Here is a 288358-nt window from a genome sequence, read left to right as displayed (position 1 = left end):
GCAAAGGTTTTTCTGTATCCACAAATCGTTCAGTGTGATACACCACACCAACAAATTGGAGAATAAAAGCCATATGATCATCTCAATAGATACACCAAAAGGTTTTGACAAAATTCAACACTCATTTATGATTAAAAAAAAAAAAACTTCTAACAGGTCCTTGGTAACAAAGCTCTAACTTTCATTTATAACAGGGTTTTGATAGGTCTAATATATTTTGATCATTATTTCAAGAAGATTTGAAATCAGAGATTTTGTATCTTTGAGAGAGGGGCAAAATCTATTTACAAGGTTAAACCGAAGAAAATGAAAATTTCCTGAAACCACATAGTTTCTTCTACCTTGATGTCTCTTCCTCACCCTTAATTTTAAAAAAGAAAGGAAGATGAAAGAATGAATATAATTTTACAGTAGCATGGATCTCACCTTTTCTCTAGGCAATGAAGGGAAGAGTCAAGTCTCTGGATACCACATGTCCTGTGAAATAAGAGTGAAGGAAAAATAATTCAACAAACTTATTTATTTTCACGGCCAAAATCACAGTTCTCTTCCCAGAGAACTGAGGTCTAGAATCCTGTTATCAAATTTAACAGTACCAAAATCTTTGTTTTCTAGGATAAACAAACTTGAGAAATGGCCAGTGGAATTTTCCAGTTCAGTTAGCCACAGTGGGGAGTTTATATTGTCATACAATTGGAGTGAAATTTAGGAATGAGCATCACAATGGAAATTTAATAAAAGCTCAGCATAGCCCAGCCCATTCAAGTAATTGTCAATTAAGACTACAATCAATACTGAGGTAATAGCTCATGAACAAGGATAGTTGGGAACTTACTTCATTAATGCCACAAATCGATGTCAACCATTGGGAGTAAGTGCGCAGAAATGAGTTCATATATTGGAAGTAATCACACTGGGGAATTTGCTGTCTAGAAAGAGATTCAGAGATCAGGGTCTGCAAATAGATAAATGTCAGAGCGTGGCCCCATCTGGTTAACAGAATGTTCTGGTTCAGTTCAGTTCAGTCCAGTCACTCAGTCGTGTCCGAATCTTTGCAACCCCATGAATCGCAGCACGCCAGGCCTCCCTGTCCATCACCAACTCCCGGAGTTTACTCAAACTCATGTCCATCTAGTCGGTGATGCCATCCAGCCATCTCATCCTCTGTCGTCCCCTTCTCCTCCTGCCCCCAATCCCTCCCAGCATCAGGGTCTTTTCCAATGAGTCAACTCTTTGCATGAGGTGGTCAAAGTATTGGAGTTTCAATGTTCTGGTTACTAGGAGGCAAAACCTTCTTGTTCCAAGCCTGGATGCTGTGGTCCTTTGGTAGGACCTGTGTCTCTTTTCCTATACTTTGGACCCTGATTGACTTGCATTTATGTCCTTTTTATTCTCCTTGAGTCTCCCATAGATATTTGTGGTGTTCTCCTATTGGAAAATGTCTATAAATCTATTTCTTCCATAGTCCTTTGTAGCACCAGGCAACCCTCTCTGACTTAGGTGTGTTTATTCAGCGGTGGACCTCCAGTTGATATTTGCTTTGAGAATAATCTCTTTAGGGTCAGCATTGGTTGGCACTGTCTTTGCCCTACCCTGCCCTCTGTCCCCTTCTCCCTGTTGCATGCAATAGCATCATAAACAAATCATATAATATGAAGCCAGAATATATTTCTAGGCCTGAAATAATTATTAAATTATACAACTGATGGAAGAAGCCTGATAACATTGTGAGTACCCTAGATAGTGTGAGGCTGTTGACTTTTCATTCTAAACTGCAAACAGTTTGAATCCAGCTCTGTAATTGTGTTAAACCACCTCTTATTGTCCTCCAAAGAATTTATTTTCCTGACCTTATTGCCTGAAAATTTATGAATATCTTTCCTGCCTCATATTCATCACCAGAATGTGCAACCAGAGGCTTTGAAATCTCCATGTTCACTTGGTCCAGATGTGAATACTCATAAAACCTCGTGGTATTGGTAATGTGTAGAAAAGAGAAAGGATGATGGGTCTAGGGTCACAGACAAGCCTGGGCCAGAAGACTAGGAGGGGGTTCTAATGCCAACCTTGTGATTTGAGGCTCAGCAAACTTACACAACCCATGTTGGTGCCTGAGGCATTTATGAAGCACACGTGTTTAGAGCATTTCCATGAAAAGCGGGTATCTGGGCAAAGTGGCAATAGCAGTTAAGACTGTGGAAGCAGCAGCACTCACAGCCCTCAATCTAAGAGTATCCCATTAGCAGATAAGTGGAGAAGGTAGGAGGGGGATGAAGAATTGCTGGGCTCCAGTTGCCCCATTGACATCCTCCCATGCAGAGAGCTCTCAACTAAGAATTTGAAAGTTGAGAATTTAGGAGCCACCTGTGTGGCATTGGCGACATCACTTAACCTTTGTTGAGCCTCCACTTTCCTATCCACAAGCACTGATAGTGAAATTTGCAAAAGGTAAAGCTCCACTTTCAAGTGCCTGACATTATCAGAGCACAGGTCATGTCTGCACACACAGATCTGGTGGAAAATGCAATGAACTTAAACTGTGCTTACAATCATTCAATAATAATATTTCTTGAAAGAAATATTTCTCTGTTTTGAATATGCCATGATTTTCTTTTCCAAATCAAATGGTCTCTTCCATGAAGAAGCCACTGAGAGTCGGTACGTATGCAATAGCAGTGGAGGCATCTGCCCCTGATAATTCTAGGGGAGCTGTAAAGTGGGGCACACACACAGCCAGAGGAAACCATTGTGAGCTCGTATGTTAGCCATCAGTCAAGAGCACGTTTTTATGGCCCAGGAAGCGGAGGACCCTGATGGAGCTGGAGGCCGGCTCTGGATGACCTGGCCACTCACTGTACACATTCTGTGAGCTTGTCTGCCAAGAGATGCTTTCTTCACAGAGTTGAAATATGAGGTGCTTACTATAGCACTTCATGAAGAGTCCCCCCTCCACAAACCCCTCCTCTGTGGAGGCCTCCCTCCCCTTCATTTTGTTCCAGGAGGGCAGCAAGTTACTCCATGCAGAGAATAAGGGGGACGGTGTCTCCTGTATTCTGAGTTGCTCTTTTCCAGAGGTGTGCAAGATGCAAGCAAGTGCCCGGCCCATCCAGGCTCAAGCACCCTCAGATCCCAACCAGCCCCATCCTCCCTGCTCCCCAGCCTCCATCTCTGCCTCTCTGGTATTCAACCTTGTAGTCAGCAGCAAGCCATGGGGCAGGATTACTTGCTCTGCCTCCTCCCTGGCCCTGTCACCTTGATCGAATTAGGCTCTGATGTGCCTGAACTGTGCTCCCCGGGGGTGTTTCAAGAAACAGCCATTTGAAACTCAAAACTGTATTGTTTTAGGGATGTAATATACTATCTCACAGAAAAGCACTTTATGAAGACCCATAAAAATTTTTCTTTGACTCAATACAAGAAAGAACTGGACTTCTCCTGAGCCCCTGGTTTCTCATTGTTCTTAATGTTATCTCTGTGAATCTAGCAACTGACATTTGGTCTTCTCTTTTCACTGGCTGCTAAGAAGACTTCATAATTCACCTCTGTTCAACACTACTCACTAAGGGTTTTTAGGCATAACTTTAACCATGACTTTTTCCCCCCACACCTTCACATTTCCTTCCTCTGATTTTTTCATTTATTTTTTGTATTTTAATAATATGTAGCACTGTATACAATTGCATAACTTTTTGGAATTGGATGGAGTATAAATATCTAAAAAGCAGACCATCTATTCCAACACTTGTTGAGCACCTTTATTGAGGTCCTACTCTATCCCAGGTACTGAGTGTGGTCCTGAGGCACATAGCTAAAAACAAGGAGCTGCCTGCTCCTGGGGAGTCCATAGCCTGAGTTTGTAATAGCCTTCTCTGGACCTTAGATACTAGAGGTTGCCATCAAGTCAACTGTACTTACATTGAACCTGGGCCTGTGGGAACCAGAACCATGACAAGGAAGGGCCACTCTTCTAGTCCTACGGCTTATGGGTCACCGAGTCCTCCTCATACTTCCTGTAATGTACAGGAGTTGGTCTTCTGCGCACTGGCTGTTTGTGTCTATCTGTTCTCTGGAAAGCTTAAATCTCCAGTGCAGTTCATGTGCACAAATGCTGGGCAAGGGAAGTGTCTCAGTTAACATTCACTGGCCAGAAGGACAGATGAAAGAATGTAGTTTTCCTGCTTAAAATCTTCCAGATATTTATTTTAAAGCCATACTTAGCATCAAATCAAAACTCCTTCCATTGACCTGCAATGAGCTGTATCATCTGGTATCCATCTACCTTCTACCTCTCTGAACTCCTTTGCTCTACTGTCAAATTTCCTTCTTTTATTATTCCTGGTTCCTGGAAAGTTTTGCCCCAGGATATGGCAAGGCCAGATCCTTCCCTTCATTCAGATCTCACCTCAATATTACCACTTTTCAGAGACTTTCATCTAAATGAAAGTACCACCACTGCCAGCCCCACCTCCATCACTATACATTGAATGGCTCTACTTCTTTTACTTCATACCACTCATGTGAACTGCTGATTCCTACACAGACTACTGCAGTGGCCTGCTGACTGCACAAAGCAATAAAGGATATCATCACTTTGATGGAATTGTAGGAACTTCTTAGAAGGTGGAGGTCAGGGTGGAGTATTGAGATTTTAAGGGTCTAGTTTAAGCTGGATCTTTCAGCATGGAGTCCTGACTGGAACTGGGCAGTTTGTGGTGTCTTAGTGTAGGACTGATGAACATAGCTAGGTGAGACCTTTGCAGGGGCCTTGAAGAGTAAATAGACAAGTTGGCTTGTCCTGAGACATTAGTTGAAGAGTGTGTTGTTCAGATAAATGGATTTTTCAGGAATCCTAAAACAAACAGTAACATCGTTTGCAACTCTGTATTTTGGGCTGGAATTTTCTGGAATGTTGCTGTCACATTAATGAAGTGAAGTGAAAGTCGCTCAGTTGTGTCTGTTTGCGACCCCATGGACTATACAGTCCATGGAATTCTCCAGGCCAGAATACTGGAGTGGGTAGCTGTTTGCTTTCCAGGGGATCTTCCCAACCCAGGGGTTGAACCCAGGTCTCCCTCATTGCAGGCGGATTCTTTACCAGCTGAGCCACAAAGGAAGTGCTTGGGAAGGGAAGCCACAAGGGAAGTAACAAGGGAAGTCACATTAATGCTGACTGTCAAATGGTTGGATCATGTTATTGTGACCAATATGCTGTATGGCTGCAATGGTTTTGGTTCTTTTTTATCACCGTATGAAATTGTTTGTTTATTTACTTTCTCTCATTATCTGTCTCCCCCCCCCACCACCACCACACACACAAATATGATCTCACATGAAAGTAATTGCTCTATCCTATTCATTTCTGTGTCTGTAGTACTTAACTGTGGGACCTGGTACTGATACTGTTTGTGAAGTTTAAAGCAAAATCAGGACTTGGCCTATGTTCAGCATCAGGGCCAGAAGGCTGAGCTTTAAATTATCAACTCTTCACTGAAGTGCAAGCAGCACCTCTCCTATTCATCAGAAGGTTTTCAATGGAAATGTGGATATTGTGCTTGGGTTAAGGTGCTCACAGATTCTACAGAGATTCATTCATTTACTCATTCGCTTAATCAACAAGCATTCCTGGAATCCCTCCTGTGGGTCTGCCTTGGGGTAGGGTGTTTGCCATCAAGCATCTGGTAGCTAATTGCTGTCTGCCAGAATGGAGGGGTCTGAGATCTGTTGCTTTCCCTCCCCTACATGCTGAGCTGGGAATATTTGGATGTTTGGTATAATCCAAATTTCAAAAGTATATAAATGACAATAAATCACACACACAAGTGTGTGTGTGTGTGTGTGTGTTTCTGTGTGTGTAGACAAGGAATAGACCAAAATGCTAACAACTCTGGGTGGTAAAATTATGACTGGATTTTATTTAATTTTTTATATTTTTCTGAACTTTTGACAGTGAATGTATTTTTTTTAGGATGGTATTTGAAAATGTCACTTTCTTGTTTGAGGGTGGAGAGGGTGGGAGAGTTGCCAGATAAAAAGCATAATGCCTGGTTGGATTTGAATTTCAGATAAACAATAGAGCATTTTTAGAGTAAGTATGTCTTTAATATCACATGGAGCTCAAGCTCAGTCGCTCAGTCATGTCTAACTCTCTTTGCGACCCCATGGACTGTAGCCCACCAGGCTCCTCTGTCTGTGGGATTATCTCAGCAAGAATGCTGGAGTGGGTTTCCATTTCCTTCTCCAGATCTTCATGACCCAGGGGTTGAACCTGAGTCTTCTACAGCTCCTGCATTGGCGGGTGGATTCTTCCCACACAGAGTCACCTAGGAAGCCCTATTAATATTGCATAGGACATACTTATACTAAAAGGTATTCACTATTTATCCAAAAGTCTCATTAAACTGGGTGTCGTGTTTTTATTTGCTAAATCTAAACCTGGTAGGTGGGGGCAACTCGTCAGAATCATATGGGGAGTCTTCAAATCTGTCCTCTGGCACCCACCTCAAACCAGATTCTAGTGTGTCTACCTAACCTTACCTGCCAACATTTAAGAGTTTGAAATCTCACAAGGTTATCCCAGAAGCAAGGAGGGGGGTTGGTGCGGGGAGGAGGGTAATGCTGCAGTGGGGTGCTGTGGTTTGACAAAGATCCAAGGGGGTTTCAGTCACATCTATCCTGTTCACCATGGTGGAACTCACTGAATTCCACACTGTAGGGACAACTCTTTGGAAAGCTTCTAGGCCCTCTTGTGTTCTGGTGGGGCTGTTTTCATAATTTTAGTCCTCAAGGAGGAACCAGTGGGCCCTGGATACTGGTGGGGCTTCTTTGCAGAAAAGAGTGAACTGGTTGGCGAGGGAGTTTCCCAAGTTACTTGAGGTCTTTGGCCTTGAAGATTCTGCTATGGATCTCTGGGGCGCCCACAGACCCTGGGACTGAGACAGAGAGAGGCCACCTCCTGAGAGCACAAGTGTTTGACAAAGTCACCCACTAAATGCCAGGAAGCCAACAGAGCTGTTCCAGCCTCTGTGAGACTCTTTCCTCCAGCTTCACCACCATGGCCATGGGAGATTGCTTTTCTGCCAGAGGATGAATATGTCCAGAGAATAGACCTCTCAGGAAGGAAGTGTCTGGCACTGACCACCTATGAACTTCGCCTTCTGGAGAGATGTGAAGAATCTGCAGCATTGTCCTTTGTGAAGACCTGTGCCAGAGACCTGAAATTATCCCATATGGCAACACCTCACAAAATAATATTGGAACTACAAAGAGCTAAACATTAGTCAGAATTTGTAAACATAGAGCTCAAAAAGCTGATAATTAACAAGGTGTAGGGTAAAAAGCAGTAGAGGAGAAACAGGAGGCTTTGAACAGTGTCCTAAACCCTCAAGGCCTCAGTTTCATCACCTGCAAAATGGATGGGTTGAACAAGGTGATAGAAAAGTAACTTCTAATTTTGATGTTCTGGAAGGTTAATTTGGGGAGTTAATTGGGGTTCACTTTCTGAACCAAGAAAGCAGAATGATGACTCAGATAAACGCAATATCATTTACTGAACCTTGTAGTATGGGAGGTGGGGGGTGGAAGGGATTAATATTCTTCAGGTGTTTATTTGGTACCAGCCATTTTAGTACATGTTTGATATCATTTCTACACTTTATAACAGTTCTTGGAGATTAGTATCATTATCTTTGTTTACAGTCAGGGAATTGGAGCATTAGAGAGGTTAAGTGACTTTCTTGAGGTCACACAGAAAGGCAGGTGCAAAGCCAGAATTTTTAACCAAGGTCATTTTCTGCTGAACCTGACGTCTTGTCCAGCACACCATGTAGACTTCCCCTGGTCACTTCTGCTGCTGAGCTGAACCCGAAGTCACCTCCTCCTGAGCTCTCATAAGCACCAGGTGTGGTACTGAGAAGGAGGTGGAGGGAGGTCCATCTAGAGAGAGTTCTTCCCCTTTCCACTGTGATTCTTCAATGAACTCTGTAAATAAGGAATTACCTACTGCTGACTTTGACTTACCAGGGACAGATGCCAGGGGTTATCTTCAATAGCCCCCTATTCTTCAAAATTCTCTTCCTACCAGTTGTCTGACCTCTGAAATGCCTTGACCAACATCCAAAACTTTTTATTATGGAGGGAAAGGGTATATTTTAAATATCCTAGTATCCCCCCTCCCCATTCCTCTCTGAGAAAAGAAAAGTAGAAACTGCCTTTCCCCCACTGGCTGGCTTAATCTTTTCTCAGGAATAGATTTTGACTGCATTGGAAGAGGTAGATGGCATTTTTGCCTGAATTAAGACACTGGGAGAGCAAAAAAGATGCTGGGAAAGGAGAAGTCAGAAAGCCTTAACTGAAGTTAAGTGGAGATAGGTTACTAGTGGAGATAGGAAAGTGGGGAGGGGCAAATTCAGGGTAGCAGATTAAAAGACACAAACTGTTACGTATAAAATGGATAAGCAACCAAGATACATTGTACAACACAGGGAAATATAGCCATAGTTTTATAATAACTTCAAATGGAGTATAATCTGTAAAAAGATTGAATTGCTGCATTGTACACCTGAAACTGTTGTAATATTATAAATCAATTATACTTCAATTAAAAAATGAAAATTGAAATCATTATGAAATACTATTACACATCTATTAAATTACAATTAAATTGAAATTATTAAAACCAACCATATCAAGATTTAGTGAAAATTCATATATTGCTGAGAATATATGCAGAGTACATCATGAGAAATGCTGGGCTGGATGAAATACAAGCTGGAATCAATATTGCCAGGAGAAATATCAATAACCTCAGATATACAGATGACACCACCCTTATGGCAGAAAGTGAAGAAGAACTAAAGAGCCTCTTGATGGAAGCGAAAGAGGAAAGTGAAAAAGTTGGCTTAAAGCTCAACATTCAGAAAACTATGATCATGACATCCAGTTCCATCACTTCATGGCAAATAGATGGGGAAACAGTGGAAAAAGTGGCAGGCTTTATTTTTGGGGGCTCCAAAATCACTGCAGATGGTGACTGCAGCCATGAAATTAAAAGCCGTCTACTCCTTGGAAAGGAAGTTATGACCAACCTAGACAGGGTATTAAAAAGCAGAGACATTACTTTGCCAACAAAGATGCATCTAGTCAAGGCTATGCTTTTTCCATTGGTCATATATGGATGTGAGAGTTGGATTAGAAAGAAAGCTGAGCACCAAAGAATTGATGCTTTTGAACTGTGGTGTTGGAGAAGACTCTTGAGAGTCCCTTGGTCTTCAAGCAGATCCAACCAGTCCATCCTAAAGGAGATCAGTCCGAAGAGTTCATTGAAAGGACTAATGTTGAAACTGAAACTCCAATACTTTGGCCACCTGATGCGAAGAACTGACTCATTGGAAAACCTGATGCTGGGAAAGATTGAACGCAGGAGGAGAGGGGACCACAGAGGATGAGATGGTTGGATGGCATCACCGACTCAACGGACATGAATTTGGGTGAACTCCGGGAGTTGGTGATGGACATGGAGGCCTGGTGTGCTGCAGTCCATGGGGTCACAAAAAGTCGGACACGACTGAGCAACTGAACTAAATTGAGAATATAAAATGACATAACCACTTTTGAAAGAATTTTTGTAGTTTCTTAAGAAATTACACATTTAGCAGCAATGTGATCCAAGTATTTCATGTGTAAGCATTGACCCAAGAGCAAAAAGGAAGCACATGTTCATACAAAGACATACGAATGAATGTTGATAGCAACTTTATTTGTAAGTGCCCCAAACTGGAAACAACCCCAAGTGTCCTGACAGGTGAACCTATCAACAGAATGCTACTCAGCAATTACATGGAATGAATTTTGATACAAGTACCAACATAGATTAAATTCAAAATAATTATGCTAAGTGTGAAATTCCACACTGAGTTGAAATTCCAACAGCAACAAAAAGAGTACATAGTCTACGATTCTATTAATATAAATTTTTAGAAAATGCAGATTAATATGTCCTGATAAAAAGCAGGTTAATGGCTACTTGGGAGAGAGGTGAGAGGAGTGGAAGGGAGACATTATAAAGGGGAATGAAGAGACATGGAGGTGATGCATATGCTCAGTGTTGACTGCAATAGTGGTTTCATGGGTGTGTGCAGATGTCAAAACTTATAAAATTATATACATTAAATATGCGCAGTTATTGTACGTCAGTTAGGTCTCAATAAAGCTGCTGAACACTTTTTAAAACAGAAAAGTCTTAACTGATTTTAGAGTAAATATTCAAGCAAGCTTCCTTAAATACAGTGGTTGATCAAATGAATTACTTGCCTACTGTGGGTCCTGACCTTTTCAGGCCTCTAAAGTCACAAGAAAACATGATAACTAAAAAGATTGGAAATAACCAATAGTGAAGAATGTGGTTTGGCAGGAATAGAGACTTTATTTATTTGTATGAGCAACTGCCATTTAAATGTCAGCCACTTCACCTGGGGGAAGCAAGTGACTTTGGAGTATATTAGGGGAAAATGTGAGACCAAAAAGTGGTCAGCAGCTGGAAACTTCTGTTGGTGTCTTAAGCTGAACTCTCTCAGAGTCTCAGGAGCAGACTCTGAGAGAAAGCCATAGGGAAATGGTTGACTAGAGAAGTGCTTCCAGAAAGACAGGTGAGGATGTGGAAGAAGCAGGACAAGGAAAGGAGGGAAACCAAGGATATGAGGTGGCTGCACCCTGACTCTGCAGGGGCCCCTAGGAGTACTCATTACATGTCTCAATTGTCCAGTCTCAGGCGAGAGAACGGGGTTTTCTCTATTGGTAAAGGGCCTCTTTTTGTGGGAAATGCAGGATATAAATTCCCAGATGTTTCTAGGTCTGTGCAAACCAAGAGCACAGGTGCCTTAACTATGCTGCCTCTTTCTTTACCTCTTGGAACACAGAACTAGTCTCCGGATAGCAAGTGAGCAAATCAGTGGATCAGACCCAATCCCTTCCCTTTTGCTGGCAAAAAGAAAAGATAGACTGAGCTGGTCCTGAGTGAGCTTATTATAGGAAAGAAAGCTCAAGTGAGAGGAAATTCACCATGAAGACAGGGGTTTGTAGATACCTCTATTAAATGACCTACCCTAGCTTGGCATGACTGCTTCACTTTGGGGCTTTGGCTAAATGTATGAAGAGGGCAGTTATAATCCCAGGAACCCAGAGGTGGAGCACTTGTAGACAAACATGCCACTGAGGTCAGAGGACAATCAGTAGGCATCATGGCAGTAGAAGGCCATGATGCATTGGCCTCAGAGAACCAGGACTTCTCAATGGTGACACATTCTAACACAGTCATTGTAGTAATGCATGAGGGCTCACTCATGTCCGACTCTTTGCAACCCGATGGACTGTAGCCCCCCAGGCTCCTCTGTCCATGGGAATATCCTGGCAAGAATCCTGGAGTTGGTTGCCATTCCCTTCTCCACGGGATCTTCCTGACCCAGGGATCAAACCCATATCTCCTGTGGCTCCTGCATTGGTAAAATAGAAATAAAGAATAAAAAGGGAAATCTGTTAATGGATTGATTAGATTTTGTAGTTCCTCCCTGTGGGAGGAAAGCTCAACTAACTAGACTATACCCTGGAATTCTAGGATAATACAGCCAGGGGTTCCAAAATAAAGAAATACTACCTCCCACTACTATGGACATAAGGGCTCAATATCTTAATTTAAGTTTTAAAAGTATATCTGGTGGACTTCTGTTTTCTGGTCTAACATGTAATGAACTTGGAAGTTGTCAGTCCTGTACTTATGACAGTCAAGCTAAGCCAAGTGAAAATCAACAATTCTTCCTAGAGCCATCAGAGAATTGGAGTCATAGGAGAAATTGCTGCCCTGAAAATTGGACCAACAGGCAAGTGGATATAGAAAGTCATAGCTCTTAGAACAGAAATCCTTCACTGCAGCCAACATTGGTAGGAATATTTTGAACTTTACTGACAAATTGCTCCTGACTCAGTATAGACAAGTGTGACAGTTAAAAACTTTGGGAAAGCCCACTTTTAGGTTGGCTTCCACCCATTCGTCACTTTTATCTTCAAGAGTCTTATAAGTTTGTCACTATGAAGACTAGAGAAACATGCCCTCATGCTTCCAGCAGGGAGAACAGAAGTGTAGCCATTTTGAAATATATCCAGAGCTCTTGTTCTCCTCAACAAGGCCTACCCTCAAGGGAAACTAATTTACAAATACCTAATCTACTGAGGTTTTACCAAAGCCTAACCACCTTGGGGAAAGGGAAATACCCAACTCATGTTCACTACAAGACTAAAATCTAATTATAGGACTATAGAAAACTCTTCCCCTTCCGTCCACACACATACTGTACTACCACATCAATCCAGTTTCTGTGTAATAGTAGAACAGAAATTACAGCTAAAAGAACTATAGGCCTCAGATCCTATTTAAGAAGTCTGTAGGAAAACTCTCAAACAATGAGGGATACAAAAATAAGGACACTAGCAAACACCACAGTTACAGCAAATTTTGAATACCACCTAACTCCTGGTCAGAGAGACATAAAACTTTATACTATATAAGGGCTTTATACTAAAGGCCTATGTAAATCAGTTCCTTTTAGCCAGTATATCATGTCTGCTTTCAATTAAAAAAAAAAAATTAGAAAGAAAGCTAAAGGGGAAAAAGTCCTGAAAATCTGAAGAGATAAAACAAATATCAGAACCAGAAACAGACATGCAGAGATTTGAATTAAAATAACTATGATTAATATGTGAAGGGTTTTAGTGGTAAAGTGGACATTGCACAAGAACAGATGGGTTATATTAGCAGAGATATTGAAGCTCTAAGTATCAAAAGGGAATACTAGTAATCAAAAACTGTGAAATAAATGGAGAATGTCTTTGTTGGACTTATTAGCAGCTTGGACATGGTCATGGAAAATGTCAGTGAGCTTGTGAATAAAACTTCAAAAACTGAAATTTTTGAAGGAGAAAAAAGAAAAGATGGAACAGAATCTAAGAACTATGGGACTATTACAAAATGTATAATAATGTACAATTTAATGGGAATACTAGATGGATAAAAACAAGAGAAGACAAAATAAATATTTGAAGTAGTGATGACTGAGAATTTTCCAAATTAATGGCAGACACAAAGCCACAGATCTGGAAAGCTCAAAAAATGCTTAGTATGATAAATACCAAAGGGGAAAAAAACAACTGTATCTAAAGATAGTATGTTAAACTATAGAAAATCAAGGCAAAGAGAAAATGCTGAAAGTGAGAAGCAAAAACAACTTACCAACAGAGGAACAGAGGAATAAGGATAAAAATTACATCAGACTTCTCTTCAGAAAGCATACAAGCAAGAAGAAAGAGTGAAGTGTTTTAAACGTAAGTGGTGAAGAAGCCTACAAATCTAGAATTCTGTATCCCGTGAAATCATTCATCAACAGTAAAGGAGGAATACTAACTTTCTCAGACAAACAAATATTAAGGGAACTGGTTGCCAGTAGTCCTGCCATGAAGGAAATGTTAAAAATTCTTCAGAGAGAGGGAAAATGACATAGGTCAGAAATTCAGATCTACTTTTTAAGAAGGAGCTTTAGAGGAAAAATAAAGTAAAATAAAATCTTTGATCGTTCTTATTTTTAATTGATCTAACAGATAACAGTTTGTTCAAAATAACAGTAGTGACAGTGTATTGAGTGATTATGTCCTAAGTATAAGTGAAATGAATGAAAGCAATATTAAAAGGAACAGGAGAGAGGAATTGGAAATATGCTGTTTCAAGATACTTGCACTCCCTGTGAGTAATCAGTTTGTCAGTGGTCTAAATATACCAATTAAAAGAGATTTCAGAGGGGATTTAACAGAAAAACAACACCCAACTATTTGCTGTCAACAAGAAAGTCAGACACAGATAGATTAAAAGTAAAGGAAGGGAGAAAGAGCATGCTAATACTAATCAAAGAAAGTCTGGAGTAGCCATATTGATTCCAGACAAAGCCAACTTCATAACAAGGGAACTTATCAGTGCTAAAGAGGCATTGTGTAATAAAAAAGGGCTCAGTTCTTTAAAAAAAAAAAAAAAGCCAATCCTTAACATTGCACGTGGCTGCAATGCAATTCTGATGTGGACTACCCCAGAGTTAGTGCAGACTTCACACGTGTAGGGCTCAGTTCTCCACAAAACTCCCCTCACTTCAGACACCAGCTGCAAGCTCCAGGGTTTCCAGACCACTCACACTTCTTAACAACTGGATACAAATTCAGGGGCTCCCACTATCCTCCTAGGTTTGGTAATTTGATAGAATGACACACATCACTCAGGAAAGTACTTCAATTTTTATTAGAGTTTTATTATGAAGGATACAAATAAGGATGAGCCAAATGAAGAGACATATATGATGAGGTCTAGGAAGGTCTCAAACATGAAGTTTTCTTATCCTCAAGACACATCACCCAGCATACTGAAGTGTGGCTGCCAACCGGAAGTTCACCCAAGCCTTGGCATCCAGAGTCTTCTCAGGGTTTCATTATGTAGGCATGAATGATTGAATCATTAGTCACAAGGCAGAACTCAGTCTCTAGCACCACCCCCCCCCCCACCTCACTTCCTGGAATATTACATAAAGTTATAGTAATTAAGATAATGTGTTGGTTCCACAGGATAGACAAATGAATTGATGGAACTGAATGGGGCCGTAAATAGACCTTTGTGTATATAGTCATTTGATTTATGAAAAAGGTCCTTTTTCAATTCAGTGGAGAACAGTTCGCTCACTCAATAAATGATACTGGAATACATATCTGTATTTTTTTAAAGAAACCTTAATCATTATTCACACCAGCTATAAAAATTAGTGCAAAATATATACTTAAAGATGAAAATTTCTAGAGGAAAAAATGGTATGTACATGCTAATGATCCTGGGATAGGTAAAGATTTTTTAAACAGGATACAAAAACCATTAATCATAAGAAGTTAATAAGCTGGAATTGTTTAAGAATTTTTAATCATCAAAAGACTTCATCAAGAAAAACAAATATACCAAATATATTTGAATATAGGCCTACAAATAAATTTAAAAAGTAAAAATAAGATTACAGTTTAAAACTAGCAAAAGACTTCAGCAAGCAATTCATAAAGGAGGATATCCAAATGACTAATAAGCATGTGGGAAAAGTACTAAGTAGTATTAATCATCAGGGAAATGAAAATGAAAACCACAGTAAAATAGCAGTTGATACTCATTAGAATGACTAAAATTGTAAAAACTGGAAATACCAAGTGTTGTCAAGGAAATGGAGCCCCTGGAACTTTTACACATTGCTTGTTGTTATTGTTTAATGTCTTAGTCATGTCCAGCTCTTTTGTGACCCCGTGGACTGTAGCCCACCAGGCTCCTATGTCCATGGGATTTTCCAGACAAGAATACTGGAGTGGGTTGCCATTTCCTGCTCCAGGGGATCTTTTCAACTCAGGGATCAAGTGCACATGTCCTGCATTGCAGGTGGATTCTTTACCATCTGAGCCACCAGGGAAGCCCTTACATTGCTTATGGGAATGTAAATTAGTTTACATTGCTTGCGTCTGTGTGGGTGTGTTAGTCACTCAGTCATATCCAACTCTTATGACCCTGTGGACTATAGCTTATAGCCAGGCTCCTCTGTCCATGGAATTCTCCAGACAAGAATACAGGAGTGGGTTGCCATTCCCTTCTCCAGGGGATCTTCCTGAGGGGGATCAAAACCAGGTATCCCACATTGCAGGCAGATTCTTTACCATCTGAGCCACCAGGGAAGCCCTTATATAGCTTATGGGAATGTAAATTAGTTTAAATAGTTTGTAAGACAGTTGAGTAGTAACCACTAAAGGTACATATACAGCTACTCTAAGAACCAGAAATTCCACTTTTAGGTGGAATTCAGTTCCAAAAGTACTAAGTAAATGTGTCCACAAATAATGATATACAAGAATGTAACCCCTTTATCACATCATAGCTCAAACAGAAAACACCAAATGTCCGTCAGCTCTGCTGATGAATAAATATATCATGGTATATTCACTCAATGAAATATCTCAGCAATAAGAAAAGAACAAGCTATGTACATGCAACAACATGAGTGAATTTCAAAGACTTATGTGAATGAAAGAATACCAAAAATAGTACATATACTTCCATTTTTTATGAGAAATTCAACAACAGGCAAAACTACTTAATGAAGATAGAAGTTATAATAGTGATTACGTCTGGGTAGAAGAAGGTGACAGGGACAGGATTTCAGGGGAAATTCCAGGTGATAAAAATGTTCTATACCTATATTTGTGTGTGTTTCAAGTACATAGACATGAGTAAAAATTCATTAATCTGTACACATAAAATTTGTTCCCTGTACTGTATGTAAATTATACTTCAACTTTTACAAAGAAGAAAAAAATTAGACCTGAATATTTGTAACTCGGGTTAGTGAAGGTATTCATGTCACTTATAAAGTCAAATGTCACACAAAGAATGGAACAATAAAATTATGATACATTCTTGCTGTAGAACATTGTGTACTCTTTGAAGAATTTTTAATGACATGAAGAAGTGCTCAGGACATTGGGTTAAAAATGAAAGACTGGTATACAAAATTATACCAAAATTTTTTCTTTCATTTTTTAATATTTGGCGATTTTAAAAGATGGTAACAAGCCAAAATATTGATAGCAGTTATATTTGTGGAATTAGAAATCATGGATGTGTTAAAACAGTGGCCAATATCTGACATTCAGCATATCTAGAGGTAATTAATATCTGTGCCCTTTCTCCTGGTATCTGGGTGGCTTTGGGACTCTTAGGCTAAAAATTATGATGGATATGACGCACTGTGACTTCTACTGCTGGTTCGTAACAGGACTTACACTGCATGCCTTGGTCTCTGGAAGAGCCCAAGTTGCCAGGTGCCAAATCCAACTATCCTGTGAGAAACCCAGGCAGTCAACAGCCCCACCTGAGCCCAACCATCAAGTCATCCCAGCCTGAAAGCCAAGCATGTGAAGAAGGAAGCCTCTACCTGGAGATGGTTCCAACATCCAGCCATTCAGTCTCCCTACCTGACTTTTCAGACATCTTGGAGCAACAAGAGAAACAGGCGATTCCCACAGTGCCCTGTCTGAATTCCAAAGAGTCTAGAAGCATAATAAAAGGGCTACTCTATGCTACTAACTTGGGGGTAGTTTGTTATTCAACAATAGATAATGGGAACAGAGGTGGTATTTATTATCTTTTTGAACTAATTAATAAGCAAAAAGTAAACAAAGCAAAGCAGAGTCTCAATTATTTCTCTCAGTTGATCTTTCATTAGCTCAGTAAAGAAGAAATGTCTCACCCCAAATGGCCTTCTACACAAAATATGTCTGATACCTCCTACCTACCATCACCTTAGAGATGCCTAAGGATGAAGATTCTCAGGTAGAAAATATTTGATGTGATGGGGTCATGATCCCCTGCTCTCTCTCCCTAAGGCTAGCCAAAAGAGATGATGCATTTTCCAGTTGGTGGGCTGCTTTTGAAAGCCTGCTGTTTACGAACTGAATTCATAACACACTGGTTACATATGACAGTACCCTATCTGGTTATAAGTCCTTCCAATACAACTATAGTTAATCAGAATGTTTGAAAAATTTGGTTCTGCTTAGTGAAACCTTATTAATCAACTGTTAATCCAAAACCCCCAGTGAAAATCTTTTTAATATATTAAGGTAACGGTAGCTGTTTCAACAAATAAACCCCCAAATTTATAGTGGTTTGGCTTCCCAGGTTGCTTAGTGGTAAAGAATCTGCCTGCCAATGAAGGAGATGCAGGTTCAATTCCTGGATTAGGAAGATCCCCTGGAGTAGGGAATGGCAACCCAGTCCAGTATTCTTGCTTGGGAAATCCCATGGACAGAGGAGACTGGTGGACTACAGTCCATGGAGTCGCAAAAGAGTCAGATACAACTGACTGACTAAGCAACAACAACAACAACAAGAAGAACCTAATACAATTATCAAGCATTCTTGCACATATCACAGTACAGGAAAGGAGATCAGGTTGGCCATCCAGAAATCCACCCTCTGCCATCTTTAACATGTGGCTTCCAAATTCACCTTGGCAATTTTTTCCATTTCATTCAATCAGAAGAGGTGAAAGAACACAGGACAGGGCTTATGGCACTTATGGAGCAAGCCTGGTAATGGAACACATTTTAGTCACATGGCCTCCCCTAAATACAAGGGAGTTTTAGGAAAGTAATCTGTGAGCCCAGGAAGAAGAGGAAACACATTTTGATAAACATAAAGCTGTCTTTGCCACACGACTCTGTATGTTTATAGATGGATGAACAAAACTGAATCTTCTTTCAAGAAAATCTGGCAGAGCCCCTGGGTTATATCCATCATTCAAGAGCTCAGTGAGCAAAGAAGATTAGCAAGACGTCATTCCAACTTTACAGGTTATCTTTATTCAGTGTATTATTGTCATCTATATATTTTTTAAATAAAATTTTAAAAATTAAAAGACCTACTAAGATTCATATATGTTGTCTTATCCTCACAACACTCCTTGAGATGTATGTTTTTACCCCGTCCCTCCCATATTTTGCATATAAGGAAATGCGTCTCGGAAAACTGGGTAGCTTGTCCCAAGTGCTGAAGTGAAAACTCTAATCCAGGTCCTCATATCTCCTTGGGCCTTTCCACTTCAGTGCAAGCCTGCCCAGTTTACAACTACCAGCATCCAGGTCTCTTTGCTTGAGGGCTTTCTCTTGCTGCTGGAGGAACTAACCCTCACCCAGGGACAAGAATTGCAGCATGAATATCCCAACTCTTGTCCCTGGGGGTGAGGTGACTCTGAAACACAATTTACACAGGCTCACAGGGTTCCCCAATAGGATCAAGCTCTCCCCTCTGTGGTGATTTGCTTGATAATGCAAACTTCATTGGCTGCCTTCCCTTCCCTGACTCACTTTCCTGCTCCCCTGCTGGTATTTCCTTCACTTCCCTAATAGACCATTTGCGCATAAATCTTTGTTTTAGGATATGTTTCTGGGGAAACTCAAACTAAGACAATCGCATTTCTCAGAAACAATATTTTCAAAATTTCCTGGCCTTCATTACCATTTGCTGGTTTAGTCATTGGGTATGATCTTAATTAATATTAGTCTCCTGATCAGCTGGTAGAAATGAAAACAAAATCTCTTTCCTTGACAAAAACATAAACTTTAAAAAAATAGGCAACTTTTTACTCTTTTAGTTTTTATTAATGTTGAATAGAAATTATTTTTATAACTGACCTTTTTTTATTGAGATATGATTCAGATTGCTATAAAATTCACCAATTTAAAATGTATGATTCAGTGACCTTTAGTATATTCACAGAGTTGTGTAAACATCACCACTCTGTAATCCCAGAGCATTTTCACACAGTGGAGAAAAACCATAGCTGTTAGGAGTCACTCCCCATTTCCCCTGACCCTTAGTCCCTGGCAACCATTGACCTACTTTTTGTCTCAACGGGTTTTTCTATCCTAGACATTTCATGTAGATGAAATCATCCAGTATGTGGCCTTTTGTATCAAACTTTTTTCACTTAGCCTACTGTTTTCAAGGTTCCTGAATATTGTAGCACTCCTTTCATGGCTGAATGATATTCCATTGTATATACATACCATATATTTATCTGTATATCAGTCAATACTCATTTGGGTTTTCTCCATTTTTAGCTATTGTAAATATTGCTGCTATGAACATTCATGTACAAGTTTTTGTTTGAAAATCTGTTTTCAATTTTCTTGGGTATATATCTAATAATGGAATTGCTGGAGTATATGGTAAAACTCTGTTTGACCTTTTGAGGACTTGTCACACTGTTTTCCAAATTGGCTGCACCATTAGACCTTGTCAGCAGTAATGTAGGAGGATTTCAGTTTCTCCACATCCTTGCCAATACTTATTTTCCTTTTTTCTTTGGAATAATATATCATTGTGGTTTTAATTTACATTCCGCTAATGATTAATGATGTTAGGCACTTTTTTCAAGTGCTTATTGTCTATATGTATATCATCTTCTTTTTAAAATTTTATTTTGTTTATATATTTTTTTGGCCCCTGGAAAGGGACTTGAATCCTGGGCCCTCAGATTAAAGTGTGTTGCTCTACTATTTGAAATATCAGGCTATTTGTATATTTTTTTTTAAAAAATGCCTGTTCAAATTTCTTGCCATTTTAAAATTGGGTTATTTGTCTTTTTATTGTTGAGTTATATGGGTTCTTTATGTAGTTTGGATACTAGGCTCATCAGATATTTTGACTTGCAAATATTTTGTCTCATCATTTGAGTTGTACTTTTACTTTTTTGATAGTTGATGAGTTTTATAGTTTTATTCTTACATTTAGATCTGTGATCCACTTTGTATTAATTTGTGTGTATAGTATGAGATAGTGGTCCAAATTCATTATTTTGCATATGGATATTCAATTGTCCTAGTACTATTTGTTGATAAACCTATTTTTTCCCCAATGAATAATTTTGATACCCTATCAGAAATCAATTGACATATAAATGTATAGGTTTATTGCTAGACTTTCAGTTCTGTTCCCTTGATCTATGTTTCTGTCTTTATACCATACCCTCTTAATTACTATAACTTTGTAGGAAGTTCTAAAATCAAGACGTGTGAGTCATCCAACTTTGTTCTCTTTTAAGATTGTTTTGACCAAGTCCTTTGTATTTTCATATGAGTTTTGCGATCAATTTTTTCATTTCTGCAAAAAGATACCTGGGATTTTGACAGAGGTTGCATTGTACCTATTAATCATTTGGGGGAATAGTGCCATCTTTACAATATAAGTCTTCCAGTACACAAATAGAAAGCGTCTTTCCACCTATTTAGCTCTTTTAAAATTTCTTTCAGTAATGTTTTGTAGTTCTCAATATACATCTTTTTTTAATTAAATTTATTGCTAAATGTTTTATTCTTATTGCTATTGTAAATGGAATTTTCTTAATTCCATTTTAAGATTTTTTTTCATTGCTGATATACAACAGACCTTTTATTATTCACCTTACATCCTGCAACCTTGCTGAACTAATTTATTAGCTCTAATAGTTTTTTTTTTCTTTTTTTTTTGGCCTGGATTCTTTAAGCTTTTCACTGTTTAATATCATATCATATGCTAATAGAGATAGTTTTATTTTCTTTTTCCAACTGGATGCCTCTTATTTCTTTCTCTTGCCTGATTTCACTTGCCAGAATTTCTAGTACAGTGTGGAATGGAAGTTGTAAGAGCAGGCATCCTTGTGTTTTTCGTGATCTTAATATGAAGGGTTTCAGTCTTTTACCATTAAATATTATAAAAGCTATAGATTTTTGTAGATAGCCCCTTATCAAGCTGAAGAAGTTCCCTTCTTCTAACAACTGGCCTTTTGAGGGAAAAAAAAAACTCCTCTACTTTTCTAAATAGGGGAAAATGACTATCAAGGTATAAACATTAGGAAAAAAAAAAACCAGATTCCTTATGATTTTCAAGTCCAGAAGGCCCAGGGAAACGTGGTTTCTTTGCTCTTCTAGGAGACTTCAGTTGGAAGTGAGTTGGTTTTATGACTGGTTCTAAACTAACTTGGACATCATAGCTTTTTCACTGGCCTGGGCTTCAGTTTTTCACTCTGTAACTAAAAAGTATCTAGTTTATTTAAAGAGTGAGAAAGATTACTAAAGCAATACTGCAGGGATGTATTTAAGTTTCCTTGTGAATCCAATGGTGATATTGATGCATTGTAAGCTTTCAGTAAGTGTTTGTGTGTGAATGAATGAACTTTGGATGGAATTTAGGATTTTTAGAATGTTGTATTAGAAATCCTTGAAAGCTTCTCCTACTTTTAATACCTTCACGTTATTGAGGATATTATGCTTTGTCCTTAGTCACCCCAGTTGTGTCCAACTCTTTGCAACCCTTTGGACTGTAGCCCACCAGGCTCCTCTGTCCTCGGGATTCTCTAGGCAAGAATGCTGGAGTGGTTTGCCGCCCTCCTCCAGGGGAATCTTCCTGACCCAGGGATTGAACCCATGTCTCTTATGTCTCCTATATTGGTAGGCGAGTTCTTTACTGCTAGTGCCACCTGGGAAGCCCTATTGAGGATATACCCTCATGTTATTGAGGATATTGAAGTCTGAGCAACTCTGAGGCTTTCCTACCTGTGAGTCAGAGGCAGGGCCAGGACACAACTGGAGCTCCCTAATTCCTCCTTCGGGCTCTCCAGCATGTACCATCCTATCCGAGAAACGTTGAGTCTGCCCCACTGCCAAAAAACTCATTATTAGAATTTTATTCCTTTAACTCAGAGATTCCTGAAAGACTGCAGGAACACTTTAGGCCATGATATGGAGGGAAGGGAATCCAGACGAAAATCATGTTGAATGCTTAGGTGGCTTCTCATTAAGGGCTCAGGCTTCACATGAGGACAGAGCTGAGCTGGAGTCCCAGTATTATCCCCATGCTTATTGTGTGACTTTGGGTTAGATACTTAACTTCATGTTAAAAACTTAACTTTTTGTAAGATTTTTCATTTTTAAAATGGGAATAATACTTCACAGAATTATTAAGATGATGAATAGGATTCCATATTTAAAACATTTGGCAGAGTAGGAGAAAGGAGACCTTGGATTTTCTTTTTTAGAACTGCTCTCTGGCTCCAAACTGTTAGGCTCATGGATCAGGGAGTGGGACCCAGGAGTGTCCTAGGAGCCACCCAAGCTAAGGTCCACACAGGCCTATTTACCCTAAGGGACTCCTGCAGTAGGTATCAGAGCCAGGGAAACTGCGGGCAGAGCCAGAGGCAGAGGTGGGCCAAAAAACAAACAAACCAGAGGACATTTTTCAAGAGTCAGGAGGGATGCAGAGAAGGGGAAAGGTGATGTGGCCTTTAGAACCAGAAGGGAGGAAAAAGAGAATCCAGTAGCTCTTCTGAAGATGGAAGTTCCACCTTCTGAGTTCTTTTAAACCAAGAAAAATATTAGCAAAGAAGGACCACATCAACACACAGCAGGCTCTCTGGGTTTCTGTTTTTCTTCCTTAATTTCTACATTACATAATTTTATACACACTGCAGGGGGAAATCAAGTTAATGTTGATCTTGACTTCTATCATCATTTTTTAACTGGCACTTGCCTGGCTCTGGAGGCTTGCTTAAGAGGCTGGCTCATGGCTAAGCCTGGATTCGGGTTCTTGGAAGGCCTTATACCACCATTTGCTTACTGAACACAGAGTTAGTACTCACCTCTTCTTCTCCAGCAGGCCACGGCTTTTGATTCCAAACCCTGCCTTGGGTTTCTTTCTTTCCTCCTCCCTCTCTCTGTTTTTTTCTTTCCCTACCTTGGGTTTTCATATGATACAGGTGCCTGTAAGTCTGAGGGAGGTCCTCCAAACCTAGTGATGGCAAATTACATTGACCTCATGCTAATGCCCAGTTAATAGTATTACAGTTACACAGATGTGGTGGGGGGAGATTCTGAATCTGCATCATTTCTCAGTGGGGAAAATTTGTGACCGATTTGCAATATTGATTTTAGGAAAAGGTAAGGAATTACAAGTTTAGGTCATTATTGGTCAGTCTTTGACTACAAGAAAAATGCTTACAGAATCAATACATATATATGTCTTTTGTCCCATTTAGAAGAGGAGAGAAACAAAGTTTTAGACTCATTTAATCCTTAGGTTGCAAGGCAACAGGTGATAATGCTCAGGGTAAACCCGATCAATTCCTGGAAGAACTTTGGGGAGAAAGGTCACAGGGCTGTGTTCTCTCTAACCTGTAAGAAAAGTTCTCTCATTTCCATTTTGTTTCTAAAAACATCTCGTGAAAATACAAGTTGTTTCTCTGTAATTTCTTGAATTTTGAAAAGCCTATCATGTTTCCTTGTTTTTTTTTTTATTGTGACAAAATATGCATAATTTAAAATTAACCGCCTTAACCATTTTTTTCAGTGTACAATTCGGTGGCATTCAGTACATTCACGGTGTTCTGAACCAACACCACCATCCTTCTCCAGAACTTTTTCATCTTGCTTCTCTGAAACTGCACACCCATCGAATGGTAACTGCCTGCTTCCTCTCCAGCCAGCCACTGGCAACCTCTGTTCTACTTTCTGCTTCTGTGAACTTGACTGCTCTAGATACTTCATGGAAGGTGGAATTTGTCTTTTTGTGACTAGCTTCTATCATTTAGTATAGTCTTTAAGGTTCATCCATGTTGTAGTATGTGTCAGAATGCCCTTCCTTTTTAAGGCTGAATAATTCCACTGTCCATACATACACACCACATTCTGTTTATCCATTATCTGTCAATACATTTGAATTGCTTCCACTTTTTAGCTATTATGAATAATGTGCTATGAACATGGCACATTAGAACAAATATCTATTCGAATTCTTGCTCTCAATTCTTTTTGATATGTATTCAGATATGGAATTGCTGGATCATTTGGTAATTCTACTTTAATTTTTTGAGGAACTAACATATTGTTTTCCCCAGTGGCTATACCATTTTACATTCCCACCAGTAGAGCACAAAGATTCAAGTTTCTCACCAACACTGGTTTTTGGGTTGGTTTTTTTTTCTGTTTTTTTAAACAATAACCATCCTAATGGATCTTTTTGGATATTCAAGATTATGCTAGCTGTTCCCAAAGGTTTATGGGAAATTCTATGCAACAGAATCTGTTTGTAGAGGAATTTTATTTCCCTTAATTTTCAAAGTGGGACTTCCCAGGTGGCACCATGGTAAAGAATCCACCTGCCAATGCAGGAGATGCAAGAGACGCAGGTTCAGTTCCTGGATGGGGAAGATCCCCTGGTGTAAGGAAATGGCAACCTGCTCCAGTATTCTTGTGTGGAAAATTCCATGGACAAAGGAGCCTAGTGGGCTATAGTCTATGGGGTCACAAACAGTCAGACACGACTGAGTGACTGAGCACATAGCACAGTTCTCAAAATATCATTATTTTTTAGGTAAAGCACTAAGTGGAGTACACCACATTTTAAAAATATATACTTAAAAAAGTTTATTTTTCCCAATAGTACTTTGTGATCAGACAATTCTACCAGCTTTTAAGGATAGACATAAAGAATGACTTTGTTTTTTTAAATTTATTTATTTTAATTGGAGGCTAATTACTTTACAATATTGTGGTGGGTTTTGCCATACACTGACATGAATCAGCCATGGGTGCACATGTGTTCCCCATCCTGAACCCCCTTCCCACCTTCCTCCCCATCCCATCCCTCAGGGTCATCTAAAGTGCACCAGTTCTGAGCACCTTGTCTCATGCGTTGAACCTGGACTGGTGATCTGTTTCACATATAATAATATACATGTTTCAATGCTATCCTCTAGAAATCATCCCACCCTCGCCTTTTCCCACAGAGTCCAAAAGACTGTGTCTCTTTTGCTGTCTCACATATAGGGTCATTGTTACCATCTTTCTAAATTACATATATATGCATTAGTATACTGTACTGGTGTTTTTCGTTCTGATTTATTTCACTCTGTATAATAAGCTTCAGTTTCATCCACCTCATTAGAACTGATTCAAATGTTTTCTTTTTAATGACTGAGTAATACTCCATTGTGTATATGTACCATAGCTTCCTTATCCATTCGTCCGCTGATGGACATCTAGGTTGCTTCCAAGTCCTGGCTATTATAAACAGTGCTGCAATGAACAGTAGGGTATACATGTCTGTTTCAATTCTGGTTTCCTCGGTATGTATGCCCAGCAGTGGGATTTCTGGGTCACATGGCAGTTCTATTTCCAGTTTTTTTTATTTTGAAATAATTGCCTGTGTCTCCCAAGTCCCTTCAAAGCCCTGGAGAAAAATGCTGCCTTTAAGGATGTTTTCTAAAGGCAGATCTGGGGATGGTAGTTCAGAAGTAATGGGCATTGACCACCCTTCCTGCCAGAGCAGGGAACCCTGGTTTGACCGTGACCCAAGCATTTATGGGGCAACTTCTTGTCCAAAATACTGGGCTTTTGGACAAAGATGCATAAGACATGCTCTCTGCCTGTTAGATTTGGATCACAAGATGTATCTGAACAGTGTAGTCCAGGTTGCTGGAGAGAACGTAAGTGCTCTGGGATCCTGAAGGTGCTCCTTGGGGCTATGGTCCTCTGAGAAGGTTTCCTGCAGGTGATTGGACACGTCCGGGCTGGCTAGGTCTGACGGAGTGTGACATGAGGGGTTGTGGTGTGAGGGACGTGGCTGGGGGGAGGAAGAGCCTGAGGAGAGGGAGGAGGGAATACATCCAAGTTATCCACAGTCTCATTTGAGGGTGCCCTAAAGTCACTAAGAGGATCTTTCACCTCATCTTTTTATTCAAGGGGGAGGTTTTTGAGCAGAAGAGTGATATCATCAAATTGCTCTTTCATGAGTATTGTTCTAGGAACAGGCTGTGGATCAGAAAGTGGAGAGAGCAGATAGGAGGGCCCTTGTATTCTGTGACAGAAGGCTCTAAACTTAAAACTAGGCTGGCAGTAACACTAAGGAATTCCCATAAACATACTTTTTGAAAAAATTTGTTTACTTTCTGTCCCAATACCCACTGTCCTTAGGCCTCCAGCCTCCAGCCAGCCCAGGGCTGTGCCCCGATGAGCCAGTGCAGCTGTGTACAGTCAGCCCTGCCTTCTCCTCTTCACACTGATTTCTCCTCCTTTCTTGCCAGCAAGCCCCACATTGTGCCAGGGTCAGGTCCATGGCCAACCTGGAAGATGAGGAAAATTAGCCTTTCTAATCTAGATGATCCTGTAACAAGACTTTGGACTGACATGCAAATCCTGCCCATATTTTGGCTTTAGTCAAAGGGGAACTAAAGAAAATAAAAACCATAATCTCTCTCACCAGGAGTATGGATTAGGTTTTACTAAGGTAACAAACAGTTACCATTATCAGTAGTTTAAAACCATTGGTCCTTTTCTTCTACAAGCTGCACGGTCATCATGGCAGAAGGTTGCCCGGCATGCTGCAGTCCACCAGGTTGCAAAGAGTCAGACAAGGCTGTGTGACTAAACAACAACAACACATTATTGTTGTCCCAGAAACATACCATATTCTTTATAAAGAATACCCCTTCTAAAAAGCTGAAAAAGATGAGATTGAAAAATAGATAAAAGTATATTTTCTGCCTGCCTTCCTGGATTGGCTTGCACAACCATCTACTTCCTCATTCGCTCCTTTGGCTATGACTAGGCTTGACTGTACCCACCCTGATGGTTCCAGTGGGCCAAGAAAACCCAGAGTCTTGGACCATGAGGATGCCATCATGGACTTGGAGCTTACCATCTTGGAAGCATACGTGCTGTGAGGACGACTCCAGGTATCCAGGCAGAGGGCTGGGATGAGACTGGCTCCTTCTTCCCGCTAAGCACAAAGGTGAATGCTCAGAGGGGCTTATCCTGACTCATCTGTTTTCAAGCAGCTCCCTCACCCCAGGCGTGCTCTCTTCCATTACCTAGTCTTATTTTCTTCAGAGTTCCTGTCATGTTCTGAAATTATCCAGTTTCTTTATGCTTTTCTCATTTACTGCCTCTCTTCCTCATCAGGATATAAGATGCTGTCTATTCACAGTGGTATTTCCACTGATTAAGCCAGTGCCTGGTACAGAGGAGGTGCTCAGTAGACATGTATGGGAAAAACAAGTGATCAGAAGTTCACTCTTATATACTATTGGCTGTAAGCCACCAATAAAGAGCAGGAGAATGAAATCCAGAGCTTAACTAAGGAAGTATTCCATCTCCTACTCCTTTCCACACACTTCCATTTTCAAGATGAGGAAACTGAAGAGAGTTAGGAGAACATCCAAGAACACACTCAGGACAGGACAGAGGGCCCCCCATTCACTACGTGACACACAGTGGTCACACCCTTGTGCCTTATCCCACTGGGAAAGAATGAGAGAGTCTTCTCTGTGGGTTCAATAGATTCAGTTCAGTTCAGTTGCTCAATTGTGTCTGACTCTTTGCAACCCCAGGCTTCCCTGTCCATCACCAACTCCCCAAGCTTGCTCAAACTCATGTCCATTGAGTCAGTGATGCCATCCAACCATCTCATCCTCTGTCATCCCCTTCTCCTCCTGCCTTCAGTCTTTCCCAGCTTCAGGGTCTTTCCCAATGAGTCAGTTCTTTGCATCAGGTGGTCAAAGTATTGGAGCTTAAGCTTCAGCTTCAGTCCTTACAATGAATATTCAGGATTCATTTCTTTTAGGATTGACTGGTTTGATTTCCTTGCAGTCCAAGGGACTCTCAAGAGTTTCCTCCAACACCACAGTTCAAAAGCATCAATTCTTAAGCACTCAGCCTTCTTCATGGTCCAACTCTCACATACATACATGACTACTGGAACAACCATAGCTTTAACTATTACAGACCTTTGTCAGCAAAATAGGTTTGTCAGCAAAACAGGCCCTATCAACTGAGTAGCTTTATTAGCCCCACTTTATACCTATGGAGACAGAGACCAGAAAAGTTAAGCCATAATTTATCCAGATAAACCACAGTACTGCAATTCAAAGTTAAATCTTTCAATTCCAAGCACTTTCCACTGTATCAGACCTATTTCATTTCATGACCAAGTGTGTCAATTAGTAACGAATTTGACTGCAAATAACAGAATATCCAAAGGACTTCCATAGCTGCTCAGCAGGAAAGAATCCACCTGCAATGCAGGAGATGCCAGTTTAATCCCTGGGTTAGGAAGAACCCCTGGAGAAGGAAATGGCAACCCACTCCAGTATACTTGCCTGAAGAATTCCATGGACAGAGGAGCCTGGCAAACTACAGTCCATGGGGTTGCAAAGAGTCAGATACGACTTAGTAACTAAACAAAGACAAAACTTCCAATTAGTAGCAGCTTCCTGGTGGCTCCAGTGGTAAAGAATCTGCCTGCAGTGCATGAGACCTGGATTCTATCTCTGGGTTGGGGAGAACCCCTGGAGAAAGAAATGGTTACCCTTTCCAGTATTCTTGCCTGGAGAATTCCATGGACAGAGGAGCCTGGCAGGCTGTCGTCCATGGGATCACAGAGTCAGACACAACTGAGCAACCAACAAACACACAGAAGCAGTTTAAACAAGTGGGAAGCTTATTTTTCTCACACAACAAAAAATCTGGATGTGGATAATCAGAGCTGGTGCACTGGCCCACCCATGTCTGTGGAGACTCAGGTTCTTTATTTCCTAAACTCTGCTCTTCGAAACATTTTGGCTTCACCCTCATGTATGTTGCCACTGGTTACAAGACGGTGACTTCCCTTTAAGCCTCAGGGCCTTGTCTCCAAATGAAGAAAAAAGCAGTCATGGGCAAAGGCCAAAGGAACATGGTAAATAGGTATGTCCTTTTTGCAAATTTTTTTTTAAAAATCCAAAGATTTCTGTTCATACCTCTTTGCCTGAACGGTGTCACAGGGCCACTCTTTGCTGTATAGATGAAGTTAGCAGCTTGGGTCAGTCAACCAGCAATTTCTGCTGTATCTCAAGCTCTGGGCTGAAATTTCTCCTTTTTTTTAAGTGTTTTTTTTTTTTTTTAAGTATTTATTTATTTAGCTATGCCATATCTTATTTGTGGCCAGTGGTGTGGGATCTTTGGTTTTTCCTTGCGGCATGCAAACTCCTAGTTGCAGCATGTGGGATACAGTTCCCTGACCAGGGGTCAAACCTAGGCCCCGTGCAAAGGGAGCATGGAATCTTAGCCACTGGACCAGCAGGTGAATCTCATGAAATCCTTCTTTCTGTAGATCTCTATTTTCATGTGGCTACCTAATTGTTTTCTGAGGCACCTAAAAGTATCCTGGAGTTCTTAGAGTTTTTTTTGTTGTTTTTTTTTTAAGTCACTCAGTCATGTCTGACTCTTTGCGACCTCATGGACTATAGGATTCTCCAGGTCAGAACACTGGAGTAGGTGGCCTTTCCCTTCTCCAGGGGATCTTCCCAACCCCGGAATCAAACCCAGGTCTCCCACATTGCAAGCAGATTCTTTACCAGCTGAGCCACAAGGGATGCCCCAAAATACTGGAATGGGTAGCCTATCCCTTCTCCAGGGGATCTTCCGGACCCTTCCTTTTACCAACTGAGCTATGAGGGAAGCCCTCTTTGAGTATACATAATGTGTTTTACCATCTCTTGCACCCATGTGATGCTATATACAGAGCTGCCCACAGAGAGTTGCTTCAGTACTGATTAATGGGGCAGAATTGCCTCCCAAGAAGGACATAGGTGAGGAAGAGCCTCAGAAATTGGTGGTGCAGGGAAGAAGACCCACCAGTATCACAGCACATGTTCCTGGGGTATCCAGCTGAAGCTCTGCATGTTTTCACCACTGAGGCATTCAGAGTCCACAGTTAGGCAGTTAGTCTGCTTAACTAGGTGGAGGCAAAGAAGCGGCATGAGGTGAGCCTATATCTGTTTTGTCTTCTTACTGAGGTTTATCTATAGAGAGTTTATATATAAACCTATATCTATAGCTTCATCTATCTACTGAGGTTTATCTTACTGAGGTTTATCTATGCTCACACAGATCATAATGACATTATTTTTGAAGCCTGGTTTCCTTTAACCCTGTTGATGCTGAAGCCAGGGTCCCTGATGGCTATATATGGGGAGACCATCATTATGCAAGGCGAGTGGGGAACTCTGTGAGATTCTGGAAAGTCCCCTCTAGAAATACCTCATCCTGGGGCTCTGACAGTTTCAGACAGGTCACCACTGAGACCTGTTCCTTTGAGTCAAGACCTTACCTGTTCCTTTATTACCTCCACCAGACTGTTAAAAAAAAAAAAAAAAACTACAGACAAGGAAGAAAAAAGGTGTCCGTTATCTCACTCCCAGGTAATCTACGTACATAGCTTAATAAATGAAAGTATTTGCTCTGTATACTTTAAAGCCATAAAATGAAATGTGCAAGTCTGCATTCCTCAGTCCCATGACTCTGCCCAAAGGTAACCACAGATGAAATATTTTTGACTGCTTTCAGAAAGTGTGTGAGTAGTTTCCACTCCCTCCCTCTGTATCTACCTGTTGTCATTACTTATCTGTTTCCATTTCTTTCTATTAAAGTGACACAAAAAGGATGATGTTGTACACAGGCCTGCACTTCTTTTTTCCCTATCTCTGTTCACACAAATCTACTTCATTCTTTTTCTACCTGAATAAGAATCATCATATGAGAACCCCATGCTTTACTTGACCCCTAATTGGTGAGTTTCTTTCTTCTTTTTTTGTAATCAAATAACGCCATAATGTACACACTTTTCTATACTTCTTGACCAACATCTTTAGGTCCATTTACCTAGATAAATTCCTAGCAAAGTAGTTGTTAAGTTAAATGATATCTGTCTTAGTCCACTCAGGCTGCTATGACAAATATCATAGACTGGGTGGCTTAGAAATTCATTTCTCACAGTTCTGGAGGCTGGGAGGTTCAAAATCAAGGTGTCAGGAAATAACAGTATCTGATGAGCAGCTTCCCTGCTGAATAGATGGCCATCATTTTCCTGTGTCTTCACATGGTGGAAGGAGTGAGGGAACTCACTGGAGTGAGGTATATCTTTAGAGGGTACCAACCCCATTCATGAGGGTTCCACCTGCATGGTCTAATCACCTCCCTCTTAATAACGCCTAATCACCTCCTCATACTATCACACTGGAAGTTTAGGATGTAACGTATGAATTTTGGCAAGATGCAGACATTCAGTCTATAGCAGTACCTTTAAAACTAGACGAATTTTGCCGTTTGTTTTTTTTTCTCCCCCCCAGAAATGAACCACTTCACAAGCCCTTGTTTCAGCTTTTGCACTGTTTGCCTCTCCATAGGCTTCTCAGAATAGAACCTCATCACTTTAGTTTCCCACGATCTGAGTTGAAACTGGTCTCTTGTTTCTGTTTAATTTGCATGTCTTATGAGTAATGTTGAGCATATCTTCATATCTACTGACTACTTTTTATTTCACTTTTTAGTAATTGACCACTGATCTGCATTGTTCATCATTTTTCTATTTTATTTGCATGAGCTTTTTAAGAATGAAAGAAATTAGCCCCTTTCCAGTCACATATGTTAAATATTTCCCCAACTTGTCATTTGTCTTTCCTCTTGACTTACGGTACATTTTTATTTTAAAAAATTATAAGTTTTAATATAGTAAAACTTCTCAGTCTTTTCCTTTGTGATCTCTGGGTTTTTGTTCCTTCTTACAAAAACTTTCTCAATTCCTGGTGTATATGCTTTAGCTATTTATTCTTCCAGAACTTTTATAGTTTCTTTTTTACATTTTAATCTTTGATCCATGTTGTATTGATGCTGGTGTAATAAATGAGGTAGAGATTAACTTTTTATTTTCTCTGATCAGCTCCAACACCATTTATTCACAAATCACCTTTTCCTCACTTTTTAAAGGGTTACCATTTCTTATATTAAGTTGTTTTATGAATTTGGTTTTGTTTATGGATTATTTAAAAATGTTTAAAGTTTAATTTACTTAAACTAAATATATATATATATATATATATACATATAGAGTTTACCTATTTCTTCCACCCCTCCACTCCCTAGCTCTTGCAGCCACCTATCTGTCCTCTGTATCTATGAGCTTGTTTTTTTCTTTGCTTGTTTGTGTTTTAGATTCCACATATAAGAGAGACTGTATGGTAATTGTCCTTCTTTGACTTACTTCACTTATCATGATGCCCTAAAGGTTCATCCATGTTGTTTGCAGTAAACATAGGGGTGCATAGAGCTTTTCCAATTAGTGTTTTCATTTTCTTCAGATAAATATTCAGAAGTGGAATTGTTGGACTGTATGGTATTTTTATTTCTAATATTTTGAGGAAACTTCATATTGTTTTCCATGGTGTCTGTACCAATTCACATTCCCATAAACAGTGGGCAGAGTCCACATCTTCACCATCACTTGTTATTTCGTGCTTTTTGATAATAGCCATTCTAACAGGTGTGAGGTGATATCTCATTATGATTTTTTAAGTTTCATTTTCCTAATAATGATGTTGAACCTCTTTTCATGTACCTCTTGGTCATCTGTTTGACTCCTTTTAAAAAAATATATTCACAGCTGCCCTATTTTAATTGGAATATTTTTGTTTGTCCTGTTTGTTTTTTTGCTGTTGAGTTGAATGAGCTCTTTATATATTTTGGCTATTATTCTCTTATCAGATATATTTGCACATATTTTCTTACTTTTGGAAGGTTGTGTATTCATTTTGTTGATGGTTTCCTTTGAGGAGTAGAAGTGTTTTAATTTGATATTGTCCCACTTATTTATTTTCATGATTACTTTTGCTTTTGGTGTCAGATTAAAAAATTAATCACCAAGATCTGTGTCAAGGAGCTCACTGCATAGGAGTTTTATGGTTTTAGGTCTTACTTTCAAGTCTTTAATCCATTTTGAGTTAGTTTTTGTGTATAGTGTGAGATAGTGGTCCAGTTTCATTCTTTTGCACATGTCTGTCCAGTTTCCCTGACATTATTTATTGAGGGGACTATGGCTTCCCAGGTGGCTCAGTGGTAAAGAATCTGCCTGCCATCGTAGGAGACACAAAGATGTGGGTTTGATCCCTAGGTCAGAAAGATTCCCTGGAGTAGAAAATGGCATCCCATTCCAGTATTCTTTCCTGGAAAATCCCATGGACAGAGGAGTCTAGTGGGCCACAGTCAATAGGGTTACAAAGAATAAGACACAACTGAATGACCGAGCATACATATATCTTTTCCACATCGTATATTCTTTTTTTTTAAATGTATTTATTTTAATTGGAGGCTAATTACTTTACAATACTGTAGTGGTTTTTGCCATACATTGACATGAATCAGTCATGGGTGTACATGTGTCCCTCATTCTGAACCCCCCTCCCACCTCCCTCCCCATCTCATCCCTCAGGGTTGTCCCAGTGCACCAGCTTTGAGTGCCCTGCTTCATGCATTGAACTTGAACTGGTGATCTATTTCACATATGGTAATATGCATGTTTAAATGCTATTCTTTCATCATCCCACCCTCACCTTCTCCCAGAGTCCAAAAGTCTGTTTCTTATATCTGTGTCTCTTTTGCTGTCTCGCATAAGGGGTCATCAGTACTATCTTTCTGAATTCCATATATATGTGTTAATATACCATATTGGTGTTTTTCATTCTGACTTACTTCACTCTGTATAATAGGCTCCAGTTTCATCTACCTCATTGGAACTGATTCAAATGTGTTCTTTAAAAAAAAAAAAGCATTCTTTTTAATTGCTGAGTAATACTATACAGCTTTGTAGTATAGTCTGAAGTCACACAGGTTGATTCCTCCAGTTCCATTCTTCTTTCTCAAGTTGATTCCTCCAGTTCCATTCTTCTTTCTCAAGATTGGTTTTTTTGTATTTCTATGCAAATTGTGAAATTATTTGTTCTAGTTCTGTGAAAAATACCATTGGTAGCTTGATAGGGATTGCATAGAATCTATAGATTGCTTTGGATAGTATACTCATTTTCACTATATTGATTCTTCCATTCCACACTGTATATTCTTGGCTGCTTGTAGTAAATTGATTGACCATATGTGTGTGGATTTATTTCTGGTCTCTCAGTTTTGTTCCATTGATCTATGAGTCTATTTTTATGCCAACTCCATATTGTTTTTTTAATCAATATAACTTTGTGATATAGTTTGAAATCAGGGAGCATGCTACCTCCAGCTTTGATTTTCTTTCTCAATGTTGCTTTGGCTATTTGGAGTCTTTTATGCTTCCATGCAACTTTTAATATTGTCTATTCTATTTCTGAGAAAAATACTATTGAAATTTTGATAGAAATTTCACTGAATCTATAAAGATTGCTTTAGCAATATTAATTCTCCCAATCCATGAGCACTGAATATCTTTCCATTTATTTGTGTATTCAATTTCTTTCATTAATAGCTTGTAGCTTTCAACATATGGGCCTTTATTGGCTTAAATTTATTCCTAGGAATTTTATTCTTTTGATGTATTTATGAGTAAGATTATTTTCTTAATTCCTAGTTCTGATATTTGTTATCAGTGTAGAAAAATGCAACAAATTTTGGGGTATTGATTTTGTTTCCTACAACTTTACTGAATTCATTTTTCAGTTCTAACAGTTTTTTGATGGATTCTTTAGGTTTTCCATATACAATATCAGATTGTCTGCAAATAGTAAGTTTTCCTTTCTGATTTGGATGCCTTTTATTTCTTTGTCTTGTCTAATTACTCTAAGACTTAAAGTATTATATTGAATAAAAGTGGCAAGAGTGAATGTCCTTTTCTTATTCCTGATCTTAGAGGACAAGCTTTCAGCTTTCCACCATTGAGTATGTTAGCTGTGGACTTGACATATATCATCTTTAATACTAAGGTACTTTCCCTATATACCTGCTCTGTTGAGAGGTTTTTATCATAAAATGTTATTGAATTTTATCAAATGCTTTTTATGCATCTATTGAGATGATCATATTATTTTCACCTTTAATTTTGTTGATGTGGTATGTCACATTGATTTGTTGATGTTGAACCATCCTTGCATCTCTGGAATAATTCCTACTTGATTATGACATATGATCCTTTGAATGAATTGGCTTTATTCTTATTTACTAATGTATTTTTCCTTAATAACAAACTTTTAACTATTATAGCTTTAAAATAGTTTTGGTGTCAGACTTGGCTAGTTTTTCTATTTTTATTTCAAAGAAGCTTTTTGATTAAAATTCTTGTTTCCAAACAAACCTTAATATTATTTTAAGTTGAAAAATGTAATTTTTTAACCGAGGTTTCATTACCTATATAAATTAATTTAGGAAGAACTGATATCTTTCCAACAAATACCACAGTGTGTCTTTGAATTTCTTAATTCAAATTTCTTAATCTTTAGGTCTGTCAATAGCTCATTAAAGTGTTTTTAATAAGGCAAATTATGTGTTGTATTTATCCCTAGGATCCTTTGTGGATGATATTTTAAATGAGATCTTTTACCATAATTTTTAACAGGTAACTGTTTAGGAAAAGCAATTGATTTTAAATATATATTAACATTGCAACTCATCTCTGAATTCTCTTACTGTGTCATGTTTTCAGTTGGTTCTCTCAAGTTTTATGGGCTGGCATTCTCTTTTAGAATGTAGATTTTCCATATGGGATAATATTTGTTAAAAAGTTTATTTGCCTAATATTTGACTATTCCTATTTTATGGGAGGTTGTGCTATAATTGTAGTCTAAGAAGTCAGTGCCTTACATACTTTCTTTTTTAGGTACTTCCCCCCCAAAATCCTGCTTCCCCACCCCAACCACTGACTCCATTGCCTTCTCAGTTTGTAGGACACCCATGCTCTCGCTTGTTTGTGAAATTTCATGTGTCTTATTTCCCCATTCATCACTTACCCAATCTCTGCTTTAAAGTCACTTCCTCCAAAAAGTCTTCCCTAAATCCTGGTTGAAGTTACCATTCTCCTAGATGTATGCTCTTGCACCTCTGTGTTCTCTTTTGAAATACTCAGCACACTTAGAAGTGCTGCTCTCATATCTGTTTTGTTTTGTTTTGGTTTTTGCTAGACTTCAGGGTCTGGAAGAAACAGAAAGGTGCTGCCCTACTCATTGCTCTACCTAGGAGCTCTGAACTTTGCCTGGCACATAGGAGACTCCCAATGAGTATTTGTTGGAGTGTAGACTAAAGCAGCCTGCTACAAATTTGACATTTTTTTTTTGTCTTTGGCTTTATCTTAAAACTCAGAAGAATTTTGCCTTCAGTTACATAATATGTCTGTGTTATTTTCAAAATAGAAATAATGTTTTTTTCAATGATGGAGTAAATTAGCACAACAGGAGGTGGCCTTTGTTTTTCCATGCCTTTGTGAACTACAAGAGATTTAAATTCCCCATCTTTAACTTAAAATAGTAATGATGATTTAGCTTTCCACTGAAGCTATTTTCTGAATGAGGATTTTTTTCCAAAATATTTGCTTGGGGGGTTATCATATATTCCTTGAGATCACAGGAGGAACCTTATCATTTACATTTTTCTGTGGGCTCCTCCACTCCACCCACATGAGGCAGGATGCAGGGCCTCAGGTTCTGATGAAAGGTGAGACAGAAGAAAGGCACAGCACAAACATGCCACAGACTGTGTGTATAGCAATAGGGAAAAACTCTATGATGGATAAGGGGGGGGGGGGGAGAATTTTCCCAAAGATGCACTTCCCAAAGTCTGGTTAATAGACCCAGAGCAGCTCAGGGACTGCTGGAGAAGGCCCAGGATGGCTGTGTGCACGCCTCACTACCACTCCCAAGAGCTGGCAGCAAAGGTGCAAGTTCTGAGGGGTGAATTCCTGCTCTTCCAGTTCAGGGTAGCAGCTGGGCTCTGGGATGCTGGAGCCAGACACCATCAAGTGTTCACAGTCACAGCACTGACACTTACTAGTTGAGTGACTCTGGGCAAGTGTACATCTGAGTGTGCTCAGTTGCTCAGTCATGTCTGACTCTTTGCAACCCTGTGGACTGTAGCCTGCCAGGTTCCTCATCAATGGGATTCTCTAGGCAAGAATACTGGAACAGGTTGCCATTTCCTACTCCAGGTGATCTTCCCGACCTAGGTTACTTACTCTTTGTGAGCCTCCATTTCCTCATCTATAAGGTTTTAACGGAAAAAATGAAAAGTGCTCTGCTTGTATTACAACAAAGAATCACCAGACATTACATTATGAGGTCATTAAATGTAAACTTGCAGAAAATTCCATTTTTTCCCACCAACCTATTCCCAGATCTGAGTTGCTTACTAATTTGAGAAGATGCCAACTCTGGTGAAGCCATTGCTGTTTAGTTCCTTTACAGAATTTCCCAAATTAAAGGAAGCTTGACTTCCTGAATATGACTTGGCCTGCATACATGAATGGAGCACCTTTCAGTAGTCATACATTATATTAAAAGTGAGAGAACACTGGCAGGACCCCTGCCTGCAACACGGGAGACCCGGGTTTGATTACTGGGTGGGGAAGAGCCACTGGAGAAAGGATAGGCTACCCACTTCAGTATTCTTGGGCTTCCCTTGTGGCTCAGCTGGTAAAGAATCTGCCTGGAATGCAGGAGACCTGGTTCTATCCCTGAGTTGGGAAGATCCCCTGGAGAAGTGAAAGGCTATCCACTCCAGTATTCTGGCCTAGAGAATTCCATGGATTGTATAGTCCATGGGGTTGCAAAGAGTTGGACACAACTGCATGACTTACACTAAAGGAGGTCAAAATAAATTCATAAAATGATTTCAGTAGCTTTCCCTCTTTTTTAGTTCTCTGACACAGTTCTTAGGGCCATCTGGGCTTGGTACTTTTTTGTGGAGATTTGACGCCTGGTAATATTTTTAATTGTTATTTATTTTATATTTCTTCTTGGGAAAATTTTATTTTTATTTTTGTAAGGAATAGCTTCTTTAAGTTTTCCAATTTATAGGCTTAAAATTAATGCTGCTCTCTAATAATTTAAAAAGTCTCTGCTGCAAATGTTTTTCTTCCCTAATACTATTTCTTGGTGTCTTTTTTCTTCCTTATTGATTTACAAGCAACCTTAAGGTGTTCTTTTAAAAAAAAATTGTTTATTTATTTGACTGTGCTGGGTTTTCTTTGCTTTGCATGGGCTTTCTCTCTAATTGCAGAGAGCAGGGGTGATTCTTCATTGCAGGGCTTCTCATTTTGGTGGTTTCTCTTATTGCAGAGGACAGGGTCTAGGCATGCAGGTTTTTTTGGTAGTTGCAGGACGTGGGCTCAGTAGTTGAAGTGTACAGACTTAGTTGTTCCATGGAGTGTGAAATCTTCCCGAACCAGAGCTCGAACCCATGTCCTCTGCATTGGCAGGCAGATTCTTATCCACTGTGTCACCAGGGAAATCCAACCTTAGGGTGTTCTGCCGACCTAATTTCTGGGTTAGGGTAGCAGAATAAAAGAGAGAACAACCCAATAAAAACAAATTTAAGGAAAGAATCTTCTGTTACTAAATTGCTGGCACTGCTCCTTTCGGTTGGTTATCAAAAGCTCAATTGTGCCTTTTTCCCTTCAACTCTCAAGTTGAAATAGAATATCTACATTATGGGATACTATGAGGATCAATGAATTAGCAGCAAAAAATACTCATTTGAAGCAGTATCTGGCGCATACAGAGTTAAAAGTCTATGACCTTAGTGTTTGTTGTTGTTGTGTAAAGGACAAAGGAATAAAGTGACATAACAAAGTTTTGTTAGTAGAAGAGTCTGAAGACCATTCCTCCTGTGGGTCTTGGTTCTTGGTAAGGACACAAAAAGAATCTAAGGTCTTAGCCATTGCAAGAAAGTTTCTTAACAATAAGGAAAGAAAGAACAGGTTGCAAAGAGCTGGACATGACAAAGCGACTGAGCACACACAAAGAAGGAACAGAAACAACACCTCAAGAGAGAGGCAGGCCACACCAAGGAAGGCAAATAGCCCTGGAGAGGGGTGCAGAGTTTTTAAGGTAGGGTCATTTGCATAATCCAAGGGGGCTGTTGATTGACAGCTGAAGGTTATATAACAAGAGATACTCTACCATGCATGTTCTTCCCATAGTTCAGTTTATTATAATTAGATGTATGTATTCATGAAATACTTATAAGCAGTTAGTGAGTCCAGTGGCCACCAAAGGTTACTTTAGTACAGGATAGTGTCACGTGTACACGTGTGCTAAAGTGGGGAATGTCTTGCAAGTCAGTTAGTGTGTTTTTCTGGCCCCCTATTTTTGGAGTACTAGTGAGGGCATATAGGGGCTTGGCTGATAAATTACTTGATGGAATTAGGCAGCTATTGGACGATTAGCTGAAGGGGCTGCCTCTAGCTGTTTCCAGCTAACCCCCTCCCATCATTCCCCCTCAAGTGCATGGACCCCAATTCAGTGGGGAGAAGGGCATTGTTCATCATTCATTCTGACCACTTCCTGCTGTCCAGGGATAAAGAGGGGCTTTGGGTGTCCATCACTAACTAGCTGTCAATGAGAGGGGCTGGAAGCAGCTGTCGATGTCCATCTCAGGGGGGAATGGTATGATGAGTTTGTTGGAGAGGCTAGAGACTGGTATCCTTGTTAGAACAGGAGTTGGGCTTGTATCTTATTAACCTGGAGTAAACAAACTAGGATAGTAAGTTGAGGAAGCAAGGGACAAACAATAGAATTAAGAAAATACATATAAGGTGGGATACTAGCCATCTCAGAAAGGTTGTTTTGACTGGAATCAGGACATCACTGTGATTACCCCACTTAAGATTGGATTGATTTTGAATAGACTTGTGGTAATTTTTCCCAATCTGTTGATGTAGAATCAGCACTCTTCTCCTAAGAAGAAACATGTGCCTCCTTCAGCCTTGGTTAAAAGTTCGAGTGCCCAACAGTTTGGGGATACCACACCTGTCAATGAGTTTGTTTGATTGGGTGTGAAGTTTTCCCAAGATGGTGGACATTTGGACCTGGCCATGGTTAACTGAGTGGATATATGAATTGAGGTGCCCCTCTGATTGCCATTCCGGTGATGCCTGTTAGGATAAAGATGGATGGGGCCCACCACTGCCCTCCATGTTCTAGTTCAGAACTACTTTATAGGGTATTGGGGAGGATCATTGATCCAGGTAACATTTGGTATGATATAACCCAGGGAACCTGTTCCTTTCTCCCTCGAGGGCAGGCACATGTATGCTGAGGTCCCACAGATGAAATAGAGGCCTCGAGGTGGGGGTAAGTTGGTTCTGTAGAAGTGGAGTGTAATTAGGGGATTAGTGTTACTGGCCAGTGAGACTCCCAGCCTCTGTTCCTCCATGGGGGAACAGAGGGTCCAAATTTGCCTGCATGGATGCTGGAAGCAACATAGAATTTTAAAAAGTGGGTTTGTTGTCCCCAGACCAGTAAGTGTGCAATGAGGGTCTATCAAAAGATAAGACTCTATACTATCTAGTCCTAGGATCAAGTTGGGCATCTGGATAAGATGAGACATTGGACCAAATTTCTATTGGCAAGGGTGACATTGTTTGAAGGCTAATGCTGAAGGTACATAACCTGGAGGGAGGATAGGTGTGGGCAGTAGCTATGATCTGTAAATATCCTCTGGGTCTAAGGGATGTTGAGAGAGTTTAGATTGTATAATGGACCAGGGGAGGGGTAAGGTGAGAGTGAGTTTGGGTAACATTTGGTCAAGAATGATGCTTAGTGTAGGCCTCAGAAACACAGGAAGACCAAGGTTGGGTGCTACAGGTGTGAGATAGGGTTACCCACAGGAGGGCACAAGCTCAGAAGAAAGGACAGTCAAGATATCAAGACTGTTACAAGGCCATGTATTTAAAGAATTAGATTGTTATTTATCTTTGGTCCTTTTGAAGAGGAATTTAAGGGTTTCATGTGGTTCACAGGAGTAGGATGTTGGAGTGTCTGAGTCTTCAGAGGGTGGTTTCCACAGCTTCACCACAGATTGGTGAATCCAGGTGGAGATTCCTGGAAACCTGATGGACTTTGGATAAGGAAAGGAGGACTGAAAGAGGTCCATTTCAAATAGGGTCCAACAGGGACTCGAGAGACCCGTCCAGCCAGGTTCTTATAAGGACCTTTTCCCCAGATTAGTATCATATGAGTGGCTGAGGGCTAAGAGGGTTGGTTTCCAGGTCAGTTTCCCCAAGGGCCTTTTGGAACATTAACAGTTTGGATACATAAGATTGTAATCCTAGTGCTTCCCTGTCCATAAGTAGGTCTGATGTTAAGAAAGGATGTCTGTATAAGGCTTCATATGGACTTTGAGGGGATCCTTTGGAGTTATTCTACTTCAAAGAGGGAAACAGATAAAAGAGTTACCCAATTTAGAGCTGTGTTAGTTTTCAGAGGATGCTTTTGAGGAACTGATTGATTTTTTCTACCTTCCCTGAGGATTGGGGCCTCCAGGTGCAATATATTATAGAGCAAACCTTGTGTCTAGGGCTTTGGCGATGGACTGGGTTATAGTGGAAATAAATGAGGACCTGTTATTACTTGGAAGGAAGCAGGGAAGACCAAATTAGGCAATGACTTCTTGTAGAAGTTTATTGGTAATTTCTAGGGTTTTTTTTTCTGTCTTAGTTAGGTGGGCTTCTATCCATTCTATGAAGATGTCTACAAAGACTAGTAAATACCTGTAGCCCTAAGAAGGAGGCATCTGGGTGAAATCCACCTGCCAGTCTTCCCCAGGATAAGTCCCATGTTGTTGGATGGCTTGGACCAAGGCAGGACATTTATTTCCCTGGGAGCTATTATACAAACAGGTCAGACTAGAGCTGGATACCTGTCAGATTAGTTTATTAAACTCTTTGCCTTTTGGGACTCTAGATACCATGGCAGAGAGGACATCCCTTCCCAGATTTATGAATTCATGGAGGGCATTAATGAGTTTCCATTGGAGGCTCCCGGGGACAAGAAGAGTCCCATCAGAGGTGTACCATCCGAATGAGTCTAAGTGGAAACCATTTCAGGCTGCCCACGCCTTTCTTCCTCCGTATAGGTGAAGAGAAGAAGTGACAGTGGGGCAGAGATGAGAGCTCCCTGTCATGGGGTTGCTTTAGAGGCGGCCTGCTTAGCGGCTTGGACTGCACATTGATTTCCCTCTGTAGTGTCAGATGGCCTTTACAATGAACTATATCTACCTCTGTAGGCAGTTGGAGACCTGGAGTAACTGATTAATCTGAGGGCCATATTTAATGGGGCTGTTTTTGGAGGTTAGGTATCCTCTTTCTTTCCAGATGTCTGCGTGGGCATGTAAGATCAAAAAAGCATGCTTAGAATCAGTATAAATTGTGACCCTTTCCCCCTTTAACCAATTCTAACACTCAGGTGAGTGCAGTGAGTTCAGCAAGTTGTGCAGATGAGCTCTGAGTCAGAGCTTGGGTGTCAGTGACCTTATGGGGGAACACAATGGCACATCCAACCTTGTGCTTTCCCTCTGCTATGTAACTGTTTCCATCCGTGATACAGACCTCATCAGCACTGGCCAAAGCTTGATCCCAGAGGTCCAGGTGGGCATTTAAGAAAATTGTCAAGACCCTGGAACAATAGAGGAAGGACTTTTTCCCCCTGCTACAGGCAATAGGGTTGCTAGATTTAGAGTCCCACAAACACCCAGGGATATATGTGGGTCTTCAGAAAAAAAAAGATTTGATATCTGAGGATCCTATTGTCTGAAATCCAGGCTGAAGCCTGGTTATTAAGTAAATCTGATACCTGATGGGCAGTGAGAACCTGTACGGGTGCTTCCAGGGCAAACTTAAGGGCCTCCTGTTAGGAGGGATGGTGCTCCCAGTGCCCCAGGACGGGGGCCCACCCTTCTCAGTAGGATCCAATTGTTTGGAAAGATGGGCTACTGGCTGTACAGTTTCTCCTAGACTTTGGGTGAGGACCTCTAAGGCAACATTCCCTTTTTTGTGGGTGTAAAGTTGGAACCGCTTGTACAGGTTGAGTAAATACTAAAGCTGGAGCTCTTCAAAGATTTTTTGAGGTTTCTATGGCCTTCTGTTGGGATGGCCCCCATGTAAAGGGTATTTGATCACCTCAACCTTTTAGGTATTCATATAGGGGCTGCTCTGTGAGATAGTAATTGAATATCCAAATCCTACAATACCCAGTTAGGCCCAGAAATGCTCACAGCTGTTTATGCGGGGTGGGAGCCTGTAGGTGGATCTAGCCTTTACCATCTGCTGAAAGGCTACGCCTGCCAGGGGTCAATATCCTTCTGGGATAGAAAACTTGTTATACTAGTTGAGCCTTAGATTTGCACACCTTATAACCCCACTCAGCCAGGAAACTAAGGACCTGAATGGCATGTTGAATGGCCTGGAGTTGAGAGGGGGAACAAATCAAGAGATCATCTATATACTGTATGAAAGTCCCCCCCTCAAGTGTTGTTGTTGGTCAGTCACTAAGTCTTGTCCAACTCTTGGTGACCCCATGGACTGAAGCATGCCAGGCTCCACTGTCCTCTCCTGTCTCCCAGAGTTTGCTCAAATTCATGTCCATTGAGTCAGTGATGCTATCTAACCATCTTATCCTCTGCCATCCCCTTCTCCTTTTGCCTTCGATCTTTCCCAGCATCAGTCTTTTCCAATGAGTTGGCTCTTTGCATCAGGTGGCCAAAGTATTGGAGCTTCAGCCTCAGTCCTTCCAATGAATATTGCGGATTGATTTCCTTTAGAATTGACTGGTTTCATCTCCTTGCATCCAAGGGACACCCAAGAGTCTTCTCCAGCACTTCAGTTCAAAAGGATCAGTTCTTTGGTGCTCAGCCTTTTTTATGATCTAACTTTCACATCTGCACATGACTATTGGAAAAACCATAGCTTTGACTAAATGGACCTTTATTAGCCAAGTGATGTCTGTACTTTTTAATATGCTGTCTAGGTTTGTCATAGCTTTCCTTACAAGGAGCAAGTGTCTTTTAATTTTATGGCTGCAGTCACCATCTGCAGTGATTTTGGAGCCCAAGATTTAAATCTTCTAAATCTCAGGCTAGTGCCTGTCCAAAGAGGTGGGAGCTATTCCTAAAGCCCTAGGACAAAGAGTACAAGTCAGTTATTGAGGAGCTTGTGGTGGAGATTCCCATTCGAATGTGAACAAGTGTTTGATTCTGGGGCCAATGGAATGAAAAAGAAAGCAGCTTTTTAATCTGGGACTGAGAACCAGATGTTGTCTGGGGGTACTTTTCCTAAATATCTGTAAGGATTGGGGACTGTCAAGTGTAGGGCAATTTTTGCCTCATTAATGATTCAGAAATCCTAGACCAGGCAGTTAAGTACTATCCCTTTTCTTCAGTGTTAGTGTTAGAATATGGGAGTGAGGAGTCCGTGGGACAGGAATTTTGAAAATGATGAGTTGAAGTCCCATGCAGGCTTCGGGCCTAAGGGGAATTGGGTCTTTTGGGGAAATTTATGTGGATCCCTTAGAGCTGTTGTGACTAGCATTGCATTTTTAGCTTTGCCTGGAACCCCCTGGTCTTAGGCCAGTGGGTTGACTTGTTGTAGCCATCTGACCTGGAGGGATTTTTTGATGTCTTCATTAGTTAAGAGAGCTCCTAAAGTTTTCTGAAAATTGCTTCCTGGATGAGGGGGTCCATGTGACCCTCCTAGGGAGAGAGAGAGTGGCATCCCATTTTTGTAGTAGGTCCCTCTCTAGGTGGGCTAGGACTGTCCGGCATATGTAAAAAACTGTGGAAGAATCCAAATCCCTCCCAGGCACATAAGAGGGTATAGTAAAAGGCCTCCCATGATGGTACAGCTCTGTGAAGACTAGGGTCCAGAGAAGGAAGTCAAGACAGAACAAGTGGCCCCAGCATCGAGTAAGAAAATGGTTGACTTACCCACCACATCCATTTGTACCCTTGGCTCCAGTTCAGTGGTGTGGATCTCTTGTATTGGGGTCAACTGGAGGGGATCTCCTCAGTCCTGGGTAGCAGTCACTGGTCCTTGGTCCCTTTAGATTGAGGGGCAAAGGGCCACTCAGTGCTCCAACTGATGGCATTTATAGCAAGCAGTCTTAGGAGGTTTATCCTGATTGGGGCACTTCTGTGCCCAGTGGCCATTTGGTGACAAATGCAGCATTTGTCTTTTTTGGGCTGTAAAGTCAGGGTACTCTTGGGGACAGCTGGACCCTCATTTGGGCAGCTGACAGCCATCATTTGGGTATGCCTGGATTCCTTCCTTCTTTCTTTCTTCCGGGTCTTGGCCTCAATCTTTTGGTCTCGGTTATAGAAGACCATGGAGGCTGCGTTCACCAGTTCATCTAAGGTGACGCTAGGGTCTTGCATTAGTTTTGTAATTTGTGTCTAATATAATGTGCTGAGTTGAAAATTGATCTTTTATAATCTCTTGTCCCTTTTAAGAGTCCGGATCTTAAAAAAAAAAGAGTCCAGATCTAGATTGGTATATTTAATGAATGCTTCCCTCAGCCTATTAAGGAAAGCTGTTGGATTTTCCCTGGGCTGCTGGCTGATTGCTGTTACTTTGGAGTAGTTTATGACTTTATGTTGGGCTGTCTTAAAGCCTGCTTTTGACACAGATGATAAAATGATTTATTTCCCATTGATGTTCTTTATGATTGTAGTCCCATTTGGGATTAATGCTGGGGACTACCGTTTTCCTAATGGGATATTTAGTATCAGAAAGGTGGAGTCCATAGTAAATGTTTTGCCTCTCTTTTAACTCTTTCTATGTCAGTATCTGGAGAAGAAAATAGCAACCCACTCCAGTATTCTTGTCTGGAGAATCCCATGGATGGAGGAGCTTGGTGGGCTACAGTCCTTGGGGTCGCAAAGAGTCGGATCAGACAGGGTCTGGTTTAATTACGGTGATATCTTTCCAGGTCATTTCATAAGCCATAGTGATATGTTGGAATCCCTCAATATTTTTAGTGGGATTGTCTAAAAAGCTACCCAATTCTTCCTTAATCTGTTTTAGTTCTACCAGTAAGGAGAGTTTATAGACTAGTTATGGGTCAAATTCGCCTTCTTGTGCTTCCACCAAGGGACAGACTTTAGTTGATGGAGGTAATCAAGGTCCCTTGTAAGGTGGTAGGGCAGCACAAGCTGGTGAGGTGGCTGGTGAAATTGAGTGATTTTCCTTAAGTATTAGGGTGGCAAGGGTAGTAAGTTTACTAGTTGGAAGGAAATACTGTTTATCCCATAGGATAAAGAAAAGTTGTTCATATGGAATATCAGACCATTTGCTCTGCATTTTGTGGAATAAGTCTCCAAAATTTGCCTTTTGTAGAATGGTGTTATAATTAATGGTTCCATTTACGGGCCCGGATACCCCATCTGAAAGGTAATATTGGGTCCAGATCATATTACAAAAGAAAATGAGTCTCCTCTTCCGTAGCGTGGCAGGGTCAAATTGAAACCAGTTTTGGAGGGTGCATCTCAAGGGTATCCCCTTAGGGACAGATGGTTGGTTTCCCATCTGGAAAATAGTAGAACAATTAGACAGCCTGGTGTCCCAGGATCATAATCGACAGTGTGGCTTACAGTCCAGCACTACATGGGAGCTGGGGAGGACATTTCCTGCTTGTACGCAACTAAAAATGTCCCAGATGCCTGGTGGCCAGTCAGGGTCTGGGGCATTTCTTATTCTGATGGGAAAGTGGAGGCTTACATGAATCTCTGACATTGTCTGAAGAGGTAGGCTCAGGTTGAATGACGGTTAGATGGGGAAGAGTTTGACAGCAAGAGTCTGCTCCACTGATAGAGGATTGCGAGAGAATGGAGAAGCAGAGAAATCAGTAGTTCTTTGTGCCTGCACAAAAGAGAGGAGTGGAAGAGATCTGGAGAGACAAGGTCTGTTTCTTACAGAAAATCTGAGTTTTGGCACCAAAAGGTTAGCACATAGGGTCTGGAGACCCTTCCTCCTATGGGCCTCGGTTCTTGGTAAGGATGCAAGAACCTAAGGTCTTATACTTGCAAGAAAGTTTATTAACAATAAGAGAGCAGGTCACAAAGAATTGGGTACAACTGAGCACACACAAAGAAAGAATACCTCAAGAGAGAGGTGGGCCTTGCCAAGGGAGGCAAATGGCCCTGGAGGGCTGGGGTACAGAGTTTTTAAGGCAGGATCATTTGCATAATCCAAGGGGGCTGTTGATTGACAGCATTTATGGACAGCTGAAGGTTATATAACCAGATACTCTACTACACATATCCTTCCCATAATTCAGTCTGTTATAATTAGATGTATGTATTCATGGACTATTTATAAGCAGTTAATGAGTTCAATGGCCACCAAAGGTTTCTTTGGTACAGGATAGTGTGAAGTGTGCCCATGTGCTGAAGTAGGGAAGTCCTGTAAGATAGGTTGGTGGGGTGCTTTTCCTGCTCCCTGACTATTTTGGAGTACTGGTGGGGGCCTATTAGGGGTGAGGCTGGTAAATTGCTTAGTGGGATTAGGCCACTATTGGACAGTTAGCTGAAGGGGCTGCCTCAGTTGCTCTCAGCTAACTTCCTGTCTATCAGTTTCATTTCAGTCCTGTCCAACTCTTTGTGACTCCATGAACTGTAGCCCGCCAGGCTCTTCTGTCCATGGGCTTCTCCAGGCAAGAATATTGGAGTGGGTTGCCATGCCCTCCTCCAGGGTATCTTCCTGACTGGGGGGTTGAACCTGGTTCTCTTACATTGGCAGGTGGGTTCTTTACCACTGTGTGACTAGGGAAGCCCTAGTTTGGAGAACAAGGACCACTGAAAATATGTCATGAATTCTCCCACACTTGGTGACTGGGTCCTTTCCCCACCTGGTCATCTCCTTCATGCTAAGTACTTTGCTAGTCTCCAGAAATAAATACTGAAACTACCATGGGGTAAAACAGTGTGGCTTGAACATGGCCATACTAATATTACATAGACTTTCTGGAAGTTGCATTCAAGCCATACACAATCAGATTTAACATGAAAGGCAGGAATGGCTTGCAAAATGCCATACATTTTGTAGACTCTTTTTCTAAATTGTATTGGAGTATAGTTGATTTACAGTGTTGTGTAAGATTCACATGTATAGAAAAGTGATTCGGTTAATATATATACACATTTATTCATTTTCAGATTCTTTTCCTTTATGGATTATTACAAAATATCGAGTAGAGTTCTCTGCACTCTACAATGGATCCTTGTTGGTTATCTATTTTACATATAGTAATGTTTATATGTTAACCCCAAATCCTTCACAGTCCCATGTTTCCCCTTTGGTAACATAAATTTTATTTCAAAATCAGTGTATTTCAGTTTTATATATGAAATGCATCCATGCCATTTTTTACAAGTTGGATTTACTAACATACTAGTGATATTGTGTCATATTTGTCTTGCATTTAGTTTGCTTCCATGTCTTGGCTGTAATGAATTGTAATTAGTGCTGTAATGAACATTGTAGTACATGTATCTTTCTGAATTAGAGTTTTCTCCAGATAAATGCTGAGGAGCGGGATTGCTGGAACATATAGTAGTTTTATTTTTAATTTTTAAAGAATCTCCATACTGTTCTCTCTGGTGGTTATACCAATTTGCATTCCCACTAACAATATAGGAGGGTTCCCTTTTCCCTCTTCAGCATTTATTGCTTGTAGACTTAAAAAAATTAAAGTATAGTTGATTTGCAGTGTCATGCCAGTCTCTGCTGTACAACAGAATGTCTCAGTTATACAGGTATATGAACATTCTTTTTTAAAATATTCTTTCTTTGTTATGGTTTCTACCAAGAGATTATAGTTTGATTTGCATTTCTCTATTAATTAGCAGTGTTGAGCATCTTCTCACGTGCCTTGGCACGTGGTTCATTCTCTATTTCTTCTTTGGAGTAATGTCTCTTCAGGCTTTGCCCAGTTTTTGATTGGGTTTTGTTTGTTGTTGTTGAGTTGTATAATCTGTTTGTATGTTTTGGAGATTAATCTCATTGTTTGAAAATATTTTCTCCCATGCCATGGGTTGCATTTTTATGGATAACTTTGCCATGCAAAAGCTTTTCAGTTTAATTAGGTCTCATTTGTTTTTATGTCGATTTCCTTTGGAGACTAACCTAAGGAAATATTGGTCAAAGAATGTTTTTCCTATGCTCTCTCCTAGGAGTTTCATGGAGTCATGTCTTATGTTTAAGTCTTTAAGCCATTTTGAGTTTAATTTTGTGCATAGTGTGACAGTGTGTTCTCACGCCATTTATTTACATTCAGCTTTCCAACTTGCCCAGCATCACTTGGTGAAGAGACATTTTCCCATTTTATATTTTTGCCTTCCTTGTCAAAGATTAATTGACCATGGATGTGTGGGTTTATTTATGGGTTCTCCATTCTGTTCCATTGATTCATGTGTCTGTTTTTGTACCAATCAGTTCAGTTCAGTTGCTCAGTTGTGTCCGACTCTTTGCGACCCTGTGGACTGCAGCATGTCAGGCCTTCCTGTCCATAACCAACTCCCGGACTTGACTCAAACTCTTGTCCATTGAGTCAGTGATGCCATCCAACCATCTCATCCTCTCGTCCCCTTCTCCTCCCACCGTCAATCTTTCCCAGCATCAGGGTCTTTTCAAAAGAGTCAGTTCTTCGCATCAGGTGGCCAAAGTATTGGAGTTTCAGCTTCAACATCAGTCCTTCCAATGAACATTCAATACTGATTTCTTTTAGGATGGACTGGTTGGATCTCCTTGCAGTCTAAGGGACTCTCAAGAATCTTCTCCAACATTACAGTTCAAGAGCATCAATTCTTCGGTGCTCAGCTTTCTTTATAGTCCAACTCTCACATCCATACATGACTACTAGAAAAATTGTAACCTGGACTGGATGGACGTTTGTTGGCAAAGTAATGTGTCTGCTTTTTAATATGCTGTGTAGGTTGGTCAAAATTTCCTTCCAAGGAGTAAGCGTCTTTTAATTTCATGGCTGCAGTCACCATCTGCAGTGATTTTGGAGCCCCCCAAAATAAAGTCTGCCACTGTTTCCACTGTTTTCCCATCTATTTGCCATGAAGTGATGGACCAGATGCCATGATCTTAGTTTTCTGAATGTTGAGCTTTAAGCCAACTTTCTCTCTCATCTTTCACTTTCATTAAGAGGCTCTTTAGTTCTTCACTTTCTGCCATAAGGGAGGTGTCATCTGCATATCTGAGGTTATTGGTATTTCTCCCGGCAATCTTGATCCAGGTTGTGTTTCATCCACCCCAGCGTTTCTCATGATGTACTCTGCATATAGGTTAAATAGGCAGGGTGACAATATACAGCCTTGACGTACTCCTTTACCTATTTGGAACCAGTCCGTTGTTCCATGTCCAGTTCTAACTGTTGCTTCCTGACCTGCATACAGATTTCTCAGGAGGCAAATCAGGTGGTCTGGTATTCCCATCTCTTTCAAAATTTTCCACAGTTTATTGTGATCCACACAGTCAAAGGATTTGGCATAGTCAATAAAGCAGAAATAGATGTTTTTCTGGAACTCGCTTGCTTTTTTTGATGATCCAGCAGATGTTGGCTATTTGATCTCTGGTTTCTCTGCCTTTTCTAAAACCAGCTTGAACATCTGGAAGTTCACGGTTCACATATGTTGAAGCCTAGCTTGGAGAATTTTTAGCATTACTTTGCTAGCATGTGAGATGAGTGCAATTGTGCAGTAGTTTGAACATTCTTTGGCATTGCCTTTCTTTGGGATTGGAATGAAAACTGACATTTTCCAGTCCTGTGGCCACTGCTGAGTTTTCCAAATTAGCTGGCATATTGAGTGCAGCACTTTCAGAGCATCATCTTTTAAGATTAGCAATAGCTCAACTGGAATTCCATCACCTCCACTAGCTTTGTTCATAGTGATGCTTTCTAAGACCCACTGGACTTCACATTCCAGGATGTCTGGTTCTAGGTGAGTGATCACACCATCGTGATTATCTGGGTCATGAAAGATCTTTTCAGTAAAGTTCTTCTGTGTATTCTAGGCACCTCTTCTTAATATCTTCTGTTTCTGTTAGGTCCATACCATTTCTGTCCTTTCTGAGCCCATCTTTGTATGGAATGTTCCCTTGGTATCTCTAATTTTCTTGAAGAGATCTCTAGTCTTTCCCATTCTGTTAATTTCCTCTATTTCTTTGCACTGATCGCTGAGGAAGGTTTTCTTATCTCTCCTAGCTATTCTCTGGAAGTCGGCATGCAAATGGATATATCTTTCTGTTTCTCCTTTGCTTTTAATTCTCTTCTTTTCACAGCTTTTCGTAAGGCCTCCTCAGACTGCCATTTTGCTTTTTTGCATTTCTTTTTCTTGGGGATGATCTTGCTCCCTGTCTCCTGTACAATGTCACGAACCACCATCCATAGGTCATCAGACACTTTGTCTATCAGATCTAGTCCCTTGTATATTTGTCACTTCTACTATATAATCATACAGGATTTGATTTAGGTCATACCTGAATAGTCTAGTGGTTTTCCCTACTTTTTTCAATTTAAGTCTCAATTTGGCAATAAGGAGTTCATGATCTGAACCACAGTCAGCTCCTGGTCTTCTTTTTTTCTAACTGTATAGAGCTTCTCCATCTTTGGCTGCCAAAAATATAATCATTCTGATTCAGTGTTGACCATCTTGTGATGTCCATGTGCAGAGTCTTCTCTTGTGTTGTTGGAAGAGGGTGTTTGCTATGACCAGTGCATTCTCTTGGCAGAACTCCATTAGCCTTTGCCCTGCTTCATTCTGTACTCCAAAGCCAAATTTGTCTGTTACTCCAGGTGTTTCTTGACTTCCTGCTTTTGCATTCCAGTCCCCTATAATGAAAAGGACATTTTTGGGGGATATTAATTCTATAAGGTCTTGTAGGTCTTCATAGAACTGTTTAACTTCAGCTTCTTCATCATTACTGGTTGGGGCATAGACTTGGATTACTGTGATATTGAATGGTTTGCCTTGAAAAAGAACAGATCATTCTGTCACTTTTGAGACTGCATCCAAGTACTGCTTTTTGGACTTTTTTGTTGACTATGATAGCTACTCCATTTCTTCTAAGGGATTCTTGCTCACAGTGGTAGATATAATGGTCATCTGAGTTAAATTTACCCATTCTAGTCCATTTTAGTTCGCTGATTTGTAAAATGTCGACGTTCACTCTTGCCATCTCCTGTTTGATCACTTCCAATTTGCCTTTATTCATGGACCTAACTGTCCTGGTTCCTATGCAATATTGCTCTTTGTACCAGTACTACACTATTTTGATTACTGTAGCCTTATAGTATTGTCTGAAGTCTGAGAGAGTCATACCCCCTGCTTTGTTTTTCTCTGAAGATTGCTTTGGCAGTTCTGCATCTTTTATAGTTCTATATAAATGTTTGGATTATTTGTTCTAGTTCTATGAAAAATGTCATGGGTAATTGATAGTGATTCCTTCTCTAGACTGCTTTGGATAGTACTGCCCTTTAAAAGATTTATGGACTATAGTTGATTTACAATGTTGTGTTCATTTCAGGTGTACAGCAAGGTGAACCAGTTATCCATATACATACATTTCCTCTTTTTAGATTCTTTTCCCATCTAGGCCTTTACAGAGTTTTGAGTAGCGTTCCCTGTGCTATACAGTAGTCCTCATAGTTATCAGTTTTATATATAGTAGTGTGTATATGATAACCCCAATCTTCCAGTATATCCCTCCCTTCCTCCCTGGTAGCCATAAGTTCCTTCTCTAAGTCTCTGAGTCTGTTTCTGTTTTGTAGATAAGTTCACTTCTGTCTTTTTAGATTCCATATATAAATGCTATTATGATATTTGTCTTTCTCTGTCTGACTTACTTCACTCAGTATTACAGTCTCTAGGTCCATCTATGTTGCTGCAAGTGGCATTACTTTGTTATTTTTTAGGACTAAGTAACATTCCATTGTATGCTAGTACACAGACCCAGGGGTCAGACCCAGGTCTCCTGCCTTGCAGGCAGATTCTTTACCGTCTGAGACACCAGGAAAAACCCATTAGGTACCCTATATTCTTTATCCATTTCACTATTGATGGACGGTTTGGTTGCTTTTAACCTGGCTATCAGAAATAATGATGCAGAATATTAGGGTGCATGTATCTTTTTCAACTACCATTTTCATATGGCTAGAAGTGGGGTTGCTAGGTCATATGGTAGTTCTGTTTTGATTTTAAGGAACTTCCATACTATTTTCCATAATGGCTGTATCAATATAAATTCCCATCAACAGTGCAAGAAGATTCCCTTTACCCCACACCCTCTCCAGCAGTTATTATTTATATACTTTGTGATGGTGAACATTCTGACCAGTGTGAGGTGATCTCATTGTAGATTTGATTTGTATTTCTCTAATAATTAGTGGTAGTATCTTTTCTCCACTGATTGATTGGTGGGTTTAATTTGTTTCTTTGCAAATATTTTCTCCCATTGTGAGAGTCGTCTTCTTTATAGTTTCCTTTGGTGTGCCAAAGATTTTCAGTTTAACTGGGCCCCATTTGTTTATTTTTAATTTTATTTTCATTACTCTAGGAGGTGAATTTAAAAAGATCATGCTGCAATTTATGTTAGAGGATATTCTGCCTATGTATTCTAAGAGTTTTATACTGCTTGGCCTTATATTTATCTCTTTAATCCATTTAGAGTTTATTTTTCTTCATGGTGTTAGGGAGTGTTCTAATGCCATTATTTTATATGTAGCTGTCCAGTTTTCACAGAACCACTTATTGAAGAGAAAGTCTTCTCTTAATTGGATATTCTTGCCTCCTTTGGCATAGATTAGGTGACAATAGGTGCGTGGGTTTATCTCTGAGCTTTCTATCCAGTTTGACTGATCTATATTTCTGTTTCTGTGCCAGTACCATACTGTCATGATGACTTTGTAGTGCAGTCTGAAGTCAGGGATCCTGATTCCTCCAGCTCCAATTTTCTTTCTCAAGATTGCTTTGGCTACTTGAGGTCTTTGTGTTTCCATAAGTTGTAAATTTTTTTTGTTCTAATTCTGTAAAAAAAAAAAATGGCATTGGTAATTTGATAAGAATTGCATTCAATCTGTATGGAGGAAAAGGACTGTACACAGAGAAGAATTTGCCTGATGATGCAAGAGACACAGGAGACATGGGTTTGATCCCTGGGTCAGGAAGATCTCCTGGAGAAGGAAATGGCAACCCACTCCAATATTCTTGCCTGGAAAGTTCCATGGATGGAGAAGTCTGGTGGGCTAAGTCTATGGGATCACAGAGAGTTGAATATGGCTGAGCATGCATGAACACGTTGAAACTGTAGATTGCTTTGGGTAGTATAGTCATTTTCACAATACTGATTCTTCCAATCCAAGAGCATTGTCTACCTCTCCATCTGTTTGTGTCACCTTTAATTTCTTTCACTGGTATCTTATAGTTTTCTGCATACAGGTCTTTTGCCTCCTTGCATAGGTTTATTCCTAGGTATTTAATTATTTTTGTTGCAATCATAAATAGGATTGTTCCTTAATTTCTCTTTCTGATCTTTCATTGTTGGAATATAGGAATGAAAGAGATTTCTATGTATTAATTTTGTATCATATGACTTTACTAAATTCATTGATTAGCTCTACTAGTTTATTGGTGGCATCTTTAGGATTTCTTGTGTATACGATCATGTCATCTACAAACAGTGACAGTTTAACTTTTTTCCAGTTTGGATTCCTTTTATTTCTTTTTCTTCTCTGATTACCATGGCTAGGATTTCCAACACTGTGTGAACAATAGTGATGAGAATGGACATCCTTGTCTGGTAACTAATTTTAGAGGAAATTCTTGCAATTTTTCACCACTGAGAATGATATTTGCTGTCGGTTTGTCATATATAGTCTAATAAAGAAGTAGGTTCTCTCTGTGCCCCTTCTGAAGAGTTTTTATCATAAATGGATATTTAATTTTATCAAATACTTTTTCTCCATCTACTGAGATGTTCATAATGGTTTTTATTCTTCAGTTTGTTAATGTATATCACATTAATTGATTTGTGTATATTGACGAATCCTTACATCCCTAGGATAAATCCCACTGCATCATGGTATGTGATCCCTTTAATGTATTGTTGTATTTGGTTTGCTAGTATTTTGTTGAGGATTTTTGTATCTATGTTCATCAGTGATATCTGCCTGTGATTTTCTTTTTCTGTGATGTTTGCCTGATTTTGGTATCAGGGTGATGGTGGCCACATACAATGACTTTGGGAGTGTTCCTCCTTCTGCAAATTTTTGGAACAGTTTGAGAAGGATAGATGTTAGGTGTTGTATAAATGTTTGCTAGAACTCACTTGTGGTTCAAGTCCATCTGGTCTTGGACATTTGTTTCTTAAAAGATTTTTAATAGACAGTTTCAGATTTGTTACTTCTGATTGGTTTATTCATAGTTTCTATTTCTCTGTGGTTCAGTCTTGGAAGATTATACTTTTCTAAGAATTAGCCAATTTCTACCAGGTTATCCATTTTATTAGCAAATAGTTGCCTGTAGTAGTCTCTTATGATCCTTTAAATATCTGTGGTCAGTTGTAACTTCTGGTTTTCAGTTATAATTTTACTAAATTGAGTCCTCTCCTTGTTTCATTGTCAATTCCAGCTAAAGGTTTCTCAATAAAGGTTTCTCAATTTTGTTTATCTTCTCAAAGAACCAACCTTTAGTTTCATTGATATTTGCTGTCCTTCCTTTCTATTTCATTTATTTCTGCTCTGACCTTTATGATTTCTTTTTCTACATACTTTTACTGGGTTTTGCTTCTCTGTAGTTACTATAGGTATAAGATTAGGCTGTATATTTGAGATTTTTCTTGTTTCTTCAGATAGGAATATATTCCTGTAAACTTTCCTTTTAGAATACTTTTGCTGAACCCCATATGTTCTGGGTTGTCATATTTCTGTTGTCATCTGTTTCTAGGTGTTTATTTCCTCTCTGATTTCTATGGTGACCTCTTGGTTATTTGGTTGCATATTGTTTAGCCTCCATGTGCTTGTGCTTTTTACTTATTTCTTTTCTCTAATTGATTTCTAATCTCATAGTGATGTGGTCAAAAAAGATACACGATATGATTTCAGTTTTCTTAAATTTACTGAGGCTTGATTTGTGACTCCAGATGTAATCTATCCAGGAGAATGTCCCATGTGTACTTGAGAAGACAGTATATTCTGCTGCTTTCAGGTGGAATGCCCTATCAGTTCAGTTCAGTTTAGTCAGTCGTATCCGACCCTTTGTGACCCCACAGACTGTGGCACACCAGGCTTCCCTGTCCATGAGTTATTCAAACTCATGTCCATTGAGTCAGTGATGCCATTCAACCATCTCATCCTCTGTTATCCACTTCTCCTCCGGCCTTCAACCTTTCCCAGCATCAGAGTCTTTACAAATGAGTCAGTTTTTTGCATCAGGTGGCAATTAAGCAGGGTGACAATATACAGCCTTGATGTACTCCTTTCCCAATTTCAAACCAGTCTGTTGTTCCTTGTCCAGTTCTAACTGTTGCTCCTTGACCTGCATACAGATTTCTCAGGAGGCAAATCAGGTGGTCTGGTATTCCCATCTCTTTCAGAATTTTCCACAGTTTTGTTGTAATCCATAGAGTCAAAGACTTTGGCATAGTGAATAAAGCAGAAGTAGATGCTTTTCTGGAACAATCTAGCTTATTCTATGATCCAGTGGATGTTGGCAATTTGATCTCTGGTTCCTCTGCCTTTTCTAAAACCAGCTTGAACATCTGGAAGTTCTCGGTTCATGTACTGTTGAAGCCTAGCTTGGAGAATTTTGAGCATTATTATGCTAGCATGTGAAATGAATGCAATTAATAGTGCAGTAGTTTGAACATTCTTTGGCATTGCCTTTCTTTGGGATTGGAATGAAAACTGACATTTTCCAGTCCTGTGGCCACTGGTGAGTTTTCCAAATTTGCTGGCATATTGAATTCAGCACTTTCACAGTATCATCTTTTAGGATTTGAAATAGCTCAACTGGAATTCCATCACCTCCACTAGCTTTGTTTGTAGTGATGCTTCCTAAGGCCTACTTGACTTTGCATTCCAAGATGTCTGGCTCTAGGTGAGTGATGACACCATCATGGATATCTGGGTCATGAAGATCTTGTTTGTATAGTTCTTCTGTGTATTCTTGCCACCTCCTCTTACTATCTTATGCTTCTGTTAGGTCCATACCATGTCTGTCCTTTATTGTGCCCATCTTTGCATGAAATTTTCCCTTGGTATCTCTAATTTTCTTGAAGAGATCTCTGGTCTTTCCCATTCTATTGTTTTCCTCTATTTCTTTGCATTAATCACTGAGGAAGGCTTTCTTATCTCTCCTTTCTATTCTTTGGAACTCTGCATTCAAAAGGGTATATCTTTCCTTTTCTCCTTTGCCTTTTGCTACTCTTCTTTTCTCAGCTATTTGTAAGGCCTCTTCAGACAACCATTTTGCCTTTTTGCATTTCTTTTTCTTGGGGATGGTCTTGATCACAGCCTTCTGTACAATGTCACAAACCTCTGTCCATAGTTCATCAGGCACTCAGATCTATCAGATCTAGTCCCTCATATCTATTTGTCACTTTCACTGTATAATCACATGGGATTTGATTTAGGTCATACCTGAATGGTCTAGTGATTTTCCCTACTTTCTTCAATTTAAGTCTCAATGTGGCAATAAGGAGTTCATGATCTGAGCCACAGTAAGCTCCTGGTCTTCTTTTTTTATGACTATATAGAGCGTCTCCATCTTTGGCTGCAAAGAATGTAATCAGTCTGATTTCAGTATTGACCATCTGGTGATGTCCATGTGCAGAATTGTCTCTTGTGTTGTTGGAAGAGGGTGTTTGCTATGAGCAGTTTGTTCTCTCTACAAAACTCTGTTAATCTTTGCCCTGCTTCAATTTGTACTCCAAGGCCAAACTTGCCTGTTGCTCCAAGTATCTCTTGATGTCCTATTTTTGCATCCAAGTCCCCTGTGATGAAAAGGACATCTTTTATTGGTGTTAGTTCTGGAAGGTCTTGTAGGTCTTCGTAGAACCATTCAACTTCAGCTTCTTTGGCGTTAGTGGTTGGGGCATAGACATGGATTACTGTGATATTGAATGGTTTGTCTTGGAAACAAACAGAGATCATTCTGTCATTTTTGAGATTGCACCCAGGTACTGCATTTCAGACTCTTTTTTTTTTTTTTTAATATGAGTGCTGCTCCATTTCTTCTAAGGGATTCTTGCCCCCAGTAGTAGATATATAATGGTCATCTGAATTAAATTCACCCATTCCAATCCATTTTGGTTCACTAATTCCTAAAATGTCAACGTTTACTCTTGCCATCTCCTGTTTGACCACTTGCAATTTTTCTTGATTCATGGACCTAACATTCCAGGTTCCTATGCAATATTGTTCTTTACAGCATCAGACTTTACTTCCCTCACCAGTCACACCCGCAATCGGGCAGTGTTTTCATTTTGGCTCTGTCCTTCATTCTTTCTGGAATTGTTCCTCAAGTCTTCTCCTGTAGCATATTGTGCATCTACTGACATGGGGAGTTCATCCCCAGTGTCAATGTCCTATCTTTTTGCCTTTTCATACTGTTCATGGGATTCTCAAAGCAAGAATACTGAAGTGGTTTGCCATTCCCTTCTCCAGTGGACCACATTTGTCAGAACTCTCCACTATGATGCAGGCGTCTTGGGTGGCCCTACACAGCTTGGCTCACGGTTTCATTGAGGTAGACAAAGCTGTGATCCAATGGATTAGTTTGATTAGTTTTCTGTGATTGTGGTTTTCATTCTTTCTGCCCTCTGATGGATAAGGATAAGAGGCTTAGGGGATGCTTCCTGATGGGAGAGACTGGCTGTGGGGGAAACTGGGTCTTGTTCTGATGGGCGGGGCCATGCTCAGTAAATTTTTAATCCAATTTTCTGTTGATGGGTGGGGTTGTGCTCCCTCCCTGTTGTTTCACCTGAGACCAAATAGTGGTAGGGGTAATGAAGATAATGGTGACCTCTTTCAAAAGGTCTTGTGCATACACTATTCTATTCAGTGCCCCTGACCCTGCAGCAGACCACTCTCAACCCATGTCTCCACTGGACACTCACAGGTAAATCTGGGTCAGTCTTTTGTAGGGTCACTGCTCCTTTCTCCTGGGTCCTGGTGCATACAAAGTTTTGTTTGTGCCCTCCAAGAGTCTTTCCTCAGAATGTGTAAGTTCTGTAATGAAATCCCACTGGCCTCCAAAGTCAAATTCCCTGGGGGTTCTCAGTCCCTTTGCCAGATCCCCAGGTTGGGAAATCTGTTGTGAGTCCTAGAACTTCCTTAACAGTGAGATAAGAATAGGCAAGATGGTGCAGTAGAAGGATGTGCATGCATCTTCTCCTGTGAAAACTCCAAAATTGCAACTCACCTCTGAAGAATCAACAGGAGAATGTTGGAATGCCCTATTCAGTTCAGTTCAGTCACTCAGTCATGTCCGACTCTTTGCGACCCCACGAATTGCAGCACGCTAGGCCTCCCTGTCCATTACCACCTCCCAGAGTTTACTCAAACCCATGTCCATCAAGTCGGTGATGCCATCCAGCCATCTCATCCTCTGTCGTCCCCTTCTCCTCCTGCCCCCAATCCCTCCCAGCATCAGGGTCTTTTCCAATGAGTCAACTCTTCACATGAGGTGGCCAAAGTATTGTAGTTTCAGCTTCAGCATCAGTCCTTCCAATGAACACCCAGGGCTGATCTCCTTTAAGATGGACTGGTTGGATCTCCTTGCAGCCCAAGGGACTCTCAAGAGTCTTCTCCAACACCACAGTTCAAAAAAAGCATCAATTTTTCTGCACACAGCTTTCTTTATAGTCCAACTCTCACATGCATACACGACCACTGGAAAAACCATAGCCTTGACTTAGATATCTATTAAATCAATGTGATCTAATGTGTCATTTAAAGGTTTGTTTCCTTACTAATTTTCTATCTTGATGATCTATCCATTGGTGTGAGTGGAATGTTAAAGTCACCTACTATATTGTGTTTCTGTTGATTTCCCTTTTTATGACTGCTAGGCTCACTTTTTCATTTTTCCACCTCAGGTATTCTGCTACTGATTCCTTCTAGTGCATTTTTCATTTCAGTTGCTATTCATCTCTGTTCTTTAAATCTTCTAGTTCTTTGTTAAACATCTCTTGTGTCTTCTCAGTCTGTACCTCCATTCTTTTTCTGATATCTTGAATCATCTTTAATGTCATTGTTGTTCAGTCACTGAGTCGTGTCCAACTCTTCATGACTTGATGGACTGCAGTAAGTCAGGTTCCTCTGTCCTCCACTGTCTCCAGGAGTTTGTTCAAATTCATGTCCATTGAGTCGGTGATGCTATCTAGTCATTTCACTAGTATCATTACTCTAAATAATTTTTCAGTTAGGTTGCCTATCTCCACTTAATTTAAGGTGTTCTTGTGGATGTTTGTCTTTTTCTTTCATCTGGAACATATTTCTCTTTCATCTAATTTTGTCTAATGTTCTGGGTGTGGTCTCCTTTCCTGCAGACTAGAGGATTATAACTCCTCTTGCTTCAGGTGTCTGCCCTTTGCTGGGTCAGGTTGGTCCTGAGGCTTGTGCAGACTTCCTGGAAAGTAGCACTGGTGTCTACCCACAGATGGGTATTTGGATCTTGTCCCTGTGGTGGGCAGGGGCTATGTCAAGCCTGTGTTTATAGGTGGCTGTGAGCTCAATTTTCTGTTGATGGGTAGAGCTGTGTTCTCTGCCTGCTATTTACCGGGGCCAAACTATGGTGGAGGTAACAAGATAATGGTGACCTCCCTCAAAAGATCCCATGCATGTACTGCTACACTCAGTGTCCCCAACCCTGCAGCAGGCCACCACCGACCCACGCCTCCACCAGAAACTCCTGGACGCCCACAGGCAAGTCCGGGGCAGTCTCCTATGGGGTCACTGCTCCTTTCTTCTGGGTTCTGGTACACAAGGTTCTGTTGTGCCCTCTGAGAATCTATTTCTCACTCCTGTGTAAGTTCTTGCAGCTCTGTGGTGGGGTTAATGGCAACCTCCTCCAAAAGGGCTTATGCCATACCCAGGTCTGCTGCACCCAGAACCTCTGTCCCTGCGGCAGACCTCTACTGACCCGAACCTTCACAGGAGATGCTCAAACACAGTTCTGTCTCAGTCTCTATGGGGTTGCCAGGTCCTGGTGTGCACCGGGTTTGTTTGAGCCCTCTGAGCATCTCTGGTGGGAATGGAGTTTGATTCTAAACATGAATTTGCCCCTTCTACCATCTTGCTGGGGCTTCTCCTTTGCCCTTGGACATGGGGTATCTCCTCACAGCTGCTCCCGCACCTACTGTCTTACTGGGGTTTCTCTGACCTTGGATATGGGGTATCTCCACAAGGCCGGTCCAGCGAAGCGTAGCCGCTGCTCCTGACCTTGGACATAAGGTATCTCCTCTTGGCTGCTCCAGTGCTGCACAGCCCGCCCATCAGAACAAGACTCAGTTTCCCCCTCAGTCAGTCTCTTCCATCAGGAAGCTTCCATAAGCCTCTTATCCTTCTCCATCAGAGAGCAGACAGCCTGAAAACCACAATCACAGAAATGGACAATCACATGGACCACAGCCTTGTCTAACTCAATGAAACTATGAGTATGCCATGTAGGGTCACCCAAGATGGACCGGTCATGGTGGAGAATTCTGACAAAATGTGGTCCACTGGAGAAAGGAATGGCAAACCACTTCAGTATTCTTGCCTTGAGAACCCCATGAACAGTATGAAAAGGCAAAAATAGGACACTGAAAGAGGAGCTCCCCAGGTCAGTAGGTGCCCAATATGCTACTGGAGATCAGTGGAGAAATAACTCCAGAAAGAATAGAGACAGAGCCAAAGCAAAAACAAAACCCAAAAAAACAAAACCCAGTTGTGGATGTGATTGATGATGGCAGCAAGGTCTGATGCTGTAAAGAGCAATAATGCATAGGAACTTGGAATGTTAGGTTCATGAATCAAGGTAAATTGGAAGTGGTCAAACAGAAGATGGCAAACGTGAACGTCGATATTTTAGGAATCAGTGAATTAAAATGGACTAGAATCTGTGAATTTAATTCAGATGACCATTATATATATTACTGTGTGCAAGAATCCCTTAGAAGAAATGGAGTAGCCATCATACTCAATATAAGAGTCCAAAATGCAGTACTTGGATGCAATCTCAAAAATGACAGAATGGTCTCTGTTTGTTTTCAAGGCAAACCATTCAATGTCACAGTAATCCAAGGCTATGCCTGGGCCAGTAATGCTGAAGAAGCTGAAGTTGAATGGTTCAATGAAGACCTACAAGACCCACTAGAATTAACACCCCCAAAATATGTCCCTTTAATTATATGGGACTGGAATGCAAAAGTAGGAAGTCAAGAAACACCTGGAGTAACAGACAAATTTGGCCTTGAAGTACAGAATGAAGCAGGGCAAAAGATAATAGAGTTTTGCCAAGAGACCACCCAGGTCATAAGAAATACCATCTTCCAACATCACAGGAGAAGACTCTACACATGGACATCACAAGATGGTCAACACCGAAATCAGATTGATTGTATTCTTTGCAGCCAAAGATGGAGAAGCTCTATACACTCAGCAAAAACAAGACTGGGAACTGACTGTGGCCAGATCATGAACTCCTTATTGCCAAATTGAGACTTAAATTGAAGAAAGTAGGGAAAATCACTAGACCATTCATGTATGACCTAAATCAAATCCCATACGATTTTACAGTAGAAGTGTATTTAATAGATTTAAGGAACTAGATCTGATAGAGTGCCTGATGACCTATGGATGGAGGTTTGTGGCATTATACAGGAGACAGGGAGCAAGATCATCCCCAAGAAAAAGAAATGTAAAAAGGCAAAATGGCAGTCTGAAGAGGCCTTATAAATAGCTGAGAAAAGAAAAGATGCAAAAGGCAAAGGAGAAAAGGAAAGCGATACCCATTTGCATGCAGAATTCCAAAGAATAGAAAGGAGAGATAAGAAAACCTTCCTCAGTGATCAATGCAAAGAAATAGAGGAAAACAATAGAATGGGAAAGACTAGAGATCTCTTCAAGAAAATTAGAGATACCAAGGGATCATTTCACGCAAACATGGACTCAATAAAGGACAGAAACGGTATGAACCTAACAGAAGCAGAGGTTATTAAGAAGAAGATGCACAAATACACAGAAGAAATGTACAAAAATGATCTTCATGACCCATTAACCATGATGGTGTGATCACTCACCTAGAGCCAGACATCCTGGAATGTGAAGTCCAGTGGGCCTTAGGAAGCATCACTATGAACAAACCTAGTGGAGGTGATGAATTCCAGTTGTGCTATTTCAAATCCTGAAAGATGATGCTGTGAAAGTGCTGCACTCAGTATGCCAGCAAATTTGGAAAACTCAGCAGTGGCCACAGGACTGGAAAAGCTCAGTTTTCATTCCAATCCCAAAGAAAGGCAATGTCAAAGAATGCTCAAACTACCACACAATTGCACTCATCTGACACTCTAGTAAGGTAATGCTCAAAATTCTCCAAGGCTGGCTTCAACAATATGTGAACCGTGAACTTCCAGATGTTCAAGCTGATTTTAGAAAAGGCAGAGGAACCAGAGATCAAATAGCCAATATCATCTGGATCATTAAAAAAGCAAGAGAGTTTCACGAAATTTTCCATTTCTGCTTTATTGACTACGTTAAAGCCTTTGACTGTGTGGATCACAATAAAGTGTGGAAAATTCTGAAAGAGATGGGAATACCAGAGCACCTGACCTGCCTCTTGAGAAATCTGTATGCAGGTCAGGAAGCAACAGTTAGAACTGACATGGAACAACAAACTGGTTCCAAATAGGAAAAGGAGTATGTCAAGCCTGTATATGTTCACCCTGCTTATTTAACTTATATGCCAATAACATCATGAGAAACACTGGGCTGGATGAAGCACAAGCTGGAATGAAGATTGCTGGGAGAAATATCAATAACCTCAGATATGCATATATGCAGATGACACCACCCTTATTGTAGAAAATGAAGAAGAACTAAAGAGCCTCTTGATGAAAGTGAAAGAGGAGAGTGAAAAAGTTGGCTTAAAGCTCAACATTCAGAAAACTAAGATCATGGCATCCGGTCCTATCACTTCATGGCAAATAGATGGGAAAACAGTGGAAACAGTGGCAGACTTTATTATTTTGGGCTCCAAAATCACTGCAGATGGTTACTGCAGCCATGAAATTAAATGCCGCCTACTCCTTGAAAGGAAAGTTACAACCAACCTAGACAGCATATTAAAAAGCAGAGACATTACTTTGCCAAGAAAGATCCATGTAGTCAAGACTATGGTTTTTCCAGTAGTCATGTCTGGATATGAGTTGGACTATACAGAAAACTGAGCACCAATGAATTGATGCTTTTGAACTGTGGTGTTGGAGAATACTCTTGAGATTCTCTTGAACTGCAAGGAGATCCAAGGAGTCCATCCCAAAGGCGATCAGTCCTGAGTGCTCATTGGAAGGACTGGTGTTGAACCTGAAACTCCAATACTTTGGCCACCTGATGCGAAGAACTGATTCATTGGAAAAGTCCCTGAGTCTGGAAAATTGAAGGCAGGAGGACAAGGGGACAACAGAGGATGAGATGGTTGGATGGCATCACCGACTCAATGGACAGGAGTTTGGGTAACTCTGGGTGTTGGTGATGGACAGGGAGGCCTGGTGTGCTGCAGTCCATGGCGTCGCAAAGAGTCGGACATGACTGAGCGACTGAACTGAACTGTGAGCTCAAGATCTCTTTTGGCACCCTATTTGCCAAAAGGGTGTGGCTGTCTTCATATCTTGCTGATTGTTTGGCCTGAGGGATTTCAGCACTGGAGGCTGTAAGCTGTTTGGTAGGGCTAAGTCTTGATGCTAAAATTGCATCTTCAGGAGAGGTCAGGCATATCATTATTCTTTGGGGCCTTTCCCATCGGTGTCCTCACCCCCTACCCCGCGGTGAGTCACAGCCAATCCCAGACTCCCTCAGAGACCCTCCTAGATTTGTAGGTGCATCCAACCCAAGCTCCTGTGGAGTTGCTGCTTTGTGCTGCATTCCAGTGTATGTGAATCCTTGTGTGCACGCTCCAAGAGTGGAGAGTTTCTGTTTTCCCCAGTCTTGTGGAACTCCTGCACTAAAGCCCTGCTGGCCTTCAGGGCCAAATTCTTCAAAGATTCCTACTCCTAATGCCAGACCGTCAGGCCAGGCAGCCTGACGTGGACCTCAGGATTCTTACTCTTATGGGAAATCCTCTGCAGTGTAATTATTTTTCAATTGTGCATCACCCACCTAATGTTATTTGACTGTGTCATGAAAGCTCACCTCATGTTTTTCTTGTTGTGGCTGCTTCTTTGTCTTGAATGTAAGGTATCTTTTCTCGTAATTTCCAGTCTCTCTTCTCAATGGTTTTCAGCAATTAGCTGTGAATTTGGTATTTTCATTAGAGGTAGTAAGCTCAAGTCCTACTCTGTGCCTTTGTTTTGTTGTTGTTGTTGTTTTGTTTATTTCATAGCACAAGAGTATAAACATATTTAATACCACTGAACTGTACCCTTAAAAATGTTCAAGGTGATAAATATTCTTGTTTTATCACAGCAAAAAAATTAGAAAAAATGAACAAATATCTGGTATACAAAGAAACATGTAAAAATTTCACAAACCTATTATATAGTAAATGATGCAAGATATCAGTAGCACATACCATAATATTCCAATTATGTAATGATCAAATTAGACAATATGTTGTATTTAAGAAATCTTGTTTTGGTAGCAAAACAATAAAGAAATGTAAGGAAATGATTACTATAAAATTCTTGTTATCTCTCAGGTGGAAAGAGAGTAGTTAGGAAGGGGCATGAGAGTATCTTCATGAATACTGTCTGTGTTGCTTTTATTTTTTATCCAAGTATTGTGCTTGCAGTGGTGATTACTTTATATGTATCTCTGCTGCATCAACTTCTAAATTTTGTGCCATTTTCTGTACGTATGATTGTTCTTAGTGACCTCTTGGCAATTCACTATTTACTCTCTTGTAAATTTGTCAGTGAGATGTAATATCACAAAATACGTATACTAGGAGAAGAAGAGATGGCTAATGAGGCAGTTACAGATGTGAAGTTCATAGTTGGCTACCTAGAAAACCACTCATTTTGAGGCCCAAACTAGAAAAATTGTGAATACTGCCTAAGATTCTTATAAATTATAGCCACTTTCTAAAGGATTGTAGAGAACCATCTGTCTTCAAATTGCTGGCTACTCTGACCTTTCCTATCCTTGAAATGTACAAAGAGGGTTCTGTTTTCTGGAAGAAACTGACTTCTTATCAGTATTTCTATCTATAGCTATATCTATTAAATATATCTGAATACCTACATTTATCAGGGTTGCATATGAGTTATACTTCACATTAAAACATGTTGAAATGTTTGGAGCATCTTGTCTTTTTGGAAATCTTGGAAGTCACTGAAAAAAAAAAAGAAAACCAATTCATAGCTATGTGATCTTATACACAGCCTTTCTTGTTATATTTGAATTACTTTCCTATATTTCTATAAATGTATATCTTTTTACTTAATAGCTTTAGCATTAACTGCATAACCTGAATTTGAAATTAACTGGTAATTATTGCATTTAAAATACCTCTTTATAAAAGGCATGAATAATACTGAAAGTTTGCCTGTAAAAATGTTAAAGAATGCATTCTTTTTTGTAGCTTCTCATTAGTTTATTATTTTATACATAGTAGTGTATATATGTGGATCTCAACCTCCTAATTCATCAAACCTACCCTTCCCCATTGATACCTATATGTCTGTTCTCTACATCTCTGTACCTCTGTTTCTGCTTTGCAAATAAGATCATCTTTACCATTTTTCAAGACTGCTTATAAGCTTTGTTTTCTTCTTTCTGGCATACTCCACTGTGTATGACAGCCTTTAGGTCCATGCACATCTCAGCAGGTGACACAATTTCATTCCTTACAGCTAATATTCCACTGTATATATGTAGCAGATCTTTATCCATTTCTCTGTTGATGAACTATTAAGTAGTTCCCATGTCCTGGCTGTTGAAAATAGTGCTGCAATGAACATTGGGGTACATGTATCCTTTTGAATTATGGTTTTATGTGGGTATACGCCCAGTAATAGAATTGTGGGATCATACAGTAGTTCTATTTTTAGTTTAAGAAGCCTCCTTACAGTTCTCCATAGTGGCTGTATCAATTTAAATTTCCACCTAGCGGTGCAAGAGGATTCGCTTTTCTCCATGCCCTCTTCAGCATTTATTTGTAGACCTTTTTGGTTTGTAGACGTTTTTGATGATAGTCATTCTGATCTGCGTTAGGTGATACCTCATTGTAGTTTTGATTAGCATTTTTCTAATAAGATGTTGAGCATCTTTTCATGGGCCTTTTGGCCATCTTTATGTCTTCTTTGGAGAAATATCTATTTAGGTCTTCTGCCCATTTTGTGATTGGGTTGTTTGTTGTTTTGATATTGAGTTTCATGAGCTGTTTGTATATTTTGGAGATTATTCCCTTATCAGTTGCTTCATTTGCAAATATTTATCCTCCTTCTGAGGGTTGTCTTTTTGACTTGCTTATAGTTTCCTTTGCTGTGCAAAAGCTTTTCAGCTTAATTAGGTCCCATTTGTTCATTTTTATGTTTATTTTCATTATTCTAGGAGATGGTTCAAAAAAGATCTTGCTGTGATTTAAATCAAACAGTGTTCTGCATAAGTTTCTCTCTAAGAGGTTTATCGTGTCTGGTCTTACATTTAGGTTATTAATCCATTTAGTTTATTTTTCTTCTTAGTGTGCAGTTCAGTTCAATCACTCAGACATGTCTGATTCTTCACAACCCCATGGACTGCAGCACACCAAGCTTCCCTATCCTTCACCAACTCCCGGAGCTTGCTCAAACTCATGTCCATCGAGTCCGAGATGTCATCCAACCATTTCATCCTCTGTCATCCCCTTATACGCCTGCCTTCAGTCTTTCCCAGAATCAGGGTCTTTTCAAAGGGGTCAGTTCTTAGCTTCAGGTGGCCAAAATATTAGAGTTTCAGCTTCAACATCAGTCCTTTCAATGCATATTCAGGACTGATTTCCTTTAGGATTGATCGGTTGGATGTCCTTGCAATCCAAGCGACTCTCAAGAGTCTTCTCTAACAGCACAGTCCAAAAGCATCAGTTCTTCTGTGCTCAGCTTTCCTTATAGTCCAACTCTCACATCCATACAAGACTACTGGAAAAACCATAGCTTTGACTAGATGGACCTTTTTTTAGCAAAATAATGTCTCTGCTTTTTAATATGATGTCTAGGTTGGTCATAGCTTTTCTTCCAAAAAGCAAGCATCTTTTAATTTCATGGCTGCAGTCACCATCTGCAGTGAATTTGGAGCCCCCGCAAAATAGAGTCGGTCACTGTTTCCATTGTTTCCCTATCTATTTGTTATGAAGTGATGGGACCAGATGCCATGATCTTAGTTTTCTGAATGTTGAGCTTTAAGCCAACTTTTTCACTCTCCTCTTTCACTTTCATCAAGAGACTCTTTAATTCTTCTTTGTTTTCTGCCATAAGGGTGGTGTCATCTGCATATCTGAGCTCGTTGATATTTTTCTTGGCAATCTTGATTCCAGCTTGTGCTTCATCCAGCCCAGCATTTTTCATGATATATTCTGGGTATAAGTTAAATAAGCAGGGTTGCAATATACAGTCGACATATTCCTTTCCCATATGGAACCAGTCTGTTGTTCCATGTCCGGTTCTAACTGTTTCTTCTTGACCTGCATACAGATTTCTAGGAGGCAGGTGAGATGGTCTGGCATTCCCACCTCTTTCAGAATTTTCCAGTTTGTTGTGGTCCACACAGTCAAAGTCTTTGGTGTAGTCAGTAAAGCAGTAGTCAATAAAGTAGATGCTTTTCTAGAACTCTCTTGATTATTGTATAATCGCTTTGTATAATTGCAAAGCGAATGTTTGCAATTTGATCTCTGGTTCCTCTGCTTTTTCTAAAACCAGCTTGAACACCTGGAAGTTCATGATTCACATACCGTTGAAGCCTGGCTTGGAGAATTTTGAGCATTACTTTGCTAGAGTGTGAGATGAGTGCAATTGTGTGGTAGTTTGAGCATTCTTTGGCATTGCCTTTCTTTGGGATTGGAATGAAAACTGAGCTTTTCCAGTCCTGTGGCCACTGCTGAGTTTTCCAAATTTGCTGGCATTTTGAGTGAAGCACTTTCACAGCGTCATCTTTTAGGATTTGAAATAGTTTAACTGGAATTCCATCACCTCCACTAGGTTTGTTCATAGTGATGCTTCCTAAGGCCCACTGGACTTCACATTCCAGGATTTCTGGCTCTAAGTGAGTGATCACGCCATCATGGTTATCTGGGTCATGAAGATCGTTTTTGTACATTTCTTCTGTGTATTCTTGTCACCTCTTCTTACTATCTTCTGCTTCTTTTAGGTCCGTACCAGTTCTGTCCTTTATTGTGCCCATCTTTGCATGAAATGTTCTCTTGGTATCTCTGATTTTCCTGAAGAGATCTCTAGTCTTTCCCATTCTATTGTTTTCCTCTATTTCTTTGCATTGATCACTGAGGAAGGTTTTCTTATCTCTCCTTTCTATTCTTTGGAACTCTGCATTCAAAGGGGTATATCTTTCCTTTTCTCCTTTGCCTTTTGCTACTCTTCTTTTCTCAGCTATTTGTAAGGCCTCTTCAGACAACCATTTTGCCTTTTTGCATTTCTTTTTCTTGGGAATGGTCTTGATCACAGCCTTCTGTACAATGTCATGAACCTCTGTCCATAGTTTATCAGGCACTCTCTCTATCAGATCTAGTCCCTTGTATCTATTTGTCACTTCCACTGTATAATCGTATGGGATTTGATTTAGGTCATACCTGAATGGTCTAGTTGTTTTCCTTACTTTCTTCAATTTAAGTCTCAATGTGGCAATAAGGAGTTCATGATCTGAGCCACAGTCAACTCCCAGTCTTTTTTTTTTCTCTGACTTTATAGATCTTCTCCATCTTTGCTGCAAAGAATATAATCAGTCTGATTTCAGTATTGACCATCAGGTGATGTCCATGTGCAGAGTTGTCTCTTGTGTTGTTGGAAGCGGGTGTTTGCTATCACCAGTGCATTCTCTTTGCTAAACTCTGTTAGCCTTTGCCCTGCTTTGTTTTGTACTCCAAGGCCAAATTAAGTTAGCAAGTAACACCAAATTATAGTGTTAGGGAGTGTTTTAATATCATTCTTTACATGCAGCTGTCCAGTATTCACAGCATCACTTATTGAAGAGACTGTCTTTATTCCACTGTATATTCTTCCATCCTTTGTCATAGGTTAGATGGCCACAAGTGTATGGGTTTCTCTCTGGGCTTTCTACCCTGGTCCAGTGATTTATATTTCTGATTTTGTACCAGTAGCATACTGTCTCAATAACTGTAGCTTTGTAGTATAATCTGAGGTCAGGGATCCTGATTACTCCAGCTCCATTTTTCTCTCTCAAGATTGTTCTCTCTCTACAAGATCTTTTGTGTTGCCTATAAATTGCAATTTTAAATATCTAATTCTGTGAGAAATGGCCTTAGTAATTTGATAGGGATTGCACTGAGTCTGTAGATTGCCTTGGGTAGTATTGTCATTTTCACAATATTGATTCTTGCAATCCAAGAACATGGTCTATCTGTTCATAATTTTGAGTTATCTCTGATTTCTTTCATCACTATCTTATAGTTTTCTGCATACAGATCTTTTGCCTCCTTACATAGGTTTATTCCTAGGTACTTTATTTTTTCACTGCAGTATTATGTGGGATTCATTCTTTAATTTCTCTTTCTGATCTCTCATTGTCAGTGTATGTGAATGCAAGAGATTTCCTCATATTAATATTTTTAAATCTATCTTGAAGCTTTTTAAAATTTATTTTTAGTTGAAGTATAATTGCTTTACAGTATTGTTGGTTTCTGTCACACATCAACATGAGTCAGCCATAGGTATACATATGTCCCCTGCCTCATGTGCCTCCCTCCAACCTCCCACACCATCGCAACCCTCTAGGTTGTCACAGAGCTACAGTTTGAGTAGCCTAAGCCATACAGAAAATTCCCACTGCCTATGTGTTTTACGTATGGTAGTGTATAATGCATAGTTGTGAAGTTCCCGTGCTACTTTCTCCATTCATCCCACCCTCTCCTTCCCCCCACCTCCATTTCTGTAAGTCTGTTCTCTATGTCTCTGTCTTCATTGCTCCCCTGCAAATAGGTTTATCTGTACCATCTTTCTAGATTCCATATACATAGGTTAATATATGATACTCGTTTTTCTCTCTCTGACTTACTATACTCTGTACAATAGACTCTAGGCTCATCCTACTCATTAGCACTGACTCAAATGTGTTCCTTTTTATGGCTGAGTAATGTTCCATTGTATATATGTACCACAACTTCTTTATCCATCTGTCAATAGACATCTAAGTTGCTTCCATGTTCTAGCTATTGTAAATATTGCTGCAGTGAACACTGGGATATGTGTGTCTTTTTCAATTTTGGTTTCCTTGAGGTATATGCCTAGGAGTGCAATTGTTGGGTCATATGTAGTTTTATTCCTACTTTTTTTTAAGGAATCTCCATACTGTCTTCCATAGTGACTGTATCAATTTACATTCTCACCAACAGTGAAAGATGGTTCCCTTTTCTCCACACCCTCTCCAGCATTTATTGTTTGTAGAGTTTTTGATGATAGCCACTCTAACTGGTGTGAGGTAATATCTCATTGTAGTTTTGATTTACATTTCTCTACGATGAGAGATGTTGAGCACCTTTTCATGTGTTTATTAGCTATCTGCATGTCTTCTTTCTTTCTTCCTAGGTGGTGCAATGGTGAGGCATCTGCCTGCAGTGCAGGTGACTTGGGAGATGTAGGTTTGAGCCCTGTGTTGGGAAGATCCCCTGAAGAAAGAAATGGCAACCCACTCCAGTATTCTTGCCTGGAAAATTCCATGAACAGAAGAGCCTGGCAGGCTACAGTCAATGGGGTCACAGAGAGTCAGACATGACTGACCAAGAGCACACACATATCTATTTTGGAAAAATGTCAGCTTAGGTCTTTTGCCCGCTTTTGGATTGGGTTGTTTGTTTTTCTGGTATTGTGTTGCATGAGCCACTTGTATGTTTTGAAAATTAATCCTCTGGCATTTGTTTCATTTGCTATTATTTTCTCCCATTCTGAGGGCTGTCTTTTCAACTTGTTAATAGTTTTCTTTGTGGTGCAGAAACTTTTAAATTTAATTAGGTCCCACTTTATTTATTTATTTTTATTTCCATTATTCTGGGAGGTGGATCATAAAGGATCTTGCTGTGTTTTATGTCATAGAGTGGTCTGCATATGTTTTCCTCTAAGAGTTTTATGGTATCTTTCCTTAGATTTAGTTCTTTTAATCCATTTTGAGTTTATCTTTGTGTGTGGTGTTAGAAAGTATTCTAATTTAATTCTTTTATGCAGAGCTGTCCAGTTTTCCCAGCACCACTTACTAAAGAGACTGTCTTTTCCTCATTGTATATTCTTGTCTCTTTTGTCAAGAATATACCCATATATTCTAGCATGGGTTTATCTCTGGGCTTGCTGTCTTGTTCCACTGATCTCTATTTTGTTTTTGTGCCAGTACCATACTATCTTGATGACTGTAGCTTTGTAGTATAATCTGAAATCAGGACGGTTGATTCCTCCAGCTCCTTTCTTCTTTCTCAAGACTGCTTTGGCTTTTGGGGGTCTTTTGTGTTTCCATCCAAATTGTGAAAATTTTGTTCTAGTTCTGTAAAAAATGCCATTGATAATTTGGTAGAGATTGCATTGAATCTGTCGATTGAATTTGGTAGTATAGTCATTTTCACAATATTGATTCTTCCAATCCAAGAACATGGAATATCTTTCCATCTGTTATGTTGTCTTGATTTCTTTCATCAGTTTCTTATAGTTTTCTGTATACAGCTCTTTTGTCTCTTTAGGTTCATTTATTCCTAGGCATTTTATTTTTGTTGCAGTGGTAAATAGGATTGATTCCTTAATTTTTCTTTCTGATTTGTCATTGTTAGTGTATAGGAGTACAAGTGATTTCTGTGTATTGATTTTGTATCCTTCAACTTTCCTAAATTCACTGTTTACTTCTAGTAATTTTCTGATAGTATATTTAGGGTTTTCTATGTATAGTATCATGTCATCTGCAGACAGAGTTTTGCTTCTTTTCCAATCTATATTCCTTTTATTTCTTTTTCTTCTCTGATTGCCATAACTGCTGCTACTGCTGTTAAGTCACTTCAGTCGTGTCCAACTCTGTACAACCTCATAGATGGCAGCCCACCAGGCTCCTCCATCCACAGGATTCTCCAGGCAAGAATACTGAGGTGGTTTGCCATTTCCTCCCCCAGATGGTCATAACTAGGACTTTCAAAACTGTGTTGAATCATAGTGATGAGAGTGGGCACCTTTGTCTTGTTCCTGATCTTAGAGGGAATGCTTTCAGTTTTTCACCATTGAGAATAATGTTTGCTATGGGTTTATCATGTATGACCTTTATTATGTTGAGGTAGGTTCCTTCTATACCCATATTTTGAAGAGTTTTATTTTTTTAATCATAAATGGGTGCTGAATTCTGTCCTAAGCTTTTTCTGCATCTATTGAGATTATTGTATGGTTTTTATCTTTCAGTTTGTTAATATGGTGTATCACATTGGCTGATTTGTGTATATTGAAGAATCCTTGTATCCCTGGGATAAATCTAGCTTTATCATTATTGTGTATTACTTTTGTATCTTTCAACTTTGCTAATTTCATTGATCAGCTCTGGTAGTTTTCTGGTGGTATCTTTAGAATTTTCTATGTATAGTATCATGTCATCTGCAAACAGTAACAGTTTTACTTCTTTTCCAGTTTCAATCCTTTTTATTTCTTTTTCTTTGCTGCTGTGGCTAGGACCTCCAAAACTATCTTGATTAATAGTGACAAGAGTGGACATCTGTGTCTTGTTCCTGATCTTAGAGGAAATGCTTTTAGTTTCTCATCATTGAGAATAAAGTTAAAGTAATTAGCCTCCAACTAATAAAAATAAATGAAAAAAATAAAAATAAAAAAAGAGAATAAAGCTTGCTGTGTGTGTTTGTCATATATAGTCTTTATTATGTTGAAATATGTTCTCCCTATGCCCCCTTTCTGGAGAGTTTTTATCATAAATGGTTGTTGAATTTTATCAAAAGCTTTTTCTACATCTATAGAGATGACCATATGGATATTATCCTTCAGTTTGTTAATATGGTGTATTACATTGATTGATTTGTGTATTTTGATGAATCATTTTATCCCTGGGATAATCCCACTTGATCATGGTATGTGATCCTCTTAGTGTATTGTTGGATTTGGTTTGCTAGTATTCAGTTGAGGATTTTTGTGTCAATGTTCATCAATGATATTGGCCTATAATTTTGTGTTTTTGTGATATCTTTGTCTGATTTTGTATCAGGATGATGGTGGCCCCATAGATGAGTTTGGCAGTGTTCCTGTCCCTGCCAGTTTTTGGAAGAACTTGAGAAGGATAGGTGTTAGCTCTTCTCTAAATATTTGATAGAACTTGCCTGTGAAGCCATCTAGTCCTAGAATTTTGTTTGTTGAAAGATTTTTAATGATAATTTTCTTTACTTGTGATTGATCTGTTGATAGTTTCTATTTCTTCCTGGTTCAGTCTTAGAAAATTTTACTTTTCTAAGAATTTGGCCATTTCTTCCAGGTTGTCCATTTTATTGGCTTGTAGTGGTCTCTTCTGATCCCTTGTATTTCTACAGTGTCAGGTATAACTTCTCCTTTTTCAGTTGTAATTTTATTGATTTGAGTCCTATCCCTTTTATCTTGATTATGGCTATATCTCAATTTTGTTTATCTTATCAAATAAGTAGATTTTAATTTTACCAATTCTTTTCTATTATTTTCTTTGTTTCTGTTTTATTTATTTCTGTTCTGTCCTTTATGATTTTGTTCCTCTACTAACATTGGGAAATTTTTGTTCTCCTTTCTCAATTTGCTTTATATGTAAAGTTAGGCTCTTCCTTTGAGATTTTTCTTGTTTCATGATACAGGATTATATTGCTGTAAACTTCCCTTTTCAAAATGCTTTTTTGGAAAAAGTTTTTTTTGTTGTTGTTGTTGGCCAGGAGAGAGTCTCAAGAGGGAAGGGATATATATATATATGTGTGTGTGTGTGGCTGAGTCACATCATTGTTTGGCAGAAACTAATACAACATTGTAAAGCAACTATCCTCTCATGAAAAATAAATTTGGAAAGTTTTTATTGTTGGATTATAATTGCTTTACTGTGTTAGTTTCTGTTGTGTAACAAGGTGAATCATCTCTATGTATACATGTATCCCCCCTCCACCACTTCACTCCTCCATGTCGTGACAGAACCTTAGCTGTGCTGCCTTTGCCACACAGCAGCTTCACACTAGCTGTTGTAACACGGTCGCGTATACATGTCAGAGCTGCTATCCTAATCAGTGCCGCCATCCCTTTCCCCCTGTGTGTCCAGTCTCTCTGTGTCTCTATTCTTGCTGTGTAAACAGGTCCATCTGTATCATATTCTAGATTCTATATATATGCATTAATATTTAGTATTTGTTTTTCTGACTTACTTCACTCTGTATGACAGCCTCTAGGTCCATCCACATCATTACAAATGACTCAGTTTTGTTCTTTTTAATGATTTAGTAGTGTTCTGTCGTATATGTGTGCCACATCTTTATTCATCTGTCAACAGACACTTAGGTTGCTTCCATGTCCTGGCTCTTGTAAAAAATGCTAAAATGAATACTCAGGTGCATGTATCTTTTCACATTATGGTTTCCTCCAGATATATACCAAAGAGTGGAATTTCTGGGTCATATGGTGGTTCCATTTTTAGTTTTTAAAGGAGCCTCCATGCATTATCCATAGTAACTGTATCAGTTTGCACTTCTGCCAATTGTGCAAGAGGGGCTCCCTTTTCTCCACACCTGCTCCAGCATTTAATTTTTATAGATTTTGTGATGATGGCCATTGTGACTGATGTGAGGTGATACCTCACTATAGTTTTGATTTGTGTTTCTCTAATAGTGATGTTGAGCATTTTTTCATGTGTTTATTGACTACCTGTATGTCTTCTTTGGAGAAATGCCTATTTATGTCTTCTTCCCATTTTTTTGATTGGCTTGTTTTTTTATTTGATACTGAGCTGCATATGCTGTTTTTGTATTTTGCAGATTAATCCTTTTCTCAGTTGCTTCGTTTGCAAGTATGTTCTCCCATTCTGAGGGTTGTTTTTTGTCCTATGATTTCCTTTGTTGTGCAAATGTTTTGGTTTAGTTGGGTCCCATTTGTTTATTTTTTATTTTATTTTCATTACTCTATGAGGTTGTTCAAAAATCTTAGTGTGATTTATGTCAGAGTGTTCTGCCTACTTTTTTTCCAAGAGATTTTTGGTTTTTTTTTTTTTTTTTTAAATATATAGTATCTGGCCTTACATGGTTGTTAATCCATTTTTAGTTTATTTTTGTGCATGGTGTTAGGGAGCATTCTAATTTCATTCTTTTACATTTAACTGTCTAGTTTTCACAGCACCACTTATAGAAGAGGGTGTGTTTTCTCCATTGTACATTCTTGCCTCCTGTGTCAAAGATTTGGTGACTGTAAGTGTGTGGGTTTATTTCTGGGCTTTGTATCCTGTTCCATTGATCTATATTTTTGTTTTTGTGCAAGTACCATACTATCTTGATGACTGTAGCTTTGTAGTATATTGAAAAGTAGGGGATCCAGATTTCTTCAGCTCTGTCTTTAATTTCATTCTCAGTATTGCTTTTACTATGTGGGATCTTTTGTGTTTCCATACAAATTATAAAATTTTTTGTTTTAATTCTGTGAAAAATGGCCTTGGTAATTTGATACAGGTTGCATTGAATCTGTAGATTGCTTTGAATAGTATCTTACAGTTTTCTGGATACAAGTCTTTTGTCCCTTTAGGTATGTTTATTCCTAGATATTTTATTCTTTCTGTTGAAGTGGTGAACGGGATTATTTCCTTAATTTGTTTTACTAATTTTTCATTGTTAGTGTACAGGAATGCAAGAGATTTCTGTGTATTCATTTTGTATCCTGTGACTTTACTAATTTCATTGTTTAACTGAGGTATTTTTTTTGTGATATCTTTAGGATTTTCCATGTATAGTATCATGTCATCTGCCAACAGTGACACTTTTACTTCTTTTCCAATTTGGATTGCTTTTATTTCCTTTTCTTCTCTGATTGCCATAACTGAGCCTTCCAAAACTGTGTGGAATAATAGTGACAAGAGTAAGCATCTGTGTCTTGTTATTGATCTTCAAGGAAATTCTTTCAAATTCCAGTGTTGAGAATGATGTTTCCTGTGGAGTCTATTATATATTGTCTTTATTATGTTGAGTATGTTCCATCTATGCCCAAGTTCTGGACAGTTGGTTTTTTTTTTTATCATAAATGGATGCTGCCATGCTGTGCTTTAGTCACTCAGTCGTGTCCAGCTCTTTGCAACTCCATAGACTGTGGCGCACCAGGCTCCTCTGTCCACGGGGTTTCTCCAGGCAAAAATACTGGAGTGGGTTGCTATTGCCTCCTCCAGGGGATCTTCCCAACCTAAAGATCAAACCCAGGTCTTCCACATTGCAGGAGGATTTTTGTTTGTTTGTTTGTTTGTTTTTTACCATCAGAGCCACCAAGGAAGCCTAAGATTACTGGAGTGGGTACCTTATACCTTCTCCATGGGATCTTCCTGACCCAGGAATCAAACCAGGGTTTCCTGCATTGCCTGCAAATTCTTTACCAGCTGAGCTACCAGAGAAGCCCTAAATGCATTTTGAATTTTGTCGAAAGCTTTTTCTCCATATATTGAAATTATCATATGGTTTTTATCCTTCTACTTGTTGATATGGTGTATCACATTAATTGATGTGCATATATTGAAGAATCTTTGCATTCTTGGTATAAACTTCACTTGATCATGGGGTATGTTCCTTTTAACATGTTGTTGGATTTGGATTGCTAATATTTTTTTGAGGATTTTTACGTTTATGTTTATCAGTGATATTGGCCTGTAATTTGTGTGTGTGTGTGTGTGTGCTATCTTTGTCTGGTTTTGGTATCAGGGTGATTATGGCCCTGTAGTATGAACTTGGGAATGTTCCTCTCTCTGCAATTGTTTGAGGAGTTTGAGAAGGATAAGTGTTAGCTCTTCCATAAATATTTGATGGAACATGCCTGAGAAGTCATTTGGTCTTTGACTTTTGTTTTTAGGAAGATTTTTAATCAGTCTCAATTTCATTATTTGTGATTGGTCTGTTCATAGTTTTTATTTTTTCTTTATTTAGTCTTGAAAGGTTGTACTTTTTCAAGAATTTGTCCATTTCTTCTAGACTGTCTATTAATTTGCATATAGTTGCTTGTAGTAGTCTCTTATGTTCCTTTGTATTTCTACAGTATCAGTCGCATCTTCTTTTTTACTTCTAATTTTGTTGATTTTAGTCCTCTCCCTTTTTTCTTGATGATTCTGGCTAAAGATTTATCAATTTTGTTTATCACCTCAAAGAAGCAGCTTTTATTTCATTGTTATTGTTCAGTTGCTAAGTCGTGTCCAACTCTTTGAGACTCTGTGGACTTCAGCACACCAGGGTTCACTGTCCTTCACTGTCTCCCAGAGTTTGCTCAAACTATATCCATTGAGTCAGTGACACCATCCAACCATCTCATACTCTGTCACCCCCTTCTCCCTTTGACTTTCCCAGCGTCAGGGTCATTACCAATGGGGTTAGCTCTGTGTACCAGGTGGCTAAAGTGTTGGAACTTCAGCTTCTGCATCAGTCTTTCCTATGAATATTCAGGGTTGATTTCCTTTAGGATTAACTGGGTTGCTATCCTTGCAGTCTAAGAGCCTTCTCCAGCACCACAATTCAAAAGCATCAATTCTTGGGCACTCAGCCTTCTTTCTGGTCCAACTCTCATATCCCTACATGACCTACTGGAAAAACCATAGCGTTGATTATATGAACCTTTGTTGGCAAGGTGGTGTCTCTGCTTTTTAATATGCTGTCTAATTTGTCAAAGCTTTCCTTCCAAGGAGCAAGTGTCTTTTTAATTTCATGGCTGTGGTCACCTTCCACAATGATTTTAGAGCCCAAGAAAATAAAATCTGTCACTGCTTCAACTTTTTGCCCTTCTATCATCATGAAGTGATGGAACCAGATGCCATGATCTTAGTTTTTTGAATGTTGAGTTTTAAGCCAGATTTCCTCCTCTTCTCTATTACTGTCATCAAAAGGCTCTTTAGTTCCTCTTCACTTTTTGCCATTTTAGTGGTATCATCTGCATATCTGAAGTTGTTATTTCTCCTGGTAACCTTGCTTCCAGCTTGTGATTCATCCAGCCTGGCATTTTGCATGATATACTCTGCATAGAAGTTAAATAAGCAGGGTGACAATATGCAGCCTGGCTGTAATCCTTTCCCAATTTTGAACCAGTCTGTTTTTCCATGTCAGGTTCTAACTGTTGCTTCTTGACCCATATACAGGTTTCTCAGGAGATAGGTAAGGTGGTTTGGAATTCCTATCTCTTTAAAAGTTTTCCAGTTTGTTGTGATCCACACAGTCAAAAGTTTTAGTGTAGTCAATGAAGCAGAAGTAGATATTTTTTTGGAATTCCTTTGCTTTCTCTGTGATCCAACAAATGTTGACAATTTGATCTCTGGTTCCTCTGCCTTTTCTGAATCCAACTTTTACATGTGGAACTTCTCAGTTCACATACTACTGAATCTTAGCTTGAAGGGTTTTGAGCATAACTTTGCTAGCATGTGAAATGAGCTCAATTGTATGGTAGTTTGAACATTCTTAAGCACTGCCCTTCTTTGGGATTGGAATGAAAACACCTTTTGCAGTGTGATGGTCTGCTAAGGAAAACTACTAAGTTTTCCAAATTTGCTGACATACTGAGTGCAGCACTTTAACAGCATCATCTTGTAGGATTTTAAATAGCTCAGCTGGCATTCCATCACCTCCACTAGCTTTGTTCATAGTAATGCTTTCTAAAGCCCACTTGACTTCACACTCCAGGATGTCTGGCTCTAGGTGGGGGACCACACCATCATGATTATCCAGGTCATTAAGACCTTTTTCATATAGTTCTGTGTATTCTTGCCACCTCTTTTTAATCTCTCTACTTCTGTTAGGTCCTTACCATTTCTGCCCTTTATTGTGCCTACACTTGCATGAAATGTTCCCTTGATATCTCCCAATTTTCTTAAGGAGATCTCTAGTCTTTCCCATTCTATCATTTTCCTCTATTTCTTCACATTGTTCACTTAAAAAGACCTTTTTATGTCTCTGGAACTTTGCATTCAGTTGGGTATATCTTTCCCTTTCTTCCTTGCCTTTCACTTCTTTCTTTCCTCAGCTGTTTCTAAAGCCTCCTCAGACAACCACTTTGCCTTCTTGCCTTTCTTTTTCTTTGCGATGGTTTTGGTCACTGCCTCCTGTATAGTATTGGGAACCTCCTTCCATTGTTCTGCAGGCACTCTGTGTACTAGATTTAATCCCTTGAATCTATTTGCCACCTCCACTGTATAATCATAAGGGATATGATTTAGGGTCATATCTGAATGGTCTAGTGGTTTTGCACTTAAATTGCTTTCTTCAATTTAAACTGAATTTTGCAATATGGAGCTGATGATCTGAGCCACAGTTAGCTCCAGGTCTTGTTTTTGCTTACTGTATAGAGCTTCTCCATCTTCAGCTGCAGAGAACATTATCAGTCTAATTTCGGAATTGACCCATCTGGTGATGTCCATGTGTAGAGTTATGTCTTGTGTTGTTGAAAGAGGGTGTTTGCTACAACCAGTGTGTTGTTATGACTAAACTCTGTTAGCCTTTGCCCTGCTTCATTTTGTACTCCAAGGCAAAACTTGTGTGTTAGTCCACGTTTCTCTTGACTTCCCACTTTTGCATTCCAATTCCATTTGATGTAAAGGACATCCATTTTTGGTGTTAGTTCTAGAGGTCTTGTAGGTCTTCATAGAACTGGTCAACTTCAGTTTCTTCAGCATTGGTGTTTGAGGCATAGACTTGGATTCCTACGGGGTCAATTGATTTGCCTTGGAAACGAACTGAGCTCATTCTGTCGTTTTTGAGGTTGCACCCAAGTACTGTGTTTCCAACTCTTTTGTTGACATGAGGGCTACTCCAATTCTTCTAAAGATTCTTGCCCACAGTTGTAAATACTAATGATTATCTGAATTAAATTTGTCCATTCTTGTCCATTTTAGTTCACTGGCTCCTAAGTTGTTGATGTTCAATCTTGGTCATCTCCTGCTTGACTACATCCAATTTACATTACTTCATGGACCTAACATTCATGTACCTATGTAATATTGTTCTTTACAGCATCACACTTAGTTTTCACCACCAAACACATCCAAAACTGAGTGTCCTTTCTGTTTTGGCCCTGCCTCTTCATTCTTTCTGGAAATATTAGTAATTTCCTTCTGCTCTTCCCCAGTAACATATTTGACACCTTCCAACTTGGGGGGCTCATCTTCCAGTGTCATATATTTTTGCTTTTTCATACTGTCCATAGGGTTTTGGTAAGAATACTGGAGTGGTTTGGCATTCCCTTCTCTTATGGACCACATTTTGTCAGAACTCTCCACTATGACCTATCATCTTGGGTGACCGTGCACAGCATGGCTCATAGCTTCATTGAGCTATGCAAGCCCTTTCATCATGACAAGGGTGAAGGGGTGTGATCCATGAAGAGAATTAGAGAAATAATTTCATTGTGTTATTGTGTTATTCATTTCTATTTTGCTTATTTCTACTCTGGTCTTTATGATTTCTTTTTTTCTACTAATTTTGGTGGGTTTTTGCTCTTCTTTTTCTAGTTACTTTAGATGTAAGGTTAGGTTGTTCATTTGAGATTTTCTTGTCTTGTGAGTTAAGAAAGAATTGATTTAAACATCCCTGTTAGAACTTCTTTTGCTGCACCCCATAGAATTTGGGTCATTATGTTTTCATTGTCATTTGTTTCTAGATATTTCTTTATTTCCATTTTGACTTCTTCAGTGACCCCTTGGTTATTTAATCTTATAATATTTAGGCTCCATTTGTTTGTGTTTTTTGTATTATTTTTCCTGTAATTGATTTCTAACCTCATAGCATTTTGGTCCAAAAAGGTACTTGATATGATTTCATTTTTCTTAAATTTACCAAGGCTTGATTTGTGACTCAAGATGGGATCTGTCTTGGAGAATGTTCTGTGTGCACCTGAGTAGAAAGTTTATTTTGCCCCTTAGATGGAGTATACTATAAATATCAAATAAATCTGTGTGTCATTTAAAGGCTTGTATTTTCTTGTTATTTTTTTGTCTGGATGATTTATCCATTGGTGTAAGGGGAGTGTTAACGTCACCCACTGTTATTGTGTTTCTATTGATTTCCTCTTTTATGGCTGTTAGGTTTTGCCTTGTGTATTGAGGTGCTCCTGTGTTGGTTGCATGAAAGTGTTAGTTGCTCATCTGTTGACTGTATATATAATTGTTATATCTTCTTGAATTGATGTCTTGATCATTTAGTAGTATCCTTCCTTGTCTCTTTTAATAGTACTTAAAGTGTGTTTTGTCTAATATGAGTATTGCTACTTCGACTTTCTTTTGATTTCTATTTGCATGGAATAGCATATTCCATCCTCTCACTTTCAGTCTGTATGTGTCCCTCGGTTTGAAGCGGGTCTTTTGCAGACAGCATACACATGGATCTTGTTTTTGTATCCATTCATCCTGTCTATATCTTTTGTTTGGAGCATTTACTCCATTTACATTTAAGTTAATTATCCATAATGTATGTTCCTACAGCCATTTTCTTCATTGTTTTGGGCTTGTTTTTGTAAGTCTTCTTATTCTTTTATATCTCCCAGGTAGAGAAGTTCCTTTAGCATTTGTTGTAAAACTGGTTTGGTGGTGCTAAATTCTGTGAGGTTTTGCCTCTCCCTGAAACTTCTGATTTCTCTGTTGAATGTGAATGAAATCCTTGTTGGGTAGAGTAATCTTGGTTGTAGGTTTACCCCTTTCATCATTTTAAATATATCCTACCATTCCCTTCTGGCCTGCAAAGTTTCTGCTGAAAATGTTGATAAACTTATGGGAATTCCCTTGCATGTTATGCATTAGTTATGTTTTTCCTTGTTATGCTTTTCCTTGTTGCTTTTAATATTTCATCTTTGTATTTAATTTTTGTTAGTTTGATTAATATGTGTCTTGGAGTGTTTCTCCTTGGCACTGTATGTCATTCTCTGTACTTCCTTGATGTGACTGATTATTTCCTTTCCCCCATGTTAGGGAAATTTTTTACTATAATCTCTTCAAACATTTTCTCAGACTCTTGCTCTTTCTCAGTTTCATCTGCGACCCCTATAATTCAAATGTTGGTGCATTTAATATTCTCCTGGAGGTCTCTTGAGTCTGTTGTCATTTTTTAAAATTCGGTCTTTCCTGGTCTGCAGCTCCCACGGCTCAGGCCACTGAATGGGTAGGAACCACCACTGAGTGATCATAAGCTGTTCCTCCACAAACTTGTAGAACTTCCACAAACTTCCACCAAAAGGGAAATTTGGTTGATGGAAAATAAACTGTTTCTAAAAATAAATAAATAAAAAAAATAAAATTCGGTCTTTCAAATAACTTATTCATTATTCTGCCTCAGGTATTCTGCTATTGATTCTTTCTACTGCATTTTTCATTACAATATTTTATTGTTCATCATTTTAAATCTTCTAGCTTTGTGTTAAACATCTCTTGTATCTTCTCTGTCTGTACCTCCATTCTTTTTTTTGGTTTATTGTTATCAGTGTTCAGTTTCTGTTTTTAAATATATATATATATATATATATATATATATATATATATATATATGTTATTGAAGTATAGCTGACTTACAAAGTTTCAGGTGCACAGCAAGGTAATTCACTTATACTAATCAGTTCAGTTCAGTTGCTCAGTCGTGTCTGACTCTTGGCAACCCCATGAGCTGCAGCACACCAGGCCTCCCTGTCCAACACCAACTCCTGGAGCCTATCAAAACTCATGTCCATTGATTTGGTGATGCCATCCAACCATCTCATCCTCTGTCATCCCCTTCTACTCCTGCCCTCAATCTTTCCCAGCATCAGGGTCTTTTCCAATGAGTCAACTCTTCGCATCAGGTGGTCAAAGTATTGGAGTTTCAGCTTCAACATCAACCTTCTAATGAACACCCAGGACTGATCTCCTTTAGGATAAACTGGTTGGATCTCCTTGCAGTCTAAGGGACTCTCAAGAGTCTTCTCCAACACCATAGTTCAAAAGCATCAATTCAAAAAAAAGAAAAAAAGCATCAATTCTTCAGTGCTCAGCGTTCTTTATAGTCCAAATCTCACATCCACACATGACCACTGGAAAAACCATAGCCTTGACTAAATGGACCTTTGTTGGCAAAGTAATGTCTCTGCTTTTTAATATGCTGTCTAGCTGGTCATAACTTCTTCCAAGGAGTAAGCATCCTTTAATTTCATGGCTGCAACCACCATCTGCAGTGATTTTGGAGCCCCCAAAAATAGTCTGCCACTGTTTCCCCATCTATTTGTCATGAAGTGATGGACCAGATGCCATGATCTTAGTTTTCTGAATGTTGAGCTTTAAGCCAACTTTTTCACTCTCCTATATAACTTTCATCAAGAGGCTCTTTAGTTCTTCTTCACTTTCTGCCATAAGGGTGGTGTCATCTGCATATCTGAGGTTATTGATATTTCTCCCAGCAATCTTGATTCCAGCTTGTGCTTCTTCCAGCCCTGCATTTCTCATAATGTACTCTGCATATAAGTTAAATAAGCAGGGTGACAATATATAGCCTTGATGTACTCTTTCACCTGTTTGGAACCAGTCTGTTGTTCCATGTCCATTTGTAACTGTTGCTTCCTGACCTCCATACAGATTTCTCAAGAGGCAGGTCAGGTGCTCTGGTATTCCCATCTCTTTCAGAATTTTCCACAGTTTATTGTGATCCACACAGTCAAAGGGTTTGGCATAGTCAATAAAGCAGAAACGGAAAATTTTGTGGAACTCTCTTGCTTTTTCAATGATTCAGCAGATGTTGACAATTTGATCTCTGGTTCCTCTGCCTTTTCTAAAACCAGCTTGAACATCTGGAAGTTCATGGTTCATGCATTGCTGAAGCCTGGCTTGGAGAATTTTGAGCATTACTTTACTAGCGTGTGAGATGAGTGCAGTTGTACAGTAGTTAGAGCATTCTTTGACATTGCCTTTCTTTGGGATTGGAGAGAAAACTGACTTTTTCCAGTCCTGTGGCCACTGCTGAGCTTTCCAAATTTGCTGACATATTGAGTGCAGCACTTTCACACCATCATCTTTTAGGATTTGAAAAAGCTTAACTGGAATTCCATCACCACCACTAGTATTGTTTGTAGTGATGCTTCCTAAGGCCCACTGGACTTCGCATTCCAGGATGTCTGGATCTAGGTGAGTGATCACACCATCATGGTTAATGGGTCATGAAGATCATTTTTGTACAGTTCTTCTGTGTATTCTTGCCACCTTTTCTTAATATCTTCTGCTTCTGTCAGGTCCATACCATTTCTGTCCTTTATTGAACCCATCTTTGCCTGAAATGTTCCCTTGATATCTCTAATTTTCTTGAAGAGATCTCTAGTATATCTCATTCTATTGTTTTCCTCTATTTCTTTGCATTGATCTCTGAGAAAGTATTTCTTACCTCTCCTTGCTATTCTTTGGAACTCTGCATTCAGATGGGTATATCTTTCTGTTTCTCCTTTGCTTTTAATTCTCTTCTTTTCACAGCTATTTGTAAGACCTCCTCAGACAGCCATTTTGCTTTTTTGCATTTCTTTTTCCTGGGGATGGTCTTGAACAATGTCACAAACCTTTGTCCATAGTTCATCAGGCACTCTGTCTATCAGATCTAGTCCCTTAAATATATTTGTCACTTCTACTGTATAATCATAAGGAATTTGATTTAGGTCATACCTGAATGCTTTAGTGGTTTTCCCCACTTACTTCAATTTAAGTCTGAATTTGGCAATAAGGAGTCCATGATCTGAGCCACAGTCGGCTCCCAGTCTTGTTTTTGCTGACTGTATAGAGCTTCTCCATCTTTGGCTGCAAAGAATATAGTCATTCTGATTTCAGTGTTGGCCATCTGGTGATGCCCATGTGTAGAGTCTTCTCTTGTGTTGTTGGAAGAGGGTGTTTGCTATGACCAGTGCGTTCTTTTGGCAAGACTCTATTATCCTTTGCCCTGCTTTATTCTGTACTCCAAGGCCAAATGAACTGCATGAAAAAGCAAAAAGATAGGACACTGAATGATGAACTCCCCAGGTCGGTAGGTGCCCAATATGATACTGGAGATCAGTGGAGAAATAACTTCAGAAAGAATGAAGGGATGGTGCCAAAGTAAAAACAATACCCAGTTGTGGATGTGACTGGTGATAGAAGCAAGGTTCAATGCTATAAGGAGCAATACTGTATAGGAACCTGGCATGTTAGGTCCATGAATCAAGGCAAACTGCTGCTGCTAAGTCACTTCAGTCATGTCCAACTCTTAGTGACCCCATGGACTGCAGTCTACCAGGCTCCTCCATCCATGGGATTTTTCAGGCAAGAGTATTGAAGTGGGGTGCCATTGCCTTCTCCACAAGGCAAACTGGAAGTTGTCAAACAGGAGATGACAAGAGTGAACATCGACATTTTAGGGATCAGCGAACTAAAATGGACTGGAATGGGTGAATTTAACTCAGATGACCATTTTATATACCACTGTGGGCAGGAATCCCTTAGAAGAAATGGAGTAGCCATCATAGTTAACAAAAGAGTCTGAAATGCAGTACTTATACTAATACACATACATTATTTTTGAAATTATTTTCCATCATAGCTTATTACAAGATATTGACTATAGTTCCCTATGCTATACAGTAAATCTTTGTTGCTTGTTGTATATCTATTTTTTAATTAGAAATATAACATTCTAGTCATACTGTCAAACAAGTGGCATCGAAATGTCATTTTTTTAATTAGGTAAAAATTCATAAGTTTTCAAATGTATATTATACATATTTATATGTATATATACGAAAGCTTTTCTACTACACTTGATAAAGACTTGAGAAAGAATATCCAAGAAAAAAAAGAAGAGATGGAGGAATTGGAGAATATAAATTAAATGATATAGGAATACTGAATATGAAATATAAAAAGTGAAACAAGCTACATAATAGGTCATAATATAGTCCAGTTGTTTTTAAACATGGCTCATTAAAAACATCTGGAGTTTTGGAGAAAAAAAGCAATACCTCAGCATTTGTATTTTTCAAAAGATTTTAAGATACTTCTGATATGCATCTGGATTTTAAAAAGTGATTGCAGGCTTTTCTATTGGATCCTTGTTTTGGTGATATAGAATTGTATTATTTTTCAGTTGATCAATCATGATACAATGGTATTGAGTAATAGTTGCATAAGTGCAACAATAAAAGATGTTTATCAGTTTTCACAATCAATAGCCAAACAACAAAAAAAGGTGATTATAATTGCAAACCATAATGGGAAACATGATTAACAACAATATAAAATAATTACATGCAATTTGGGGGAGTCAAGCAGAATGATGTGGTAAGTGGAAGTGCATACCTGCACAAGTTTTCATCCACCCAGTCAGTCTTTGTCTTTTGATTAGTACGTTTAATCCATTTACATTTAAGATAATTATTGATATGTGTGATCCTATTCCATAGTGTTAATCTCAAATCTTACTGCTTTAAAACTGTGGTATGCCCTCATTAAAAATAAAAAGATGAAGCAGTCAATCCAGTAATTAATTTAACATGACTTTCATTGGGAAAAGTCAGGGGGGGAAGAAAGGTCATGACAAAGAGAAGATCAATAGACAAAAAAGGTAAATTTAACATACAGTGCTTTTCTTTAAAAAAAAAATGAAAAGAAGAAAATGTTATTTTCAATGAAAGGGATAAAAAGCTTTTTGCTAAATGGTAGCAAGTTGAACAGTAATCAAAAAATGTAGAAGGTTTTATTAAAAGTTATTGCTTCTTTCTCTACCTGAATTTAAGAAAAAAAGTTGTCATCTAATACAAGTTTGTATTCGATATACCAAAATATGGATATCTAAAAAAAAATCATGACTTTATAAAGTTCCACTGATGAAGCAGGTAGGAGATAAAGGTGAATTCTGAACTGCTACTAAAAGTTATTCATGTTTTTAACCTTGGAGCTGGGTAAGGAATTGAGGTTACTTGACCTTGTTTGGAGATGTGGGTTTGTTTTTTTGTTTGTTTTAGTTTCATCCCTTGTTATCTCTAAGAGACTTGGAGCCAGTGATCCTTTTATTCTGCTACAGTCTTTAAGGAACTTGGAAAAAAAAAAGGAGGGGCTGTCAAAACTTTGGTGTTTCTTGATTTCCTATTTCATTCTCTAATGGTTCATGTTTTTAAATATCTATATCTATTCTGTTTCTTGGATAAAAAATTTTACCAAGAATCAAAAGAAGAAACCCTGGAATTTAAATGGGGAGATCTATATATCACAGTGGATTTCTTCTGAAACTGACAATGTTTAGGTTTTTAAGCAAATGAAGTGCCAGTTAATGGGAAACTCAATCACAAAGACTTGAGATTTTTGCTTTATGAAAACAGAGAATTGGAATTATTTTATGCCTTAAATGTGCATTCAGAGTCCCTGAACCATGTTCTGTTTTTATTTAGGGATAGAATGTTTTCCTGTCAGACCCCATTCTTCCCATTTCTTGGTAGAAACATGCATGATATGGAGTGCATCTCTTGGCTTCCTGCTTGACACTGCTGCAGAGCCTGCTTGCAGTGCCTACCAGCCCTGCTCTCGGACATGATTTCTCCTGATTCTGTTCACTTACTTCATGTGCTTTGCTCGATGGAAGTATGTGAAATGCTGCTCTGACATAGTATGATTAGCTTTTGTCTTTATCCTGGTGCCCTTGCTTACTGTAAATGTTGCTTACAGAAGCAGTTTAAGGGGCTCTGCAGGGATGGAGAAACCTTGCATTCAAGAGGCCTGTGTGCAGTTGATAACAGACCAGTTACATGTCTTATGAAGGTAGTCAGGAGGCAGAACTGTAGGTTTGCTTCTCCACATTCTGATACTATGAGCTAATGGAAACGAGGTTTAAGGGGTGTTAGTATGCTAACAGGCTTCCCAGGTGGCTCAGTGGGTAAAGAACCTGCCTGCAATGCAGGAGGTGCTGGAGATTTGGGTTCAATTCCTAGGTTGGGAAGATCCCCTGGAGGAGGACTACCCACTCCATTATTCTCACCTGGAGAATCCCATGGACAGAGGAGCTTGCTAGGCTACACTCCATAGGCCGCAAAGATTCAGACACGGCTGAAGCCACTGAGCACAGTACATGATCCTATGACCATTTTCTTAGTTGTTTTGGGTTTGTCTTCTGTAGGTCTTTTCCTTCTCTTGTGTTTTCTGCCTAGAGAAGTTCCTTTAGCATTTGTTGTAAAGCTGGTTTAGTGGTGCTGACTTCTCTTACTTTTGCTTATCTGGAAAGCTTTTGATTTCTCCCTCAGTTCTAAAGGAGAGTCTTGCTGGGTAGAGTATTCTTGGTTGTAGTTTCTTCCCTTTCATCACTTTAAATATATAATGTCATTCTCTTCTGGTTTGTAGAGTTTCTGTTGAGAAATCAGCTAATAACCTGATGGGAGTTCCCTTGTACTATTTGTCATTTTTCCCTTGTTGCTTTTAATATTTTATCTCTGTCTTGAATTTTTGTCAGTTTGATTTCTATGTGTCTTGGTGTGTTCCTCCTTGGGTTTATCATTCCTGGGACTCTCTGTGCTTCCTGGACTTGATTGATTATTTCCTATCCCATATTTGGAAAGTTCTCAGCTAGTATCTCTTCAAATATTTTCTCAGGTCCTTTCTCTCTCTTCTCCTTCTAGGATCCATGTAATTCAACTGTTCATGTGTTTAATGTTGTCCCAGAGGTCTCTTAGGCTGTCTTCATTTCTTTTCATTCTTTTTTCTACATACTGTTCTGTGGCAGAGATTTCCACCATTCTCTCTTCCAGGTCATTTATCCATTCTTCTGCCTCAGTTATTCTGCTATTGATTCCTTCTAGTGTATATTTGTTCTTTAATTCTTATAGGTCTTTGGTAAACTTTTCTTGCATATCCTCAATTTTTGCCTCCATTGTTTTCCTGAGATCCTGGATCATCTTCACTATCATTATTCTGAATTATTTATTGGAAGGTTGCCTATTTCCACTACATTTGCTTTTTTTTCCTGGGACTTTATCTCATCTGTTCATCTGGGATATAACTTTCTGCTTTTTCATTGTGACTAACTTTCTGCAATACGGTTTTTGTTTTAGCTGCTGTGAAACTGTGCTTCTTGCTTCTTCTGTCTGCTCTCTGATGGTCTCTATGGTAGGGTTAGTGGCAAACTTACAGAAGATTTATGACAAGGGGGACATTCCAGTTCTCATGTCCATCCCTGTGGTGAGTTCTTGCCAACTCACTACTCCAGAGGAGGCCCTCCAACACTAGCAGGTAGTTTTGGTTCAGTCTCCTGTGGGGTCACTGCTCCTCTCCTCTGGGTCTTGGTGTGCACAGAATTTTGTTTGTGCCCTCCAAGACTGGAGTCTCTGTTTCCCTTAGTCCTCTGGAATTTGTATAATCAAATCCTGCTGGCCCTCAAAGCCTTCCCCAGGCTGGGAAGCCGGACATGGGATTCAGAACCTTCACAACAATGTGAGAACTTCTTTGGTATTATTGTTCTCCCATTCTGTGGGTCACCCACCTGACAGGCATGGGATTTGATTTTATCATGATTGTGCCCCTCTTAACATCTTGCTGTGGCTTCTTCTTTGTCTCTGGACTTGGGATATCCTTTAATGGTGGGTTCCAGCATCCTGTTGTCATTGGTTGTTCAACAGCTAGTTGCAATTTTGGTGCTCTCGCAGGAGGAGGTGAACGTACGTCCACTATCTATTCCACTATCTTGCCTGGAAACCCAGGATTCAGTTTCTTTCCTTTCTTCTTTTACTCTTTTATTTATTTATTTTTGGCTCCATTGAGTCTTATTTGCAGCATTCAGGATCTTTGTTGAGGCCTGTGGGCTCTTGGTTGCGATGCATGGACTTCTATCTAGTTGTGGTACCCAGGTTCCAGAGTTTGCTGTCCCAGGAGCTGCAGCTGCTGGCTCAGTAGTTGTCACATGTGGGCTTAGATGCCCTGTGGCATGCGGGATGTCGGTTCTCCAACCAGGAATCAAAATGGCACCTTCTGCATTGGAGGGGGGATTCTTAACCATTGGACCACCAGGGAAACCTTGTACCTTCATTCTTTTTCTGATATCCTGGATCGTCTTTACTATCAAGACTCTAAATTCTTTTTCAGGTAGGTTCCACTTCACTTAGTTGCTCCTGTGGGCTTTTCTCTTATTCCTTCATCTGGAATATATTTCGCCACCATCTAACTTTGTGTAAATTTCTGTGTCTGTCATCTCCTTTCTGCAGACTAGAGGATTGTAATAACTCCTCTTGCTTCTGGTGTATGCCCTTGGCTGGATCATATTGATCCTGAGACTGGTACAGACTTCCTGGGAAGTGGCACTGGTACCTGCCCACTGGTGGGTGGAGCTGGGTCTTGTCCCTGTGGCAAGCAATGTGTGTTTATAGGTGTCTGTGAGCTCAGTGTGGCTTTCAGCTCAGTTCAGTCTCTGGTCGTATCCAACCATTTGCAACCCCATGGACTGCAGCACGTCAGGACTCACTGTCCACCACCAACTCCTGGAGCTTCCTCAAACTACTGTCCATTGAGTTGGTGATGCCATCCAACCATCTCATCCTCTGCCATCCCCTTCTTCTCCCACCTTCAATCTTTTCCAGCATCAGAGTCTTTTCCAATGAGTCGGTTATTTGCGTCAGGTGGCCAATGTATTGGAGCTTCAGCTTCAGCATCAGTTCTTCCAATGAATATTCAGGACTGATTTCCTTTAGGATGGACTGGTTGGATCTCCTTGCAGTCTAAAGGACTCTCAAGAGTCTTCTCCACAGCACAGTTCAATAGCATCAATTCTTCGGCGCTCAGCTTTCTTCTTAGTCCAACTCTCACATCCATACATGACCACTGGAAAAACCAGAGCCTTGACTAGACGGACCTTTGTTGGCAAAGTAATGTCTCTGCTTTTTAATATGCTATCTAGGTTGGTCATAACTTTTCTTCCAAGGAGCAAGCATCTTTTCATTTCATGGCTGCAATCACTATCTGCAGTGATTTTAGAGCCCCCAAAATAAAGCCTGACACTGTTTCCACTCTTTCCCCATCTATTTGCCATGAAGTGATGTGATCCGATGCCATGATCTTAGTTTTCTGAATGTTGAGCTTTATGCCAACTTTTTCACACTCCTCTTTCACTTTCATCAAGAGGCTGTTTAGTTTTTCTTCATTTTCCGCCATAAGGGTGGTGTCATCTGCATATCTGAGGTTGTTTATATTTCTCCCAGCAATCTTGATTGCAGCTTGTGCTTCATCCAGCCCAGTGTTTCTTATATCATACTTTGCATATGAGTTAAATAAGCAGGGTGACAGTATACAGCCTTGGCGTACTCCTTTCCCTATGTCAAACCAGTCTGTTGTTCCTTGTCCAGTTCTAACTGTTGCTCCTTGACCTGCATACAGGTTTCTCAAGAGGCAGGTCAGGTGGTCTGGTATTCCCATCTCTTTCAGAATTTTCCACACTTTATTGTGATCCACACAGTCAAAGACTTTGGCATAGTCAATAAAGCAGAAATAGATACTTTTCTGGAACCCTCTTGCTTTTTTGATGATCCAATGGATATTGGCAATTTGATCTCTGGTTCCTCTGCCTTTTCTAAATCCAGACTGAACATCTGTAAGTCCATGGTTCACATACCATTTAAGCTTGGCTTGGAGAATTTTGAGCATTACTTTGCTAGCATGTGAGATGAGTGCAATTGCACAGTAGTTTGAGCATTCTTTTGCATTGCCTTTCTTCGGGATTAGAATGAAAACTGACTTTTTCCAGTCCTGTGGCAACTGCTGAGTTTTCCAAATTTGCTGGCATATTGAGTGCAGCACTTTCACAGCATCATCTTTTAGGATTTGAAACAGCTCAACTGGAATTCCATCACCTCCACTAGCTTTGTTTGTAGTGATACTTCCTGAGGCCCATTTGACTTCGCATTCCAGGATGTCTGGCTCTAGGTGAGTGATCATATCATCGTGATCATCTGGGTCGTGAAGATCTTTCTTGTATAGTTCTTTTGTGTATTCTTGCTACCTCTTCTTAATATCTTCTGCTTCTGTTAGTTCCATACCATTTCTGTCCTTTATTAAACCCATCTTTGGATGCAAAGTTCCCTTGGTATCTCTAATTTTCTTGAAGAGATCTCTAGTCTTTCCCATTCTATTGTTTTCCTCTATTTCTTTGCATTGCTCACTGAGGAAGGCTTTCTTATCTCTCCTTGCTATTCTTTGGGACTCTGCCTTCAAATGGGTATATGTTTCCTTTTCCCAGTGTGGCTTTAGGCACCCTGTTTGCTGATGGGTGTGGCTGTGTTTTTATCATGTTGGCTGGTTGGCCTGAGGCATTTCAGGCCAAATGGCCTGCTCCATTTCAGCACTGGAGCCTATAGGCTGTTTGGTAGGGCCAAAATGGCAACCTCCAGTGGACTAGAGAGCACAGCCTGGGGAGCACAGGGCAGTGCCTGCCTTTTGTGGCGGTTGCCCAGTTTTGCCTTCTGCAGACTGGTTGCTGCACTCTCCTCCTGGGCTTGAAGCTCCTCTCTGTCCAAACTGATCTCCCCACCAAACAGCAGACTTCCCGGGGAACCTTTCCTCCTTCACAGCTCCCTCCCTGCAACACAAGCCCTGTTCTGATTCCTTCTTTCTCTTATTTGTTGCACCAGGTTACATGGAGGTTTTCTTGTTCTTTCCAAAGTCTGAGATCCTCTGTTGAAGTTCAGTAGATGTTTTGTGTGAATCGTTGCACTGGTAGATGTATTTTCAGTGTTTTTGTGGGATAAGATGGCCTTTACTATCTATTGGTCTGCCATCCTGTCTCCCCTCCATAATCACTGCTCCATTTCAGTACTTGTGATTGGTCTGTTCACATTTTCTAGTTCTTTCTTGGTGTTGAACCTTCCTAAGAATTTGTCCATTTCTTCTAGGTTGTTTATTTTATTGGTACATGCTCTCCCAATGATTTGTCTGTTCATTTAGTAAGTACTTAGATGCTTGTGATGTGTGTATCCTGAGTGAAAAATAGTGTTAAATCTATAGTCACCCCCTCAATGGATTAACAAAGTTTTGCCCAGATGAGATAGTGTTGCCTGCTTTAGTGTCTATGTTAAAATTTATTTGCAGATTTTATCCCATCTCTGTGTTTGCATTAATGCGTGCCCACTGGCCAATTGTATCTTCTAGGGCTGTGTTGTTATAGTACCTACTAGCCACATGTGGCTGTTTAAATCTAAGTGAATATAAAGTAGCGTTATAGAATCAGTTCCTCTGTCACACTGGGCACATGAAAGACTTTACCCACTTTGGCTAGTAGCTATAGTATTGGAAAGCTCTGAATTATAGAATATTTCTGCCATCCTAAGAAGTACCATAGGACAGCTATGTTCTAGAGAAAGTTTCAACAATAATAAAGTAGTAGTTATTCTTGTGTGGATGCCTCAGGGAGCAGATTACCTTATTCTTACAAGGTTGGGAATGCCTATGGTTATGGCTATAATGATTAAAATTGTTTGTTTAAGCAGGTTAAACAAATGCTTTGGAATGTCACATCAGGAATAGCTGGAGATTCCAAAATTCAGGAATTCTCTATTAGTGGACCCAAGTTGGTGTTATTTACTCTCTAAGTCAACCTTGAAAGCTATACTTTTTTTTTTTTTTTTTGCATTATTTCTGGCCAGAGGCCACCTCTCACCCCACTCCAACCTCCTGCCACTGATGTACTTGTTGATGTAAATAATGACCTATTTCCTGGTCACTATCAGCCCTAAAACATTTGTCAACTTTGGCCACTTTCCTAGAAAAAATCATTGGGCAGTTTTATTGCTTTTGCACCATGAGTGACATCTTTAGCAAAAGCACCCTCCTTCCCAACAGTATTAGCCAGGCCTGGTAAAAATAGATAACTTATCATGATGTTTCCTGTTTTATGATTCAAGTATCTGAGCTTTAATTGCTGAATGTATCATAGATGGAAGAACATTCTTTTGCTATACTCCTAACAATTCATATAGTATGGTGAAATATAGATGAATCGGAATGAGGATGAGGAGACCATGGGGCTGAGGCTTCATTTTATGTTTGGCATGTTTGGGTTATCGAAGGGATAAGGGCCCTAACATGTTGCTGTAAGTCCTGCTGGTGTGAGAGGGGTGGGCAGGATCCTCCAGGGAGTCAACCATGATCAAAGAAAGGGTCCTAGGTCTTTTATCAAAACGTATTCTTGGTGTTTCTCCTAGAGTTGTGATATCATGCTTGTTAGCAGTTTAGTCTATCCTATCTGTTCAAAGTCCACCCTGACCAGATGGTACAGGTTGTAAACTAAGACAGTCACCAAAGTCTGTCCACCCTGTCCCCTGGGACCCACTAAGACGGGAGCGCACAGCATGCTACTTTTCCAATGTGGCGCTTCAACTAATAATAAGCTGGGCAAAACCAGGGGAAAGCTTGGCTGCAGAGGACTCAGGGTGAGAGAAGAGAAGTCTTTGTCCATCATCACTAGACACCAGAAAAATGCCATTTTCCTGGTTTTTCAACCCCAAATGTCCATCAGTTGTTCCATTTAATCCATCATCAAGGCTGTCCTTCCCTGCTTCCAAGTACCTCTGAAACGTATCCAACCTTCCCCCATTCTACCAACACAACTGAAATGACCACCACTTGGATTAGATTGCTCTGTGTTCACCCAGTACCAGAGAGTGGCATTGAAAAAGACAAATCTGAATGTATCCTCTCTCCACATAAACTTCTTGTTCACCATAAAGACCAAATGTTCAATCTGGTCTCTTAGGATCTATCTGGGTGACTCCTGCTACACTTTCTAACCTCACTCAACTTCATTTCTTATTATTATGCTTCTGTCACACAGGCTTTTTTGGTTTCTATAAGTTTAACTTGTTCCTGCCTTTGGGCCTTTGTACATGTGGTACCTTGTGCTTGGAGAACTCTTCTCCTAGTTCCCTCTCATCTCAACTCATACTCATCCTTCATGTATCAGTTTAGTAATCACACTCCTCTCCCTTGTGACCAGGTCAACTTGAGGTTTTATATTTATGTGGGTGACTATTCGATTAACTCTCTTTCCCATTAATCTTATAAGCTCCAGAGATGGTATATTTTATCTTCTACTCAAAATTGTAATCCCAGCTCCTAACAAATATGCCTGGTAGTTGAGACATGAATCAATTTTTGTTGACCAAGTAAGTAAGTAGTCACCTTTGTTACTTGCCAGGAGAAGAGCGTGGTATATAGAAGAAGCTGTAGATTTAAGAGCCCTGGGTTCATGTTCCAGCTCTGCCAATTTGTTAGCCTGATGATCTTGGGCAAGTTGATTTAGCAGTCTAAGCTTCAGTCTTTGTATCAGTAAAATGGGCAGAACCATATTTACATGAGGGTGTAAAGGGTAAAGATATTGTATGCCAATTTGGCACCCAGTAGGTTCTCAACAGACAGACATCATTGTTATTATTCTATTTGGAGACAGCCTGAAGGAAAGTACTCTGGCAGAGGCCACAGGGCGCCTCAGGAGGAAGTGACAAATTACACCCAAAAGGAAACAGATAGTAACATTTTTTATTAAATATTACAGTGGATCAAAAAGTACAAAATATCTCTTGCCTGCTATGTGATTGGGAAACTATTGGCACGTAATACAGTATCAAAAGCAGTAATAAGTACAATTTGGAAAACATACAAAATTGAGTGTTTATAGTTGGCTCAGCATTTTTCTGGTAGTGTTTAAACTAATGCAAAGGTTACTCAATAACCTCTCCATTGGGAAACTATATAATATCACTGGGCCATGTTGCTATATACAAATAATCACCTTACAGAGCATAGAGGTTACATAGCTGGAATCACCAAAAGTATACAATATTTACAACACAGGAAAGTTTAAAAAAGTATAAACAGCCAAGAGATTATGCTGCTATTCTTCAGACATATTTCAACCAATGGGAGACAAGCAGAATATCAAATACACCAACAGCCAACACTGGAATTTAAGTGCTCAAGATAATCATTGCAATGGTGTGGGTCTCACCAGGGCAGACTTGTTCCCATTTTTCTTTAAAATTGGGACAAGAGTAAAACTAGACCAGATGGGACTTGGCTGACCACCACCAAATGTGACTTTGTGGGACAACAAGTGAAGAGAAATAAAAGTTCTCTTTGAAGGCACACTACATAAAATATTTTTGTGGGATCACCTTGAAATTTCCATCAGACACACCAACACAGTGAAATACAGTACTTGAGAATTCATGCACCAGGTCAGAAAGTTGTAAAGTCAATGTCGAGTTTTAACAAACCCTTCTGTATATGCCCTGATAAACAAGTGAACTTAAGAGCCTCTAGCTAGTAAATAAATAAGTCAGTCCTGTGGCAAATATTACAAGTTCCAATCACTTACTAAGAGAATACTTAATTCTGAAACTTGGTTGGGCTGTTTTTTTCTTTAATGTTGAGTTTCCAAAAGCTAAACCAGAAGTTGCATGGAAACGTTTTTTAAAAATATTATTTAGAATCTCCAAATCTCCAGTAAATCAGGGTCTTAGTGCATTTTGAATTGCAACATTTCTTGGAAGCCGCACTTAGTAAATAGATTTATGACTCCGCTGCCAATTAGATTCCACAGTTTCCTTTACAGAACTACCAATAACAATGGTTTGATTGCACAAAGAAAGGCTTGTGCAATGCCATTCAATAATAAGGCCCCTTGAACTCAAACAATGCAAACAAAGCCCTATTTAAGACTTTTTAAAATGTAGTTCTCAGCCAATGAAGAATTCAATGGTCTTTTTGAAAGATTTCCAAGATCTCTGTTCAGAGTTTTAAAACAAATAACACACTGCTTCTGTTGGGAATGTATACCCTCATGTCTCTGTACTTGTCCTGATGTTTTGCCGAGGGTATGAGCTTCCTCAGACAGAAACAGTGAGTCTCCTCTCGGAAAGAGATGAGAAAAACAAAAGCTGGACTATGTTAACATTGTTTGAAAATGGTGTGATCAAATTCCAACATGATGAAACCAGACTGAAATCATTGCAGTGGGGAAAACAAATGCCCCCTCGTCAGAACGGATAGGTGAGCTCCACCGGGGCCACATGCCCCGGTTTTGAGAAACAAGCTCATAGACACCATGTAGGATCCAGTCCATGTCAGCTGCAGAAACACTGGAGTTTCCCCCTTCTTCCATGGCCTCTGATTCTGTGACCATTCAGTCTAGTGCAACTTTCTTATATATGTTCTAGCCAGCATTTTGCCAGCTGCAATTGAGATTTTTTTTCCCCCACTCTATCTTGTGCAATAGCAGGATAATCTGCATTCACACATTTATAATCTAAATTCTACTAGTCTATCTATGGTTCTATTAAATATATATATATATGTATATATTATTCCACAGGAAGGTAAATAATTAATTGAAGCAAATGGAACTCTTAACACTAGATCTCTACATTCTTTTGTTTCCACCTTTGGATATTAAGTATGTTACATTGAATATTTGGCTTCGTATCATAGAGACATTTCAATACAAATGCACGGCATGCATGGCTTGGTTTAAGAGCCACAGTTTCATTGTTTACCAGTTTTGATTATTTTGTAGTCGAGTTACCTATTTAGAAGTTGAAAATTATCATCAATTTTCATAGAATTAAATATCTCAGAGGTAAAAGACTTGGATAACTATGGTTCTAATGTCTACCAGTCATTTTGGGGCAGGGGAGTGTTGGCTGGGAAGTTCATCAAAGCAGTCTTAGCGGGGCTTGAGACCTGGAAGGAAAGTCCACTCTATGTCGACAGACTTTTAACACACTTAGAAAAATGCATCCACCTTGATGTTACATCTTGTCAGCCTATAGGATAAAATGGCATGAATGACAATATACATTCTTTACATCTTTTGATGCATGAACAGCTTAACCATTTCTTTCCAACAATAAAGAAAATCATTCAGTGGACTGTATTGCCAGGTGGTTAAAAACATGGCACAAAACTCTGTGTGCATACACACAAATCTCACACCCCATAAACCCAAGGAAGATGGCTTGCTTGTGAAATGAGTAATCCAGTATGCCAGTTACCCCCAAAGATGTGGCCTGTGAGGTTCTTCTTGGGAACAGCAAGAAACCAACCTGATGAGGCAATGTGACAACCTATTACTGGAAAGACTGTGGCCTAGGGCAGGTACCTGGCACCTGGGCCTCCCGCTGCTCACTTTCTTCTGGATAGTCAAGCTCCATCCTCTTCCCAACCCCCTTTCCCAGACTGTCTAAAGGGATCTTTGCCAACACCAATGTAAATCATTTTGGCTTCTGTTCTAATTTCTGAAATTCCTAAAATATCTGTGCAGCCCACAAATATGTCCTCTAGACTCTTGTTATTCAGCAGCTTGCTGCCAGTGAGGTTTTTGTTTTTATGATTCCTCTGGTATGTAGGACAGTTTCACAGCCTAGATAAGGTAAGTACAATGCTCGATGTTTTCACATAACCCAATACTTCAAAGCAGAGCATTTGGCAGGGTAAGTAAGCAGTGTATAAGCTCTTTCAACTATGCCATTTATGAGGAACAAAATCCTTAAGTTGCAGATTTGCAAAGGAACGTTCTTTGCACGGCTGTGTGCTCAACTGTTTCTTTTTTCATTTGTTCCACTAGAATCAGTTGCTTCAATTTGTAAACAATAACATTACCACCCAAAGCTGCTCAAAATAAGATGTGGAAAAATTACAAACACACATCAAGAACTGGGACAGTCAGTCTTTAAAACAAAATAAAAGACCTGCAAATAAAAGTGATGCTGTTTAATTAAAAACAGAAAAAAAAAAGGACAAGAAGAAACCGGGAGAAAAATAGGACTACCTGTATATAAATTAGGTGAGCAAACAGTGATATGGGTAGTTTTAAGAAGCAAATATATACAGTCAATTTAACAGTGTTTACTTCTCTGGATTGTTTAATAGTGTCAAAATGAAAGATCTATTGAAGCTTCACTATACATTGCATTGATTGAACCTTGGAGAGTTCTATGAAGAGGGGGCATTCCTTGGCATGTTTGCCAGTCTTTCTTGCCCCGTCCTCTGAAATGTCTACCCTTTTTTGCCCAGATTGTTTTCTGACCGTCAGAACTCAGATCGAGTCCTCCAAGTTCTTCTGGATACACATTAATCCCTTCACAAGACCCCCGTGCTAAGTGACCCATCTAGGGTGTGAGGGCCTCTGTGTTGGAAGGGGCTCAAGATTGACCAGCCAAGGCCGGAATCATTCCAGAAATACCAGGTATGTTCACCTCCCCTCCGGGCCCCTTAGGCCAGGACTGATCTCACCCCCAGATTAGAAGAAATACTGACTTCTAATTCTCCAAGCCATCACCCCAGGTGCAGGAGTGAGGCGCTGTTAAGCATGTCGCCATTTGGGATGCTGGGCAGGGCCGGGCTTACAGTTTGGTACTGGGGTGTACGGATGACAGTTGAGAAGATGGGAAGGCGGCTTGAGGATTTATAGCAGCTAAAGGATAAATGCTGTTGTGCAAAAGGTCCCCATATGAACTTCCTACGGGCGTGGCTGCAGCCAGGTGTCTGTATAGCTGCTGAGAATTTGTCGGTGATGTAAAAATTCCTCTTTGCATCACAAGCGAGTGGAAAGCAAGGGGCTGCATGAGTGGAGAGAACATAGCCTGGTTTTTCAAGTACTGCAGAGAATGAGAGTACCCAGCCGGGAGCCTGGAGTTGAGGCCCGAGCTACACAGGCTCCCAGAATACAGACCTGGGAAGATGGGGGAGGAGAGGGGCAGCTTGTGGCTTTCCGAGGCGCCCCCAGAGTGCCCGCTGTGCGCGGCCTTGCCGCCTTCGCTCTCCTGCTCCGAGGCCTTCTCCTTCCCAGAGAGCTCCTTGGCGGGGTCCAGAGGAGACACGGCCCGGGCCTTTTTCCCCGCGATTACAAGGTCCAAATCCTCCAGGCTACGCTTGATGGGCCGCGCCGCGCCAATGTGCTGAGGGCTCATTTTCCGGTGGAGGATGGGGTGGACCATGCTGTCCATCTTCCTGAAATTCTCCAGTCTCACGGGGTGAGGCTTTCCCGACCTGGAAAGCGATTCAGGGTATTTTTTAGGGGCCGACATGGTCATAGGCGATACCCGACAGGCCTTGGGGTGACAGTCTCGACTCTGGCTGTTTATGACCTGGAACTGGGAGGTGCCCTTGCTCTCCTGGGGTCCAGGCGCTGAGTGGGCCAGGCCCAGGGCCTTGCCGGTGGGTTTGTGGGGGTTCTTGGGAAGGCTCAGATCCGTCGGCTGATCGTCTGTGGGGGCTTCCGCTGCAGCCGACTTTTTGTCTTGCAGATGTAGAGACGCCAGATAATTCACGTGGAGCTTCTCTTGGTGTTTGTGGGAAGGAAAAGAACTGTTTTCCGTTTCCCTGTACATGTCCCTGCAGGGGTGCTTGGATGTCTGTTCACTGTGCAGATGGTGTTCCGTGTGCCTATAGAGGCTGTGGAGGTGAGGAGACGAGTAGAAATCGGCCAGGAAGCTAGGCATGTGCGAGTGGGGAAGCGCCCTTTTCTCCAACAGTTTCTCCTTGCCCTCCTGTATTTCTTGCTTTAGGACATAGGAGTCGGCCAAGGGGCTAAGGTGATGCTTGGAGAAGCTGCAGCGGTGGGGCTCCGATCGACTTAGTTTGTCATGCTTAAAAATGTCACTGATGCCCTTCCTCTCCTCCGAGGGCTTGCTTCTGAAACTCTGGACGTGCTGGATCACCGACGGCCGGTTGACTGCCATGTGGTCAGTGCTTTGGCCGTGATGGGCCTGGGACAAACTCGAGCACCGGTCATCCCTTGCGATCAGTTTCTTTTTGCTGATCAAAGGGGGTGGGGAGCCATAGGGGCAGTTGCTGGAGAGGCTGGCTCCGCTGACCTGGGACAAAAGTTTTTTCTTGGCCAGCGGGGACATGATGCCTGGGTTCCCCCTTGAGTAAAGCAGCGGGGTGTAATTAAGTCCATGGTTCTCATTCATGGGCCCAGTCAAGTCTTTGTCTTTGAACATGTCAAATGACTGGACCACAAGGACCTTCGGGGTCTGCTTGAGTGCATTGTGGATGTCGTCACTGCCCAGCTGGTCCACCTTCACGGTGCAGTTGGCAATGTAATCTGCCATCGCAGGGAGCTTGTCATCCTCCACCTCACTCTGGTTTGCCAGTGGGGGCTGCGTGGTGAAGCCAGGGAAGGATGCTTCTTGGAGCTCATTTTCAGGGCTCTCTGTAAAACAGCAGGGCTTGGGTTCTTTTGAGTCCACGAGAGCACTGGGAGAGGTAAGGGACTGTTTGCCAGTCCCGGGAATCAGGGCCGGATCCCTTTCAGGGGCCAGAGGGGCACTCGCCAGTGGAGGGGCAGGCCCCTTCTCTCCTGTCTCCTCTGCCACCTTCTCACTGTTGGCACCTTGATCTGTTTCATTGTCCTTTTCTGGGTCTGCTTGGGACACCAAGGGCCTTGCTGCAAAATCCTGGTACCCTTCCAATTTTTTCTTTGTGTCTGCTATTGGGAGAGGCTCAGTGATGCTTTTCTGGTTTACAGTCTCTTGTTCCTTCTCTTGCTCTGACGAAACCTGGTAAGATATTGCAAAAGACGGTCAGAAGGAAGCCAAATGCATTGATACTTTATGCTATGAAATAAAATATTACACACAGCAGTTTTCTGAAAACAGGCTTGTCAGTCAGCTCATCGAGTTTCTGTAAAGCTTTATTACTCCCCAATCATGGCTCTAAACAAAGAAATCTAAATTACAGAAAGCATTAGGAGAAATATGCATATTCACTTCAGTCCCTTAAGAGATACCTATCAAAACAGCACAGTGTTACATACTGCTCGTGTACAATCATATCACTCCTTCTTGATTCTAATATACAGTTTAATTCTGAGGTTGTCTTCTTGTCAAATCAGTCAATTATCCAAATGGGTTTTAAATTACATGTTGTGCTTTATGACACTTTGGAGAAAGATTTTTTTTAAAGTATCTTTCAAAATCCAACCCCATGTCAACAACAAGCGACAAACTTACTATAATCGCTTGTTTTTCTTTAGGAGAGCAAGTAGCATCCTAACGTGTTCAATTTTATGATGCATAAAATTAGTGATGCTTAAGTGTTTATTTTATACCCAGAGCCAGATGACATGTAGGTAAGGCTAAAATACTGAAAAATTATGCAGATGCAAAATCAGCCTAGTGTCTTCCTGAGGGACAGAAGGACTCCAAGTCCTTCTAGGCTGCAGCAAAATACATTTCCATTAAAGCTGAAAATGAAGTTGTCAGAATTCAAGCAGTGAATGCCACCACAAATACAGCTTTTCTGTCCATTGAAATACATTGTAATCAATGAGATGGATGCTCTTTATGTGTCCCTGTCGACAGAAGTTGTGGGCACAGTTCAACTCATTCATTGCATTATGTAGCTCTGCAAACTTTGACCTTAGAAGGTCATCTTAACTTTCCATCTGGGACCCAGCTGACTGGCAAGTTCTTTCAAAACTTCTGTCATTCTGCCCTGACATGTCTGGGTGGAGAACAGTCACAAAACAGTTGTATAAAGCTGGTGTTTTTTCTCTCCCTCCATCTTATTCATGAATGTTTTTCTTCTTTGTTGTTAAGGAAAGAAGTGTCCACCACTTTAGTATTTTTGGGCAAGACTGAGGATGCTGGTGGAGGGATGCATAGGAACAAAAGTTTTAAGGAAGCATACCCATTTCCTAGAGATTTCTCCTTAAATCCACTTCAAGATATCCCTGTTTTCTAAGGATGCTTATCCTCATTTTCTTTTTGGTGTTTGTACTAATAGCTGCCTTTTCCAGTACAAATATCATTATTTATTCTATGTTAACAATCATCATTGGTCTCTGGAGCTTATATATTACATGAAAATACAGAAAAATGAGAACAGTAAGGGGAAGAGGCAAATTGGAGTTAAATAAGATTCTTATGGGGCTGTGGGGGATTCTCAGTCCCACTGGTATTTGTGTGACCTAGGCCTTGAGTTGCATGAAGTTCTAGTTTTTGGTATAGAAGGTCTTTGAAAGCTAGGCAGAAAAAAAGTTAAGGACTCTTTTTCTAGGATGGCATTTTATGATTTGCCTTGGTATGGTACCTTCCCCCACAAAGCTTGTAATCCGATTACTTGAAGATAGTGAGTTTGACTAGAAGTGCTTTTTATTCCACTGAGTTCACTGCTTCACATTGAAAACATCAAAAATTAAAAACAATGACAACAAAAACAATAAAATTCAAACTCCAAAACAAGGTCAATGAAAAGAAATATACTTTTGCTCAATAATATGAGTCTGTGTAGGAGGTGAGAGGTGCAATTCTTACCTTTGGGTCAACCTTGGAGAGGGTGTAGGATTCCAGGTAGTTAGGTAACCTGATCATAATGACCTTGGTCACTTAGATACTCATAGTTTCTGAGGGAATCTGTTGGGGCCTATAGGAAACAGGGGGTCTTAAGGCTTTCAGGGTTTCTGTGGCCCACAGGGCATCAGGCTTGACTATTGACAATGGTCTTTCCCCAGCTGATGAGCTCAGGGCATGGCTGAGGATTCTTCCCTCAACTTACAAATCTTCATGCCCAGAGCAGAGCCCTTCAAAGACCAACTGGCCTCTGGACCCTCGGTTTGTCCTCTTGAGCTTCGGCAGTGCTGTGCCTATGGTATCTAATAGAACGCACTGAGCCCAAGCCCTGAATAAATCAGCAGGCCAACAAGATCAAGGAAGAATGGAATGTAAGCCTTAACTTGGAATTTCCTTGCTTTTGGCCATTTATATTGCAAACTTGCAGATGTTTAGAAACCTCTGCCTCATTTCCTACCCCCCCCCCCCCGCCTAACTCTAAATTATTAGAGTTTAAAATAATTATGAAAGAAAAAAACAAATTTCTCTTCTTGGTGTTACTATCTTCTTACACAGGAGTCAGTTGGGTAAGTTAATTTCTATTTAGGAGATTGGGGTGTGTGTTTTAAGCCAATGTTTAATTAGGGAGTCTCTTATGTGTTTTCATTATAAACCTGATTTTTAGGGGGTGTTTAATATCAGCACCAAAATTCCCTCAGGGGTTGAATCTTAGAACATGCTGTCTCCAAATGTGGCTGCTAAGTTTTTTTTTTTTTTTAATGGGCAGCAGAGTTTTTTATTATTCATGTTGAAACAGAGCCCAGATCAGCCCCCATGACTGGCTGGACACTGACAGTAATGGCTTCTACCAAGGGCTGCTGGGGGCTGCGGGAAGCTGGGACTTATTTTAAAAGGTTCAGAAACTACCTGTTAACAAGAGAGATAATCGTGGTTTCAGAGGAACCACTTCAAAATTCCCCTATAAATAATATGTACTTAACATGTTTCTAAATTGGTCTCAACCCAGAGGTCAGTTACAAGAGGCAAACAAGCCTCTGAAGTTTCCCAAACAGTTCTGCAGAGACACGGCAGATCCCACGGGTGAGTGTTTTAAAGTCACACCCACTCCTCAGACAGACTGGCTGTGAAAGGGCACATTTTTCACATCAGAGTCCCTTGGCTTTCAGAGCTGAAGCTCTGACTCCTGTCTTGAAGTCAGCCTCTGCACTCAGCTTTCTACACCGTTTTTGCTTCCTTCCAGACCCTATTCTTGGCCTATCCCATTCAACACTCACACTGCCCCCCAGAAGGCCCACTCCTGGGGGACCTGTGAAGTTCAGATGGTTGGGGTTCACAGCCTGGCATTATCTTGGGCAGGGATGAGGCTCTGAGTACAAGACTCCAGGAGACTCCGAGGGAGAGACTTCTGTGGAGGAGCACAACTCACCTCTGATGCATCCTGGGGCTTTGGGGCATTCTCTTTTTCTTTCTTGCTCTTAGAGATTTCATGTTTGATGCGTTTGGCTCCTGATACTTTTGTCTTATTCTCGTTTTCCTGTGAATTGTTCTCCTGTTTTCGAGGTTTGATTGGAGGCAGGGGCTTATCTTCCTCTCCTTTAATAAACCTTTCATACGGCAGGATTAACCTGAAAGGGCATCAGAAGAGAGGATCAGCCAGGGCTGGCAATGCCAGTAGCATTGTCGATGCTGTTGGGGTGTACGTTTTTCCTCAGTACAAGCAATGTATCAAGTGCCTTCATCTTTTCTGGTCAAAACCAGCACCTGGTAACTTACATACTTCTTTAAGAGAACTCTTTCTCATCTTGCGAATCTATACACCGAGGATACCAGTGGACACATCCAAAAATCACATCATTATCACTGTCCATGGAACTTGGCCAAATTCTAATAGCAACATCACAATAACAGCAACTATAACAATAGCTGTCATTCATTACCATTCTGTCAACAGCTCTTTATTGAGTACTGACTCACTGAGTCAGGCAGTGTTCTAGAAACCAAGATACAGCAGTGAACAAAACAGTAATAGTCAAAGCCCCTGAGGTTTACATTCTGCGAGGTAATGGCCCAGATACATTATATAGGTTATTTCATGTAATAGCCACAATGTGGACATGTCCCTATGGAGTATTAGTATTACTGTTGTTGTTATTCCTTTTTTCAACAGATGAGGCAACTAAGGTCCCCAAAAGATGAAATAATTTGCCTGAGTTACCCTATCTGTTAGATGTGGGATTTAAACCTAGTTCTGTCTGTCTCCAAAGTTTGTTTTCATTCATGTCAAAATATAGACCAGACATTTAAGATAAAGAGGTTACTCGAGGCAAACACAGCATAGTGGAGAGGCGGCTGTCTTAGCCAGAGCTCTGAGGTGGGAAGGGGACTCCAGGACCCGGAGTTGTGTTCTGGGGTGCCAAGTTAAAGAGGGCCCCCGAGAGAAGGAAGGCGGACAGAACGTTCAAGCCACAAAAATCAGAGGGCTGAAAAATTCAAGCATTTTAATTATATAACTTTTAAAACAAAGTACATAAAATTGCTCTAAAAAGAGAAACATCAAACAGCTCTAGTTTTAATCTGTTTTCCCTTTGCGACATAGCGCTTGATCTAAAAGGGAAAAATAGCTGATGTAATTAAAAGGGATGGATTGCATTACAATCTCAGTTTCAACTTCAATGATTAAAGTTTTTATAATGCATTTGGTATGATTAATGACTCACTGTGGGATTAATACAAGACTCAGCCTTAAAAATATGAACTTTAATACAGCAAACATAATTTGTTTTAAATAAGACAAGTTGACTCAATGAAGAAAATGTACTTGGCTTATAAACAACATAAATCTGTTCAAATATGGGGAACCCTAATTATTTTTAAACTAAGACTCCCAGGCAAAACCTTCTTTGGTTTGAATATTTGTTAGCTATTCTGATATTGGTTTCTAACTATGCAATTTGGATCTCAACTACTTAAACATATACAACTGTTCAGGTTTGTGAGTACAAACGTGGAGATATCTGTGATTGTAATATTTCACTCTTTAATAAAATACCAAGTAAATTATGGGAAAGTCAAATCCCAATTTACAGCATAGTAGACAAAAAATTCATTTACTGAGCATGCTCGGACAAGGTATGTGCAAAAAGGCGTGAATAATAGTTTCGAGCCCTGCATCTGGCAGTGGGCCAGCCATGAAGATCAACACAGCCCATGGGGAATAGTTATCTTCAGATCCCATTACAAACTGAGTTTAAACATGTTACAGCTGCTAAAACTGGAAACTGTTCTCTCTATGTAGACTTACTAAAATAATATGTGGCTGCCAAATACCTGCTTCCCACTGTAATATTACAGTTAATGTTTATATAATAAAAAGCATAACTAAGCAGAAAGAGAAAAAAGCAATCCTGTTCATACTTGAATGTATTCCGTCTCATCTGTGAAGTCCCCAACATTCCCCTAATTGCTTTTATCTGCATAGTTCTGCCAGGGACTTCATTCCCTTCAACAACGGCAGGTTGTAGATTTCTGTCCAGGAGCAAAATGCATTGAATATTTTAAATTAGGAATATGTTAAATTGACTTTAATGAAAACATATTTTTATTGTTAGGACAGATAGGTTTGTTTTACTTTTGTTTGGTTGCCATGGGAACCCAAGGAGCATTGAAGCTTGGGTATTTCAATGGTTATTGTTTGTTGGTACCACCCTCTCCCCCACAACTCCACTCTGTAATTGAGATGGTGACACCATGAGGGGCTCCCTTCAGCATTACCTGAGGGTGGGGGAAGGAGAGGAGAGGAAGCAGAGACTGACAGAATAACAGACGTGGCCTTGCACTAAGAGTCCGCACACTCCCACAGGTCCTGAGAGTCCTGAGCCAACCCAGCTTTCTAGATGGGTGCTAAGGAGATTTTAATTTCCTTATACAGTGTTGCAAGCTGAAGAGGCAGGGCAACATTTCTATTTCATTTCTTTTCCCTTTCTTTTTTTTTCTTCCCTTCACTCAACTCAGCAGCTGGCTGGACGGCAGCAATAAAAAATACATTTCACTTTGCTGGTCAAAGGCCTGAAGCCAGAAGCAGGAAATCTGGAATTAAATGTTTCTTGTATCTGGAAAGAGGCATGACTAAGGTAAAACTGAATCCAAACACAAACGCTGCTTGTTCAAGGCTTCCAGAGGGAGTGTGAGTGTGTGTGTGTGTGTGTGTGTGTGTGTGTGTGTGTGTGTGTGTGTGTGTGTGTGTGTGTGTGTGTAAAGGTCAATTGAGAGTTTTTTTTTCCTTTCTAAATCACTGAAAGATAATTATAGTGGCTCAGGGAATAAAAGCTCCCAAAATAAAACAAGAAAGGCAGAAGCTAAAAGGAAACAAGTAGAAATATGACCAGCTAAACCCTGAAGAACAGCTCATGGTCTCTCATCCAGCACACAAACAATCGCTGTTCATATAGTGATTTCCGTTTGGTGCGATTTTCACTGAATGCTTTTTCAGTTACCCTGTCATGGTACAACACAATTACGCCACAGGATATGATCTTATCATCTGATTTTTAGAAGTTTTTACAGCACAAGAGGACGAAAGCTAGTATAGGTTTCTAAACATTTAAACATTTAATGTACATGCGATACCATTAAAAACAGGGTAGCCAACATAAGGTCAACACTGCCCAATGCAGGAAGCATTGTATTGTATAAAGAATTTAGTATAATGCAATGTGACTGTGCCTTGTGGAAGATTATTCCTCAAATATTTGTAGTACAACAAAGATTTAATCAGCTTCTAAATTGTACAGATAAAAGCAAAAATGCATTCAGCCCCGAGAACTCATTACACAGAAGAAATATTTTCAATGGGGTGCAACTCTTAAGAATGTGGTTTGGGTTTCTGATGGGTGGAAGTAACAGGGAAGAGAAGCAATATATTCATTAGGAAATCCAGAGAGATTCCCCACCCCCACCCCTGCCCCCAATCTAATGTAGTCTGAGGATTGAAAGCTAGGCAGATAAATGGGCCTCTACTGTTACCCAGATTTCACATTTCAGATTAGCAGAATGCTTATTTATGATGCCATTAATGGATCTGAAATAGGTAAGCCACTATGTATTAAAAAATAACATTTTTCCATAGGCATAAGATTTGTAGCAGCATGAGATTTTATTTTTCCCTAGGAATAATACAAGAACAACATTTTCCACCCCAAAGCAGAAACAGTAGGGGAGCCTTTTGCTATCATGAAGATTCTTATTAAATTCAGTCGCTGTGAAAAGCAAGATTTTTTTCCTCCTTCTCCTTTTTTTTCCCTTAAATAAAGATGACTTACAATCAACCCAAGTTAAAATTAACAAATCAATGGCATTATAACCTTGATTTATTAGCATCTGAGCCACTAAATTATCATCATACAAGAAATTGCTGGTTTGAAAAGATTTCGGCTTTGTTAAATCTCAAGTTAAATAATGGTGCTCAGTGTACTAGGGTTTTAGATCTATCTCATCTGATATTATGAAAAATTCAATACATTTCTCTACAGCAGAAGTCAAGGGTCAGCAAATCTATTACTGTAATGTAAGTAATCTGGCAACCTGCCAATTCTTTCTCTCTTTTATTATTATTATTTTAAAACACGAAGGCAGATAATTTTATATTTACAAATTCTGAAATCCTCCAGGGCCTTGCCTCTCTTTCTCAACAAAAAACAGCAGCCTCACATTCAAGAAATGTATATTGCACATGCCCTCATCATTTGCATTTCATACAAAAGAAGCAAAGACCTTCATCTTTATTAAGCAACATTCCCCTCCCCTCCTCATAGGCAGAGGAAGAATAATGTCAGATCTCATCAGAATGAGTGACCACTAATGTCTCCTGTATTGATTAATGCTTGCATAGGATGACTGAACTTTGGGGCCAAAACATTTAGCAAACAGTGTTTAAGAGGAGAAATGAGAATCTATCTATTTACAGAGTTTTGAAAAATGATATTATAATAATGTCTGGGACTGATCCAGTCTGAAGAGTAGGAGAAGCAGCAAATCTTTAGGGTGGCATTTGAACCTCAGACTCAGCCTAGTTACTTCATAGGCACTTTTCTGCTATCAAATCAGTCAAAAATTCCAGGCCTAGAGATCTACCAGTGCCCTTGGAGCAGAATATTTTAGGGGCAGAGGGAAAAATGTTGGTGTATGTATCAGGACACAAATGCACTACTACTATACTAAAAAACTATAACCAGTACGTTTTTCCATGTCAGTAGCAAAGAAACGATACATTGGTTCCACTGGGGCTTCAGACCTGATATGATCCCAAATGGAGTCATTATACCTTCAAGTTGACTCCAGGGCTGATAAATTCTAAGGTTTGGCCGGACATTTCCCTTCTCAGCCAGAAAGTGAAAATATACAACTTTGCTGTGAAGTGTGGGAAGCAATCTTTCACCAAATATGGAGCCAAAACGAGGCATATTTTTCTTTCTTTTTTTTTTTTTTAACTTTTATTTATTTATTTTTTTCATTTATTTTTGTTAGTTGGAGGCTAATTACTTTACAATATTGTAGTGGTTTTTGCCATACATTGACATGAATCAGCCATGGATTTACCTGTGTTCATATTTTTCTTTTTTAAAGATAAAGTACACAAACTTGTTAAGGTTCCAGGAAATATGGTAAGTTCTAATATCACATACTGTTTACCTCCAGCTCAAGGTGTCAGACCATCACTCTAAAAATGGAGAAAAAGCATTAGCTGGGGCGGGGGGAAGCTAGGTACCAAAACTAAAGTCTAATACACAAATGAGCTATGTCCAGGTGAGGAGAAGTGGGGCTGTTTCCTCAGGGGACACGACACTGGTTGAGTATAATGGTAACTGTGCTGCTCTTTCCTGTCCTTTTATAAGCCAAGCTCCGTCTAAGGCAAATGTGGGCTCTGGATGAAGATCTCTACCATTTCACAGTGTGAGTTTCAGTGGAGCAGAAAAAAATTGGTGTGCAGTGTGTGAGGAGCAAAGTATCAGTGACAGAGAGATGAGAAACAGGACTTCGGTGTCACCTTCCGACAGATGAAGATGTGAACTCAAAGCTTTCAACAGCAAACCATGGAAGGAGGTGCCATGCTGACAGGCAGGCCATGGAGAACAAGTCAATGGCAGGACCCACTTGAGGAAAGAAAATGGTGGGAGAACATAACATAGGTTCTGTGTAAAAGACTTAGCTTAAGCCATGAACTACCAAGGGTGTTACGGTCCCGAGTTCTTTGCAAAGGAAGTAGGTATAAAGAACATCATTTATATTCTACCCTAAGATACCAAAAAGGTATGCAGCCCCTTATTAACAACAAAACATGGCCACTTGTCTTCAGAGAAATCACTTCCTTAAGAGAATGATTAGTTTACCAGGGTCTTCATTTCTTACTCAGGGGGAAGCCAAAGATGAAGAAGACCTTTTGAAGACACTAATAGTCTCCATTTGCCCCTGGAAGTGGCAGGAGGGGTGTTTCTTAGGCCCATTGATGACTCTGATACCTTCCAATAGTCGTGGGGTGACTGTGAACCTAACTAGGCAGTGAAAGGAAAGACGTGTTGGGATCCATCAAGTCGGTGGCTTGACTCTCATGAAGGAGGGTCAGAGTGACAGGGGAAGGTCCAGGATGACAGGTCCCTGAACTGAAGTTACATGGGCTGTGGGCGTAGGGGATGAGGACAGAGGGTGGGGAAAGAAACTTCTAGTTGTCTTACATATTGATTAGGCTTACAGTATTAACAGCAGCTGGGTCATGTATTAAGTTCCTAATAACACCAGGCACTTTGTATACCTTATCATCAATTTGTTGAGAAGGAAAATGAAGTTAAGTGTGAAATAACTATTAAAGCTCTAGTGAAAAGCATATAGCTATTGTGTGCCAAAATTTGAGTTCAATTACAATCTGCCTCTCTGACCTGTCTTCATCTCAGCAAGGTAGCTGTGTATCTTCAGACATTATCTGAGAAGCACCAACACTGGGAAGATAAAAACGATCACTCCCGGGTTAAGGGAAGTCCAAGCTCCTCAGGCAAAGTCAGGGTGAGCACCCTCCTTTCCTCAGCGGCAGCAGACCTACAGAATACACACGTGGCCGTTCCACCGAGGGTCACGGCAGTCCCACAGGAGCACCCTACGGCTGGAGCACTGGCCACACCAGTCCTCGTCCAGTGCGCCAGGATAACCAAGCCACGACTCTCCAAAAGGTGGTAACCCTGGATGTACTCGGCACAACCTGATGCTGGGCGGTAAGAGAAACTCGGGAAGCACATCTCCCAGGAACCCCAGCCTGCAGCACTTAACTCCTACCCTGTCTGAGGGTCCCAAGGCCTCCCCAGCTAGACTCAGTGCTCCTCGAGCGTCACTCCTGCAGTGCCTCCTTGCTTCTTCTAAGAGGGTCTAGACTGGCATTAGTCAGTCCCATAGCTTTCCAACGAAGACCACATTGAAGAAAGCTGACATGGATTTAAGAAAGGCTGACTTTACATCCCAGGGATTAAAATATGTGCTCACAACAGAGGGCATGGATGGTAAATAGCAACCCAGGCTTCCACAATGCCCCAGCAAAGGTGGTACCAATTCTTCTCAACTCAAAAACAATGACTGGCTCAGAATCAGTTGCATGGATCTGTTTCAAGGGCAGATGAACATTATTTCAAGAATAATAGGCAAATATAACTACAATATTTTCAACATGATGTGCACCACCTCTCCTCATGAAAGCAGGCAGGGTTCATATGTAAAAGCAGATAAGCAACCATTGCACTGAATTCTCATGTAAGTGAGATACCACAGGTTTCAGAGCTTCTGAAATGTTCAACAATCTCCCCAAACATGTATCATTTTGATCCAACTTTGTAATAACTTGTAGGAAAACAAAATGTTCCAAGAGGTTTTCAGTGGAAGAGTTAAGGATATATTTTAATGGTAAACAATTACATTCTTCTGTCATCTGATACTTTTTTTTCCCCTTTCTTTTTTGGAAACATGCTTTCTGAATTTTCAATAGTTCCTTTGTGAAGGCATCTGTTACTCACATAATTGAAAAGATGTTTGTGCAGTGGCATGCTTGAGAATACAGTTATTTAATCTTAATGATAAAGCCCCGAGGACAGAAAATCATAAGTAGAAACCTCTTGTTATTTATCAAAAAGAAAAAGGGCTAAGACACCTAATCTATTCTCAAATTTAAATTCATGCTTGATGAAAACTATCAATATAACCTGGAATCTGCAGTTTCTTAAATACTACAGTGGGGTTCAAAGGAGGTTGGGTGGGAGAAGTAGCAAGAAAACAAAAATGAGACAATAAAGGAACTTAACAAAGAAAAAACTGCTGTTTGGCAAGCCTTTTTTGGGTCAAACAAAGAACTTGCTGTAGTTTATAGCATGACATACACACTTGATTAGTTTGTGCCTGAGGGTGTTTTTACACTCAACAGTGTAAATTCCAACTTCTAATAATTACAACTTGCATTTAGAGGCAAATTTAAGAATTTTTAAGTAGAGATTTTTCAAAGGCTGTTATTTATTTATTCATTTTTTTGAAAACAGAAACCAGTTTTTCTACTCCGGGCCCTGGCTACGGTTTTGTTTTCCTTTTTAAAAGTTTCTTGAAAAATCCAGGCATTGGAAAGTTATCAGAGCATTTTAGGCATGTTGAGCGATACAGAGAGGCGCTCTTATGAAACTACCTGACCGTCCTTTGGGGAGAAACTCTTTACTGATGAGAAGCTGCTCCAGGCATAAGGACTTACATCCATCCAATTCAGGTCCCTTATAAGAACAAGCCTGAGGGGGTATCGTTGGAAAAGCAACAGCAATATCTTAGCCTGCTTATGTCTCAACACTGTGTCTTATAACAGTTTGGGGGGGGCGGGGTGTTGCTGGTTACCGATAAGGGCTGTGGGTGTGGGGAAAAGGGAGGTGAGAGTGTCTGAGTGGCAATGGTACAGAAGTGTTACCAACAGAGTGCCCCTAGGCCAGAGCCCCCATTACCAAGACAGTCTTTACAAAGAAGATGCCAAGCCCACAGACTGGCTGACCCTACATGGATGAGGATGGCACATGCTCTCCCCACTGGACCTCAAGGTAAGAGACTGAACAGACACTGAGAGGATAAACTGTAATACCTGCCTTTGGTGCATCCAGCTTGGAAATTCAGCCTTAGAACTCTACTGACAGCCCCTTCCAGCACCTCATTCCTTACTTCTTTGTACACATATCCTAGAGGAAACTGTCCTTTTTGTTTGGATTTAATTCATTCAACCCCTAATTCTTGATATGTTCATGATGCTATATTGGGTGCACCGGTAAGTCTCAAGGAAAGCTAATACCACCTGGTCCTTGCCCTCAAATATAGTTTCTTTATTGTTTTTGAGTACTACAACTGAATTATTTTAAGCAGTGTATGGTGCTCTACCTTAGATTCTAACCTAATCACTTTAAGATCCAGTTTATAAATTGGTACAGCCACTATGGAGAATAGGGAGGTTCCTAAAAAGACTAAGAATAAAACTACCATATGATCCAGCAATCCCACTCCTGGGCATACACCCAGAAGAAATCATATTTGAAAAGATGCATGCACCCCAATGTTCATTGCAGCACTATTTACAGCAGCTAAGACATGGAAGCAACCTAAATGTCCATCAACTGAGGAATGGATAAAGAAGATGTACATATATACAGTGGAATATTAGCCATAAAAAAGAATGAAATAATATTTTTTGCAACAACATGCATAGACCTAGAGTTTATCATACATAGACCTAGAGATTATCATACTGAGTGAAGTGAGTCAGAGAACAACAAAAATCATATGATATTACTTAAATGTGGAACCTATTTTTTTAAATGATGCAAATGTACTTATTTGCAAAACAGAAACAGACTTACAGGTACCAAAACAACTTATGGTTACCAAAGGGGAAACATGGTGGGGAGGGATAAATCAAGAGCTTAGGATTGACATATACACACACTATTATATAGAGAATAGACAATCAACAAGAACCTACTGTACAGCACAGGGGACTCAATGTTCTGAGATAACCTATATGAGAAAAAGAATGAATATGTGTATTTTTATAACTGAACCACTCTGCTGTCTATCTGAAACCAATACAACATTGTAAATCAAGTATACTTCAATACAAAAAAAATTCAGTTCAAATTTTAGGTTCCCCTGAAAGACTTCGCTCACTTCATTTGGAAATTCTCTTCTTTCTTTGATCTTTATCACTTTGTGACTCAGCTGGTAAAGAATCTGCCTGCAATTCGGGAAACCTGGGTTTGATCCCTGGGTTGGGAAGATCCCCTGGAGAAGGGAAAGGCTACCCAATCCAGTATTCTGGCCTGGAGAATTCCATGGACTGTAAAGTCCATGGGGTTGCAAAGAGTCAGACACAACTGAACGACTTTCACTTTCACTGAACTTATTTGTATCTATTACAACTTACTTACATAAGGTTTTTATAGCCTTAAGTATTTAACTCTTTCTCATGTATGTATGGCTAGAAGTTTGATCATATGATAAGATAGGTAAGCCAAAGGTCACAGTACCTCCCAGTTCTAATGAGGTGCCAGCCATACTGGGAATTCTGAGGCTGAGCCTGGGTTCTTGGGGAGCATCATCATGTTCCCTTAACAGTCTCTTCCATGAATGTGGTAGCATGGGCACCTCATCATTGTTTGCACCCCAATCTTGGTAGACGTTCAAAAAACACCAATTGGCTCTTGAGGGCAGTAGCAAAGGAAAAAGACAGTCGATCAAATGGTAAATCTATCCCACCCAAGAAAAAGAAACTGGCCAATAGGAGAGGGCTTCTTACCAATTTCAAAAGTCACCTTAGGCACTGCTGATAGACTGACACTGTCCTCATCCCAAGAAATACTACATACAACATCTGGAAGAGCGTTGGATCTTCTGAGTGACACGAATGTGAGGCGTTTACATGGGAGCAAGCAAAGCTGGTCAAAGCCCAGAAACTATGCTCTGAGGCTTGAATGAATGGAACAGGAGAACTTGACGTGAGAGGAGCTTTGCCAAGTGTATGAAGACCCATCACCGAGAAAATGGAGCATGTGGAACAAGTCAGCCCCAGAAGGCAAGGTAGGGTCGATGGGAAGCCACAGGCGTCTTGTTCAGTTTGAGGAAGAGTGTACAGATGAAGAGTGCTTTCCCTGCCCTCCCACCGCAGGGCGTCTAAGCAGAGACTGGATGAGCTCAGTGCCAGCAGTCATTCAGTCCTCGCAGAACAGGGCAGCCTGCAGGTTACACTGCACCTACAGGTGTGTTTAGTTTACGTAGAATATTTTCAGAAATATTGGAGCCAATATTTGTAAGTTGGGTGATTTCACATAAAAATTATCTCTAAGACATGGAAGGTCTGGAAGCACCGAGACTGCATCCTCCTAAGGCAGTGAGTGATCCCACTAGGATCACTAAGTCTGATCCCACTGGGCCTCCCCGGCCGGGCTGTGTGTGTCGGTTTCCTGCTGCCCAGCCTGGGCCGCCTGTGTTCACTGTGCTACCTGCCCCCATCAACATGTGAGTCTGTGACCACTGATGGGGAGCGCTGCTCCAGTGACCCTGGATTTCCTGTTTCCAACTGACACATTTGTAAATCCCATAGAAAGGAACTGGATCTTCCCTGTAGCTCAGCTGGTAAAGAATCTGCCTGCAGTGCAGGAGGCCCGGGTTCGATCCCTGGGTTGGGAAGATCCCCTGGAGAAGGGAATGGCAAACCACTCCAGTATTCTTGCCTGGAGAATCGCATGGACAGAGGAGCCTGGTGGGCCACAGTCCATGGGGTTGCAAAAAATCGGACATGACTGAGCGACTAACGCTATAGAAAAGAATTAGCAGGAAATGAAAAATTTAAAAGACATACAAAATGCATAGCCTCATTTTTTTAAAAAATTAGACACACACAAAATTATGCTGGTAAATTGCTATCTAAGTGTCTCAATGCTTATTCACTGCTGCCTGTTCACAGGAGAACCTCACTTGAGTAACACTGTCTAGAGGATTGCTAGAGGCTGCCTCAGATCTGTGCAGCCTGCCTGTGGCCTTCGGAATTGTGTACTGATTAACTTCAAAGGCATCAAAATGAGCAAGAACACCCCACATCTCGTCCTAGACATGAACAGAACTGTAACTCCCCTTCCCTTGGCTTTTTCCCACAATATGACTAGCTGAGTTCCTTAGAACCTGATGTATTTTTGGCATTTTAACTTAAAGCACATTCTTAACTCAAAACGTGAACCTCCCACACCCTGGGTTCCACCTTCAGAGAGAAAAAGGTCAAAGATGCAGCTCACTGTCACTCAGGCTCTGGCCAAATGCATGGGGCTTGGGTGCAGCTCACAATCCCCCTGCCCCCAACAAGTAACTGCAAAGGAAGCTAGCAGCATGACAGTCTCACCCAAGGAATGCTTATGGGCAAAGCAAAAGGGTAGAATTGGAAATTGGGCATTACGTATGCAAGAAGATGAGGCATAATTGTTCATTTCCCCCACAAATACATTTGTTTATGATTTTGATTTTCTAAGTACTCAGAAAAGCACATCATAAAGTACTTCTGTCTTAATGCTCCTTTTAAAATCCCTAGTAACAGCTTCATGTGCTCCATAGAAACAGACCACGTAATTTATTCAGGAAAATTAAAACCAGTAATCTGGTATTCTGTGTAAAGACTTTTTCCCCCTTGCATGTGATGCTTAAAAAACATTAAAAGAAAAAGAAAACAAATCGGCATGTGAAAACAGCCCTTAAAATGAATTACTGCGCCAGAAAATCAAGCTAAGAGAACTCTGTTAAGGTAACCATTTTCCTTTCTTGTTGCCTTACCAATAAAAGAAACTGATGTGGGGCATCTTAAAGAGTTGGACAAGAAAGAAAATGTTCCACCTAGAAGTGTCTTGCACAGGAAGACACTTCCTGTGGGTGTCTTTTTCTTTGCATTGTAATCTGCAGTATTTTTATCTATAAATCCTGAACAAGAAGTGTCCAGAATAACCACACTTCATAAGCTTTTCTGAGTTGAGATATCTACACAGCAAGTCTTTCGATGGGGAAACATTAATGCTTTTTATATTGGTGATCATCTGTAACACGAGCAATTAAGTACAGTACTAATGGACTGTGGCCAGGAACCTGTTACTAATATTAAAAACTGACAGAGATGAATAGGTTTGGAAGCAAAACCAGGCTGACAAAGACATTTTTATGAAGTGCTTGGACCTATTTTATTTAAACCAATCAGAGGCAAGTTTTGGACAAGTCAGGCCTTCAGCGACAATGATGCATTCACAGGCATTGTACCATTTCTGCTATGCCTTAAATAAAAACACTGATTCTTTTCAGCAACCTGTGCTTTCATTATTACACTCATTAATAAATCAAAAGTGTCCAACTAATATACAAGTAACATTTACTGAGGAACCAACTACTTTTTTCTTGTTGAAAAAAGAAAACATTTACTGGAAACATGAACCACACTGTGTGAAAAATAAATCAGTGGATAATGCACAGTAACCACTCACTACTTCTCCATCTTCTAGGAAAGCCAAGTTGGTGGCAGGGAAACAGAAGGAGCCAGTCTCTGTATGAGAGTGAAAATGAGAGACCGCAGAGCACGAACTCCAACCAGACTGTAAGGGCATCTCCAGACTAGATGCTTGCTCACAAAATCCTGGCCCTTTACAACTTCTTGAGCCTTCTTGAATGCGATGGGCTTTCCCCAACCTAGTCATTTCTGTCTTAATTGTGTGAGCGCAGCCTATAACTAGCAACAATGAATGAAATCTGCCAGTATCACCCAACACAGTTGTAGCCAAGAGCTTCAGCCTTTTCTTTGACCTAAGCATAAATGGTTCAGGTTCTGGGACAGATCTGGGTGTATTCTTCCCTTCTTTGTCAGAAACATCAAGAAAAAAAGACATCTAGAGCAGCAATTCCCAGACATTTCTCCCCACCACAAAACACAGGAGTATGGATGATTCCTTTGAGAACATAGTTCAAATGAGTGGGAGCGGCATTATGGGAAGCACAGTCTGAATTTAAAAAAAAAACAAACCCTACCAAAATTTGCAGATGATTGATTTAAACTATTATAAATGATTAATTATTCATGACACCCCTTATAGCGACCACAACAATGCAAAACATAGATGGTGAAAGGAAATGCCTACTATAAAACTCTTTAAGGAAAACATAGGCAGAACACACTTTGACATAAATCATAGCAATATCTTTTCAGATCCACCTTCTAGAGTAATGAAAATAAAAACAAAGATAAACAAATGGGACCTAATTAAACTTAAAAGCTTTTGTACAGCAAAAGAAACCATAAAACAGAAAAGACAACCCACAGAATGGGAGAAAATATTTGCAAACGAAGTGACTGACAAGGAATTAATGTCCCAAATATACAAATAGCTCATGCAACTCTACATGAAAATAATAACTCAATAAAAAAAAGTGCAGAAGATCTAAATAGACATTTCTCCAAAGAAGACATAAAGATGGCCAAAAGGCATATGAAAAGATATTCAACACCACTCATTATTAGAGAAATGCAAATCAAAACTACAGTGAGGTATCACTTCATACCAGTCAGAATGCCATCATCAAAAAAGTCTACAAACGGCAGATACTGGAGAGAGTCAGGAGAAGAGGGAACCCTCCCACCTGTTGGTGGAAATGTAAACTGGTGCAGCCACTACAGACAATGGTATGGAGGTTCCTTTAAAAACTAAGAACTACCATATGATCCAGTAATCCGCTCCTGGTCATATATCTGGAGAAAACCAAGATTGGAAAAGATACACGCACCCCCAACGTTCATTGTAGCCCTGTTAGAATAGTGAAGACCTGGAAGCTACCTAAATGTCCATCCACAGAGGAATGGATAAAGAAAATGTGGTACATACATGCAGTGGGATATTACTCAGCCATAGAAAGACTGAAATAATACCATTTGCAGCAGCATGAATGGACCTAGAGATTACCACACTAAGGGAATCAGAGAAAGGCATATCACTTATGAACAGAATTTTAAAAAAATTATATGAATGAACTTACTTACAAAACAGACACAGATTTAAAAAACAAACTTATGGTTCCAAAGGGAACTGTGGGAGAAGGGATAAATTAGGAGTATGGGATTAAATTATACATACTACTATATATAAAATAATCAAAAGGACCTATTGTATGGCATAAGGAATCTACTCAATGTTCTGTAGTAACCTATATGGGAAAAAAATCTGAAAAAGAATGGACATATGTATATGTTTAACTGAATCACTTAGCTGTACACCAGGAACTAACAACTTTGTAAATCAACCATACTCCAATATAAAATAAAAATTAAATAAAAGAAAATGCCAGGAACCAGGATGATGACCTTGCTAATCGCCCTGCAACAGCTGTGCGCGAACCTGGGTTTCAGGTTCTGCACAACAATTTCTATGTTGGGGTGCCATGTGCCCCCCACCCCCATAGTTGACTGCTGTCTCTCAGCTCCAAACCCACTCTTCTGCACTCTGCTTGGTGATATTGTGGTTGCGACAACACAAATTCCAAGTCTCTTTTGTCAGCCATCTTCCTATTGGGGTTCTGCAAATGGCCCTAGCAGACCAGGGCAAGGGAGAAGGGACTGCCTCCCATTTTGCTTGGCTTTCCTTTCAGTGCCAAGCCAGCAGTAACTTAGTCGCAGCTGCTGGTTCCAGCCTCTCGCTTCTTTCAACTATCCCTGAACAGTGTCCTCTGGGATGGTCTGGCACCAGCCACCTGCATCCAGCTCCACAGTGCCCCCCATGAGCTCCTGAAGCACCAGCACTCACTGGGTGCCTCTACCTGTGAGGGATCTGAACCCCTGTGGTTCCTCTTGGAACCACTTCCCAACTTCTGGGTGGTGATAGCGTCAGCTCTTTATTCTCTCAATCCTAGGAAACCTGTGGTTAGTGCCTCTGTGTGAGTGGACTGCTTCACACCAACACTTCTTTAGGCAATTCCCTATAGTAAGTTCTCTTTGATCAATACTTAGTGTGAATTTTTATTTTCCTCCCTGGATCCTGACTGATACAATGACCAAAGAAAATTCTAGATTTGGAAGAGTAACTGACATAGCTTTTCAAAATATTTATTCCAGTGGGAGACCAAAGCTTTATGAATTATGCTCCCAAGAATGATAGAAGAAAAATCTCTAAAAATCTTTAATAATGCTTTTTAGTTGCTGAAGTTGGAGGTACTTCTATTAGAATTTTCCATTTTGACTGACTGCAGGCATGTGGGATTCTGCTACTCCAGGAAGAGGTAAATCATAAAAGAAAGTACACAACCTTCAGAAGAACGTATCTTGGCATTTAAGATTGAAGCTATTTTTATACACACGACTGCTTGAGTAAATTAAACACACAACCATGCACATGTACCTGCTGCTATTAAATCCAAGCCTTTTTCTATCCCAAACCTTATCTGTTTTTTGACCATGTGACACTTTGTGATACATTTGATTACTTTTTTACTCCAATGAGGTGAGCTAGCTCACAGCTGAGATAACATTCCTTTCTCAAATTTTAATCACTATCTGATTCTTTAAGTATGATGGGTCACATGTTGGGGACATTTGCACATGAAGCTAAGGGAGGTTCACTATCATAATAAAAACTGTTTCAAAATAGAGACAGTGTTTCTAATGAAAACGTTTTGATTAAAGCTTTGACTCATAATCCAAACAAGAGGACTCTGATACCTCAGATGCTACTTACAGAACACTCACCCCAGATGCCAGTGCCTTTTTGTACTAGAACTTCAGTGTTGTACCCGCTACCAACAGTGAGAGTATGGTCTTTTGTATTAAATACTGAGAGAAATACACTCACTTAAAAAAAAAAATTCAATGCAGTATACTGCAACAATGCCATGAAGAATAGTAATTTGAATTTCCATTATCAATTTTTAAAAAAAATCCTTCTGGATTATAACACTGTCAAATAAAGCAGTTTCTTGGGAATACTTTGTGAGGCTTTTTCATAGGGTTCTAAACCCAACTTAATTTACTATGATTATACCTATAAAAAGTAAGTTTCACTGAATGGCCATATGTAAAGGGACTCTGTAAAGTGCAGTGCAGATAAAAATATAATTGGACTCAAAATACAACTAAGAGTTGGTGTGTGAGGTGACATTATCTGAAGATGCATTTGTGTAATCCAAAGATGGGTATTAAGCATGTGGGTTGAAGCTGGGATGGTAACTGATGATGTGAAGAGCAACCATCAATTTAGCACTTATGTTGTACTTTTCAAAGGAGCAAACTATATGGCCCATTTGCTCAGCTGACTATGCCTTGACTTCATCCCATCCATGACCATTATGAAAAACACACACAGACACCTCTACTTGGATCTCACAAGCTCTGAATGTGAAACCAAGAGGCTGAGTTTGTCCGGATTCCTGCAGGGATATGCCAGCGATAAGGAAGTTGGTATGACCTAAACAAGTATGGATTGAAAACACAGACCAATGATAACAAATGATTTATCCTAACTGGTCTTCAGTTTTGTGGGGCACACAGTCCTAATGCAAAGGGGAAAATTCCCATGGATACAACGCTCATAGTATGCTAATTTGCCATTGTTTCTTATTTGCATTATCATCGTCACTTTTCTGAAAGAAGCTGAAATTATTAGAAAACCAAACTACACAGAACTTGGCAAGAAAGGATTTACTGGGTCAAAAGCACAGAAGAAAAACACCAAGGTGGGGAAAAAAGACAACAGATCTTATCTAGGATCGAGTTTCTTATTCAAGAAATATTTACTGTTCAATATTAGTACTTTCAATATTAATACATTTCTATGCTAATACAGTTACATGGCAACCCCACAGTAATACCACAGACCTGTTTTCCAGAAGCTGAAAGTTCTCATAGTGAATGAACCTACGGAGTACACAGTACATGCTGAATAATCCATGCTTGTGGTGAGGGGCGGGAAGTATCAGTATTGTCAGACAGGGTTATAGGATAAAACCGAACTAGAAGAACATCTAATTCTATTAGCTCCTGTAACCAGAGAAAGCCAGTTCCCCTAAAAATCACAAGGCACTATGCAATGTAAAATGCCAGGGATATTTCCTGTTTCCTCAAAGGTCTTATGCTTGACCAGTTAACTTTGAATTAACACACTTTTCATTAAGCAACGACTCTCCAGGAAAGGGTATCTTACCTTTCATAATGCCTGCGGGTACAAGTGGCAGCGCTGGTGCTCCCAGGATTACCACCTAACTCATCATAAATATGTTTCCACTGACGGCGGGCTGTTATCTGAAAAAGTGGCAATGAGAAATTCAGTCTTGCATCATAAGAGATTCGCAGTGCCAGGATTCAATACATATGCAACAGTCAGAAGAGAACAAGAGTCTGTCCTGGAAACCCAGAAACAGAGACGTCCAAACGGGCCTATGGGGAGATGCGGGGGCTTCCAGTAAGATCTCACTTTTAGCACTCTTCTTCACAATAAAAATGGAATTCTGCTTTGGGCTCTGTATTTTGTCACCCTTACAGCATTTTTATCAAAGATATCTCCCTGGATATTCATGTAGCTATTTGCCCCCAAGGTCCCAAATGCATACTATGTTCCTTTATGTAATGTGATTAAAGCATCAAAATATAGATTTCAGTTAAAATATGTCTTAGTATATCCATTTAAATGGATCAGAATTAACCCTGGTTACTTGAGGGATATGGTAATGGGTGGCTGAGTACACAGGTAAACACAGAATTTCCATAAAACATACTTCTGTATCTTCTGAGTTTTGAACTATTGTGATGTGTTGTCTACTTAAGTTACTATACAAATTAATTAAAATGATCAAGTTGGTTATGAAATTTCTAGTCCTCTCAGGCTATATTTTTATGCCAGCTGTGCTAACCACCAGGACAAAACCAAAATGTTAAACCGTCTTATGTCACAAGCTGTTTATTTTTCTTCACTCAGGTCAGGAAAATGGGATATTGATGAAACCCTATGAAAATTAACATATTCCAAAGTTACAATGTAAGGTCCGTATTTCACTGAGTTGGGTGAATAAAAACAAACAGCTTGTAATATACTGAAAGGCATACTATGGTCTTGTTTTTCTTTAATTTTATTTCTATATATAAATTAAGATTTTAACAAAATAACAGATGTATGATCTGGCAAATGATTACTATGGGGAAACCACGTCATCTACTACACATGAGCAATCCAATGTTTCCTTGAAACTGGAGGGATAGAGCAAGTTCTGAGATCCTTGTGAACATTTCCAAACAGGGTTCCGAGAAAACTCTTGTTATTGGAATGTGTAGGGAGGTGGGCGTGGCAGAGGTGAAGGTGGAATTTAAACAATCAGAACAGGAGGCATCTTTTGAAAAACACCCGCAGAGCTGACCGCGGAGTTGACTTAGGGCTAGAGGCGTGAAAAAAAAACCTCAGTGTGTAACCAGGGGCTCCATAATTGTGAACTAAGGAGGAAAAGGGTGGTTAAATATTATAGGTTAAGTGGTACCCGTTTCAAATAAAAAGAACCCCTTCATTTCCATAAGCCCTTCTTAACAAGCCCAAGTAGGACCTCTAGACAATGAGAGTCATGCATTGTTCACTTTCCCATGAAGCATTCTTAAATCAATTTGTTTCAATAGTTCTCATTAGACTGAACCACCTCTTACATCTACTAGCAGGTATAAGTAAAAATCCTCCTGTATTTGTAGCTTGGTTTAGATTATAATAATAAATGTTTTCAAGGCCCTTTAAAAATACTCAAAATACATATATTGGTAATTATTTTATATTTAATTACAGTCTCCCTCCAACCTTTTAAATAATACAGTTACAGGTTGGTCTATTCTAGACTGGTGTACAGAAGAAACAGGATACCCTTCTTCCAAGTATCTACATGATTCCTCAAAGCTCTTAGAACACAGATGCCCTTGAAACAAATCTCCATATTTCCCTCCCTCAGATGAGGTGTCAGCTCTGGGGAGCCCCACAAGGCTAGAAAACAAGACTATCTGTGTTCCTGTAGTCATTTTAGAAGAAATCATTGCTTTTGTCATTCTTGTATCTCTGATGTGCACTGTATTTTCTATTTTGTAAAGAGTTTTCATATCCACGATATCATTTAATCCTCCTATCAGTCTGTGAGGCAGCCTATAGGAATCTCATTCACAGACAAAGGAAACAAGTCTCAGAGAGGTTGCATGATTTGCCTAAGGACACACAGCAGCAGATTGGGAATGCCAGGACTCATACCGATGTCTTATGGTCCCAAGAGCAGACTTTTTTCCACTACATCAAAGCAGCCTCCATATCAGAATGACCTGGTGAATGGTGTAGCATGGTGATAATATAGGACTCCAGGGACCTTTTGCTTCAAAGGAGGGAGATAACTGTGGGCCCCATTGCTTTTGCTACAAATTCTGAAATTCTCACTAGTGGGAAAATAGCACAGCTAGGAGGTCAGCAAGAGTCTAAGGGAGGGGGTTGGGTTAATAGCTCTCTGAGATGTTACTCTCTTAAAGTATCTGTTAGAACTGTGGTTGCTGCCACCCTGGCCACTTGTGCCTCTATGAACAGAGACTCACCATTAAATCATGGATACGTCCCAGTTTTATCAGAATCTGTCTATTCACCCATGCATTAACTCACCAAACATTTATCGAACATCTCCCATTTGTTGGGTACTGTGCCAGCAGCTGGGTGGCCACAATGCAAACCCAACACCTGAGATGCCTGCATCTTAGTGGCAGATTCCAAAAATCAACACACGACCAAATATATAAACAAAGGAACACTGATTGTGAAAAATATAGTGAACAAGAGACCACTGCTGACAGGGATATGTAATGTGTGGAAACTGGCCATGCTCCTCACCCACAACCTCTCATCCAAACTGAGGTATGCCCTGTTAAACACTTGCCTATCACAGAAATGACAAAACTTCTTTGAGAATAAATAATGAATTATCAAAAGGAACAAAAACAAAGTCTTCCTCACGCTAGGACTGAAACTGTGGCAGCAGGAAGCCAGCATCAGTCACCATTCGGCGATAATAAGCCCTGTGCAGCTGCCTAGAGGTCTGTGTTAGCCCCCTACTAGCAGATTCTGCTGTTTAAATACAGTGTTTTTGTTTTTTTTTTTAACCAGTGGAGAAAAGACAAGGACCGGGCCTTCAAGGAACTGGGCTCTCTGTTTACTGAGGTTCCACTGGCCAGCCTAGATGAATCAGGCCATTTTGAGATATTTTCTTTCCACAGGAAAGTCATAAAATGTGCTCTTTCCAACTGCTAAAAGCTTTTAAGTACACAGGTCTCCTGGGTATACATCTCCTTTTTTTTTTCTTTTTTTGTGCCCAGATGCACTTTTAATTCAAACACTGACCATAGGTTCTACAGCATGGAATGTCTCAATCCTCATCTTGTCCAAACCTACAGGGGGTCACAGAGCCCTACGAGGAGGGAGGGGAGGACAGAGCCCTCCGTCCAGGAGAGCCCTGGGCGCCGTGCTCCCACCTGTGTGCGTCTGCCTTCTGCTCTAACATGTGCTTTCGTCGTGCCTAGGTGTGCATTTGCTCAGGGTTCTTATTCTGTTGTCCTCCCTGCATGTGTGTAAGCTTTAAACCCATCTAGGGTAGGAGCAACGTCTGCCTCCTGGTATCTGGCTCCCAGCCCCATTCGACTGGAAAGTTTGATCTAGCTGCAGAGTCAGTTTGATCAACTGTCTCACAAAGCCTCAGGCTTCCTGGTCATGTTCATGTTTCAACCTGACCCATTATTTTAGGTTTTTAAGAATGCAAAGGACTCTGGCTCTCCACTTCCTAAAGAAAAACACCATCCACATGGTGACTTCCCTTCCACGTACTTCCCTTGTCCCCTCCTCAAGGGCCTCATGTAGGCAGGAGGGATTCCTGACAGCGTGTCTTCTGCTGCTACTGTTCTAGGGCCCGTACTAGGTACAGAGGCTTGGAGGTGGAAGGAGAGGCTGGATGGTTGAGGGTGGGAAACAGTATAAAAAGAAAGAAATGTTACTGCTTTAAAGGGTTCACAGTCTTGCAGGAATCATAATCCCATATGATTTAACCATAAAGCAAGATGAAAAACCAAGCAGACCACACCCAAGAAAGTCAGTCTATGTACATTTGAAACTTAACCTCACTTTGAAGACACTTGATGGTTACTTCCCTCCTTAGTGTGGATAAGACCCAAGAAACTGTGAAAAGAACTCTACACCTGTCATGTTCACAAAGTTTTCATTGCTTATAAATAGCCACCCCTCTGTTTCCAAGGACCACCCCCCATGGATACCAAAATTCATGAATGCTCGTCTCATATAAAATTTGCATATAACCTATGTACATCCTTCTATGTACTTTAAACCATCTCTAGATTAGCTATAACACGAAACACCATGTAAATACTGTATAAATAGTTGCCAGCGCTTGACAAATTCAAGTTTTGCCTTTTGTAACTTTCTGGGATTAATTTTTTTTTTTTCTGATCAAAGATTGGTTGAATTTTCAGATGTGGAACCCACAGATACAGAGGGCAGACTGGAAAGTGGTTGTTAAACTCTCTTTAGAATTCAGGTGGTGTTTCAAAAGTGGCCTGAAACTAACTCTCAACAATGCCAGTCCTTGAGAAGAAAATGGACCCAGTGAGTAGGAAAGGACTCTGTCCCTCCTCTAATTTTATTTGATGAAAATGTTCTGTCACTTAAAAAACTGGAAAAATATTTTAACCCAAAACAGTCTTGGAGTCTTGATTTCCCTACCTTTGGAGTCACTAGGATGAAATAATTTTGGTATTTTGTGGCCTGGTGAGGAAACAGTCATCAGAAATCTTTTAGGACAACAGTGTTTCCACTGCTGCATGACTTGTACGAGTGTGCAGGATATGTTTAGGAAGTCAAAAGGAGAGTTTGCCTGTGAGCAGTGTTGCCCGGGCTGCTGTAAGAAACAGCCTTTTTTCTCAGGACACCTTGAGGGCGGACTGAATTCAAGGAAGATGACTTTTTTTTCCTGGTAGTACTCCAGGAACTGGAGCCTTTCAAAGCTACATGACATCATCTTTGGCCTCGAGAATTTTGAATTAAGCAAGAGGCTTTGTCTGTCCAGAGAACTAGGGTTAGATTCAGTGGATGTCTTGAAATGATGTCAAAGCCAGAATCTGATGTCAAGGCCTAATCCTTCCAGCAAGAAGACAAGTGGCTTCTTCCAGTTGTGAAATAGTGGTCCTGTCTCACCCCTGGGGAGAGGCGGGACTGCAAGCTGGCATTCTTAGAAGGCAACACACTTGTTCTTGCGTGGTCCTTTGCCTCTAGGATAAGATTTACTCAACCCATTTCCCAACTCTACCTCTCTCCAAATATTGCCTCTGGCTTGCCATCAAATGTTCAGCCAAATGGAAATCACTTTAGCAAACCACCATCAACATACTGCATCCTGGTAATACCCCAAGCTACCCTGCAAGTCTTAACTACTTCACCAGACACTGAAGTGAAGACCTTCTTAGCTCATCAGCAAAACTTTATTCAGTTCTGCCTCCTCCACTGTAGGTGACCCAGACTCTTAAATGTTTGGAAGAGGAAATCAGATATATGACTGTTAAAGAAGAGGTCTCATTGCCAACCAATCAAAATGCCAAGATGATGTTTTTTAGGAAATCAAATCCATTCAATAAGTTTATGATCTCTAAACCTAGGGATGCAGAGACACGATATATATTTCTAACAAAGGCAGAAGAGGCCAAGAGAACAGAACATAGCTATTAGTTGAAAGCTATAAAGGCTTAAAATAGAACTTCTGCTCTTTTCTTTAAAAAAAAAATCAATTTGAGGGTTGTGAAGGACTAAAATGAAATAATCCATAATCCACAATTCAAACCAGAAGGTTTGGAATAGTTTATAACCACAAACAAAAACAAGCCAATTAACATAGCCTCTTCTTATAACCAGAAGGAATTCCAGAGAGATCTCTTTATCCAATCACAAGTTAACAGCAGAAGAAATACATCTACAGATTTTAAACTTGCAAGTTTTTACTATTACTGAGTATTTACATTTTCCAGACTTCTTGACCCATCTTCTAAGGTCACACATTTTTCTCAAGAATCAGAAAATCTCAACTAGTTAGTTGGTATATTAGGTAAGGTTCATGTTAAGTTCAAAGAAATGACTAAAAGGTAGAAATAACTGAAAGGTAGAAATGAATGAAGGTATGTTACTAGATCTTTTCTTTCCTCAAAGCATCACCCCAAATACATAAAAATGTACATAAGAGACTGCTGAGAATGCAAGGCACAAAGAATTTATAAATCTCTTCCTCCTAGTGATGATGTTACAGAGGTTGAGATAATCGTGCATGAAATTCTCAGCAGATCAGAATTTGAAGAATGCCAGGATGACCCTATTCAACTCATTTCATCTGCTTGTGCCTCAGTTTCCATATATGGAGCAGGGCAAGGATCTTTTTCTGCACAAAGGCCAATTCATGAAAATAAAAATGTGAGGGGGCTACACTTTTCCTTATTCAAAATGAAAATAGCTCATCGAGTCCCAATTTAGATTGCCACTTTACCAAATGGAAAAATAATAGTTGGAAACTTTGTGCTGCTTTTGAGCCAAGGAATGTTAATATTCTGGCATGTTTATTGTGTTTATTTAGTAATAGCCTGAAGACAATCTTCTAATCTTTGATACTTAGATGGGGGCCACATTTTGAAGCTAGGAGTCCTGAAGTTTAATAATAATCATTGCTACCATTAACTTTGAATTAATAGAATCTGGGCATTTTTTTTTTTTTTTTAAAGATTCTCAAATTCTCAGGCCCAGGCCCCACTCTAGAGTTAATATATGAGAGACCTAGAAAACTACTTACACTTTAAAATTCCCATTGAAAATTTGAGCTGCAGTTCTTGAGTAGCCTCTGGGAACCACTGATCTAGAAGATTCCAAGATCTCTTTTGAGCTCTAAATGACAAGTCTACACTTGCTTCTGATATCAGATGATCTCATAGATAAGTATTCTCTAGTAAGGCTGTGATGACAACTTAAGTCCTCAGACTTTGGATATTATTAATACATCTCCTGGACTGACTTCAAAACTGAATCCTCACTGAACATCTCACAATTATATTAGTCAAAATATACTAAAGAAAAATGTTTTCTATACTTCAGAGGTTCAAAAGCTTAAAGGCAAATTCAGAGTGGCAAACTCAAGTGCCTGCAGGGCCAACAGGTAGTATGAGGCAGTTTTTAGAAAGGAGGGAGGGAAAGAAGGAAAGAAGGAAGGGAAAAAAATCCCACTGGTTGGTTTTATTCAGTTTATGGCCTCAAATACAGATTTTATAATGAGATAGTCACACAGATTCACTGCTTGAGATGAGATGGAAAAGTGTGGCATATTGTGAAGAGTGCAGGGACCAACAAAGGATGAAGGAGCTGAGGGGAGGAGGAAAAGGACAGCCCCCACAGGTCACCAGTCCTCTCTGTGGCTTGGCTCAAGAGATGTGACGCACATAACCAGATGGAAAGCAGATGCACTCTGGTCTTCCATGTCTCCCAGCCCAGTCCTTCTCTCCACTCTGTCTAGCACAATACAGGGCAGGCAATATAGGCGGCAAAACATAACACTTAACTTGCCGTCAGGCTTCATGATCCCAACCCCTCACTGCCAGCATCCAAGGACTTCCTTCCCTAGGCTCCATCCTTCCCTCTGAATTCCCCTTCATGGTCATTTATCCCAGCCACCTAGTGACTCTAAGTGATTCAAACTTGCTATACCAAACTTCATTCTACCTACATAGTTTGTTTCCCCATTTGATTGTCTCATCCTTAGAAGACCATAATCTTTCACATCTAAATTCCATCTGTTCTCCAATATTCTGCTCAAGTGGCCTCAGACCTGTAAGTCTTTCTTCCTCTAAATGAGGAAGTACTTTACCCAAACAGCGCAACTGATCTTCTCCCACCCTGTCTTACAACTGATGCCTTTCCTGGATGGTAAGCAACTGGAACCCCTAGCCTAGATATTTTATGTACCCCCGAGTGTCTAACACTACATATTATACTCAGTAAATATGTAGTCAGGTGATCTGCTGATTGTGTGATCTTTCAATCATTCATTCAACAAAGGAATAATCACTGTTTGTTCAAAGAGTATTGCAAATGCCTTGAAAGTCATCAGAAGTTTCTTTTATATTTTCTATACCAGTCTGCTGTTGCTTGTTAAAAAAAAAAAAATCCTGGTGCAAATACATAAGATACAAAAGCAGGAAAAACTGATTCAGTGAAATTTGCTGGCTCTCTCCCTATCAGTGAGTAACAAAAAAATTCCTGGGTTTGAAAAGACATTTCATAATGTTGTGCAATATCATGTAACTATCTGCAGTCAGAGTTCATAAGAATGTGTATTCCTATTCTGAACATTAAAGGTTAGACTTAAAAGTTTAGGCTATGGGGTGGACTGCTAAATTTATGAGACTAACATTGAATAAGTTATCATCTTTTTCACATGTACGAAAGCTATAATTAGCTCAAGACTTTACAAAACTATGAGCCACAGTGGGAAGGAGTAAATCTCCCTGCCTTGTCAACAGATCCAAGTGAGAAACTACATTATTTATTTTTCAGTAGGGCACTCAGTAAAACAGAAATTTTAAGCAAATTATTTCTATGAAATACATGTTTAAATATAGTTCATATAAGTATCTGATTTCCTTATAAACATGTATTGCCTATATAATAAACATTTTACATGCATATAGACTCACAAATAATTCTTAGAATTAATACCAGGTTATTAATTACAAATTAACACCAGATTAATTAATATATTAATTAACACCAGATTATCTGACTCACATATTGCTCACCATCTTTTCCCATCCCAAGCCCCTGACATCAAACCCTCATATTAGTTTGTGGAATAAAATGCTGTATCTGGCAAGAAACACTAGTTATCATTTTGGGTTAAAATGAGTTTCGTTTTCTTGACTTTCTGTCTCTGGCATCTTACTTTGATACAGAGATATACCCCAGGTTACTCTGTAAGGAAAAAAAAATAATGTCTTCAATTGTAGAAGAAACTGCACAACTCAATCTGATCACTATGTGGAGGAGAAAATCTTTCCAATGACGACATCTTCCTATGTCACTTGATTTTATTACAGATGTCATCTCTGTATGCTATATTAGTGCAGCTCTTTCTTCTTCTTTTCAAGATTCTAATCTGAGTCTGTTGCTCTAACATTTTATCGGTTCAAAATTCATGCTGTAAAAATCCGTGGCCATCAAATTTTCCTGTAAGCTAAAAATAACCCGTTCCTGTCAGTTAGAATTAGCTGATAAAGAGTGTCAGAGCCTGTTCTGAGTAAGTTTGATAACTTCCTGTTTATGCAGCACTGACCCTTGTCTAATAAAGCTTCTCTGCTCTAGAATGAGAGGAGATTCTGCTGCATTCTATTCCTTAATGGCCAATACTGATTACTTTTGAAAGCCTTTAATACATTTCCCATATTAGACATGAACAGATGTCAGGTATGTTGCCAAGGGAAATTTCTTTTATGCAATCTTGGCTTGTTGTACAATAATAGCCCTTTCTCAACATGGGAAAAAATTACAGACCTAACTAATTTCCCTGACAGGGGAGAGTTACATATGTTTTCCACTTGTAGTTTTTACGACAAGTTTACAATTTTGCCAAACCTGGAACTAATTGGGACTGCTTCCAAAAGCGGCCCAATAAACCCCCAAAAGTGTACAGCCATTTGAAAAGGCAGTCAGTGACGGTTATGTTTGCATTTTCTCCATTTTGGTCAGAGCAGGGTGGGGGTAGGGGGAGTTAGATTGCAAAATTATTTCATTTAAGTTGCTTAAACACTTACTGTTTCATATCCTCCCAGTTTTTGAGCAGCTTGAAACATAGTCCAAAGGTTAACTGTTAGAGGGACAATAAGTATTTAGATAAGCATTACATTAACATATTTCCAAGAAATGTCAATTAAAACATTTAGTTTTGTTTTTTCAATGAGAAAGAGAAATAAAAAGAAATATTAATGTAACCCAGAGAGCTAAGGTCTTAGGAAACAATTTACCAAAGGGTATTCAACAATAGGGTATATTAGTACCACTTAAAATATTTCTTAAGAAACAGTCACAAATTTGGAAACGGTTCTACTTTTAGGATAAAGGACAACACAATTTTTAGTGCTGTTGCCATCAGCAGACCAAGAGAAGCTACATTACAGCCTCCTTGAGAAAAGCATGGGATTTCAAAACAGGGGTTGTCTTGTAGGACCCTTAGAAAGAAGCCACTGATTAAATAGTAATATGTAATGCCTCCTTCAGAGAAGAACTCTTCATAATCAATAAATACCAGCCACTTTAATATATGATTACCTTAACAGAATTTCTGATGGCAGCACTATATTAAAAGCTCATAGCATATTTCACTATCACATGGTGCTTTGCGCTGAGCAGGTAAATAAGTAAGTCACCCTTGAGGGTGCAGTGATACAACAAATCAAAGGAAAAGTTCATTCCCAAAGGAACAGAGTCCTGTGCCCACCTAGTCCCCTAACTTACTTGTCTGTGTGATGGTGCAAATATGTATTTTTAAAAATAAATTTCTCTTCACAAGGCATGCATATGTTTATGCTGTTAATCATCTATGCCAAATTACTGGTAACCCTGTTCATTTGTACTAAATATCATGAAATGGCACTGCTGTGGATTTGATTCTTTCATAAGATGGGAAAATTGAACTTCAAGTAATTCTTTGGTAAAGGAAATGAAGAATAAAATTAAAACAAAACAAAACAAAAACACTGCTCTTTGACACAACACGTTCGAAAAGCCTCATTGAACCTTGCACTATTTCAAAGCTATCAAGAGGCCCGCCTCAGCCTTGATTTAATCTGAACCAATGCATAATGCAACAAAGCTGTTCATAGTACATTAATTTTACTTCTATTTCCAGCAGCCAGTTTTCAGACAAACACTGCAATCATTCGTAGTTACGTAAGTTTGTAATGGCTGCGCGTGCTCTCCTGCAATCAGTGCCAACCGCCATTAGGTATGTAAATTGTTATGTAAAACATACAGGTTTGACATTCTTCATCAGAATGACACATGGTTTTAATCTAGGAAGATACATTTGGAGAAAATACTATTTCAAACCAGGGGCTCACCGCTTTGTGTGCCACAAAAGCCAGACAGAGGTAAAATATATACTCAGTTGTGACATCAGGACAGGGTCTGGGTTTCTTCTCTTTTTATATGGAATTCTGCTCAGCCATGAGTTCCCTGTTCTACTCTAAAATATATGATGACGCTTACACGTACATGTCAAAGTAATTCAAAATTGGGCCCTCAGTGCAAATTTGTGTATTTCTTGTTTTCTCTGAAGTCATCAGGTCTTTGTTATCTCTTAACAAATTTGGGGCTTAGGAAATATGTCTTCTCTTTGTGGTTGTTTTGTCCATCTTTAAATGTCCTCCTTTTAAAAATTGTCTTTTCACAGGCAACATCTGTGCCTGATAAAACTACGTCATGTCATTATCTCAGAAGAAAGGCGTTACAGACACTCAAGATTGACAAAACAGAAAATGAGGAACTTTCAACATGTCTATTTCCAGTCATAATCAGAGGATTCAAGCCTATAAATATCTCACTGCAACTGCCCCAGAAGGGAACAGTGGAGCAGAAAGAGGCAGGGGGAAGACATTCCTGGCCTGGATGATTTGTAGATTTAGTATAAACAGAGTATCATCCCCAGTAGAGGATTTCAACATAAGCCTGAGTCAAAAATTTCCAACCCCCAATTCAAAGAATCTGAGTAGCTTTGATATTTCAGAAATGAAAACAAGTATACTTACTCTGTTTAAAACCTAAATAGGGTATCCGTTCTATTGGCGTCTTTCTCTCTTTCATGTATTTATAAAGTGCCACCAGGAAGGCCTGCTCGTCGGCCCTACACTCTTCACCAATGGCAACCTTTGGTTTTTCTTCATTGGAGACTTTTTTACAATTATTATGGTTATTCTTCGGTTTGTTCAAGGCTGACCTAGCCTCACATTTCACCTGGAAAAGGTTGGGGGAAAAAAAAAAAAAAGGCCACGTCAAATCCAGCACAGCTCTGGGATTCCTACAGGGACATAGCTAGAGACATTGTCGACTGAGTGGGAAGCAGGGGATCCAGGAAACTATCGTGGCCCTGAAATAGCTCCTAGAGCATCACAGACCACGGATGGTAAATTTCTGAGAAGGGCCGGAAACTGTGGTAGGCTTTGGGGGTACCATAACCTTGGTCACAACTACTCAATGCTAGACACGAGAGCCATCACACATAATATGTAAACAAACGGATGAGGCTGTGTTCCAATAACATCTTATTTATAGAAACAGGTGGCCAGTGGGCCATGGTGTGCCAAACTATGCCAGCCTCTTTTAGACTCCTTACCAGCATGTTGATGTGAAACCAGAAACAGTGTTTACATCTGCTGGGACCACTCTCCTGTCTCTTTATACACTTTATTTTCCTAAGGGGTACCAGTGGTTACTGTCATCATGGAAGGAACCCTGCATTCTTAGTAAGAGTCCCAGGTTTTGCACTTTGGATCAAGATGAAAGGCAAGTGCGTTTCTTCATAGTAAACTGATCTTGTTGCAACTCTTCCCAGCAACCTGGAAAAACAGGCCAATGCTGGCTGATGTCGGGATCACCAGCAAAGTCTCTGCCATCCGTCACCGGACCGTGATGCCCAGACACACCCTCAATAGGAAACCAGACACCCCACTCTTTAACGAGGGTGCCTAGCTTTTCAGTCAGCTCTGAAAATCTCCTAGATGTTAAGTGGCCACAAAGGAAAAAGTAGAGGTCAAGTAAAAACCCAGGAGGAGTAAGTGAAAAGCTTCAGAATTAAAAAATAAATGGTGGTAAATGGGCCACATGGAGCAGCTAAACCCACGTTCCCACCTCACTGGCATGTTCTACAAGAGGCCTTTGATGGTTGTTAAATAATATGTTAAGGTGCTGAACTGTTTTAACTGTCAAAGGGGGAAGTACAAAGGGTCAAGCTTCAAGTTCAAGTGTGCCCACGGGGAATGAGTAGGTTCCAATATTCTTTACATCTCCCGACCTAACATTGGCGAGGAGAGGATGGGTGCCTGGGAAATGTGGCGAATTAACATGTTCCAACACAGTCGACAAGGTTTTCCATTTCAGATTCCTGACCCCTCTCTGTCTTTCCATTCAGATTCTCCTTTGCAAGCACTAAGAACATAAAAGGCTATGCTTATTTATTAAAGGGAAACATCTCCCCTTCAAGGGTTTTCTTTATTGCTCATTCTCTCACATGAACATACCAGTTTAATATCTAGACGGGTCCTGAAAAAAATAAAGAAATAAAACTTCCTGCACAACTCATTCAACCAGGCCTCTAGATAAGATTCTCATTTTTAAAGAGCAGTGGAAATGGGATGAAAACATTTTCCCATGTAGGATTTCTATTTACAGTTATTTTCAAACTTTAGTACTTTGTAACATTAGATTAAGGCGAGCATCCTGGGAAACTTTATGTTGTCATCATTTTTCACTGCCAAATTTTAGATTGTTGAGTCTAAAGTTCTGATGAAATCTATAATTTAACAGCTCTTTGAAATCATAAAAATCACTCCAGTTCTAATCTGTATTGCTTCCTGGCTTTTTCTGAGTGCTTACTGTGTAGTCCGGCTCTATTATAAGCCCTTTTTTGGTGTTATCTCCTTTCATGCTCATGACCCTAACAGGGCAGCTTATTACCCTCCTATCAGAGACGGGGAAACTGAGGTACGAGAGGAGGAGTAACATGCCCAAGACCATAGGATCACGTCCAGCATCAGGTTAGTAAGTAGTGAGTTAGGGATTTGAACCCTAGTAGTCTCAACCCACTCTGGTATTCTTGCCTGGGGAATCCCACGGACAGAGGAGCCTGGTGGGCTACAGTCCATGGGGCTGCAAAGAGTCAGACACGACTGAAGTGACTCAGCATGGCACAGCATGGCAGTCTCACTCAAGGGCTTATGGTTTTAAACACTATCTTTTACTGGCTCTCATAAAAATATTAAATTGATAGTCAAAATGTTGTTATTGTTCAGTTTCTCAGTCATGTCTGACTCTTTGCAACCCCATGGACTGCAGCACACCAGTCTTCCCTGTCCTGCACTATCTCCTAGAGTTTGTTCAAACTCCTGTCTATTGAGTCGATGATGCCATCCAACTATCTCACCCTCTGTCACCCTCTTCTTCTCCTGCCCTCAATCTTTCCTAGCATCAGGGTCTTTTCCAATGAGTCAAAACATACTTCCAATTAAAAAGTGTGTCTTATTAGTAAGCATTACAAAACCTATAGCTTAGAAATGTGATTTACCAAGTGAGAAGTAGAAGATAAAGCTAGGTGGTTTCCAGAGTGTAAAGGGCTCCATTCCTTCTGCTGTGTGTAGAGCAAAGGGAAGGAAATCAGTGTGAATGCAGCAGCCACAGTGAGCTGGGAACAGCGCTGTGGGCTTCATACAAAGATCCGAGTCCCATTTTACAGAGGAGGAAACTGAAGCTCAGCGAGGTGACGTATTTTGGCGTGTGGCTAGCATCAGGTAGAACTTGGAGTCTAGAACTCAGATCTCCTCACTCTAAACCCTTTAAAAACAGCAGTTGATGTCAGCTTTGCATATAAAATCAGGTTGACTCTTAAGTCTGCAGTGATAGCAGGCCACAAGTTAAGGGAGTATGAGCTCTGCCCCTCAGTGTCTAGGGAGCTGCCTCTGCCATGCAGAAAGCACCAGGAACAAAAGGAAGCATGCGGAGCACACGGAACCCAGCCCAAAGCTACCAGAGCCCCTGACGGCAGCAAAGGCTCCAGGTGCAGCCTGGCTGCCGCCTTCTGAGTTGCACCTAAGCCTCAAGGAGCTCCTTCTTGGGTCTGGGGGATTCCTAAGACACAAACAGTAGCTTCTCTTCATAGACTAACTGCATGCATTTCTCAACATACATGAGCCCTCTAGAGCATAATTCTGTTTCTGGGTAGGACCAGGTCAAGTTCCTTTGTACAATTCTTCACACTTACTGGAAACTTTCTCAGCGTTTTAAGCTACTGAAATATTACATGGGAGCTAGTCTTCATGGCGACCTCAAGAAAGCCCAACCTTTTGATGGTAACAGGTAATTACTATATAGTCTGTTTTTCCTGACCTGAGCGCCTTACACTTGTTGAGTTCACTAAGAGCTTTGGGGTTTCCAAAGTGATTGAGGAAGTACTAATTAAAGGATCCACATTTAACATTTGCAGTGAACCACCACCTATTTGATATTAACCACATCCTTTCACTGGATTGAGTTGTAACTAATCCAGCCTTCAACCGAGGCAGCAGGATGTGCTGAACCAGCAGGAAAGGAACAAGAGTCTAATTTCTATTTGGTCACTAATTTCCTCGGAAATTCTCATTTTCTTCCTCAGGAAAGCAAGAAGGATAATCCCCGGGGTAAGTTCTTAGGACCAAATGGGATGAAAAATACTGAAAATAATGAAAGCATCACATTTGTGAAATAGCGAAAGTATGTTTGTGATTTCAATGAAAGAACATACTGCAGTTTCCCTTTCCAACGGTCCTTTTAGAATGTAAGCCACCTGTTGTGTACTTCTGGCCATTGCAAAGTGCTTACAGGATGTGAAAAGTCATTTGTCTTGTATCAGCGGAGGCCTTTCATTTGAGAGACAGGCTAAGAAGACTTCTCTTATATAAGTCACCATGTGAATAAAATAAGTTTTTTGCCCCAGACCTGGATTTGGGTAGGACATGTTCTTGTCATCTTCAGAGAACTGGTAGCCTCTTCTCCATGAGGCTGTCATTGTAAAGCCATGACATTCTCTGTCCCCTGGAAAACAGTCTTGCAAAGCTAGTTTCCACGGTCTCACTGAAAGAGGGCAAACTCTGGATGGTGACAGGCAAATTAACTTGACCTGCTTTTCCAGTCTTGCAGACAACAAACTGAGTGGGTTCTCACTCTAAGAGCGCTTTGCTGCATGGAGGTGCAGAAAGCTGGTACTTATCCATAGTTAGAAGTGGTCTGTTTGAGGCACTTCTGAAAAAAACAGCCACACAGGTCTTGGTTAAAAAGCCCAACTGTCACCTGCATTGTTGCCTCCAGTTCAGCAAGTGATCAGATAGTCACAGGCTTGTAACCTCTCCTGTAGTATTTCCTGAGAAGAGGCCACTCTAAGACACAGAAGCCTTTTGCATGGTTGTCCTGGCCCCAGATGTGGCCTGTTTATTCTGTAGGGACTTTGCATCCATTTGTCAGTGACAACAGAAGCCTGCCATACTTCATAGCTACCAGTCGCTCTCTTCTAGGTGAAGTGGTCTTTCCAGACCCAGTAGAAGCAGCCAAGGCAGGACTGTAATCCAAGACTCCCAAGAAGAGCAAGGCATTCAGGCTGGTCCCTGGGAGCTGAGGACAGAGTGACGTTCTTCCACTCACCACTGACATCTGTGATGGAAGGATGATCCTCCTCCTTGTAAGGATGCTGAATGGCAGTGCTGGTGCAGAGCAGGTAGAAAGGATCACTTAGAAAACCCAGGCTAGACTACCATTCCTCCTAAGAAGGAGGTGAGCAGCAAATACAGTCTCCAGTTCTCCTCAGTTTTATGGGTCCCACAATGAGTCCTGAGCTGCCTTCCATGGAAGGAGAGGTACTGTTCTTTCAGGTCAATTGTATGAGTTCTATAAAACCCCAGAGGCATACTGTGGTGGTGGCTGCAAATGACTCGAGAAGGAGCTTCATCTTGCTGGGCTCAGGTGCAGAACATGCTGGGATAAACACATGACATCACCTTAGAGGTATGGGGCAGGGCTCCAACAGGAGACGCTGTCAGTACAAGCTCTGCTGAGGGCTATGATCTCTCTCCGCTCCATCCTGCAGTATCTTGCAAGCCACATCATAGGGAATAAACTGTTCCCGCTGACATCCTTCAAGATCACAGAAGCCAAAGTCCTGGATAGGTAGTTGTAGGGCCAAGATGTCCAAATTACCAGAAAATGTCACCCTCGGTATCCACATGGACTCACTCGTAGAAGGTCAAAGGAATAGAACAAAAATAACTTTAGGCAAAAACAGATTTGTTTTTAGCCAGAAAATATACATTTCTCCTATGTGATCTTTTTAACCCTTCGCAATTTTGAAAGTCCTCAGAACTTCCTGATGAAACAGTCAAGCTTGAAGATAAGATACAGAATGTGAATGTCTGTGATTTGCTTCTTTACACTGGAAGAGAAGTGGAGGGCATGGCAGAAAAACAGTCGACTGCCAACATAGAGCTGAAGTCATGGTTTTCCACATCAGGGTCTTCTAGATTCACTAAAAATGCTCCCATTTTCATAAGTTTAGTCCTTGGATCTGGAAATGTGGTGTCAGTTGAATTCTGGGCTTCAATTCAGGTCCTAAAGGGGCTATTGCTGTCTTTGGCACAGAAACAACACCTAAACGCAAACACCCCGTAAACGGAATCATGGAAATACGATCCAGGCCCACAAAAGTAAAAAAGATAAGCCTAAAAATATGAAGTGACACTTCACCCTTCACGGTGCTAAATTCTTCAGGCATGCACTTTCAAGATTCCTAAGCATGCTAAGGCAAAACGGCCCCAGGTCCTGAAAGAGAGTCTAGAATTTGGACTTCCATTCTGCATTACAAATGATCTTTAAAAACATTTAAATCTGTATACAAGTATATGTATACATGTAAGGACTGGGCTACGTGTCTTTAATCCTAAGGTCAGTTAGAGGTGATGTGGAAAAAAAAAACTTGAAAAAAAGATTCATTCTAGCCATTTCTAATTCCATCCAGTTTTCATCTCTGAAGCATATTTAGATGAATACATTCAGAAAGAGGATGGTTCATCCAGTCTATTTTTGATACCAGCAGAGTAAACTATGTCATTGTGTCACCTACTATGAAATCTCAGCCTCAATGACGTGGGCGCTTAATCATCTGTCCTTTACCCAACCCGCCAAGCCGGGAGGTGGGAAGTCTTTCTGTTGACTAATCAAAATGCCTGCACTGCCCCCTCCCCCAGCTCCCCCCGAACCCCCGAACCCCCGCCGGGGGAGGGGGTGGCGGGAACAGTCACAGCAGAGGGCTGTGAATACCAAAGTCAGACTCTGAATTGAAAACTGCCTCCAAGACACAGGCGCAGAGAGAAAAAGGGAAAAATAAAAAGATGCAGCAAAAACGAATACCAGCGAATACTGGGGAGCCAAATGACTGTACCTTGGCAACGGATTTGCCATCGGAATTGTTGTTGGGATCTTTACCACCACTGAAAGAGTCTCTTCTCTGTGGGCATGGCTTCTTTTTGCGTGGTCTGCCTTTAAGATTTGGCGCTGAAAACAAATGGAGAACAATTGAGAGGCATTTTCATTTGCGTGGGTTTTCTTATTAAAAACTGAGACACTCACTCTAGCGGCACCCCCTAATTGTTCCGAGAAATGGACACACCTGCGGTGGCCAAGCCTCCTTTCAGACGTCCCTCTCTGAAGGGCTGCGTCTGCATGGCCTCTGCGCTTCTGGACATGCTTCCCAAAGCTAACCTGTTACACTGGAACATGCCTAATTAATGTAAATAAAATGAAGCCCTCGGCTTTAAAGAACGAGGATAAGGAAAACGCGCTTCCCTGTTGTTACACACTGGGCTTGAGACAGCCCTGAGCCAGGCTCATTCTTTGTGTTTTGTTTTGTATCTTGTTTTCAGAAACCCAAGTGATATGCCAGCCCATTATGGCATCATAGTAATGTAACATTTGAAAACCTCTCTCTTCAAAAGTGGAAAGGTAAGCATTTTCTCAAAGTATGATACAAATAAGGGAGAGCTGTAGACAGAGGCATTCACAATAATCTGAAAAATATTACTAAATGTATTTACTAACAGTATTGCAAACAGCATGTTTCAGATCTCAGCGAACCTGGCAGGTACATTTAAGTCAGTACGCTCTTTTTCTTTTATATATATATATATATATATATATAATGGAGATCTTGAGGGTTATTTAAAATAACTTCCAAGGATCATACTGGAGTTAGCCTGATTCCGTGGAGATTATACTTTTTAAAAGCCACAGACAAGACACAAATCAAAGTTATATTTCATCTTGGATGCTGAGGTTGAATCCCTTTAAGATCCATAAAAGAAGGAGAAAAAAAAAAAAAAAAAGGCTGCTGTTTATTGAATGCTGCTGTGACTCTCCGGCATCAGTTTTCACATTTAACTTCATCAGTTACCAGTCAAGCAAAATTAAAACAAACCAACTAACCGACTAGCCCTTGAAGAATTTCAAACTAACAAGTTACACCCCCAAGCAATTTCTTTAGGTCCTTTCAAGATACCACACTTTTTTTTTTATTGCTTTAAGGTATGATTATGGCCATGTGAAATCTGAACAACTCCAACCCTCTTAATTGTTGTTAATCTTACTTATGTCATGCAGTTAGCCAGTGGTTTTAGGACACTGTACATGATACTCATCTTACAAACACAATTAATTCCACTAATTTGATTTTCTACTGTGGATAACAGTCTTGCTGTTGACAGAACACAATAAAGCAGAACTGCCTTTCAAATTAAGCAAAAGTTTCAAAAGTGGTTTTGGGACTCAGACTCCCCGCTTCCCAAATCTGCTCTCCACAATGTCTGTCTGAAAGCCCATCTCAGAAAGCGACCCTGGCATTACCAAAGGGATACAGACCCACAAACAGAAAATCAAGCAAAGAGAAAGCAGCGATTACCCATTCCAGTCGGCAAACATCTGCTTGATGATGTCTGTGCTCATGAAAGCTACAGCATGTGACTGCTCCCCGGCCCCGCGTCCCTGGAAGTCTCCACTCGACTTGGTGTGGATGTCAGCTTCCCTCCGAATGCGAGCTGCGAGGCTCAGCGCTCTGCTTACAACTCCCCTCCCCCGGCAGCTCCATTACTCATGTAAACACACAGCAGTGACTAGCACGGGGTGTGTGGGATGAGCTCCGAGGACTTGGCTGGAGTTGCCAGACTGGCAGGCAGGGCTCGCCTCTCTCCACCTCCCCGAATGGGGTGGGTGACTTCATCCAGCCTGTTTTGTGGCTCCTGACCTCCGGCTCCTGTCAGAGCCTGATGCCACCTTCCATGAACTGATGAGGTCCTCTGCCTGGAGCCAGGGTGGGGACTATTTTGATTTCAGGAATCTCAGTGTAGCACAGAAGTGTTTCCACAACTGACCCAAGTGCTAAGACTTTAATGACGGTGAAGGAAGGATGTACTTTCAAGTCCCTTATCAAAATAATAGCCCAGCAGAGAGCTGACAGAAACCGACAGAACTTGAGGTAGGTCTGGGGCATTTCATTAAAAAGAACAAAACAACACTGCCTCTGTTCTAAGACTTGTTACTATGATCTTTCCTTCCTAACAATTTTGGCAAAAAGCATTTAAACTTAAAAGGCATTTATTTCCAGAAAAGCTTTCAAATCCCAAAGGCCTTTTAGACAGAGAGAACTCGCATTGAACAGGCTGTTTTAAATAAAGGCAGAGGTTCCGGGAACTGACAATAAGTCATCCCCAAATCGGGTCTATTTGTCTATTTTCTCCATTCTTTGAGCTGCTCTTAGAACCCAGAGAGGCACATGCCCGTCCCCAGCAAATTCTGAGAATTACATATTTAGAACAGACTAGTACCTAATAGTCTGCTCACACAAACTGAAGCTCTAAGTAGAATCTGATCAAGAGAAAAAGCCTTTTGTTCCTCAGAAGGCAAGTGCACTGATATTTTAGGTATGGTTAGGTAAATCCCACCAACCCCTTAAGTATTAAATTTGAATACCTCTGTTGGTCTCACCTCTGAGCTCCTTTTCTGACCTTCTCGTATGGAAGGTATCATTGTGTTATTTGTACTTTAGCTGGCTTATTCGTATACTGAGTTGGAGAGTCCTCAATGGCAGGACCATGTCCGATTCATCGCTCTCTGCCCCAGTACCCACCCAGGGGCAGTAATGCCTAATACATTGTTGAATAATCAAATGACTGCTGGAAACAAAGATGCCCACATATATGCCCTTGGTGTCAAGAGCTAGGCCCGTCAACTTGACCGCGTGAATACCCATCACACTGGGCACCTGTAAATGGCACTCACCTTTCCTGCTCACCTGTGAGCTCTGGGAGCAAGCACCAGTGACAGGAATTTACGGTGGGAGATGAGCTCTCCCACAGTGGGAGATGAGCCTTTGGTTCCTGCTTAGGGTAATTGTGTCTGACATCTCAGTGGGGCCATGATTTTGTCCCACATGCAATGAGCAAATAAACCGAACACCAGATGTTAAAAGTACTGGGGGAAGCGTGCGGGACTCCATACGGGGTAAGAGCCTCCACGATACAATTAAGAGAGTTTTTAGATCCACAAGACCTGAGGTTAAGCTTGGGACTGCTGGGCTGGCTTTTGGGGACAGCAAATATTCTTGTCCCCAAATTACTTTTTTTTTTTTCCCTACAGGGTCACAGAAACTAAATTATTTGCTAAGTGGGTGAATGAAAATAAATGCTTTATAGCATGGTGGTGGTCAGGGATGGGCTTGCTCTGGACTTTGACTCTTTTATAAAAGAAACAGCCCACCTCTCTGTCCTGGACCAACCTACACCTGCCCTCTGCTTGACAGCTAAGGGCCACAGACTTACTGAGAGAACCCAAATCCTATAACTCCAGAATCACACCAGCTCCAGTTGCTTTACAGGAGGCCAGTATCTACCAAGAAAATGATTCTTGGAAGTTAGCAATACATGCACTGACAGCATAGCTGGTTCTAGTCAGTTCTACTTTAAAAAATACAGAGCACGAAGCAATAAATGCACAGCTACTTTGACATGTGTATAGTATACACCCACCTGTATAGTATACATATATACTATATAGTATACATATAGTATACATATATATACATATAGTATACAGTATACACCCTGTATAGTATACAGGCCAACCTCAGCCTGGCTCATTCATAGAGTTCAATCAGTGCTCTTTGCATGAATGTTTTCAATATTATCCACAAATATTATTAATAATAATAATAACTGATGCTTACAGAGCACTTTTTCTTGCCAGTCAGAGCTTTGCATACAACAACTCATTTAAAACTCAAAACAAGCCCACAGTAAGGCACAATTATTATTATCCCCATTTTACAGACCAGGTAACTGAGATAGAAATTATTTTGTCTTAGGTCACACCACTGGTTACTGGTAGTAGAAAGCTTCCCACCCAGGCAACTGACTTTATCCAGAACCCCTGCTTTCAGGAACTTCCCTTAACACACACACTTGCTATGTCTTATAACGACGTGTTTACATTCTTAACGGGCTGGCAGACTCCAGGGAGCTACTCCCAAATGAAAACACTCTCAAATAGCACATAGCAGAGGGCGCTATAGCCCATCTCAGGCAGGAGACAGCAGCCTACAGCCCTGATGGTGGGCACAGGGTCCCCATCCCGAGCAGCAGGTGATGAGACTTGCACCAACGTCGCAGAGTTCCAATGAAGCTTAAGAGCACCAAGGACGTTACCCCCTTGCAGTGTGCCATCAACGACTCTTCTGCCTGATCAGTGAATGATGTCTATGGCTTTTCTAAAAAAATATCTTCTCTGACTGCCCATCTGTTCCTCTTACTCACTGCCATGAAATTAACAAGTATTCACCATTGTGAAGTCACCACTATTTCTATAGGTGTTAATCCCAGGAGAAATTGGCTACTGCTAGTGCTCCAGGCTACTCTGACATTTAACCCATGTGTTTTGTTTATTGCCTTTTTTAAAAAACTCCTTCAACTATTAATGAATCAGTCTTTTTTTTTTTTTTGACAGTAGAGCAAAACATGCTTTTTTTTTTTCCTTTAAGACTCTAGAAGCTCAGAGTTGCAAACACTCATTTATGTATTTACTTCACTGACAAGTTATGTGTCAGGCAGTACAGGTGTGGGAAACTTTCATATTGCAATAATAATAATAAAACAAAGGAAATGTAACCAGTTACTGGCAAAGTAAATTGCTTTTGGCTTAAACGTTTCTGTTTTTTTTCCTACTGTGTTCTTCCTGTCATGACCGTCTCTTTTTTTATAACATTTATGCTCTTGGAAATACCACGAAGATAAACTGCTATAAAAGCTGGATTGACTCATCAGTTAACAACTCTTTCTTCTCGTTTTGCAGAGAGGATTTTGTTGCCAACGGAGCTGCATAGCCTCTCGAGAAATTCTCTGTGAGCTTCCACTCAGAGATAGGACTTGCTCGTTGGTAGGGACTGGAATTAGGGGAATGGAAAACCAGGCATCATTTTCCTAAGAGTCTGACCCCCAGGGTCAATGTCTAGAGGAAGCCGGCAGAGCATAAACTCATTTGATTTGCAAGTTGTGTGTGTGTGTGTGTTTTTAAAAAAACACTAAACACAAGTCAGAAAACTAAACTCCACAGACTGAAGTAGTAAAATGGGACTGGCAAACATTGTTCTATGTATAGTGTGCATTACTGATAATACTTTGCATTTCTTTAATGCCTTTCCTCTGAGCATCTCAATTCTTTGGTACATTTTCTTTATAGACAATAATCTTAAAATACTCCGGCAAGTTTCAGCATGGAGCATTGCTCTTTCTGGGGGCGGGGGAACCTACCCTAATTTAGTTATCATTTATTGTGTTCTATTTTCAACATTTCCCTTTTGACTATTTAGAAACTTCCTCTTTCACTACAACAAAAATAGGATGAGTGTTTTTAAAGTTATTAACATATGAGTAAAAGATTTAGAAACCAACAATGGCAGAAAGCTTGATCAAAGCCACTCCTGAAATTTATGGGTGTAATAAAAGAAAGGCATTTCACAGATAATCTCTCACAGAATTTCAGTTTTCAAATACTAGGGAAAAAAGAAAAGAAAAACAGAAGCTCTCAGCTCTCATGTTGGCTTTAACTTAAAGCCAACATTTTTGCTTTTAAATTCATAAATGATTCCCTGAAATTCTGTTTCAAATCCACAGTTACATTCCATATACTCCCCACTCCACACCTCACAGAGCGGGGCCAGAAAACTGTAGCCGCTGGGACTCTGTGTCTGATAATTGGTTGGCTCCGTGAATTCACAAAGCATTAATTATTTATACGGATTTAAGATCATGCAAGTTTACTTTTATTCTGTTGGTCTATAAATAATTTTCCACACTCAACAGAAATGTTTGAGAAGCAACTGTGCTGTCTGAGATGCGAACACATCAGGCCGTTAGCAAGCACAAGTCCATCCCGGGGGACTTTCTGGCTTAAATGATGACTTCAAAGCAATAGCACGATTTACACAAAATTTAAAAAGAAACAAAGCTGCAAGAGTGTTATCATGTCCTATAATTTTTCTGACAGTTTCCTTTTTACGAGTAATATTTTTTCCTCAAATAAAGGCATTAATAAGATGAGTCCAGAGTTGTGAGGAGTTTCCCCGGTGGCACCAGGGGTAAAGAACCCGTTGCCAATGCAGGAGACTTGGGTCTGATCCCTGGGTCGGGAAGATCCCCTGGAGGAGGGCATGGCAACCCATCCAGTATTCTTGCCTGGAGAACCCCATGGAGAGAGGAGACTGGCAGGCTACAGCCCATGGGGTCGCAAAGAGTTGGACATGATTGTAGCAACTTAGCAGCAGCAGAGTTGTGAACGGAGGCCAGAGCCAGCCTCAAATGCCCTCGCTCTCAAATGACACCCAGACCAGACAGCCCTGAACAGGGGCCGAGGGGCTGCGCCCCAGGGCACCGGTCACACTCGCTACCCTGGATGTCACGGCCTCTTTGAGTTTCCAGGTTTGCTTCAGCCCAAGCCAAGCCGTAATGTTGCTTGAACCACAGTGCCTACTAACTACAATTTAGCATTTCCAATGAACTACACTCTCACAGAATCCAGGTCCTCCCTACCACCTGTGGAAGGGTAAGCAGAAGTGTTATTAGAAAGAGGATGGGAAAGGAAAACAAAAAATGAAGCAGGCTTTATATGAGGTCCAGGCACTTTGGCTCTTTGTCATTGAGGTCCCTAAGAGTCACTAATGAGAGTGGAATGTATTATTGCATTTGTCATACCTGGACTGCTCAGGCAACTTAAGTCCAAAACAGCCGTGGACTTCATTGACTGCTCAACAAACCATGTAAGCAAACACTTTTGTAATGCCTTCCCAACCTGCCCTGTCTTACTCACTGCTTGTTTCATACTTGTGAATGCTGGAGCCATTGTTAATGCCTCTGATCAAAGTTTTAGTAATTTCATAGGCATGTGATTTGCATAGCTATTTCCTGATCCGCCTTCTCTCTGCCCTGGAGGTCTTCATTTCTCAGAAACACTTAACAACGAAGATTATTTTACTTCTCCCCTTCCCCCAGCCTATAAATGGAACTTGACTTGCTAGCTCATCTGTATTGCTAATTGGTCTGAAACCATGTGACTCTGTGCATTCTTGCCATTAATGCAGGAGCAAACCTATTTTTCAGTCAGGTTTTACCACAAGTGATGGGCAGATCTCTATTTCCTCTCTGTGTCTTGAGGGGGGAGACAGGATTTAAGTGGCCAAATGTTATCTATATATTATTCCAAAATGATGCAGGGAATTCTAAAGGAATGTAGAAGCATTCTGGAGTTCTATGATAGGTATGATAGGCTTGTCTAAGAGGGCACTGGGCAAAGAAGAAAGGGATTATAGTCGCCTTTCACCGTCACTTTGGTGGGGAAAATCTAGGAGCTAAATCGAGGTGGAGAGTGAGGAGAGATTCTAGGTCTTCAGAGGATTGACTCTCTATGGAGAGAATTCTGGAAAAGGGAAGGTGACTGAAATCAGTGCCAGACCCCTCAAACTTTGGTCTGTCTGGCGACCCACAGATTGCGCCAGGGGGACCGTCTCAGATGAAAAAGCCCCTTCAGGACCTGTGAGGGGATGGAGGCTGTGGCTCATAGCCGCTCTGCAAACGGTTATTCATCTTTGGGGTAATGGAGTCTATAGACCATGGTATTAGGAGCCTGTGGAAAGACTGGAATTCCAAATATTTTGTAAAGATATATCGGGGCAGAGTGGATACCTGAGGGCCTAGCTTGGTCCTTAAGATCTACAGGAGGTGGGGTTCTCTAGGTGCTCAGTCAGCACACAAAGGGTCCCGTCTCCTCCCCCAGCTGTAAAGTCTTGTCATGAAGGTCACAAACCCAGCAAAACTAACAACCAGACACTCAAATAGCACAGTGGCTCAAATGTCACTTTCACATCTCCCTTGCAACACATTTCTCCTGCTATTCATTTCCCCAGATGCCGGGTACCCACCAGCCAATTCCAAACCCCCGGCTCCTCAGTTAAAAGGGAAGATCATGCTGGATGTTGAGGGAAAAAAACCTGCATCACAACTACTACGCTTAGAACAAATGTGTTCTCACTGCTCACTGTATCCACTTTCTTAAGAATCTGAAATAACTCGTGCTTGCATTTTTTGATAACTATTTAATATATACAGATTTAAGTCTTTATGATTATCTATATGATTTAAGTCTTAAGATTTAAGACAGATTTAAGTCTATATGATTATCTGTAATATCAATAGAAATTAACTTAAGATACTAGTGCTTTGCTTTAGGCTATTTAAAGATTCACTCTGGAAATGCTTTTAAAAGACATTCTGATGGCTATAATTTATGAATTTTATAAAGACCTTTTAAGCACAGAGAATTAATTTTTGTCTATTTTTCTTTTCTTATTTTTACAATCAATAAACCTACTTATTCTACTCCATGATTGATACGTTCTATGGAGTTACTATCCTATGTGGCAGCACAGAAGTGAAAGCTACATTTTTGTACTGAATAATCTTGCAAGGAGCAGTAAATATCAAAACAGTTCTTAAACTCATATATAAACAGAACTTTCTGGTTCAGCCATTTCTCCAGGTTTGGAAATGAGATATTCCATGTTCAACATTAAGGGTAATTGATTTGCTACATCTCTAAAGAAAACATTCCCCACTTGGAAATAAGTAAAAGAGACTGTGTGTGTGTGTGTGTGTGTGTGTGTGTGTGTGTGTGTATGTGTGTGTGGATTAACATGGAGATCTTTAACTTGTTATAGACTTGGACTAATATAGTATAGGCTTTTCACTTTTTCAAACATATACACATAGGAAAAGTAAAAGATCTTCACATAATAGTTTCCCAATTTCTTTTAAAAAATCCCCAAAGGAATTTGTGCTGAAAGAGGATTTTTAACTCTCTTCATGTTTTTCTATCACTCAGAAAGAATAATTTAAGAAGTAGATGTGTGTGCGCTCACATCTCAGACACTAAGTCGTGTCTGAGTCTTTGCAACCCCACGGAATGCAGCATGCCAACCTCCTCTGTCCATGGAATTTCCCAGGCAAGATTACTGGAGTGGGTTGTGATTTCCTTCTCCAGGGGATCTTCCCAACCCAGGGATTGAACCCACACCTCCTATGTCTCCTGCATTGTCAGGCAGATTCTTTACCACTGTGCCAGCTGGGGAGCCACAAGAAGTAGGATCGTTTCTGAGAATTCCCTGGAGGACTCGGTGCTTTAACTGCTGAGGGCCCAGGTTCAGTTCCTGGTGGCAGAACTAAGATTCTGCATGCCACAGGGTGCAGCCAAAAAGAAGGCGAAAAACAAGCAGGATCGTCTCTTACTTAGAAGCAAAAAGATTACTATTCCTGTTTGCCATTTTTTGGAACCTGCAGGTGGCAGAGAGTAGTGTGTGTTGCAACCAAGTGGCGTGAGGAGAAAGGGCCTGGGGTGTGTGTGGAGAAGCGGCAATAAGATCCACAGGGCCTGGTGGTATATTAAACAAGGTCAGCTCCTTATAACCCAGTGGGGTCAGCCAGGGAGCTCAGCTCCTGGGAGTGAGAGGATGTCACACGGCAGGGAAAAGTGTAAAGATACCCACAGAAATCTCACAGTGATCATGGAGAACACATAGAAGATGTTAGGAGTTATCCCACTTATTTCAGTGAAAGCTAAAACGTTTCTAGGACTGTTTAGAGTTGCTCTGTCCAATACGGCAACCACTATCCACATGGGGCTCTTGAGCACCTAAGACATCTAGTCCGAATTGAGATGTGCTGTAAGTATAAAACACACACTGAGTTTCCAAGAATATACAAAAAATATAAAATAGGCCATTACTAACATGTTATACTGATTATATATTAAAATATTTTGGATATACTGCATTACATTAAAAAAAATTAACTCTACCTGTTTCTTTTTACCCTTTAAAATGTGGTTACTGGGAAATTTTAAGTTACGTATGACTTGCATTATCTTTCTCTTGGGCTATGCTGGTTTAGTCAACAGTCCAGTCAGTGTTACTATTATAGATAGGTCCTTACAAATGTGTCTTAAAAAGCAGGCAGAATAAGATTAACATCTGAAGCTAAAATAATAAGCAAAAATCATGATTCAAAGTTTCAGTACAATCTAGACTTTTATTCACTGTTTTGGAGGGTAGTCATGCATAGATGTTAGTATCTGAACATTTTGCCAAACCTGAAATGTCTCCTTTGTAAAATTCAAATCTGGTAATCATTGACTCAAAGTAACTAAATGGCCCTGATGAAGATGTTATTTCATTAACTTCCTTAACTAAGATGCCAAAGCAAATTTTAAGCTTTGACATCAGATTTGGAGGGTGAGAGAGTGGGGGAAGGGGGAGAAAGTGAGAAAAAGAGCTAATTTTTAATTTTACTTATTATTCTTCCCTGCTGCCAGCATGAGCTGGGCATAAGGTAAGTCATTTGCAAACTGAGTAAGAGGAAACAGATTTTGAGTGATTTTGACTCACTGGAAAGTAAAAGCTTCTCCATCACAAATTGTTGAGTAAGTTCATGGTCTGGATGTGTTTTTCTTTTTGGAGTTTTCATCAGCCAGTAAGTAGAGAGGTCAGATACATTCAGGCCCAAAGGCAAGGGCATGGCCTTCATCGCCTTCCCAAGGTACTTGAAGTCCCAGAGCTTCGTATGACACAAAGAGAAGTTGTTTGTTGAGGACAGGAGCTCCGATAAGCCCAGAGAAGTTGACAGGACAAAAAGGTTTGAACTCTAGGGGACAGGAGAGAAGATGCATTCTTTTCCCAATCTTAGCAGACGAAAGACCAGGGGGCATCACCCTGAGAAGAGGGCTGGTCTATGTCTCATCCTCCCAAATAACTTGTTACAGTTGCTGAATTTAAAGCCTGTCCCCTCCCCCTCCTCCTTTTTTGATCCTGTGGTAGCAGCGACATAGAAATGGACCTAGGGAGAAACAGGGTTCTCCAAATAAAACATGCCAATCAAAGGGTTACACACCTGCCTGGGTTCTTTTATAGAATTCCCCGACCCCCTTTTTAGGGTTCTCATTATAGAAATAAAAACAGCAATGGTAGCAGTGGAAATAAAGTTAGGAAATATTTTCTTTTCTTAGAAGGCAAGAGTTGACATAGCATTTAAGGCAATGGCATGCAGAGAGATTCAGACTAAAATCTCCACAACATCAACAAAATGTGTAATGACAATTATTCATTCCACTGTCTAATACTTGTAACAATAATTTTTATGAAATTATTTGGCAGGTTCAACTTACATCTAGAGAAGCAGTCTGCACACCTCTGGTATGTCTCTGATATCTAACTGTAGCAGTATTTGTCTTTAGCCTCCAAACTCTTTTATAGCACATGGTATACATATTTCAGCATCCAACATTATTAACTCATGACCAACTGTCAGTCGATGGCTATCTAACACGTGGGGTCTCCACACAAGGAATCCTTATTTGGGCAAAAGCTCTTGTCTGAACCAGTCTGTCTATATTTTCCCTCAGAAGAACTTTATTTGGATTATTATTCACTGTTAGTGGAAACTCGGAGGCTGCATGTGTGGCAATTGGAAGGCGGGGAAATAAATCCTTAGCAAGTTAAAACACTTAGCTGATATTAAAGCCATTTCTGGCTTTGTTAGCTGAAAGGAAACTCTCGGTTGCCCTCTTGTGGTCAATCTATGTGATGTGGTGGGAAAGCCATAAAAACCCAGAAACTAACTAGAGTTGAATCAAATTCAGGTAAGAACATTCAGCCTCCACAGAAACAGTCACAAATCACAACCTTATGTTGTTTTATATGTTTCAGAATTTACATTTAGCAGCCCTCCTATGTGGAGAGGGAAGGAGGATGTGGGGAGGGGCTAATATGGAAATTAGAAATCAGTCTTTCTAGAACACAGTGACTTCACTATATTTACAACCATAACTGTTACATATGTGGTAAATTGATTTTTATGAGATTTAGAACCTTAAAAAAATTCAGGCCTACATTTTAAAAGTTTCTTCATAACCAAAAATAGACTGATGTTCCAACTGGCTTGGAATTATAGGAACCAAGGAAAGAAGCCTGAATAATTCCCTAATATGGAAGAAAACCACTTTTTTTCTTTTTAAATGAGGAACAGTTTATTTGTTTCTGACAATGGGCAACATATGGAAACTTGGAATTTACGGAACAAGTACAGGTTTAGAACTTATCATCTAAAAATAAGATTTTATAAAAATCTGAACTCCAAATTTAATCATCGGTTACTCGATTTGGTATTTAATTTTAATTTTTAAAAACACCATTTAAATAAAAATTCTGCTGTAGGCCTTTCAACAATTTCCTGCCTAACAGGCCCATCCCCAAAAAGCAAACAAACCTGGTATTAAAACAGACTGAGCAGCTTAAGAAAAAGCTGGGGGCAAAGTACATGAGAACATAAACTATTTTTCATCTTATTACCTTAGTAAACGTACCATTTCCCTCTTTTATGTGTCTTCTCTTCAGATAAAAGCCGCTCCTCCAACCAGCATTAACAAAAACGTTCTGTATTTTTAATGTGATTTTAGGGGCAGATTAATTTTAACTTGGCTTTTCTACTTACACGTGGAAATTCAGTGTTGCAACAACAGTTGTTTGGTTTTGTCTTTGAATTTGCAAAGTTTTTAAAGTAATTTTACTACAAAACTAAACAGCTGTGAGTTCTTTAGCAAACATGATGATTCTTGTTCTTCTTTGTACTATTGTGCAAGCTGAAATACCCTTTCTTTCATGTCTTTTTATTCCAAAATGAATTCCCTAGTTAGCCTTGTTTAGCTTTAAAAAATATAATGAAGAGAGGGGGTGGTGTTTGCTGACCTCTGAAATTCATCAGCATTTAAGCATGGTAAGTTTACACAAGGTGCATACTCAAAAGGGCTTTTGTTTCAGTCCCATTATGGAATGAAAAATGATATTCTGCCCCAATATAATGCCAATCCTTGTGTACCACAAAGCTGTCTGCAAATATTTCTGTGGAGCAAGGGATCTTAGGCCTATTTTGCAGATGAGAAAACTGAAACATCACTTAATGTTGAGAGAGTGAGGCACGAAGACGTTCACAGAGGCTAGAATTAAATTTAGAATTTGACTCTTAGCCCAGGACTCAAACCACGTGAGGGCTCTGACTCTTTGGAATCAACAGAAGAGCAATTTAAAAACATTCTTTTGACATTATTAACCTCAGCCTCAGGGCTCTGGGAAGTGGGGGCGGGAGGGGGGAGGGGGAGGGGCGAGGCAGGGCGGGGGGAGGGGCAGGGGAGGGGAGGGGCGGGGCAGGGGAGGGGCGGGGCAGGGGCGGGGCGGGGCAGGGGGCGGGGCGGGGCCTGGAAACAAATGGCGCTGCTGGTGACAGCCTCCGGTGCCACCGCTAAGGAAGCGGATTGCTGAGCCAGACCGCCGTATCTTCCAGGAATATTCGGAAGCTCAGCAATTCCCTCTGCATCTTAAAAAATTAAAACCTAGATCTGAGTGCTAGTGTAGACAGCCTTCTAAAATATACAGCCAGAGAAGACGTGAAGTGCAGAAAGTGGCCTGTGGGTTTTCTAGTGGATCTGGAACCGAAGATCACCGCTAGGAGCTGTGATGGCGGCAGGATTCTTCATGACTAATCTAAAGAGTGATGAAATTCCAGCATAAGGTGAACCTCGGACACCATCGAGTCCAAATCCGTATTCTACTTGTCAGGAAAGGGAGGCCCAGAGACTGCAAACTTGCCACAGCCACACAGCCAGCGGCAGAGCATGACAGACACCCACGTCTGTTGGCTGCAGGGACCGGCAGCGGTGCCTTGGAAGCAGATGGCTTTGCCCCGGGCCCCGGACACCTCCTCCTGGGTCTCTCTGCAGGGTGAGCTCTGTCATCCCAAGACCACGTAACTAAAACACACTTTCCAAGGAACTGCAATTAATAAAGTCAAATGGGAGCTGACAAGGACATCCCCGCTGTGTTCGAATGCCAAAACACACAACTGAGAAAGCTCACTTGGAGCACACAACCGTGTGTCCTCTGGCGGGGCTTCTGCGCACCACACTCCCAGCTGTTTGCTCAGACCCAAATGGGAGGGACTTAAAGGAAAACGCTTGTGAAGCCAGCAGGGCAATACTCGGCGTTTGGCGTCAGCGCCTGCCACCTGCTTGCTTTTGCTGGGCTGGGCTGAAAGCAAGCCCAGGGGCCTCCTCAATGTGAGGAAAGACTTTGGGAATTCAAGACCTGCGGGAGACATGAACCACTGCCTGCCTTGCCTCGGAGCATCCTTGTTACCTTCCAGTGGTAACAAATGCCCTAGAGGTTCCAGGCTCTTCACGTGGCTCCACACCTGTGTGCCCGAGCTCTGACGACAATACTCTTCCTTCTTCACCTCTGTCCTTCCTGCCCCGACTTGTACTTGTTCCCCTAGACTTGCATTGGGAATTGCATCCCCTAAAACACTTATTTTCCACGTCTCCTGCAGCGGGAGGATTTCTTTGTAACTTCTAGATCAAGTATGCTTCTACCCCAGCACCTGGCACCCTGTACCAAAATCATCTGTGGGTCTCTCTGCCTCACCAGACTAGAGAGATGACATCAGTCTTAGTCACAGCAGCAGCATCATAGTAGGTGCTCAGTAAACATTTACAGAACAGTTGATGATCATATTTTTAAAGCAGTGTATGGTACTTAGTGAGGGTCTGGTAAATGTTTATTAAATTGCACTGACTGCTGATTCCATGAGAGAAAAGAAATATTTCTGAAGAGGGGAAGGTGGCTGGGCTGTTCGCCTTCCTGTCTGTAGCACCTTCCCTTGGTCACAGTGGCCATTAATATGGGGTGCGGAAATATGCATTCACATTTTAATTCCCACTGTGTAACTTTGAGACCCAGCTATTGTCAACCACTTAAAAGCTTAACAGAGACTTGCCTTGTCTGTGAAAATCTATAAATCTGACTTGTTTTGCCAAGACCCTCCAAGCCCACAGGATGATGCTGGCTCTGCTAGAGAACCTAAACAGGGTGAAAGAGAGCAACATGGAAGAGAAAGTTCTCTGGGGAAGATAGCACACTGTCTGGTGAGAACTAGTTTTTAAGAAAACCCCATTCCTGCAAAGTTGCCTAAAAAAAAAAGTGCTCCTGCAGGCCAAAGTCTCGGCAAATCTATAATGTAGAGATCAAATTTAAATTCTAATAAAGATTTTTAACAAGGATCAATAAAATAGGAGATTGATCTGCAGTTAAAAGTTCCCAGTAATGGGATAGCCTAGAAATTTCATAAATAATGCTTTTATCTTGATTGCAAAATAATCCCTTGCCACAAAAACAAGGCAAATCAAGGTAGGAAATTGTTCAGCGGGAATTAAAATGTCACACTTTACATGGAATAAAGTATTGCAATCACCAGGGAAACACACATTGCAAATGTGTTAACACAAAATTACATACATCACTTAATTATATAAGCGCATAGCTCCTTGAGTAACCCATTAGCTAAACATGTCGGGTTGTGGTTGAATATATACATGCAATATTTTTAGCACAAAGGGGATGTAACTATGTCAGGCCTGGCACCATAAAGCCTGAGATGGCAAGTGCTATTAAACTGAGATGCAATCATGTTGAAAAGGAAACATTAACAAACAGCAGACAATTGAGAAGAAAATACAGTGAGCTTGTGTTCTACTACATGTGCTTCCAAAACCTTATATAACTACTCATTGTCTATTTCGTCTGGCTTGGGTCCCGGGTTTGTTCTATGTGCTACTAATTTTATAATAATAAACTGCTACACCAGTTTTATGAAATCACACACACGCAGAGAGGTTGCAAGATGGCATTACACATGATTATCTTTGCCAGCAAAGGACACTGTTCTGAAATTAAACACAGTCTCATTCAAAATCATTCACTTTGTTTAAAGTATCCCTTAGAGTTGGCTTTCTAAAAAAAGGTATACCTTTCACAGAAGGCTGATTAAGCTGGTAAAACTGTTGCTGGATTCCCAAGTTTCATAAGGAAGTTAAGAAGGCAGAGGCTTTGAGGGCAGATAGTTCTTCATAAAATTCACAGACTAAGCAACTGTATGACCCTGGGCAAGTCCATCTCTCTCTGGGGTTGAATTTGCCCATTTATCCGAAAAAAAGGATTGAACAATTATGACTGAGAAAGACTATGAATGAGATAAAATGAGACAATGTGACTAGCACATTATCTGGTATTTAGAAAACACCAATAAATGGTGGACATCATTATTATTACTATTACATGCTAAGACACATGGAAGTAGCACATCAAGCATTTCAGGAGGCCAGTAGGTCTCTAGTAGGTGTGTTATTGACACGGTGGAAACACTTGAACCCTTGGCATAGAGGTAAGCACCTTGCAGAACCCAAGAAGAAAGAATAAACGCAATGGAGGATCACTCGACATCTGGTATACCTCCATGCAGGCTGAATGTTGTCCACTCTGGCTGAGTCTTCCAACACAGAGACAATAACCAGAGGTTGTTAAAAGAGAGGATGTCTTGGTGATAACTGATTCTATGTTTTGGGCAAGATTAAATCTCAGGACAAAAAGTGAAGAAAGGAAACTGCCACACAGCAAAGTGCTGCCTAAATAGGACCAAATTTTTTTTTTAAAAAAGAGAGAAATTGGGAGATTAGGATTGACATAATACTCTATTGATACTATGTATTAAATAGATAAGCAATGAGAACCTACTATATAGCTCAGAGAACTCTACTCAGTTCTCTGTGAACCTAAATGGGAAAGAAATTCAAGGAAGAGGGGAATGCATGTTTACATGTGGCTGATTCACTGAGCTGCACAGCAGAAACTAACACAACTTGTAAAGCAAGTATACGCCAATAAAAAATGTTTTAAAAAATAAATAAAAAGAGAGACTATGCCAAGAATCTTCATTCTCTAAATTATCATTGGAGCCTGATCCCTCCCAGGTCCCCTGAGTCCCCTATGCCTTGAAATAACCATACAGAGGCCTCTGCATATTGTAGGAGCACAATAAATAGACAAATATTTGAATGGAATTGAATATGATAGGCCAAGAAAACCTATTGTTTGTAAGAGTCCCAGTATACACAGATCTATGGGAAGGTTGAACTCTAGATAGAATCCAGAGCTTTTCCTTTGACATTTTCACTAGAACATTCCTATTAATCAAATGCCACTTTAAACAAGCCTCAGTATGGCAAAAGAGCAAGTTCTATCTAAATAGAAGTTAATGAAGGTCACTTAGAAAGAAAATAAAGTCATTGAAGAAAAAGTATTTAAGGTCCTGATTTCTTACTGTGGCCAACCCAAGTCCTGGTTTAGCTTGTAAGATCTAATATTTGTTGATTCAATAAATACTTGTGGAGTTGCCATCACAAGCCTGAAACTGTGCTAGTCCAGCTGGGGATAAAATAGCACAGTTCCTCACTTTAAGGAGTTCACGTATTCATTAAATTTGAATCCTCACTCACCAGGCCTCCCTCAGTTCCCTCCTCTATATAACATGACAGTTTCATTAAATAAGGCTGGTTCATAGACCAAATCTGCCTGGTATCATAGTTTACTTAGTTTGTAGATTAAAAAAAAGTTATTTGTCATCAATTGAAAATCATGAGATTTTTCACATATAAATTGATACGCCTGGCTCTTCTTAAAGAGTTGAAGAGATCTGACAACTCTGGGCTCTTATTCCTACAACACAATAAAAAACTGGAGCTGAAAACCATCTGCTCCTTTAGGCAGAGCATGGGTATCTACTGCTTCCTGATTTCTCATAAGCCCCACTACGCTTCTCCCTCTAGGTTCTCTGCCGACACCTCTGGGCACCTGCATTTGTGACCTCTGATATAGAAGATCCCATAGGTTGTTTTCATTTAGAATGACATATGACTATGGTAAATCAGTAACCTGAAGAGAAGAGGTTAATTCCTGGATTAACCCATGTTCTTTACCTAGTGGTCTCAATCCAAAGGCTGCAAGATTCCAAAATGGGTTACCCAGAGGAGGTGTTATAGTCCTTCTTCTTAAGTGTTTTCCAAAACCCCATCCACATGGGATTAGGCAGGAGGCAGCCGGCCTGAAGGCAGAGAAGTGGATCAAGCTATACTTAGAGGTTCCTCCTGTATCTTACACATTCCCTCTTTGCATGTGATCAATATGAACAGGATATTTCAGGGGGTCTCTAAGGATGCCAGATCAGATCTTGTTACTCTTAAGGGATGTCTAGCCTGATTCCTGGGGGATCTGCTTTGAACCTGGTATCAGAAACCTGGTCATTTCAGCTGCAACAAACTGTTTTTGCTCTTCATTCATTTTTAGACCCTTTGCGCTCCAAAAATGCTTCTTGATGGTTGCTAGGCAACTTTTGTTGAATACATGCAAGAGGCATTAATCGTGTGAACATTTTTGAAAACGGGGGAAAAAAATTGTTTAAAACTGAGGATACTGCCATAGCTAAAAGAAAACATTTCCTCCTCAGGTTGCTGTCCAGAATAGGGACACTGCAGGTTGTTGGCTTCTGTATGTCTGGAGGTAAGAAGATCCATCAAAATTGGTGTATATAGAATGGATAAACAACAAGGTCATAGTGTATAGCACAGGGAGAGTGAAAGTGAAGTCGCTCAGTCATGTCTGGCTCTTTGCGACCCCATAGACTGACTATAGCCTACCAGGCTTCTCCGTCCATGGGGTTTTCCAGGCAAGAATACTGGAGTGGGTTGCCATTTATTCAATATCCTGTGATAAACCATAATAGAAAAGAATATATATACACACACACATACATACAGATATATGTACAACTGAAATCACTTTGCTGTGCAACAGTTAAGACAATATTGTAATTCAATTATACTTCAATAAAAAATAAATTAAAAAAGGAAGATTCACCAAAAATTACTCATCCATACTTTTCTGTCTCTTTTATCATGTCATCAACCTCCAGCTCACACATATATGTAGCTTCATCTCATAACAAGGTCTCACTCATAGGATAATTGGGACTTGTCTTATTAAATATTTTCTGCTTTTCCTGTTGTGTGGTTCCTCACTGATTACATTTTTCCTGACGTATGTATTTCACACTTGCATGTCCTCAGGGCAGGACAACTTGTGACTCTTCAATTATTACATCTAGCTTTAGAACCCACTAAACTTATCATAGAGCCATCATCTCTTTCTCTGACCCAAATGGAAACAGCAAGAACTCTTCTATTTTCCACATCAAAGACTAAAGCTTTCTGCTGATGCCAAATGCTTTATGTTTCTTACCAGTAAGCGTAGATTTCACTTCATACTGTTTTCCCCTCTCTTTTATTATTTTTGACATTCCAATGTCATGATCAAGCTACAGAGATGTAGACGTGTATAAATTGAGTCAAATGTCTCAGCTAAACAAGAGGAGAACTTGTGGTAAGGTGATCTCTTTCTTTTGTTGGATATTAAATGCAGAAAAATACTTTTCTATCAGGATACAGTCCTAAGGGCAAACTAAGCTAATTACATACTCTTTCCACTATACGGTTCACACGGGCAACTAGTTTCATCCTCTGCAAAATGGCGAAAATGATTCAGGGCTCAGATGAGTGCTTGGCATATAGTAAACAGCATATAAGCATCATCACCATCCTTCTCATTATTATTTTGGGGTTTTATGTCCTACAATTGTCTTCCCACTCTTTGGTCATGTATGCTCCTGTTGGTTGTTGGCTGATTCCAAGAAAAGATTGTCTTCCCTATGAAATCAGTTTAGAAAAATATTGAGGATAATAAACTTAAAAAGAAAAAAAAAAAAAACCAGAGGCTGTTATGAGGTAAAAAAAGAAAAAAGTGTTAAATAAATAAATCTGATTCTAAACTTTCAAGTTGACTTGGAAAGCCACCAAGATAAGGGAGGGTGTGGCACATCTGGAACTGAGAGTGGTCCTTACTGTTGCACGCAAGCGCCAATAGAGGGGGAGAGAATAAAAATGGAGGCAAGAACACAGTAGCTCTGGAATATTCTAGGCAGATGAATCCTAGGTCTCTCTGTGCACTGTCCCACCACCACCACCCAGGGAGCAGATGGAGGCTGTCAGGTCTCTCTGGACTGAGGTGAGCAATGACAGACACTGCAGGTCACTAACAAATGTCTTATGCCCGGTGCTGTGCTGAGAACACTGCACACCACACTTCACTTAATCCTCACGTAGAGCTGGCCCTCCGTATCTGAGTGCTTCTGCATCCTCAGATTCAACAACCATGGATCAAAATACCCATATTAAAAAAAACACAAAACTTCAGAAAGTTCCAGAAAGTGAAAGTTGAATTTTCCACCTGCCAGCAACTGTTTACATTAACATTTACCTTGTATTTACAAATATTTACATATCATTTACATTGTATTAGGCATTAAAAGTAATCTAAAGATGACATTTCTAATTAAAAAAAAAATAGATATGCAACAAGCAAGAATGGTTGACTGCATAGCACAGAGAACTAAAGTCAATATCTTGTAATAACCTACAATGGAAAATAATCTGAAAAATAATATATGTAAAAATGTATAACTGAATATATACATATATTCATATATGTACATATACATATGTAGACATATACATACATATACATATGTATATACATACATATACATATGTACATATATATACACACACATATATACTGCTGTGCACTTGAAACACTGGAGTCAACTACGCTTTAATAAAATACATATATATATATGTTTTTTTAAGATATACATATGTGTAACTGAATTACTTTGCTGCACAGCAGAAACTAACAACATTGTAAATCAACTATGAGTAAAAGTTGCTCAGTTGTGTTTGACTGGGACCCCATGGACTGTAGCCCACCAGGCTCCTCTGTCCATGGAATTTTCCAGGCAAGAGTACTGAAGTGGGTAGCTATTCCCTTTTCCAGGGGATCGTCTCAACTCAGGGATCAAACTCAGGTTCTCCTGCATTTCAGGAGGATTCTTTTCCATCTAAGCCACCAGAGAAGCTCCAAGTCAACTATATTTTAATAAAATTAAAAAAGTAATCTTGAGATGACTAAAGTGTATGAGAGGTGCTAAGGTTGCATGGAAACAATTAATTTATATAAGGAACTGGAGGATCCTCTGATTTTATCAGAGGGGACTCTGGAACAATTCCCTGAGAGCACCAAGAGATGACTATAATACCCCCTTGAGGTGTGTAGCATCATTACTATCAATTTAAAAATGAGAAAACTGAGGCTTAGTAAGGTTAAGTAATTTCCCAGGAGCACAAAAGGTGGTGAGTAATGGTGAGGGGAGGCTGAGACCCAGACGCTCATGTGTCTTTGGCGCCATGCTCTCTGCTTTATAGAGCAGCCTACTAAAAGACCCTACTGAGGAATAGACTTTCATTCCCTGAGATGTGGGCCAAAGAGGAGAGAGACTGTAAAGCAGAATGCAGTGACAACTGGCACACATTTCGCAGGCGATTGCTCATTCAGTACTATAAACTAGTGATACTCTGCTTATGTAAGTCCTTCCAACTAAGAAAGAAGCAAGTCCAAGCTCGTTCATCCTCTCCATGTCCCTCACATCATTAAAGAAAACTCTTCTCAAGCCTAGTTAAGGTAAATATAAAAACAGAATTAAGAACTGTTTTCAAAAACTTTTCTTGGGCACCAATTAGCCTTACAAGGGTCACCAAAGAATCATGAGACAAGATTCTTGCTTTCCAGGGAAGCAGAATTGAGTTCGTTTGCTGCTAGTCAGAACTGAAATATCTTTTCAACATATGTTGGTTTCCTAGGATATGTAGGCTATATACTGGGTACACGGGTTCCCAAGACATTCCTTGGCCCTACTCTCACAAAGCTGAGGTTCTAACATGGAGAACAGAGAGATAGGGTAAAGTGGGTGGGTATGTTATCAATAAGCAAGAGGAGAAGCTTTGAGAATACCACAGGAGTGCTGAAATCATGGAAACATCAGAGAAGACCGTTCTTAGGAAGTGATGTTTAAGCTGAGATCGGCAAGACAGAAGAGGCTGGCCAGTTTGAAGGGTGAGAAAATGATGACATGGTTTCTTTTCCAGGAAGGATATATGCCTAGGTTTAGAATCAAGGGATAGGAAAATAAGATCAAGAAACTGGAAACAGTCCCACATTGCCCGGCTGGTCAGAGCACAAGGGAAGGGACCAACATCCTCTTCCCTATCTCCATGAGACAAACGCATCATCATGGCAAAGACCTTCTATGCTGTAGATCTTCACAAGCCACAGAGATGGATCCAAAGAGGCTGGTGCAGGACTTGTGAAAGGGGCTTGAAGGACAGGCAGGATAGGGGAAACAGAGGGAGGAAGCGAGGAGACACAGACTCTTTCCTTCCCTGCTCTTTCAGTTTGTATTATGGACACAGTGGGAGACAGCTGGCTGCCCGCCCTGCCAAGAGCCTCCTTACCCTACTCCCTGTATCTAAGTCTACATTTGTATGTGTCATCCTCGGTGATAAAGGGCTCACAATTACTCCTCTCATTCCACACTAGCCATGTCCAGCACTTTATGCAGGCTGACGATGCCTGTTTTAACATGTGATTCTTCATGTATTCATTTCCATCTAGCAAACAATTTTTAATTAGCCTGCTCTTTATTAAGGACATGGAGCAGGTTATTAACTAGGTGCATCTTTGGGTCTTTAAAAAGAGTGAAAAAGACATAGTCAATCTGTGTGTCATGTTTAGGGGTTTAACTGGTATTAGTCAACATCTTTAGGACAAATCTCATCAAGTTCCATTTTTAAGCCCTGACTCAACTGACAATCCCACAAGGCAGAAGGGAAGAGTGGGATTAATATATTAGTCACTTGTAAAACTTGCCAGTCCCTTAATTATATTAGTTGCAGTAAAATATTCCAGGGAATAAATGAGATTTAAAAATAATAAATACTTTCCTCTCTTCTATTGAATCTGAGAAGGATTCACTTAGTTCTATCACAGCACTTACAGCATTATAAGTTAAGTGTCTGCTGAATCCAAGGGAGCCCCCAGGAGCATGTGTGTACCTCAAAGGTCGGCATCATGTTGCATCCCTTGCTTTTCCAGTTCCATATCCTTACACAGGGTTACATACAATGACAAAGCTGGTTATCAACACCTGTTGGTTGGCCATATGGATAAATGAACAAACCAACTGCTCTCCCCACAAGTTATCTGCGAGCACATTATTTGGGAAAAAGGAGGATCAAGAGAACCATGTGAGCTCCCCCTGAGATGCAGGGGAAGGCCTTTCAGTCACACCATTGGGCAGTCCTGCCTTGGCTAGTTCTGTGTGGTTCTGTTTCTTGCAACAGGTATTGGGTATAAGTACCCAGCATGACTCTGCCTTCACTTATGGAAAAGCCATTTGGAATCTGGTCCCAACCAAAGGAGAGGAAAAGGAGAGAAATTAAATGGTATCACCACCTTATTAGAAAGCTAACCTTCTTGAAGTTACTCATATTTCTCCATTATCCATTCTGAGGCACAAGTTAGAATTTGCAAGACCAGGGTCTTCAGTATATCTTCACCCGACACAAATACCTCTTGAACATCCACAGAATGAAAGGCATTCTGGAATATGTTTATCAAAATATCAGAAATTCTTCCAACTTGCCAAAGTTAAAAATGCAAATATGCTTTTACTTTGCTTCAGTCCCACTGTTCCTAAGTCAGCCTACTTTGGAATGACCTGCTTGATTATACCAGAGAAGGCAATGGCACCCCACTCCAGTACTCTTGCCTGGAAAATCCCATGGACGGAGGAGCCTGGAAGGCTGCGGTCCATGGGGTCGCTAAGAGTCAGACACGACTGAGCAACTTCACTTTCACTTTTCACTTTCATGCATTGGAGAAGGAAATGGCAACCCACTCCAGTGTTCTTGCCTGGAGAATCCCAGGGACGGGGGAGCCTGGTGGGCTGCCGTCTATGGGGTCGCACAGAGTCGGACACGACTGAAGCGACTTAGCAGCAGCAGCCGCAGCTTGATTATACATATAAAACTTAAAGGATTTACATAAATATAGGCACCACTCTATGGTCCTACGTTAGTTCTGCCTATACTTCTCAACATGCAGTGACTTGATCAAGAGTGATTTGTATTTAGCATGTTTTTCTAATTACGCCTCTGTTGTAATATCGAGCGTCTACTGTCGAAAGTACGCAAGCAAACATAGGTCATCGAGCTAATTTCAAGGCAACACATGCCACCTGAGGAGACAGTATCAAGATCACAATGTAAGTACAAATGCCCAAGCTTGTTACAGAGAAATTTATAATGAGTAAAGGCAGACAGACAAATACAGATTACCTTTCCAAAAAGCCTTAAAATGTGTCCAGATCTTCCCAACTCCAAAATCTTGAAAGATTTTGGAGTCATTCCGCTCAAAATAATGTCTCTAATTCTATGGCCAAGATAAAGAGGTTCCTTTCCTGTGAGATTTATTGCGGCAAAAAACATGGCACAAATGAATCACAAAGATGTAAGATAAGAACTGTGTGGAAAACACTGCAATAGATGACATATCTCATCAAATATAATTTTATGTGATCGGTTACTGTATTGCCCTGTTTAACTGATTTATAAACACTTTAGGAGGCTTTTTACTGTTCAGAATGTAATTATATACTTTATAATTGAGTACATAGTTGATTAATTGCAATGTTTATGGTCATTTCAATTAGAAGCTGGATATCAGGCCCATGGTCAGAAACCTACCTTCTCCACCTTTCAAACAATGTTTCTACAAATAAATGAATTATACTTAACCTGTGAGACTTTGCTTATAGCACTTTTCCAATATGGCACTTGTATGTAATAACTAAGAAGGTATCTTTTCTTGGGATATCTGTTCCTAGGTACCTTGGTAAAGGGTCATTTGTAATATTTTTAAAGTTCTTTCCAAACAATTTCAGAACAAAAAAAGAATATCAACACAGATGATAGTTGGCAATTCATTCAGTATGTACCCATAATTTTTTTTTTTTTTTTTTGCATTTTCTGCAATTCTGTAGCTTTTGTGCTCTTTAAGAAGAACAATGAGAAGTTAATGTCTCTCTTTAAAGGGGGAAAAAAAATCAGAAAACATAATTTTGTCAAATCGCCTTCAAAGGAATTTCTTTTCTAGCTTTTTATCTGTTCAAAGCTGCTTAAGATATGGTAGTCAATATCAATCAGGAAACATTTGACCCAAAGAGATAAAGTCCGGAGGTATGATCGTTTGATGAATGGGTTGCCCTTATCAGCTTGTAATTGCTATTATAAACTCAACAGAAAGGTTCCCTTCCACTCTCCGTTCTGAAATAAGCCTCAAAGAAAAAGGAGTGGTGGTGTCACCAGTAAACCTTAGGCGCTGAGCATGTCTGGTAGCCACTGGCTGCCACAGGTGTTGCGTTAGTCAAAATAAAGTCTCTGAAGGTCTACATTTTATAGCCAATGACACATTTTCACATACATTATTTCTTTTAATCTAGACAGCAAACTTTTGGTGTTTGTAGCTCTTACCGTGGCCTGTAATTCTCTTGTGTGGGTGCATGTGTGTGATTTTGTATATATTTGCTTACCATTCACATCCTTAGATTCTCGTCTTCAGAAGGGCAAGGGACTTACATTTGTTTAATTCACTAAGTTTGGCTCCATATCTAATGTAGTAATACATATTAAGTTCTCTGTAAATATATTTGTTGAATTGATGAATGGTAACCTCAACCAAAAGAAGAGTGAATGGATGAAGACACTCTGTGTTGAGGGTGGTTATCTCCCTCATTTTATTTTGGCCCTGCTGCAGAGCTTGTAGGATCTTAGTTTCCAGACCAAGGGTTGAATGCCTACCCCCTGCAGTGGAGGTGTTGAGTCCTGATCACTAGACCATTAAGGAATTCCCTATCTCACTCATTTTAAAGCTGAGGAAATTGAGGCTTGAACATGAAGCTGCTTAAACAGAGGGGGCAGACACTTAAATCATATCTTTGTATGGAAGTTGCTGAGGATGCTAAGAAGTCTCTTATGTTTATCCAAGATACAAAAGAGGTGAAACAGGCACACCACCAACTCCATCTCTGTGATCTTGATCATGACTACTATTGCTCTTTTTTAAGAACTACCATATCAGAAGCACAGTGCTAAACATTTCCCATACATTATTTTGCCCAATCCTTAGGACAACTATGGGAAAATATCATTGTTGGATACAAGATGAGAAAACTTGTCAAAAGTTTGACTAAATTAACAAACAACAAAATGAACAAGAAAATGGGCCAAAAATTAAACCTGGGGGTAAATTTCTTAAATATCTATTGTCTCACCTAAAGGTGAGTACACAAAAACAATCTTTTGTGAGTACACAAAACAAAGAAGTGGCGGCTTCTTTTTAAGGGCCACAAGAAACATCCCATCACTAGAACACAAGAGTAGCAGCAATGGTTGAACCAGGAACCAGTTTATTCCTGATTCTTCCATTAACACATTTCATTCCACAAGTTCTAATAACACAGTTTCTGCATTTGTGACAATGGGCTCATATTATTTCCCTTCATCCACTTAGAGGACTCCTGGAGGGACAAAGAGAATCATGTTTACCAGTTAAATGCTATTGTGACAATTCAGACTGGAGAAGAAAATGGCAACCCACTCCAGTATTCTTGCCTGGAGAATCCCATGGACAGAGGAGCCTGGCGGACTATATTGTCCATGGGGTCGCAAAGAGTCGGACACGGCTGACTGACTAACATTGTGGCAATTCAGAAGGGAAGTGGGGCACTGGTGTGAAAAATTACCCATAAAGTTCTCATAATCTCCAACCAAAGGTCTCATCTCTATGAGATTAGTGTCTTTATATTCTGTAGACTACTTCACCCAGCCCCAGTAGGTTCTAAATACCAGGTGCTCTGATTGCCTTCCTGTAGGGGTGAGATATAAAGTCTCATCAGGTTAAAAGCTACTGTAAACACAAATTGCCAAATGGTGAGAACATACCTAAGTCTTTATCCTCTTTCAGTATTTTCATTCTTCTGGTATTAAAATGTGCCTCAAAATGGGGCAATGACCTGCCCATGTTTGTATAAATATGTTATTTGATTAAGTTGGTATGAAGAGGACTCTATGCATGTTTACATGAAACTCTGAAGACAGCAGTACTTCTGCTGCTGCTGCTAAGTCGCTTCAGTCGTGTCTGATCCTGTGCGACCCCATAGACGGCAGCCCACCAGGCTCCGTCGTCCCTGGGATTCTCCAGGCAAGAACACTGGAGTGGGTTGCCATTTCCTTCTCCAATGCATGAAAGTGAAAAGTGAAAGTGAAGTCGTTCAGTCATGTCTGACTCTTAGCGGCCCCATGGACTGCAGCCCACCAGGCTCCCCCGTCCCCGGGATTTTCTGGGCAAGAGTACTGGAGTGGGTTGCCATTGCCTTCTCCAATACTTTTTCTAGGGCTGGTCAATTTTATACTCTGAATGATGGCTAAAGGAGCAACTGTGGAAAAGAGATCTGTCACTTAGGGAGCAAAGAAACCGTGGACAATCTAAACTCCTGAGTATTTAATAAGTATTGTTACTTTCAGATATTTGACTGTCTGCTAACCCACTACTTCAATGACCATGTAAGAGCTGTCCATTATAAGGAGCATGAGCTGGTAAACATCAATGGAGGAAAATTCTCAAAACGGTCTTCTCTGAGTCATCCACCAACATGTGGTTCTACTATACCTACTCAGTACTTGCCCCAGTGTGTTGAAAGTCCAGGCAGGGGAGAGAGTTAAACACAGAGGCATGTCTCTTTGGTTTGTTTACCATTGATCTAGAGACCTCACTGAAACGCTTAAGAAAATGGATGGTAATTTAATGACTCTGGTTCAGTGGGTTTGGCTACCTTTGTCAACGAACAAATTTAACCTTGTACTCCAGCTGTAGGAGATCTCTGTGGATTGTTCACACTGAGGGTTTTTTTTTTTTGGGGGTGGGTGGGAGGGGGAATGTGGCGGGTTGTTTTCACTTTAAATTTTGAGTTAATTTCCTTGCCAGAAGGTTTATTCCCAGCTCCTTTCTATCATTCCAGTTCATTATAAGATCCAGGGCATATTTACTCAAAGAAAACACATTGATTTTACTAGTCCTCTTGTAGTAGTCTCCAATTTTAAGACCACAGAGGCTAAACCTTTGCCACCAGGTACTTCAGCCCAATTAGCTGAGCTCTTAGCCCTGACTTGAGTTTTAGAGCTGGGAAAAGGAAAAAGAGTAGCCATTTACACTGACCCCAAGTATGCCTTTCTGGTGCTACATGCACATGCTGCTATTTGGAAAGAAAGAGACCACTTGACCACCCGAGGGTCCCCAATCATATATGGTGACCAAATCCTTAGGCTCTTGGAGGCAGTCCACCTGCCCACTGAGGTTTCAGTCTCCCACTGTAAAGGACACCAAAAAGGGAGCGTGGAAGTGGTGTGAGGGAACCAAACAGCCGATCAGGGAGCTAAGAGAGCAGCATTGAATAATGACCTAATGGGGTTGCTACCTTAGTTCCACAGACTAATTTGCCAGAAACTCCTTCATATACTGAAGATGAGACTCTTAAGGTTAAGTGTGAGGGCTTTCAAGAAGATGATATGGGGTGGTTCCAAAAGAAGGGACTCCTTTTTATGCCTGGGAACCTCCAAAGGAAGTTGGTTAACTCCTTACATGCCACCACTCATTTAGGGGAAAAGGCCCTCCAAAGATTACTAGAAAGGTCCTTCAGAGGAACAGGCCTCCAAATGACTATAAGGCAAGCAGTCTCCTCTTGTTCCATTCACCAATTAAACAACCCCCAAAGAGCTTGAAGACCCCAGCTGGCCCAGCCCATTCAATGACATGGGACCTACCCAGGAGAGGACTGGCAGATGGACTTCATCCAGATGCCAGTTTCTCAAGGGTATAAATACCTGTTAATCATGATAGATACATTCACAGGATGGATTGAAGGTTTTCCCACCCGGACTGGGAAGGCTGAGGAGGTGGTTAAAAAACTGCTCCATGAAATCATTCCGAGATTTGGTCTGCCCAAGTCAGTACAAAGTGACAATGGGACATCATTTACTTCTAAGGCCACCCAAGGGGTCTCTAAAGCATTGGGCATTACTTGTTATCTCCATTGTGCCTGGAGGCCTCAGTCTTCAGGAAAAGTAGAAAGAGCCAAGCAATTCTTAAAATCAGTGATAAAAAAGATAACCCAGGAAACCTCCCTGGGATGGAAGGAGGCTTTACCAATAGCTCTCCTCTGCACCTTTATTACCCCTAAGGAACAGGTTGGTCTTAGTCCTGATGAGATGCTATATGGGAGACCTTTTGTTTATGTCAATGACCTCTTCCTAGATCCAGATGCTCAGACCCTCCAGTCATATACCATAGCCATTGGGCAATTCTAACAGGATATACACTTGTGGGGTATCAACCAGGACCCAAAAGATTCTAAAGAGTCACCACTATATGCTCCAGGGACTCAAGTCCTAATTAAAGACTGGAGAGATGGGTCCCCAAAGGCTCAACTGCAGCCCTCATGGAAGGGCCCCTACCCTGTAATACTTTCTACCCCCAGAGCAGTCAAGGTACCAGGACATGACTCCTGGATTCACTACTCATGAGTCAAGCTGTGGAAGAAAACTGAAGAGGACACTCAATACACCTGTGAGCCCCTGCGAGCTCTCAGATACCTATTCAGAACTACAAATGAGTGTCAGTCACCCCTAAAATTAAGTTTCTGGGGATAAGATTTCTCAGGACAGCTCTAAACAGCCAACACAGTGTGGCAGAGGTTGTACTCTAAAACAGAGAGGAAATAGATCTCCTGATCCCTGAACAAGGAGGGACTTGAGCCATCTTGAATGAGACATGTTGTTTCTGCCTCCAGCTAAGTCAAAGAAACTCTCACAGTCCTCAAGAAAAACATTCAGACCCTACTTAATCTCAAAGAACGAGCTGGAGAGTTCTTAGGGTGATTACAGTCTCTCATTGGGGGATCCTTCTCCTGGCGAGGGGGAATTTGGAGTTGGCTAATACCCCTACAAATCCCTGTTATCACCATATTGATGCTGCTTATGATTGCTCCACGTACTATCAATTGTCTAATCCAGTTTGTGACTGCTCAGGTCAAGCTACAACATGCAGTGCCAGTTCAACAAGGATATATAAAGCTACAGCCAACCAGGGAAAATATCACTCACCCTTAGATGGACACTACTTTAAGGACTCTGAAGCTTGAGACTAGCAAGAGGAGGAGGCCCAATGCCCCTTGCCGTCCTAGTTCAGCAGGATGTAGCCAGAAAGACCTCGACACTCCTGTTCCCAAAGAACTGGGCCTCCCATCTCTTGAGGGGGGAATGTTAGGTAGTTAAGAATAGGAAAAAGGAGTCCAGAATGGTGGTGGCTAAAGGAAGGGGAAAACCCATGAAAATAGAACAAAGGAAGTTCCGAGGACCAGAGTGAGGACCTCAGGTAAAACAAAGAGCACTTCTGGCTAGCCCAATTTACATAGAGCAGGCCCAGGGGAGAAGAAAAAACATATAAAAAGAGGAGCCAAAATTGGGCCGGGGGTCTCTCTTCTCTTCAGGTCTTTTGGGTTGGCATACCCTCATGCCTCAAAGATGTATTTTCCTTTACTTCTAAATAAAACTGAGCTGTAACATGGAGCTGTATGTAACACTGGTCTGTCTGAGAGCTGTAATGCTGGTCTGTTGCTTCAGATTTTTGTTGCGATGAGACAGAACAGAGGAAATTACAAACTCCCCTGACACTCTGATGAAGGACCTTGAATCCTATCAAATCCAGAGACAAAGCCACGGTGGTTGTGACACACAAGTAAAGCATGAGGTTTTCCAAGGACCCCATTCCCTAGAGGGTTAAAATAAGGAGAATGTCCCTCAGCTGGAAACCCATGGGCTTCTAAAGAACCTCCTCCACAGAATGGGTTTTAGAATCTCAAGAAAGTGGTGTTTGGGGGATTATAGAGCTCATTTTACCAGGGCTTCCCTGATGGCTCAGGTGGTAAAGAATCCCTCCACAATGTGGGAGACCTGGGTTTGTTCCCTGGGTTGGGAAGATCCCCTGGAGGAGCGCACGGCAACCCACTCCAGTATTCTTGCCTGGAGAATTTCATGGATAGAAAAGCCTGGGGCTACAGTCCATGGGGTTGGCTGCAAAGAGTCGGACGCGACTAAGCAACTAAGCACGCACAGCACAGAGCTCACCTGGCCCAGACCAACAAACTTAATTATATGAGCTCCGTTCATATCACAGAGAATCCTATTTCAGAAAAAGAAGAGGATTAGAGAACATGGGGCAGGAAGAATTGCCCTGAGGCTTCCAAGCTACTACAATGATAACAAAATGTGAAATTTATAAGCACTGAAAAGAACTACGGAATATTGGGGCTTATTTCTACTTCTCCTTAAACGGAGAAAATTACAAATCACTGATAACATCCCCTCCTCTGATTCCTCTCTGTATTGTGTTATTTCCCAATTACTGCAATTGTGGTGATGCTGCCAGTGTCTTAGAGTCTGGCTAGAAAATATACGGACTAACTGTTGAGCAGAACCAGGGAGTTATTGGCCCCTCTGGTTGTACTCTATTATACCTAGGCCGTGGGGTTTGCATAGCTCCAACTCAGGGCTTGAAACGCTGAAATAAATTAACTTCTTTATTTAGACATAAACATCATATCACACCCCACAAGGGGCCAGAATGGATGTTTCTGGTTCACACATTCAGTCCAGGGCAAAGAGGAAGAGATACTACTTCCCTGTAAATATCACTAACCATAATCTGAATTCTCTAATTTCAGAAACCCACTCCTCCAACAGAGTAATATTTATAGAAAATGAAATTTGGGTTTTCAGTTATGCCAACTCTCTTTCATATTCAAATGCTACATATATTCCAGAACATGTTTACAGAATTTTCCCATATTTCTAAATAAATACACAAAAGAAGTCCTGAAATACACACATTTTAAAGATGACTTTGCACACACCAAGTTATTCCCAGATGTTTTACATTCTGAATTTCTCAATAAATGAATAACATGCTAGGAAAGCAAACACAGGCTGACAGTATTTAGTCTAAGTTCTTAAAGCGGTATAACATGTGGAGCTAAAAATAATTTTCAATAACTGTATTTCACTACCAGCAGCTATTAAAGAATTGAAAACGAGCACTTGTATGATCGTGCTGATTCTTGCAAACGTGGTCTCTAGGAAGGTTTTAATTGTTTTGGGTTTCTCACAACCACATGGCAGCAACAACTCTTCTATCTTTTGAGTTTTATACATACACATATATTCACGTGACAAACCCATGATCCCAGTTCACTGCCACAAGAGCTCATTAACAAGCCTCACAGCCCCAAGTCAGTTCTGCGAGCTCTGAACCAGTTCCAGAACAAGGGCTACAGCAAATGGCAGCCTGGCCTTTTCACTTCTTCCATTTCTTAGATTAAAAAAAAAAAGCAAAAGAACTTCCAATAACTGCTCCTTTCATACCTTTTATCTCCTTTATAAATTGGTAATATTCACTCATTAAATCTCAAACTTTGCTACATTCTTATGTAATGCTTAATTCTCTTCTTTCTCTGGGGTTGGCTTGTGAAATGTCTTTAATTAAAAAAGCTAAAAGCACTCTAAATCTGGATGGCAGACTCATTTCCAGGGCATTCAGGCATGTTGTCTAATTTTAAAACTCTGACAGGATACATGTAAATTTATGCAAGTTTCATAAAAGTCACAATTTCCTCCTTGAATTCAAGCTAAAGAAAATGCCCCCAAGCTCTTTTCAAAGCTGTTTGTTTTACTGGAAAGCTCATTTTGCCTATTGTGTTGAAGGTGATTATTCTAAAGAATATCCAATGTCAGAGTCCCATCAGGCCCCTGAGAATTAAGGAGTTATATTTCCCTACTAATGATCAAATAGGCCCTTTGATCACTATTTTATGGCTCTTAGACAGAGTGGGGAGGGGAAGGGAAAATATTATCATGCAAATTATTTTGGTTGACAGTAATTAAGAAATTATATGTTAAGAAAATCAGTAATTGTTCACATGAGTCATTAATGTGTTTTCATTCTTTGTAAAACTTTCTGGCACGCCCTTCCTTTCTTGCTTTAAATAAGCAGGGACTGGAAAATATGCATAGTATTTGGAACCCAGGGGAGTGACATACTAATTCAAAGTTTGCTTGGAAGTGTAGCTTTGTGGAAACTCAAACGTGATCCCCTCCTTTTTATTTCTACCACTCTTCACTCAAGACTTCTCTCCAGGATATTGGGGTAGCCTCTAACAGTGAGGCAAGGTCTTCACTGGGCTGGACTCTCCTCAAGTCCAGAAGACCTAGATTTCTTCTAGGAAATCTAGAAGAAAATCCACCAAATGGGGGAACCAAACTCAGCTCAGCCATGGGCAATTAATCAGTCTTTGCTAATTCTGTTGCTTTCTAGAAGCAAATCTTCACTCCGAATTAAACCTTGGCCAAGGTTTGTTTTGGAAAGGTCTTAAATCCACAGGAAACAGACGAACAGTGAAGGCTGAGACAGGCTCCCTCCCCAATGGTTGGGACACCTTCGAATGAACTCAGGTTAGCTTACAAATTGTCGATCCCTAAAAGAGCACAAACTAAAATTACATTTGTTTTTATTGAAAGGCAGCCTCAAGTGCTGACATGTAGTGTATGACATGTGATACATAATAATACTCTTAAACTAGTTCTGACATAATATCTCCGGCGGCCTAATAACCACAAATGATTGCTTTAGTTAAGAACTAGCCAGAAGCAAAATAGATCCATGTAAAAGTAGTTCAAACCATAAATACCTCAACAATATTTTATGTCACTTTGTAAAAGTTAAAGGAGTCTTATAATAATTAACAACAAAAACGCCATGCTCTTGACTATTGTGCATTGGTTGTGAAAGGTTATTTCATGGTCCCGAGGCTGCCAGTGCCGTAAATTATGCAGGCACCAAGAAGCATTAAGGAGAAATAATAGCAATTTAAACGAAGGCTGACGTAATTCATGATAAACAGTCATTGGAAAATATTACAATGTTGTCTTTTTTGAGTGGGTTTAATCAGAAGAATGTGACCATATTCTAACATAAACCACTTCTCTTTTCCATTGTGCTCGCACTTGGAATGTTGGCACTCACCCTAGTGCAAGGTTCTTATTCACAATAATTGCTGAATCCAGAGCTCTAACACCTCCAGGGAACCTAACAATGTAAATTTGGTATTCTGATCGATGGAAGGAGCTTCCAAGACAAAGCTCAAAAGCTCTGGGCTGCCTGGTGGTCCAAGAGAGGGGCTGAAATTTGAGATGTATGTAGCCAGGATACCCTAAAGAACACACATCCAAAAGATGGCTAAATAATGCAAACACTGAAGAATGACTTTATTGTCACGTCCTATAGAACCCTGAGATGTGATATAAATCTGGCAGCTGTTCTGATAAAAGCAAACCTTTGTCACAGATTGTTCTGGGTGAACTGTAAGTATAACAACGCATTCAGAAGTAAACACAATGACGGAGGTCAAATCTGCCAACATTCAGTAACACAAAATAACACCAGGATCCTAAGACATGAGTTTAAGTTATGGTGGCCAAGCAGATGTTCATATCAGAACCCGTACAAATAACTGTTACCTTTAACATGGGGGGAGGGGAATTTTGTGCATAAAAATGGATTAGGGGAAGGTTTGAAAAAAATAAAGCTCAGGAACATGGCAACATGGAGACTGGTTAATATTTACCTCTTTGGAATTCACCCAACTTTGGGAGTGTAAATAAAATAATGATATTGCTATTATAACTGCAAAGCCTTCTGATGTAGAGTTCATTTAAGAGTTTTTAAGCCAACTATTGATTATCTGTGTTGATGGAGGAAGGCAAGGATAAAAGAAAACAGAAAATCCAATAGCTTATTTTTCCCACTGGTTTCTATTTCATTCATGATCCATTCTTTCCAAAGACCATTAAGAACAGCAGAAGTGACTTCATTTTTTCTTCCTCTCCTTTTCTCTGCCAGCCTTCGGGTGGAGGTGCTAATAAGCTGGAATAAACTCAAAAGAAGGCAGAGGGGACCTTCCCAGGAAGCCAGGGGCTTGGATAGTCTACAGAGTGGGGCCCTTGCCCCTGATAACCAAAAACTGATTGCCACCTCTAAAGATCATTTGAAATATCCATTGTATAGCGAAACAGACTATTTTTGACTCTAGATCTCTTTTTCCAACTCAGTCTATTTAAATAGTCCCAGGGGTCAAATATCTGGCCACTCCTTTAAAAATACTCTTTCAAAATATGATAAATGGCTGTCTTTGGCATTTAGACTAATAAAAATGTATTTTATCTCCTCTTACCACACAAACCTTACTTTCTCTAAATAGCCCATTGCGAACATTATCAGTGAATTTTGCTCAGTGTACAAATATTTTATGTATTACAATGAGTAGCAGAACGCAAAACTTGCAAATATTTATTTTTAGACATATGGGAAAAAAAGCAATTAGAGCTAAAAATGTGAAGAATGAAGAGCTCACTTAGAAGCAATTACATTGGACATGCAAACTGTTCTGCCATCAAACTTTGATTCAGATGCTATGGAGAATATTAAGAAATATCACTTGCACACACACAAAAAAGAAAATATTATTTCACAACTGAAAATATCCAATCACTATAAACAACATCTGGGGGTCATTAATAACTTACTCGGCAGCTGAATTAGCCAAATAAGAAGTGGCCTGACTCAGAATTCCTAAATTTCTATTTCTGGAGAAAAACAAAACATGACTTATATGCACAAATACAGATGCTCTCTGGACATTTTATGTGAGTGTGCAAGTGTGTATAAGCATAACGGTGGATGTGTGTACACATAACGAGGCATAGGCTATCTGTGCATTCATCACTACCTCCCCCTTAAGTGGTGTCCTGTTTTTGTTCTGAGGAAGTTTAAAATTGGAATACTGAGTTCCCTCTCCTTGCTCAGAGTCTTGTATGTAATTAGCATATTTTTCAGACTGGTAAGAATCTGACCATAGGCAGCATCTGAGAAGTTTTCCATTCCAAACTATTACAAAGCCTTTTGTACATAGCCTCATAACATGGTTTAAGAACAGGCATGCTCTTCAAATATACCAGCCCTAAGAGAAAAGAACTAACAATTTTACTGCCACATAAGCCACTGTACTGAAACACCCTAAATATTTATACTAACAGTTGAAAATAGTATCGGAAAACAATGCCAAAATATTTCTTCTACTCATTAATAGCAGCAGTCTTTGGGAAGACAGATGCCAAAAAGTCAGCACTTTTCTAATTCACTGGGCCCCATGACATAGTCTGTTACTATAGGTTTCACAAGGACTCAACAAACTGGTTGATTTACGAGCAAACGAAAATAGTCTTTAAGACAATTCATATTTACATTAAAAAAAAAACCTCTAAAACATCTCTCTGAAAAGTATGAAATTTTGATTGTAAGATGCACAATTCTTTTCAGATTTCAGTTTTTCCAAGAATTGGTGGTCTCCCAGTAAACAGTGTCTCATAATTAGGCTGTTTTAATTCCAAGCGGTACACGTAAAAATAATCTGTATTACAAACATATTGTCTTAGATTTGATGAACTACAGTCCCAGGTTGTTTGGTCTGCATCAGGGGTCAGAGGATTCTTCTCTTAAGGGTCAGAGCATAAATATTTTCAGCTCTGTAGGGCCTGCTCAGCTCCACCGCGGCAGCACCAAAACAGCCACAGATAGGACGTAAGCGCGTGAGAGTGGTGCGGCGGTGTCCCAACCAAACACTTTAGCACAGCAAAAGGCCAGATGCGGCCATGGGTATGGGACACCCTATGCAAACTAGATTGTCAACAGCACCTGGTGAGAATGGGCCCAGCGGGGCACATGAATAGAACATCAGGCCTGATGCTATTCCTGTTGAAGGCACAAACTCATCACAGTCTGCACAAAGTCTTCCTGGTCTAACAACTCACCTGGAGCAGGATATCAGGACAGGCCAGACAAGGCTGAGGCCACTGACCACGTCTAAACTCACGTGAGTCACCAAGTGGACATTGTCCAGGGTGGGGAAGCAGGGTGGGATGTGCAGGTGAATGTGGAAAATGTGGTTGGCTAGCCCCTATGGGAACACTGTTTTTGTCCTTTATGTAAAAAATTTTGCACACGAGTTGGTTCTGTAATTATTATTGAAGTGAATCAGAGGAGTCAGCAGTTTACTAACAAGAGCAGCAGGCACTGTTAGAGGACCCACTGTACAGTCCACGGAGCTGGGTTCAAATCCCATCTCCATCCCTGGGGGAGCTCTGGCAGATGACTTCCTTCAACACCTCTGAGCCTCACTTTTCTCATCTGCAAAACAGGGATAACAACACCTGCCTCCAAGCATAGGTGCAAGAATTTAAGGAGATAATGCTGGGATTAAGTGTTTAATAAATGGTAAAGTTGGCTTCACCAAGCCTTTCACACGACTCATTACATGGATTATCACTCAGGGACACAAACTATATTTAGGGACCTAAAACTGCCTGACAACACGGTACTCTCTCAATACAATAAAAGCTTATGAGCTCCTGCTATTATATATATCTTAAGGAATTCTCGGGAAGTGAGTTGCTGAGAGAAATGAGTTTACAGAGAATTATTATAAATCATTATTTCACTAATAGAATGCAAGAATGTGAGGACAAAAGGGGATCTTAAAGATCATGCAAGCTTAGGGTTCTTAACCCAAGGTTTCACGTTGTCTGTGAATCCTGAAAAATATATGCAAAATTTTCTACATTTGCTTGATATGTTCATTTTTGCTAATAATATTGTTCAGAACCATCATCATCATGATATTTGCATGAACATTTTTATCAAAAGAAGACTCCTAGCTTTCATCAGATTCTCAAAAGGGGCCAAAATCCCCAAAAGTTCACAAATCCTGTCCAAAGTTCCATTTCACATGTAAGACACGGAAACAAGGAGTCAACTGAGTTGCCAAAGCTCCCTGTTTAGTATGAGGATTAGATCTGAACCCAGGTCTCTTGACTTCCAGGCAAACGTCCTCTCTAGTACATTGTGTTATGCCTTAGTTTCTTGGGAATCAATACACTAGCATGTATCCCTCAAAAATCCTGGCTCTGTACTTTTACTTAACACAAGGTCTTAACTGAGCCACCTGCCTAAGGAGGGAGCTTCCCAGGTGGCTCAGTGGTAGAGAATTCACCTGTCAATGAAGGAGATGCAAGAGACACACGTTCGATCCCTGTGTTGGGAAGATCCCCTGGAGGAGGGAATGGCAGCTCACTCCAGTATTCTTGCCTGAGAAATCCCATGGACAGAGGAGTCTGGCAGGACGTAGTCCATGGGGTCTCAGACTCAGACATGGCTGAGCAACTGAGCATATATACATGCACACCTGCCTAAGGAATAGACCCTACCTTCTACTGCTACTTCTTGCCACACTCTACCACTCATGCTGGCACCAATTTCAGCCCCAGGTTCCTCCATCAGGCCTGGACAGAAGCTAACAAGGAAGAAAGAGCTGGCAGAAATAGTTAGGCTGTCAACTTCCATCCTCCACCACCATTACCAAGGACTCCAACTTTAGGTAGTCCCTGACCCTCAATCTTACGTGTGCAAGTGTAATTAAAATAATTGGTAACAGGACATTCCCCATGCAAATTCAGGAGGTCTGAGACTAAAAATCAAAATTTTGGTAAGTTTTTCTGGAGACTTGATAATGAGGTGAAAAATCTCTGCTTAAGCTCAGTTTCTTGCCTAAGCACAGTAGTCACTGAAGACATTTTTTTTCCTGTTGTGCTTTAGAGCTATACAGAAACCCTGGGTTTTCATTCTGAGCACTGGTTCTCAGTATCTTCAGCGATAGCTGTGGAAGGTTCTGTAGACAGCTGATTGTAAACTAAGCACATAGCAGGCTCTGATTATCTGATCTCTCCACTACTGCTCAGAAGGAAAATAATTTTGGCAATAAGAGATTCCTGGAATTTATCCTAAAGAAACCATCAAAATGCTGATGTTTTTATATATAAAGATGTTCATTACAATGTTAATTATACATTATACATTAAAGCGACAAATAAAACCCTGGAGGAAATGATATAAACTTCTTACAGAGAGGGGGTATGTAAACTCTGATACATTCATTTTATGTACTATTATGCAAACATTAAAATGGTGTCTATAAAAATGTTTATAATAATATGAGAAAAGGTTTATTTTATAATAACTGAAATTTTAAGATATAACAATTGCATATATAAAATATTCTCTCTGAAAAATGCTTTGGAAAGACTGGAAAGAAACAGATAAACACTGATGAGATTATTGGTGCTATTCAGGGAGGCAATATCAAAGCGTGGATAAGCATAGCAGCTTTGAAGCCAGACAGACCTGACCTGGAATCCAGTCTGACCACCTACTAGCTCTGTGGCTTCCTTGCTGTAAACTTTCTGAGCGTCTGTTTCGTCCCCTGGTTAATTCGAGCCTCCTTATAGGAGTGCTATAAAGATTAAGAAAATATATGAAAGGGGCTTAGCATAAGGCCTGACATATGGTTCATGCTCACAGAAGAGTGGCAATTATTATTATTATTTTACTTGTGCTTTCCATAATGGAAATAATTTCATAATGAGAAAAATATTTTGAAAAACATATGAGCTGGTTTTTTTTTACTATTTACTCTTTTTTTTTCCTTCTTGAAATATCATAAAAAGGGGATGAGGGATGGGGAGCATCTGGTTAACTGAAAATTCTGGTTAATTAGGGCTTGCTGCTTATAATCCTGCAACTGTGATGCCATACGCTTAGCACTGGGTCACATTTTGGGGGAGAGCATTAAGGGCACGGTGTGAGAAGCTGAGGCCCACATCCTATTGAGGTCCCACCACTACTGCACTCCTGTTTAGCCACTGGCTAAACAGTTCAACTGCCCGATGTGGCCAGCAACCCCTGTGCTCCTGGTTTTAGAGTCATTGCTCTTGGTTTTAGAGAGTCGTTCTGAGGTAAAGCATCAAAGACTGGGAGGTCTTTGAAAAGCCTGAGGAAAGCTCTTCCATGAGAAGGACATTGTGAGGTGTGAATGACACGGCTGAGGGTAGGATGAGCAGTTAGCAGGCTGGCAGTGGTGAGACCAACTCCTCAGCTCAGGCAGATGATCTTAGCATCCAGTGTCAGCAAGTCCATTTAAAGGGGGTGTCTATAATACTCCCTGTTTGTTCAAGTCCTGGCACACTTCACTTTCCTTTCTTTCAAGAACTGTGGGATGGAATGCACTTCCCGGAGCATAAGACCTGTCAACTGTACTACAATAAAAGCAAACCTCAGAAGAACCAACGATTACTAGTCTTCTCCCTCTTTCTGAAAGCGCATGTGCTGGGGACCGAACAGGGGTCAGTGCCTTGTGAGGGTAGTTTCTGGCACCGTGTATGTATGATATCTTTGTTAAAATATTTTATCTCTTATTTTAAAGACCCAATGTTCCTGTGAGGAACCGTGAGGAAGACAGTGTGATCTGCTAAACCCTGCCTGTTGTGAACTTGCCTCATGTGGAATCCTCTGTGCAGAACTCTTATGGGAGATAGAAGACCTCAACCTCAATAACACAGAGCCAGTCAGTGATCCATAAAGTATACTTCATGCCTAAGTGCCATCCACCAAGCAATCTTCCTTATCGTGAACATTATACTGGCTGAGCCTCTTCTTTCCCAACACTTTCTGACATGATTCCGGGCTGAACTGTAATCTGTACTATGTTTCTGATCCACAGAAGCCACATTTCAATAGAACTTGTCAATGTCCTGTATGCTAATAGCCCCATCACTGCTCCTTGATTTCCACAATGAATTCTGATATCTAAAGGTAGAGGTAGGAAGGGTGGATGCACTGACCCTGGAGACAGGCTACCATTTGCTCTAACTTAAGGATGCTTCTCAGCTTTCTCAGAAAGAGCAACCTGTAGGCTGTGAAGACTCCAGGGACTGTTAAGCATCATAACAAATGAGCAATCACCAACCAAAGATGTGGACCAATTTATGAAGGTTGTTCCTCTAGTTTGGAAAGGTGAGTAAATGTTGAGAGAAAACCAGTTCCTTTGACCTAGACAGTTTCCCTTGAGAATTAAATCAGTGGGCAATGAGCTACTATTAAAGGACTGAGGTCAAGAAATCCTTGACTCTAAGGAAGGTGGTAAGATGAGGGACACTTGAAGCCCTCTGGAATCTGGTGAAGTTTTTATACCATCTCAACAAACAGGCATGCATGTGTGCTCACTCACTTTAGTAATGTCTCTTTGGGACCCCATGAACTGTAGTCCACCAGGCTCCTCTGTCCGTGGGATTCTCCAGGCAAGAATACTGGAGTGGGTTGCCATGCCCTCCTCCAGGTGATCTTCCCAACCCAGGGATTGAACCCGCGTCTCCTGCATTGCAGGCAGATCTTTACTGCTGAGCCACCGGGGAAACCCTTCAACAAACATATATTGATACAAACATGAGGAAGGCATGATTCTTACCTCTTTAGGAGCTTAGAATCTAGTGAAGAGAAATGCAGTTGACACGGTTAACTTTAGTACCAAGCAGAAGGAAAGAACAACTTTGGAAAAGTACTGAGTAGCACAGAAGGGACAGAAGCAGAGTGCCCCAGATGATGATTCTGAAGCTTCTTGCTCAGCCCAGAGGCAGCGCTTTACACAACCAGAAAATCAGCCGCCTGGCTCCTCACTCCTCTACCCCCTGCCGCACAGTTGGTGCAGCCCTTCCTTTCTTTCGTAGGGACCCAAGGGAACATTTCCAATTTAATAAGAGACAACTTGATTTTTCCTCCAAGAAACTTCCTCTGGGTCCTAATCACAATGGGACCTGTGAGAGCAGGACCCAGAACTACGTGTGCCCTCAGGGGAAAGTGACATCCTCTAGGAGAAAAAAAAAAGAGTTTTGCTTAGGAGGCTGAATTTTGTTTATGCTAAAAGCTAAAAACAGCAAAGGAAAAAAAAAAAAAACCAACCCTCATTCTCTGAGCTTCAAAGTCCAGAGTATTTTCCATGTCCTCACCTGAAATAACGTTCTCCTTTCTGAATCTGTCACCGTCCAGTTGAAGATCCACTTCCTCTAAGTGTCCTCCCCTGACCTCCAGGCCCTCTTTTCATTCATCTTTCAATTCCAGTGGCACCTAGACTTTGACCTCCTCAGCCCTTTGCAGATGCCTGGCAGCATCCTGAGAGGGCAAGGTTTCCCATTTGCCAAGCTTGGCAGATAGCATCTCCTTTGAATGTCAAAAGTAACTCTAGACTCCTTAGTGCCATGCTTGTCTCACTTCATGGAGGAAAAGTGAGTCCATGGGGGTCAACAGCCTGAGTGGGGGTGGCGTGGGGGGTGGTGGTAGTACTGACTGCGGCATCGGCAGCATGTTAGGATGGTGACCCTGCAGCAAAGGTCACTCATGGCTCAAATGTGGGACTGCTAAAAGGATCACAGATAATAGTGGCAGTGACCACTTGTTCTAGGTTTTATCTCAACCAACTTCAGTTTTAAGGGCTTTGGGAAGATAGGCCAAAATCCCAACAACATCTGGAGTTTTGCTTTCAACAGTCAGTGCTCAATGAATGCGTGGATAAGCACCCAAGAAGCCTTAGAACACACAATCTTCTTTTGCCCAAGTCCCAGGTTCTTTCGTCCTCCAGGATGGTGACTGGAGAGCCATAAAGGCGGTCGAGAGACGAGAGTAAGGGTGAGAATTCCTAGGTAACTTCCAAAGGGAGCATAAAGCCCAGATGATGGAATCAAGGCCCACAGCAGCCAGCAGTGAGAAGATTTCCTGAGCAGGCAGCACAGCTGGCTCCTGACCCAACAGCTTGGCTACTCTGCCTCCTTTGAAAACCCATTACCAAGTCATGGCAAGCAAAATTTAATTTTAAAAAGGGAAATGATTTATGTGCTACAGGAATAAAGAAGTGACAGAAGCAGGAAAGTTTGCATACATTTCATTTTTTTGAAATTAGACCTATAATTTTTTCATTAAAAAAAAAAAAAAAAGGATGCCAAGTTGGGAAAGCCAATGCATTCTAAGAAGAAAATGACAGAGAGGTGTATAATGAAAGTCCTGTCAGTATCAGAACCCCGTGTCTTATAAAGCGTGTGGGAGAACACAGCATTAGTTTGCTACTGCCCCTTTCAACTTCTAAAGAGTTTCAGCTCTAGAAGGGCTCGGTATTCATTATCTGCTTCTCTGATGAGGTGGGAAGCCACTGGAAGATTTGAGCAGAGAAGTGATCAATCTGACTGGTATGCTGAAAAGAGACCATAAGACAGCAAGGGCCACACCAGGGAGACTGCTGTTAAGTCACACAGACAAGAGAAGACACTGGCTGCCTTCAGACTTGATCCCAATCCAATGGGATTTCGAATCTTTATCATCATTCCTCTCTTAACCACTCCAACACACACCAATCCCTTTAAATCCTACAGATCCTATTTACAGGAGAGACCTGGTGCTCAGTTATCTGCTCCTGTCTGCCTAATGATCTCAGGAAATCTGAAAGACCTTTCTGAGCAGGGACCAAGGTGAGTAGCATGCTAGTGAAATGGTTAAGAGCACGGATATTGAGTTACACTGTTGAGGTTCAAGTCCTGGTTTACCACTTGCGGGCAGATTATTCTAACTATACCATCAGGGGAGCCCTTACCACTGGCTAGCTGTGTAACATTGCTGAGCTTAAGCGTTCTTATCTGTTAACTGGCAGAGAACCATGATACCGGTGCACAGTATGCATGTATCCACTCAACATATATGTGTATATATATATGTTGAATATATATATATATATATGCTCACGGCCTCACCTCATCTATACTTTTCTGATATATATTTTTATATATATTAATTATTATTATATTATATATTATATTATAAATTATAATAATTATTAATTATATTAATTATTATATTATATTAATTATATATATAATTTTTTAATGTTTTGGTCATGCTGAATGGCATGCAGGATCTTAGGTCCCTGACCAGGGATCAAACCAGCACCCCCCACCCCTTTAGTGAAAGTGTGGAGTCTTAAGCACTGGAACACCAGGGAAGTCCCCACTTAATCAATATTGATTACACACCTACTATATGCCAAGTATTGTGCTAGTTCCAGGCACATTGTTGTGAAAAGACAGATGAGTTTCTTGCTCTTAAAGAGCTTATATGTAGTATGAGTGGAGAGTGGGGAGACAGACTAAAACATATAAAGAGACAAATACAGGAGTTCATTTCTGAAAGTGATGAAATGAATACATTGGGTGATGGGTTAGAGCAGATCTGTGGAAAGTGGATGGTCAGAGAAGACTTCTCTGGGGAGGAGACATTTGAGATGAGGCTGGAATGATGAGAAGAAGCCAGACCCATGATATCTGTGGAAACACATTCCAGGCAGAAGGACAAACAAACAAGTATTTCTGGAGTGAATGTATGTTGAATGAATTTGAGTAGCAAATGATACCTCATTTTCACTAGCAGTCTGTAAAGGTATGAAACAATTTTGTGCGTGATTTTTGAGGAATCACTGTGGACCCCATATGTGGTTATGGTTGTATTGGGTAGAGCAAGTGGTACAAGAAGATTCTGGTAACATAAGTACTTAAGCAGTATTTGCCATGTTCCATTTAAGTGCTTTTGGTCATTAACTCATCTAATCTTCACAACAATTCTGTGAGGTAGGGTCTATACCTAGGATGCATGGTTCATGGCTAGCTCACATTTTGTCAATACCCTTCCCACATACCACGCTGTAAGCTCCTGAAGAATGGGGAGTTTTCTTGTCTTGTTCACAACTTTGTGCACAAGGACCACATCAGTACTCGTACTGTAGGTATTGAGTAGATATTGGTGAAATGAATGAGCAGGTAAGTGCATACTGTATATCAGGCACTATGCTGAGACCTAAGCAGCCTTGGACAGCCTGACCTACAGTCCAAGGATCTTAAATCAATCCAGTTTCCCCAAAAGGACAGACTAAAGGAGTTTACAGAGAATATTCATTTATCATGAGGATTTTAGAACTCAAATGAATATAGACTTATTCAGAACCTCATTCTACCAACCCTACCCCAAACCAGGACTTTTTTGGTCTGTGATTTTTCCTTGATCCAGCTCTTTCCCATAAAGAGTGTTTTAATTTAATTAATTTAATTTAATTAGTAAAAATATTTGTTTCATCCTAGAAAGCAGTCAGAAAAGACCCTGATGTTGGGAAAGATTGAAGGCAGGAGTAGAAGGGGATGACAGAGGATGAGATAGTTGGATGGCATCATTGACTCAATGGACATGAGTTGGAGCAAGCTCTGGAAGATGGTGAAGGACAGGGAAGCCTGGCATGCTGCAGTCCACGGGATCGCAAAGAGTCAGACAGGACTGGGCAACTGAACAACAGAGAGCAATATGTTGGTCTTGCTAATGTAATGGAATATAACTTTCTTGCTTTTCTCTATGAAATTCTACACGAAATATTAGCCAATATAGACACAAATCCTTTCTTCTAGGCTGACAAGAGTTTATTGAGCCCATGAGTCCAAATAGTTTTTAATAACCCATCGAGTCCACTCAGCTACAAAAGGAGTCCAGAGTTATTTTAAAATATCCTTTCAAGTTTCAAAAATAGAAAAGAAATCCACTAATCCTACCCATTCCATACATCATAACTTTAAATTAATTTACAATAGCAACATTAAAATTCTTTTTATTAACCCCCTCCCCCCCCCCACAAAAGGGTTGGCACCCAGCTTCCAATGCCTGTGCCTGAGGAGGCCTGTTCTCCAGCCCTCTTGTGACTTACTGTCCTGGAAGTCAAAGCTTGGCTGTCCAATGACTGGACAGTCTAATCATTCCATGGACGCTAGAGCATATTACACCCAACATGACCAGCAGCTGTCTTGGGGTTTGGTTTACTAACTGCCACAATGAACTTATCATTCTCTCTGTTCCTACTTCAGAAACTAGATGCAATAAAGAGCAGGTACCAAGAGTGGTCTCGGTTAGACCACCCTCTAACAATAAACAGAACTTCTAGAAAATTTCCAAGACAAAGCAATCCTTCAAGTGAGGACTCTGAAGGTAAAGGTCTTCTGCAGAAACAGCAATACGTAAGAAGCACAACTCCTTTTCCACTTGGCTTCTATTAAACAGAAACATCTGCCTTGTTATCATTTGGGAGGCAGGGGGCACGGTAGGCAGGCAGGCGGGAGAAGCCTGAGTGTGTACAGGAACCAGGAACAAAGCCATTTGGTCGTCAAAATCCACTGAGACCATGAAACCTACTTTGGCAAGAAAAAAATGTTTACTCACTTACAAATTCCCATGATCCTTAACAAAACAACTGCCTTTCCTTTCGTTTCCAGCAAAACATGTGATGTTTAGAGGGGAAGAGGCAGAGTCCAGCTCATCCTTTAAGCTTCAAAATAATTTTATACATCCTGAGTTTTCTTTCATAGAAAGTCAAGGTTTTATCCCCTCTTATGTTTCCCTCCCTCCCTCTGCTTTTTCTTCTTTTGTCTATAATGTCATTATTTTACCCAACATGAAAATGGAAAAATTCAGGGCAGAGTCAGAAAAGTGTCTTTAAAACATACTGTAAAAAGTAGAAAACTTCTTTTCCATTAAGGTTCCAGTATGAGCCCCCGAGCCTTAGGAAAATGGTTACTTTATTATTCAAAGAGCAAGGTGGGTTTAGATGACTACATACAAGTTGTCTAAGGCGTAAGACTCTAATAGAAACAGTAGTGAATCTTCATTTATCAAGAGAATGTCTTTTCAAAAAATGAATGAATACAAACTTTTTCTGAGCCCAGCAAGTGGGTTGTTACTGCAGGATTTTATAGATGGGACAAGTGAGGGGCCTTACATCACCTGCCCAGAGGCACAGCAAGCCAGACGGTTGGGTCTTGATTAACCTGGGCTACATACCTATAATCCTAAACTCTTTTTACTACACCGTGATGCCTTCCAGGCCCTCAGCAGAGTATACGTCTTAATATTGATGTAGCCAACTTCTCCCTGAAGTCAGAGCTTACAGTGCTCTATACATGGACCAAACACCAAGATGACAGTCCATTTCATCTCTGTTCTTTTCAGGTGACTTACCGCATCCTTCCTTTAACCCCACCCCACTCCTTGGTCAAGACACCCACATACAGAGGCACACACCATCTGCCAAAGAATTTAGAAGCATGACTACTTCTGTCTCTCTGCAATTAAAAACTCAAACCAAAAATAAACCATATTTTTATTATTTTTTAACCCACCATGTCTTAATCCATTTAGCCCCACCCACCTTTAAAAACTGATTTCATCTCACTTACGTTGGGTCTGCCTCACACCTCTGATAGGAGCCAATACCTTAAAATTATCCATTTATCTGCTGCGGGTGCCTCTGTTTGGGTTTGGCTGTCAACAGTTCGCACATGTGAAGTCAATCTATGTGATATTAATGTAAACACTGTGCATTACAAACTGGTGGACATTTTACTGTTCTAACAGGAAAAACAGACAATATGTTTGCATGTGTGTTTCCTCTACAGTGGAGACAATAACACACTATAAATGAGAGTATGTGCTTTACCAAAGGATCATCAAATTATAAAAAGAGGTAAAAGCAAGGTAGGGGGCTGTCAGAGAATGCATTATGCTAGCAGATTCTAACAGGACAGAGGGGCCAGAAATTTTATGTAGAGATTTTTATGGGAAAAAAATGCCATTCGTAATGTCACTTTCCCCTCATTGTTATTATAAGCTCATTTCCTCATTGCATGTGCAATACAACCAGTTTTCTTAATGCTTTTGTGTGGAGTCCATTGCTTTAGCTTTAAAAATAGCCAGTTCTCTTTTGCTAAGAAAACAGCATATTGCCTTTAAGAGCACTGTAACTGACAAGATGGAAGAATGCAGGCAGGATGTCTAGGCTGAAGCTTTTCTATCACCTGCCATTAATATGATTCAATTTATGCTTATGTCATAGGTTTAGACATTGTACTGCACTGTGAGCAAAGAAGGGACTTGAATAAAATACAGTGAAGAAAGCAGATGGTATGCTATCAAAACCCTTCAAGCCTAAAATAACCTTTCCCAAGTAAGGAGAACAGTTAATTAAAACCAGGATATATTTACTCTATTCTGAATATCTCAATGTAAATAAAAATCAAAATGACACTACTGTAACGTGGGACTAAATGATGAAAATTTCATCTATTCTATTTTTCTTTAATAGTTTCTAATCAAACTTTTCATTAAACAGCTTCATAAAATTCCACAGAGAATTTATTTACAGGGACTCATTGTAGATTTAAAAGCCTTACTTTTATTGTTCAATTAAATCTGCTATTCAATGGACGACATTAAGACAATAGAGACGGTGGAAGGGGAGGAGAGGTGTCCAGCCAGTTGGGCAAGGCTGTCACATGAGCAAAGTCCATTTTCAGAGGTGAACCTGGGGAATGTGAATAAGCTGGAAGGCACACAGAAGAAAAGAGGGGGCAACCCTGTTCAAGAAAGAAAGCCCAGTTCCCTTGCGAAGTCATGGACTGGGTTTGTCCCAGCCCGGGTCCTCTGCCTCACGTCCACGTCCTTCTGGCAGAGAGGGCACTGGGCCGCCTGGAGGGCACAGAGACGGGAGAGTGAGGACTGTGGGCAAACAGATCTGAGAGAGCCCAACAGCCGACCTAGGCTGAAGACGGTCATTCCTAATGATGTCGGAATGTGAATTTTAAATGATCTGGGCATTGCCAAAACTTTCCTAATGCCCTCTCTCCCTATTTGTATTTTATTTTTAAAAAGCTTTTATTGGAGTCTAGTTGATTCACAATGTTGTGTTAGTGTCAGCTGCACAGCACAGTTAATTAGTTAAACGTATACATACATCCACTCTTGTTTTGGAGGCTTTTCCTACACAAGTCATTACAGAGTATTGAGGAGAGTGTCCTGGGCTACACAGCAGGTTCTTTAGTTATCAGTGTATATGCCCATCCCAATCTCCCAAGTTATCCCTCCCCCACTATTCTCTATTTTTAGAAACCAGATCCAGCCCTGCCTTTTCCAGAGGTTTTTCCCGACCCTTCACCACGACGACTATCTTCTCCAGCCAGGTCACCTCCTCCACGCCCCCAGCTCACTGCGAAATGCCTCCTGAACTTGCTTTCTGCAACACTCATCCAATACTTCGTCCCTGACTTTCCTGTAACATTAGTTAAACTTTCAGTTGTGTTAATCCTGTCTTCCCCAATTAGGTTTTAAATCCTCAAAATGAGCGAGGACTGCCTTTTATTTATCTTTTGAAACCCCTCTCTCACCCCCACTCTGTAATCGCATTTAATAGAAGAGAGCAAAAATTATATTAGTTAATAAAATAAACATTATTTAATCATAGGAAAGTAGACACTGTCCTTTTGAGAAGGGCCTTGGAGGTATTTTATGGCAATTTATGAATTTCATGTGTCAAAGGTGTAGTTGCTAAATGCTATAAACTCTTTGCCATCAGCTCTACCATTCATCCACCTGGTGATATGGCTAATAAAATTTGATTTTTACAGCCTAGGCATACTGTTACCTAAATTACATTTGACCAATTACTGAAGTCACCAAACGTGTGGTACAGAATATATACTGTGTAGAAAATTCATCTGTGGGCCCCCTGGCACTCACGGTAATCTGACAGAAGTGTTTCAGTCATCTGGCAGTGTTTAATATTAGGAACATTTGTTTAATGCCAGTCACTAATTAAATTTATGTTCTTCCACCAACTGTTAGTTGGTTGGAGAAACCCAACCCCACATTTTAACAAACCCTTTAACCCATGCTGATTTCAAATAGCACCGGTTGGAGGTTTAAAAGGAATTTCTCTGGAAATTAACATGTATGACCAGAAGTGGAAAGTAAAGGAGGGATGTTGGTGAAGGTTTTTAAATCAGGTCAGAATAAGTTTTTTGGGTTTTTATTGTTGTTGTTGTTGTTCTCTTACTAAAACTAAAATGAAATCCTATAAGAAGTACCAAATATTTGAAGTACAAACTTAACTACAAAAATACTAATATACTAATTTTTAGACTAGTCATCTAGAAGCTCTTTAACAAAGGTACCTTTATTCCAAAAGAAAGCTTCCACTTTAAGAGACTGGGGAAGAAAAAGCAGCATTACCAGACGAAAGTTCAGGAAAATATTTAAAAGTCAGATGCTTGTTTTTGTGAGAACATTTAAAACTAATTTAGTAACTCTTAACAACCATTGTGATCACTGTTAAATTGGAACTTCTATTACCAATTCTAGATGCAACAGCTTTGAAACTCAATGACTAATAACTCTTAATTTAGCCAAAAAGGTTAAAACATTTTTTCATTATATTACATTGTGAAACTCTAATTCTGAATACACTTAAATTAGGGAAAGCATTTTTTTAGTTCTATTTTGCATCAAGAATTTAGAGACGTCTTGAGTAGCAAGCAAGACGGAGGGTTTGCAAGTAGGGGCTAGAGAAGGAAAAACTCAAAAAAGTATTGAAAAGGGAAGATTTATAAATGCTGATCTGGAAAGAGTACTCTTTTTAAAAATGTATTGGATACATTCAACTACTTGAATAAAAAAGGTAATTTCAATATTATGAATGACAAGGAAATCTTCCTGGAAAAAGGAAAAAATAAGTTGCATAAACACTATTACTCTCTTACAGACTGATAAGCCAGAGCTGTAGAAGGCATCTGAGAAAGACAGTCTGCACCCTGCTTGTTTAACTTATATGCAGAGTACATCATGGAAACGTGGGGCTGGAGGAAGCACAGGCTGGAATCAAGACTGCCTGGAGAAATATCAATAACCTCAGATATGCAGATGATACCACCCTTATGGCAGAAAGTGAAGAGGAACTAAAAAGCCTCTTGATGAAAGTGAAAGAGGAGAGTGAAAAAGTTGGCTTAAAGCTCAACATTCAGAAAACTAAGATCATGGCATCTGGTTCCATCACTTCATGGCAAATAGATGTGGAAACAGAGTCAGACTTTATTTTTTTGGGCTCCAAAATCACTACAGATGGTGACTGCAGCCATGAAATTAAAAGATGCTTGCTCCTTGGAAGGAAAGTTATGACCAGCTAGACAGTATATTAAAAAGCAGAGACATTACTTTGCCAACAAAGGTCTGTCTAGTCAAGGCTATGTTTTTTCCAGTGGTCATGTGTGGATGTGAGAGTTGGACTGAGAAGAAAGCTGAGCACCAAACAATTGATGCTTTTGAGCTGTGGTGTTGGAGAAGACTCTTGAGAGTCCCTTGGACTGCAAGGAGAACCAACCAGTCCGTCTTAAAGGAGATCAGTCCTGGGTGTTCATTGAAAGGACTGATGCTGAAGCTGAAACTCCAATACTTTGGCCACCTCATGAGAAGCGTTGACTCATTGGAAAAGACTCTGATGCTGGGACAGGTTGGGGGCAGGAGGAGAAGGGGACAACAGAGGATGAGATGGCTGGATGGCATCACTGACTCGATGGACATGGGTTTGAGTAAACTCTGGGAGTTGGTGACGGAAAGGGAGGACTGGCGTGCTGCGATTCATGGGGTCACAAAGAGTCAGACATGATTGAGCGACTGAACTGAACTAAACCCCAGAAGAGTCATGTCTAATAAACGTAGTTCTCCTTCTGCTCTTTCTTCCCCTCCTTCTTGGATCCAGATAAGCCATCTGGTCACCCTTACCCTCCTCTGCCCACCACACCTACTTACAACATCCCACCTGCCTCTGCTCCAGGGCTGCTGGTGTCATGTATAATCAGACTAGAGAGGTCACTGTGGACTCCCCAAGCCATGTGAAGGTCTGTGATGACTAGGAATAATAATCTGAATCTGCATAATTCGCAAAACGAGGCATCCATGGAAAAACATTACCCAAAGGAATCAAGGAATGCTCTTGCTCAAAGGGACCTTGTGCTCTCTAGGCCACAGGTCTCTACCACTTCTGCACCCAGGTGCCAATGAAGGAGTCAGCATGGCTCCATTATCACCCTGCCTGCTCTATGGTGGTGATCCCTAGGGAAGGGACATGGTGAGGGGGCTGTTCTTGCCTCCGTAAGTATAGGAACTTCCAGGTGCCATGTGTGTACTATGATGACGCACCCCCAGAATATTCTGATATCCCTGCCCAGCCTATCAAGAATCTCTGATATAATCCAATATCTTCAAGGAAGATATGAGAAAGTAAAGATTTGAGAGATGTGATTTTATCTTGTCTCAAATCTTTCACGGCATCATGCAAGGTCTCCACAACTGAGGATGTCCTATCTTCTCCTCCTTTCCTTCTGTCTACAGAGAACTCATGACCAGTCAGCTAAACAGAGATGCAGATACAGATACATGTACACATATCCATCTTTGATGGGTACAGTGTATAAAGATATTATTGTTATTGTTTAGTCATTCTTTGTCATGTCTGACTCTTTGAGACCCCATGGACTGTAGCCCACCAGGTTCCTCTGTCCATGGGATTCTCCAGGCAAGAATACTGGAGTGGGTTGACATTTCTTTCTCCAATACTACTTATACATGTAAGAGAATAGATGAAGAGTCAAGCAAAACTTAAAATTTGGTAATTTCTTACTCTCCAGATATTTTGAACACATCCAAGAAATTTAAACAGCATATGATCTTAAAGAAGGGAACTAAATATAGTATTATGGAATAGTGAAATGAATTAAAACCAAGGCAATTGTCTTCTTGATGTTTTCAGCCTCTTAACTAAGACCTAAATAGTTTAATTCTATCAGCTAAATTGGAGAAGGCAATGGCAACCCACTCCAGTACTCCTACCTGGAAAATTCCATGGACAGAGGAGCCTGATAGGCTGCAGTCCATGGGGTCGCTAAGAGTCAGACACAACTGAGTGACTTCACTTTTCTCTTTTCACCTTCATGCTTTGGAGAAGGAAATGGCAACCCACTCCAGTGTTCTTGCCTGGAGAATCCCAGGGACGGGGGAGCCTAGTGGGCTGCCGTCTATGGGGTCGCACAGAGTTTGACAAGACTGAAGCGACTTAGCAGCAGCAGCAGCAGCTAAATTTAACCTGAGTTAACTTTTTATTTATTTTTTAATTTAGTTTATAATTTTTTATTCCTTCCAAGTCTTTGAAACTGATGTGATTTTTACACATACAGCTTATAGCTATTCAAAATTCAGGGGCATGGGGATCTATTACATATCTATCTATCTACCTTATAGTAATGAAGTGGTTAAAATGGTGTATTCTTTTTAAACTAGTGTATTTTTATAGTTCTTCGTGGTGGCACTAGTGGTAAAGAACCCACCTGCCAATGCAGGAGACATAAGAGATGTGGGTTTGATCCCTGGGTCACAAAGATCTCCTGGAGGAGGTCCTGGCAACCCACTCCAGTATTCTTGCCTAGAGAATCCCATGGACACAGAAACCTGGAGGATCATGGTCCACAGGGTCACAAACAGTTGGACACGACTGAAACGACTTAGCACGCATACATACCATGGAAAAGGAAGTGATCAGTTAAATTTAAAACAATCAGTATCTGAAGAGCCAAAGCCTTTTAAGAAACGACTAGCATAAAAGCTTCCTATCCTATAAAGTCCAATTTCAAGGTCGACCAAGCAATTCCAGACTCTGTCTTGAACAACAAATTCTAAATAATAATCCTGTGCCCTGGGAAACAGAGGCTGCCAAGGAGGCGGTGACGTCTTATTGCGGCAATCACTGCGGGAGGAGGGGGGTGGGGGTGGCACACCAGGCTTGTGAAAGTCAGCCCCGTTCCCCACCACTGCTCCTAACAAGCACTGAAAACAACCAGCCACACACGCACAAGTTTCATGCAGGAAAAAAAAAATCATGAAAAGACTCACCAAACTCATCGCATATGCTCTCGTTTTCTATGAGAGTCGGGTGGTCGAAGGTGTCCCGACAGTACAGGATCTGAGGGTTCTTGCTGACCACCGCGATGCCCCCCAGGGCTAACGCAAACTGGTCCGTGAGAATGGAAGACGGCTTATCCTGGATGCGCTTCAGCATGGAGCGGTAGCGGCAGTACTGAGGGTAGCTGAGAACTATCACATTCGTTTCTTCCTCGTCCTCCCCTAGACAAACGAGAAAACACTTCCATTACTTCCTTCCCTCCAACAAAGAACTGTGGCAGCCATGGCATCATTTCAATGCTCACCTCTGGTTCTGTCCTAAAAATATAGTCTTCAGCAAGATTCTTGTATTGATTCATCTTTAGCACAGTCTAGCTAATACTAGCATCCTCTCAGCCCCATCACTCATCCAGCTCCATGAAAAAGCCTCAGGTACCAATAAAGAAAGAAAGAGTTGGATCCATAACCCCATAGACAGATTGAACAATGTTTAGGTCATTGGCAAGCAGCAGAACTAGAAAACTGTCTTGAAAGAATCTGACGTGCATAAATATATTATTATATTTTATTTATAATTAATATTATTTTATCAATAAGAAAATTCAGAATTTTGTTGAGCCTCTTTGTATTTATTTCCACAGTTCTGTGTTGCTTTTATTTTGGATTATATAATCTTCAGTGCTTGAAGCCTGTCTAAAGGCCATTTGGCCCAAGAGAGATATCCATGGGTCTCAAGAACATCATCACCTGCTCTGCGGTTGTTAGTGCTGTTCAATGAATATATCTTGCTCCCATTATGGTCCTGTGGAAAGACCACCGTTGAAGACAAATGGCCATGTGACTGGTTATGGCCAGTGAAATATGGCAGAAGTGGGTGGCACCTTTAAAATCCAGAGTGCAACTAAACATACTGTCTCCCTCCCTTTGTTCCGGACATCTGTAATGCTTCAAATAGTGGCTACTCAGCCAATTTTGGTCTTGAGTGAGGATAACATGGAACAAAGCACCTGGTTGGTCCTAAATGGATGTACAACATAAACACTTGTTGTTTCAAGTGAGTCTGATTTAGAGGTTGCTTTTTGTAGTGTGATCTATCTCAGTGTGATTGATACATCCACCTTCTCCACCCTCCCCCCGACCCATACCCCCTATCTTCTAATGTTCCTCAGATCCATCTGGTAACTTGGCACAATTCAGAGAACCACACTGAGAGGACTCCCCAAGCATCCTTGTGAGAGCTCCATCAGAACCAACTTAACTCAGGAGAACATTTCAGCAACTTTAATGAAGTTCCCTCTTATAACGATTTTAATGCTTAGTTACATGTCACCATATTTACAAAAACTAGATTCTGCATGGATTAATCCTTCTTTATCTTAAGCTGGAGAAATGGCAACCACCCCCTCCCCTTTGATATCCTGCCAACTGTACAATGTCAAGCTGAATTTGGGCTCCATGACCCAGTTTGCCATCACTCTCTATAACCACACCATCAGGGCATTTGCAAGCAATTCCCAGATATGTCACTTGCTTATCCAAAGGGAAAACACTCAATATTTCGAGCCTTTACCATGCTGCAGGGAATTGCACAAAACAGTTGTTAAGGATACCAACATTATCGTGGCCATCTGGCAACCAGTGGGAGACGAATGAGGAAGGACAGAACATAATGATGGAACATAACCAGTACCAATGGAAGGTGTGCATGTGACCTTTTCTGATAGGAGACCAATACCCAGATGTATTTCTAATTATGTTCACTTAGTTCCTCAGGCTGGAGGCTTCTTCCAGAATGGAGATGTTTAGCTGATTTCAAGATGACATCTTTTAACAGTTTCTGTTGCTTAGACTCCTGCCTGGTTTGTGGGTAGCCACTTCATCAGCTGGTGCACTTAATTAAAAGGAAATATGTTTACACTGAAGGCAAGTCCCCAATGAAAAATAGTTTAAAGATGCTGATACATGTCCCAAGGCATGCCAACTTGAGATTTCTACAGTAGACCAAGACACTAGTTCAAATTTGTGCTTTCTACAGAGTTAAAGTGAAAAAAAGTTTTAGTGAGAATATTTATGAAAACATCATCAGAATTCCAGAGTGTCTGAGTACTGTTTGAAGAAGCAGCTTCTAATGTGTCAATTGCATTATTGCACTCTATTTGTCCAAGATGACCAAGATTTGTCCAAGATTATCCAAGATGACAGCCAGGGGGGTATAACCACGAACCCCCAGGATTTATTTCAGCATGCTCAGCCCCTAACACCATCTCTGGTACATAGTAAATACCATAAAAATGCCTGTTGATTTCAGTTTTGAGATGGAAGTGGTGGTGTGTGTGGGGGGGGTGGGGGGAGCTGTACTAGTGTTTTCACACATTCTTGAAATGGAGAAAGTCATACTTCTAAGGTTGAACAATGGTAAAAAAAAAAAAAAAATGGATGTTTCAGAGTCAGTTTTATACCAGATGATGTCCCCTGGACTCTTGGGACCACTTCACTTCTTATTCCTTCATTCTCCATGAGGATACCATCTCTAGGTTCTTCTTAATTACCTATTCTGGATGAAATCAGTCCCTGGCTATGTTCTGTGCTTAGAAATGACTTTTTTTTTTTTTTTTGACTCCACCTCATCCTTGAAACATTTGTCTCTATTTCTTCACAGACTCTATAAAACACTAACCAAACCTTGAGTCCTTTTCTTTCTATTGGAAGAAAAAAAGCAAATTTCCTCTGATCCCAAGTCATGGAAACACATGCTATGAACGATGTCCATTCATTCTGGAGACAGTATCTCTAAGAATGTTCTGGGACGGCTCTTATCAGAATCACACAGGAGAATGCAGGAAGGCAGAGAACCTTAAGAACCTCTGATTCAGAATCTCTAAAGCAGTGTCCCAGGAATTTATGATATCTTTGACAAGTCCCCAGATAGTTCATGTACATTAAAATGTGAAAACCCCACTTGAGTTTAGCTTTTTTGCATAGACTTACAATGATATACTCAGTGGGGTTTTGATCTTTCTTTCCATATATATATATATATATATATATACACATACACACACACACATATATTTTCCTATTTTCCAGTATATGTTTCTATTCAAAACTCCACTGTACCTGAAATAATAAGGGACCAAATTCTCTTCTCCTTGCCAGTTTACTAACATTTTTACACTTTACTAACATTGTTACAGGTATCACAGAAGACAGTGAATGTAAAAAAACACTCAAACAAAAATACAAGGAACTGCTTTCCTGCTTAGAAAGCAGAGCAAAAATATTACTGTGATGGCTGGTGCTAATAATAAAACATTAAAATGTACAAAGGCCTTTCACACAACATATCTTTTATTGTTGTTTCTCACAACAACCCTATTAGTGCCAAGACACCTTGTTAATAGACCCTTAGAGATGGGGAAGTCCAGAATCAGACTCTCCAGTGACTATTCTAGGATTTCAAGGAACTAGAAAGTGATAGAGGTGAGATTATAACTCAACTTTTTAACTCCAAGCTTGATGAGCTTTTCATTATGACAAAATGTCACTAATAATAATAACATTATCCTTAGGGTAATATCTTGATTTCTTTTCCAATAAGGGTGTGGCTGAAGTAAATTATCTTTCCTTTGACATATTGTTGTTAAAGGGATTTAACTAATTTACATTAGGAGTGAGGATAGTGGTCTTTGATCAAATGAAATAAGAGATGTCTGTTTCATCCACAACTATGGAATTCAGCCTGTTCTATGTTAGAATTCTACTCTGGTTAAGTCAGTGTTCTTATTTTGGAATACCTCAATTCCCATTGCAACAATTTAACAATATTGACACACCTTCATGTTTATCAACTTTCTACTTTCTATTTACGTGATAGGAAATCAAGCCAACTCTTAGGTTGTGCAAACCTAGAATCCCTACCCCTGGCTGAGAGGTTAGGCGCACAGCTGGGACCCGGTCTAATGTGGCAGTGTTTACCGATTTAAAAAATCATTATAATTTTGTTGTATATGAACAGAATCATCTATTTGGAGCAGAATTTCAGCATTGTTTGGGCAGAGGCAAATTTCCAACCTTACAATTAGATGTTCCCAGAGGAGCTGTCTTTAATATTTACAAAAAGCAGAGGAAGCCCATGAGACCCTGAGGACTCCTGTGCAGAGGTGAACAAGCATTCTAGGTGAGAGTCAAGATAAGATCCAGTGTAGAGGTGAGATCTGGAAGAACCAACAATTCATCTAGGTCAAAGTTTCATTGAGTGAAGATACCCTGAGTCTCTTCTTTGTTGTTTAGGCAGAAGTTTCTTGAACCGAAGAAACATAATTTTTTTTTTTAAGGCAAAGTGTGGTCACTTTACTATGGAATATAAAACTATGGGTTTGCAAGTGCTTTCCAAGTCCAAAATTCTATGATCCTATAACTTCCTCCTAAGCCTTCGCATTAAATTAACTTCTTCCTGACACAGCTACAAAAAAGTAAATTGTTCAACAGCTGTCATATTTTATTTTTGCCCTAGTACGCTAAGAAATAAATAAAGCCAAACAATCCTTTCAAAAATTCTTTTTTAAATTCCTCAGTTACTTCCTACCTCCTATGCATTTCATACACACATAAACAAACACTCCTATACAAAGTTACGCATGAAACTGACAATAAGGCTGACAATAAGAGCTGACAATAAGGCTGTGTAGGACATTTTCCCCTTTCCAGTTCATAATAGGTCTAGCAGATAAATCTAAGAATGAATAAAGAGTGGATAAATTGCACATTTGTTTAGCAAAAGATAAACAAAGTGTTCCTGGAACAAAGATTATCTTTCAGCCACACCCACATGGGGAAAGAAATCAAAGTATTACCCTAAGGAATCTTTCTCTAACACACACTATTTGGCTGCAGTTGGTTGGGTTATATATACATTATTTGATTTCTGTCAACAGAAAATGACCAGCAATAAATTAATGGTACCAAAGACTGAAATTTCAGACCATAATTAAGATATTCTATTAAAATGTCATCCCATTCCTCAAGTACTCCCTCCACCAAAAAAAAAAAAACAAAGTGAAGTGAGTATGCTTATGAGTATGCCTATTTTAAAATGAAATATTCAAAGGGAATGAGTCCCCAAATTACTCAACCTCATTTCAACTTCAATGAAAAGAACTTTGCCTATTAAAAGTTAATACCTAAAAGTACACTGCTTGTAATGCTCAACCAAAATTACTCTAATCCTGCGCTTATATCATAATTACACGTTTTGTTAACCTCTCTCAATGTCAATTTTTCACTTATTTATATATTTTCAAAGTCCAAAACAGAATTCCACTGAGAAACTATAATTACAACGTGAGACTCCACCCAAGCTTTTCAAACAGTAACTGTATACCATTGCTTTAATCCTCAGCATTGGGCTGGGGGTGGGGAGAGGGTGGGGGGAGAGGGTAAGAGCCCGCATTCATTCTGAATAGCATGTTGCTCAAGTCGTCTTTGTAAAAAGAGAGATGCATGAAATAGCAAACACAATGAATTAATGGAGCATTGACTTTCAAATATCCATAATGCTATTTTTTAAAATAGATAATGGTGGCCAAATGCACAGAAGGCTGAAAACATAAATTCCGGAGGAGAAATTTGCTTTTATCTCTTACACAACAATTTAGAAATGTAACTTTCTTTTTCATTCTAGGGGGAGGAGAGAAGGCTTGTTCGGAAACATCACACTAGTATGCTTACTGAAAACCACTATAATCTACTTCTAACATCACAGTAAGCTTAAAAAGAAAAAAAAAAAAGCTTAAAAAACCCTCGCACCAGGATTTTATAGAGCCTGGTGGAAAAAGTATGCATGTTCCTTCCTGCACCTAATTACCTCAAGTGAAAAATCTGCCAAGTATTTTGCCCTTTAGTTCTCTTAATCGTATTAGGGCAAATGCATTTGGATGCCAACAGAAACAAACATTTAAAGATTTTCACTTAAAAGATTCCAAATATGTATGAAGGTTATGTTTGAGACACAATGTCCCTAGTCCTTCAAGGATAATATACAGTGTTCTTTTTTTTGTTCCCCAAGCAAATATGAATTTGCTCATGTTATAAAACTTGATGTCTAGTTTTCAGACAATTTAAGTAAAATAAATGTCAATATGAGAGGCTCTTACAAAGATTTATGTTTCTTTCTGTTACTTTATTACATTAGGCATTCCTTTCTCAAAGCTTTATACTTTTCACTGTGCTCCTAGCAACAACCAACAGCAAAGCATCAACTTTATATACCTGGCACTGTTCCAATTCTTACTGCTATTGACAATTATATTGAAGTTTCCACTTAATTGCTGCTCTGTTGTGACACTGAATATTTGTCATAATTAGGCATTTCCTATTTTCCATCCATTCATTTTTGATTATTACTGAAAATGAAATTTTTTTTATTCCAGAAAACCTAAGCATGAAAATTCTACAGATAAGAGTAGCTACAGCTGTTACTATCATTACCAACATTGTAACATGCAGCAAAAAAAAAAAAAAAAAAAAAAAAGGCATATAATTTCTCGGAAGGTAATTTTCCTTTCAGTCTAAGTGCTCTTATTCATCTTACAGTTACTCAATGATTTCCTGTTCTAATTACAGGACATTATACAGAAAGACATTTGTAAAAGGAAAATGCAGCAGTGCCTATGACTAAATAGCCTGAATTGGTTGAAAGTGTTTAAAATTCAAAGCTGTACGTCAACTTTATCAATTTCTGATTACAACCTGTATAAATGTGTAATGTGTCCCCTACATCTCTTATAAGGCAGTCAACTTAGTACCCAAACTTACTGCACATCAAAGGGGAAAATACAGTTACAGTTAAACTGATGTTGAAGACTTGGGGTGGGGAAAGATCGGTCTTTTTTTCCCTCATCAAAGCTGTTAAATTGGAGGCATGCCAAGACAAGGAGTGGAAAATATTAATAATAAAAATAAATTAAATGCCTGATTAAAAGGGAGAGAGAACAAGATTCCATCCGGAATAGAAATGAAAATGCCACAAACTATTTCATAAAAACAGACTGTGACGTAAATTGCACATCAGTATTGCACTGTTGTGGTTATTTTGAGAAATGGTTTGTACTGTAAGTCAGCTGGTGCTGCCCCACCCTCGATGGTTTTGTAATTCTCTGCACAGTAAGCAAGTGGGGCAGCCCTCAGATCGCTAAGACAGAAAACAGACCCAGCCAAACAGAACTGACAATAAAAAGATAATGTCCTTTTAACATAACAGAACAAGAAGATTGGTTTTATTAATGAAAAAAAAAAAAAAAAAAAAACCTATTTTAAATGGTCCCCAGCTTGCCATTTGTTTTGATAAATGGAAAGACAGATCTTCCCAGGATAGGCAACAAAAACATCACTCTAGAACTTAATAAAATGTGGGAAAATACGCCAGTTCAGGGTTGCAAACAGAACAAAGAATATTTCAAATGCAAAAACCCAGGGTTTTAACCAGCTGTTTCCAAAAGCAAACCACTTCAAATGGATGGCCACACAAATATAAAAATATGTGTTAATATGTTAATATCAGCTTTTGCCCTACTATTACTTCATCACCCAAAAAAGAAAACAACAGAAAGCTAAACTAAAACCAAGCACGCCATCATTTCGAGGAACAAATGGACCCACTGGGAGGCAAGGCCAGCTTCCACCACCAAGCATCCACCACGCAGTCACTGAATTCTAAGCCACATTTAAAAGCCACTTTAGATTTCTTCTTGAGAATTATGCATGTGATACCCACATGGTTCATCTCAGACAAATTTAAAGGTCACACAAGACAGGGATTATGCAGCAGGTGTATCTACTGGTGAGACCACATGCCTAGACAGACCTGTAGGTAAAAGTGGTGACCACATCTGGGGAGTAATTCTAAGGGATCTGACCTGCCTTGACCTGCTCCCGGTCACAGGGTTAACTGTTTAGTTACAAGTCAACTATTCATTCTTAGGGAGTTTCAGTGCCTGAAGAAGAGAATATAAAGAGCCCAGGAAACCACATAAGAGTCAGACCTTGGACAAAATTTCTCCCACTCTAAAACTGTGCCAAAAGTTTTCTCAGAGGTTAATTTATGCATTTATTTATTTACTAGTGACCCAAGTAAGGCTATTATATTGGGTTTGAACTTAGCTTAAACCAACCCTTTCTTGGTTTACAGGAAGCTACTTTTAAGATTCAGTTAGCCCCTCTGGTTACCATGACAGAGTTGATATAAGAGAGGGAAATCAGACCACCATTAGCACAATTAGTCTTAAAAAAAATAGCTACACAATCTTTTATTTTTCAGTTTTTAGTTTATGTCTGCTGTCATTGTGAGAACCATAATACCATTACTGCAGCTGCCTTGTAAGCCTTTGACATATGAGAGACCCTCCTGAACCCCCAAACTTACAAATAAACCTAACTAAAGTGAGATGCTGGACAGATCAATAGCTAAATGATTTAACGTCCACACATTAGTCTCTTAGTATGTAAGATGTGAATTTGTGCCTTAACAAAATGACTAATCACTATTTGTCATGACTTTCATGGACATGATTATTTCACAAGTAGTTAACACTGATCAGGCTAAATCTCATCATTTCCCACATGGTTTATATCTGGGGGGAAAAGCCTGTGTATGGAGCACTAATCCTAAAGGAAATCAGTCCTGAATATTCATTGGAAGGACTGCTGCTGAAGTGGAAACTCCAATACTTTGGTGACCTGATGTGAAGAACTGACTCATTGGAAAAGACCCTGATGCTGGGAAAGATTGAAGGCAGGTGGAGAAGGGGACAATAGAGGATGAGATGGTTGAATGGCGACACCGACTCGATGAAAATGAGTTTGAGTAAGCTCTGGAAGCTGGTGATGGACAGGGAAGCCTGGCGTGCTGCAGTCCATGGGGTCACAAAGAGTCAGACATGACTGAGCAACTGAACCAAACTGAACTCATGGAGCACTAAATACCAAAAAGTGTAAATTGATTAATGTTGATTACCTAATGCCTAGCATTTTGAAGCCATTCTATATATATACACACATACACATGTGTATATGTGTGTTTATATATACTGTATAACAGAACATATATCTGGAAAAATAACATCACAGTATGGCTACTTTCATTAAAACTCCGTGGTCCTTAAACATAATAAAATCAAATAACATTTAAGATCTTGCAAAGATGCTTTTGTTACAGTCAGTGAAAATAAGAAAGGTACAAAATAATATGATCAACCTCTTGTCTTTTGTTTAATAGCATTATTGAGATAGAATTCACATACCAAATAATTTATTCATTTAAAATGTATAAGCTTTCAGTATATTTAATTGTGCATCTACCACTACAATTAAATTTATAACATTTTCATTTTCCCAAAAGAACCCTTGTATCCCCTCATTCCACATCTCTTTGCCCCTCATCAATTCTAGGCAACTACTAAACTACTTTCTACCTCTATAAATTTGCCTATCTGGATATTTAATATAAATGGATTCATATAATATGTAGCTCTTTATAACAGCTTCTATCACTTAGCATTATGTTTTCAAGGTTCATACATATTATAGAGTATATTACTATTTCAAGGGTTCCCAGGTAAAGAATCTGCCTGCAATGCAGGAGATGTGAGTTCAGTTCCTGGGTTGGGAAGATCCCCTGGAGAAGGAAATGGCAACCTACTCCAATATTTTTGTCTGGGAAATCCCATGGACAGAGGAATCTGGTGGGCTACAGTCCTTGGGTTGCAAAAGAGTGGGACACAACTGAGCAACTAAACAACAATCAGCATTTCATTTTCTTTTATTGCTTAATAATATCCCATTGTACAGATAGGCCACATTTTATTTATCCATTCCATCAAGTGATGAGACACTGGGATTATTTCCACTCTTTGGCTATTATGGATAATGACGCTATCAACATTTGTATAAAAGCTTTTGTGTGGGTATATGTTTTCATTTCTCTTGTGTATATAGACCTAGGAATAAAATTGATGGGTCATATGGTAATTCTATGTTTGCCCTTTTAAAGAACTGAGAGACTGTTTTCCAGTGTGGCTACACCATTCCACATTCTCTTCAACAGTGTATGAGGTTTCTGATATGTCCACATCTTTGCTAGCACTTGCTATTATTTGTCATTGTCTTTTTGACAGTCATCCTAGAAGGTGTGAAGAGATATCCCATGTTGTCTTGTCTAATGCCTAAAAATCATTAACAGCGGGTACACCTAGATTGTGACATCATCTGGGATTCTTATTTTCTCCTTTGTTTGTCTGCATATTTACTGTGCAACTTTTTTTAAAAGATGTGGACATCTGGCAAAGTGTGTTAGTCGCTCAGTTGTATCTGACTCTTTGTGACCCCATGGACTGTAGCCTGCCAGGCTCCTCTGTCCATGGCATTCTCCAGGCAAGAATACTGTAGTGGGTAGCCATTCCCTTCTCCAGGGGATCTCCTGAACCCCAGGTCTCCTGCATTGCAGGCAGATTCTTTACCATCTGAGCCATCAGGGAAGCCCAGGAACATCTGGAAAATTTATATGGAATTTCAAGAGATCTCAAGTAGTTAAGAAAGAAAAAAACTGGAGGACTTACACTTTACTATTTCAAAACTTACTACAAAGCTATAGTAATCAAAGTAGTGTGGTACTGGCATAAGGCTCAAATGTGATTCAGTAGGATAAAGAATCCAGAAATAAACATTCAAATCTTTTGACAGGGTGCCAAGACTATTCAATGGGAAAAGGCAGTTTTTTCAACAAATGATGTGGGTGAAAACTAAGTATTGATAGGAAAAAAATGCATTTGACCCTTACCTCCCACCACATATAAAAACTAACTCAAAATTTATCAAAGACTCAAATTTAAGAGTTAAGACTACAAAACACAGGAGGAAATCTTCATTACCTTGGATTTCATAATGGTTTCTTAAACATAACACCAGAAGTGTAGGCAACAAGAACAAAAAATAAACTGGACTTCATCAAAATTTAAAACTTATGTGTACCAAAAGACACTATCAAGAAAGTGAAAAGACAACCCATAGAATAGGAGAAAATATTTGCAAATCATATAGTAAATGAAGGATTGATATACAGAAAACAAATAGCTCTTAAAATAGCAAAAAGAGAAACAATTCCATTTAAAAAGACTTGAATAGATATTTCTCCAAAGAAGTTATACAAATGGCACATGAAAAATTACTCAATATCATTAGTCACTAGCAAAATGCAAACCGAAACCATAGATACTACTTCACACCTACTAGTAATACTACTATTACTTAAAACATAAATAAAAACAAAAACAATAAACTCCAAATGCTGGTGAGGATGTTGAAAAATTGGAACCCTCATACTTTGCTGGTGAAAATGTAAAATGGTATAGCTACAGTGAAAAACAACCTGGAAGTTCCTTAAAAAGTTACATATTGAGTGATCCTATGACCTAAAAATTCCATTCCTAGGTATATATTCCAAAGATCTGAAAACAAGAACGCAAACAGACACCTGTACATCAACATTAGCAACAGCATTAATCCTGAGAGCCAAAAAGTAGAAACTCAAGTGTCCAACAACAGATAAATAAACAGTGTGGTTATGCATACAAGGGAGTATTATTTAGCCATAAAAAGGAATGAAGTTCTGATACATGCAACAACAATGAATGAACTTTGAAAACATTATGCTAAGTAAAATAAGGCAGACAAAGGCCAGATAATGTATGATTCCATTTTATATGAAGTTATCCAGAATAAGCCAAATCTGACAGAGTAGAAGAGAGGTTTCCAGGGGCTGGGGCTAGGGCCAGAGGCAGGGGATGGGGAGTTACTGCTTAGTGGGTACAGAGTTTCTGTTTAAGATGATGAAAAAGCTGGAAATAGATGGTGGTAAGGTTGTACAACACTAGGAATGCACTTAGTGTCACTGAATTTTACATTTAAAAATGGTTATAGCGGTAAACGTTATATGCATACATTTTATGCAATTTTTTTTGAAAAGGAGGACTACCTGGCAAGGGTTATATTTTCTACCTGGATGCACTCTTCACTGTTTCTTGAAAGGAAAAGAGGTGTCTCTCCAACCAGTAACTAAGCTATCAACCCCTGGAGGGCACCGTCCGTGTCCTAATTTCTTGTTATCCCCCCTAGATCTTTGAAGGGCCATTGACAAATGCCAACTGTCTATAGAGAGCATTGCAGTTAACATCTGAACATCCTGTCAACGAGTAAGAGCTGTCAAATGTCATTTGTTAATTCTAGGTTCTGGACCAGCAGCTCTTCCCCAAAGGCTGAAAGAACCTAGAGAAAGTTATCCTCCCAACAGTGCTGCACCACTGCCCTTTTAGATGATGGGGCCTGAGTTTAGGTGGTCATCTCATTCTCTGACTTTTTAAGAAATAACTTCACCACTCAGGGGTGTGTGGACCACCCTCAAAGAGCTGAGCCATCTCCACACAGCCGCACTGACCTCTAGGAGCTCACATCCTCAGGTGACAAGAGACACCTGGATTGCACTGTTTCCTTGTAAATCATCATGGGCTTTCTGGAGTGGCTTAATGAGGTGGGCAAAATGCCTTTCTCCTACCACTGGCTCGTCTTAAATCAGAGGTCTTCAAATTGGCGGACCCCTGGACCCAGAGGGTCCAGGAAGGCTTTCCTAGGAGGGTCTACACAGGCATGGGACACATGTTCAAGATACGTTTCACTCCCTACCCCATTCATTTCCCAACAGCGAGCCTGCGCTCAACACAGCCAACCTCCTTTTCCATCTACTATGCCATCTTATGATCACTGAAGAGACCAATCAAAATACTGGTTTTGGAGAAGTCTACTTTATTGATATATTAAGGGACAGTAAGCCATAGGCTTTGATCTTTCCCCCCTTTTCACATATTTCCATTAAAGGAGAAGCTTGGCAGTAGAAATAGAGTACTTTGGCCTGCATTAAGATGTTCTGAATTCAAAAAAGGCAGAGCAATAAAGGTTAATGATGCTGATCCCTTTAAAATGTAGCTGGAATGTTCTGCAAGGCTACCAGATTTTAAAAAATAATCTAGATAAAAACCTAAGGATAAGAACTTGCATGATTTATATCAGAACTGTTGTATTTTAATAAACATAGATTTTAATATTTAAGATTTTATCAAATGATATAAAAGATTTATTCTAATCATAGTCAATCACCATCTTATTCCATCCCCTATCACGTTTAACACTTTCTTTGCCTGTTAACAAAAAAATTCACTTAAATTTATGATAAAAAATGTTAAATGTCTACTCAAAATTGAGAAAAGACATATATATGACTTTTGAAAGCTCTTTTAGAGCATCACTATTCAATAGAATCATTGTGAGCCAAATATGTAATTAAACATGAAAAAGTAATGAAGCAGGTAAAATTAATTTTGATAATCTATTTTTATCTGTTTTAGCACTAGTCTTTTACTATTAAAAGTAATAATTCAATGAACATTTTGTCTCCCTCTTTTAATGATATAATTGACATATAACAATTTAGGCTATACAACATAACAACTTGATATATATATATATATATATACACATATATATATATCACATAGTGAGAACACTTTGTCTTATGTCACGGTGTAAATTCAAGTTTTTTTTAGGGTACATTTTAAAAATTAGTTTATCTAACTCAATACATCAAAAACAGTATTTCAACATGAGCAATGCAAAGAATTACTAATGAGATATTTTACATCATTTTTTCAAATGAAGTTTTAAAAATCTGTATTTTACATTTGCAGCATCTCAGTTAGGACAAGCCACATTTCAGGGCTTTGGAGCCACATGGAGCTCATAGCTATCATACTGGTTGGCAGAGCTTTAGAGAGTCCGCCGGGAAGGAAACCTGAAGACCACCATGTCAGACATGGTGGGCCTAAAAAGGCAGCTGGGACCACTGGCCTATTCTGGGTATTTGGCACAATCCCCACAGTGCCTTTCAGTCCCGCACTCTAGGATCCCACCATCTCAAGAAAAAAGGATCAGAGACCCAACTGGGAGAAGAGAACAAAACAGGAGAAAAAGCCATTCCTGTGCCTGTTATTTCATTGTTCTGATAACCAAAACCCCAATGAAGCCCAGAGATAGCAAGCAACTCTGTGTCATTATTTTAATAGAGATCCTCACTTGCCACCCCTAGTTTTCGGTGAATGATAAAAAGCAAACCAAAGTTAAAAAACATTAAAGCTTCAACTATAAAACCCCGCGAGAGCCCTCTGCTCTGGGTTCTATCTATTCTCCTGCTGACGAGCTGCAAGTTCCCCAGTGCCACGTCCACAGACTCTGTTGTGTCCTGTCAGAATATCAGGAGAACACTGATTGTTCAGAATGGGTATATTTTTTATCTTTTTTTTCCCTAGTGTGCACAGTACAAAAATTAGTTTAACATCTGAAAGAAAGAAATACTTCTAAAACCTAATGGAAACTGAAACTGCTATTCAATCTCACAGCAATGCAGTCATATAAAAACTCTGGCACCTTCTTACGTGCTCTCAACAGCACACGGAGGGCAAACATCATTGAAAGGCACTGATGTGGATGTGCTCTGTTTTACTTCCTTTTGTAAAGGGTTAGTAATGAGCATGCCAATGTAAGACTTCAGGAGACGAGTCTGGTTTATTCACATTTCCCGTAATACTTGTCATCCACTGAAAATCATTTTCACTGCAAATGTCTTCCTTTCCCTAGGTTCGAATATCCAAACCTACTTCCCTTTTCTCATAAAAGACACAATAAACAAATTGCTGGTGACTAATAAATTAATTCCAGTGATAATTCTGTGGTTTCATACATGAGTTTACTGGTCCTACCGATCTCTGTTCTGGGCACCTCTTAGATGTTTCTGTGATATGGTTTATGCTAGAGTACGGACTTCCAAATCCAGCCTGAAGCCAGTTTTTGTAAATAAAGTTTTACTGCAACACAGTCAGGCCTATTCACTGCTGCACTGCGTCCAGCTGCTCTCATGCCATAGCGGTGGATCTGTGTAGCAGAAGAGGCCTTACGGCCTGTCGGTCTGAAATACTTATTCTTTGTCTCTGCGAACCTCTGCTCTGGATAATGAATGACTGTTTCCAGAAACTTGTTATCTTGGATCACTGACATCACCTTAGTTCCTAAGATACAGTTGCTCTGACACTACACTGATCTTATTTGTTCATATTGGGCTCCTCTTTCTAGTCCATGGGATCTTTGGAGGTCAGGAAGTGGGTAGAAGTTCTGCCCATTCTACCATGTCCTAACATCACAGATAAGTGAAGCACACGGTAGGCTTCCAATTCATGTTCATTTCAATTGATGTTTCAAATGAGTGTTTTCTGGTTACTCATCATTTGGTGTCCCCTCCTTATACCCTGCTCCCAGATTCATCTCCTAGTCCCTCTGTCTTGCTGTGTGACCCCCTGAAGGTTGTATCACAGGTCTCCTCACACCCTGGCTTTTGCTTAGTTGAGCAGATGGAAGACACAGCAGGAGATCAGGTGGAGAAAAAGTGAGAAGCTGGGCTATTTCTCCCCTGCTGCCCTCCACTTCAGCACCACAGTTCTGGCTGTGGCTTCAGTCCTGCACCATGGCAGGTCCCTTGTGATTCCTGCTTCCACCAAAACCCCTCTTGCTTCCTCTGTATAACCCCTGGGTACCTCAACTGTCCCTCTTGGTTCTCTTTGCTCTAACCACATCTCTATAAATCTTCTCAATTAACATCTCTCCAACTGAATCCTCAGAGGAAATCTGTTTTTGCCTTAACCTGGAGAGAGATTCCTCCATGGTTCTCAATTGGCAAGTGTAGGATGTTCCCATACAGAAGAGAAAGGCTACCCAACTCCAGTATCCTTGCCTGGAGAATCCCATGGACAGAAGAGCCTGGTGGGCTAGAGTCTATGGGGTCACAAAGCAATTTAGCTTTAGGTCATGACTGAAGCAATTTAGCACACACAGGATGTCCCCACTCTCAGGGGTTAAATGAAACCCAAGAAAGGACATGTGTCCTGTGAGTGACTGCATTAGAATCACTGAGGGGTGTGTTAAAATAAAAATTCCTGGGGCCCCCTCCTGCCATGCTGAACAAGGACGCCTGAGCTGTGTCTCTGTATTTGGGCTTTGTAACAGCTACTCCTGTGGTTGTCACACCCCTATTGAAAAACATGAAGACACTCAGGTGTTGGGGCAGGATGGAAATATGAAACAGAAAATCAATTTGAAGCAACTACAGTGCATCTGGAAAGTCCTGAAGTCAGGTGTAGAAATACAGAACTATTAAGCTGAAGAGGAGGGGAGAGCTCCCTGTCGGAAGGTCACAGGGATTGGTAATGTTTACCATGGGAATTACCCACTTCTCTTGATAACACCGACTTCCCAGGCAGCACATTGCTAAAAGAATCCACCTACCAATGCAGGAGATGCAAGAGACACCTGTTTGATCCCTGGGTGGGGAAGATCCCTCAGGGGAATGGCTACCCAATGCAGTATTCTTGCAAGGACAGAGAAGCCTGGCAAGCCATAACCCATGGGGTTGCAAAGAGTGTGACACTACTGAGTAACTGAGTACACACATACACACACTTGGTAACACAAGTTAAACCCTTTAAAGGCTACATATTTCAAAAACACATATTCTATAAGACTGGCTTCAACAGCTCATCTACTCATGGGTACGGGAATAGCAGTGGGCAGAAAGATCAATTGCTCGGAAAGTTTAGAAACTATGAACCCCATAAGTTCAATCACTTATAGAATTCAACAGGGTAGATGGTAGAAAGACAGAGAAGCAGGGCAAGATGTTTACCAACTACTAAAGATATGATCTAGGAAATGAGAAATGATGATCTCTCAGAGGCTTGGTTTCCTAATTTGGAAAATGGGCATAACAATAGTGTTTCCCAAGAGGATAGATGAGTTGAAAGATTAAAAAGTATTGAAGCTAGGTACTTCCCTAGCTTCAGTGGTTCAGTGGTGAAGACACAGTGATTGCAATGCTAGAGGCCCAGGTTTGATCCCTGATCAGGGAACTATTATAGATCCCACATACCACAACTAAGAGTTTGCATGCCACAACTAAGACCCAATGCAGCCAAATATATAAATAAATATATATTTTAAAATATTGACTCTAGTGTGCACTCTATAGATAATCACTATTACTAGTGAAAGTTGCTCAGTCATGTCCAACTCTTTGTGACCCCATGGACTATACAGTCCATGGAATTCTCCAGACAAGAATACTGGAGTGGGTAGCCTTTCCCTTCTCGGGGGATCGTCCCAACCCAAGGATCAAACCCAGGTCTCCCACACTGCAGGCGGATTCTTTACCAGCTGAACTACAAGGGAAGCTCAAGAATACTAAAGTGGGTAGACTATCCCTTCTCCAGCGGATCTTCCTGACCCAGGAAATCGAACCAGGGTCTCCTGCATTGCAGGCGGATTCTTTACCAACTGAGCTATCAGGGAAGTTGCAAATCATCCCCTCAAATATTCCAAAGAACACTAGCTTGTGGGGAGAAAAGGTAGCACATTATCAAAAGTTTTATTAAAAAAGGGGTACGATAGTATGAAAAGCATTGAATTTAACACAGTTCCATAGACAGTCTCCTCAGGGCATTTGATAAACTAAGGGGCATTTTAGCCAACAGGAGGAATTAAACTCCCTCTGCTGAATTTATTTTACCATGAAATCCTCTCTCACCTGCTTCCTTTACTCCCAACACCACTCCCCCCCTCCTTTTTTGTGGTCATTTATGGCTCCTCTCAACAGGCTAGTGTTTCTCTGATCAAATTTTGGGGACAGGGTAGGAGTATGCACCCAAATGTTGATCATGGCAATCCCTCAAGCCCCCTTCATTCCCCTCTTGCACACACAGCCTGCTTAATGCTATGTAATTACAAACAGTTTATCATGCATAGTGTAGTCACTCATTTGTATAACACTCCAGAATTTGTAACACCCCTTCACATGCTTAGATTCACTTAATCCTCCCAGAACCCCCCTGGAAGTCCACATGGATATCCCTGTCTTATACAAGAGAACAGAAACACAATGAGGCAAATAACTCGCCCAAGGTCGCCCACCTAACAGCAGGGATAGGTCACCAAGCATTAAGGGTCACTTTGTCCCCATCACACTCCACCTGCCTTCTGCTTGGGCCACAATCTCTAAGAGGGGTTACAGCAGATTCATGAGAATCTGAGAGAAGCTCTGAGACTGTCCAGTGGGCTGACAAGCTTGAAAATCCTTGTGATTTTCTGAACAAATGAGAAGCACACTTCTCATGTCAGGTTGTACTATTCAAGTAGTCTTTTCAGTCTCATGTCTCCAGGCTCAAAACAATCCCCCAAGGAAGCCTGATTTTGCCTTATTTGGAAGATAATCTTGGAAAGAGACTGCTGTTGTATAAAACACCCTTCATTGGCGCACTTCTCCACTTTTAACCCCTCAGCAGAAAAACTATTTAGGCTCAGTGAATCCAACAGCACTATTTCTCTCTATAATTCTCTCACTAAATTCTCCTCCCCTGTTTGGATCCCAAGACCAAGACCCACAACCCATCCCACCCTCATCACACACATAGCTCACACAACTGCACCCTCCGCAACCTGGAAAAGATAGCATTCAACATCAAAATGGCCATCCATCCAGTGGCTGATCAGACGCCACTCGCTGTGGATTAGGGGGAGACCATGGAGGAGGACAAAGATCGAAGACCTGGTGGCCCTGCCCTCGAGGATGCGCAGCCTGGTCTTCTGGGTGCCAGGCATGTGAACGAACATACCAGTAAGTGCCCTGACGAGCCATGGCAGAGGAGGCGTGTTGTTGGTACCAAAGGAGCATCTAGAAGGGCTTCTGGGGACTTTCCTGCTGGTCTAGTAGCTAAGACTCTGCACTCCCAACGTAGGGGGACTGAGTTCAATCCCTGGTCAGTGAACTAGATCCCATAAGCCAAATAAATAAATGCACATTAAAACAATTTTTTATTAGAAATGAAAAGAATAGCTTTCTAAAAAGAAAGCTTGAGATGAGGTTTGAAGGATAAATGGACACTCTCTAAAGCAGATAAAAACACCATCCCTTCCTGAGCTCTTTCTATGTGGTGGTCATAAACACATCTTTCTCCTCCTCTAGACAACCCTACAGCAATTATTACTATCCCCATTTTCCAGATGAGGAGACTGATGCGTAAAAAACATGAAGTGACTTGCAGCAGTGGTGGGGGCTCTGCTCAGGAGGCTGTAAGAATGGATTTGAGCCCAGGTCTGCCTGCCATTACAGACTCAAAAGGAGAGTGGTGGTGGGTAAAATAGTTTCAACAAAAGGAGGCGTTTAAAAAAATACAATTTGGATTCTGATCAGGTTTACAAAGGAAAAAACCAGATACATCGGCTAGGTTGCCTACAACTTAAATGCTTCCTTTTTCATTTTTATTTCTGGCGCTTGGCTTGCCACCTTCATCAGGGTAAGTCTAGCATACTCTGTCCACATAAATAGTCAAGATCACTTTTAATCAGGAAGGGTATTATTAGTATATTCTGCCTCAACTGAAATGCAAACTCAATTTGAGTTTTTCCTCAGCTGGGACATGGACAGAGACCATTCAGATAACAGGTGTTATCGTTCATGAGGCCAAGGCAGAACCAATACGTAGCTAAATGCCATTCACAAAGCACAATTTAACAGCTCCGTTTAGCAATTCTTCAAAACCAAGATGATTTAAACAGTCTCTGAACACCAGCCAAGATGCCACCAAAGCATACTTAAATACCAGCAAATATTACATAAGATAAAAATTCCATGTTGGTCTCCTTCTTTGACTTAAAACCACCTCTCTCTCTCCTACCGTAAGACAGTGAAAGTAACTCAGTCTGACTCTTGTGGACCCCTGGACTGCAGCCTGCCAGGCTCCTCTGTCCATGGGATTCTCTAAGCAAGAATACTGGAATGGGTTGCTATTTCCTTCTCCAGGGGATCTTCCCAACCCAGGAATCGGACCCAAGTCTCCTACAATGCAGGAGACTTTACCCACTGAGCTATGAGGGAAGCCCAAGACAAAGCCACTGCAATTCTTCAATTTTCAATGGGAGGAGGAAGGGAAGGGGGTTGCATGAGGAAAACAGAGCTCGGGTCTTGCTGAAAATTAGCATCCATCTTCCACCAACACTTTTTATTGACTGTTAAGCTTTCAGGTCCTTGCTTCAAGTCCAGTGGGACACCCCAAACACCCTTTCCTTGCTCCAGTGACAAACCTTGAAGCTTAGAGGACCTCTGACACCAGCTGTTCTAAGGACTGAGTCAAAGGCACATGTGAGCTGCGTCTGAAAAAGCCTCAGTACTTGAAAGCCATCTAAGAAGCGCTGAGATTCATCAGTCTTTCCCCAGCCTTCAAATCAATCAGATTCTTTAAAGGCATCCCTGTTCTTTCTGTTTAGGTAGCCTATTTCTAGATTAACAAGCAACATAATTTACCACCTTGGGGTATTTTGTATTATAAGTTTGCTCAAGTTTTGAAATCTAGAGATAAAAGTCTCATCCTTCCATGCACAAGAAGAACCCAAACAATGGGCTTCCAAGCCCACCACATAACCAGGAGGCTGCATCTCGTCTCATCTTTCTCTAAGAGAGCAGGACTTCAGAGCTTGGACAAGTGTCTTCATGCACAGGTCAGTGGAAGAGATTCTTCCAGTGTATCTTCCCACCCTGTGGTATCTTGGGTTAAGATGCTCTTCTGTAAGCGCTCCTCAACGAGTCATTCCTTCACATATAACCATGAAGAGACCAGGTTTCTTCAGTCAGAAGAAATGAGATGATTCTTTTTATCTTTGCTCACATGGTATTTAGAAAAAATTTTAAATTTCAGAATGAATATATAAATATATGCTTCTTGTAAAAGGTAATGTGAAGACTCCCTTGACCTCAAACTTGACCTCACGAACCCTCACACTTTAAGGGAACTTTTCACTTCCATTCAATAAAGCCTTCTGGAAAACAGCTGGTCTCAGGTCACAAGGACAGCGAGCTGGTCCAAGGATGCCACTCCATCGAAGGTGTCCAACTCTTCCAAACATCACAGTGAAGTGATGGCTCTCTCAATTCTTGCAGAGTTCAATTTACTTAATACAGACCCCAGTAGATTGTCCCTACACAGCACACTGAGACAAGCCTGAGCACACAGCAAAATGCCAGTGTGAAGGGACCCAGCTCCATCTAACCCCAACTCCCTAGCTGTGGTACTGCTTCTTCCAACACATGCAGAAGTGAGAATGATTACATTTTGTTCCAAGTGTCTCATTACACTGATTTAAATAAGATTTCTAAACCTGCAAAGACAGGAAACATTTTGAAATGCCATTTGTTTCAAACAAGCCTCTCTTAAGACAGTTAGTGAGATTTTCCAGAAACTCAGGTTGGCGGGGACCGAAGTCATCTCCTCTGACGTGGATGGCTGACAGAAGATAATGGAGTTTAGTAACACCCAAGTCAGGTGTTTCTTTTCTGCTTAATGCATCCCCTTACGCCCCAGAGAATGTAACAGACAGGTGTTAAGATACCTGCATTGAAGAATATTCAGCCTAGACTTTGAGGAGATGGTAAATCTGGTGGCAAACTTGCTTCATATCTGACAACATTCAAGTGCCACTGACTTGGAATCATTTTCTGAGAAGATCTCACCCACCTGGACAGGTAAGATATAGTTCGATTTGCAAAATGCCAAGGATGTTTCCTGATGTTTATTAACACTGCTGTCATCGCAATGCTTGATGCCAAACTAAAGAAAAATACAAATATTAATAAGAATCTTTGGGCCTGCCGTCAGAATGTTCAGTGATCTAACACTGTCCTCCTGGAGTCCAGCTACTTGGTACTGAACACACACTATTGACAGATGAGTGCTAAGCCTTTAATGTGTATGTAATCACTGCAGCAACCCTGGAAGGGATATTTACCGCTTCCATTTTATGGATGAGGAAATTGAGGCTTAGAGAGATTAGGCAGCTTGGTCAAGGTCACTCTGGAACCCAGGTCTGCCTGATTCCATAGACCCTGGACATAAGCACTGCTTAGGACTTCTGAGAGAAGTCTACCCCCAGATAAGCCTGTGACACAAAGGGACTTGCCACTGAAGTAGCGCTCAGCATGGAGCCTTGAGCTCACCCTGGGCAGCAGAGATGCCCAGAGGAGCGGCCTATTCACCGAGTGATGACATCTGGGATACGGGCATCCTGTAAGGCGGAGGGCATCCTATAAGACAGGAGTCCCTGTCCTGGGCAGCCACATTCCTTCCCATCCCTGTTCAGGGGCAGCACAGAACCTGCCATCTCAGAGGAGGAGGAGGCCATTCTGGTTTTGCAATTATAATTCCTTCACTGCCCACTAAGTGGAGGCAGGTATTTACTGAGCAGGAGACACTTACTATTATTTTAAGAGAGGCCTTTGGAACCAGGAAGTTCGATGAATTTATGAGATCAGCTGCTATTTTTCCAAGATGGTTATAACGCAATTCATTTCATTTGCAGCTGGTTTAACGTGAAACATTGTTTAAGAGAGACAAATAAACAACAATTCACATTTGCTGGGTTTCTCTTCTCCCTGCCCCTCCCAGTTGTTCCACAGGAAATTTTTTATTGATTAAAGTACAATTACATTACGGTTAGGAAAAACCAGCCCTGGAATAAATTGTTTTAAGAAGAAATCTCCCTGATGGCCTAAGAGAAAACGGCCTTCACAGGGGGGGCAGCGCATCACGCACTGGCTCTGGGAATTCGGGACAAATCCCTGCCCTTCCCTGGGCTTCGCTTCTCCTTTGTAAGACGATGGGGACGCTGCCTTCCAAGGAAGGTGGCTCCAGGTCAGGGCAGAGCAGCAAAGGCACTTGCCATGGTCCCTTCCTCCACAGGAAAGTACTAAAACTTGCATTGGTATAAAGGTGAATGTTTAAATATTATATATTAAAACATTTCCTTCAACCAAAAATGTCATTGCATTTTTTCTCTGATCTTGAATGTAAACATTCTTGTGGCGCCCCCAAAAGTATCAGGGGCCCTAGGCACTGTGCCAGCCGTTGGTCCTGGATAAGCCAGGCCTGGATGAAGACCTAGCCCCTGGTTTGCTGAGGGCTGCTACACGAGAAAAAGGGCTCTGTGTGGGAAAAGGGTGGAGAGGAGAGCTTCTATTAGTTGGTGACCAGGTGACGCGACGGGTGAAGAGAGGAGTCAGGTGTGACAGATGACATTGGATGGTATTTGGAGTGAGGAGTGGAAACAAGCCCCTCTGTCATCCCTCCCGTCGACTCCGAGAAATCCTTAGTCAGATCCTCATTGCTCAACCAGGAACACTGAATTTCACAAATAAAAATAAAATAAGGAGATTGGATTCCATGATGTCTAAAGGCTCTGTGTTCCCATTCTAATATTAGATTTCTCACCACAAGTATTTAAATACTGTTCCACAATGCCAAAAGCTGCTTCATCTCCCAGAGGAAACTCACTAATATAGGAACCGAGAATGGACTTTGGGGAACCCGCACGGTCTGCAGAGGCCGGGCTGCAGCACACAGCCCCCAGCCCCGAGCGCAGGCCGGGAGCGCTCCGGCTGCACACCGCCTCTCCCCTTGGTCTGCGAGTTCACACCCAGTACTGCTGGACTTCTCTGCCCCATGGATATGAATGGATTCCGGATGACTCAAAGAGAAAATGGGAAGCGCTACATTTTCTCAGTGGGGCAGGGGGTGCTTTACTCTGTAGTTCAACATTCATAAATCCCACACTTATTTTTTAAAGTTTTTAAGTTTCTGGCTGCACCGCAGGCCATGTGGGATCCTCGTTCCCCAACCAGAGATAGAAGCCGTGCTCCCTACAGTGGAAGCATGGAGTCCCAACCACAGGACTGCCAGGGAAGTCCTCATAAATCCTGCATTTAAAACGATGGGGTATTGAGGCCCCCACATCGCCTCCGCCCTCCTGCTGGCTTGGCTGGGGCTTCCTCCCGCCAGTCATCCCTGGTCAGCACTGACACCATGAGCGGGCTCACCAGAGGTTGGGTCCTGAGTATTTTATTCATTTTGCTCATCAATATGTACCAACTCCCTGTTTCAACAACATATACACTGAAAAGCGACTCGTCCATTTTGGCCACGGGCATCATCCAAATAACCGGGGTTTTTTTGAGCTCTGAAATTGTGCCTCACTCAAGAGAAGATCAATGTGGGTAACTTAGTCTTCATTCACTTACAAAATATTTAGGTTTACCCCCAAGCTAGCAGTGGACTGGCAAATCTTTACTCTGGAGCTGGACTGTCCAATACAGTAGCTGCTAGCCACAGGTGCCTATTTAAAGTTGAATGAATTAAAGTTAAATCAAATTAAGAAAATTTTTTCATCAGTTTCTCAGTCACACTAGCCATAGTCAGGTGGTCAAAGCCACAGATGGCCCGTGAGTCCTGAGTGGAAGGCACAGACATGGGAAAGGTCCATTATCACAGAAAGTTCTATTGGAAACTGCTGCCTGAGGTTCAGACACTTGCAAGGGCAAAAACTATACTTTCACCGCTGATGCTCAACACAGGCTCTGCCTGACATGCAGTAAAAGTTCTAATAAATGCTTACGGAACCAAGATTCTTCATCTCCAAACATAGGAGTAAAATGTGACCCCCAAGACATGTTGAATTAGACAAGGAAGAAGACTAAAAAAAAAAGAAAGGGCTTTCTTGGGGAAATTGTTTCCACACACAAAAACTAGAATTCCAGTATCAATGCACAAAAAGACTATTCCTAGACCCCTCCCTTAGGCAAGCAAAAAGTGAAGGAGACTGTTGCTCAAAACATACATCAATGAGCCACTCACAATATAAACAGGCAGGAAAAAATGAGCAAAGCCAATATATTAATAACAATAGCAACAGTAGTAGCAATAATCATGATGATGGTGATAACGATCCTGGGTACTTCACCTTTACAGAAAAGTCTTTCATGTCCAGTCTCATTCAAACACCATAATTTTCTGTGGTTGGAATTCTTATACCCATTCTATTGGTGAGGAAAAAAGAGTTCTGGAGACTCGATGACTTGGGTAGGATGACTCAGCTGGTGCATCTGGTACTTGGAAAAAGACACCTAAGCTTAGTTTTCTGACTCCAGATCCTTCTGTTCCATCACAGCTGCTCTCCTTTGCCCAGAAAGCCCCACTGGGCTATCCCTACTTTTCTACCTATGCCTTTAAATGCATTGAGATCCCTCAACAAAAGCAGGCTTCTACTTTTAATGCCCCAGAAGGCCAACTCATCGACTGTCTTCCTTAGTAATCATTTTTGGCTTCTATAATATCAAAGGGCTAATCTTTGGTAACCATAGGCTCCAGAAAAATTATTAATTTATCATCCAAGAAACCATTTGTTCTGTGGATTAGCAATCTCAAACAGCGGTTCTGGAGCCCGAGCATGATATACTACGCTCTGGGCTGCACAGCTGCTTTGCATTTTGAATTCTTTATTTATAGAACAAGTCAAATTAATAACTCAAAAATGTTGTTTCAGGCAAAGTAATGGACACACAATAAAACTATTCATTTCCTAAAAGGTCACTCCAGGAGATGCATACATTGTTTAAAAGCCTACCAACAATGCTATTATTCCTTCGAAAACTGAAAATGTATAATAAGCAGTTAGAGTACAGATCTGCCCCTGAGACCCCAGGCTAATTTAAAGTACAATCACAAGGCAATCAATCATACTCCAAAATTACTTCATTTTCCAAACTGTTTACACTTTTTAAGTTACAAATCCACTTTCTGCTATTTCAACTCACGATTTACAACTACAGATTTAGACCGCTTGGCAAGCAGCCAAGCACTAGTCATGAGGGAACTAATGATATGAACAGATCAGTGTTTTATAAAGGAGAAAAGCGCATGTAAATTTCCAGTGTGTCTGCAAGTAATCAAGGCACTGCTGACTATAAATGAGACCGTCTCAAATTTATTTTAGGAGAAATATCTTAAAGCTGCACTTTTTATCCTGGCCAAAAAAAGCCTTTAGGAGGAACTCTGAGATTACTCAAATTATTGTAAATAAATGGTTATGTGAACAATATGGAAAGAATAGTGAAATAAGCAACTTATTTCAATAAGCGACTTATTTCAACATTCCTGTCCCACATGCCTTTATCATGATTTCTGGAATGCTACAGTTAATGGAAAGATAGAAAGAGATCTGCCAATCTCTCTCTCTCTCTTTTTCTCTCTCTCTCCTCTAAAATTGCTGTTGTTAACCATAGCAGCAAATCATGTTTGTTTTAGTAGCCAAAAATGCTCTGAATAAAAAAGAAGACCCTGGGGGATACTGTTTTAAATTAAATATGATCTTTATTGTTTCATTACAACAGCACAGCCAAATAATCACTTTGTGTTATTTGTACAAATAATGTAGGATGCTCATTTTCTTGCGGAAATAATTACTCTAGTCTATCATATCCTGCTCGTCGTCAAAACCTCCCCTTTTGCTGTCACCAAGCATGTGCATTAGACTCGAGAGGCTAAATTTAGCCAAAGTTTCATGTGTTCTTACATGTTAAAGACTAAAGCCAAGTAAGCATATTCAGATGTGAGGATGCCTTGAAGAGAGTAGCTCAAAATAGCCTCATAGTATACACACTGCACCAGTCCATTCACTGTGATTGATATTTTAGTTGGAGAATCATTACATGACTAAACTCAATTTTATAATTGGATAAGGCCAGATACAATAAACCAGCACTGCAGTGTTAAAGCATATTACGTCTTTAAACTATCTATAATCATAAATCAACCTAATTATTTGAAATACTGTCATGAAATGGAAAAGAAAAGAAATTAAAATAAACTAGTTGCTTGAATATCTCATTTTATTTTCTAAGGACCAAAGCTTTTTATTGGCCTTAAAGCTCAGCCCCACAATGGCTGATAAACCATATTCTTTAGATAAAACTGTACACACAGAAAATCAGTAACAAAGATTAAAAGCTTCCCCCCTCCCCCTTTTTACATCAGCATCTGTGTGTGTGTGTGTGTGTGTGTGTGTGTGTTAATTTCACTGTACTCAAAATAATGATCTTCAGGAACCTGGAGCGAGACACATAGCCCTATTTTATTAAAACTTCAATTTATCCTTGTTTTTGACACTCAAAAAAAAACCCACTAAGAGTGGAATGAATGTTTCCAGTTCTGAGTAATTTCAAAATAAACTCCCTGGAGCCTCTGATCTCACCACTGTGACATCATCAGGATAAATGCTCATTGGCTGCAAGTCTCTTGGGTTAACCCTTTCACAGGAGTCCCAACCTATCACTGGCTAGTTCTCCCATGCCAGTCCCCTGCATTTTCCTGTGAGAGCAGAGACACACACATAGCATAGACCTAAAACCATTCTAGAAGGCAGGGGGTGTGTCTCTTCCACTGGAATTCTTGGTACAAATCGGATGCGGGGCCTCAAAGGGGCATTGTGGGAAGTTCCAGTAGGTGGAGCCAGTCAGGAGCTCTCAGAGTGTATTTCCTAATCACAGTGGGAGAGCTGGAGAGAGATTTCTGGGTATAGAAATGTGCTCTACACACAAAGCACAAGTCTACCCAAATTGGCTATATCTAAATTTGCCCAATTTCTCTTGAAACTTAGTAACATATTTTTTGCTTTACATTGGCTACAGCGATGCCAAGAACTGAAGGATTTTCAATATATACGATATCCTAATTCTACTTTTCTTTACCATCTATATTTGTTCTTTACTTTTTTTTTTTTTTGCTGTTTAACCAATAGTTAGCAAAAGCCTTAGAATTCTGCTCTGATCTTTGACCTCATAAGTTCCACTCCTAGGAATTTATTCTAAGGAAATAATCAAGAATACAGACAATGCTACATTTTCAAGACCATTCCTGAGAAAAATGTTTACAATAGTCAAAAGTGGAAAAAAAAATCTCCAAAGTCCAACAGCAGGAGAATAACCAGATAAATTATGGCACTTCTGTATAATGGAATACAGTGGAGTGCATTACCAAAAATGATACTGCAGGTGAATATGTTTTGTATAAAGGGCATATTAAGTTAAAAAGTATTATAATATGGAAGACATACTACAAATCATTTAAAATACTTATGTATAATAGGCAGAGAAAAAAGACTGGGATGATAGACAATAAATATCAACACCAGTTATTTCAGCATGGTGGTATTATGGGCAAGTAGAATTTTTTCTATTTCCTTGTATCATCCCATCATGATAAATGTTTGCTTTTATTATAAGAAAATAGGCACCACTAAAAGAGATGAAGAAAAAAAGTGGACATAGAAAAAGAAAATGACCCCATATAAATTCTTTAATGTTGGATAGTCCAAACATCTGATCAGACCTTTTTGAAATAATATACCCAACTTTTACATTTTTGTAACTAACAAATCTCTTCCAACATACCTAGTAAGGGACTGACAATCAATAAATATATTTAGTTGACAATAGTGATTAAAAAGAAAAAGCTGTACCAAACTAAGGGGAAAATGGATTGTGGTATTCATACCACTTATGCATCTTTTTAGAAATTATTTTCCTGCTGGTATCTTCATGCAAAACACTTAAATCTTGCATTAATGTGGTACATTTATAGCAACTGGTGAAGCAATATTGATACATTATGACTCATCATATCCATAGTTTACATTAGGCTTCACACTCTGTTGTACACCCTTGGGTTTTGCCAAAGGCATAACGTCAGGCATCCACGATGAAAGTGTTGCACAGACTATACTTTCACTGGCTATCTATTTTTTTAAATGAGATTGAAAATATCCTTCTAATAACACATGCCGACCTCAAGCTATTAGAATGGACACAAACATATCAACAACCCTCAGCATGGTCCAAGGTACAAAGACAGCCACACAGTCTCAGCAAAATTAATCATTTTTTGCTGCCAGTTCGAAGGGTGGCTGTAAAAGGAGATGAAACTTTGGGATCAGCTAGTCCTTTCCGCTGAAACAGAGGAGCACGAAGGGGAGGACGGAGAAGCGGAGGAAGAGACCCACTTAAATTTCTTCCTTCTCCAGCCCTAAATTCAGAATTACTATTCAATTATAAGACAGAATGTCAAGATGTAATAAACTGAACTGAAAAAGGGAAAAGAAAACATGCTCTTTTTTTCCCCTACAAATGAGGTTCAGAGCTTTTGCCCATTAAAGTAAACCAAATATGTTTCTCTCAAAAATTCCAGCCAAAAGGCAGGATGCCAAACACACTTAACAGATAAATCACTGTTTCAGGGTCTCTCTTTAACTCTCTCTCCCTTTTCTTCTTTCTTTTGCTACACACACACACACACACACACACACACATACACACACACACACACACACACATTTTAAAAGCAAACAGAACACCCCTCCCCCTTCTCAATCTACTTACAGAAAAATAACCAAAGGAAACAATTACTTTTGTTGAAGAAGGCATTGTTTAGGGGAAAAGGCACATTAAAATAAGTTCTACTTTCTTCTCAGAGATTAGCATTTCGTATCTTGGGATCAAGCCATTGTCCTGTACACTATGTATAACTTATTATAGTTAATTTATCACTAAGGTCATTGTAAACTAGGAGGGAGTTTGTAAACAAAAATGAATCACAGGTTTCATTTTCGTATCCTTTTCAAACTGGAAGACCTAACAGTTTCCTGTTCCAACATACAAAATAGTATTGCTTCTATCAACCTCCTCAGCACTCTTGCCAGCAGTTTCCATTTAATTAAACTGACAGCAAAACAGGGCCTTTTGCTAATGGGATCCAGACCATTTTTCCTTCAATGTAAATTCTCAGGCATGAAATTACATCTGAAACAGACATAATAATCCTTCTATATCTTCGACATACATTTAATCTATAATAACAATTCCTTTGTCTATATTACAGTGTGTTTTAGATTTCAGTCAACCTTAACTGGAATTCTCCAGCGTTACCCAATTTGAATTCACTACAGTGTCCTGCCTACATCTAGCCATAGATTATGGTTAAAGACCAGATGCCAAAGGCTAATGTCCACAGCAGGGAGGAAAAATGATAAAAAGAATGAATAATGTCTGTTTGCATCCTTGTTCTCAATTTATTTAAGTAAGAGCTTTTTCATCAGTTGTTGACTCTAAGTAAATAAAAGCTATTGGCATTTATAAGTATTTTGAATTTCACATTACAAGTCAGGGTTTCAAGTATTTCAATATGGGTAATCAAAGCAGAATATATTAAGTGCATCTTGCAGACGTGATCCTATTAACATAATTAGTGGACTGGCTAGCTATTTTTCTCTGCTTGGATGTTAGTCACTTTTCTGGTATTGCAAGCCATGATATATGCTTGTAGTTTGACTTTTTCCAGTTCTTTAGGCATAATTATTAAAAAATAAAATCTCCTTATTGGATGTGTCAGTTAAAAAAAGAGACTCTAAGAACTTAGCATGGAAATTAAGAACTTCAGGGCGAGGGAAAAAAATCCAAAAGGATCCTGAGACTATTTCTAAACAAAATTAAAGCACCTACTAAATTGAATGGTGAAAACACTAGTTTATTCTGACTGTGAGACAAAAGAACATGATGATTCTTGAGTGAAAACTGGCTGGGTCAAGTGAAAGTGAAGTCGTTCAGTTATGTATGACTCTGCAACCCTGTGGACTGTAGCCTACCAGGCTTCTCCGTCCATGGGATTTTCCTGGCAAGGGTACTGGAGTGGGTTGCTATTTCCTTCTCCAGGGGGTCTTCCCCACCCAGGAATCTAACCCGTATTGCAGACAGACGCTTAGAGCCTTTTTCACACTCAAGGTAGGTCTAGAATTCAAACAAAGCAGGGTGTAGCAGAATGTAAATAATTTGAAAATGCTAAGCCCAGGGTCAAGGAAGGCGTGACTGATAAACTCAACTTGTTCTCCTTAACACCTTCCCCAAATGGCAGTTCCCTTGATACGGTTTGTCCAACTATCAAGAAAAGGCCCATCTATTTCAACAAAGGAAGGGAGTTCTGTCATAGATATTCACTGGCCTGACTGCCCAACTCCATCCCCAAAACAGATAATAGTTTGCACGCATGCAATATTTTAGGTTCAATTCTTACTCCATTTCCAAAGGGCCCCTGTCCTGTTTGACCTTCCCATAAAACTGGCAATACTTGGGAGTTAGTGAATCAAAGAAGTGAATCCTCTGAGCAACTTCATGAAACAAAGAAACTGCTATAAAATAAGCATTTTAGGACTTGCTGAAAATCATATCTACCAACATAAGAAATAATGCCATTGTTCTCTTGGAAAATACAAAGCAAAGCACTTTATTTTGGGGGTGGGGAGGTGGGTGCAGAGCAGGGAAGGAACTGTCTTCAGAATATCCTGACAGTCTCTTTGAAAATGAAACATTTCATTTATATAGCAGAAGACAGTTGTGGCAAGATTAGAAATCATTTCAAATCTCCCAGGCAATCAAAATACAGTCTTTTCATGTGGATGGAAGGTCTCTTGTTTTACAGAAAATGCTAAATAAACAATTCTATGGGCAGAAATGTGAAAGCAATTTATTATTGTTCTATTCACTTCGGTTAAAACTTTAGAAACCACATGAAGCCTATAAATAGAACCTTTTCTTTGTCTTTGGGATGCTGAAAGCAGTTTCTCTAAGGTCCAAGGCGAAAAGGCAGGAAATTATTGCTCTTTCTCCACTGAGGAGAACACACCAATTCAGACAATGCTTAAAAGATGGATTCAGTAAAAGCCCTGTATATGGGAAGAACGACAACACTGTCCTCAGTTTCTGAAAAATCAAGGGCATTGTGTTATAAATGGACTACACTGAGATTTTCTTTTTATTTTGGACATGGGCAGCTTAATTACTTATGACAATACTTTACATTAGATTACCAAAAAGAGCATAGAACTGTACTAGTAATGATGCCTTAGAAACAGGATACTTTAGAAAGATTCACTTTTGGACTTTGGAAAAGAAATACAAGTTCTGTAGGAACTGTTATAGGGTTGGGAGAACCTAAGTAACAGTTGGCCACATTCAGATCCATAAACACTTAGTTAAGTTTGGAAATAGTGTGCTTAACCAGAAAGAAGATCTCATGCAAAATGATTACTTCTAGGTCAGTGTTTTTTAAATTGAGGTTTGCAGCCCATTAGTAGGATTACAAAACCTCTTAGGTGGGTTGCAACAGAATTTTATAAAATTAAATAGAATATAGTAAAAAAGAAAATGCTAGAATTCATCATTCACAGTAAAGTCAGGTTTGGTGGAGTCACTGGTTCAAATCTATCTATACATATACACATACATATATGTAATATAGATATTTCTGTATATGTGTATACTGGTTCACCAGGTTAAATTTATTTTTATTATTAGACATTACATTGGGTATATTCATACACCTACAAAATTCTTACCTAGGTAATTTTCATGAGATCGTTCGTCCCCAATACTTCCATGCAATAAGAAAATTAATATTGTCAAGAATCTTTCTAAAAGCTAAAGTCTAATGGAACTTGAGCATAATAGGCTCTTAAGTGTTTACTGGATAAACCAATGAAAGAATAAACAAATATAAGAATGTACAAACAGATTATTATCTACACGAATACAACAAGCATATCCAAACCAGAAGGTTACATGAATTACTTCATGGGCCTGGGTAGCTCCACTTAATTACTTTGAGCTATATTTTCAACACTTTGTCAAAAGAAAATGCCAGTATCATTTTTCAATTATAAATAGCACACACATTAATAGAGACATTAACATTCACAGGCCAGAAAGGTATCTTTCTGGAGGTTGTGCCTATATTCGAGCAAAACATCTACTAGAAATAGGAAAAACAGTTAAATAGCTGGGCAGTTTGTCTACACAGTATAAATCATCTAGCTGAAAGATGAGTATTTCTCCATAAACCAGCTGTTTATCATTCTACAAGAAAACAAATGAATGAAAGAAAAGGACTTATTTTGAGTTAGGATATATGACATGGTCTGAACCATCTCCACCTAGGTCCACTGTGTGTTTAATTTGTCCTTGGCTCATGTACCAAGAATTGTGGTGGTGGCTGAAATACAAACATGATTCACAAATATACAATGAATCCATCAAAAATTTACTCTGAACTACGAGCTCTAGACAATACAAATATTGACCATTTAAGACCTGCTTTTCCCTACAAGACCCTTGGAGTCAAGTTAGGAAAATATACCTTAAAAAGAAATGCAAGTAGGAATAGCATCATATTCAACCAGTAATAATGGTTTGTGTTTATTTGATGGGTGTTGTTTTAATCACTACTTGAGTAAAGATACAGAAGATTTCTTACACTTGCAGATGGGACATTTGGGAGATATGCTCCAAATGTATGAGAGTCAAGAGTAAAAAGCTCTTAAAAGGCTGAAAATTGGCTGAAAGTAAATAATGCTAAATATAATAAAGAAAAAATGTAGTCTTACACTTGGTTCTAAAAAAGAAAAAACGATTGTACAAGAACAGGATGGTGGTGGTCCCTCTTAACATTTCATGTTAAAAAAAGACTCAGTTTTCTTAGCTAACTATAATTTCCATAAGACTCAAAAGAAAGTACTTCTTGGGAGAAACAATAGAACATACACAGAATTCATGGAAATATAGGTCCAGGATAAAGAATGCAATGCTCTTATTAAACACGCCACATTGGTTAAACAACTTAGATAGTCTGTGGACAGTATTTTTAAATGAGCAGTGATTAACCGAAACTCACCAACAGGAGCATAAGAATACTCTAGATTGAAAGCACCAGGGGTAATTAACCTAGAAGTTAGAAGATGTCAGAAGAACCAGGAAGACTTCAGGAGCTCTTGAAAGTAACATGATAACTGCTTTTAACGTATCAAAAGGACTTTTACGTGGGAGAAGAGTCTATGCCCTGTGTCTCATGGGGTTTCTTAGGGGAACTGGTCCCAATGGGTAAATGTAGCAGAGACAAGAGTATTCAGTCCAGTATAAAAACAAAATCTTCCTAAAATTCAGAGCATGTAAGAAAAAAAATCCAGGGCTGTATAAAGTAAGTAAACCCAATATCAGTGGGGGAACAGTGGAAGGATTACAGTGATGGATGTAAAATGGAATTAAACTGAATAACTGAGGTTCCTTACTACACTAAGAGTCTTGGACTACGGCCGGAGTCCCAGTGAGTTGGGAACCCAGAGAGTAATACAGCTTCATGAGAAAGGATGGCCAGAGCTGGGCCTTTAAAAATCAATTCTAAAATGCATTTCCTGGCCCCCTTCACCACTCTGTAATTTTCTGAAATCAGTATGTATCTAAAAATTATGTCTAAATGTGGAATGAAATTGTTTCTTGTTCCCCAAAAGCTGTTGTGAAATCAATGATGCATCTTTACAACCAGTGGCTCTTAGAATCAAGAAAATACAGTAAATTGGAATTAAACTGTTAACAGAGGTAGCCTCTGGGTAGTGGGACTAAGAATCATTTTTATTTTTTCTTTTTGCATATTTTTACTTTCTGCAATAAAAAACATATTACACTTGTAATGGGAAAAAACATTTTAAAAGAATGATTTAGAATTAGATTAGATTTTTATCTAGAAAAGTCCCACTGGTGAAAAATGAAAGTGGTGTTTAAATTATGACATTTCAGTGTTTCCCAGAGAATCTACATAGTTTTCATTCAGCCAAAGCATTTACTTTCCTAGACCGTGAAGAACAACCCATGGCCTCAAATCTAATTTCAACATCAATGACTGAAAAGTTGCCTTTATGTTACTACTCCTCAAACATACCCACATGTTAACATTTTAGTGGGCAATGTTCTACGACATTCTTTTATTTACTAAAGCAGTTAATCTAAGTTGTAAAACTAGAGCCCCGGGGGACTCAAAAAAGCCATTTTTGTTTTAAATAAGGAAAAAAATGCAACCCGTTAACAATTTTACTTTTCTGAACTGGATTATGCTCACAAAAGCTTTTCACATTTGAGAAGGATGTATCTTGCCTTTACTGTAGCAATAATATACTAAATGCTAACTCGCTGACTTGATAAAACAATGGTACAGCCCTTAGTTAATTTTCAGGCTGAGTGGGGTGGGGATAGGGTGGACATTTATTATTATATCCCACTCTGTGGGTCCTTAAACTAGATTTTTTAAAAAAAAACAATTGTGTTCCTCTTCTTTAATATAATGTTAAAACCAGTATACATTTAAAATCCTCCTCCCCCTACCGCATATAAATAAGTGTGGAGAATATTTGCTAGGATGTTCAAAGGAGGTGTAAGTTTGAAATATATAACTCTGAATGTACAATGTTCTTTCAATAAAGGCTGGGCAAGGGTCATAAAACTATAAAAAAAAAATATCCTGCCCCTTTGGACTATAACAGCTAATCATTAGCCATCCATTCGTAATGTTTACCTTTTAGTGTGTTATTTTCACATTTTTCTTCATGGGGACTAACCATTAGTATCCCCTTAAGACTAACAAAAGTACATTCATTGCCTGCTGGCAAGTGATTTCCGGCCCCAAAGCATTTACTGGTAGAAAAAGTTAAAGTATATCTAGGCTTATATTTCTATTATTCTTGGGCATTAGGAGCAGCATAAACTTTTTTCCCCAAGAATTTCATTCTAACTGGCTTCACATATGATGTTACGTTAAGATTCACACATACTATTCATGTGTTCATGAATCAAATTTAGGAAAATAGAAAAAGTTAAACTGTAGATGTCTCAGAAATCTTTTACTAAATGGACATATTTTAAACTCATTCTCTATTCAACTTCTCCTCCTCTTGCCTCCCCTCCCCACATACAAACACACAAAAAGACTATCCCAAAGCCCTATTAACTCCCAAATTAATATTCTACTGCATTTTAAAAACAGAGCTTGTTTGCATTTAAACATGCCTATGTAAACAAGGTGTTTGAAGGAGATTTTCTTCTTCAGAGTATTCAAGAGCTGGAGTGAAGCTATTTAAAGAATGGAGTATTCAATTCCTTAGGCCAGATGCTAGTATAAATATGAAACTATGTTCACACTGCAGATGAAACTATTTTTAGTCGGTGCATTTTGAAGAGCACTATTCAGTTAAGCATTGTAGAGTGGGCTTTCAGTAAGCTACAAACAAAATCTAGAGGTTTTTTGCCCCCGTGTTAACACCCTGACACTGGGGCTTATGAGGGGGTGGGGATGGGGGTTGCCCTTCCGCTGGTACACACCAGGGCAGCCTCACCAGATCAAAATACTAAAGACTTTCATGCAAATCAGTAAACAGCCACTGCCCCCAGCCCCTCTCTTCCGTGCTCCCTGACACCTCCCCTACATCCCTGGATCTTTCCTTAGGAGACCTACCCCTTCCCACTCCCCAGTCACTGCAGAGCTCACTCCTGGCCAGTCCAGGGAGACTGGTTTCTCCTGCAGCCCTGAGGTGCGTGTCCACTTTGCCTGGTGCCTGCATCGGTCCTGCAGAGTTGCTAATGTGCTAATTTCCACTGTTCGCTCTAATTATCCTGTAAGTTGCACTGTTATTCAATTCAGACTTCAAAATCAAGAAAGGTGCAAATCTACAAAGGGAACTGAGGACCACAGAAATGTGCAAACATAAAGATACTCTGGGCAGAGCCTGGCCATGTTTTTCACCCCAGGCACATGTGTCCCTGTGTATAAACTCGGTCAACCGACGGTTACTAATGACACCAGTGTAGGTGTGTAGACTGCACAGGTCAGGTCTTGCACATACTAGACACAAATACAATAAACACACACAGAAGGAGCTCAAGAAAAGCCACAGTTAAGGATGATCAGAGTCTCATGAACTTGGGATACGGGTACAGAAACCAAGGCTGCAACTAAGATGCAGCAAGCAATGCTCAGCATCCACTAGAATGGGGCATGCATCATTTCCCTTGGAATTTTCTGGGGGGCTAATGGACTTGACAGTGAATTGTCTTGCTTCTTACTCAAACATATGCTGCTCCGCCAGGCCAGTCCTGCCAAGCAGTGACACTGGTTTGTACCTCAGCTGTTGGGCTGGATCTTCAACCAGTTCGCTGCCAGAACATCACCAGGCTGTGGCTCTGGGCACAGTCCAGCCATCCTGTCCTGGTGACAGGCCATCGTTCCTGCGGCCGTGAGTGAAGCCAGGAGGCAAACGAGGCTCGGTACCCTTTCCACATCTCTGCAGACTGCCAGGTAACAAATAAGGAGGCAGGGAAACAAAGTCCAGGGCTAGAATGATGGATGCTTTACTTTTTAGAATCTGAAAGAAGAGATAAACCAGTCAAGGAGCTGAGAGGCCTAGGGCCTTTCCACTGTTGTTTTTTTTCACTTACACAAACCTATTCAAAGGAAAGGACCCAGAAATGAGGGAACTTAAGAGAGGGAGGGGCCAAGAGGGTGCATTACATTTTTCTTTAAGTTTTGGGTGGGCCAAAAAAGCTTGTTCAGGTTATTCCGTAACCTCTTGTGGAAAAGCCTGAATGAACTTTCTGACCAACCCAAATATATTGTTTGTTAAAAGATTAATGCATTATACAAAACAAAGGCTTAATCTCCTCTCAACAGTCAGATACTAACATTGGCCCTAATGAAAAAGAGTTGCACATTTTTTGATAAAATATCAGCTGCTATTCCCCTCACCTCTAATTAAGGAAAGAAAAAAAATAAACAAAACTGTGGTGTGGAGGACACAGCTTTAAATATTTCTCAAGGTTCTACTAACACCAGAAACCACTGGAGCTTCCTCCATAGTTTACTATATCACCAAATCCCTGCTATGTATTTACAGCCTGGTAAGTCCTAATTACCACTTACTTTAAGATCATAAATGTTTTTTGGTGTCTTAAATGGACAACCAATATTACTGGTCAATGGACTGAGGTGCTGCTCTTGTGATGGTAAAATTTATTCTCGCCCAAACTCCAGGAGTTCATTTGTGAGATATTTTATGCTACTATTCTTTCAGTGATTCATTTACCTTTAGTAATATTTGTATTCAGAACTGTGCTGTTTATAGCCAACGGCACAGTGCTTGGCTGAATTATCTTTTTCTTTCACAGCATAGCAGAGACAAGCACAGTCAAATTGAGGACGGTCTTCAGGACACTGTTGGAATCAGACTGTCTGGCGAACACATTCGGAGCGGTTTCTCAAACCACATGAAATGTTCTGACTGCAACATGCCTATGGGGTCATTAACAAGCATCCTAGAATATGCTGTGCGTATTTAAACGATTAGGCTCACGCATGATGAGCCTGTTTCCAGTGTTGCTTTAGCTTTTATCAATTATGCAGCACAACACAGATGCATGTCTTCACCTTTGGTTTTTGTGTACCACTGCAGTGCACTTCCTTTTAGAGCAGTGTTTATGTCTTTTTGCTTAGCTTAAACCTGAGGCTAGGGCAGGTTGTCCTAATCTAGACAACCTGAAGGATTTTATCTAAGCCCATCCAAATGTGGCTGGACAAATTTCTAGAGAAGTTAGTTTCACCCAGGACTCAGATGTGCCAGGTTACTCCATCACTGTGTTGGGTCAATTGGTAGTAATCCCAATTGCCCTTTTCCTCACCCGACTGGAATCTGTGTTCAGAAACTGCCGAGCATTGAGATTCTTGAATCCTCAACCCAAAGAGGGGCTGAGTGTGAAACCAATCATGTGAGTCCAGGCATCTCAAAGGTAAGAGTCAAGTCTTTATTCTATTGTTCTTACAGTATTTAATCTATTTTGCTTAATTAACTCAGTAACGGACACACAAAAGGGGCAGGTGCACGGTGGGTTATTTTCAGACTTCACATCTGTGTGGCAGTTACACTGCTGAGCCTATAGGCTAATTCAGTGCAACTGGTTCCAACCCTTCCCAGCCTGCTGTTGACATGAGGCTTGCCACAGTCCGGGCCGGTCTCACTGCTATCAATAACTAGGCTGGGCTGTTGCCCAAGAGAAAAGCCTCAAAGGAAATGACTTAAGTGTGGTATACTCTAGGAGTACCCAAGTCAATTTTAAGTTGATACACAGATACACTTTTTTTTTTTAATTTTGAGAATTATGTATTTATCTTCACTGTTATTTATAGCAAGTGATATAAGTTTTCCATTTGCAGTAGTGACATAAAATTTCCTATTATAGTTGTTTAAGTTTAAAAAAAGCAAAGAAGAAAATATTAATAATAAAACAACGATTTATCGAAATGGCAAAAATGTTGACGTTGGTTTACAAATGGCTAAAGTCTAGGATATCCTAAGTTAAAGCCTAAGACTTTAATAATGCTACCATTTATCAAGTGCTTTATTGTGCCAGACATTGTCTTAAGCACCTGGAATTCAATACATTATTAAATCCTACAACATCTCTGTGAGGTAGGAATTATTATACAGACATTTTAAAATTGGCAATCCAGGGTTCAAGTTCAGGTCTGCCAGACTTCTACCATTACATTATGCTGCCTCCAAGTATAAGATTTAAAGCCTCATCATGCATCCATTCGTCCAATGTATGTATTGAGCACCTACTACATGCCAGACAATATCCTAGATTAAAATTTAGGGTAAGGGAGGGACCTTTATTTCCCTTTCCTATAAGTAGTGGTAGACGGCACATGGGAGTCTTGATCAGGATAAAAAAGAAAATATTTCTTATCTTGGGCTTCCACTCATGCTCCCTGAAAATAGACCAAATTTAGACCCATAAACAATACGCAGAGCTCCATTAGTAAAACCCCAAAAGCTATTATTTTACAAATATTTAGAATACCGAGCATGAGATTGATTCATGTAATAAACAAACTGCTGTTAGAAGTGGCCACTGGGGACTTCCCTGGTGGTCCAGTGACTAAGATTCTGCTTTCCCAATACAGGGGTACAGGTTCGATCCTTGGTCGGGGAACTAAAATCCCACATGCCACATGGTCAAAAAACATGACAACTAGGTTGATGTGACAAAAGAACTTTCAGAGTTGGCAGGCCTCATTTTATGAAAGCCTGATATGTAAAAATTAAGCCATAGGGAATATATTTACATTACAACAGGGGGCTCTACTTCACCAAAAGGAGTTTTCAGAGGGCTTCCTAAAGAGGAAGTAACTTCTAAAGTTATAATGTGTATACAGCCTACCTTGATTAACCAGACAGGAGCAAATAGGAATTACCCAGTGCCCATTCCTGCTGTCAAAATTAGTAATTTAGAAAAATAGAAAAAATACACAACATGAGAGAAATAAATATGTTCTTTCTCGCCACACATGCATGAGAACCAGAAATCCTCATTTCTGAAAACAGAATCTCATCAACCTTGTGGATGGACACATAATCATTTTCATTTTTTTTTCATAGCACAATGAGTCAATACTCTTTAAAGGGAATCAACCAGCAGTCTTTAATCAAGAGTTCAAAGACCAGTTTTAGGATGGGTCCATGAGCGTCTTCCAATGTCATATCAATTTTGTGGATGTATTTTCTCAGTGGAGAGTCCATACTGTTCTCCAAATTCTCAAAGTCATCTAAGCCAAACACCTGAAGATTAATAAGCACCATCAGAAATAGGCGAATCCAACGACCTTTCCTCCCTGTCACATACGCATAGACTTCAAGGAAAACGCAATAAATAAACCTTGGTGGTAATCCCTGATGGGTGGTATTTTGGCCAGAGTGATAAGTGATAAGCATTGAAAATGTATTTCCTAACTTTTTTTTTTTTTAAATCATCGTAGACTCCTTTCAGAATTAGATGAATGCTATGAATAGGCTCCCAAGAAATTGTGTGTTTATATTCAGAAATCTGCATGAAGACTTAGGGGTTGAGGCATCCCCACAAAAATTTATCCATCATTTCTTAATAAATATTCATTTCTCGGATGATTCCCCAGCAGAATATATAATATCTGACTTACAGCTTAAGCTATGGGTTCTGTGTTGTGGCAGTGGGGCAGTGGCTAGGAGCAGCTGATGATCATCAGTAAACCTCCTGGCAAACCATGAATCTCGTATCTATAGTATAGATTCTATGCCCTCCCTATCTTTACTCTTAGAACTGATTCGACAGGGAATGTTTTACTCAGCTAGAAAGCTCTGCCCAGGGTAAATTCTCAGATTTTCTAAGATCCACTCTAACACTGCTTTTGGGAGAAACTGTTTTCTATGAATTGATTTGATTAACCACACTAGCGCCACTTGCAATCAGGCAGAAAGTTGACATTTTCATACAAAAGTTTTATCATCAGCCATCTAAAATTGCTAACTTTTCCCCTTAGCTTGTATGGCATACAAGCTAAGAATATGATATGAAAATATTGCTTTGAAGAATCAAGGACACCCAATGAGAGGATAAAGACTTAACACTGAGTTTCAACTGGTATTTCTTTATCACCAGTGCATGCATTGGTAGACATGAAAAGTCTCCATAGTTATGAAACAAATGAAACTATAAATCCAAACAAATCAAGAAAGAGCCTTAAGCTTAATTATCTTCCCTTCAACATCTCAGAACATTTTCTAGGTGGAAGTGCTAAAGCTCTGGCAAAATATTAGGAATTTCAATGAGGGATATATAAAATATGTATTTCTTCTGCTAACCAGATAGGTCTGATATGAACCACAAGGTATTTACCAGAGATAATGAAAGGTCAGCATTTAACATCAAGCACAAAAATTTTATCTAGAAAGCCAACTTTGCACCAAATCCAAGTTCCTAGAGGGATAAGCAGGCACTTCAAAAAGAAAATCTAAGCTGAAGATGACCACGATAGTCTTCAAGTCTAATAATATCTCAGAAGAACAGAGATCACATGGGATGGGAATCGCCTCACTTACTCAACAATCCCACATGAGACTACAACCAAAGGAATGGGCATCATCATCCCTGCTCTTTAAGCATTTACAAGTTTGCTCACATGCAAGACCCACTCAGGAACCTTTTCCATGCTTCCAGGCCTCTCTGTTTATGCTTTCATCTATGCACTGGCTAAATACAATCTTGTAACCTCGCTGTGCCTGTCCACCCCACTACATCATGAGTTCCTAAGGGCAGAGACTGGATCTCTTTCAACTTCATCTTCCTTCTGCAGCAAATATAGCGCCCTGGCTATCTTAAGCACTCAGTGGATACAACAGCGATGCTACTATGTAAATTCCCTACATACGAACGAGCGCCATTCTGAGAGCATGTTCGTTAATTCAAAGTTAGCCTAGCCAACCTCGCAATACCAGCTATGTCACTGCTGCTTTTGCGCTTGCTTCCTGACATCCTGGGCTTGAAATAAAGTTACTGTTCTCTAAGCAGCATTGTTCAGTAAAGTCACAAAAGCACAACCACCTGTAGAGGATATGCACACACTGCAATGTATGCCCGACATATACTTTAAAATAAAAGATTTGGCAACATATCACAGCCATCCAAATCTCTCTAGATCAGCGCTGTCCAATACAAATATAAGGTGCACCATTCATATCTAAAAGTTTCCTAAAGTTTTCAGTAACCACATTCAAAATAAAGAAAAATGTAAATCACAATACTATTTTATTTAACCCAACATATCAAAATATTATTTCAACAGGTGATCAATATAAAATTATTAATGAGATATATTTTTTACGCTAAGTTTTTGAAACCTGGTGTGTATTTTACACTTACAGCGTATCTAACGTGCATGCTAAATAATTCAGTTAAGGTGATACAGTCCTACCAAAGCAATAAAGTTATGTTTAACGAAGAAAATTTTACACCGCTTTAGTTTTTAATTTCAAACTGAAATTAATTAAAGTTAAAAACTCAGTTCCTCTGCTGTAGTAGTCACATCCCAAGGGCCCAGCAGCTCTATGTGGTCAGTGCCTACCGTGCGGCACAGCACAGCTCTAGGCTACTTAACAGGAGCTGACAAAGTGACTTGCAAAATAATGTCCACAGAGTAAGATCTTATATTTAAAGCAAGACAATTTACACATGTGCACACAAACAGGTAACGAGAGGAGCAACTACTGATCACTAGCAGTGTGTTAATTCTGGGAGGAGAGGAATGAGAAAGGACGGAAAGAAGTACTTTTTAGGTTTAAATTTTTTGTATAAAAAGTAAAATTAAGAGGGAAAAACAGATTGAAGTATCTCCTTTTCTTTAAGTAGAAGACATAGTTACACCCTGAGAGTGAGACAACTTAGATATCTTTAGATAAGGGCCACTAGAAAGGTAGCAAAACCAGTAGGCATGCTGTATAAGGAATGTAGATTGAGGGTGTTTGTGTTTGATCTGGAGAATGGAAAATTCGAGATATGGGCAGTTATTTTCAAATATTTGAAATGCTATTAAGAAAACAAAAATTTGATTTGTTCTCTGTTGTCTCAGAGAACAGCATCAAAGACAACAGAATATCAGTAATACAATTGCTTATATGCTAAACCATGCATTTCTCATTTAATTCATCAAAAGAAAGAATGTCTATGACTTTTGAACTCTGGGGGAGAACGTGAGGGTGGGATGTTTTGAAAGAACAGCATGTATATTATCTATGGTGAAACGGACCACCAGCCCAGGTGGGATACATGAGTCAGGTGCTCGGGCCTGGTGCACTGGGAGGACCCTGAGGAGTCGGGTGGGGAGGGAGGTGGGAGGGGGGATCGGGATGGGGAATACATGTAACTATATGGCTGATTCATGTCAATGTATGACAAAACCCACTGAAATGTTGTAAAGTGATTGGCCTCCAACTAATAAAATAATATTAAAAAAAAAAAAAATAATAAAAAAAATAAAAAATAAAAAAAAAAAAAAAAGAAAGAATGTCTAGCACAGAGACAGATAAAAGATGGGATGGAACTGTAAAGTCATGAGTTTCCTCAATCACTGACAATATTAAAAAGTCAACTAATTTCTGCAGAGGACATTTAAGAAGTACTAAGTACAGAAAAGAAGTCATAACTAGAATTCTGTAACTAGATTATCAATCCTGATATTTTATTATTGTGTGAGATTTACCATTATCCAAAGGGCATGTGTGAAATATTACAAATGTTCACCCAATATTCAATTTTATTCTCCTTCCAAGAATGCTGTATGATTACATATCCTCACTTCTCAGAAATAAAACACGACCAAGGAATTAATCATTTTGTTGATTAATCAAATGTGAGTAGAAGTTGATGCCTGATACTGCATGTTTCTATATTTATTTAGGTTGCAACTGTCCACTTTACTTTCTTGGGGAAGAAAATAGCATTTCTTAAGGTTTACTTTTCTAAAGGAAAGAGGAAAGAACACTAATGTTCTTGAATTGACTAAACACTCCCCAATATGTGATCTAATCTAATCTTCCCCAGTTCCCTGAGAGAGGTTTTAACTGTTTTACAGATAAGCAATCAAAGTAGAATTAAAAATTTTAGGGTCATGCAGCTTACAGAACAAGGATTTGAATTCAAGTCTCTCTTATTTCAAAGTTCATGCCACAGAGGTTTAGCACAGTGGTCAGAAAGAAGCCACCTGAGAATGGTAGTTCCTCTGTTTGCTCATTCTTCTAAATCTTTGATTGAAAACATTAATACAAAACAATGGAAACTAAATGAGTATTCTTAATGTTAAAAAAAAAAAAAAAAGAAAGAAAGAAACCCACACAGAGGCTGCACATGTGAAAGCCTATATTTACACACAGCCATCACATGATAGGTAATTAGCCAGGTAACTATAGGTTTTTCTCTGCTAGAAAAGTATATGTTTCATCATGCTTTGAAATCTGCCTTATTATCAGCATTGCTGTGAAAACAATGTTTTATTCCTTATTGAGTGAATAGGCCAGGAATGGAACATTATTTTTGTAGAAACTAACAGAATACTTTTCTTTGTGAACCAAAGAAGTGGAATGGGTGGTTGGAAGGTGGAAAATATCCTCCACCATGATTGGGGAGTAATCATCGTAATTAAGTGAGGTTAGGATTAAAACAGTACAATTGCCTAGAATAAGAAGTATTAGATATCGTACTAAAACCATTTCTTTAATAACTTGTCATCTAAAAAGAAAAAGATTGCAAACAAGCTGATGATTAGGGGAAAAAAAAAACAAAAAAACAAAGCAAGTCCAGTCTGGCTTTGTTTATTTCCTTGTATGTTTTTGTCACTGCTATAATCCTGACACATGACATAGATTCTCTTGAGGAAGAGAGGCATTAATAAATGCCAGTATTAATATATAAAATGTCCACATACAAACTCTTACTAGAACACTACCGAAAATCCCTAGGCTAGCAAGCTAGCTTTGAACATGTTCGAAATCTCTCAGTAAATTTCCTTGAGTCAGTCTATAGACATAATATGTGTAATCGTGTGCGCTCAGTCATGGCCAACTCTTTGTGACCCCTATAGTGGACTACAAATGAAGCCAAAAATAGAAACGAAATAGTACAAGTACAGTCATCTCTTCTTGGTATCTGTGGGGGATTGGTTTCAGACACCCTCCCCCCTTCCCACCTTCCAGATACCAAAACCCAAGGATGCTAGTCTCTTATATAGAATGGTAGAATATTTGCAGATAACCTACACACATCCTCCTTTTTACAATTGACCCTGGAACAATATGGGTTGGAACTGCACAGGCCCACTTACACAGGAATCCAAGGCTGGTTGGATCCATGGGTATAAGGAACTAGGAAAATGGAGGAACTGCAGCAGAAGGCCAAGTATAAGTTACACTGAGAGTTTCGGCTGCACAGAGGGTTAGCACCCTAACACCATGTGGTTCAAAGATCATCCCTAGATTAGCTGTAACACTTAATACAACGTAAATGCTAAGTAAATAGTTGCTGGAATGGGGCAAATTCAAGTTTCACTTTTTGGAATTCTCTGAAGGTTTTTTTCCCCTTCTTTTCTGAGTGCTTTCCCCCTGAGGTTGGTTGAATCCATGGATATGGAACCCACAGATGTGGAGGGCTAACTTTACATTGCTTCTCCTTCTAGGTACCAACAAGAAGCCCCTCCACTAGAGGGTGTCCTAGGAAGTGCCAGAGAAGAACTCAAGTCAACCACCAAATCCACACAGCTGTCCCCATCACAGAGAGAAGGCCAGAGATTTCAGAGGAGGTTGATCATAAGCATTGCATGTTTACTTAACCTACTAAATATAGCTTTGAAGTTAGAAAGCCTACAGGATAGTTAGGACTGTTACTGGGAAGATAAGGCAAACACATAATATACTGCTTTATATTGCCAGTTATAGCATAGGTGCTCAATCAGGTGGTAGAGACGCTAAGTGTGATAAGAGCTCCGTAAGCAGGGGAAATCCTTTGAGTTGGATGCTGAACAAAGGCTTCAGGGGCTTAAACTGAATCTTAATGAAAAGAGAGAATTCCTTCAGGTAAGAATTCTGGAAGGGGCATTCCAAGAATGAGTAAAGTATGAAACTTACTGGAGGGCTGGGGAGCAGGGGAGTGGGTGCATGTGGTTAAAAAGAAAGAAGACCAGGCAGTTAGACTAGTTAGGCTAAGGCAAGAGGTTTACATAAGCGATAGGAGATAAGAGAGAGATAGGCTCTCTTAACTTTCTGCGTGCACTTTGAGCTGGCAATTCTACCTCTACAAACCTATGAGGAAACAGTCCTGGATGTGGGCAGAGTTACAAGAATTTCAGACTTTGTGGGAAAACAGAAGCAACTGAAATGTCCAAATAGAAACACATCTACAATGAAACGTTATGCAGGCAGAAAGAAACAGTGGAGATAGAGTGGTTTATAATATGGGGGTACTGTCACCAAACCTGTACAAATTTAAATGGGGGAGGGGCAGGCGTTTTACTTTTATAGGGAAAAAGACTATACATATTAATTCATACCTAAAAACACATTCATAAAGATTAGAATATTGATATAAGAAATGCTAACAATAGTTACTTCGGAGGGGGAGGAAAAGCAGCAACATATTTTTCTGCACTTTGTTGTATTGCTTGCATTTTCTAACATGAACACGGATAATACTGGCAATCAGAAAAACAACAATGAACGATAACAATATTTAACACAAAAGAAGGACTTTCCAAGTGGTCCAGTATTAATACTTTCAACTTTCAACGCAGGGAGTGTGGGTTCAAACCCTGGTCGGGGAGCTAAGATCTTACATGCCTTGGGGCCAAAAAAAGCAGAACATAAAGCAGGAGTAGTGTTGTAACAAAGTCAGTAAAGACTTTAAATTTGTCCACATCAAAAACACGTGAAAAAAAAATAAGAGAAAAAAAATCTGGGGTTTGGGGCTGAATAGTTCACTGGATGCTTGCCTACAACACCTGCCTCTTATTCAGTAGGCATGAAGTTACAAAGAAAGGGGGACTACAGGCTGAAAGTCAGTATTTTTAAAGGGTCAGAAGTATAAAAGATGCTGCGGCTGCTGCTGCTAAGTTGCTTCAGTTGTGTCCGACTCTGTGCGACCACATAGACGGCAGCCCACCAGGTTCTGCTGTCCCTGGGATTCTCCAGGCAAGAACACTGAAGCGGATTGCCATCTCCTTCTCCAATGCATGAAAGTGAAAAGTGAAAGTGAAGTCGCTCAGTTGTGTCCAACTCTCCGCGACCCCATGGACTGCAACCTACCAGGCTCCTCCGTCCATGGGATTTTCCAAGTGAGAGTACTAGAGTGGGTTGCCATCGCCTTCTCCATAAAAGATGCTAGAAATGCTTTAAAAATTATTAGGTTGGTGAAAAAGTAATTGCAGTTTTGCAATGTTGAAATTTGCCATTTGATACTGGAATACATTCTTAAATGTGGCTATGTCATACCTCACTTTAATGCACATTTCTTGCTTTATGTTTTTTGCTAATGAATTGTTACTTGCTGTATATTTTCTATGTATTGTAGACCATAGAAATGATGTTTGGCAAAAAGCAAATTCGAGCAGTTTTCTAAACCAAATTCAAAATGGGTCATAAAGCAGCAGAGACAACTCTCAACATCAACAACACATTTGGCCCAGGAACTGCTAATGAATGTACAGTGCAGTGATGGTTCAAGAAGTTTTGCAAAGGAGACGAGAGCCTTGAAGATAAGGAGCACAGTGGCCAGCCATCAGAAGTTGACAATGACCAACTGAGAAGATCATCAAAGATTACCCTCTTACAACTACACGAGAAGTCGCCAAAGAACTCAATGTCAACCATTCTATGTTGTTTGGCATTTGAAGTAAACCAGAAAGGTGAAAAAGTTTGATAAGTGGGTGTCTCATGGGCTGACCACAAACAAAAAAAAAATTGTTGTTCTGAAGTGTTGTCTTATTCTATGCAACCACAACAAACCATTTCCCAATTGGATTGTGACATGCAACAAAAAGTGGATTTTATACAACAACTGGCAATGACCAACTCAGTGGTATGACTGAGAAGAAGCTCCAAAGCACTTCCCAAAGCCAAATTTGCACAAAAAAAGGGGGTCATGGTCACTGCTTCATGATCTGCTCCCACTCTGATCCACTATAGCTTTTTGAATCCCAACAAAACCATGACATCTGAGAAGTATGCTCAGCAAATTGATGAGATGCACCAAAAACTACAATGTCTGCAGCCAGCATTGGTCAACAGAAAGGGCCCAATTCTTCTCCACAACAATACCCAAACACACATCACACAACCAACACTTCCAAAGTTGAACAAGTTGGTCTACAAAGTTCTGCCTCATCTACCATATTCACCTGACCTCTCCCCAACTGAGGCATCTTGACAACTTTTTGCAGGGAAAATGCTTCCACAACCAGCAGGAGACAGAGAATGCTTTCCAAGAGTTTGTCGAATCCTGAAGTGCAGATTTTTACGCTACAGGAGTAAACAAACTTATTTCTCATTGGCAAACGTGTGTGAATTGAAATGGCTCCTGTTTTGATTAATAAAGATGTGTCTGAGTCTAGTTATAATGATTTAAAATTCAGACTGAAACCATAATTACTTCGGCACCAATCTAATAAAAAGCAAGTGGAAAGGTCCAAAGAAAGAGAATTCAAAACCAGGCACATCTCTGGGATTTTAGGGGGAAACAAAAAGAGGCCACTGAATTCCAGCACACTAGCTGAAAATACACAGGGCAAGGCAACTAAGAAAACCCCAAATCCACAGCACTGCTTTTTTCGAACCCCACTGGGCGTAAAGCATTTTGTAAAACCTCTGAAAACCCACTATTACTCCAATCTGTCCTAAATAAATATATTCATTAAAATGGGGTAAAAGTTCAAACCTCAAATTTCCTCAGAAGTGACCTGTACAAACTACAGACTTAAACACACAATGTTAGAGGAGAGAAGAGGAGCGGGTCTTTGACATTTAGGAAAATTACTGTTTTGCAATAAAACCTCACATTTAAAGTACTTGAAAAGACAAATGAGCAATTGGAAAGAATCAGCATCAATATTAAAGAGAATTAAGCCTAAATGTCCAAATCAAATACATGTTCACACAGCCCTCTGGAATAGCTACATCAATTCACATGTTGGATGTATATACTACTGGACTCCACGGTGATGCTATCATGACAACAGCTATAATAATGGCCTATAATCAGTAATTCATGTAGTAGCTAAAGAGATGAGAGGTGGGATGCAAACAAAAGTATTTTAGAGTTACAATAAAAGAAAAGCACATTGCACTTCCAGCTCAAGGGGAATGTTGAATCAAACTACATTTTTAAAGCACCTTTGAGGCACAGTGTTGCACTGTTCAAGGGTGTTTAACAGACCACGTGGACCAGTCAGTTTGTTCTTCACAGTAGGCTCCTATCACCAGATGCAGATAGAAGTATTGCTCCTAGTAGGCCAGTCTGTTTATAATACCAGATATTTATGAGTTTGTAAGAAGCCAAGGCTGCCTAAGAGATTTTCCAAAAGACCCCGGGTATGCAATCAGAAACTAAAGGTGGTATATATATATATATATAGCAAGGGACTCAGACCACAGTTGAATTTCTTTCATCTTTGGTAATCTTCCCATCAGATGGTGACTACCACAGATATTTCACTGTGAAATTCACATTTCTATTAATGAGACTGAAACAAAAGTATGGGCTGGTTGCCTTCTCCATCATGGTCTTTTTTTATCATAGATATGGCCATATACCAGAAAACAGAAAATGAAAAAAAAAAAAAAAAAGGCAAGAACAGCTAGAGTCCAGAAGGATGATAATGAACTAAACTAACACATACGATAATTTAGGGAAGACATGCTGGTCTTTTATCTTATTTGATCAGAACAGCTTAAACAAAGCTGGACTCCAAGCTGGTATTCAACTGTGGCTCTTTATTGAGGCAAATACACTACAAACCTACCCTAAATGCTACAATATTTAACTATAGGAATCACAGAAGTTTGAAAGGCAAGGAAGTGATACAGAGTCACAAAACCTTCTGCCATATTAGCTGATGATGGTGCTCATTAGATAATAGTCTACATTTAACACTACTGATTTTTTTTTGTTAAAGGATAACTAAACTTCAGGAGGTATAAGGATTCAAAAACATCTTTTCCCTCCTTTTTGCCCTGAGGAGTAAAAAGTCAGGGCCATAGGGCTTTAGGGAAGATATTCTAATAGTTTTGCCTGTGTCGGTCCTATCCGGAGGGTGCCAAGCCTGATGGATGTGCCACGGCTTTCTTCCACTGGAAGCCTAGGGTTCTTAGCAGAGATGAGCTTGCAAAATGTAAATGGGTAAGACGGTATAAAAGAACAACCAGCGTATGTCCTGGTGAGTAATTAGGATGGGGAAGGATTCTGAAACCATATCCTGGTGAAAAATTGAAAAATAAAAATGGGATTATTTGGCTAAATAAAGAGAGGATTGAGGATGATATCAAGGAAGGGGGAAGGAAATCACAAGTGTACCAATGGCCAGCCTGACAATACTATGAAGAGCTCCTAAAAAGCATGAGTTTCTTACTTTGTTCAACTATTGTATCCAAGAGGTGAATGCTGGTAACCTGAATACTAAAAATAGCACTGAAGTTCCAATTTCACTTTCTACTTCTTCCCCAACATCTCAAACTTTAAAGTTCAGAACAAAGTCTTAAATTCTATAAACTTCTCTTCAGTTGACTATCCGCCTTAAATCCATTATCAAAAGATATGAATCTAGTGTTTCAGAAAGCATTCATCACTCTAGGTAACACTAGAAGATCTGAAAGTCAATAAAACTTCCAAATGGAAGGGTCTTACTTGAAATGAGTCTTCAGGAGGGATGGCGGTATGAATATCTAGACAGCAATATCAAGGACCAGCTGTCGACTGGCTCACACACAGATTTCACAGACTTCCCTTCCAGCAGATCTAGCCAAGATGGCTGAGAGCAGACAACATACATCATTGTTATTTATTCAAGACACTTTTTATATGTTCATTTTACCATTATTTCAGGATAGTGTTCAACTCTTTGATTACATGACGAAGCTGAATTTTACCTTTGAAAGGAATGGAATAAACTCCCATCTATGTTCCCAGGTCCTTAGAAAATAGCTTGTCACTACATTGTTCTAAAGCCCTGAATGTCCTGGGGACAGACTCTTGGAAGTGTGAACTTGCTCCTGTCAGAGGTTCTTTGGCCTGTCACTTGACAATGAAATGAAGCAACCTTTTGAAGAAACAGCCATGTTGGCACGTGGACAGCATGCCTCTCCTATGTTTGTTGTACTAGAATTAGATTGTTTAAAGAATGCATGGTTCACACAACAATACTGTTGGAGGAGCCTGTGACAAAATCCTTTGGAAATTATCTTTACAAATTTTTGATAAGCTTCAAGTGTAATTGATTTGTATTTTGAACTCAAGGACCCTGTAAAGGCTAATTTGTTTCAGTGAAGAGGCCCTTCTGTAGGGATTCCTCAGGATATCCACAAACAGCATAATTCAACAATATATCATCCAAGAAATTTCCCAAGTTTCTATCTTAAGGAAAAAAATAGTCTGGTAGTTCAGCAATGGAAGTTAAAATATAAACAACAAATACCCTCAGAAGACTGTTTAACATACAAACAAAATTTACATCTAGGAAGGAAGTAAGGATAAAAGAAAAGGATTGTCTTAGTAAGAATCATGTCTTCAATCCTAAGAAGTTCATTAGATGTCTCCGGTGAAAAATACTTACTATGACAAACTGTCAGCACCTTAGCATGCTTCTTATTAGAGACATTTATACTGTTTTCTGCAGCACAAAGTGAGAATCCTTCCCATAGCCACATCCTGGGAAGCAGCTTGACATATCAAACTCACAGCTAAGTTGAAACAACCATTTGAAATAAAAAGCCTCCAGAAATTCCAAGCAAAGACTACAGTCAATTTCTAACTAAAAATATTAGAGAAGACACCACACATCACTGGCCAATGTGGCCCAGCTTATTTACACAGAATTTAAGAGGAAAAGCATTATATAAAATATAAATACATGTTTTTACATAAACATAAAAATATATATTTGTATTCTTTCTCCATATAGATGTATATATAATATATACAAAGTGTATGTGTATATATAAAATATATATAAGTAAAAGCAAGAATCTAAAGGATTTTAATAACAGTCTTCTATCAAGGCAGATAGTGAGAGTGTAAACCCTGCCCCAAATCACCAGAACATGAGATTAGGGATGTTCTTAAGAGACAAGTTAGCTAATATTATACCGCCTAGCTCCCTTTGATATAGAACCTCCTTCTCATAATAATAATATGATGACAAAACCATCTCAGACTTCAGCTTCACAAATGTTTCCATATATACTTTTTTCTCAGTCTATCTTCTCAAAAAACAAAGCACACACTATTATCCACTTCACACATGAGGGACCTGAAGGTGTGACTTGCGCCCTGAGTGACGTCTCCAGGGCAGGAAGAGCTAAGATTCTCCTGACCTCCAAACCATGACTCCTTTACTACCACAATGCCGTCTATTCCCCAAGGTACAGTAGAAGTCTCAACAACAGAAGAGACGGGGGAAGGCACTCTTTCTCAATTTGATGGGACTTTAGAAACAGAAATTGAACTGAAGGAACCCCCATCATTAAATTCAGCCTTACCCACACCCACATCTTTTGGTCTCTTTTCTCAATTTCAGCTCAGATTCCCCTATCTTTTCTTTCTTTTTCTAGAGACACATTTGGAGATGAAACCATTCATAGCTGTCCATTCACAGACAATTTGTGGCAGCATAATTGACAATGAGTCTGCTGCAAAAAAAAAAAAAAAAAGAAAATGCTGCTTTAATAACCTTGGCCTAAAATACATTCTGTTGTATGCCTCAAAGGGTTTCAATAAAAAGTCAACCTGTAGAGACATATTTTCTTGGCTTAAACAACAATCCAAAGCATATAAATGTAGTCCAACTATAATGACATATTTATAGGCCAATAAAGCTTACACTGCAGCTTTCATACTTCACTTAAAGGAACTCTGTAAGAAGCAGTGTTATATAAAATAATTTGATTTTTTTTTTCAAACTTTAGCCCAAGGAATAAAAAAAAATGCAAGTATGCTATGTTTAACTGATAGTGTTTATATTCCTTAGTTGCTAAAAGTTTCGTAAAATGAAATAATTCTTCATTTGACTAGTTCCAACTGCCATACCAAATATGGGTATCAGGTCCACTTTATTACAAACACTAAGTACTGTAATTCTAAAGACAAAAATAAATAACTAGAGGCTTGTATAGTGAACGATTTAATCAACCCGATTCTTCTGGAAAAACAGGTTCCTGTGTTCATTATGCTTATGAATAATACATTCCTCAACCCTTCTATTTTAACATAGTTATTTTTTTCCCTCCTTTTTCTATAAACTTCAGTATGAAACTGTCTGAAAGAAGGTAAAATATTTCACTGAGTAAAGTCACAATTTGAATTGGTTTCATATTGAACTTTCTTTCTTTGAAAAGGACAAAGAAGGGGGAAAGGGACGAGTGTACTCGCACATCTCAGAAGTGTTTTTTTAAGATTATTACTTTCCACACTATCTAGATCTGCAGTTTTAGTCATCATTTACGATCTTAAACACTTTTTTTTTTTTTTTAAAAAGCAAACATGACATCCGCAAATATTGTCCTTGAAGGGCAAGGGGATTAAAAAAATGAAAGAGTAGTGATTTGATGATTTGAGTCAGAGCAGTTATTGGAAGCTGCCATTTGGGGCAGAGTTTCTCTTTGTGGAGTATTAATTTGTTGGCAGAAACACATTTGTGAGAACATTCTTTTTTCTTTTTTTTCTTCTTTTTTACTATTCAGAGAGACAGGAAGTGACAAACTGGGATTAAAGGGAACTTATTCTAACTAAACATTGAACAAGAGGAGTTCTTTAATTAGCTTTTATATGGTAAAATCCCTTCTTTAAGAGTCAACCAAATTATGTTGTTATTATTGATATTTTAATATTGCAAAATAGTTCACTCAGAAAAATAACACACTGGAGTTTTACTTTATCCACGGGAAGGTGAGATCAGTCTATTCTTTCCTTACTTCTGCTAGACAAAAAGAGGGAGGGGGTCTTAAGTAATCTCAGAGTTCATCTTCTTTCTCTGGTAAGAACAATGAGGAGCTGGAAGGGTTCTACAGAAGGAAAAACCTAATAAGTGTGTGAACTTCCATCCACAATGTGGTGTTGGAAGTGGTTTCAGTGTGGCCAAGAGAAAGGGAGATAAGAAAACCACTGTGTAGAAAGAAAAGTGCAGACAACAAATATTTTGATGCTGCAGACAGAGAAAGTAAGAGGCTGAAGAGAAAGTTGTTGGGGCAGGAATGCACACAGTAAAGGACACCCCCAATCTCCCCAATATAAGTCCTCACAATGTAAACTTGCAACTCTTAGATCAAGCAGATAATGGAAACTCACTACATTAAGGAAAGTTTTTGTTTCTCTTTCCACATTATTACAACACAGTGTGCATTCCAATTACAAAAGCTATTTGTCTCAAATTCCCCACAGTTCATACCAGCTAAGTAGAATTTCAAGGCCCCAAATTCTATCCTTAAAGAGGTATTTTACATTAAAAAAAGAGAGAGAAAAATACACAGTGTTCCTTATTCTTCAGAGGGCTTTCCCAGTCAAACCTTCTGTTGCTTATTTTCCCTTCCTCTGCACTAATCATAGAACTGTTTCCCAAATGAGACCACCCCCCACCCCCCAAAAAAAATCAATCATCTAGAGATCCTTTTATCAGGTCACATTCCTTGGCCTTGCCTCAATCTTACTGAATGAAGAATCTGGGAAAACCGGCCTCAGCAATCAGTATTATTTAAAAAATTTCTCTAAGTGAGTCTAACGAACAACAAGATTTAAAAACCACTAAGTACTTTGAATATGCACTATAAACCAATTTCTTCTGGAATCAATTATTAAAAAGTTACATTATGGACATTTTTAGAATTCAGGAAGATCAAAACCTCTAAATGTCTTGATGAAATTAAGAAGTTGGGTTTCTTTTCATTCATTAATAAACTATCAATTTTAAATACAAAAACAGCTCTGCTATAAATACTCTTGTTTATATGTGTGACATCAACCTTAACCATCTACACATCCTTTTGTCCCCCATGGGTTTCCTGTTTAGTTTTTTATTAGTAACAGTATATATCATAGCTTAAAAAAAAACAAACAAACAAAAGGAAGGTTTTAATGTTAAGAAAAACATAAAACAATAGCAATACAGTTTAGATCATATATTAGGCAAGTAACACAACAGCTGTATTATTCAGCATTACCACATGTCAGAAGGCTAGTCACATGTGTTCATAAAATTGGCCTTGTAACAGCCTATATAAGAAAACCAGTTTAAAAAAAAAAGGAAAGAAAGAAATTTTTTGGTTTTAAAATAAAAACCAATAGATTAATAATTTTCTCTAAAATGTGCACATGACAACCGGGCCACCATGACCAAAATATTATTGTCTGACATCTAACAAAAGATGCCAAGAAACTGTTGATTATTAAACTCAAACTGCCAGAAAATATTTATGCTATTCCCAGAATACAGCATAGCTCATCACAAACCAGAATCACACAAAAGACAAGTCAGTTACTGGTGTTATTCAGTCTCATTATGCCAATTAAAATAGTCTAAGTTTGTCGTAGTAGTTAAAATCTAGGTTAAAAGAAAAAACAGGAAGTTGTCACATTAACGCATAAAATAGGGCTATGAAAATCAGCATTGTGCTAGAATGAAAGAAAAAGATGCCTTAATATGTTAAAAGTGAAGTTCCTCTTTGCCTAAAGAGGAAATAACTGGTCTAAATCAGAGGTCAACAACGTTGATCTTGAGCAATGCTAGGAAAGTAAGTCAGTGAATGTTACCCGGGAGACACAAAAGAGAAAAAAACAGGAAAGGACACAAAAAAATCATTGGAAAAGATAGTGTTAAGAAAAAGCAACAGAATAAATTATAGAGCCCCTTCCATACATACACCAATATACACCTATCACTGGGTGTTACATCTCCCAGTGACCCTGAAAAGTTTCCACATTTTCCAGACTTGGAGGTTAATTTGCCCAAGTCCACATAGCTAAGTAAGCAACAGAGTCAGGATTCAAACACTAAACAGAATAATGACACTGAATCCCAAATTCTCCTTTAAAGCTGTAGTGGAATAGGGGATGGAAGTAAAGAAAAAAACACTTAGTTGATGGTGACCACTGAACACTAAAAATTCTTGGGGGACCTAGGCCAGGAGTTGCCAACCAGAGGTTCCCCTGCTCTGACGTTGCTCCCTTGACCTACATTAAGTAATTAATCTGTCTTCCTCATTTTGCTTTCCTAACACAGTCCTAATAAATGTCATATTATCTACTCAGAACAAATATTTAAACTCTCCACTCATTCAATTTTGGGTGCCTCAACTAAGACTTATGCTTTGACAGCAACTGAAAGTGAAAGTGAAAGTCGCTCAGTCGTGTCCGACTCTTTGCGACCCCAAGGACTGTATAGTCCATGGAATTCTCCAGGCCAGAATACCGGAGTGGGTAGCCTTTTCCTTCTCCAGGGGATCTTCCCAACCCAGGGGTCAAACCCAGGTCTCCTGCATTGCGGGTGCATTCTTTACCAGCTGAGCCACAAGGGAGGCCCAAGAATACTGGAGTGGGTAGCCTATCCCTTCTTCAGTGGATCTTCTTGACCCAGGAATCAAACTGGGGTCTCCTGTATTGCAGGCGGATTCTTCACCAACGAGCTATGAGGGAAGCTACTGGAAGCTGCTAAATGCCATGTGTTATATCATCCAGTTTCTAGCACAGGGCTCCATAAATAGAAGGTCTTGTGATCCAACAGGTAACATCCATTTCTTACACACCCAGTCATCTATCCATTCATATTCCCAGGTCCCTTTGAGATTAAAGAAATTACATATATATACATATGTATGTACACACACACACACACACACAGATATGAATGACAGGGTTTCCAGAAAAACCTACAATAAAAGAAGTGGTTACTGTATATGCCCACATGTTAGATTTAGAAATATAAATGATAATTACCAAGGTCAGCTTTTTCCTTGAGAACGTCTTTGAAGTTGAGTCCACTGTTCAAGGTTGACTGCCGGTACTTCAGCAGAGCTTCCTTCTGTCCATTCCTTCCCAGGGACTCCGTTTTCACTGACCCAGCTTGGAGACCACATCTCCACTTGGAGAAATCAGAATGCACCCACTTGACCAGGTCTTCAAGCTTCACAATCACCTTTTCGGAAACAGCAATGACTTCATCCTACAAGAGGTAGTGGGGAGAGAACAACAGTATTGGTGGTTCTGAAGGAAATAATACATTTTTCAATAAAGCCCATCTGAAATACCATTTGAGTAGTTTAATCTAATGTGAGCAGACAATGTGTTTTTTTGGTGACAGAGGACCTTCAATAACTCACTTCATTTCAAAGGTTTTTCACTGCTTGTGGTCTAGCTAAGGAGTAATTTATAGGATTTTTTTTGTTATGTGCTTAGAAAATGTCCAAAAATTGGTCAGTAATTCTAATAGCTATTTTTAATGCCAGTTGCCAAAGCTCAGTCTCCCTTTTTGACCACTTGGGTGAAAGCTAATTTTTAGGTGCCATTAATTACAAAAGTAAAAAAGCGAGAAGTAGATGACTAATGGTTAGCCTGTCTCTATATAAATGGTCTAAGTAAATCTGGGATTCTTGGAACTCTGACTCACCCCCAAATTCCTATGTTTATGGTACATTTTCCCTTGGCTTATACACAAATATTGAATTTAACTTTTGTCCTAAAATTAAATAAAACTGTGATGTAATCCCAAAAGAAATACTTCATAAATGTTATATGCTTCCCACTGAAAGAAACTTACACATTCTCAAGTTTCTTAAAAACTTTGTAAGTTGAGAAATGAACTGATTTTTTCTCTTAATACATATGGGGTAAGAGGCAAGAGGGCGGGTGAGGAGAGAGCCTTTGAATCTAAGAAAAGTAGTTGAAACTTAAGTTTCTCCTATGGATCATAAATTTGAATTTTAAGCATCTTCAATTGCTTCCAGGAAACAACCAACTTTTCTGACTCAGAATTAATCCAACAAGATATTTAATAGATATCTATCCATAGAGCAAAGGAGGGCCTCTCTTTCCTGAAGATTCTTTGGAAAAGGCTTAAGAAGATCTTCTCACTGGGTTTAAAGTTAGATTATTTGAAGCATTTGACATTTCAACTTGAACTGACTTCTTTCATTTCTTTTACTTCACGTTTCTGAAGAAAGCTGAGCTGTGAAAACCCCTAAGCTTACAAAATCTTAGAAATATTTTTGACAAACAACAACAGGAAGATGTCTCTGAGCTATTAAACAAAGGGAATTCACAAGTGATTTTGGCCAATTTTTCTATAAAACATGACTCTTTCCTTCTTCTCTCCCACCTACACACACACACACACACACACACACACACACACACAGAGTACACACTACTCCAAAGCAAACAAAAGAGGGTTTATTAAGATAAGCTTCATACAGTAAAAAAAGCCCTGGATTTGAAAACATTTAGTCTTTTTAAAATGTTTTACGGTAGGATCTAAAATTTCACTTTTCCTCATCCAGTTCCAAGCTGCCTCTGAGAAGAGTTTGTTAGGTAGCAGCAAAATAACAAATCTCGATCAAAAATGAAAAGTAAAACTTTTGTAATGGAATCCTTTCCCTTATCATGATTAAATATGAACTTCCACTAAATAGGAGACAAAGCGGGAACTGTTTTTATCTTCTGCTCAAGAAAAAAAGTCAATACTTTATAAACAATGGGGCATATTACAAAGTACCATTTCAATGGATGATTTCACTCAGACTCACTACACCATCCTCTTGAAATAAAAGATCTGTAGTTGTCACGCATTTTATAGCTATTACATGGTGATTATTAAATGCCAGAATAAAAATTCAGGCTGGGTATTGTTTCAAAGCATATGGGAACAGCTTCTGGGAAGGGCAAACCAGAAATCAAGTTTAGAATATACTGGAAAATAATTAAGTATCATGGTATATAAGGCTCAACATTAGCAAAAATGGAATTTGGCAACAGTTTTACCAAATATGGTTCCCTAGAAGAGACAAGTCTGGAGATGAGTGTTATTTTCAAATAGCTCTAACTATGATCAAATGATTATCATTTCAATTACCAGTTGCTTCAGATCTTTTCCAAGAAATGGCATGACTAGCTCTGGCTGGCTTCCAACACCCGCCAAACAAATCGTTTATTAACCAAGAGAAAATACAATCCTTATGATGTCATTGATGAATAAACCCATCTTTCAAGATCCAGTATATAGATTTAGTCTTCCTTCCTCTTTCTCTCTGAAACAGGCTTTCTGAGTACTATGTATATACACAATACATAAAAATAAATGCAGGAATTCAAATAAACACATATTAGCCATAAACCCAAGTTTGGATTAATTGTGAAACCACCAGTATGTCTCACTGTGGATTCAGAGAAACTAGCCCTACAACATTGTCAAATGCCAGGATTTAGAAGGAGATCTGATAAGCAGAGGAGGTGGAAGAAACTAAACAACCCAAAAGAGCAAAACAGCCAACACATATACAGAAAGCGTCTCAGGAAACATTACTCTGTATACACAATGGCACAAATCACATGTTTGTATTTACTATTCTGTGCCAGTGCTGACTAAAGTTCCTAATACCATTCTTGGGCAAGTCTCTATGTCTAAGAAAAGAATTTCAATAAGCTCATCTACCTAATGATTATATTAGCTCTCTGCAAACCAAAAATTAGCACTAGATAAGTATTGTTGACTTACTCTCATAAACATAAAGAAATACACTATTATTCTATTAACACACCTTAGTTCTTTTAACCCAGACCGAATCAATATTTATATAGACTGAGTTGGGACACTTTCTAAGTTCATATCCCCTTTCATCATTGCTTTAAACTGCCTATTTCTGTCATTTGGATTTTGTTTCTCCAACTGTGTAGTAACAGCATACTCAATCACAGATTCCTCTAAGTCAAAGGAGATCATCTGGTCATATATCAGCCAGCTCATGTGTGTGGCTGGCCTCTTCAAGTGTTGTACAAATTGAGAAATTTTACACAAAGTCTCCAGATTTCTAACTCCTCTTATAAAATAAAATAAAGTGATATCTGAAAAAAATTAACTCAGAAAACCCCTCTCAAGACAGAAAAGTTGAAACTGAGTAAGAGCTGCTTTCTTTAGATGGAATGCAAGCCGTCTCGTTTGCCACTCACCCCACCACTCCCTGTCAACTTACATCCAGCCCACTGCCTGGCCCCTTGGACAGGCACCCATCATTTAAACTTTCATGCCCTAATTTATCCCACCTCCTTCACTTCAGTGTTGAGGACAGCAAGACTCAGTGGCATGTCCTACTGCCAACTGCAGGTGGAAGTTGGACAAGAATCCAAGCTTCCTATCTGCCAACACGGCATTCATCCTGGACTCTGGAGCCAGATTGCCTGGGTTCAAATCCCAGCCCTGTAATTTACTCCCTGTGGAACACTGGGCAACTTTAACTTTCTTGTGCTTCCATTTTTAAAACACACATTTTTTTTAAATTTTAAAGTTTAGTAATACTGTATATCTCTGATGGTAATGGTGAGGATTAAATTTGTCAACATAAATGAAGTGGTATGTCACATCATTGTCCTTGTTTCTCTGAATTAGTGTTTTCCAAATAGTACCACACAGAAATGAGTTTAGATGGTTCATGGATAAATCTTTTAAAATTCAATATAACTTACTCATTGCATATTTATTCTTGTAGTAACTTTCTACTTATGGGGAAGTGGTCTGTGCTTCCCATTTATAGGAGATATAGAAAGTTTCTTTTTAAAAAATGGGTTAGTTTGAACAAAAGCATTAAATAAACATAGAAAATATGGGTATGGCAAAAAAAGTCTTGATGCTATGAAAATAAAATTTGGAACACTACATTATATATCAGTGGTTCTCAAAGTATGGTCCAGGAGCCCTGGGGAATCCCCAAGACTATTTCAGGTGGTCCATAGAGTCAAAACAATGATCATAATAATACTAAGAAATTATTTGCTTTTTTCACTCTTATTCTCTTTCAAGTGTCTAGTGGGGTTTTCCAGTGACTATATGACAGATGGTATGGCAAAAGAGTGAATACAGAAGGAGATATGAGAATACAGCTGTCTCTGTTAAGCTCAATGGTAAAGAAATTTACAAAAATGTAAAACAATGCCACTATTTATACTAATTTTTTTGTTTTTGAAAATATGGTTAATTTTCATAAAAATGTGTTACATTTACATAATGGGTTTACATTGCCATTTTCATTTTATTTTTAAAGTTAACTTACAGTAAAACTTCCTTTTTTGGTGTACAGTTCTTTGTACACATGGCAACTACTGATCTTGCTTGGTATGGTTTTCTCTTCTGCAAAATGTCATATAAATTAAATCATACAGTGTGAAATCTTTTAAGACTGCTTATATTTCACTCAGCATAATGCCTTTGAGAGCCACCAGGCTGCTGCCAGTGTCAACAGCTTGTTCCTTTTTTTCTGCTGAGTAGTACCCCATGGTATGGATGTGTTCCGTTGAGGAACACTAGGTTGTTTCCAACTCTGGTGATTACAAATAGAGTTGCTATAAATATTCATGTACAAGTTTTCGTGTGAACATGCATTTTCAGTTCTCTTGAATAAATACCTAGGAGGGGGACGGTTGAGTCATATTGTAAGTATATATTTCATTTTGCAGAAGCTGCCCAACTGTTTTCCAGAGTGGCTATACCATTTTGCATTCCCACAAACAATGTGTGAGAGTTCCAGTTGTCCCCTGTCCTTACCAGCTCTTGATACTATTACTGTTAATTAACTTATTATTGCCATTTTAATATGTATGTAGAGGTTTCTCATCATGTTTTTAATTTTCATTTCCCTAATGGCTGATGATGTTGAACATCTTTTCAGGTGCTAATTTGCCATCCGTATATCCTTTCTGGTGAACTGTGTATTTAAGTCTTTAGCCCATTTTTAAACATTGGGTTGTTTATTTTCATATTGTTGAGTTTTGAGAGTTCTTGTACCCTCGTGATATGTCTTTTATTAGACATAGGGTTTGAAAATATTTTCTCCTATTCTGTAGCTTGTCTTTTCATTCTTTATCAGTGTGCTTAACAAAAAGTTTTATACTTTGATCAAGTCCAACTGATCATTTTTTAATTTTATGCATTGTAGTTTTACTTTTATACCTATGAATTCTTTGCCTGATTTCTGGTCATGAAGAATTCCTCCTTTGTCTTCATAGTTTTATAGTTTTACATTTACAAATATAATCCATTTTGGGTTTTTTTTCCCATTTATTTTTATTAGTTGGAGGCTAATTACTTTACAATATTGTAGTGGTTTTTGTCATACGTTGACATGAATCAGCCATGGATTTACATGTATTCCCCATCCCGATCCCCCCTCCCACCTCTCTCTCCACCCAATTCCTCTAGGTCTTCCCAGTGCACCAGGCCCGTTTTGATTTAATTTTTTGTGAAGTGTGAGTCAGCTTGACAATCAGTTTTTGCATATAAATGTCACATTACTTTTATTTTTAAATAAATTGAGCATTTAAAATTATTTTAACATTTAATTGCTAATACCAGTAGATATAATCCACATAAACCAAAGCACCTCTGTGGTCCTAAATAATCTGAGCATAAAGGGTCTTGAGTTTAAAAACTTTCAAAACCACTATATCATTAACCAAGGTTATTCTTAACTTTTGTATACAATGGAATATTACTCAGCTATTAAAAAGAATGCATTTTAGTCAGTTCTAATGAGGTGGATGAAACTGGAGCCTATTATACAGAGTGAAGTAAGTCAGAAAGAAAAACACCAATATGGTATTAACAAATATATATGGAATTTAGAAAGATGGTAATGATGACCCTGTATGCAAGACAGCAAAAGAGACACAGATGTAAAGAACAGACTTTTGGACTCTGTGGGAGAAGGTGAGGGTGGGATGATGACAGAATAGCATTGAAACATATATATCACCCTATGTGAAATAGAACACCAGTCCAAGTTTCATGCATGAAACAGGGCACTTAAAGCTGGTGCACTGGGACAACCGTGAGTTTGAGATGGGAGGGAGGTGGGAGGGGGGTTTGGGACATGGGGACACATGTACACATGTGTATAGGGAACCCAAATCTTTTAATACTGAGCAATAAGTATGTCTGCCCTTTATTTTGGAGAAGGCAATGGCACCCCATTCCAGTACTCTTGCCTGGAAAATCCCATGAACGGAGGAGCCTGGTAGGCTGTAGTCCATGGGGTCACTAAGAGTCGGACACAACTGAGTGACTTCACTTTCACTTTTCACTTTCATGCACTGGAGAAGGAAATGTCAACCCACTCCAGTGTTCTGGCCTGGAGAATCCCAGGGACCGAGGAGCCTGGTGGACTGCCGTCTATGGGGTCACACAGAATTGGACACAACTGAAGCGATTTAGCAGCAGCAGCAGCAGCAGCAGCAGCAGCCCTTTGTTTTGGAGGAAGACACAAGCTCCATCTTCCAAGGCTGTTCACGACATAAACTTTCTTGAAAAGATAGTTGGAACAAAGGCAGTCAGTAGTTCTGCTCACAAGATGTGCAGATACTCAATGGACCCATGAAGAACACCTACCCAACAATTATTCAATTTCTTTCCTCCCTCATTCTATTTCCCGACAGGGAAAATGTAGGAAAGCATATATCCTTAGGTTTCTTCTGGGTCCAGTCTTCTTTCTCTGTATATCACTCCCTGAAGAAATCATTCTCCATGGAGATTCCAATGTTAATCTCTAAACCCATGACTACACTCTATAGATTGATTCCAACTAGTTGGTTTAAACCTTCGTCCAGACTCCAGTCCTTTGTTCAGTTCTGTTTAGATGTCTCAAGGGTCAACTCAAGTTCAGCGGAACTGCACCACCCATTTGGCTTATAATTAAGAAAAGAGCTTAGTTGATACAAGAATTTAATATTCCCCACTGTGGTTAACTTTTTGCCTGTATCTATTCTTCCTTTCTTCTTTAATAAGAGATTGCTAATTTGCTGGGCACAGAATAAAGACATCATTTCCCTGCTCCCCTTACAGCCAGATGCTGCCACCTGACCAAGTTTTGACCAATTGGATGTGGTCATCAGTAATGTGAACAACTTCTGGATCAGGCCCTCAAAGGGGATGGATATGCCTTTGGATCATACAAATGGAAGCAAATCTCTGAGGCGAAAAAAGATAGAGGCAGTCAAGTCTCAAAGATTTCATGGAGCAGAGTCACCACATTAACCCTGAACCACTTACCCACAGGCTGTGACATGAGAGATTTTGAACTCCCAGGTTATTTAAACAACTTTAATTCTGGGCTTCTGTTAGCACAGCTAAGCCTATATATATGTGTGTGTGTGTACATATAAATTAAAAAAATATTTATATATATATTTTTTTATGTGAACAGAACCTTCCCTATAGCACCATGTGGTACCCAATAACAGACCTTCGTTGAGGAAAGCCATATTCAGCTATGTTAATAGAGCCCAAAGGACAATAAACACATTAGTGTATTATGTGGGGGTTGGCAGGGAGAAGGGGGGGTTAAACAGGGAGAATAGGAAAACATGGCTTATTCACCTTAATCATCCTCAAACATCCTGTGTTTTTAAAATGTTCTTTGTAGAGCAGTTGAAATGTGATAAATGTCAGGAACACAAAACACATTAATAGGTGATGTTAGCTAAAAAAAATTGTGAAACCAAAATAACAGTCTACTTGGTTCCACAAGAGTGGGTAATTTGAAAAAAATTTAATATAGACCATTTTAAAGTCTTTATTGAACGTTACAGAATTGCTTCTATTTTATGTTTGGGGGTTTTTTTGGCCTCGAGCATGTGGGATCTTAACTCCCCCACGAGGGATCAAACCGGCAGCCCCTGCACTGGAAGCGAAGTCCCACTGAATTGCCAGGGAAGTCCCAAGAGGGGGAGTTTTTTATCAAGACAGAAACTAAAACTGAAGACAAACTTTTAAAAGTTACTGATGCCCTAATCATTGGAATGGGCATGTATGCCCATGGTGCGCACCAGCGGACAAAACCAAGGAAAAGAAAGTGCCCCACTAAGCCTGGTTACACTGGCCACTCACTCCTTTAAATCCAAGCCTCCCTCAGATAGCTGCCATTCAAGACCCTACCCATCTGCCCCCTCACTCTCCCTGTAACACATTTGTGTGTCTTGCTAATAGGCTATCTATGGAAAGAGTTAAAGTTTTCATTCGGCAGGCACGTGGGTGTCAATCAGAGATCCAAGAATATCCAGCAAAAGAGAATGGTAATGTGGGTCAACAATACAAAGTTTTCACTGATTAACAGTGAAATGAGAACAATGAAGACAAAGCACTGTATATTTCAAGAAACTAAATATGCTAGATTTCAAGGACTATCCTTGTATCAGTCAGGATCCCAACAGGAAAAAGATGGAATATTTGAATAACGATAATCACAAACTGTCAAAGGTGGAGGGAATGGCTACAGGATCAGAGCAGACCTTCTACCAGTGGCTTTGACTCTTTCTCAGCGGGACACCGACAGTCTGTGGGAACCTCACAGGAAAGAACAGGATAAACACCTGCCTTCACTCTCCTCCATCCCTCTCTCTTCTATGGGGAACCTTGATAGAAGCGGGGCCCAAGAATTCTGTTAATGGGGCCACACAGGCGGGCCCTCAGGGAAGAAAGAAGGGAGATTCTAATCAAGAATGCTAGTCAAGAGAGGCTCCCTACACTCTTTTCTATTTAAGACTTCATATCTCTTCCTTTCATCTGGTGGTGTTTTAGAGGGGGAAAAAAGATAATATGAGGATGGCAATGGATAGTAGTAGCTGTTTTTTAATGTATTTAACTTGACAAAATAAAATGATACCAACACTAACTTGGTTCCTGAAGTGGGAATTACTGAACTTATTACTTGTGACATGCTAAATCGTTGTTAGGTATCAGTATTTGATGCCGAATTGCATCATTCTCTCTCCTACAATAAACACCTTTTTAATGGCAAAGATGTTTGTTTAACTTTTACTTCTCTTGTGCTTTCTAAGGAGCATGGACTGTGCTGAGCCCAGAGCTTACAACAGGTATGTCTGCTTGTTGTGGATAGCCCCCACCCCTGTCTGGATGCTCCATGCTAGAAAAAACCAAGAGAGCTGAGGAAGCACTGGCTTCTGAGTCTCACGGACCCAGGATCCAATGTAGCTCTACTGTGTTTAATGTTAATGTTGGGATGTAACCATTATCTTGCTCAGGTCTCATCTTAAAAAGGCAGGGCCGGGGGAGGTGAATAGGATAAAAGAACCCACCTCATAGCGTATCTAGCCTACGGGGTAATTCTAGCACAACTGTCAACAAAGGCATCCTAGAAATCATGGCTATGACTATTATTACATATAACATCACTGTAACTGAAAAGGAGGGGGGCTGGTCTTCGCAAGGCACCTGCAAGGAACTGTGTACTTCCTAACTCTTAATTCTTTGTCTGGGGATGATATCCCTGTAGCTCCTGATGGGTGCCTCCAAGGCAAAGATGAGCCAGAAAGCAATCAAGAATGTTTGGGCTTCTAAGTTATATTCCTCAACTCTCAAGGATATAGCAGTGACAAGCTCTGAGGTATGTTATTTTACCCACACTAATCTATGAATTCAACAGATATTATCTTATCTAATCCCCATAAGGACTTGCTGAGGTAGGTGTTCTTAGGCCCATTTTAGTGATGAGAAAACTGAAGTAGAACCTGAAACCAGTTTGGTAACCCTATGGTCTCTGGGAAACTGGTCTCTTTTTTTTTTTTTGACTGTGCTACACAGAATGTCCAATCTTAGTTCCCGGACCAGGAATCAAATGCATTCCCCCTGCAGTGGAAGCTGGATTCCTAACCACTGGACCACCAGGGAAGTCCCAGAAACCAGTCTCTTAAGCCTTTACAGTAGTAACACTCCAACCTACTCCTATCCTGGAATAAGTAAACCTTCCCCACCTCCCACCAATTTCCCAGGGTGGGTGGGATTTAAAGTCATTTTGCAACAGAAAATATTTTAATCTTTATTTTGTTTTTGTCCCCAAAGTAAGACTATATGCCTTAATTTAAAATGTGAAGAATTTTCTGTTGTTTGAGTGATGAAGACATCCTCTCAAGTATGCTAAGGTTTAATTTGACTCCCTTAACATGATGAAATGGATTTGCCATGGAGGTTCCCTAGTGTATAGGGTTCCAATTTCCCAGGCCAGTCCCTTCTCTTTCAACCACTGCCCCCTCCACCACCAGATGTCTGGGTGACTTTTGTGGCTCAGTGGATTTTGGAAATTCATCCTGGCACAATTAGAGGGAGTAAGCAAACACAAGACTGCTCTCAGGGGCGATTTGTCAAATGTAATATGACCATCCTTCATGGCATTGCCAAAGGCATTTGAGTATCAAACAAGTAATTCAAAAACCCTAAATATTTTATGTTCCTAAATACATTTTTAATACACGCTAATCTAAAATCTGTTAGGCAGCAGCCTGCTCCCCTACCAGAAGGCCATCTTGAAAGAAAACCTCAGAAACATCCTGTCGTTAATTCCCAGTTCCATTTCTTTTCTTTTGGATTTGCCATGCATTCATCTTTTTTCCTCCCTAAGATTAAAAAAAAATTACACAGAAACAAGAAAACACATCCCAGCATTCTCTCTAAATAGGGAAGCATTTGATATGTAGAGAAGATGCCTTCAGTCAATGGTTGAACCAGCCTACCCTTCCTTTAGCCAAATTAATAGGGTGTTAACGTCACAGTCTATTTTTTCTTAACTACTTTCAGGCTGCCATAATAAAAACTAGCTTGGCACTCATATACTTAGCTCTGGCCATTAAAACAGAAGCAAAAGAAGATAAAGGAGCACAAGTCCAGTGTTAAAGCTCAACTGAGGTACCTATAAAGAATATTCTCAAAAGCACAAACAATAGCAATAGAACTCAGATTCAACCACCACCCAACCCGGATGTTCTAACATGCTGAATGACTTCAACTCATTACTTTCACATCTCCCGATCTTTTTTTTAACCTAGTTTTATAGGCACATGGCTCTCTGCCCAGGTACGAAGTTTAGTGGGGCCCATATTCCTTTGAGACCCTAAAAGGAAGAAGAAAATTCCTTGTCCCTGTTGGTATATGAAAATCACAATGGGAGCCATCCAAATTAGTCAAAGTTATTGGTGATCTGGCAACAGCATCTTGATATACAGCTGCCATTAATGAGAAGAGCAGTCTTCACAGACAATCATCGAAAGCCTTAACGCCTATTTAGGACACTTTAATGTAGAAACCAAGTAAATCTTCCTATTTTGTGTAGCTTTTATTTAAACATAAACATATGATTTAGACATGCTCCCTCCTGTTAAACTTTTTTTTTTTTTTTTGCTCTGTTCGCTTAGCACAGTTCACATTATTATCTTCACATGTACAATGGCAGTGCAGTGGAATAATTTGAGACCCAGGGCTTTATTTAATAATGTAATTATCCTATATTGGATTACTTAAAAGGGGCTTTGTATTTTAAAGTTCTAGTTTTTCCCATACTGGCGATACGCTCTGACGCAGTAAATGATTCAGGCTTTAGTCAAAAGCTCTAAACTCAGTTTGGAAAAATATTGAGTGTTTTTGAATAAGACAGGATTAGCATAAGAGCCAATTTGCAACCACAGTTGGTGACCTTTTTACGCCTGTTCAAAGACTGTGGTGTGGAGACCAACACAGAGGACAGACCACGAGCAACTACAACTGCCTTATTTCAACTCTCCGCCACCTCAGGGATAGTATATAGACCAGAGAATAAAGCCCAAGTTTTCCTCAAGGTACACTTCCTGAAGGCAGGGCTGTAACTTGTCTTCCATACTTTCTGATATTCTATATACTACCAGGAGGAGCTGAATGAATAAACGAATGAGTGAATGAATGAATGCCGTTGAGTGTTCTGACAAAACAGTTGCAGAAGGGAATCCAGAAGGACCCATCACAAGTTGAGCATTCACAAGCTGAACTTCGTCCTATGCTATTGTCCGGAGGAATTTTGTTTGAATTTTTCCCCAACTCAACTGAATCTGATCCAATTAACCCGTAATCTGCTGTGTGACAGGTATTGGGCTGAGGACCAGCCACGGACAGAAAAGGATGAAGATGACACTGGTGCTGCCCAGGGCTCCTATTTCTTGCCTAGGAAGTGAAGGTTCCTCTCGCTCTCTCTAGTCTCCTTTGCCAGAGAATCCATTCACTCTCTCATGTTCAATGTCCAGGGCATATCCCAGATCTGCGCTCCACTTTGGCACAGCAAGGGGCCGGGGAAGAACAGTCTATCATGGGCAAGGGACACAGGACACAGACAGCAAACCACAGTCCTCAGCTAAAAGTAACATAGAATGAGAAACTGTCATAAGTGATCTCATTCATTCAACAAATATTTATTGAGTGCCAACTATATGTCAGACTTCCCTGGTAGCTCAGTGGTAAAGAATCTGCCTGCCAATGCAGGAGACGCAAGTTCAATCTTTGGGTCAGGAAGATCCCCTGGAGAAGGAAATGGTGACCCACTCCAGTATTCTTGCCTGAGGAAGCCCATGGACAGAAGAGCCTGATGGGCTATAGCCCATGGGGTTGCAGAAGCGTCGGACATGACTCAGCACCTGAACAGCTATATGTCAGGCTTTGGGATTATCATCAGGACTTACATAAAAATCCCTACCTTCCTGGAACCTACCGTTGTGGCAGAGGGGTACTGTTTGTATCTGTGTTGGGGGAGAGGGATGTAGGGAGTCAGATAAAAAAATATGAGGCAAAAGAACTAGGAGAGGCCATAATGGGAGACAAGGGGTAGGACTGGGTATGATGTCAAAGCAACAGTCAGGGAAGGTCTCTGCTGAAACCCCGAGAAGAGAAGGAACAAGTGAGGCTAAAAGGGGAGAGAGGTGGAAGACCCTGCACACAGAGGGAACGGAGAACACAGAGGCGCTGGCAGGGACGTGGTGTATTGTCAGACTCAAGGTGAAAAAAAAACAAAAAGGAAAACACACACAACATACACACATCCTAGAGCTGATGCGTGCTTCTAAATTTAAATCCAGACTCCTTTCCTCTAAGTTTCCGGCAGCTTTAGCACGGAAGCTACTCTATAAATCAATTTCCATTATTAAAATACTGACTAGAATCTGCTTAATGCCACCCTTTTCTCAAATCTTTAATGCCTCCATAGGTATGTTTTAAACATCTTATCAGAAACCAAGTTTCATCTTCCCTGAAACAGATGAGTTTTCCTATGGAAACAGCTAATTTCCACATATTTTAAAAGATGGAGGGCCAGCTGCTCCCTGACATATGCATGAAGTTGAAGGGTGGCTAAGAGACGCATATCTCCTATAGATACACTTGTCAGGAACACAAACTGGGATAACAATCCCTTTCATTTGGACATTTAGGTTTTCTTCACATGGCTATATGCCAACCTAATTTAATGCCTCTCCTTAACTATGGCGCATGGAATGTACCTATGTTTTTATACACTTAGGAGCCAGTTTAATCATACCAGTTATAGATCCTCATTCCCCTTCTCGCTACGGACTCATCATCACACCAGACACAATGCCCTTTCCAGCAAAACTCCTCTAATTCACTGGTGAAGACACGAAGTTTAAGAAAGACTCAATATAACTTGTTGACATGCTCAAAGACTAACAAACCTTTGATGGATTAAAGCAATCGGCTATCTACTATTAATACATACATCATCTATAATTAAAAGCCCAGAAAAGTGGATAGGTGTTTGGAAGGAGCCACTCAAGGAAAATACAAAAAAACAAGAAAAGGAGAAAAAGAAAAAAAAGAGCAAGACAGGGTAAGAAGATTATCTTCCAATCCTCACCAGACCAGCTTTATACTAAAGTGACTGCTTCCACTGACTGTAGTGGGCACCCTCTATGAGGGTGCCCAATGATCCCCACCTATCTGTATTCATGCCCTGTGTGATCCCCTCCCCTTGAATGTGGGCTGGACACAACGTCTTACATCTAACAAGCAGACCTATGGAAAAGTGATAGGATTTCAATTCGGAGATTAGGTTACAAAAGGTCTGTGGCTCCTGCCACATACTGTGAGGGAAGTCAGTTCCCATGTTGGAGCTGGCCTGTGGATAAGCCTGTGAGGCATGACAAGAAACCAGGGAGATCAAGGTCCATGGCTAACAAGGGAGAAGGACCTCAGTCCAACAGCCCAGGAACAGACAACTGAGTGAACTCAAAAGTAGATTCTAGCCCAAAAGAGCTTTGAGATGAGTAAGGCCCAGCCAGGCACCCTGCATGAAGCTTTGAGAGACCCCGATTCAGGCACACCTAGCTAACCTTTACCCAGACTCCTGACCTACAGAAACTGTGAAGATAATGTTTTAAGATGTGAAATTTGGAGTGTTACAGAACAATAGAGAGCTAGTACACTAGTCTTTAAACACAAAATACTTTTACACATTTTTATGTGACAATGAAAGTCTGTGAAACAAGGTGCTAAATAACAGTTTCAACTATGTCTGGAAATTAATTTCTGCTAAGAAACTGACAAGCCAAGGAAAAATGCTTTATGCAGCTGCCTATATCCTGGAAAAACTGCCTTCACAAGAGGTATTTTCTTTTGGGGGGTAGCCACAGAAACTTCCCAGAATACCATAAAACAATGGAGGGGCTTCCCTGGTGTCTCAGACAGTAAAGAATCCACCTGCAATCCGGGAGACCAGGTTTGATCCCTGGGGCGGGTTGATCCCTCGGAGAAGCAAAAGGCTACCCAATCCAGTATTCTTGCCTGGAGAACTCCACGGACAGATGAGCCTGGTGGGTGGGCTATATTGTCCATGGGGTCTAAAAGAGTCGGACACAACTGAGGGACTGAGCACATAGAACTATATACATGTACCTGTCAGGATGGAAGGGCCAAAGTAAAATATAAACCCGCCACGTAAAGCTAACTTTCTCTCTTCTATGCAACCAGAGGAAGAATCACCCCCCAAAGCACCCTGTACTAATACACATCGATTGAATTGAACTGAATAAGTTTGCAATCAAAAGCCTATTTTTAAAAATAGAAATGATGTGCCTTTAAGAACAATATTATATCCTCAGCTATTGCAGAAGAATCCCAAGCGTCATCTCTCTTGTCCTCCTCTCACCTTTTCAAGGGCCTTGGCACAGCTGACCATTTAGACACTGTGTTGTGTATACATACAATCTACAGGTCCTGCAAACACATAGTCCTCATGGCCAAGATCAAGGCAAGGCTTCTCTTTGCTTTAGCCAAAGAGAAAAAGGCAGAAAACAGCCTTAAAAATTAAGGTGAAAAAATATTAAGACAACTGAGGTACTTCAATATTCTGACATGCTGAAAATGTTTTCACTCCACTGCTTTGGGGGTCATTTAAGGAATTCTGGGGGTCAGGAGTGATTTGAACACCTGCTTGGCTGTCTAATGAATTACTGATCTAGTAACATCCAAAATGTGGAGAAATAGGACCTACAACTATAAAGAAAAATGCCAGAGCCCATTGATAATTTTAAAAGACACTATCATGTGTGTGATTCATATAATTTGCATTAGAAAAAACATCTTCAGCCTTTATACTAGAACCTCCTCCTTGCCTGCCCAGATCGCTGGGGCTGCATATTTTACAACCCGATGCACTGTTGCTGAATTCACATTCAGCCCCCAGGAGCACAGAACACAATTAGACTATTATGAAGAAGGTCCACAAGAAACAGAACGGAACAGATTATTTCACTTAAGTCATACAGAATTCAATTATTTTCTGTATTTACAACCCATGTACACTAGATTTTGGAATAATTTGGTGGGGAGCTTGAGTACTATAGCAGTGTTTTCATCTGAATTCTAGTCATCTGATATGCACTGTGGGATTACCCCAAAGCTAAAGGATTTAATGGCCCAGCAGGCAGTCTCTGTTTTGAAGATCCTTCTTCTAAGCTCCCCCAGCCATTTTGGCTGGGACCCTATCCCTTTATATCCATTTGCTGATGCTTTCTGCTTTTTAAAAGAACCTGGCATTACACATCTTAAAGGAATTGGTTTGGAATGCACTCCCTACCACCACCACCAAAAGAAGAAGAGGATGAGATGACAGAGGGTGAAACTAGTTTCCAAATTAGGGGTGTTCTGAAGAATAGGAACTAGGAGAGACTTTTTAAAATGGTGGGGAAATGAGGATATTTAAAATAAATCCACTGTTGTGACATTCAGCACATCAACACCAGGTTTCCTGGAGGTTGCATCATGAAAGGGGAGAGACCTGGGAAGCACCAGGTCTGAACTTCCTTTAGCACACTGAGATGGGACATCTGGAATGCAGGTTTTATCTTTTGACTCCCATCTCATTTTATTTTGTTGTGGCTGATGGAAGAAGTGCCTCCTCAAGGTTCTTTAAGACCCAAATGGAACAGAGCTCAACAGGCTTGAGGGTGCCCTGTTCACAGTGACAGGAATGCTCAAACACACCTCAAAAAAACTCTGAACCTAAACACAAGAAAAATCTTTTGGAGAATGGAGAACCAGGAAGTTTAATTCTGTTTAAATTGATAATTTTCTTAGTTATTTTTTTTTTAAACAATAGTTAGAAATCCAATGACTCAACCAATAAATTACTTATTAAGGCGCTATTAACAGTCTGAGCAATGTGACAGACTTCGTGGAGACAACAAAGTTAGGATTTGGTCCAGAATCAGGAAGGACAGGGTCGATAACTCACATCTGCTAAAGGCCTGGGTCTGCTATTAGCCAGACCACGGTTGGGGGCTTTATGCACATATAAATCTCATTTGATAATCACAGCCCAGCAAGACTAGCCTATTTCACAGATAAGGAAACAGGGACCCCAGAAAAATTCAGTAATGGACCAAGATGACATGCAGCTAAGAGGCAGAATACACATGCATGTGTGGTTCTACCAAGCTTCAAGACAAAGAGTTTATATCCTAACTAGCAAGAAACAAGACATGTGAAATTACTAACCAGCCCTGCCTCCAGGTTCAGGTTCAGCCTGACCTGCCAGACAACTCCAGGTACGGCCCAGTCTACCTCCCTGTCCACCAGACCCCTGCTGCTCTGCCAAGGGCAGGCCACTTCCAGTCCTGGAACGTCCTGCCTTTCTATTTTTCTGTGGCTTCTTTTGCCTCCTCTCCCACTCTCTTCGAAATCTCCACCCATGAAAGCCCTAGGTATTTTCAAGGGCCTGATGTTCACAAGCTCCCCTTCTCCAGGGTGCCTTCAGCATGGCTGCAGGAGACCTCCCGACTCACTCACTCCTTTCTCTCCACATTTCCATCCCTGTTCCCTTCCTGACTGTGGGCCCCAGCTTGTGCATCCATCCATTCCTTCCATCTCTCCAGACTCTCTGGCTGGAGAGAATGGTGAGGGTTCTGTCCACCAGGCTGCTTGAACTTCTTCCTTTGCTGCCCCTTTAAGACCAAAAGATTCCTTCTGCTTCACTACACAAAATGGGCCAAATATGAGAAAGTTTTAAAAACTGTAATACTCCAAACCTTTGCTCTGTAGAATGCAAGGTGGCAGTCCACGGGCCACATCTAGATGGAAGACACATTTTGTTTGGCCCACAGAGTTTTTTAAAAATTGGACAGAATTGCCAACTATGACTACACAAAAATATGGCTTTTGGGCACTTCTCTTGAAAAATGGAAAAATCTGGCAACATCAAATGACACTGCTGCCCCGCAATGATGGGCAGGACCTGAGGAGCAACGTACAAACAAGTCACTGCTCCCTGGTTCTTCCAAGCATCACATTGTCCCCCAGCCTTGACTCCATCACGGCTTCCTGACCGGGCCCACACCTGTGCCTCTGCTCTGGGTCCCCCTCTCCCCTCATCAGGTAAGGTGGGTTTTGAACAAGACCTTGAAAGATGGATACAGAGGTTGTGCTATGTTATTACTTCACAGGGAAAAACCTCAGCAGATTTTATACCCCCTTTCTGGTACGGCCCCGTTTCTTCGGCTTGTTAGCAGGGCAGCATGAGGGTTTTGCCTTCTGTGTTCTGGAATCAAGACAGCTCAAGCTCCCATTTAGTCTATATCGTTTACCTGATGAATGAATTTAGAAATCTGGATGGCCGAGCCTCTTGGCTTGCCCTCTTGCAAAATGAAATGACTACCTCATAGTATTATGGTTACATGAAAGGTCCAAGTGAAGTTGTCAGCACTAGTTTCACTACTACCTTTATTAAGACCATTTTAGTACAGATACCTAGAGTCTGTCGTAAAGAGTGAAGAAACAGAAAAATAAATACCATACATTAACTCATACAAATGGAATCTAGAAAAATGTTATACATGTACTTATTTGCAGGGCAGGAATAGAGACGCAAACAGAGTGGACATGCGACACGGGAGGAGGAGGGAAAGGTGAGACAGACAGACTAGTGTTGACATATATAACGACCACGTGTAAAGGAGACAGCTGGTCGGAACCTGTGGTATAGCACGGGGAGCTCAGCTCGGTGCTCTGGGATGACCTAGGGGGGTGGCATGGGGTGGTGTGGGATGGAGGTTCAAGAGGGAGGGGATACATACATACATACACACACATACACATATAGCTGATCCACTCTGTTGTACAGCAGAAACCAACAGCATTGTAAAGCAATTATATTTCCATAAAAAAAAAGAAGCCACTTAACACTTGAAACTAACACAACACTGTAAATAAACCATACTCCCAATAAAATTAAAAAAAAAAAAAAAAGAAGCCAATAAAATCATTTTAGACCAGAGGTCAGGCAAATGTTTTCTGTAAAGGGCCAGACAGTAAATATGTTAGGCTCTGTGCATATGTTCCAACTACTCAGCTCCTCCAGGATAGTGTGAAAGCTGCCAGAGATAATTTGTAAACAAGTGGCTGTGGCTGTGTGCCAATAAAACTTTATTGACAAAACAGGCAGCAGGTCAGATTTGGCCCATAAGCCTTAGTAGGCCTGTAAGCCCCATTTTCTACTTGTCCACAGTCATTCTGATGACGTAAATCAGCTCTGAAGATGCTATGAGGGGTTTAATGGGATCTAGACTAGTAGCCCTCTTCAATGGGTGTCAGTGGACAACGTCTAACCTGTTGACTAGATTCACCAAGATTAGGTTCAGCTCAGAAATCATGCCAAAAGGAGAATGCTTCCACCTCTACATCCTACCAAGAAACCTCATACCAATCTTCACCAGAATCTCTCTAGCCCTGAGTTCAAAAATGCCTCCACAGATCTTCCAAGTAAGAGCAGGCACCCATCATAGGTCCCTGTATTTTGCCTTCACCAGGCTAACCGGGCCACAAAATCACCTGTTTATTTAGGATTGTTTGATTAGCTGTGCCTTTACTCTCCACCCAACAAGAAACCCCAGGACGGCAGGAGCTATCTGGCTTCCTACCAGTCTCTCCAGGAACCAGCACGACCTGCACACAGATGCCAGTCTGGAGGGAGAGGCTGGGCCTCCTTGCCTGTGAAACTGCAGAGGTGCCTGGCGCCTCGAGTGGGCTTGTGGGAGCTGGTGAAATGCCTTAGTGCATAGGTGTGTGGTAATACCATCAATTTAACGCGTGTATCAGTCAATAGCCAATCTGATCGCTTAGCACTGAGACAGCAGGATAGAAGCTTTTAAGAACCATATGCTGAATAAATTAATAAAAGACCAAAAGAAACCCTTCATAAAGGCTCAGACAAAGTATAAGTCAATATATAATGAAAATCCTGATTTTAATTCTCAATCTATTCTAAATAGGGGGACACAAAAATCCCCCGGTGGAATTCAGAACCAGGTATTTTCAATTCTGCATGAGTCTTACCTATATGTGACTTTGGGTAGGTTACTCAAGACCTCTTTCGGACCCAGCTGCCTCATCCATAAAGTATGGAAATATCACAATACTATCAACCTTGGAGAATTTCTTTGATAATTAAATGAGTATTTGATTTATATGTTAATATATGTGTAATGCCTGACACGTTATAGATACCCAATAGTCAAAAACATCGTAACTTCACTGAAAACACTGTGGGTGAAATTTTGCAAATGGTTTTGGAAAAGAGCAAGTTAGGACACTTTCTTTGGGTTGTGCATCTGAAAGGAGGAGGTGTGAATGTGGTTCCAAGATGACAATGTATGGAGATGGGGCTTCTCTGTTCTGGATAAATCAATCAGGCTGCCTTTTCCTTCTTCCTATGGGACAGTGAGTAACATGAAAACATAAATCTTTATCTGGGCATCAGTCACTGTGTTCACTGTTATATCCCAGTGCAGGGAACCTGCACATAGTAGGCTTGCAATAATCACTTCTGAATTAAAGAAATCATCCATGAATATCAGATAGTGGCAGAAATGCCAATTCCGTTTATCACCAAGAGTGCCATCTTAGCAAAGCTTTCCTTGAGACAATATAAATACCCCTATCAGAGGGCCCACCTGGCTCCAGGAAAAAAATTGGAAATGAGGGTAGGTAATAAAGGTAAGGTCCAGAGGGGACCCTGAATATCAAGCCTGGTTTCCATGTAATCACTCACACTTTGGTAAGTATCTCATCATTAGAATAAACGCCACACCCTTCATCACTGATTTCATAAAAGTGATGTCCCACAGAGCCATCGCTAAGGCCTACTGGTGTTAGCCTGCTGGTGCAGGACAGGGCACTGGGATGGCCCACCTGAGCACACCCATGGGAAGCACTTGCCTGCTTTCCTCAGACTGTCGCCTCAAGAGAGCAGTCCTTTTCCGAAGCAGCAGGCCTCTGTACCTGAGGGACTTGGTTCTGGTTCTACCCGTCACTCACTGGCTCTGAGCACATCCCCAGGACTGTTCTGAGCCTCAGTCTCTTCGTCTATTACATAAGGGGGCTTGACTTGAATAGCCTGTGAGTCTATTAAAACATCCAAGGCTCATTAGACAGGAGCCTTTTCCTTATACAGCCATGGCAAGTCTTCGTGGTCATCTTAATAACAATGCCAAGAGCTGTCTGGCCAGTCCTGCCTACCACCACACACCTCTGGACAGACGGCAGAGGCAGAGGGACCAGCTGCACCCATGGACAGGCCAACGTTCCAGCCAGGAAAAGATCGCAGGACACTCTCACAACCAACTCTGCGTCAGACTCCTTCACCACAGGTCAATGGCCCTCATTCCAGAGGACGTTTCCAATCAGAATGCTGCCAAAGTTGGGTTGTCACAGAAGAAAAACAACTAAACCTGGGCCTTCATTAAGGAAAGTCTGCCACGCTGTGCTCAGTCGCTTCAGTCATGCCTGACTCTTTGCGACCCTACAGACTGTAGCCCACCAGCCTACAGGCTCCTACAGGTGACCATGCCCTCCTCCAGAATCTTCCTGACAAAGGGATCAAACCCACATCTCTTAAGTCTCCTGTGTTGGCGGTGGGTTCATTACCACTAGCGCCATCTGGTAAGCCCCAAGGAAAGTCTGAAGACAAGGTAATAAGTGAGAACGTTTTTATTCTTTGGTACAGGATCTTGCTACTTTGCCTTTTTTCCCCAATGGTACTCAGAGCTGAGCTCAAATTAGGTGATGGCAAGCAAAGCTTGGACTAAAGGGAAAACCAAAATGATTTCCATTTCTGATGTTCCACGAGGAATGTGGAGCAGCCTAGCAACAAGTAACTTGGTCTGTTATCTCTGTAGTGTTCATAGCTTCCCTTGTGGGAATAAAACACACACACACAACACCATATATACATATCTGTATATATACACACACACACTTTATTATGCACACACATTTTTGAGCTTCCCACATGGCTCACTGGTGAAGAATCTGCCTGCCAAACAGGAGACGCAGGTTCAATCCCTAAGTGGAGAAGATCCCCCAGAGAAGGAAATGGGAACCCACTCCAGGATTCTTGCCTGGAAAGTTCTAAGGACAGATGAGCCTGATGGGCTACAGTCCATGGGGTCACAAAAGATTTGGACAGGACTTAGCAACTAAACAACAACAAATACATATTTTTAAACATATTCCTTAAGAAGAACACAAAAAAAATAGCAAGATTAAATTATTTGCACTTAGTTCTTTGTCTCTAGTTATACTGTGTTCTTTTGTGCTGGTAAAACAACATGTGCTTTAATTAGCAAATATCTGTAAATAATTTACTTGCTTTTCAAATCCAACAGAACAATGGGGTCGATTTTCACATACATTTACCCAGCACGCATGCTGGGTCTTAAGCCAGACTCTCCCATTGTTCGATAACTACATCAAGCTGTCCAACTCTTGCTGCCCTCCGTGGTGCAGGGGTTGGGGGGTGCAGGGGGCTAGAAGCCCAAGTCTCAGAAGCCACTTGCCATTTTGCAAGACCTCAGAAGGCAAGCACATAGTGCTGTCCAGCCCAAGCTATAACAAACTCCTACGATCTCCAACCCTGGAGCCTTCTGCAAGGGAAGTGAAAGTGTGCCAGGGCTAAGGGCATTGGAGTAATGGCTGCTAGATGCAGGCGTTCTGCTGCCCTCTGCCCCCAGACAGCGTGAGCCCCAAAACGTGAGACACGACGTATGAGGTCCATGAATCACAAACCTCATCTAGGCTCTTCAGGGTTAAAGCTGGGCGCTGTGTGTGCAGTGCAAAGAAAGATGTTAAATCAAATGAGAATGACTGCTCTAGGACTGGAGGCACTATTATTTTGAATAAGATTGAAAAGGCCAGAAAAAGCAATTCAAAAACATTTCAATTATGTATTTCCCAGAACTACATCTTTGAGCAACTAATGCAAATGTTACCACCACAATAAAACTTCTTCCCACATAAAAGCATATAAAACAGGTTGAACAGCATATACTTTATATATCATATGCATATTTTTGACTATTAATAAAAAATTCAAAATCTATGTATGCTTTACTCTCCTAAGCAATACAGTAATTATGATTAAGGGACAGGCAGCACAAAAAGAGCCAATTTATCTTACTCGTGCTCAGGAATACTATTGTGTAACTAAGCAACTAAAGACAAAATATGGTCTAATTAATTCACTCCTATGCTTATTTAAAAGACACAATTAGAACATTTTTATTTTCCAGCCTGCACAGTAGCTCAACATGCTTGAGGGTGTAGAAAGCAAAGCCTATTATTCTCAAAGACAAGAGTTTAATGTTTAGTGCCACTGATCAGGCTTGGAACTCAACTCTGGGGAGGAGGGGTGTACATCATAGTCAGGGTGTGCTCGAGTCATGAGAAAGGAAAGGCAGTGGGGGTGGGGGTGGGGGGACATTTATGGGGCCACTAAATTGACCAGTGGTTTCTACCCCCACTTTTTGTCTCTGCACACGGATGGAGATGGGACCCTGAACGTGATGGGCATGTGCGCAAGGACACTCACCACTGTGAGTCAATTTTATACAGTCACCAAGATTCTACAGGAAATTCATGCAATTAAAACACACATCCTGGTCTGTGTGATAAATGTCAAATATCCATCTCTAATGCAGCTAACAGTGCATCTGATTTTAAAAGCAGAATTAATTTACACAAGTATATACTAGAGACTGATGCCATTAGCATGTTCTAAAGCACCCTTTCAATAATCACATGTTTGAAATGTGTCATCCAAATGGACACTCACAGTCCAGGACATTAACCACACTCTTTGAAGGCCCAAGCCTGGCCCAAGTTCTAACCTCCAGGAAGCCAGCAAAGATCATGGTAACACTAAAAAAAGCCAAGCCATCCTCACGCAAGGGCACGGGAGAAGATTTTTCAAGAAATGCAGGAATCCATGACCACATTTCTGAGAGGCCAATGAATCCTTAAGCCAACAATCAATAAATTTATTTTAAATTTATTTAAAAGCCAAGCCAACGGGTAATCACTAGCTACAATATTATTCTGAGTGGAAGATGGCAAATATCCAACCACCCTGGCTATAAAAAAATGACAAGCAAATGCATTTGATTCCAGTGATTATATCCTGGATATTGGTTAAAACTAGACTTTGATAAATGAGCCTGAGTCCTGTAAAACTAGATGCCACTATGAACATTATGCCTTATTAATAATTAATAACAAAGTATTTACATGTATGGACTCATGTACTTCATAAAAATAGCATTTCCTTAGTATGTGCCTGATACTCCATGTCAAGAGAGGTTTTAATTGTTTACAATTTTGATTTGTCATTGGACATATGGCCTCATCAAGACCATCAGTCTGAGAAACATGCTAGTTTGCAGGAACTGCCAGCTAACACTCAGGTAAGAAGTGACTTCTCTTCCCTCAAGTTTTATCTTTTCACAGTTTGCCATCCAAAGCCTGACTTAAAAAAAAAATCTTTACTTATCTTTTAATAAAATTGCTTTTGGCCACCCCACATGGCTTTTAGGATCCTAGTTCCCTAACCATGGATTGAACCAGGCCCTTGGCAGTGAAAACAAGGAATCCAAACCAATGAACCACCAGGGAACTTCCCCAAAGTCCTGACTTTTTATGGACTGATAGCTGAAGACTGAAAAAGTGCTCAAAGAGGTGGGAGATGCTGGCTCTCGCCTGATCATTCAGTCCCATATAGTCACTAATTTCTTTGGTGAGTTCTCCTAAAATGAAACTTTTTGCACTTCTTCACACCTTATGGTGCAAAATGACAATAGATTTTAGAAGAGAAAGAAGTGTGAGGTGGGCTGCTGGAGCTGGGCCACAGGTGAATGACCTTCTGTAAGAAAGAAAGAAATTGGGCCAAGCTTAAAGAGAGCAAGTTGTGGGGAAGACGGCATTTTAATTATGTCATTCAGTCCTTCAATAGATACTTGACAAATGCACTGAATACTGTGCAGAGACCCAGAGATGAGTAAGACACAACCTTCCACTCCTAATAACAGCACTGCGGCGGGAGCAGGGATGATGGGGTGATGAGCACAGAAGAAGAATACAGATACCACAGATGGCACGTGAAGCACGATGTGCAAACTACATGGGCGGTTAAAACTAACCACTGGACTCTAAGGCCCCTGACGGCAGAGGTGCTCGTCTGTCTTGTTCTCTGCTGTATCCAGGGGCCTAGAACAGGCTCTGCTCTATAAGTATGCATGAATTGAATGATCCTCAAAGGTGAAGGCAGTACTTCCTAATTTCTAGAAAGATAATGAAAGACTACAAATAGTGACTTCAGTTCATCTCCACTTAACTAAGGGGCACAGAATCCGACAGCTTTTCTGTGACCAGTATCTGTCTATGGGAGCAGACTAAGAGATTTTTGAGGGTTGGGCTATTCTCCATTAGCTCTCTACCTGGTTGTCGAGCACCTAGTAGGTCTTCAGTCAATGTTTGAGAAGATTAATACATTCGTTTTCCAAAAACATGTAGACAGTGAGCTTTCTTTTCAAAATATATTGCATTTATTGTCAGCACAATTCACTAGTGTGTTATATAACATATTGCTTTAACATTTTTTAAAAACGTGTTGATCTCACCTCTCTATCAAGATTGATAAGCTTCTTAAGAAAAAGAGCTACATCATGAATTGTTTCACATCCATCTCTATACCTAGCAAAGCACTGAGCACATGGTTAGCACTCAACAAGTAGCCTTTATTAACTCAGGATAGATGAATCCAACATTGGCTGGAATTAGGATCTTAACCACACAAAATAAAACTTAGTGTACATTTTACTGATTCTCAAATTTTAACATCCGAGGCTCAAAGCTGAAACAGATTTTTGTATATATGAATGTTTTTGACATGTTAAAGTATTCCTTCTATTACTGGATCTTGCTCCAAAGTCAAGTAAGAAAGACAAAAAGGTACACAGTCACATTCCTTATTTCAGATCAACTCTATAGGCCAGGGGTCAGCAAGCATTTTCTGTAAAGGGCCAAAGGGTAAATATTTTCCACTGTGTGGGCCATATGGTCACTGTCATAACTATTCAACTCTGACATTATAGCCTGAGAGCAGCTATAAACAATACATAAACAGTCTGACTATGTTCCAGTAAAACTTTATTTACAAAAGCAGACAGTGGGCCAGGTTTGGCCCTCAGGCCTTAGTTTGCTGATGCCTGTCACAGTCCAGTAAACTCTCTCCATATAATTCATTGGTTTTCACCCTGGTTCTAAAGAGCCTGCTACGCAAAGTATAAAGATATTCCTTCTCTTAGCTTAAGATCATTACTAACAATAAATATTAACAATTATAACAGCGTCCATCATTTGTTTCAGGACTTTTAGTATTACTAATTCTCCTGGCAAGGTAGAAACCTTTAAATCCATTTGACAGAAGAAGAAACTGAGGCTTAGAAAAAGTTAAAGAAATTGACCAAGGCTAGTGACGACACTGAGGTGATCTCAGAAACTTCTAAAAAATCAGCTCATGGAAACAAACCAGAGGCTGAGAGGCCACCCACGGGGGAAGCAAGGACAGTCCGGCACCTGAATTTCAGAATGTGTCTGTGATACGATCAGGCAATCTAAAAAATCCTGCTGATCCAGTTAACAGCATATTTCAATAATAAAATGTAAATCCTTAAGGAGCCTTTTATAATGGCAACACAACTAAATCCACCATATGGATGAAAGCCAGCCTGATCTGAGGTGACTTGAATCAGCTATATGTTCTAGTAAACTAACCTATACGTCACCCTCTCATAGAGAAAAGCTTTCTTTAGGAAGGTCCAAGGCAGTGGTCTCAAACTTTAATGAGAACAATAATACTAATATTAATGATAGTAATAATGAGCAAATTATTTTAGCAACTCTACTATTTCCCACCTTAGTTGTAAGCACTTTATATATATAGCTCATTTAATCCTTAAAATAATCCTAGGAAGTGGGCTCTCTATTCCCATTTTACAGATGAGAAAACTGAGGCACAGAGTTTAACTTGCCCAAGATCCACACAGAGAGAGCAAGACAATTTAAAATGCAGAATTCTGGATCCCAATTCCAGAGATTCTATATAAATTAATTTCAATAAGGGCTTGGGAATATGCATTAAAAATTTTTTTTAACTAGATAGTAAGGCTGGTGATAGTCAAACCACTGTTAGAAACCCTGGCTGCATGCTAGAATCTGTAATGACCAGATATGCTTGCTCCTGACTCTCTGACAACACTGGCTTACACATCCACACTCATGTTGCAGGGGACCAGCAAGCCTTGTAGAATCCACCCCATGAAATTCAAGCTCATACATCCACCTATTTTAAGAGGGTATAGTGCCAATAGATTAAGCACTTGGCAAATTGAAAAGGAATATAATCAGAAGTTACCCAGTAACAGAGCCAATTACCCGCCTACTTTGCCATTTTCCTCCCCTGAAGAGCTACTGGCTGAATATGGCAATTGTAGGTAATTACCAGACACTTAACTCCTTGCATATGGCCCTGCTCTTCACTTTCATAATTCAAAACAGTATCAATATGAGGCCCAGAAGACTCCACATAGACCTAAGTTATTATGTTTCTTATTTATAAATTAAGAATATCTAAAGACCCCAAAATCATAACTCTTTTCTATTCATTTAATTTATAGTGATAAAGTAATTTTGCCCATAATAATGGCTCAGTATATATAACAATCTCCAGTCAGCCTTACTATTGTTCCCTCCCATTTTACACCTGACTAAACTGAGACTCAGAGCATTTAGGACTGTTCAAGATCAAACAAATAGTAAACTGTAGAATCAACATGTGACTCTCTGGAATGCTTCTCCTTCACACCAGGTGCCAGTACCCTAAGTACATGCAGGAAGCAGGGATATAAGCAGTCCAGACATTAGAATAATTATCTAAACTAGTAAATTGTTAATGATTATTAATAATGGTATTAAATGTAACTGTTGTTGTTATATGCCACTGACTACAATTATCTGAACTTTATAGAATAAGAATGATTCTGCTACCTAAATATCTGGTGACCTTTAGCAAAGCTGACTAACTAGTCATAGTTCTAAAATGTACAAGGAACTGCCCACATGAGTATACACTTCTAGAATGTAACATGATGTATTCAAGCTCTAGTTTCAAGACTAGGTTTCAGTGGGAAAAATACACCAAACCTAAAATTTAAGAAGGTCTAGATTCTAGCAAGTGACCTCTGACAAACCACATAATGTCTGCAAGCCTCTCTCCAGCTGTAAAATGGACATACAAAGTCCTGCCTTATCTAGCCTCCTACAATTACTGCAAAGATCAATAAGAAAATTTCCCTCCCACGCCAAAAAAAAAAAAAAAAGTATTCTAAAGATCATAGCACACCACACAGGGACGCTATTTCTAACCTCACACAGTGATAATTTTCCTGTTTTTAGAACTGACGTCTTCATATTTCAAGAAATCATAAAAAGACAGAATGGTTCTCTTAAACCAAAAAACCATACTGAGTCCTGGCTGTCCTTTTGAAATGGATGCTGATGTCAGCTCAATCAAGAAATTATTAACCTCCATTTGGCTACTTTAAATAAACTGCCCTGGCTGATTAAATGTGCTAAACATATTCTCCAAGTAACAGTGCACATCACCATGAAACCCTCCTCTTCCAGTTATGCACTGCAAATGGCAAATGCATCATTCAAAACTATTTAAAATCAATAATAAAATCATTTCACTGTATATAAACAACTTAATAGAGTTAAGTGAAAACAAAGCAAGGGTCTTAATGAGAGGGCCCTGTTGCCCCCTCTAGGTGCCAGAGGTAAATGCTGGTTTCTGTAGGCTCTCCTCCAGAGAAGACTGCTGTTGCTATTCTGCTAATGAATGACTAACTTAGGCCAGGGGGGAAATGACATCACCAGGGTGGAAAACCGATCTGCATTGGGAAACTTTCTACCTGCTTTACATTTGTCATAATTATTTTGCACAATGTAGCCTGTATTTGCATAATTTTGAGGCGTGTCATTATCTCAATTGAAAATTGTTTTAATATGGCTGAATAATTCACAATGACATCAGCCAAAGTCCTAATGAAATATACAAGTATAATCATACAGCTAATTACCAGCCGTGTTAGCATTAAAAAACAAATCATGCATAATATTAGGCGATGTATACTGCAGCTGAGGATTATAAATAGAGCCATCTCCCTCCCCCAAACCCCTAGAGTTTACTTTTAAATAGCAAGATTAATTTTCTCAGGTATGGCTCATATAGCAATGACGAAATGCAAAGATCATTAAAATGGTTCGCTTACATTTCCCCATAAAGAATATTTTTGTAAAAAATCGTGTATTTAAAAATATATCTGTTCACTATCAGCAGTTCTACCAGATGCAATCTTTGCCTAATATTTCTTTCACTCTTAAGTCAGAATTCACTGTTTAATTACACAACAGAAATTAAAACTGAACCAAGTGGGGTCAATTCAGGGTCTTTAAAAAATATTCCACTTTCAATTAAAAAAAAAAGCGTGGCCACAAAATATCCCATAAAACACTGAATAATTTCCTTCTGGGTTTAGTCAGAAGTCTATTAGGCACCAGCTCTTTTCTGGATATTTAATCCTTCCCTTTTCCAGATCACAGGCCATGTTGAAGTAATAAATTTGAAAAGCAAATAATAAGAAATCAGGAGGGAGAGGAGGAGGAAGACAGCTGCGCAGGAAAGTTGGGTCGGGGGAGGGGGCCCGAGCTAGACCCTGGCAGGAGGAAAGAGCTCAACCTGTTGGGAGGTTGCAGGATTTTTCACAGTATTTCCAAACAACACCTTTGTAAAATTGCCGGCAGACGTCGGGAAATGTGAACGTTTAAAGCCCAGAGCGGGCGGGGAGGGGGGAGGAGGGGAGAGGGGAGGGGGGGAGAGGGGAGGGGGGGAGAGGGGAGGGCGGAGGGGGGGGTGTTCGGAGAGGAGGGAGGGGCTTATTTCCGAAGAGGCAGATCGGAGGGCGAACGTTTTGACGAACTCCAGTAATTAACCAGCAGAGACCACTGATGGGTAATTCGGTTCCCCGGAGAAGGAGTGAACTGGAGATGCCAAAAGTACAATCAACTCCATCAGACCAAGGAATTCTGGAAGGACTGGCAGGCAGCTAGCTTCGAGCTCCGCTCCGGGATGAGTTAAACGGAGAACCATTCATTTAACAAAAAGATCCTTACACCTACCTCGAAAGCTCGAGAGCCTGGCACAGACAGAGCTAGCTGCCCTCAAAAGTCTGAGTTTGATTACCGTGCTCTCGCTTGGACAACACAAAGCCTTGCCAGGCGGCCGCGCAGTGGGCACAGCCTCCCCAAAATAGTTCCCCCGGTAGGTACCACGGCGCTGAGGTCGGTCAGCTGACGAGGGGAGCCCGCAGAACTGCGGTCACACATGAAATGACAGAGCCGAAGAGAGGCGGCCGCCCCGGCGCCCGGTGACAGCGGGCTCACCTCGGGCGTCCTCCCAGGAACGCGACGAGCGCCCCCGCGGCCGCCCAGAAACGTGCCGGGGAGGCTCGGCTCCTCTCCACCCTCCCCGGGAGCGCCGTCTGGGCACGGAGGACGCCGGACCCGCAGGGCCAGTGGGCGAGCACACACCCCTCTGCATTTCCCTCCCCGGTCCGCGTCCCCCACGTCCCCAAAGATCGCGCTGGAAGACGTCCACTTTGCGTGGAATAATTGAAAAGTAAAACATCAAATGGTCTGTCCGGGGAGAGGGGGTGGGGACGAGAGATAGTTGTTAATGCTTAACGTGTTTGTGCCGGTTACACGACCGCTTTGAAATCCGCCCGGGCAGATCTGCAAGTTATTTGAATGTATTATTCCAGTACCTGTCATTTATCACTTTATTCAACACGTCTTTGCCAACTCAATAGCTTTTGATCTCACTCTGCCTCCATTTCGTAATTTCCGCCCTCTTAAACATATCAAATACTTACTTTAAAAAAAAAAAAAAAAAAAAACGTGAACAATATCGAAACCCACCGAAAGAAATCCACCCATCCCCGACCGAGCCAAACTCGAAGGTAAATTTTCAAAAAGCAAAAAATATAAAAAGCATGTGATATTCAAGCGGCAGCAGAAAGATCACACACACGCGCGCGCGCACGCACACACACACACACACACACACACACACACACACACATCCTTGAACAAAACCCTTCTCGAACAAGTTATTTGATCTTGACTAAAATCAGCAGTTGGATCCTCTTTGTAAAGCTGACAGCCAAACTCTGACAATGGCAAAATACTCGAGCCCCAGCTAGTGGCGCTACCCCTTTAAAAAAGAAGTCGATCTTGCTTGCCTGCAGAAGTGAATACAGTATTTTCAAGCTTGCCCTGTAATAAGCATTACTACGGGAAAAAATAATAAAGAAAGAAGAGAGGGAGATATAAGTTTACCACCTCGCCATGGTCGCTATTTCTGCCCTGGGGAGTGTCTTCTGGGAGGAAATAAAGTTTAGAGCTGGATAAAAGTTGCCGGCTGGTCCTCTCTTCCCACAACAGCTGGAGCTCCGCTATGCAAATCGGATCCTTTGGCGTACATCTTACAAAGAAAAAGTCGCCAAGGGACAAAATTCTTGGTTTGCCTTCAAGGTGGAATTGAAAAGCCTTGTAGAAAATGTAAGGTCCGTGCAAGCCACACGGTGAGCCGACCCACTGCAGGGGAAAAAAAAGCACCAAATAAATAATGTAGACATCAGAGCACAAACGTCTATTCCCAGACACATTCACACACAGACATCCACTCTTAATACAGAAGAGCCAACAGATATAAAGCTGGGTGGAAAAATAATAGAGCCCACAAATTTTCTGCCTCCCTTAAAAAAAAAAAAAAAATCCTCCGGCCCCCCCACCCCCACCCCCCGCCACCTCTCCCTACCTCTCCATCTGAGGCGGTAAAATTACATTATGTATGTATGATCAGGGATTTTTTAAAACAATAAAAATGATTTGGGGGATGTAGAGGGTAAAAGTTTGGTGAAAAGTTTGTGGGGGGCGTGGGTGGGTGCAGAGGTGTGGGTGAGCCGGGGGGCTGGGGGGTGCCGGGGGGTGCCGGGATCGGAAGAGCGGAGGAGAGCGAAATACCTGGAGTGAGTTGGGCTCCATCTCGACGTTCTGAATTGATTGAACTCAACATTCTCTCCAAACTTGTTGGCTTGAATGGATTGCATCAGGTCCTGGAAGGGAGACACATTCTCTGCCTTCAGCCGGCGTACTGTCTCAATATAAAACTAAGTTCTTGCGTCCCCTTCGCCACTAAAATGATTAAAATTATGTCCTAATATTTCTCTGACGTCTCAATTTTCAGCTCCTGTCAGAACTGTGTAGGTTTCCTTCTAAATGTGGGTTGATCAAATTCATAATCGACAGAAAGGCTCCGTCCGATCTCGGCGGGAAGCGGATGGATCAAGGCAAAAAATGGATAGGGAGGTTTGTAAAAATAAATTCTACCCTAAAATTGTGTGAAGATGCTATCTCCCTCTTCTCAATCTCCCTTGTCTAGCGATGTCGTTTGATGAAATTTTTGGAGGAGACGAGAGCTAGCGAGCTCCGCTGTGCATCTGACAGGACCTGCTTGTATATGTCTAATATAAAGAACATTTCCTGCAGAGATTCCGGGGCGCTGCTCCTCTTTCTAATGCTCCTTAGCAGATTTGCTGTTATTAGACATGTAGATTTGTTTGATAGTTAAATTACGCTTCCTCACTGCCATGTTTTCGAGAACTAATCTGTTAAATTATCTTTTGATGCCTATTTACGTGGAAGGGAAAAGTGGGTTATCGATTATATAAACATATAAATATTAATGCATTTGTTCGCTTCGCAAAAAAAAAAAAATACTCAGGAAAAAAAAACAGAACAGAAAGACAAGTGAGCAGCGCACACATCTCAGGATTTTGCAAACAATATTGAACGGACAGCGACTGCATTTAGGGACTGGAACAATAAACGATGCATGATAAATCAATAAATGCGAGCAGCGAGTCTGCTCGGAATATGAATTCAGGCTCCTGGTTCTGCGTGTGCATTCTTTAATTTTGAAGTATATACACTAGTACGTGTTTACAATGCTGATGGACGCCAAGGGCGCTCTCAAATGATAATGTGTTTATATAACCCAGCGCTACAGGAATAATATACTGACTCCTACCCCACCCCCAACCCCTCCCCCGCCAAAAAGGGAGGGGAGCTTCCTCAATAATAGTTTGAAACTGAAAAAATCCATTTGCAAACTAGTTAAATACAGCCAGAAATTAAGCTGTTGAAAACCGGGGGCATGAACCGTAAGACAATAAAGGCTTTAAATGTGTATATTTATTGTTCTGGAGCCCTGGAGCATTGCGAGGTTTGCATGCACGGCTATTATGCAAACACAGAGAAACTTAAGAGCGACAGAACAAGGAACAGGCAGAGACTGCAAAGCCCTCGCTCGCTCCGACCCAGCTGCCGGTCCTCCGCCAGGCTAGATTGCATTTTCGCAGTGTTGATGTAAAATGGTGTACTCGCTTCCCCCACGCTCCCCCACCCCCTTCCCCGCTCTCCTCCCACTCCTTTCAGTATCACCACCCCCCGCCCCGATTTTATTATATTGGCACCAATCTTTCCAAAGTGAGTCTGGCATGCTAAAAAAGTAAACATGTACTATATGGGGAATAAGGTCTGTATAGTATGACAGTTGAAACTTGATCTGTGATAAAATTACAGGATGTTGAAATTACTAGTAAGCTATTTTTAACGCTTTCGCAACGTTTCACCTCTAGTCACAGCATCTAGTTGAAACAGGATTACTTTAATGAAAATTATATTCACATGGCTGAAGTTAATACACTCGGCAGAGCACAAATGCCTAATATTCAGTGACTTGAGGTGGAAAGACCCTCTGTGTGTATTTTTATGCTTTTTCATAACGTCTGCGTCCGCTGCAGTAAGAATTAGGGCACTTAACATTATCTAAACCACATTTTTGATTCAGAACATGGGGAAGTAATAAAAGGCAAGATCTATCTCGTTTCTATACACACAGAGATAAACGCAAGAAAATGGCAGATCCTCCAATTACAATAAGTAATAAAAGCCCATGCCAAAGAGCCGGTATTCTGAAAGATGTCGAAAACTATTTTAATAATTTAAAGTAATATCACAACTCTGCACC

General features: G+C 40.2%; 1 protein-coding gene and 1 pseudogene across 2 annotated transcripts; one reads left to right on the top strand and one right to left on the bottom strand.

Moving 5' to 3' along the window:
* Positions 1-97514: 97514 nt before the first annotated feature.
* Positions 97515-286427, bottom strand: ARID5B (AT-rich interaction domain 5B). 2 transcript variants are annotated; one of them, XM_065922406.1, is made up of 10 exons: positions 286291-286427; positions 285607-285861; positions 254235-254460; positions 196748-196978; positions 142712-142824; positions 136287-136491; positions 134295-134347; positions 124600-124697; positions 106776-106974; positions 97515-103555 (listed from the first exon to the last, which is right to left on the bottom strand). In XM_065922406.1, the coding sequence occupies exons 1-10, from the start codon at positions 286309-286311 to the stop codon at positions 101396-101398; spliced, it is 3561 nt and encodes a 1186-aa protein (XP_065778478.1). In that variant the 5' UTR covers positions 286312-286427; the 3' UTR covers positions 97515-101395. The 2 variants fall into 2 exon arrangements, with proteins under 2 accessions (XP_065778478.1, XP_065778479.1); XM_065922407.1 differs by lacking the exons at positions 196748-196978; positions 254235-254460; positions 285607-285861; positions 286291-286427 and adding an exon at positions 144224-144441.
* Positions 215474-245631, top strand: LOC136159014 (histone-lysine N-methyltransferase SETMAR-like; annotated as a pseudogene).
* Positions 286428-288358: the final 1931 nt, after the last annotated feature.

Source organism: Muntiacus reevesi, chromosome 2 (genome assembly GCF_963930625.1).
Source record: "Muntiacus reevesi chromosome 2, mMunRee1.1, whole genome shotgun sequence".
NCBI classification, from domain to species: Eukaryota; Metazoa; Chordata; class Mammalia; order Artiodactyla; family Cervidae; genus Muntiacus; species Muntiacus reevesi.
This window is presented reverse-complemented; position numbering and strand designations above follow the sequence as displayed.

Coding starts and splice junctions, on each gene's coding strand:
- ARID5B (XM_065922406.1), bottom strand. CDS start 286,311: ATGGAGCCCAACTCACTCCAG. Junction 254,461..285,606: donor GAAATAGCGACCATGGCGAG/GTGGTAAACTTA, acceptor TACCTCTTGTAG/GATGAAGTCATTGCTGTTTC. Junction 124,698..134,294: donor AACTGGGAGGATATGAAACA/GTAAGTGTTTAA, acceptor CCACTTTTTCAG/ATAACAGCCCGCCGTCAGTG.